Here is a 288,358-nt window from a genome sequence, read left to right as displayed (position 1 = left end):
CAACCAAAAGTGTCTCCAGATACTGCCAAATGTCCCCTGGGGGGCAGAATCACCTCCGTCTCAGAACCACCGGTCTAGATGTTTTCATCTGCTTTCCACAGTTAAACTCTCATTTCAAATAATTTTATGTAGAAGCCCAATACTATGTGAAACACATTCCAGTGGAGCTGCCCTAAGGCTTTGTATTTGTCAGCAATGCCACACCAATGCTGCGGTAACAGTTGCCCCAAAACACAAAGGTTTCCAACAACCAGCTTTTCACGTGCCCAGGTCCACAGGCTGACGGGGTTCAGCTTTTCTAGGCTCCGCCTACAACAGAAATCTGCACTTGGCTTCCGGCTGCAAACTGGGCTCAGGTCTGCTCCAGCCACATTCATACTGGGACTAATGTGTCTTCATGACAGTGGATCTCCAGCAATGTAGAGGGTAGGGTAGACCACACGAGCATGTTCACAGCTTCTTCTTGTGTCAAGTCTGCTGATGCTTTGATGTCACCTGAGCAAGGCTAACATCCCAGTGGGACAGGAAAATATGACTCCACCCCCTGAGAGAGGTGAGTGAATATTTGCTGGACAATAATCCATCTTCTCTAAGCTTAAGAACATGCTGATCCAGAGAGTTGGGGCTCGTGGGCAAGACCAAGCCATGGGCCTGCACTGACTTCTCCCCAGTACCAATGCCTCCCTGACCTCTTCTCAAGGCTCCTGAGAGCATCACAGGCCTCCAAATACAGGGACAGTCCACCAGCTCCCAGCTCGGTCACAAGTCTGTGTGCTTGGCCGCATTCCACGCCCTGGCTGTCCTGAGCACTTGAAAGTGTAGCTTTCATTCAGCCAATATTTTTGCAGTATCTCCTCTGTGCTGGACGCTGTCCAAGGCACTGGAGATCAAGTGGTGACCCTGAAGCACACAGCCAAGTGGGGTGAATGACCCGCTCCCCATGGGGGCAGCCTCAACAGTCCACACCAAGGGTGCTGTCGTGAGCCACTCTCTCTCCCTTCTCTGATGAACACTCCTGGCATCAATCTCTTCTGAATCTGCCTCTGGGGCCCAGAAGGGCCCTTTTCCTGCCGCAGCTCCGGCCCCTCAAACAGGGATCCTTCTGATATGGCAACTTGTCTCGTCAAGATATCACCATGTCTAAATCGAGGCTGTGTCAGCAGCCCCATGAAAATGAATAATGGCCGCAATTATGACCCATATAACAACCCAATAAAACCTAATTAAAATGATCCACATCCCATCTGCCAAGTGCAGGGCGAAGCAGCCAGGGAAGGGTGGAGGCCCAGCCAGTTCAAGGAGAGCCAGAGACTGAATAATAATAATAATATTTATATTATAATAAATATATTATATAACATTAGCATATATAAGACAATATAATCATAATAATAACACGATCACTGCCACTAATATTTATGGTGTGTTTACATTGTGCCAGCCCCTGTGCTCATAGGAGCTGTCGTGATACATTGGATCTATATCATCCCATTTAATTATCACTAACTTGCCATAAATAAGTGCTAGAATTATTCCTAATTACAGACGAGGAAACTGAGGCACAGTGAAGTTAAGAACTTGCTCAAAGTTAAATTGTCAATAGGTAGTGGAACTAAAAGTTCAGGCTCTAGCAGTGCCTGGCATGTAAGAGGTGTTCAGTACTTATGTGCTGAATGTGTGAATGGGTTTGGCCAAGATTCATGTCAGATGTCAGGTAACCCAAGATGCCACACAAAGAGCCAACATACATTTATTCAGCACCACCTCAATCTAGCAGTTGTACTAGAAACAAAGTGAGGAGAAAGACAAGCCAATCATTGAAATCTGATATGATTATGGCTATAAGGGAGGTATGTACAAACACAGTGAGTACACGGATATGGCAGGGAGGACTTAATTCTGCCCAGGGAATCAAGGAAGACTTCCCATAGGAGGCAGAGTCAAAGCTGGGTCTTAAAAGATGGGTGAGAATTTGCCGGACAGATAAGTAGAGGAAGGCATTCTAGGCTGAAGGGACCATGTGTACAAAGTTATAAAAGGAGCCCAGCAAGTTCCAGGAGTTGCAAAGTTACACAGCATGACAGTTACAACGGCCTGGTCTGGCTGGCATGGGGCATGAGAGCCAGGTGTGTAACAAGAGCGCTGGCAAGGTCAGTGGGTCAAAATCTTCATTCACCTTTTAGGTCAGGCTCAGTGGTTAAGATTTTGTCCCATGAGCAATGGGGAGCCTTAAAAGACTTCAAAGCAGACGAGTGACTTGTTCAGATTTGCTCGCTAGAAGGAGTTCTTGGGTTGCTGGGCTGGGAATGTCTTGGGAACGGCAGGAAAGCTCAAATCCTGCACCTCACGTGGGGGCACAAACCTTTTTCTTAGAGATGAACCTAAAACAGGCCCAGCATGGGCATCTGGGCAGCGCCAGCACCTACCCCTACCTGCCATGACAGCCAGAATTAGACCAAAGCCGACGTAAGGCGTGAAACGCGCACATTATCTCTAAGTGGTTTTCCATGAGCTTCCTCTGTCCCAACCCCTGGGGAAAATGACTCTTGTATCCTAGGTAACATCACAGGTCCCCACCTGCCCAAAAAATGGCGGGAGATGGTACCCACTGTCTCCTGCCTGGAAGCCTGAAGTTCAGGAAGAGGCTGACTCCTTCAAATGGACGGGTCTTTAAAAAACCAAGAAGTCCTAGTTCGCAGGCACGTGAGACAAATTGGTTAAAAAAAACCGATTTCTATCGTTGCCTTTGTCATTTCAAATGATTCTGCCCCTTGACCCAGGAAGACGTTCCAAATGCATAAATAGAGCAATAATCTTCAGCATCAATGTTTTGATAATATGAAAGCAGAGGGGGAGGGGGAATACATATTATAAACACCACCTCTGGGAAGCACGGACAGAAAAAGTTATTAAACATTCCATCACAACCTTGGAAGACAGTACTGTACACCCCACCCGGCACCGAGTTCCTAATAAAGGCGGCATCTTGGAATTTGTCACTCTTCAATGCATAATTCACTCATCAAAAAGCAGCGGTAATACATTGCATTTTCATAAGGGGCTCTGAAGCTGTCTAATTTCCCTGAGCTGCAGGATGGCGGGAGGCTGTGGCCACTCACTGAGGACCCTTTATGCATTATGGATAGAAACTTTGCAATTCAAAGTGACAATTCAGCCTCCCCATCACCAGCCCCACATCATATTAGAAGGCCTAGAACTAAAGGACAGGTCTGTTCCCAAACCTTAAAGCCATTTGGTATCTGTGTGTGTGTGTGTGTGTGTGTGTGTGTGTGTGTGTGTGTGTGTTAAAGTAGGAAGGAAGCAGAAATCATTGTCTAGGTCTCACAAAGTGTAATCAGAAACCCAGCCAGACCTGTCACTTGATAGCATACTTGTGGGATGTAGGCAATGAGTAGATGGGACCAACTAGCCCTGGGCCCCATACATACCTCCAACACCCTCCTCAGCCCCTGAAATATGGATCACAAAGTTTGCAGGTATACAACACCGTCAGGCCACTGGAAAATGGATTGAAATGTCTTCACCTGGCCACCTCACATAGGATGCAAAAGCAAAGAAGGAAAATCAGGCAAAGAGATGGACAGTCTTGGGTAGAGACAGGTCAGTGTGGTAGAAGGAGCATTAGACCAGGATGCAGAAGGCATCAAGTCTGGTCCCACCTCTCACAATAAAATCAGGACACACAAGTCAAGTCACTCAGCCTCACCTGGTATAAAAAGTGAAAGCAGGATGAGTGGAGAGAATTGGGTTCAAACACTGGTTCTACACTGACTCATCTGTTGCATGGTCTCTAGGACACCCGTGTCATCCCCTCCTCATACACATTTGGCCCCAGTGGTCAGCGTGGACAATTGTCCTTTCTCCAAGGCTCCAGCCCTTCCCTGTCCTACATTTTGTGCAGAGGATGCAGAGCTGAACTGCTTGGATTTGAGCCCCAGTTGGGCCTTAACATCTCTAGGCCTCAATTTCTCCATCTCCCAAATGGGAATAAAAATATTACGCACCTCAAAGAGAGGGTGTCCTATCAATCTAGGATAGAAGTACTAGAGGAAAAAAAATGTGGCACAGAGATGGAGCTCAGAAATGTCAGGCAAAGGAAGGGATCAGGGATGGTGCCATGTATGGGCTGCATCAGGTCAGGGCCAAACAGCTCCTGGGAGGATGGCTTCACTGGCAAGGGCTAGCCAAGCCCTGCAATGTTGAAGGGTGCCATGTCCCACTTCTGCTCCCAAATACACTGGCATCTGGACTCTCTGATCACTTTCCTTGAGGACCAGTTGTCAGTAGACAAGACCACAAGAGCCAAAAAAGCATTCAGACACATAGGCAGCTGGGTCTACACAATGACCAGTGTGAATTATCAATAACAAGGTCTAATAAGAAGAAGAAGGAAAATATCCCATTTCGTCCTCATAACCATCCCTGAAACTATGGAGCTAGCTCTTCTCATCACCCCTGTCCTCAAGGGGTCCCCAGTGCCTTGGTGGTAATAAACGAGAATCCAAGGGTAACAGAGGTGAGCCCCTTTTACCAGCCAGCACCTCTGGGACCAGGGGGCAGACTGTCTTGGTGAAGACTTCAACAGCCACTTGAGATCGACAGGGAGGACCCAAGGGCCGGCAGGGAGTCAGCAGAGGAAAATAACTGAACTTCTCTGCATGTGACAAGGAAGAGTATTTTTTTAACGTTGAGAGGAAAGAGCATGGGAGAGTGAAAAAGGGAAATGGTTGAGAAGGGAGGGAAGAGAAAGTTGGGGGAAATGTTGCCCTGTGACATCAGGTAAAGCCCTGATAATGGAGGAGCTTGACATTAATTAAGAAGAGGATATTTTCCAGTGGTGTTAACCCCTCCTCCCCAAAATACATCCTGAGTTCTACTACACATGGCACTCCATGAACGCTTAGGAGGAGTGGGGTTTGGGCTGAATGTTCCAACTGGGTTTGCAAGTGTTCTTCAAAGATGAGAGGCCCAAGGCAGAGGGGTCACTGATAATGTAAGACCCAGAGGGAGATGCAGAGAACTTGGGTGGGTTTTGAATAAACTTTAGACATAAAATGGAAGCTCTAATCAATCTTATCTAGAACTCAAAGGACCAGGAGAAGCCAGTTGATATCTAGTGTCCACAAATAATCTCCATCCAGAGTGTAGTCCTATGATGTATGCAAGGTTCAATGGGATCACCAAGGAAAGAGAAGGTAACTGTGGACCTTGCCAGATGAATGAAAGATTTTCAGTCCATGAGCCCATTTAGGAGTGGCTCTTTCTGCGTGGAGTAATCATGAGTGATATTTATTTCTTTCTACTCCCTATCTTTTTCCCTATATACTCCTTATATGTTAAATTAATAATAACTATATAAATTAAAATAGCATATTTCTTTATCAAAAATTTTTAAAATACTATCTCTGTCCCTGTATCAATCAGCTCAGACTGCCATAGCAAATACTATATACTGGGTAGCTTAACAACAGAAATTTATTTCTCATGATTCTGGAGATGGGGAAGTCCAAGGTCAAGGTTCTGGCAGATTCAGTTTCTGGTGAGAGCTCTCTTCCCAGCTGGTAGATGGCCACCTTCTCCCTGTGTGCCCACGTGGCCTTTCCTCAGTGCTGCACATGGAGAGAGAGGTCTCTGGTATCCCTACTTATGGGAGTACTAATCTCATCATGAGGGCCCCACCCCATGACCTCATCTAACCCTAATTATCTGCTGAAGGCCCATCTCAAAAATAATCACAGTAGGGGTTAGGGCTTCAACATATGAATGGGGGGGCGGGGGAGGACATAAACATTCAGCCCATAACATCCCCCATATACATAAACTGAATCTAATCTTGAGGGAAAAAAGAACAAATTAAAGAACATTCTGCAAAACTTTCCTAGACTTTTCAAAAAATGTCAATGTCATGAAAGACAAGGAGAGTATGAGGAAATAATTCCAGGTTAAAGGAGAGAAAAGAAACAGGACAAAGAAATGTGACATTGATCTTGGATCAGGAAAATGTGTGTGTGTGTGTGTGTGTGTGTGTGTGATTATAGTTATAAAGGACATTATTAAGGTAATTGGTGAAATTTAAATACAGGCTACAGATCAGATGATAATATAGTGCCAATGTGGTTCCATAATATAAGTGTTTTGGGAGATAATGATGAAGTACTTAGGAATAAATGGTCATATGCCTGAACCTTACATTGAAATGGGTCAGCAATAATAATATAACAATAATAACAAATGTACTTAGAAAGAGAAACAAAGCAAATATGACAAAATATTAATGCTAGGTGAATCAAGGTAAAGGGTATACAGGAGTCTATTTTACTAGTTTTGGAATTTTTCTGTAAGTTTGAAATGAAAATAAAATTTAACAAAAATTCTTTCCAACACATAAAATAAAAATCCAATTAAAAAAATAAGATGAAATAAAGAACTGGTTCATGACATGCTGTAGCCAGCTCATACTGGCTTACAAGAGCAGATTGTTAAAATTTCAGGAATTTTTCAAGCAGTAGCTTGAAATTGGCCAAGGTGGGAGTATTGACACCACAGAAATTGGCAACTGTTACAAATCAGGGCTTTTTTTTTTTTTTTTTCTCAGAGAGACAGTTGCTTTCCAAAACCCCAGTCAGTGGAGGGCCCGTTCTCCTCCGTGGCTGATGGAGGCAGGATCATTCCCTAGTTCTCTTAACCTCATTCAGTCCTATGCCCTTCCACCATGTGATATTTCTTTTTCTAAGCAGCTGTAGGATTTAACATCCCCTGCAAGCTTCCTGGCTTAACGAGGGCCTCTGTTTCCCCAATATCTGGGGAAGGTCAAACCTCTGAATCAAAGAGATAATGGTGGCTGCGGTGGAACCTCTATTCTTCACATCTCACCATGATTCCTGCTTCACTGTGACATGTTGGGATGAATGCAGACAGGATGCTGTCCCTCTGATGAATGAAATCTGCTTTGAGAGGATGCACTACAACCCTGCTGTTTGGGAGGATCTATAATATTGACAAAGTGGTCATGGACCCAGCCTACTTCATTCTCAAGCCCAAGCACTGTGTCCACAGGGCTCAGACACCTGGATTCTTGGAGTTTGAAGGATAATTGATGCAATTTATTGCCTTTTCTGTGGATGGTTGGTGATCGATGGGTTTCTTAGGTTAAGTCCCCCAGGAGCAAACCCAAAGAGGAAGATTCAAGGCCAAGGTGGGGATCCCAGAAGGCACCGGTTAGAGGAATATCAAGGTGAGGCAGAGAAGGGAGGAAGCCAACAGAGTGTGTTACTGAGCTGTGCATTGCTGTGACCAGTAAAGGTACAATCTCACTGCCCACTCCGGGGGCTCCAGGAGACCCTGGGGAACAGGCCTCAGGTGAGAGCTCTCTTCCCAGCTAGCTGGCAGATGGCCACCTTCTCCCTGTGTGCCCACGTGGCCTTTCCTCGGTGCTGCACATGGAGAGAGAGGTCTCTGGTATCCCTACTTATGGGAGCACTAATCTCATCATGAGGGCCCCACCCCTATGACCTCATCTAACCCTAATTATCTATCTAACCCCAGGGGCAAGAAGCTGGGTGTTTATCCTCCAGCCCCCAGGCTGCAGGCTGGCCCCCAACGTATCAGGTCCTAACCCCAGGAACCTGCAAATGTTATTTTATATGGCAACAAAATAACAGATATGATTAAGTTAAGGATTTTGAGATGAGATTTTCCTGGATTACCCAGGTGGGCCCTAAATGCAGTCAGAGGTATCCTCATAAAGAAAGTCTGAGAGAGATGTGACCAACAGAAGAGAAGGCAATATGACCGCAAAGACAGAGATGAGAGTGCTGTGGCCACAAGCTGAGGAATGCTGGCACCCACCAGACGCTGGAAGAGGCAAGGCACAGATTCTTCCCTAGAGCCTCCAGAGGGAACATGATCCTTCTTGATTTCAACCCAGTGATATCGATTTTGGACTTCTGGCCTCCAGAACTGTGAGAGAATAAATTTCTGTTGTTTAAGCCATCAAGTTTGTTTACGGCAGCCATGGAAAACTAATACGTCCCCATCAGGTACTAGCTGAGGGCTCGTCCCAGGGCATGAATTGTCTACACTTCCAGCGTTCCCCAGAAATGGCAGAGACAAATCCTTCTGGCAGAGTCACAGATGTGTACAGCAGGATGCTCGTTAGCACCTCCTGGAATGATGAGTGCCAGGGGAATGTGGGCAGGTCACGGACAACATCAGTCTCGGGCACATGGCCTGGGTTGGACTAGATCACTGCAGTAACCCCTGAAGCCGAACAGAGCAGGGGGCTCTGGTTGGGTTTATCTGTGTGGCTGCCAGCTTAAGTCCTCACGTTTCTCTGCAATGCAAGGGGACAGCCTAAAATGCCCAGGTATTAGAAGCTAAAACCACAGGGAATCATGGGGTCAAAAGCTCAGGAGAAAAGAACAGGATAGAAATGCCTGCACCTATGACTGGAGTGGGAAAAAGCCTGTACGCAGCCTCCCCAGGTGCCAGACCTGCCCCTGGATGCCACCACCCATGTCTTTGAGTGAAGGCTTTGGAGGAGAAGCTTGTCAGCTGTTCCCATCTCCTGACACCCAGTTGTTGATAAGCATTATATTGAAAAACTTTCCATGGTCGAACACATTTGGGCAAAGCAGAATCAACCAAGGTTAAAATGATTTACTCTTCAAGAGAGAAATGGTATGCTTCCCATTTTTTTTTTTTTTTTTTTTTTGCAAAGCATCTCATGGGATCTGTTTCATGAAACACATCTGTGAGAAGCGATGCCCTGTTAGCTGATCAGATAGGGCCCAGCAGGGCCCCGGGGAAAGGGGCATGGGTGGTGAAGGTGGGAAGAAGAGGCTTCCCAGGTTGGGGGTGGTCATGATGTTCTGAGACCCTGGCCCAGGCACCTTAAAGTGTTGTCTCCTCTCCCCTCCCCCATCCCAGGAGGAAGGTGTCATGGTCCCTGCTTCAGAGTTGAGCAAACCCAGGTTCTGAGGAATCAATGGGATGGTGAAGGCCAAGCAGACTTGGCAGGGGCCCCAGGGCGGAGTGGGATGGGTAGCAGCTGCCTCTGGCTGGACCAGGATCATCTGAGGCTGATCCAAGGAGTAGGAAGGTGAGCTGCACTGGGGTGATTCGTAACCCGGCCTTGGGGCTTTCACAGGCTGGGAATCAAGGGCAAGGATGTGTTGGCCATCCTGGCTGAGTGATGAGAAAAAGCAGGAAGTCAGCCCAGTCTGATCCCTTCCCCATTGTGTGGGCAAAGGCCCACCTGACCCCCTGAACATTGCTTGGTTTCCTTGGAACAAATCTGATTGAGCCAGAAGGACCATGAATGGGGGGAATGTCTGGTGCTGGGGGCTTCCTGTCTCTATTTTTGCAGGACTGATCTCACTTCTGCTTCATCATCAAAGAGAATGAAGTGAGCTGACAGGTACCAGGGCTGGCAGGTGAAGATCAATGGCTGGTGCATGTGCATTTTGGCCCCCGAACTTCTGACTGCACAGAGGACCCCAGCTCACAGTCCCTCCAGCATCACTACCCTTGACCCCCAGCCTCCGGTCAGCCCAACCAAGGCCTGCAGGTGCCATCACGGCCTCTGAGCCTGCCTGCCCCTCAACTAGGTCACCCCGCGCAGCGTCTTCCTATCCAAAGACTGATCTTGTTAAAGATGCAGTGACCAAGAGAGGCAACAGGACTTTAAAATGCAGCCTGTGAAGGTCAGAATTCTCCATGCCTGCTTCAGAGAGGATGTGCTGGCTGGTTTTGGCTGGGGTGCCTGGGAATAATTAGGCCCAGAGAGTCAGCTGAGGTTGGAGAACAAGATCACAGCCAAGCTCCAGGGATGGAAGGAAGGGGAATGACTCTGTCCTGCAGCCTCAGACAAGAGCCACAGAGGAGGGGACATAGTCAGAAATGCTGTCCTCTCCCCAGCATCTTGCTGCCCTAACTGTAGTCCCTGGACCAGCCGCATCAGCATCACCTGGGAGCTTGTTGGAAATGATGAATCTCAGCCCCAGCCCAGACCTACGAGATGGGAATCTGCATCGTAACAAGATGTCCAGGAAATCTGTGTACATATTCAAGTTTGAGAAGCCTTACCCACACCGTCTAGGCCTCTCTTTCACAGGAACTGGAAACAAGAAGGAAGCTGATGAGACCTCACACTTCCTCCCATCCAGTAAGTGGGGACCACTGCTGAGACCCCAGAGGGGTCACTTTGCCACTCTCTTCATCATCACTTGACTCAGCGGTCCCTGGCCTAAGAGGGTCCGGGTGGGAAATCGGCTCTTTCAATCACCAGCCCCACTTGGCGTGTGGGCCCCTTGCCTCCATCTGCCAAGAGTATGGTGGCAATCCCTCCACCCCAAACTTTTGGGTCTTTGTAAAATGGTTAGCGAAAAACTGCCGACTATGTAAATCAGAGATCATTAGAGGTTGGGTTTTTCCTTAAAGAATGGATTCAGCAAAATGCTGTTTTCTCCCCGGCTCTGGGTCTCTATTTAGGGGATTGGAGCTCTGTTTATTTATTTATTTATTTATTCATTAGCTGGGCCCACAGTCAAGGAGAAGGGAACAGGGCTATTAATCTTTCCTGTCATCCATTCACAGATGTGGAGTTCACACCACAGCAAATGTGAAGTCAGCAGTACACAACCACAAGGTGGAAATTTCAAGAGAAACAAGCTTGGAGGAATAAAAAAATACATAAATAAATAAAAGGGGAGTGGGGGCAGGGTTGGGGAGAGAGGGATACGGGGAGAGAGCACATTTCAAATACAGCGTCTGTGACTCCCTGGGCGCTTGTGTGTGCTTGAGAGCAATCTTGTTCCCAGCATGGAAGGGCCATTGATATGTTAATAGTCATTTTCTTTTCTCTTCATCTTAAAGAAATGAAGTTTGCAAACGGATTCTGATGAAGTAGATCTGGGTGTGCGTCTAGGTGTGTCGGGGGGGGGTACATGGAGCCTGAGACAGACACACACACTCACACACACTTATTCCCTTCTCTGCCTATTTATGGCACCTACTTAGTAGATTCTGGAAATCTCCGCGGAAAGGCAAGTAGTAGAAGGCTGTGACAAGGTCTGAGAAGGCATTGTGTCCCTTTTGGGAATGAGGTGACTGCCAGCTCTCGGGGTGGGGAGATGGTGTCTAGGCTGCAATAGCCATGTGTTTCGCTGCAGTGGAAACCCAGCAAAGGCTCCCGTGGGGAGTTCTAAACACAGGGAGACCCCACTGCCCAGTGTTCTTGAACCGGTGCTGGGAATGAGGCTGTAAGCCAGAAGAATCAGCCCTCGGGCTTCCCTGGTGGCGCAGTGGTTGAGAGTCCGCCTGCCGATGCAGGGGACACGGGTTCGTGCCCCGGTCCGGGAAGATCCCACATGCCGCGGAGTGGCTGGGCCCATGAGCCATGGCCGCTGGGCCTGCACGTCCGGAGCCTGTTGCTCCGCAACGGGAGAGGCCACAACAGTGAGAGGCCCGCGTACCGCAAAAAAAAAAAAAGAATCAGCCCTCAAGAACCCTCTTCCAAGAGCAGACAACTTTCTAGAGCCGGCAGGGCTCCTGACTCCATTTCCTTCTTGCTATGCTCCTATCTGGGGGTCCTGATACTTCAGCTCCTTGCTTGTCAGCTCTTTCCCCCACTGGGCCTGGAGTGGGTGGGTGGAAGATCCCCAGAGCACACTGCCTTCTTAGAACATTCCAGGGACCCCGATGCTATACCCATCACTCAGGCCAGATGCACTGTTCATTGATCCCAGTGGCCCAAACCTGATTTCATCTTTTACCTTGAGCTGCTGCCATTCCCCTGGGGTCCTTCCCACCTCTCCACCTGCATTTCTCCTTCCCACTGGTCTGAGATGCTGAGTTCCGGGCCACACAGCCACATCCAGAGACGACCCCATCTCCGATGCGAAAGGCTGAGTCCAGTTTTGCACGGCACATGCCCAGGACCACACTGAACAACAGCAGGGGAAGTTTGCCTTCCGAGGTAGCTGAAATTAATGTCTCGCATCAGCATGTGAGCTCCTTAGGGCAAGGAAACCATGTTTATTCATCCCTGCTCCTTGACACTTGGTGGATTCTCAGAGAACGTTTGCTGAATTGCATTGAATTCTGGTTCAAAAACAAAGCTGATGAAAAGACAGGCTGCCTGGGGGGAATGGTTAGGTTTGTGCCGAAAGTACCGTATGAGCTCAACATTCTCCCTGGATTGAGAAAAGGATAAGTATGTTGGCTGATCAATGGAGAGCTGTGTTGAGCAGGATTCTGAGGCTGTGTCTGGACTCAGCGGGGAAGTTTGGTGATCCCCTGGTAAGTCTTCCCTGGGTACAAGAAGGGGAGTGACGATGCTGTGGCTCGCACTCAAGTAATGAAGGGTGGCTGCCTTGAGTCATGGAGTTTTACCATGAGTACGGATGTGCAGATCATATTGGCCCCAAAGAGGTAGGGCCTGATGACAAAGGGCCTAGGTTTGATGCATGAAAAGAGGAAGAACGACCAGACATAGAGCTGAGTCCACAGCTCAGGGAGCCCTGTCCCAAGTAGTGGCCCCAGTGGGAAGGCTGAGTGTGGGCACAGGATGCTCTGGGGCTGGAATAAGTCTTAAAATGCCTATCACAGAGATCACCAGTTAATCTTGGTCACTGGACAGCCCAGAGACAAGGCCAGGGAGTGGCCCCAACTTTCTAACCAGAACTCACCCCCAGCACTCAAAGGATGTGCAAGCACACTGGATTCATGCTTCTGTCCATCCCTGTCACCATAAATGCCAATTTCTTTACTGCCACATCCATTTTCACATCTGTGAATCAGAAACAGTAAAATCCAGTGCTGAAAAAGGAATAAAGAGCAAACAATATTCATATCATTTGCATAGTGCAAAGCATACCCCCTCCTCCCAATGATAAATATCAACTTCCTCAACAGCGATCAGAGCCCCAACATGCTGCCAGCACTACCTACAGCCTCTTCTTTTGGCTCCTTATTCACCCTAGATTCCAGCTACTCTAAGCTCCAAACCCCATGTTCACTCTTACCTCTTGCCTTTTTTCATGCTTTCCTCTGTCAGCGATCTCTCCCCACCTTTTGCTGAAATTACTAAACTCATCCTTTAGGTCTCAGATTAGACATTGCCTCCTCCAGGAAGCCTTCCCTGATCCCACCCCACCCCCAAAGCCATACACTTACTTCTGTCACGGGACTATCACACTATATTGTCATTGCCTACTTATTACTTTGTCTTTTTCAATGGACTACTGATGGGCATTTTCTTTTTCTGTAAACAGCCATTAGTAAATAGTTTAGTCATAAGAGGCCACATGGTCTCTGTCCCAACCAATCAACTCTGCCCTTGTCACCAAAGCAACTAGAAACAACATATAAACAAATGAGCATGGCTGTGTTCCAATAAAACTCTACTTACAAAAAAAGATGATGGGCCACAGGCCAGAGTTTGCCCTACACTAGATGATGAGCTTCTCAAAGCAGGAAGTGTTTTTTTATTCAACTGTCCCCACTACGGTGACTGTCACAGAGAAGATACTTAATACTTAATGAACAAAAGAATGGTGTTGAAAAAAATCATTTGCAAGCCCTGTCATCACTTGCTAAGATTGAATTAACCCGGTCGTATCCCTGAAGTCTGGGGAGGGCTACTTAGACATCAGACCTGAGTCTGAGTGTGGGTGGGACCATTTCTTGTGCTGGAGAGTGACACCAAGACTGGTGAATACACTGTCTCCAAGGCTAGATCCCAGGAGGCCATGCTCACCTGTTCCTCACTCTTCCATCTTGCCTCTCCCCACCCATTAGGAACCTGTCATTCAGGCAGGTGGGCACCAACGCCGCTTCCTGTGGGTACCTTTGCTTCTCTAGGACACGGTTTCTACTGCCACTGGGCACTTCCATGCCCTGCCCCGTGCCAAGCACAGCCATTGCAGATGCTCTGGGGCCAGTAGGGTTTCCAAGTCCCACAATGAGGGGCTGTGATTTGGGGGAGAAAACCTGTCTCCCGCCTCATATTAACTTCCCCACAGGAGACTCACAGTAATTAATGCCGCTTAGTCCCCAATAATTCACAGAGTTTTACTGAAATAATAACTCTCCCCAGGAACCAGTCATGAGTCAAAGGTGAGGAAGGGGGCCAGGCAGGGGATGAACCCAGAGAACTCAACTCATGCAGTAATCAGGATGACTGCTTCTTTCAAGGAGTGAGGTTTTGTTACTTGGATAAGCTCCTTGACCTGGCTCTGTATTACCCCAGAAGGAGCTCACATAAGAATGCTCAGTTTCTCCTGTAACTAGCCTCCTGCCCATCCAGCCCAAAAGTTTATCAGACACTCCCAAATACGTATGAAACTTGACCTGCACACAGCTTAGGTTTAAGCCCAGTAGGTCAATCTCCAAACCCCTCTAGGTAAATACAGTTGACTGCATCGTTGGTCCCAATTCTTACTTCACCACGTTAAGACTGTGCATCTCACCCTTTGTCATGTAACTTGCAGGGCTTCCTCCTGAGGGAGAAGCTTATGTCTCTGCCCCGTTGTCTGGCTTGGTAACGTGACTCACTTGGCCAGTAGAAGGATAGCAGCCCTGACCAAACAGAAGCTCAAATGTGCAAGGACTGTTTCCTTGCCCTCCAAGCTCCTCCCATTCTCTGTTTGAAGACCATGCTTTGGGGAGCTGCTGGTCCAAGGAGAATAAAGTTCGGTGGAGCAGATCTGAACCCAACCCACTTCCTGGAGTTCAGCCTGGCCCAGCCAAGACCAACTGAACCCCAGCCAACCCACAGACAGACTCATAAGGAAGAAAAGTAAATGCTTGTTCTTTTTTGCCACTGAATCTGGGGTGATTTGTTATGCAGCATTATTGCAGCAGTAACCAAATAATAAAGTGGGAAACTCTCTGCAAATCTTCCAGATTAGCCTCCAGAGACTGATTTACAAGGTGACCAGAATGCTTGGGGTTGCCTGCTGCCCCGTGCTTCCCCAGCAACAGCTCTGACCATTTGAATCTAGCTCTATATTCATCCGGTTACTGGGAAGGCACTGAGCTTTGGAAGCCTTTGGTCTTCGTTCAGTTTTGGCTTTCTTTAATCAGGCTCTGGAGCTCTGCAGAGGCTCCCTTGTCACTGTGGGCTTTGAGGAGAGGGTCTGAGTTAGCATCTTTTAAAGCTGATGGTAAAGCCAATTGCCTTAACAGACAGCCCTTATGCAGGGCCACAGGGACAGAGCTAACCTTGAGTCAACTGCTTATGGCAAACGAATGAGGAATTACTGTAATTGGCCTTGATTCCATGATTCCCAGCAGAGTCTAGTCCTATAGGTGAATCAGAATCTCTGAACCTCATGAATTGGGTGAGTCCATCAGAGTGAATCTGAAATGCAAATTTTTGTCATGATAGGAAAACGTATTGAAAAGTTATGATCGATTTGGGAGAAATGGTGGTAATTGTTCACTTCCCCCTATCCATGTCCCTTTGCAATTTGACTTTGCAGGTCTTCCCATCAAGAGATAGAGTAAATTTCCCCACCACTTGAATCTGGCTGGGCCAGTGATTTGCTCTGACCCATGGAATTTAGAGAAAGCATGTTGTGCCACATCTAAGCCCAGGTCTCAAGAGACATTACCTGCTTTGTTCTCTTGGAACCCAGCCCAACCTTTATGAGAACAAATCTGGGTTAGACTGCTGGATGAGAGATGGCCTAAAGCTCCAATGAGTCATCTCATTTGAAGTAATCCTAGACCAGTCAACGCCTTAGACACATGAGTGAGTCTGGCCAAGACCAGAAGAGCCACTCAACTGAGCTCAGCCCATTTTGCCTATTTGGAGAATCGGGAGCTCAGTAAATAGTCATTGTTTTAAGTCAGATTTTAGGATGGTTTTTATGTAGCAAAACTGTTACAGATGCCATTATTAAAAATGCATTGAGAATTCCCTGGCAGTCCAGTGGTTAGGACTCCGCACTCTCACTGCTGAGGGCCTGGGTTCAATCCCTTGTTGGGGAACTAAGATCCCACAAGCTGTGCAGCACAGCCAAAAGGGGGAAAAAAATGCATTAAGACCACCTCACATCCATCAGGATGGCTACTACAAAAAAAAGAGAAAGAGAATAATAAATGTTGGCAAGGATGTGGAAAAATTGGAACCCTTGTGTACTGTTGGTGGGAATGCAAAATGGTGCAGCTACAATGGAAAATGTTATGTGGTTCCTCAAAAAAATTAAAAACAGAACCGCCATATGATTCAGCAATTCCACTTCCAGACACATACCCCAAAGAACTGAAATCAGGGTCCGAAAGAGATATTTGTACATTCATGTTCCTAGGAGCATTATTTACAAAAGCCAGAAGGTGGAAGCACCCTAAATGTCCATTGATGGATAAATGGATAAGCAAAATGTGCTCTATAAACACAATGGAATATTTTTCAGCCTTAAAAAGGAAGGAAATCCTGTCTTATGCTACAACATGGATGAACCTTGAGGACATTACGCTAAGTGAAATAAGCTAATGACAAAAAAAGGCAAATATTGTATGATTCCACTTATACAAGATAACTAGAGTAGTCAAAGTCATGGAGGCAGAAAGTAGAATGGTGGTTGCCAGAGGCTGGGAAAGGGAATTATTATTTAATGGGCATAGGGTTTCAGTTTTGCAAGATGAAAAGAGTTCTGGAGATGGATGGCAGTGATGGTTGTACAAGAATGTGAATGTCCTTAATACCACTACAGTGCACACTTTAAAAACGTTTAGATGGTAAATTTTATGTTATGCATATCTTACCACAATTACAAATAAAAAATGCATTTGGCCACTGGTGGGATGTCAGGTGGTTTGGAGAGGGCTCAGAAAGGAGGGACTATGATATTAACATTGGATGTTGAATTAGTCAGGATTCTTTGGGTTGCAAGTGACAGAATACTAATTCATATTAGCCTAAAGCAAAAAATAAAATTTTCTGATGTAGCTGAGAAGATCACATGCCCAGGCAACTCATAGAACTGGAGACAGAGCTTACCAGCAAGACTCGGTTGTCAGGTCTGGCTTCCTCTCCTCTTATCTCTGTCAGCATTCTCTCCTAGCTCTCTGGCTGCCAGCAGTCCCTCACCTCCCTCCAGCACAGTGACTCCCAAGGAAGACAGCTTCTCTCCCAGTTCCTAACTGAAAAATACTGGGGAAGGCATGTGATTGGTTTGGCTTGAGTCCCACGTCCACCTCTGGACCAATCCCAGTGTCCTAGGGAATGGGGGATTCTTACTGGCCCAGCCTAGGTCATGTGACCTCTGTGGTCAGGGCTGGGGTGAGATTTGCTTCAGGGAAAGCAGATGGGGATGCTTGCAGGGTACACATACACAGTTACTACAGACAATAACGGGGGGCATCCTATTAGAGTGAAGGACATTTGGAGCCATCATTGCCATGACTGACCAAAGTCCATATACCCAGATTCTCAATACAACATAAAGGTAAAGATCCCAAGCTTTGGTGAATGTTAGACATGATTGTGAGGCTCAACTCCCTCACCAAATAGCAGTGTGAACTTAGATAAGACCTTAGCCTTCCAAAGCCTCAGCTTCCCCATTGACAACATGGGTTTAATATCACAGGGTCGGTATGAGGGGAAAACTGGGGAATGTTTGTAAATCGTCTCTCACTGTGTCTTGTACCTCATAAGCATCAAAACTTAAATTTAGAATAACTGTGATAAAAATTATGATGAATATTGCCACCAGCCCGTTCTCTTTGCCATCTGCTGCATGGAGAACCAGGAAGCAGCTCTCTGTGGCAGGCTGAATAGCTTTCATTCACTCAACCCCCATCTGAGCACCTCTGTATGTAGGTACACCCCATAGCGTGGTGGGTGGTGGCTTTTGTAAGGTTACTGCCAGGGCCAGGACTGGGTTCAGGAGAGTGAGGGATCTAGGGTGTCACATTGAAGGAGGGACCCACCCTCGAGGTTGTGCAGGTACAAGCTGAGCCCCAGAGACTGAGCATCTCTGTAAATGCCATGCCCGAGGCACCTCCCTTAGCCTCACCCTCACTCCTACCAGTGCTGCGAACTGCATTAGAATCATTTGGGGATCTTGTTAAAAGGATACTCTTAAGCCAAATCCAGCCCTAGAGACCCAGGGGGGCCTGGGACTTTGAGAAGAAGCTCTCATCCCCAGTGATTTTTCTGTGGTCCGCCCAGGCAGGCCTGGACTGGGAACTGGCTTTGAGACTGGGGTCAGTGCGTACTGATGCGGGGTTTGCGGAGCCAGAGGGTTTCTGCAGAGATGCCCTGGGACACCATGGGGTGGAGGGCTGAGTTGGCAAGTGAGTCGCACCCGACCCCCCATGCTTCAACTACGCTTGAGCTTTTTACATATTGGACTTTCACATGGGATGTCTTTTGGCAAAAGAGTTCTATTGCTTAAAAAAAAAAGCTTGAAAACTTCTGGGCTGGAAGTGGGAGAGAAGAATTTGGGAAACTGTTCAATAAGCAAATGACCAGCCTCTCCAAGCAGGTCACTCTCTCCCCACCCCTCTCCTCAGCACCCTCATCTTTCTTTCATCCTGGAATAAACCCCTTCCTGGAGTCCAAGGGCTGCCCCTCCACAGCTGGCGAGGAGTGGCTGAGCCTTGCCGGCCTGCCAGCTCCCACGTTGCTGTAGCCAGAGACTGGCCGGTTGCACTGCCCTCTACCCAGCATGCTGCCCCCGTAGGACTGACCGAGGGCAGCCTCGTTCAGCAGCCTCTTTGAGTGGGGCTGGGGGTCAGGGCACGGAGAAGGCTCAGTCACGTGCACTTGGCCTCGGGTTCCCACCCCGGAAGACCTGGGTCCCCAGGTTCCCATGGGGAGTCCTACTTCTGCCGACCCAGTGATTACAGCAGAAGAAGGACAAATTCTGGGGATGAGGGAGGTTCCATTCTGATCCAACGGGGCCCAATCCAGCAGGGATTTCTCCTTCAAGTCCTTTCTCCTCTGACTTAAAAGCCAAGAACATTTCCACAGGATCTCATTTTTTTAAAGTATTTTTCCTATCAACTTAGAAATTTGTTTAAATTTTCCTTTGAACTATTTTTAAAAAGCTGTTTTAAAAAAAAAAGGAAGCAGACTCACAGATATAAAGAACAAACTAGCGGCTACCTGTGGGGAGGGGGGAGGGGCCGGAGGTACAAATTATTGGGTGTAAGATCGGCTCAGGGATGTACTGTACAGCACGGGGGATAGAGTCAATATTTTGTAATAACTGTAAATGGAAAGTAACCTTTAAAAATTGTTAAATAAAAAACATTTTCAAAGAATAAAGAAAAGAAAAAAATGCCTTTAAAATACGTTATTTCGATGCTTCTGAACTCAGGGACTAGGAAAACTATATCTTCTTTCCAGTGCATCATCCTTGATCTCAATGCTGCTGATTTCAATGCTGATTTCAGAGAACTTAGTTTTATTTCTGCAACTTAATTCTGCAAACTTGGAGATAAATATCTAAGGGTTTTGTGATAGGAGGGTTATTGTTTTGTTCTGTGTTTTAAGAAATTAACTCAAAAAAAGCAAAGAATCACAATGGGGAAAAGGCACCTCCGCGAATAAGCACTAATGAATGAATGCCATTGTCACCCGGTTCCAGGTTGCAGGCACCAAAAAAGGAAAGATCAGCTCTAGAAATGCACAGAAACCACCTTGTCGTGCCAACCAGGAACAGCCTCTAATGCTTCGATCAGACCGTATTTTAGTATTAAAACAGAAATGGATTATATCTACGAAAGAGACATGAAAATGACTTGTATGCAATCTAATTCAAATCATGGGCCCCTAATCGACATTTAATTGATGCAATAATGCTTGTTCATGATGGTAAATAAACAAAATATATAAACAGAAACATCTTCTTATATGTTTAATGACTGCTTAGCAGCTATTTGGGTCAGAGCTACTGAGCCCTAATAAACTAATACTTAATAATCAATTGAAATGCATTTCTCTGGTTATTGCCTTATTAAATCGGGATCCAACTCCAACTGCAGAATGTTCCTTCCACTGGGAATAAAACGGTTCAAAAGGGAAGAGCCTGCAATGGCAGGTCCCCGTGTACACTGTGGGTTAAAAGGAGAGGTTTTTCTCTCTCCCTTCCAACAATTAGATGCAGCTCAACAGGAAGGCTCATCCCCAGCTTGCGTGTACCCTGGGCCTTATTGCCTTAAAAGAGAGTCTGTCTCCTTTCCAGGCTTGATTTTCATTAGAAATCCTCTCCTATTCCCTATTTTACAGGGTAATCTGTGTAAATAAAATAATCCATGAAAAGTGCTTACAGCAATGCCTGGCATGGAGTAAGTACACATAAATGCTTTTCATTATTATTATAATCTTAACTTGTCACTGCTCTCTGAGCACGTGTAAAATTCTCTCTTGGTCACCTCACCTGAGTTGTTTTTTATTTTTTATTTTTTCATAAAAGCAAGCCTCATTTTCAGACCACACCCTGCCATCCCAGCCAGCAGCTCCCACAGCTTCCAAACCATTGTCCAGAGAAGGGCCACATCTGGCTATGGCTGGGTCTAACATCAGGGTCACCTCCAGCTGGAGCTCTGAGTCTCCTGATGGCTGATGGCATCCTTTTCTGTGTCACTTCTGGCCCTCACGCCTCCAGGAGGTGAGACCTGTGTTTCAGGCCCCAAACTAGGCTGCCAGATGTCCCCTGGGACTGACGCGCAAGCTCTGTTTCCCATCCCTAAAGCTTTCCCAGAGCCCAGCTCCAGGTGGCTGGGTCCACAGAGGGCCAAGCCCATAAGACATTCCTTCCTTATCAAGGCAGCCTCTAGCCCCTTGGCCAGCCTCTAATCTCTCTCCTCTCCCTTCCCCTCTCCTCTCCCTTCCCCTCCTCTCTAGCACAGCCAGCAGTGACTGGAGTCTGTCTACCCAGGGTAAACAGGAGACCCTGAGGTCAGCTGCATAGGTACAGTGATAGGCAGGAGGAGAGTTGGGGGTGGGGGCAGGCAGGGGAGGATGACAATGATGAGATAAAGCAGAGACCATTTGGAGCCAGTGGAACATTTAAGGAAGAGACTAGCCGAGTGACAGTGGACCTGAAGCCCATTGGAGAGGCTGGGCATGTGCTTGATGGTACCAAGGCGCCATCGTGTGGTCAGTCTATGTAATGACCAAGGGGGGCCCTTCTAGCGACCATGTAGTCTCGTCTCCTTCTAAGTCCCTGGCCTGGGACCAGAGTTGTGCCCAAGCTCCTCCTTTAGACCTCAGAAGCCCCACTACTCACCCACTGGGAGTGCAGAGAGGAGAAATAGAAGGCAGAGGCCAGAGCAAGGGCTCAGAAAGTGTGCCCAGGGAGTTTGAGAGGCCTCATAGACAAAAGCTGACTTGAAAAGACCAGGAGCTCCTGGAAAAAAGGGTGTCAAGAGAAAGTACCATGTGAACAGAAAAAGCACAGCTATAAGGACGAAACCCAGACGGTCTCTACTGGAGCTTTGGATTCCCAAGACACCTTGGTGCTGGGCATCTGGAGGGAGGGAGAGAGCCAGAACCAGGGAAGAGAAGGGTCTAGACCTCTCTGGGGACAAAGAGCTCCTCTCCCTCCTCCCCCTCCCCCTCCTCTTCACCCCCCAACCCAACACAGGCTAGGAGAGTACCCTCGATGAGATGGTGAGAAGCCTCAGAAATAGAAAGAGCATCCCCATGGCCCTCTTCAGCTTTGAAGAGCCATCACTCCTGCGTTTATCCCCATGATCTTGCCAGGTTTGCACAACCCCATTTCACTGATGTATTTGTTTTGTTCCAAGTCCATATGCTTCCTTTGGGGGAGGTTGTTATTAAACACTCAGGTTTGGGAGTCAAGACTGCCTAAATTTTTATCTCCACATTATACCTTTACTGGCTGTGTGACCTTAAACAGGTCGCTCAACCTCTCTGAGCTACCATTTCCAGATCTGTAAAATGGAGAAATTATAGTACCTTCCTTCCAAGGTTGTCATGAAGGTAAAATGAGATAACATACATAGTGCTAAATACTTTCACATACAAAAGCTAATTCAGCTCCCAAAACATCCCACAGTGACATGGGTACTACCATCTCCCATTTTACAGATGAGAGAACCGAGGCTCAGAAAGGCTGAAGTGATTTGCTGGAGGTCACACTGACAGTAAGGGGCAGGGGTGGAAGTTGAGCCCGGGTTTGTCCAATTTTAAAGTTTGGGTGAGTGTTCATTGACGGTCTGCCCTTCTAGACTCTGAGTTTGTTGAAGGCAGATATTTCATCGCGACTGTCTCTATCCTCCCCTGAACTAGGCTCGGTGACTGGCACGCGGCAGGGGCTCAATGCATGTGTGTTTATTGATTACCCACATTAGCACGGAGTCACCAAGTACGCCAGGCTTGCTCAGGCTGCCCGAAACCTCACAGCTTCCTCAAACACGCCGAGTCCTTTCCTGTCTCCCAACCTCTGTAGGAGCTGTTCCTCCTGCTGAGAATTCCCTTCCCTCTTGACTCCGCCTGAAAAATAGAAACCCAGGCCAAACTTCCCTTTTTCTGCAAGGGCTTTCTCTGCCCCTCCAGGCACAGCAAGATTCCCAGAAGAACCACAGAACTTTTTTAGCGCATGAATCGTATGGCAGCATTGTAACCTGTCCACCCACTGGGTGCTCCACTAAGCAGAGGGCTCCTGGGGGGGCTGGAGCAGAGTCTCTACCTGCAGGTGCATCCAGCTTGGAGCACTGAGGAGTATGGTGCATGCTTAGTGAATGTAGGAGGGAGGCTGGAGGAAAGGAAGGGGAAGGGGAATAAGGGGAGATGGGAAGGGTAGAGAGGGAATAAGGAACTGAAAAAGGAGGGAAGAAAGGATGGAGAGTGTGAGCGAAAGAAGGAAGGAAGGGAGGGAGGGAAGGATACAGCTGCCCCACTTCTCACAGTCACCTTATGGGGGCTTCTTTCCTTGGCAGGGGGAAGGGGCTTACCTAGCGAGGACGCATGTGCACAGCACACTGTTGTGCCAGCCACCTGGCCCTATCCCAGCGCATCCTTCCCACCAATTCTCTCCTGTACCCGAGGCTAGTGCCTGCACGCCTGACTCCAGATTCTCTCCAAGTCGGCATTTTTCTTCCCATGCTGGGGCACAGGCGCAGTCTCGGGGAGCAAGCACACCTGCCACACCTGTGCTGACACACAACTTTTTAGAGGAAGGGAAAACGAGCCTGGATGATACTGGGAGTGGGACTGGGTCCTGCCAGCTCCCCCAGGCTGGGCAAGAGGGTTCTAGGGTTTCTCTAAGGGTGGTCCCCGCTGAGGACCCAGAGGGTTCTCTCCCACTGGTCCCCACCTACTCACTCATTTTCCCCTGCTCCTCCTGGATGCTGAATACGGTGAAAATGTTTGGGGCATGGGTGCTGAAGGATCAGACACACAGAGCGAGGGGTGCACAGGAAAGAAACCCTCGGTCCCCTCCCTTAGACAAATGTCAGGGCAACACTTTCTCATTACCTGCAAACAAACCCTCCAGAAATACTGCAAAGATAGGGCATCCAAAGTTCAGCAGCACTAAAGCAATTTGACAAAATAAAATGTCCTTTTAAGAACATTCTATTAGCCTGCTGGTCCCTCTGTGTATGATTTATTTGGGTTTTATTCTGCTAAAACAAAGTTGGTGTCCTATCTTCCTTGAGGAGATAAGGGCAAGCTTAGTTCCCATGGCTCTGGGAGAGGAAAAAGAGAGTGTCCAAGTCCCCAACCTGGGTCCAAGCTGGACCCTGAAACCTCAGCCCCAATCAGCAAGAATGGGAGTAACAAGAAGCCATAGCAGCCTTCACATACTGAGGGCTTAGTACAGGCCACACACTACTGAGCCAAATGTGTAAGTATTTAATCCTCCCCAAAATCCCAGCAGGAGGCTGTTATCCTCATTTTGAGGAAGACAGCTCAGAGAAGTGAAGTAACTTGCCCAAGGTCACACAGCCAATAAGTGATGACTCGGGTTATAAACTCCGCCCACACCCTGATCCTGAACACTTCTTGCCTTTTTCACTTTTCCTCTGCAAAATGGCCATTGGTGGGAATTGCCAAAGATAAGCCCTAGGGACAGGGGCTTAATAGTAATTAGGAAGGCTGGGAGGAACCAGGCGGAAAAGGAAACCAATTAACTTCACCTGGAGGCCACATTAGGACAATCAACGCTGGCTGGAATAGCTCTGCCTTTTCCTGGGTCTGATCCCAGCTCCCTCTCCACCTGGCCAAATGGACAGCCCCCTGATTCTACAGCCCTGGACCTGATTGGAAACAAGAGGTGGGCGTGAAGCTAGCAAATAATTGCCTTTGGGACAGAACCATGAGGTCAGAACCCATGTGATGTCAGAACAAAGTAGAGCCCACAGACTGGGGTGGTGGGGCTGGAGCAGGTAAGCTCAGGTCTCCCCAGATGGAGAAAGCGTCAGGAGAAAGGTGAGACCCCCACCGGGAACGATCCTCCTGGATTTCCTTAGAGACACCACCCAAGAATCAACGGCAGCACAGATAAATGGTGGCCTCTGAGCTTCAGCAATCAGAAGCAGTGGCACCCAGATAAGCAACCCTTCACCCCTAGGGCATGAAATCCTGGCTCTTTGGACTAAGACCATGACAATCTCACTTAAACCGCACACACTGTGCTTTGCAAGGGGATGTCATATGAACCCTGGAATAGAAATAAGTTTTATTCTATGTGTCATCTGTGATCTATTGGTAATGACTGCCTGGGCCTAGGGCCACAAGAACGTGCACCAAGATCAATCAGTGATGTCTGCTAAGGATGCAGAGGTGGGGCCGTCCATTCACCAACCATGAATCGATCTGCGCTTGTCCATTATCTTATCAGAGGGATAGAAGGAAAGGGACAGTTTGAAGAGATGGTGCATGTGGGTGTGTCTAAGGCCAGTCACATCCACCCAGTGGTTGAAGGGTGGCTCCTACGAATCCCTGCGCCAGAGTGTCGCCAACTTACCCAATATTCTCTCAATAAATTCCTTTGCTGCTTAAATTAGAATTCATTTTTTCCTTCCTGAACCTAAATAAGAACTCTAACTTATGTACTTTCTCATTCCTTCATTCCTTTAAGACACCGTTAATACAAGAATACAAGGCAGTTTATATAGGAGTCTTATTAAAGGTTCATAGATAAGAGAACAATTATAGAGCAAGGAACCACTTCAAATTTAATTCTGCACACGATGGTCCCTAAGGGTATATTGTGCTGGCTCGCTCACTCTCTCCCTCTCTCTCTCTCCTCTCCCTCCCATCCCTGCTCACATCTTCCTTCTACTCTTTTTTTTTTTTTAAAGAAGGTGTAGGGGGTAGGAGTTTATTAATTAATTTATTTATTTTTGCTGTGTTGGGTCTTCGTTTCTGTGCGAGGGCTTTCTCTAGTTGCAGCGAGCCGGGGCCACTCTTCATCGCGGTGCTCGGGCCTCTCACTATCGCGGCCTCTCTTGTTGCGGAGCACAGGCTCCAGACGCGCAGGCTCAGGAGTTATGGCTTACGGGCCTAGCTGCTCCGCGGCATGTGGGATCTTCCCAGACCAGGGCTCGAACCCGTGTCCCCTGCATTAGCAGGCAGAGTCTCAACCACTGTGCTACCAGGGAAGCGCCCCCTTCTACTCTTTAACATGGAAGGAACACCTGTCTTTTCTTCCTCACATTGTTTCCTGGGACTTTCAGAGTTCTACCCAAGCTGAGCATATAACCATTGTTTTTTCTTGCCCTCACCCAACCAGATCTGCCTGCACATATGTCAACCATGAGGACCATGAATGTCGCTGTCCACAGCCTCCCACATTTGAGGTGAAGGCAGCCCCTTCCCTAAAATGCAGAATTACAACCATTTTATTTCTAAATAGCTCCTCTTCCTTTCCATCCTGCCACCCTAGCCTGTCACCTGGGATGAGCAATATTATTATTATTATTATTAAGCAAGTGGAAATGTGGGCCCAGGTGTGACCACTGTCCCAGAAGCTCCTCTCTCCACACTGGTGGTTCGCATCTCAGTTACAAGCTGCAATCTCCCGGAGTGCTTTAAACAATACAGGTGCCTGGGCCCCATTCCCAGAGATCCTGCTATAAATGGTTGGGGTAGGGACCTGGCCGCTCCCCAGGTAGGTCTAATGTGAAGTCACAGTGCAGGGCCTCTGCTCTTTACTGTCGTTGTCACTCAAAGTAGCAGACTATGGTGCCTGGACCCATTTCTTCCACCTGGAGAGCATTCAGGTAGACCATATCTCCCAGCCTTCCTTGCAAGTGGGTGTGGCCAAGTAACCAAATTCTGGCCCATAGAGTGTGAGCAGAAGTAACTTACACATCTAAACCCGGCCCATGGAAACCTCCTGTGGAATGCTCTACACTCACTTTTTGCTGGTTGCCAAGATCCTACAAGATGGCGGAACTACTAAGCAGAAGGCACCTGGATACCTGCATCACCATGTAGAAAACTACCTGCCAAACTCCCAGTTGGACTTAATGTGAGAAGCAGACATTACCTTGCTAAGGTACTGAGATTTGGAGGGTTCCCTGTTACAGGACCTAGAATTACTTTAACTAATGTTAAGGAAATACTCTGTGTGGATTATTCCCTTGGAGACTGGGCCAAGAATTTCATTGTCTCGATGGGAGATATTTGGTTATTCCCTGGATGTGTTAAGAGACTTCACCCCCAGGGCCCCCATCCTAACACTCTCTCCATTGATGGGAATTCAGACATGGAGCATGATAGCTGGTCTGGACACTTCATCCACCTGAGTGGAGCCTCTTTGGGCTGTTTTCTTAAGCTTCAGGCCCCTCCTGCCCATGACCCCCCAATTCCAATGGCATTCTCCTGGTTTCTTGAACACAAGGTGTTCTTTCCTGCCCCTGGGCCTTTGAATCACTGTTCCTTCTTTTAGGACTCTCTCTCTTACACTCTTCCCATGGCCATCACCTCCTCCCTCAAGTCTCAGCTCAAATGTCACCTCCTGAGATGCCTCCCCTCTCTACCTCATCTCAGTTGACACCCTAGTCCTTATTTCTGTGACAGCAACCTATTTATTTCTTCATGGCACTGATCTCAATTTTTAACCACACATGGATTTGTTTTCTTCCCCATGGTCTGTCTCTGCCAGTAGACTAAAGGAGAGAGGGATCTTCCTCCAGGAGAGAGGGATCTTTTCTTCTCATGACAAGCACAGCACCTGGCACAGAGTAAGATGTTCAGAAATTAATTATTGAATGGATGGTGAATGAAGAAATGAACATCCCCAAGTCAGCCTAGGGTTGCAGGCTTCACAACACGTGCTCCCAGTTCTGGAACTCATGATGAAATCACAAGGTCAAGAGCTTACAGACCACAGCTAACCTCCCACTGGCGAGGGCACCAAAGCCAGAGCTGGGGCACATGGTCAAAGCCAGAGGCAGACCCAGGAGCAGTGCAGTGCACACCTCCCGGGAATTCAGTTCACGTCGCTGACCATGTGAAGGGTCCCTGGGGCTGTGCAGGGCACCACCTGTATATCACACAGATCCCAGCTCTACGTGCAGTCAGGCAGGGCAAACAAAATACTCTCGGACAGATCACTGTTGTGCGCTGCTCTGGAAAACTTTGCTCAGCCCTTTTCCCAAACAAAATCATGAAAACCAGCACATAAAAATGGAGCTGCCTGGGCTTCCCTGGTGGCGCAGTGGTTGAGAGTCCGCCTGCCGTTGCAGGGGACACGGGTTCGTGCCCCGGTCCGGGAGGATCCCACATGCCGCGGAGCGGCTGGGCCCGTGAGCCATGGCCGCTGAGCCTGCGCGTCCGGAGCCTGTGCTCCGCAGCGGGAGAGACCACAGCAGTGAGAGGCCCGCGTACCGCAAAAAAAAAAAAAAAAAAAAAAAAAATGGAGCTGCTTCAGATGAAGTAGAAGAATCTGGAAGTCCGCCCTGGAGGACTTCAGAACCGTTGAGAGTGAAGAGGATGAGGCAGATATGCCCCATGGAAGGGGTGACTGTACCCCATGGACAGGGCACCTATGCCCCATGGAAAGGGCACACATGCACCGTGGACAGGGTGACTTTGCCCATGGAGCCGGGCATCTTACTTCCCCACAGGCTGAGTTGGGTCTCTGGAGAAGGTGTTCTCAGAAACTAATAAGAGACCACACCTGCCCTGGGCCCAAGGTAAGTAGCATGGACTCCTTCTTGCACCATCACAGGCCTTATGCACCCGGCCTTCTCCTTCCTTCCACAGGCTGGGATCTCCAGCCCTCAATGGCCCATGCCTGGACCATCTCCAGCACATCTGAGTCCACTCCAGCCCTCACCCCGCTGGGTCTCAGAAGGAACAGGCAAGAATTCGCAGGAAGCTACTGTGAATAAAGGGGGAATGTTGAATCCATTGTCTTTTACTGCTATCATCACTATCATCATTTTCATTACCATCGTTACCATCCTCATCTTATCTTCATCATTGTCATAATTACCATCATCATCACTGGTATCTTCATTCCTGCACCCACTGAAAACCTCTTTCTCCATAAATTCTATTTGGGGGCATTTGGTCTTTCTCTGTAGAAGACTTTACCAATTTCCCTTTTGCCCCAACATCTTCCCCATGATATAGGAGATATTTATATTTGTGTACCAATACTATCTCTCCTTTCTTGAGAAGATTCTGCTTAATTCTGGGATCATATCCTTCCCCCAGTTTTTGCTACTGAAATATTCTTTCTTTTGCATACTGATAATGATCAGGGCAATAGTTTTTTGTAAATGTCCTCACTTAGAAAAGACACGGCTTCCCTATGTCTGTCTCCCACAGATGTTCTGTTTGTTTGCTTAATTTTTTTGGTCTGTGGAAAGCAGCAGTCTAGAAACCAAGGCTCTCCTGTCTTTTGATGTCCCCCAAAACACAATATGGTACATGAGTGTCACTGAGGGATGCAGGGAACTGGGGACCCCAGAGGCAGGGCTGATACCTGCTTGGGATGCTCAGCGAAAGGAAATAACATTCATCCGGCTTCACGCCAGACAAGAAATGAGTCAGGATGGAATCCGGACCAGAGCTGAGGTCTCTGTGCTATTGCCCCATCCCAAGCTGCCTATAAAGAGCCTGAGCTCTCAGGAAGCCCCAGGTCAGCATCTCCCCTCCGTCCCAGAGCCCCACTGTCCTCTGATCCTGCTTTCCCCTCCCCTCCCGCAGGGCAGGGGTCCAGCATGTCTCACCTGCCCCCATCCTGCACACACACCCTGGGAGTCAGGACCGGGATGATTACACCAAAAAGCCCCATGCCATGACAGGTATTATGTAATTATGCACTGAGCAGCTTAGCCAGCAGAATCTGTTCATCTTCCCTTGGTGAGCGACACGTCAAATCTAAGTATGAGGGGAAGAGAGAGAGGGTGTTGGATTCTGTGTCTCCTGCTAAAACCTCTGCCGAGAACCTGAAAGGTCAACTGGTCCTCCCAAGCCCCACCCCAGGCCTGAAGACAGTGAATGGATAACACTGCAGCCTGGCTGGGGTGGAGCACAGAGGTGTTCTCGCACCCAGCACCTACTTCAGGATGCTCAGGGGAAAGAGGTGACATCTGGGTGCAGGATCCAAGGGTTCCATAGAAGCACGTCAGGGTGGGAAGGGAATTCCACAAAGAGGGAACCACCTCGGCCGTGGCCTGGAGTCACACTAATGCATGCGGAGCTAGCATCCCGCTCTTGGGCAGGCTGCAGGTGGCTGCCAGGGAAAGAGCTGGGCTTATCCTGATTCTCAGGCCGGGTGCTCATGGTCGCCACCTGAGTGAAGTGTGGAGGAAGGAGGTTACCTTAAGAAATGGGTACTGAGGCAAAAAATGACCTACCCAGGATTCCACAGCCAGAAAATGGAAGAGCCAGGATTTGAACCCAGAGTCTGGGGGCCCCACTCTTGACCCCTAAGCCTCATACTGGCTAGTGACAGGGGTGTTTCCAGACCCTGAGCTACCATGACAATAAGCCTACTACAGGCTGAGCCAGAGGTCATGGAAATACAAAGGCAAGGCCCCTGTAGTTGTCAGATTTCTGCTGTATTCATGCTGCCTAACAAACAGCCCCAGTTGCTCAGTGCACACAGGTAGCTCACAGGTCTGTGGTCAGCAGGGCTAGTTTTGCTCCTGACCTCAGGATGCCTCCAGGTCTGCTGCACATGGCTCACATTCTGGGACCAGTGATGAACTGAATTAGCTTCTTTTCACGGTGAATGGAAGATGCACAGATGCACAGCTGAGTAGGATAATACAATTACCACAGTCCTGAACCCCAACTCTACCTCTAACTGGTCCACTCTGCTCCTTCCTCTCGGCCACCCAATTCCTCCTATAATATGCCCAGCGTCCCAGGAAATGTGTCCTCTGCCCTCGACACAGATCATCCTTCCTTGCCCCTTCCCTTGGACCTTGCCCTTCTTCCTAAACTAAAATCCTGCCTCACAGGCCACCTCGGGAGAAAGCAAAGCCCAATAGGCTGGCTCTGCTATGTGAAACACGTGGGTCCAGGTGACAGAAGTGAGAAAACACAGTTTTACTTACTCCCCTAAAACTCAATAACGTCTCAAGCGTGCCTGAGCTCTGAAGGGGAGGGGGGCCCCCACCCACAGATCCTGACCCTGGTCCCCAAGCCCCATGAACCAGTCCTTCTCAGAATTAGGGCTCCAGGACAGGGCAAGGGATGCACAGAGCTGAAAGCCACACTCAAGAAATTATCAAGCCGGGAATCTTCTTCTCGATCTGGGTACAATGCGGGGAGGGGAGGAGGAGGGAGGGCTCTGCTGGCTTCCCGGGTCCTTAATTTGAGGCTCCAAAAGAAAGAAATAATAACAACAATAACCATCCGTGCTGCAGCCACAGCACTTCCCGCCCAGGAAGGCGTCCGAGAAAGTGCTGACGGGGACGGCTGACAAGCCGTGTGCATTGTAATTCACACCATAACAGCATCTCCAGGGCTCATGGATTTCTCATTGAAAAATTATGTGATGTCTTTTTGGAAACCCAATACTGAGTTATTGATATCGTGAAGGCAGCCGGCTCACCACTTCCAGCTTATTAGCTATATACTTTCTGAAGGACTTTTTTCCCCTCTAATTTTCAACTTGTTTTTCCCTTTTCAGCTTAAATTGGGTCATTGTGCTTGAGTGAGTGTCTTGAGTGTGTAACTGGGGAGTGGGTGTTCTGTACCCCTGGGAGTGGGTGTCCTTATAAACATGTCAAGATGTGTGTGTCTAAGTGTGGTTTTCCGCTAGGGTGTAAGTGAGAGTGTGTAGCTGGGTGTGTACGCATCTCTATATGTTTGGCTGTGTAAGGGGTGAGGGGTGAGGGAACTTCCAACTCTGCACATCTGTGGGCATACGCATGTGCAAATGTGTGCATGTGTGTGTACCTTCATGAGTGGTAGCCATGTGTCTGTTGTGTATCTACATGTAGAGTTGTAGGTGTACCATATAGGCGTGTGTGTAGGTGTGTGTGTAAGTACGGATGTGGTGTATGTGTAGGTATATGTATGTGGGTGTGTGTCGATATATCTTTGTATCTGAGTAGCCACGTGTATATCGGTGTATGTGTCTGTATAGCTGCAGGTGTATGGGTAGGTATGTGTCTAAGGACATATATAGGGGTGGGTGTACGTGTAGGTGTATCTATCTACATAGCCATGTGAATGGGGGTGTGTCTGTATTCTGTCCACATGTCCAGGTGGATCTCTCTGTTTTGATATGCATGTTCATATATGTATACCTATGTGACTTCACATCTCTACGTGTCTTTGGGTCTGTACACGCACATCTGTGAGAGGCAGAATTGCCGTGTGTTCTAGGGTCACACAGCCTGGGGACAAATACTAGTTTTGCCTCTTGCTTTGTATGATCTTGGGCAGTTTTCTTAACCTCTCAGGAACTCAGTTCCTCATCAAAGGGAGGATGATTGTAGCCTTGCCAAACAGAATTGTTGTGAGGATTAAGAGAGTTATTATATATAAAGCATCCAGCACAGAGCCCAGCAGTGCTCAAATAACAATTCATCACATCAGCATATGTGTCAGAGGGGGCAGCCCTACACTGAGAAATGGAAACTTCTCTTACCAGCTCTTACCTGCTTGAGCTCCAGGATGTGATTGAAATCAGTTTTGTGCCTAGCAGCCCCATGCAGAGCCTTTGCAAAGAGGCCTCTGTGGAACTGACAGCCTCTGTTGACTTTGAATCACACTGCTGGGTGTTGGACATACACCTGGCCCGGCAGAGGGCTACAGAGGTGAGTCAGGTAGCGTGTGGCCGCCCAGGAGCTTAAGCTAAGAAGGGTATAGTAGGCCAGAGGTCTAGAATGAACTATACAGGGTACAGAAAGTGCTCTGAGATCCCACGGAAGAAGACTTCCACCCCAATTTTAGGAGGGGAGTAACTTCATACAAGTGCTAGCTCTCCAGCTGGGCCTTGGGAGATGAGAATGATTTCTGCAAAAATCCTGGGAGCCTAGGAAGAGGGAGGCGCTTGTATGTTTCCCCTGAAAGCTCCTCTCTTGAGTACTCAGAGGTGGGCAGGATCTGGGTACTCAAGGGCAGGCGGTCAGAATCCCAACTTTGGGAGTTTGGTGGGGCTGTATCTGAGTTTAAAGATTTATTGACTCAGAGAGGGGAAAGGATGATCCTACCTGACTGACGATGGATTTCCCATCAGCCTGATGGGGAGCTGCTCCAATTAAATCCGGAAAAATGAAGAGGTGTGGCATTCAGCTGCTTGCACTCAAGGGCACCACGTCTCCAAAATCTGGTGTATATTTTATACCAGCAGCGCATCTCAATTCGCATTTCACGTGCTCAACAGCCACGTGTGGCTACCGGCCACCATATTGGACACCTCAGTTCTAGACTTCCAAAAACACAGAGGCCTGGCAACGTCTCTACACAGCCCCCAAATGCCAAATTCCAGGGCTGGGGGTTGGTACAGCAGAGGGGTGGGCACCCAAAGGGCTGAGCTGCTTTCCTGGGAGATAACTTTCCTTTCCTCTTGCCAAGGCTGCTGCAGCCGGGCACAACCCAAGTTTAGGTCTCAGTGATGAGGCTCATGGGTGAAGCAGCAGAACAGAAAGGGCTGCTGAGCAGTGGCTGCGGCCAGATGCAGGCCTGGAGGGGAGGGGGAGGGGAAGGGAGGGCAGGAGAAGAGAGCTGACGGCCTGAACCGGACAGCAGCATGGTCAAGTGCTTGAGATGGTGTTCAGAGCAGATTTGCGGGGCTGGAGGAAGGAGAAGGGAGATGGCAAAGTAAGGTGTGAAATATCTACCGTGTGCCAGGCTGTTGAAAGTTTCTTCGTATGGGTCATCTCATTTTGTCTTCCCAACATCCCTGTGAATCTGTTATTTTCAGTTGAAGGCGGGTGTTTGGGAGAGTTTGGGGATCACCATGGGCATGGAGGGTATGGAAGCATCCCTGCTGGACAAAAGAATAGAACAGATTGTCCCACTTAGGACACCAGAAATGCACCCTGTTGAGAAACACTTTGAGGGACTAACCTCATTTTGTAGGTGAGGAAACTGAGACTCAAACAGGTCAGGTGAGTTCTAGGCACACGGCAGATGTTCCATAAGCAAGTGTAGGACGAAAAAATAAAAATGACTTGAACACTTACTTGATCCCTGGGACAGCTCTGTACTCCATCCCTGGTCATCTCCACAGGAACCCTCAGGATCCAGAGGACACATGAGCCTGTGTGTCCCTTGGTCCCCTCTACACTAATCATCTCCCCACCCCACGATCACAACTGAACCCCAAACTCCCTTCTCTGTCTACAGCCATCTTACTCCTGCTGAGGGTTGCTTGAGTGGAGGAAAGAGGTTCTCAATTTGGAATCAGAAAACCTGGGTTCAAAGCCCAGCTCTTTAGTCAACTGGCCTTGGGAAAAGCCATCCATCTTTCATTCATGCTTTCATTCATTCATTCATTGCAAACTTGGGTGTGGTTAAGAGCCAGTGCTCTGGACTGAGAGAGTACTGCTCTGCCACTTACTAGCTGGAGGGTGAACTTGACAAAGTTGCCCGACTTTTCTGAGCCAAATGTGTCGTCTTTCAGAAAACAGGGTAATAACATGACCTACTGCTCACTGCACTGGACCAAGGGTCAGCCTGCAGGTCAGACGTTATCCAGCGAAGGCTGCGATGTACTGTGGGCTGGGATGCAGCATGAACCCACCCTCAAGGAGCCATCACTCTAGTATGTGGCGGGGCAGTGAAACAGCCACCACAGTGCCCGACTCATGGTAGAAATGTCACTGCCCACCTGCCCCCTCCCTCCTTCCTCTCGTCCTTTCCCATTTATCTCCCAGGAAGCCTGTGCATTACGGAGGGACCTCCATTGCCTTAACCCCTAATGGGACCAATGGCAAGTGGAAATCAGGCTCTTTGACACGCATGTGGGGGAGATGTGTTGGAGCCAGGAGGCCAACAGGACTCAGAATTCCCAAGTGCGGTCAATCCTTTAGGATGGACACCCAGACCACACTCTGCCCACAACCTGCTCAGAACCCAGGAGGGAAGGACCCCGACACAGCTCTGGGCCGTTTTCTTCTCCCCACTCGCCAGGGTCTTAGCATCAGGGCTTACTTAGCAAGCTGGGGCAGCCAACACCCCACACGTTCCAGAATCAGCAACTGATCTTATACTCAGATAACACAACACAAACACCAAGTTGAAAAAAACAGTCCTTACTTTGGGTTCCCACTGATACCCCAGATGGGAGCGCACACACACACACACACACGCACACACAATTTTTCTTTTTGCATCTTACAGAGAAAGGGAAAGGCCCCAAGCATTCCATTCCAACTCCTTTCCATGGGAAAGGTGTTCCGTGCTGTGCCCCAGTGGGTCTGTGCGACTGAGTTAAAATGTGTTGTTGTTTTTTTATTATTAGATGGATTGCATCATTAAATTACATTATAAAAGCTAAAAATGCACCATTAATTTTCAAAAACAATAGTAAATACATCTCATTTCTAATACATGATTCTGCATTTAATTTTTGCCCGGGGCCTTGCCTTTTTTTTTTCCCCAGCCTCACTGTCTCCCTTTATGTAGACGATATAAATGGAGTTAAATCGCCAAAGAAATTTTTGCCAAATGTCTGTAATGTGAAAATAAATGAATTTCTAATTGGCTGTTGCAAAAAGAAAAATTACTTTTTGATCTCAGCTCAACCAAGCAAAAATCTACCTAGCTGGAGTAATAAGATGCGGGCACATTGCAGGCAGTGAACACAGAGACAAAAGGCCAGCAAAGTGACTCTCAGAATGAAATTTCTTCTCTCTCCTCCCTGTCTCCCTCCGGCGTGCCAGGAAGTTTGCTCTGGAGCAAGCCCACAGGAGGGGCCAGGCAGGGGATCCAGCCTCCCAGGAGGCCAGCTCTCTTCCGCATCAGGGACCCTGGGACCCTGCTGTAGCATCACTCAGTACTCTCTGCTGGCTCTGCAACCCTAAGCAAGTTACTTGACCTCTCTCAATCCCCAATTCCCCATCTGTAAATAATAGTCCTTTCTACCTTTTGTGGGCTTGTCAGGAGGTGTGATGGGTTGAATTAATTGTGTTCCTCCCAAAATTCATATGTTGAAGTCCTAGCCCCAGTATCTCAGAATGTGACCTTGTTTGGAGTTAGGATCTTTACAGAGGTCATCCAGTTACAGTGAGGTCATTAGGGTGGGGCCCTAATCCAATATGACTGGGTCCTTATAAGAAGAGGAAATTTAGACACAGAGACGCACACAGAGGGAAGACGGTATGAAGAGACGCAGGGAGAACACAGCCATCTACACACCAAGGAGAGAGTCCCAGAACAGATCCTTCCCTCATGGCCTTTAGAAGGAACCAACCCTGCCACCACCTTGATTTTGAATTCCAGAATTGCGAGAAAATACATTTCTGTTACTTAAGCCACTAGTCTTTGGTACTTTGCTACAGCAGCCCTAGCAGATTAATCCTGCTTTCTCCACATCTGAATTTCTGCTGCAAGCTTCAAAACAACCTGTGCCTCTAGGGCCACCTCTTAATTTCTTGTCCACTGAGCACACAGTTAGTTCTTTCCCTCCTACTTTGTACAGACTATTCTCTCTGCCTGGAATAATATCCTTCTCCTTGGCTCCATTTGAAGGACTCTTATTCTGCCATGAAGCCCCATCTCCAATGTCCTCCTTTCTGTGAATGCTCCTCTAGCTGCCCCAGGCTGAGTCAGCCACTCTCCAGACTTCCCAAGGAGCTTCTAGAAGGAAGGGCTGAGTTCCAGTGACCCAGTTATCCTGCCTTTCCACTAAGGCTTTGAGGATCAGCAAGGCTCCCCACTTCTACTCCCTCACCCTTCCCTTCATCTTCCTGGGCACAGTCAGAAACTACCTCATTTACATTTGGAGAGGAAAGAAAAAGACAGGCAATCTGGACACTGCTGTCAGACTTATTTTACAGAGGAAAAACATCAAGGCTCAGAGCAGTGAAAGGATTTGGCCAGGATTGCACAGCCAGGAAGTGATGAGTTAGGGTTCAAACCCACGCAGTGTGGCTCCCGATCTCAAGTTCGCAGCTGATACACTTTCACTGCCTCTCGGGAACATACCATGATCCAATCTGTGTTTGGACAGACGGCTCCACTGCTTTCCCACAAAGACCCAGCGAGGATCCCCCTGGAGCCTCATCTTGCCCAGACCAGCGAGGGGAGGGGAGGGAGGAGACTAGAGACCAGACAGGACCTAAATGGGCAGAGGCAACCAGCACAGAACTTGTTCCCAACCAAAATCCCAGGGTCCAGACTCCCCTCCTGGGAAGCTCCCACCTGGGACTATGGCTCAGATCACAAGATTTGGGGGGAACCTTGTTGGGAGCAATAATACAGGGAATGGCTTGAGTTGTAGGCTCAGAGTTCCTAGGATCTGACCGGGGCTGGGCAGGGGTCCCAGACAGTGGCTCTCCAGCTGAAAAAAGTCTGTAAGCAGAAAGCAGGTCATCTAGGCATGGAGGCAAAATGGTTAGCAGTGGCGTCAGACAGGTCCGTGCAAGATGGAAAACATTCCTGGACGTCTGCAGACCTCTTCTGGCCAGGATGGGCTTAAGGTGGGGTTTCGAAGGACAAGCCCCCCAAGAAACCTCAGGAATAACTATCACCCCCTCCACTGCTGCACGGGAGCTATTGAGGGGAAAGCAAGTGGAGTCCGCACATCGCGGACTTTGGCTTCTTCCGGAGAGGGATCTTAGCAGGGCCAGCTCTAAAGGAGCAGACAGGAGCGGAGCTGAGAGGCAAACAGAGAGAGAAAGAAATGATGATCCTGAGTGTCCATCCCAATCCCTAGAGCTGCGTTCCCGCAGCATCTCCTTCAGTCCTGCCAGCTCTGTTGTCTTGAGTTTCTGTCACTTGCAACCAATGAGTTCTGTCCATTTCTCCTACACGTGAGTTTCATATGCGTCCTGCTCACCCTCTTGCCCTTATAACTGCCCCCACATTACTCAGGCTGCCTGGAGGGGCTCTGTTGCCTGCAACACAGAGCATCAGGTCAGACCCCAGACTGCCCACTGCCTCCAGCCCCTTCCCGACAGCTCCCACCCAGCCCGCAGACTTGAAACAGGCTGGCCGCTGACCTGAGGACGCCACAATGGCCGAATCCTGAGCCACAAGCCAGGCAGTCTGTAAAAACAACCTCTTTTCCCTTTTGTGTGTTTATTAATTACCCTGAAACAGGTGCAAAACCAACCTCATTTATTATGATTTCTTTGAGTCCATAATGGCAGTTGCTGCAAATAAATCCCGTTAACCCAGGAAAAGGATTTATGGCCCCAAATTTACACCAGACGTTTAATCATAGCACCTTTGCCGCAGACAGACTTTCTCGAGAAAAATTTGCCCCACGATTTGTCAGTGGGAAAATGGCCTCATATAAATGTTTGGAGGAAATAAATGCTAATCCCTAGCTCACTCTTTCATTCTCCTAATTGCCCAGGGAATTTTAAGGAGACAAACTTATTTACTCACAGCAGGAAGTGAGCTGTAATAAACCATCACCATTGTGGGCTGCAATCGGTCCCGACAGGGAAGGGGGAGGAGGCCTGAGGATTTTCACAGAGCGGGGTGGGTGCGCGAGGCCACTGCGCCAGGAGATGGCCTGGTGGCTCAGACTCCGGACGTGCAGGCTCAGCGGCCATGGCTCACGGGTCCAGCCGCTCCGCGGCATGTGGGATCTTCCCGGACCGGGGCACGTACCCGCGTCCCCTGCATCGGCAGGCGGACTCTCAACCACTGCGCCACCAGGGAAGTCCCTCTCCTGCATTTTAAAGAGTAAGTCCTTACGAAGTGGCAAGAGAGTGGCATGGACATATATACACTACCAAACGTGAAATAGAGAGCTAGTGGGAAGCAGCCGCATAGCACAGGGAGATCAGCTCGGTGCTTTGTGACCACCTAGACGGGTGGGGTAGGGAGGGTGGGAGGGAGACGCAAGAGGGAAGAGAGATGGGAACATATGTATATGTATACCTGATTCACTTTGTTATAAAGCGGAAACTAACACACCATTGTAAAGCAGTTATACTCCAATAAAGATGTTAAAAAAAGAAAAAAAGAGTAAGTCCTTAGAGCTGAGTCAGATAAACGGCTAGGCCGATACATCCCTCCCTCCCTCAACCCACCCCGGGCCTCCCTAAACCCCAAGTTGGCTACAGGAAGTGTTCCTGGGAAAGGGGTTCTCCCCCCAAGCTATGCTGAGGAAAGGAGGAAGGAAACCCAAAGCCAAACAGGAGAGCTTGCAGGGAGAGGGTTGGAGGCAAGGCAAGGAGGCCAAGCTCCCACTCCCACGGCTCTAGGACTGGGCATCTGGGGACCTCTGCCTCGTGCACTGGGCAGTGGAGGGTGAGACCACCAGGCGATTCCAAGCTGGCACCATGGTGAAGGAGAGACCCAGGACAGCTTGCTGGGGGAGACGGGGCTCACACCTCCACATCATTATTCCTAGGGGACTTAGTGGCCTGCTGTGGGCTGTCCCTCTCTGATCCCTCTCCTCTGCAGGGGCCCAGGGGCCCTATTCCAGGATGAGAAAGGCTCTCTCTGCCCCCATGGCATCAGAGCCAGAACTGCTGAGAAGTCTTCCTATAACATAGGATGTGACCCACATATCCCTACATGGTGCAATTCTCACGAAGCCCAGTGTGAATGATGCCATCTAGAGTTGTACAGTGTGCAAACTGTGCAACCGCTCACAGTGGACTTGTCAGATACTGTCTAGGGACCGAAATATTCAAAAAGTTTCTTGTCAGTTCTCCTCTTCATCCCCTCCTGTCTTCCCCTGGGCATGAATGTAACTTGCCAAAGAACAGGGATGCCAGGGTCCCACCTCCAGACTTATACCCTTCCTACCCCGCCTCTCGACTTCTCTCCCTTGCCCTCACCTCATCCCCACTCTCCCCAGCTCTGATTTGATCATATTCCTGCAGATAATTCTCAGAAGGGCAGAGAGTGCCTGGGTTTGAATTCAAACACAGCCAGTAACCGGCTGTGTGGCCATGGGTGCTCTGATCAAACTTTCTCTCCCTCCTTTACCTCCTCTGTAAAAAGGGGATTATGATATCACCCAGGGTGGCTGTGAGATTAAAGGAGATGATACACAAAGTGCCCTGGCATGGCATGATGGTCCATGGATGGTTATTCTGTAGGCAAGGATGAGGGGTCCCTGCAACCTCTCTGCACTCTGGCTTAGTGAAGAAGATGAAAAATTCCTAGAGAGAATGGAGATAACGTCTCACCAAGAAAAGCAGACAGCCCAGGGCCAAGGGCAATAAAGGCTGGGATGAAGATTCGGGACCTTGGCTTCTCAGAGCAGCGGTGCTCTGACCCAGGGAGAGTGACCGTCTTCTGAGAGGTCACTCAGGACAATATAAAGGATGTCTGGGCGTTGATGGGCTAGGACCAGGGTGGTGGGCGTTAGCTCTCTACATGGGATCTAGTAGCAGTTTCACAAAGCCCAGACATGGTCAATGCAGTGGGTGATAGATTGTCGCCTCCCTACAGCACCAAGTGCTTTATTGCTTCATCTCCAAGTTCATGACAGTTATCTGCACAGTCATGTGTTTCATTTCTACCTTTCTCACTAGACAATCATCAGTATAAGACCATGGGCTTTGTCTGTCTTTCTCATCACTGTATCCCTAATACTTAGCACAGTGGCTGACCCATAGTAGGTCTCTGATAAATATTTGCTGAATGAATGAACGAACCCTCTAGGATAGGTATCATTATCACCATTGGGCAGGTATGGCTCAGAGGGGTAGCATGACTTGCCTAAAGTCACACAGCTGTGCAGGGATTCATAGCCAGGGCTGGAGTTAAGGGCTGAAAGGAGAAAATCCTTTTATAAACACCTATACTGTGCCAGCCACTGCATGGGGTGCCTCACTTGCATGATCCCCAATGCTCTGCACAGCAGCCCTAGAAGCAAGACACTCCCGTCCCCATTTCATAAAAAGTGAGGTTTGCAGGGCGGGTTAAGTGACTGTCCCAAGGCTACACAACTAGCCATAGAGCCATGTGATGATCCAACCCCCATCATTCTGTTTCCCTCCCTAATGCTCTGGCTCCCCATAAAAACTCTCAGGATAAGACGATGCAGTGTTTTAGTGCTGGGAGGGCAAGAAGCTCCTGAGCAAGTGGGAGGCCTGGACCAGTGCAGACGGCATGCCAGTGATGGATGGCGGGAAGCACCGCCCATCACAGCTCAGGAGCATCTGTGCCTCCTGTATCAGAGATGATCTTCCCACTGCAGAGTGGAAAAGGGACTTTATGGAGAGGGAAATGACAGCCAGGATGGCAAGAAGGGTGGATGATGACACCCAGGGCTATAGAAGAATCGCTCCAGGCTCAGGAGGAGTGCCTGCCTCCTAGAGGAAGTGAAGCTGTGGTTTCCACTAACCACAGGCTGGGGAGGATAGCATCTATCTTGGGCCAGATTCTGCATTGGATTATTGGCGGTTTTTTCCCTTAGGTTTTAACTTTTTAAATTACACAAAGTATGAATATGTTCTTGCCATTAAAAACAAATACAGAGATACATTAAATAAAAAGATAAAGTTCTCTCTCACTCTACCCTCCACTCCCAATTTCTCTCCCCTCCCCAGAGTTAAACAGTTTGGTGTGTTTCTTACCAGACCTCTCTCTTTCCCTTTTGTTCAAATGATCTTATACACACATGAGTGCATTGTGTGGGCACAATCATACACACACACACACACACACACACACACACACACACACACACACACACACCCCTACCCATCTGTACATAGTCACAGGAAAATATATGGTATTATTTTGTGTGCTTATATTTTATTACAAATGGTATCTTACTTCAAATTACCATTCACAAACTTGCTTCCGTAATCCAACATGTCCTGGAGATATTTCCATCTTGATAGAAATAGATCCATCCTATTGTTTTAACTGCTGTAAGGCATTCCACAATGTGGATATAACATTGTTTATTTAGCCAGTCCCCTAAGGACAGCCATATGGGTTGTTTTTAACATTTCACCACACTCTAAAATTTGCCAACATCACTTCCACATTCTATTGGTCAAAACAAATCAGTTTGGATTCCCAGTCCGGGAAAATAGACTCTATTTCTTCCTGGGAGGGGCTACAAAATATTGTGGCCATAATTTTCAATTTGTTATAGTCTACTCTTCCCCACAGTTACTTCCATTCCTCCCATGTTCAAAATATGCTGAGTCTCTCCCCCAAAGAGTCTCATCCCATTATGGCTTCATGCTTTGATTTAATGTCCAGGATCTTGCCTTCTTGTTTTAATCAGCTTGAACTGCCATAACAAAATACCATAGACTGGGTGGGTGGCTTCCACAAAAGAAATGTGTTTTCCCACAGTTCTGGAGGCTGGAATTCTGAGATTAGGATGCCAGCACAGTCCGATTATGGTGAGGTCTCTCTTCCTAGCTTGCTGTGTCTTCACATGGTCTTCCCTTGGTCTGTGCACTGGGAGAGAGTGAGGATTTCTCTCTTCTTATAAGGCCACCAATCCTATCATGTTAGGACTCCACCTTTGTGACCTCACAACCTTAATTACCTCCTAAAGGCCCCAACTCTAAATACAGTCACGTTGAGGTTAGGACTTCAATACCTGAAGTTAGGGGAGGACACAATTCAGTTCCCAGCACTTCTGAATCAAGGCCAAATGCAGATGAGGTTCATGAGGTGCAGCTCCTACCACCCCACAAGACCCACCATATAAAGGTGAAAAAGGGATGAGATGTCCACAATAAATACTCCAAGCCAAAAAGGGGAGGAAAAGGCCCTGGTTCATAGCAATCTAAAATCTAGCCAGACACATGTTACTTCTGTTTCCACAGGCAGAGAACAGTCCCTGATTAGGGTACAGTTCTGCTCCCTAGGAGTGATTCCCCAGTCCATTGTTCTCCATGGCTCTTAGCTTTCCTATCTGGACTCTTGATTCTCTCCTCTTAATCATCCTTCTTTTTCCACAAGAAATGGCCAATATTTGCAGCTGAAGAATTTTCTCAGCCTGCTTCCTGCTCATAAAAAGCTGGAGACTCAGAGGTCTATTTTCATTTTGAACAATGGCAGTCATTTTTAGGCCAAGTTTGCAGTGTTTTCACTGATACAACTCTCTTAAAAATTTTGTGGGTTTCCTATACATCTGGTTGAAGTTCACTCCTGTTGAAACAGCCTTCTTTCTTCTCTCTTGCCTTCTCTCTCTCTTTTCCCCCCTTCCTCCTCCCCTCTCCTTTGGACCCTTAAGAGTCTTAAAAGAAGTTTTGTCTGGCTGGGAGGGTCTATTAGTAGCCCTTAAATCTTTAAGAAGTCTTAACAAGGGATCTTACAGCCAAATCATTGATTTGATCTTTAGCCTCAGGTCTCATCTCATTTTAAGAATTTTTAACTTGCTGGGGAGATGAGAAACAGTTTTGTTTCCTGACCCCTGCAAGTCTTGGACCTTCTCTACTTGTCTAAAATCTGTTTACAAACCAAATCTCTCCTTATTTAGCTCATATTTCACTTCTCACATCTTATCATATGCAGCTAGAAGGCAATTAACCTTCTGTGGTTTTGACATCCTGTCTAAATATCTTCTTGATAGATCCACGTTTATAAGTACACTTTCTACCTTCCAAGCTACCACAGGCCACGGATTTGCCAATTGCTCCACCCCTACATAACACAAGTCGCTGTTTCTCTAGCGTCTAACAATCTCTCACCATTTCCACAGCTTTTGCCTACCACCCAGCCCCTAAGCCAATGCCAAATGTATAGGGTTTTTGTTACAACAGCATCCTATTCCCTGTACCAAGTTCTGTATGAATTATCCAATGTTGTGTAAGAAATCATCTCAAAATGGAGTGGTCTAAAATAATAATGACTTATTATTTCTCACAGTTCTACAGTTTTACAGGTTCTTTTGCCAGTGCTCTTGTCTGGGAGGATAGAATCTGACTCCATAATAACCCTAACGGTTTGGAGCTCTAAGCTTCATCATCAGTCTACCAGCATGGGCTGAGTCCATGAGACGCTCTGCCTTTGGGACCAAATATAACACAGCAAGAAAAGAAGATCAGTGCTGTAAGCTTCCTCTTTTATGCAGTAGGAACCACTGAAGGTAATGGGATCTGACGTTGGGAGATTCATTAACAGAGGCATTCATCAACAGAGGTGTAAAGCAAGGAGGTGACACTCTAGCTCTGCGTTACCCTTGACCCACCTTGAACATAGACTCCACACTTGAAGAGGGGCTTGGCCAGACCCAAAGAGGCTGAAGATTCAGTCATTATGGTGAGAGAAAAGAAAACATCATCAGAAAAGATCAAATGGCAGAGGTTGGTTAGAAACAGTTCAACCAGCAGAGAGAAAGAGTGAGGGGGAAAGATCTCATTGCTCTGGACCTTAGCCGCCTTTGTTTTGGGAATTTGTGAGTTAGTTATTTTGCTTTAAGCTTTGTACACAAGCCAGGCTCTGTGCTTTGTGCCCACATCTTTTCATAACAAGCTGCATTAGTCAGGGTTCTCCAGAGAAGCTACCGATGGGATATGTATATATACAGAGGTTTATTATGAGGGATTGGCTCACACAATTATGGAGGCTGAGAAGTCCCACAATCTGTTGTCCACAAACTAGAGGCAGTGGTGTAATTCAATCTGAACTGGAAGGTCTGAGAAATAGGGGAATGAATGGTGTAAATCCCAATTCAAGGTCAGGAGAAAATGAGGTAAGATGTCCCAGGTGAGACAGTGAGGCAGGAGAAAAGAGGAAATTCCTCTTTCCTCCACTTTTTGTTTCATTCAGGCTCTCAACGGATTGAATGATGCCCACTTACATTGGAGAGGGCCAGTTACAAGTCCACCAATCCAAGTGCTAATCTCATCAAGGAACAACCTCACAAACACACCCAGAAATCATGTTTAATCTGGGTACTCCAAAGCCAGTCAAGTTGACACATAAAATTAACCATCACACAAGCCTAGGAAGTTGGAACTCTATTATCCTCATTTTAAGGGTGAGGGAGCTGCGGTATTTATCCACCAACTGTCTGCCATCAGTTGAGGGCTGCTTCCAGGAACATTAAGTCTCCAGTACTTCTGGCTCCCCCTATACCCTGAAAATGTCTCCAGGGCCAGAAATGTGCCCAGGCAATGTCAGGTGTTTGCAGAAAGTAGCCTTTGGCCTCTTGAGGTGGATCTTATTAAGAGGTTATGGGCAAGGAACCAATAACGTCCACTGCGCTCAGGGAAGTGACTTGTACATATCACTCGGCTAGGATGCAACTGAGAAGTATCGGAATACAGTTCTTCCAGACTCCAAAGTCCTCCATCCCGACCAAACTGTCAGGATGTGGAGGTTTCCAGACTGGGGGTGAGGCAATGAGAGCCACCAGGACCAAGGCCAACCCTCAGCGGAGGCTGTGATTTGAGGCATGAGGTCAGAGCATCTCCTTCGGAGCTGGTTCAGGGAGCAAAGGAGGCCAGCTTTCTGGGGGGATCTGAAGTGAGGGCAGAGACTTGGGATGGACAGACAGAGGGGATGACCTCATGATCAGAGTTCATGGAAGATGCTGGTAAAAACAGCTCCAGATTATGGGCGCTGGCCATTACCAGGCCCTACGTGGATGCAACTGCCTTGTGGAATCTTCACAGGGGCTCTGGAATAAGGACGGTCACATCCTCTCGCAGCTGAGAACCCTGAGGCTCAAGAGATGGTTCCAGCTCACAAAGTCAGCAAGTGTCAGAGCTGGAGTTTGGACCCTTCCGTTCGTACTGGCAAGAAATATTCGTGGAGCCCCTTCTGAGTGCTATTCTAAGCATCAGGAACACAGCAGCAAACAAGAGTCCAGAGTCTGGTGGAGAAGACAGACCCGAGAAGTAAACAAATAAACAGTGTGTCAGATGATGACTGGTACTACTACTAAGAATAAGCCTGGGTAAGGGTGATAGTGTGTACCAGGCAGAGGCAGGGGCCTGGCACGCAGAACCACTGCTGCGTTATGAGGAGTGCCCAGGGAAGGCCTCTCTGACGTCTGACCACAGGAAGTGAGAGCGCCAGGAAGATGTCTGGGGAAAGGGCATTTGGGGTGGGTGTACGGCTGGGGCAAAGGCCCAGAGGCCTTTGAGGAAGAACAAGCCTCAGTGAATTGCCCAGAGTGTGTGATGAGCTGGGGACAGCAGTAGGAGGTGAGGAAGACCGTATGGGCCCTTAAAGGAAAATCCGTCGTGCAGGGATTTGACTTACCCTGAATGAGAGAGAGGCAAGGGCACGGTCTGGCGACCGTTTTCACAGGATTCCTCTGGATCTTCCACACTGCCTGGCAGGGTCCCCTTAGCCAAGCCTGGGCGCTCTGGTTGAAGGCAGGAATCCTTCCTCTCTGCCCCACCCCCACCTTGGGCACCCTTGCCCCCAGCTCCCCAGCCCGCTGGGCTCCCAGCTCTCTCCCCACTCGCTTAGCCCATTGGCCACCCTCCCTTCCCTTCCTCCCTGGAGTCACTCACTTCCCCAAGACAAATGGCAGTTTCTTCCTGCCCATCTATCACTGCTCCCGGGCCCATCCATTAGCGGCCGCTCCCCCATCCTGCCCCCAGCCCCGCCGTCCTTGCTCGGGGACGGAGTCCATTGATCAGAGGCCCATCTGCTGCTTGTCACATCCAGGCAGCCCTGACAGCGGGAGACAGAGCTGTTGCTGGCCAGGCCAGCATGAGGCTAAGGGAGAGATGAAACTTCCCTGCCCAGGACTGGGACCAAGGTCAGGACCCCGACTGGGAGCGGGGGGCTGGAGGGGTCAGGGTAAGCCCTCCCCAGTCAGAGGCTGCAACCTTTGTCCTCCAGGGCAAAGTGGAAAGCAAGCTTCACCGGACAGGCTTGCAAAGGCTCCCACACCCCCTCCACATCCAGGTCTGCTCCAATCTGGATGTGCAAGGCTGGGCGGGGCGCTGATCAAAACGTTGAGGGTCCTCCCCTCCTGAATCCAGCTCTCCCCAGACTTCTCCATCGGCCTCAAATCCCAGGCCAGACTGAACTTGGCCCATTCCCTCACCTTGACCCTCCTCTGGGTTTCTCACCAGTAGCCCCCTGGCCTGGATGTATCCACTGACCTCCCCCACCAAGGTCCTCTCGCCAGCCTCCTCCCCGGCCAGTGACCGAGGAGGCTGCCCTCTGGCTTCTGGCTGGATTCAGACGATGGGAGGCCCTGAAGGAGGTCTGGAGGACAGAGGAGAGAGGTTGGGGTATTTATTCCCTGGCTCCTGCCCTGCAGGGTCCCCGCAGGTAACAGTGGGCTGGACATGTCCTTCAACCCAAGGCCCCAGCTCTGCCAAGGAGCCCTCTCCACACAGCTCCACCTTTGGGTAATCACCCTCCGTGGCCATTTGCCTACAGGTTGTAAAGGCTGCCCACGGTGGCCATCCTGGGGCTCTGAACCATCCTGCTTACATAAGAGTAAACAGTCCTTCCATGAAACTGCTCTCAATGAGCTGGTTTGGAAGTGCACCGTTTTTTTGCTCAGACCGGGATTTGTACACCTGCCCTCCACTCCATTCCTAAACCAAAATCCCAGACTGTGTCCTGGACACTCCCCACCCCTCACCTCGACTCCGCAGACCTGCCTAGATGCCTCCCTAATGCCCCATCATCCGTCGCTCCCTCCCCATCATCCATCGCTTCCTCCCCAAGTTTAGGCATCTCTCCGCGCATTACACGCACAGCCTCCACCTCCAGTGGGAGGTGAAGAGGCAGCGGGAGACAGGTCTGGGTGTGAGCAGAGGCCCCAAGCCCCCAGTACACATTCAATTGTCCCATCACACTTCACTTACAAAACACAAATCCAAAAACAAAATTATGAAGAATTTCAAGACAGCAACAACAGAGCGTGGGGCCACTCTTAGCACAGAGCCCTGTGTGAGCTCATGCACAGCCAGCCCTGCCCATCACCCTTCTCTTCTGTGGGCCAATCTCTGCCCTCCTGGCCACGTCCCCTTACATCATGAAGACTTTGGCCCTGGTTCAGGCTCCTGTTCCCTCAAGCTCTGTCATCATCCCCAGAGAGTCACCTCCCACCTGGACACCCCATCCATCACCCTGTCCGCCAAGCCTCTCAACCACTTCATCCCCAGTGACCGACACCATCATCCCACTCCCTCCCATGGTCAAATTCCTGCACAGCTCAGCCCAGAGCTGGACAAGGAGGCTTTGCAGAAATCTCTGCTTGATGACTCGCTAATATCTGCCTCATGTAAGTTCCTCGGATTTTCTCAGCAAAGCTCTCCAGGCTCCAGGGAACAGGTTGGCTCCCTCAGACACCTGGCCCTACACAGGATGTGACTACAGAAGCAGAGGTTGGAGTGATGCTCTTTGAAGTTGGAGGAAGGAGCCACGGGTCAAGGAATGTTCTAGATGCCAAACAAGATAAGGAAACATTCTCCCCTAGAGCCTCCTGAAGAAACAAAATCCTATGGACACCTTGAGTTTAGCCCATAAGAGCCATCTCAGACTTCTGACCTCCAGAATTGTAAATAGATACATTTGTGCTGTTTGAAACCACTAACATTATGGTGATGTGTTATAGCAGCAAGAGGAAACTAATATAGGTGGCAGTCTTCAGACACCCTCTTCTCCAGACTAAACTCACTCAACTGCTATGAACCAGGGAGTGTGATCCCAGGAAAGGTGCTGGAAATACTAAGCTCTCAAAAACTGTTAGCAGATATTATTATTACTGTTGTTGTTTGCTGTTTCCAACCTGGGTTGATGCTGCCCCTAGAGAGACATTTGGCAAAGTCTGGAAACATTTTTGGTTGTCACACCTGCAGGGACACTACCTAGTGGGTAGAGGCTATGAATGCTGCTAAACATCCTACTTTTAAAAATACAACTCCCCCCCACAAAGAATGATGCTGCCCAACGTGTCAGTAGTGCAGAGATTGAAAAGCTACTGGAGTTGATACTATTTAAGCCAATCTATTCATCTGTCCAAAAAAGCTTTCAGCTCCTACTCCTGCAACTCTCATTTCTACCACAAGGTGGCTCTTGGGCTAACGCGTCTCTTTCCTGTACCCGCGGATAATTCAGAGCCTAGGTTAACAAATTATTCTTCCGTTACGCTTTTCTATCAAAAGCCATGCACTGTAAAATAGCAAACCGTGTTCAAAGAGATACATGTAGCCTCCTCTTTTTACAGACTATCATAGAGCACATCTTCCCACAATCTCCTCCTTTGTTCCTCAAAACATTTCTAAGGCACCGGTATTGTTCTTCCCATTTTATAGAGGAGGAAACTGAGGCTCACAGAAGCAGTTCTCCTCTCAAACGAAAGGCCCTCTCATGGTGGTATCACCTGGTTGTTGTCTGGGGCCTTCCTGGACTTGGGGTTCTGGCTCACTTGATTTAAAGCCCTGATTTCACAAACTCCGAGAATCCAGAGCCCTCACTGCGTTTGGGGGATCCCCCAGAACTGACCCACACTGGCTTCTGTGTGCCCTGCATTCAACCCCCTGAGCTGCTAGCGGCTCCATACCTGAACCCAGTGGTTCCCAAACACGTCTGTGTGTTAAAATCCCGTGGTGAGCTTCAGAACCTTCTGGTGCCTGTGTCCCACCCCGATGGTGAATTAATCTGGAATGCTTTCAAGATTCCCCAAGTGATCCCACTGTGCAGATAAGCCTGGGAACCACTGCCTTCACTGGCATACTCTGAAATAAATGCCATTCTTTTCGAGCATCCCACTACTTAGTAACTGTTCTAGAGAGCTGAGGGGAAGGAAGAGGAGGTCTTCCTCCATCTCTGGGACCCACGCACTCACACCTGTTTCTGCCCCCCTCCTTGGGCAGGCAATGGCCCCATCTCTGCCTTTTAAGGTTTGTCACAGTCACACTTGTCAAGGAAGTTTCTGCTTCTGTAAAAATGCCGTGCTTTTCCCGAAAAGAATTACGATGAATCAAATTTCTATACTTTGTCGCAATTATTTATAAGGTAAAACACCATCCAGAATAGAGGTCCTCAAACCAGGTTGTATGTGAGCATCACCTGGTTTTAAGAAAACCCCAATGCCCAGGCCACGCCCCAGACCAATTACATCAGCATCTCTAGGTATTGATAAAGCCGCCCCAGGTGGTTCAATATGCGACCAGGCTTGGGAACCAGTGGTCAAGACCCTGATACTTTGAGTGTGATCCTGGGGCCCCCAGCATCAGCATTGCCTGGGAGCTGGTTAGAAAAGCTGAATCTCAGGCCCTACCCCAGACCTACTGCGTTTTAACAAGATGATTCCTGTGCAAATTACAGTTCCAAAAGCGTCACTGTACAAACAAAAGGAAGTCGATAGACACACCTGGGTACAGCCTTCAGCCCCTGGCCATCCCTGCCGGTTGAAGTTCACCTCCAGTGGTCCCCTCCTGGAAACAGTGCTGTTTGAGGACTGCTTGTTCATGAGAGCCCAAGAGCGGGGGTGGGGGGGAGGCAGGGGGGTGCTTTTCATAAACAACTGTGTTTTCCACCCATTTTATCTCATTCATTTATTCTCGGTCAGTTTGTCGAGAAATTTGTATTCCGTGTTTTCTGCGTACCAAGCACCGTGGACGTTCCACAGGGAACAGGAGAGATGTTCCTGTCCTTGTGAACTTTACCTTCTGATGGACACAAGTAAACCACCAAATGGACTCTAAAAATTTCAAGTTGTGCTGAGTCTTAAGAGGAAACCAACAAAGACCAGCATAGAGAGTAAATAGGGGCGCTCACAGCCCCTTAGGCAGTGGCTGGGCAGCCGCTCTGACAAGGTGAAGGCAATCTGGAACCCAGGCATGGGAGGGAACCAGCCGTCCGAAGCACAGGGAATCGGGCAGTAGAAGCAGAAGTCCTGACATGGCAAGCGATGGCTGTTCTGGAAACATAAATGAGGCCGATGTGGCTGAACCAGAGTGATCCAGGGGACAAGGTGGCACAGAGAGATTGGAGAGATGGGCAAGGAGCAAAAAAGACCTGGCAAGGGGTCAGAATTTTTTCACATATGCACACGGAAGCCTTTGAAGTCTTCTAAGTAGAGGGTGTGATGGGATTAGTAATGGCTTAGAAAGCTCCTTTGGGCTGAGGGTAGAGAACAGGCTGGAGGCCACCAGTGTCCAAGGGAGAAATGACAAACTTTGAAGCCAGGCGACCAGGGTTCAAATGGCAGGGCATGACCTTCCCGTGCACCCGATGCTGTGATGTGCACATCAGCCGAGGTGAGCCACAGGGGAGGGGAGGACCGGAAATATGTGTTCACACCTTCAAAGGGTTACCTGAATGTCTGCTATGGTTTTTAAATGCAAAGTTAAACAAACCAAAATGAAAAGGCTGATTCCCTGGAGCCTCTGTTTCCAACCTGAGACAGCCAGCCAGAAATTGCCTTTTGGAAGACACAGACCCATATACCTGCAAACAGTGGGACAAAAATGCCAGTTAAAAGCTAGTTGAAGGGTCTTTGTCTCAGGCCCTCTTCTCTCCTCTCTATAGAACCTCCCCCTCCCCTGCCTCTAGACAAAGGCGCTTGAAAGCTCTAATAAAGAGAGGACTGCAAGTTCCCACACGTTTCTAGCAGGGTGCCTGCCTTAAACATCAGGGCATCATTCACATGGAAGTCCATGAGGATGGCGCACCCCGGAGTTGTGTTACTCTACACAGAGATACGGGCTAGGACATGGGGTCCTAGTGGAAGAAGGGAGGCAGGGGAGCTTAAAGGGTTTGCTGATTGGATGGCAAAGAAGAGATGATGCACATCTCGAGGGCAGACTAAAGAAACTGGACTGTGAGAGGGACAAGAGAGGCTAGTGGTTTGTGAGAGAGCTGTGAGACTAGGGAGAGACTTTCAGTAAGTTGGGAGAGTCTTGGTGGGAAGGACCCAAGAGAAGCCTCAAGAAATCAGGAAGCATGAGAGAAACTAGAATCTCATCAGGATTTTATAATTTGTTAATGACTAGTTTGTGAGTCAAGGTTCTCTAGAGAAACAGAGCCAATAAGTTCTATCTAAGAAGATACAGATATATATAAAACAAGATTTATTATAAGGAATTGGCTCACATGATTATGGAGGCTGACACATCCCAAGATCTGCTAGTTGGAGACCCAAGAGAGCCAATGGTATAGTTCCAGCCTGAAAACCAGGCTCAAGCCTCAAGAAGAGCCAATATTTCAGTTCAAGTCCAAAAGCAGAGGGAAAAATTATGTCCCAGTTCAAAGGCAAACAGAAGGAGTTTTCCCCTACTTGCTGGAAGGGCAAACTTTTATTCCATTCAGACTTTCAACTGATTGGATGAGGCCCACCCACACTGAGGAGGGCAATCTGCTTCACTCAGTCTACCAATTCATCTATTAATCTCATCCAGAAACACCCTCACAGACACACCCAGAATAATCTTTGACCATGTCTGGACGCCCCATGGCCCAGTCAAGTTGACACATAAAATTAACCACCACAGTTATTATGGTTGGAAATGTTTTCCTGTGCTTCAGAGATATTTATATTCATTCTTTGATGAATTATAGGGTTTTAGCCTTTGGCCATTCTATTAAGCGCCAGTGATTTTCTTTATCAACTTATAGACATTAACATTTTGCCAGGAGGGATGTCAAAAAGGTTTTTTCAGTTTGACCTTCGACTTTTGCTTGGTTGATACGTCTTAAAATTCAGGCATGTAAACATTTTGCAAACTAAATCTGTCCATTGTTTTCCTTGGGGGTTCTATCCAAGGTCATGGATAAAACCCTTCTGTTCCAGAGATCAAATAACTCTCTTTTTATTCTTTCTCTTAGCCTTTTATTGTTTTATTTTTTTAACTTTCAACTGTTTCACCCATCTCTTTTTTATTTGTTGGACTCTGGAATGAGATGAAGATCTAAATTGACTGTTTTCCAAATAACCAGATTTACAGACAGCTTTACTGAATAATCCATCCCTCTTCTATTGATATGTGACCCTTCATTTCCCATGAGTTCTTATTCAGGACTATCTATTTCACTCCATCGATTTGTCCGCCCAGTCTTATGCCAGTAACATACTGGTTTTATTATTGTAGCTTTATAATGCATTTTAATACTTGGTAAGGCAAGCCTTCTCCAAATCGATTTAGGTGTTCTCGTCTTGGGTTTTTTTCTCACATGCACTTTAGAATCCATTTTTACCCTTTTTTCACTTGTCATCACAGGGATTTGACTTTGACATCCATGGGGGGTGGTGTTTGTGAGGACACCCCAACAAGCTCAGCTTCCTGAGGTCCCTAACTTAGGGGCTGTCCTCCCCAATGAGAGCAGATGGCCTGTGGCTCACAGACTCATAGGGAAATATGGGCTATTGTGGCCAAGAAAGCAGGGGTAGACCTGTGTGTTCCTTCCCCCAACTACTTTAGTGTTTCTCCTAAATAAAAGTCCATTTTTATTCTTATAGGAGCTGAGCTGGGAGATGTTTTACACCCCAGTTCTCACCCGCCATGATCTATGTCCCTTTTACAAACTTATCTCTGGGTTTTTGCTCAGTTTATAAGCAAGGGGCAATCTTTCTTCCCTAAAGCCTCCTTCCACCACAGTCTGGAGGAACCTTGAGATTTCCTGCCGATGATTTAAAGGGCTATAACACTCGCAGGCTAGATTTGTTTTAGTGTCCATAAAACTCAAAAATTTCATAAAACAATTGGTGAAAATAAAATTACCAAAAAATGATATAGTGCCAGCAGACTGTATAATAGTTATGGGAGAAATGGAGACTGTGATTCACTGGGGGATAAAAATGACAATGTATTTATTGCAGTGCACTGACAAGAAACTAATTTGTCCCTTTTACTTTTGAGACAGGGCAAGAATTCCAATTTTTCTCTTCTTGGCTCTGACTCTGACAGGGGAGCAGAAGATGGTAGCAAATGGTTCTCGGCTTCGGGGGCTGTGTGTGTGTGTGTGTGTGTGTGTGTGTGTGTGTGGACTAACATGAAGGGCTTCAATAAAAACAAAACTGTGTTTCTTGCCTTACCTTGGCCTATGTCTTTCTGAGCCTCAAAACTATTTCCTTGGGACTTCCCTGGTGGTGCAGTGGTTAAGAATCCTCCTGCCAATGCAGGGGACACGGGTTCAATCCCTGGTCCGGGAAGATCTCACATGTCACGGAGCAACAAAGCCCGTGCACCACAACTACTGAGCCTGCGCTCTAGAGCCTGCTAGCCACAACTACTGAGCCCACGTGCCACAACTACTGAAGCCCACACACCTAGAGCCCATGCTCCGCAACAAGAGAAGCCACTGCAATGAGAAGTCCATGCACCACAACGAAGAGTAGCCCCTGCTCGCCACGACTAGAGAAAGCCCACGCGCAGCAGCAAAGACCCAACACAGTCAAATAAATTAAATAAATAAATGTATTAAAAAATAAAATAAAATAAGTCCTATAAGAAAAAAGTTTCCTTAACCTAAAATATATGTGTGTGTAAGTTTGTGTATTGCATGTATGTGTGTGAGTGTATTGTGTATGTGTGAATACGTGGGTGCGTGTGTTTGTGTGCACATGTTGTATCGGGCCATTGTCTGCAATGGTTGAAGAAGGTAGGCGGTAGAAAAATGAATATTGCTTTACCCAGGAGGTGTGTGCTCTAAAGAAAAAGGGAAAAAAGAAATGTGCCAGCAAAAATAAAATAAATGAAAACTTAGGGTGAGGGAAAAGGATAGAAATCAGACCAATGGCTGTTTAATGGTGAGGGGGTGTGTGGGAGGTTTATCACAAGGGAGCTTGAGGGAGCCTTCCAGAGTCAATGGAAATGTTCTGTGTCTTAATTGGGGTGGGGTTCCATAGGTGTATACATTTGTCAAAAGTCATTGACCCATAAACCTAAAATGTATGGATTTTTTTTTTAAGTCCTTAGACTAGAAGACAGGAGTAAAGGGAAGGAAGTTGCTTCTAACCTGATGGATCATGATCACACACAGTCTGGCACATTGTGGAGCCCAGAAGGCAGTCCCTGAGTGAAAGAGTGAATGAGTGAATGAATGAATGAAGGGCCAAACTTAATTCTCCCCAAAGACAGAGTCCCCTGTTCAGGATGAAGTAATCTATGGACCGTGGCCTCTGGGAAGGTCTTATTACACCCACTTTACCGATGAGGCAATTGAGGCTTAGCAAGGTCACCTGACTTGCCAGGTCACACAACCGAGAGGCAGCAGAGAAAGTGACCCAGCTCAGCTCGGCCCAAATTCCTCATCCCAGTGAAGAGAGGTGGGGTTAGCTTAGGGTGACCCCTGCCAGGCCGATTGAAGGCTTCTCAGATCACAAAGTGTTGCTCACACCTGCTGGTGCCTGGGGGGTGGGGGACAGTCCACCTAGACTCTCAGGACTGGGCTCCCTTCTTGCCTACCACCCCCCAGTTGGCTGTCTACAGGAAGCCCTTTCAGCACACTCCCCTGGGATTCTGAGGAGACATAATGAGGGGACTGTAGGCAGAGTTGTGGACAGGACAGAGGTGAGGGCACTGGGCGGGAGGGGACGTTGCTGCAACTATACACCTGAGCTAACCCCAATCTCTGCACCTGAGGGGCGAGAGAAGGTAGGAACAGTGCACTGGAATGCATCCCCCCAGGAGGGCTGCCTCCATAGAAGAGGAGCATGGCTGCAGGGAGGAGCAGGGGGCAGGAGGATGGACCCCAGCTTTCTCTCCTCCACCCCTCCAATCCTGCCGGGGCTCCTTTAACACACACACACACACGCATTTTGGAAGCAAGAGCACAAGTAGCCTAAGAGACACAATTCATGGGGGCAGCCTCCCAGGGCCCAGAAGAGGATGGAGTTGGATGGGTGAGGGCAGAGCCCTGACAGAGCTGGGGCCTGTGCAGGGAATCTGGGAACAGGCCTTCCCTGGATCCCCCAGCTCTTCACTTAAGCCCTGATGAAAAAATAAAAGACAATCTTTTGGGGTGAGATACAGGCAGGCGAGCCACATAACCTACTCAGAGGTAGGCATAAAGGTCATTCAGGGCACAGAGAGGATGTCCAGTCAGGGTTCTGACTCAGCCCAGCATGCTCACCTGATAGAGGGTCAGAGCTGACCTGCTTGGTACCTGCAGAACTTAATTTTATGTGTCAACTTGACTGAGACCCAGAGTGCCCAGATATTTGGCCAAACATTTTTCTGGGCATTTCTGTGAAGGCTGTTTCTGGATGAGATGAACATTTAAATCACTAGACTGGGGCTTCCCTGGTGGCGCAGTGGTTGAGAGTCCGCCTGCCGATGCAGGGGACATGGGTTCGTGCCCCGGTCTGGGAAGATCCCACATGCTGCAGAGCGGCTGGGCCCGTGAGCCATGGCCGCTGAGCCTGCGCGTCCGGAGCCTGTGCTCCGCAACGGGAGAGGCCACAACAGTGAGAGGCCCACGTACCGAAAAAAAAAAAAAATCAGTAGACTGAGTAGGGCAGATTGCCCTCCCTAATGTGGTGGGCCTTGTCCAATCAGGTGAAGACTTGAATAGAACAAAAATGCTGAGCTTCCCCCAAGTAAGGGAGAATTCCTTCTGTCCGATGACCTTTGGATTGAACATGAGCTTGTTTCCTGCCTCAGACTCAAACTGAAATACTGGTTCTTCCTGAATCTTCAGACTGGAAAAACACCACTGTCTCTCCTGGGTCCCCCGTTTACAGACTCATTCACTCTGTGGATCTTGGGACTTGTCACCTCCATAATAGTGTGAGCTGGTTCTTTTTAATAATTCTCTTTATATATTATATGCTTACAACATATGTCCATTTTACATGCACATGCACACACACCCCGTTTCTGTTTTTCTGGAGAACCCTAATACAGTGCTCCTTGGTGATGAGGATGGGAAAAGGGCTGGATAAGGTTAGGGCAAAATCTTCTACTCCAGGCCACCAAAAAAAAGGTGTCAGGGCCAAACCTGAGGCTGGATTAGTGAGCAAGCTCCCGATATTAGAAGTCAAAGAGTCAGTGAGGAGGCAGAGATGAGATGGGAGCTGTGGTCCATATCTATGGGTCCTGCCCGCCCCACTTCCACTGCTCTTTACTCTGGTTCCAGCACCCGATTTTATTCTGAGCACCAGCCCTCTCTCACCGCCAGATCATGTGGTTTGGGTGACTCAAAGCTCAGCATGAGCATGGATACATGCCAGTGAGAGACAGTCTTGGGATAGTTTCTGGAACTACCATGAAAATTTTAAAGTCTTCTTAGCTCTGGGTTGTTAAACGGTGAAGGTGTAAGTCTCGGACTGGAGTAGGCATTTTGGCTAAGCGTCAAGAACACAGAAAGGAAAGCAGCACAGAAAGGTAAAGCAGAACAGATTCCTGACACCACCGGATCCAGCCCTTCCTGAAGGCAGACATATTTCTAGGCGTCTCAATTATACAAGTCAATAAAGTCCTGGCAAACACAGAATTCAGAGCTCGAACAGCACAAGCATAAATGGCACTAAAGCAAAGGGTAGAGGTGAGAAGCCAAGAGGAGGATGAGGGATGGTCCTGAGAGATGATCTTGAATGGGGAGGGATTTGGAGGGAAGGAGCAGCGGCTGCCCTCCAGAGTCTCAGGAGGTCAACATCCAACTTCCTAGAGAAAGAGAGCATGCAGGGGACGTACTCTGCCCCTTTTCCTGGAAGTTGCCTGTCTGTAGCTAAGGGTCTGCTTGTCCTTCTGGAAGATCATCAGTGTGCAGGTATCATTAGCACCTTGGAGCCAGCCTCCCAACCCCAGACCGGGGATTAAAGCCACTGCATTCGTTAGTCACATGCCAGGGGCGCTCATTATCTTCAGTGAACCTTGCAGAAAAGATGCAGGTCTCATTTTCCCTCATTCACTCCCCCTCTTACTTCCTCCTGCCCAGGCTCCCCATCCAGCCCCCAGATTTAATTCCTCTAACCTCTGTCAACTCAGCTTCCTAAGTGTTCCTCAAATCTACCTGCACTTCCCTCGGTCCCCACTGTCTCCCCTGAACCTAAGCCTCCATCATCTCTCCCTGGACCATGTCAAGAATGTCCTAACCCATCTCCCAACTGCCACTCTTCCACCTGGCATCCTTTCTCAGCCCCAGCTCCAGGACAAGCTTTCCTAAATGAAAGTCTAAATATGGTATTCGCCTGCGTATAACCTCTCGAGACCCTCCACTGGCTCACGGGAGAAAGTTCAGCATCTTCAATACGGCTTGTCAGTCCCCATGTGGTCTGGTCCCTGCTAATGCGCCAGCTCTATCTGTCACCTTTCTCCTCTCCCTGCATGAGCCCCGGGCATCCTGCCATCTGATTTTCTCTACTGTCTTTTCGTTCGGTTCATTTTTTTTTACTCAAGAACAGCGTACACAGGGCTTCCCTGGTGGTGCAGTGGTTGAGAATCCACCTGCCAATGCAGGGGACACAGGTTCAAGCCCTGGTTGAGGAAGATCCCACATGCTGCAGAGCAACTAAGTCCGTGCGCCACAACAACTGAGCCTGCACTTTAGAGCCCGCGAGCCACAACTACTGAAGCCTGTGCGCCTAGAGCCCGTGCTCTGCAACAAGAGAAGCCACCGCAATGAGAAGCCCGTGCACCACAGCAAAGAGTAGCCCCCGCTCACCGCAACTAGAGAAAGCCCGCACGCAGCAACAAAACCCAACACAGCCATAAATAAATAAATATATATATATATATAAAAGATACAAACACATTTGCTAGCTATGTAGTCAATATGCACACATGCAGACAGGCAGACACACGCAGGTATTCCTCGCTTTGTTTGCAATTGTACACCCAAGGTTATCACAGGAATGCACGCAAGCAGACACACCTAAGTTAGATTGCTCAGTAGAAAAGGTGCCCACACAGGCAGACATACACAGACGTGGGCTCAAGCTTTGGGATCTGTATACAGTGAGCACACAGTAACCACTCACACACACACAGGTGTCCTGGCTGGCAGAGGTCTGCTTGCTGGACATGCACTGTACCCTCATTCCCACACCATGAGTCCACACGCGCAGACGTTCAAGGTAGGTCACTCCCTACCAGTGTGTGAACACCCAAACAGATCCACACGGGAACGGTGGAATCGTCTCCACTGGGCGGCTTTCTGCTTCCAGAAAGATAAATGTCATCCTCTCATAGATGAGTTGCCGACCCCACAAATCACTGCTCCTCGGCTGCGGTGCCCTCCCACCCCCCGACCCTCCCCCATTACTCATCCAAAGAGGAAATGCAAAGAGTAATCATAATGAGACAAGGATAAATCACTGGGCTGGGTCGGGGATGGCTCCACTCAATAAAGGGCCGTTTCCTTGGCAACCAGGGCAGGTCCTGGGAGGCAGGGGGCTCTGAGGGCCACCGCAAGGGGTGAGTGAGGGGAGCTGCAGGCCAGGACTCCATCCCTGCACCATGTCCAGCAGAAGTTTAGGGAGCCCTGGATCTAGGGGAGCAGGCAAGTCCAACCTCAATCCCAGGCACACTCAAGAATTCAGCTCGCAAAGCACACATGCAGTGAAACGGAGATTGATGACCGTCTGTCCCATCCTGTATTCTACATTAAATGGTGCAAATCTTATCTTTTTTTTTTTTTTTTTTTTGCCAAAGCTTATGTTTTGCTTCTAAAGAGTTAACATTTCTAAGAAAAATATTTTAAGATATTATTACATGTGCTAGATGCTTGTTTTTCAAAATTTAAATAATATGAAAGTATACAAAATAAAAAGTGAAAGTCCCTCTCTTGCAAGCCCAGCTCTACTCCTCAGGTAGCACTATTACTCTAGAACTTTCTATGGGCACATACAAATATAGATACGCCCAGCAGGGTAATAATAGACCTACCCCTTTCATAGCACGGACTATGTGCCAGGCACTGTGTAAGCACTTTATGTCTATTAGCTCTTTTAAGACTCCTAATAACCCCATAAAGTAGATACTATTATATCCCATTTCCAGATAAGAGAGCTGCAGCACAGGGTCCAGTGAGTAGCAGAACCAGGATTCAAACCCAGGCTCTCTGGCCTGGAATCCAAACTCTTATCTACTGCGCTCTACCGCCTCTTGTAACCCCTAAGATGCTAATTTCCATCTGGGCTTTTTGACTTTCTGTGTAGATGCCTGGAGATGATAAAGCTGGAGGGTCTGGAGGGGGTAGGGTTCCAAGGTTTGTAGCAGAGAAGGGAGGCAGGGGAAGAGGGACGGGGAGCTACAACCTGGGAGGGAGGCCTGGAGGATGCCCAGGGATGCTGGCATTGACTGCCACAACCTCAAAACCTCACGAAGAGACCCGTGCCCCGGCCTGGCATAGAGGAAGTGGAGCTGCCCATCTTCAGATAAGTGTATGGTTCAGGAACACCAGCAGAGACCATCTGGATGGAAAAGCAGCCTTCCTTCCCATTTTGCTGGGCCACGTCAGCCTTGGGGGCTCTCATCCATTTCCAGCGGAGGAAGGACGCCCCCCTGCAGTATCAGCAGGGGCTTTGAGCCAAGCGTGTCTGTGAGCTGCTGGCTGTCCGTGTGGAGCCACCCCCATCCATTCTCTGCCCGGCTCTGCCCCAGGAGCCGACGTCAATGGACAGCACCCGCGCCCACTGGTTTCTGGAGGAGAGATGTGAAAGGCATCCATCCCCAGCTCCTTCTCTGCCGACACTCAGTCTGTCTGTCCCCTCTAGTCTGTACAGTCTCAACGGGAGCGATTTTTCCCCCAAGGGGGTGACCACTGGTTCTCAAGGAGTGAAAGCCTCACGTATTACGATGGCTTGTGACCTTCCAAAGAGCCTCAGCACAAGACCAGATATTCAGGACATCCGTGATATTGACATTTCATGGGGCAAGGAGGGAAAAAGTCTCCAAAGGCTACTCCCTGGGAGGGGTGTATTTGTTTCCCAGGGGCGCCGTAACAGAGTAGCACAAACTGATGGCTTGGAACCACCACACTTGTTCCCTTGCAGTTCTGGAGGCAAGAAGTCTGGAATCAAGGTGTCAGTGGGACCGTGCTTCCTCTGAAGCCTCTAGGGAAGAACCCGTTCCTGCCTCTTCCGGTTTCACGTGGTTGCTGAGATCCCTGGTGTACCTCGACTTGTGGCCGCAACACCCCAATCTCTGCTCCCTCCTTCAGGTGGCCCCCTTCCCTGTGTCTCTGTGTCCAAATTCCCCTCTTCTTATAATGACCAGTCACTGGGTGAGGGCCCACGCTAATCCAGCATGATCTTGCTGTGGACTGAATGTTTGTGTCCCCTCCACTCTCTGCCAAAATTCATATGTTGAAGCCTAACCTTCAATGTGATGGTATTAAGAGGTGGGGCCTTTGGGAGGTCATTAGGTCTAGATTAGGTCATGCAGGTAGGACCCTCATGATGGGAGTAGTGTCCTTATTGGGAGAAAACAGAGCAGTCTCTCTCACTCTTCATGAGGAAAGGTCATATGAATGCACATCGAGAAGGCAGCCGTCTGCAAGCTAGGAAGAGAGTCCTCACCAGACACCAACCCTGCCAGCACCTTGATCTTGGTCTTCCCAGCCCCCAGAACTGTAAGAAATAAATGTCTGCTGTTTAAACCCCCTAGTCTATGGTATTTTGTTAGAGCAGCCTGAGCTACCTAAGATAAAACTCGCCTTAACTTGATTACCCCTGCAAAGACCCTACTTCTAAATAAAGTCACATTCCTAAGCATGGGGGGTTAGGACTTAGGCATATCCTGGGTGGGAAGCAAATCAACCTACAATGGGACAATGATGAATAGTGGTTGAGAAGCACGGTTCTGTGCCTACAGCTCCTTTGAGGAGCCCCACTTCCTGTCCTCTCTGCTCACCTCTCCCTGCTGTTGCTAGTGCCTGGATGCCTCCACAGCCCTTCCGGGCTCCTTTGATCCTGCCCACCCTCTCTAAATAGTCTCTCCTTTATATTCTCTTAAATTAAACCCTAGCACTGTTCTAAGCCCTTTATATACATCACTTTCTTGCCAGGACCTTGACTGATACAATTCAATTTCCAAAAATGGTGATGTGGCACTTTGGAAACTCTCAGACACAGCAAGTGGGGCTGTTCATTGGTGCAACCACTTTGGAAAGTAGACTGGCAGTATCTGGTCCAGCTGAAGATATACACGCACTGTGACCCAGACCTGCTTTCCTGGAAATTTGCCCTAGAGAAAAGGAGCCCATGGACTTCAGGAGACATGGAATAAAAGTGCACCCGGCAGCATTGTTTGCAACAGCCCCAAACTGGAAATAATCCAAAAGTCTGTCAAATGGAAAATGGTTCAATTATAGCCATTGTCCTGTTATTATTGTAATACAGTAGAGCCATACAATGGAATAATACTCAGCCAGGAAATGAACTGCAACAACACACAAAAACACAGATGAATCCCAAAAAAACATAACGTTAAATTTTAAAAAGTAATATGCAAAAGAATATATATGATATTATTCCACTTATATAAAATTCAAAACAGGCAAAACTAAACTATATTATTCAGGGATACATTCTTAGGAGAGGAAAATTATAAAGAAAAGCAAGGATAATGCAAAATTTCTCATCAGGACTCTTCAAAAGTTTCAAGGTGATGAAAAACAAGGAAAGATTTCCTTGTCGCAGACCCAAGGAAACTAAGGTGACGTGACAACTGAATGCAATGTGGCATTCTAGACTGGCTCCTGGAACAATAACAAAAAAAGAACTTGAGTAGAAAAACTAGTAAAATCCAGATAAAGTTTGTAGTTTGGTTCACAGTATTGTACCGATATGACTTTCTTTGTTTGATAAACATACCACAGTTATGGAAGATGTTTTTATTAGAGGAAGCTGGGTGAGACATACACAGTAACCCTTGGTATTTTTCTGTAGTTATTTTATCCAACTAAAATTGTTTAAAAATGAACAGATTTTTTAAAGCAATAATGATTCTTGTAAAATTAAGGATAATAGTTACCTCTTGGAGGGGTTGACTGGGAAGGAAAATACGGAGGCCAGGCGCTCTTCATTTCCTTGACCTGGATGGTAGGTGCACACGTGTTTGATTTAAACTAGACATTTATGTTTTATGTACTTTTGTATATATTAGTTATTTCTCACAACATTTTAATGTTAAAAAAAGACAAAAGAATGATATCACTTCTATGTGGAATCTAAAATATGACACAAATGAACTTATCTACGAAACAGAAACAGACTCACAGACATAGAGAACAGACTTGTGGTTGCCAAGGGGGAGGGAGTGGGAGAGGGAAGGATTGGGGGTTTGGGATTAGCAGATGCAAACTATTATATAGAGAATGAATAAACAACAAAGTGCTACTGTATAACACAGGGAACTATATTCAATAGCCTGTGATAAACCATAATGGAAAAGAATATGAAAAAGAATGCATATATACGTATAACTGAATCACTTTGCTATACTGCAGAAACTAACACAACCTTGTAAATCAACTATACTTCAATAAGATATAATTTTTTAAAAAGAAAAGAAAGTTTTTAAAAACTACTATTAAAAAAAAAAGAGAGAGAGATTATCACTCACAGCAGAGATGTGGATTAGAAACCCACAGCTAGTGAAAGAGGAAAGAATGGTGATGAAGGCAAATAAAAACCTCTCTCTGGTAAAGAGAGAGGGAAGGGGACTTCCCTGGTGGTGCAGTGGGTTAGACTCCACACTCCCAATGCAGGAGGCCCGGGTTCAATCCCTCGTCAGGGAACTAGATCCCACATGCATGCTGCAACTAAGAGTTGGCGTGCTCCAACTAAGGAACTCACCTGCTGCAACTAAGGAGCCCACCTGCTGCAACTAAGACCCAGAGCAACCAAATAAATAAATATTTAAAAAAAGAGAGAGAGAGGGAAGGAGGGAGAGCGGGAGGGAGGCAACATTGCCTTTACCGCAAAAGTCCAGCGAATTCACACCCACTCTATACATACAGGTGTTTTTACACGAACAGCGCAACCACGCATTATTCTGCTCCCAAGACAATACCTCATCAATATCCTCCAAGTCAGCGCATGCTCGGAACAGGGCTCATTCTTAATCCCACCCCACCCTCCATCCCCAGATGGATATTCAGGTTGTCCCTGGTGTCTCTCTGAGGCACACCAGGCTGCTATCCGCCTCCGCGTACACAACCCTGTACACCTTGGCGAGGCTTTCTAGAGACTCAGTTTCCCCAGGTGGAGGGTCTGTTCACGGTTGGAAAGCTGTTGTCAAGAATTCATCAATATGGGACTCTTCTGCCCTGTTGCTCTTTTTTTTTTTTTTTTTTTTTTTTTTTTTGCGGTATGCGGGCCTCTCACTGTCGTGGTCTCTCCCGTTGCAGAGCACAGGCTCCGGACGCGCAGACTCAGCGGCCATGGCTCACGGGCCGCGGCATGTGGGATCTTCCCGGACCGGGGCACGAACCCGTGTCCACTGCATCAGCAGGCGGACTCTCAACCACTGCGCCACCAGGGAAGCCCCTGTTGCTTTTTTTTAAACTATTTTTTATTGGGGTGAAATATATATAACATTTGCCATCTTGACCGTTTTTAAGTGTACAACTCAGTGGCACTGATAACATTCACAATGTTGTGCAGCCATCGCCACTTTCCATCTCCGAAGCTTTATCCCCCCAGAACTAAACTCCCATCAGCAGTAGCTCCTCCTTTCCCCCTCTCCCCAGCCCTGCTCACCTCTAGTCCACCTTCTGTCTCTAGGAATCTGCCTGTTGTAGATATTTCCTAAGAGTGAAACACAAAGGGCAAATATTATGTGAACCCTGTTGCTTTTTATCTTCCCCTCCCCAGACACTCTCCCCATCCAGGCACCAGCCTGCCAGAGGGGACTGAGCGGAGGAAAACCAAGAGGGGAAGTTCTGGCTTTTAGTTTCAAGAGGGAAGATGCAGAAGAGTGTCTATTGAAGGAGTATTTCTTCCTGCACCCAGGGAATTACAACAAGGAAAATGGTCTAAACTAGGAGGAGGGGAGGGGTCAGAGAGTGGAAGGGAAAGTTAGAAGTGGATGAAAGCCTCCAGGAAGGGACACACGTGTTGCAGACTGTTCGGGGTTAGCGCTAAGTATGGGAACTCCCGTGAGATTTGGGATCTGAAAGCAAAGGTGACCTGGGCCGCATTTCCGGTCTGCAATCCTCAGTCGTGCTAGCAGAGTTGGCAGAAGGCGACATACAGCAGCCTGTATATCACTATAAGGCCACAACTTTTCATGGCTCTGGAGTAGCGTGGAGGACAGTCCACTCCTTCTGTGCTTCTGAGAACAGAGCAGTGAGTTGTCACACAGAGCGGGGGTCTCATTGCCGCAGACAAATCCATCACTGGCCTCAGACACCGTCACAGACACCATCCTGAGGGGAGGGGTGACGACCCAGCCGAAACTGACTACATAAGCACCCATCAACCCCAAATACAGTGCCTCCCAAGGAAGAAGGGGGTTAGGGAAGAAATTTTAATTGGCTGAGGACTCCCTCGAGTAGTGAATTTATCATGAATTAACTGGAAATAATTTTCTGCCCAACTGGTTAATTTTCTGCATCATTGGGAGGGAGGGGGCGGTATTGGGACAGAAACCAGATTCAGTTACAGAATAACAAAAACTTGCATTTCTTGCCCAGCTGAGTTCTGAGGGCTAAGAAACCCAAAGCCATCGCTCAGATTTTAAATCTCAATGGCATTTCTGAATTTTTCTCCATAAGCATTGTAACGATTTGTGCTCCCCTAACGGACATGCAAGTATGACGTTTCCCTACACCCATTGCCAATCTGAAAGGTACATATCAAAAAGAAAAGTTCACTTCTCTCTGCCCGAACAATCAGTTACATGCACCTGTCCATGGCACGATGAATTCTGTCCACACCAGCTCTTGGTGCAGAAGTGGGAAGAGAATATCAAACCAATGTTGATGGATTTGGAACGGCAAGTTTCTGGTTGGGAAAATATCGTGGTTCCGGGAGAGGTGTTGTTCCTTCGGGGGTTGTGAAGATCATGTTCAGGGCAACAACCACATGGAGGTGACTTTACTGGAAGGAGCTGGGATGCTCTAGGACAGATCCCAGGAGATGCTCCACCCACCCAGCAGCCAAGCTCTCAGCATCCTCCTCTCCTGCAGACCCATTTTTCTACCAAGGATCATCACCATCGATCAGGATACCTACCTGGGCACCCACTCTAGGTCCTCTGCCATCAGTCGAGACCTTTACCTCTGTCTTTGCACCAGTGCACAGACTCTCAAGGCTGGAGGAGGCTCAAGTTCAACTATGTAACAGATGCTTAAACTCCTCTGTGGCCGTATCAGCGATGGAATGCGCCTTCCTTCCCAACACAGCCCATCCCAGCCCTGAAGCCCTGACTGTAGAAAGTCCTCGTCACTAAGAGCTGGAGGCTGGGTGTCTGTAGGTTCCACATTCCTCCAGGGACACAGAGTGAGTGGAAGCTCCTTTCACATGTCAATTCTCATTTCTTCGAGAACGGTATTCTACCCACATATATGTTATAAGTTTCCTAGGGCTGGCATAGCAAAGTACCACACACTTGATGGTTTAAAACAACAAGAAAGTATTGTCTCACAGTTCTGGAGGCCAGTCCAAAATCAAGGTGTCAGGAGGATTGGTTCCTTCTGGAGGGTCTGAGGGAGAATTTGTCCCACGCCTCTCTTTGAGCTTCTGGGGGCCACTGGCAATACTTAGCGTCCCTTGGCATGAAGATATGTCACCCCAATCTCTGCCTCTGTCTTCACATCCCCTTCTCCTCTGTGTTTCTCCTCCTTTTCTTATAAGGTCACAAGTAATTGGATTTAGGGCTCACCCAGGTAATCCAGAATGATCTCATCCTGAGATCCTTAATTACATCTGCAAAGGCCCTTTTTCCAAATAAGTTTATATATTAGTCTGTTTGGGCTGCTATAAGGAAATGCTACAGATAGGGTAGCTTATAAACAACAGAAATTTCTTTCTCACAGTTCTGGAGGGTGGAAGTCTGAGATCAGAGTGCCAGCATGGTTGTGTGTGGGTCCTCTTCCTGATTCATAGCCATCACCTTTTCCCATGTCCTCACATGGTAGAAGGGGCTAAGGAGCTCTGTGGGATCTCTTTTACAAGGGCATTAATCCCATTCATAAGGGCTCCATCCTCATGACCTAATCACCTCCCAAAGGCTCCACCTCCAAATACCATCAATATTGGGGGTTAGGATTTCAGCGTGAATTTGGGTGGGGGGACACAAATATTCAGACCATAGTACGTCACATTCACAAGTTCCTGGTAGACATATCATTTGGGGCTCCATCATTCAACCCAGTACACACCCCAAGCTCTTTATTCTGCCAACAGAGCAGCCTCTGTCTTCCTGCTGTTCCTCAAGTTGCAAAATGTCAAGTCCATTCTAATCCCGTTGGTACTGGTATGGTCCACCTAATTGTGCCATATACCAGTAGACTTTTTCTCTTCACTTTTTCCCTCCCTCCTCCTTGCTTTCCACATCTACATTTTTTCTCTCTGTTGTACATCTGGGCTTTTAGATACAGTTTTTCGTCTCCATTTCTCTCTCCACTCCCCCCATAATAATCAGAACTGTCATTACAAATGTTGCATCTTTGGGGCTATAGGCAGAAGAAGTGGTGACATTAGTGAAAAATGCAGAAGAAAGAGTTTAACCCACAAGCACACATGCTCCTCCCTCAAATGCACACAGCGTGTGCTATTGCAGGTGCACATACATGTAGCAGGTGTATGGCCACATGTGTGCACACATAAGTGCTGTAATATGCATACGTGTGCATGCATGCCACGTGGCCATGATACATGCTTGGCCCTTGCACATGCACGCACAAACATGCAGGATGCCTGTGTATGTATATGTGCTGCAACATGTCTGTGCATGCATGTTGTGTGGATGTTATACATGCTATAGTGTTGCACGTGTATGCACAAACATGCCCAGGCACATTTGTACACGTATGTGCTGTGGTGCGTGCATGTCTGTGCACACACATGCCATGTGTAAACGGTGTGTGCCATAGCCAGCACGCGCGCTCACACACACACAGGCTATGTGGGCCCCGGGGTTCCATGGTCCAGGCCCACATCAAGCCAAGAGATGTGGGTCAAACAGCAGCCGAGCCAGGCCTCCCCCCGGCCAGTCCTCCCTCCCACTGGTCTCCAGAAACAAAGACAGTTTAGCAAGAACTCCCCAGCTAAGCGGTTTTTTTAAGACCTTCAGCCAGCAGCTGCCTGGCTGAGCTGAACGTCTCACTTTATTAGTGAGTTTGGCCTTGGGTGTCTGGCTGTTTGATCAATCCTGCCGGGGGTCAGTGATATTTCCTCCGGGCCCCCCGCCCCCGCCTCCGCATCCCTGCGCACCCGATGAACAGCGGTGCCCCTGGACCGCTGATCACCTATTGATTTTCCAGCTGGAGGCTGCATCCGCCGCCAGCTGCCATCTCCAGCCCTGTCACCGGGACCCCTTGGTGACTAACGGATCCCCCGGGCCCCTTCCCAACCCCCCCTCACTTCAGACCCAGCTCCCCTCCCCGCAGGTCCACCCTGCCCAGCTCGCTTTGTCTGTGTTCAGGCTCTGCCCTGTCTCTCAGGGCTGAGTACTAGGGCCACAGACACCAAAGTCAAGGTCTTTTCCCAGTGACTCCCCCTGACCAACCCAAGCAACCTGGCTTTGAATCCCAACTGTGTGACCTTGGGAAAGTCACTTCAAGCCCTCTGTGCCTCAGTTTCCTCATCTGTAAAGCTGGGGCATATTAGGACCTACCCATCATGTGTATAAGCCAGCAGTTTCTAAAGTATGTCCTGTGGACCTCTGGGGGTCCCCTCCCAGAATGTCCCTAATAGTTAAAACTATGTTCATAATAATACTAAGATGCTACTTATTTTTTTTGCTCTCAATTGAAGATTTTTTTTTTACTCTCAGTGTAGTGTTCCAGCAACTACATGATATGTGATATCACAAACCTTGAAGGCAGAAGCAGGTATGAAAACCCAGCTGTTTTCTATTAAGCCTGACATTATAGAGATTTGCAAAAATGTAAAACAATGCCATTGCTTCCTTCTCCCTAAAATGTTTGTGTTGGAAAATATAGTTATTTTTCATAAAATATTTATGTTAATATGTAATGTGTTTATTATGGTGATTTTAAATAAATAATGAACAAATATTATTACAACTTCTCAGTTTAACTCCTCGAACGGTAAACAGTGACAGATACAGCCCACATTAACAAAAGCTCTGAGATCCTCAATAATTTGTAAGAGTATAAAGAGTTCTTGAGGCCAGAAAGTTTGAGAACTGCTGATACAAGATGCCAGCACAGCACCTGGTCACTGCAGTATTATTATGATTATGACTGAGTAATTATCATTGGGGGTAAATATCAAGGGGTGATTCCCCCCCTGAACTGGGGGTTCTCAGGGGTATGGGATGGGGAGAGGGGTTTGCTGGAGACCCTGATTAGGGATTTAGTCTCTGTAGCCAAATGGCAAATGTGGGTCCCCTCTTCTGGCTCCGAGAGCTCTCCATCCTCACCTGGCACTCACTGTCAACTTGGGGTGCTCGGCCCTACTGCCACGGGAAGGGAACACCTGGCTGACCTGTGACCAGGCATCTGGTGCTGCCTGCACCACGTGCTGTAGCCGTGCTCAGAGGGTTGAAGTTGGTGCCAACAGGGCAGAGGAGGGTAATAATAAAAGCTCCTCCTTGCTTAGCATCCAGGTGTGTCAGACACTGTCATAAGCATTTTAGAAAATTTAAGTCATTTGATCCCTGCAACAATCTTATGCGGTTGTTTTAAAATGTGCCTGGGATTTTGTTGTAATCAGGTATGCTAGCTTGACAGACAAGGAGGCAACGTCTTAAAAGAAGAGTTTACTAATCCCAGTTTCCAAGAGGAGGGGGCATGCCCCACCATGCAGGGCCACATGGAAGCAGAGGAGGGAGGGGAAAGCATGGGCCAGAGCCTTTATTGTGGTTTGCACAGGAAGGAATGGGCGAGACAAGGTAAGCAGTTCAGGGTTGGCTGGCTTGAATAACTTAGTGGGGTCCAGGCTACAGGGGCTGTCACTAGCTGTCTGATGCCTGTACCTGGCCCTGGGGTGATGGAGGGCAGGGAGAATATCAGCTTGGTGTGTAAGATAAAGGAGATGATTGGGGTGTGGGCTCTGGATTGATGTACTTGCAGGTGAAAAGTGTGCTCCGGCTAGCTGTTTACTAGGAATTACCTAGACCTGGGAGAGGCTGTCCCTCCGTGGGCTGCAAGATGCCAAAGCATCACAAGACACACACACACAAAAGCATGAATAATACAGAGATGTACTATTATTATCTTCTTTTCAAAGCAAGGGGCTAAGTGTCCTGCCCAAGACCCACAGCTGGGAGGTGGTGACAGCAGGTCTTGAACACTTGAACTGTGGCTCAAAGGCCAGCACTGCTCACTGGCTGGTCTCCAACAGACCGGGACCTGGACTGGGCTGGAGCCAGGCCCCAAGAGCCCTTGGCTGTGGCCATGGCCTCAACCTCCTGGCCCTGGCACAGATGGGCACCGTTCTGTGGTCAGGCTGTAGATCTGAGCACCATGACCTTGGGCAATGCCCCCTGGTGGGTGCTATTCCTCCTGTACTTGGGCCACTACACAGGCACCTTGACCACTTCAGGCTGCAGGAAGGATGGCCACAATGAACAAAAATGCAGACAAGGGGTGCCCTGGGATGCTTTGCACATCCCACTGGCCCCTCAGATTTACTACTGCCCACCTGCTGCTCCCCATACCACGTCCCCAGGTCTGCAAGGACCCTGACGGTGGGGCAGGGGGCTCTGAGGGTGGCCACCTCCCAGAGGCGGGCCTTACACCCTTCCTCTGCCTGCCCCAACTCGACTCTGAAGGATGCTGGCAGGCCCCGTCAATAATTAGAACTCCATAAAGGTTAGCTGGTACTATTTGATTTCTGTTGTTGTTTGTAGCATCATGAACTGTAAACTGGGGAGTCATGTCTTGACTACCGGGAGGTGGTCAAGATTCAAGGACCTGCGCAGGGTAAGTCCAGCTCTGAGCAGAGTGGGCAGAACAGGGGACTCAGTGGTGGGCGGTGCGGGGGAGGCTCCTTCCTTTCCGAGGCGCTCAGGCCGGGACCAGGGCAGCGGGAAGCGGGCCCGGTGGGCAGGTGGCCAGAGTGGGCCGGGCAAGGACAGGGGTCTGCCCCGCTCTGGGCACTCCCCCGCCTCAGGACCCAGAACAGGACTGGGGAGTCCCGGCCGCGGAAACGCGGGGCGCCAGCGCCCCCTGCCGGCGACAGCGTGCAGCACCGGCCCGAGCGTCCCGCCGCCTCCGCCTGCGCTGGGGGCGCGCGAGGTACCCTAGGCTCAGCAACCGGGGCCAGGACTCGGGGCGGGCACCAGCCTCGCCCTGAGCAGGGACCGTGGCTCTGCAGGCTGGTCCCCCGCCGAGAGCACGGGCAAGCCCCGGGGGGTGGGGACCCAGCGCGATATGCATCCGCCTTGGCCAAGGCCCCTGGCCCTTGAGCCTCAATTCTTCCTTGCAAGGAACAAAGGAGCGGGGGATTATCTTCCCCCAAGGCAGTGTCCTTGCAACCTTGTCCTTGACGGTGTCCCTGCCTTCCCTCCTGTCCAGTCCCGACCCTGCCGATCCCCTACCCCACGTGCGTGACACTTTCTGTAATTCCAAATCTCAGTATGTCATTCCTCCACTTAAGACCCTTCAGACGGAATGGTTGTCACATAAAACCTTGCTTTCCTGTTAGAATAAACACGGGTCAAACAGACCCAGTTTGGCAGAAAATGGAGCTGACCAGCTCAGGGCCACCAACCCCTTAGGAATCACGGGGGCTGGAGGCCCCCAGAGCTTCAGACTGCTTGGCCAGAAGGGGACCCATTCTCCCAAGGAAATAGCCTTACCAAGGTGGGTTCCATTTCCAGACCAGGCTTCAGAAGCCCATTTAGCCCGTCGTGGCCTGGACCTATTATGGAAGACTGTCTTGTTCTGGGGGCTGCATAAGCATCACCCCATAACTTGGTGGCACAAAACTACCACTTTATTATGCCCACAGGTTCTGTGGGTTGGGAATCCGGACAGGGCACAGTGGGGATGTCTTGTCTCTGCTATCTGGGGCCTCCTTCACAGTCCTTCACACTGCCCTGCCTCTCCATGTTTGCTCTGCCAGGGTGAGGGAAGCAAGGTACCAAAACACATCCCTTTCCGCTCCCCCCACCGCAAGGCTGGGACCGCCAGGTCTGGGGAGTCACTGCCTCCATGTGGCCAGCAGAGGGCAGCACAGCCCCACTCTGCAGCGACAGACGCTGAGCAGATTGACAGGACCAACCGCGGGATGGAACTGAGGGCCACACTGAGGACCCTCCACATCTCTGGCTAAGGATGGGGTGCAGCCTGAATGTGCAATCATCTTCCAGCATGTGAGCTCCAGGGAGCAGAGACTTGGATGTGTGCACTGCCGTATCTCCCAGGGCCCCATCTGAAGAAGACGATCAATACCTGTTAGAATGTAGGGGTGAGTGTAGTGAGCGTGCGTGCGGGTCTGGATGGGTCTGTCCCTGATGCCACCACTCACCTGAAGGGTCCAGCAGCCCCACACAGCTCTTGCTCACACTGGCTCCCCCCTGGGAAGACCCAGGGTCCCGAGCCCCAAGGTCAGGGAGGCTCCACTCCAGGCCTCCGTGGACGCCTCACACACCCACATCCCTCCCCTCTGCTCAGACTGGCCACCTCTGCCCATCTGGGCAGCCCTCATCACTGCATCCCCTCCTTTCCTGGGGTGTCTTTGCACCTCTCTTATTTAATGAAATGAGGCCTCCTTGACGAGGGTGTGGGAACCTGCAGATCATGGCAGACTGGGGAGGCTAGGATAGGTATGCAGGGAGGGGGCAGCTGAAAGCCTTCTGGGACAGAGTCTCCCTGAGAAGAGCAGAGGCCCCAGGTCGCTGAGCAGCTCCTGGCCCGGGACCTTTCTAGAGCCCCACGATGGCGCTCACCCCAGCAGCACCACACACTTGACTGACTGATGTTCTAAGTTATTATCCTCATTGGACAGATAAGGAAACTGGGATGAAGACGGAAACTGTATCTTACCAAGGGTCACAGACTTGTCTGATTGTGAGACTGGGAGTCTTCTCCAGACACAAATGAGTACATTTTGAATTATTCCATTTGTATGAAATTCTAGAAAAGGCAAAGCTAATTGATAGTGGCAGAAAGCAGACTAGCGATGCTTGAGGCCAGGGGGGGTGGGGGTGGGGAATTACCTAGAAAAGATCGGGGGAAGTCTTTGGAAAGAAGTGTTTATACTTGCTTTGGGTGGTCATCTGGGGTTTGTATATTTGTCAAAACTCATTGAATGATCCAAATAAAATGAGTGCCTTTATTATATGTAAATTATACTTCAGTAAAAGTTCTTCGCTTTTTGTTTTTTGGGTTTTTTAAAAATTTTTTAACTTATTTTTTTATTGAAGTATAGTTGATTTACAATGTGTTAATTTCTGCTGTACAGCAAAGTGACTCAGTTATACAAATACATATTCTTTTTAATATGCTTTTCCATTATGGTTTATCCCAGGATATTGAATATATAGTTCCCCGTGCTATATGGTAGGACCTTGTTGTTTATCCCTTCTATATGTAATAGTTGTTTATTCTATATGTAATAGTTTGCATCTACAAACTCCCAATCCATCCCTCCCCCATCCCTCCTCCCCCTTGGCAACCACAAGTCTGTTCTCTGTGTCTGTGAGTCTGTTTCTGTTTCATAGGTAGGTTCATTTGTGCCATATTTTAGATTCCACACATAAGTGACATCACACGGTATTTGACTTTCTCTGTCTGACTTACGTCACCTAGAATGTAATCCTTAGTTGCACCCACGTCACTGCACATGGTGTTGTTTCGTTCTTTTCTGTGGCTGAGTTGTTTTCTGTTTTTAATCCAGGTCTTCTGACTCAGCTTTCAGTCCACTTGCCCCCCACCACTCAGGAGACATCCAGTCGTGCTATCACAGATGTGTCGTCGTGGCCTGCAAGAGTTATTCATGGGTGTCAGAATGCCATCTGGGCACAAACCAGGGGAGCAGTCAGCAGAGAGTCAGGATGAAAGCAGGACCCTCTCATCCTCATTCTGGCTGGAACAGACTAATCAACTGGCGAAGATCAAATGTCGAAATTTTACACCATCTGTGTCCCCTCAGAACTGGGATAGGCATTGTCATAGTTCGGGATGGCTGACCTTGGTTTGTAAAGCTGGGAACAGGAAACCTGCCCTGTTTCCTTGGCAGATGGGTTTCCATGACCCGACCCTCCCCCCTCGCCCCCAATTCCCCACCCCGTGCCTCCACCCACCTTCCCCCTCCACCCACCCCTGCCCTGTCGCCACCGGGACAGGTAACTGTTCCAGAATCTCAGTAATTGGAGTGAGTAACGGTTCTTCCTTCTGAGTCTGCAGCCCAAGTCAGGAACACCCAGGATGATTGATAACATCCTTTCTCCAAGCAATGAAAAGTTTAGAGTAAGACTTACATTTAATAAGTTCCCTGGTGGCCTCTTCGAATTTGCATGTTGCCTCGTTAACCTGGCCCAGATTTCTCCCCCTACAAGGCAATTCTTAGAAAACCAGGCATTAAACTGCTCATTAAACTGGTTCTAAATGTCCAGCAAGCCAATAAAAAGGAGAGAGGGAGCCCCACCTCGGGGCAGCAAACACAGCTGAAGCTCACAAGCTCCTCAGATGATCAAAGATCATCAAAGGGTTTTCAAAGCCTTGGCGTATCCTGTTACTTTGGCCTCCAGGCTAACTCGGGCAAGAAGGCTCCAGGAGCACAGTGCCAAGAGCTGAAATGGAGGATAACAGTCCCTGTGGGCTGAGGGCATCAATTCCATCTTAAGGATGCTGATCAAAAGGAAGGACTCACAAGGATATAATCTGTCCTGGAAATATGGCTAAGCTTTGCCCAGATACATCCCATGAGCTACCATCCACTCTGGCGTCTGTCTATTCATAAATTTGGGGAGGGTTTTTCCAGTGAATTCATTTGCCTCTCCTGAGAGGGACCACAGGGGCTGCATGCCTCTCCTTCCTTGGTGGTCATCCAAGGCCCACTGCTGTGGCAGGTTTTCAGATGGCCAGTGAAAGCGAACTCCACAGTGGGGGTATGTAGAGTTTTCGTTAAAAGGGTGTCACAACGAGAACAACAGCTGAGTAGGAAATCGCTGTGATGGAGAATGCAAGCATTAAGGCAGGTCATGGTGGTCCCTGGAGCATCACATCCAGGATAGAAGAGGTTCCAGCACAGATCTGAGCTGGAAGGCCAGCAGCAGGCCCACTGAGGTCAACACTGGTAAGGGTGGCCAACCCTGCATACCCGCCATCTGCCTGGGCCCTTGAATAAGAAAGGATACATGTCAGGACTTCCCTGGTGGTGCAGTGGTTAAGAATCCACCTGCCAATGCAGGGGACATGGGTTCGAGCCCTCGTCTGGGAAGATCCCACATGCCGCAGAGAAACTAAGCCCGTGTGCCACAACAACTGAGCCTGCACTCTAGAGCCCATGAGCCACAACTACTGAGCCTGCATGCCGCTACTGAAGCCCACGCGCCTAGAGCCCATGCTCCGCAACGAGAAGCCACTGCAATGAGAAGCCCGTGCACCGCAACAAAGAGCAGCCCCCCTCACCACAACTAGAGAAAGCCCGCGTGGAGCAACGAAGACCCAACATAGCCATAAATAAATGAAAGAAAAGAAAAGAAAAGGAAAGAAAGAAAGGAAAGAAAGAGAAAGAAAGAAAGAAAAAGGAAGGAAGGGACGGACGGAGGGAGGGAGGGAGGGAGGGAGGGAGGGAGGAAGGAAGGAAGGAAGGAAGGAAGGAAGGAAGGAAGGAAGGAAGGAAGGAAGGAAGGAAGGAAGGAAGGGATGGATACATGGCCTAAAACCCAGGTCTCTTGCAGATGAACACATGAGGTGACTTCTTCCATCCTATCTTGCTTCATTTTGCTTTTCATTTTCTTTTGTCCCCATTCCTCACTCCCATCCTCCCCTCACCCCCACAAAGGCAACCCTTCTAATGTGCCTCTTTTTGTTTGTACAGGTTTTTGCAAACGCTGTATTGTTTGTGTGCATGTATTTTCAGCATCTGTACGTGGTACTACAGCATCTGTTTCTTACTTTTCTCACTCAGCTGCTTTGAAGGTCTGTGCTATATGCTGTCTGTGGCTTGAAACCGCCCCGTATACTCCAAGACTCCATGCTGTCATCCACCGAGTTTTTCCGCACATTCTCCTGGCGGTGGGCATTCCTCCACCCCACCCCACCCCACCCCTGCCATCTCCACCGCTACCACCCTCCCACCACAACTGCCCTGGGCAAGCCTGCTTACACACGTCTCCTCGTGGACCCAGGCGAGGATTCTGTTGGGAACATTTACCCAGACATGGGATTTCTGGATTGGGCGACAGGCACACACTTCATCTGATGAGTTGTGCCAGATGGTTCTCCATCGGTCCTCACATCCCTGCCAACACCTGGCATTACCCACCTTTGCAAGTTTTGCTAAACTGATGGGTGCAAAGTGATACTGGATTGTTGCTTTAGTTTTGTGTTTCTCTGACGATTAATTTGAACAGCTTTTCATAGGCTTGGTAGACTTTGGGGTCTGCTTCTATAAATTGTTCACTCCCTTTTGCCCATTTTTTTCCTGTTGGGCTGTCTTTTTCTTACTGTATATTCCTTGTACATTCTTGACAGTGAATCTTTTGCTGGTTTCAACCATTGCAAACATCCTCTCTCCCACTCTCACACCTACTGTTAGGGCTTTTGCCAACCACAGACACAAATTAAGCAAACTAAGATATAAAGGAAGAAAGTAACTGAAGTAAAATGAAATGGGAAGTAAATTGTTAAGGTGAGTTTAAAACTGATAAGTTAAAATGAAAAAAATGAAAATAGTTGAAGATAATATTTATAGAACAAAAACAAAAAAGTGAATGAGATTTTTTTAACCTAGAAGTACAAAATAAAACTGAGAAACAAATAAGTAGAGTGTAAAGAAGACCAAGAAGTTAAAATAAATGTGAAGGTAAAAATGCTTTTTAAAACAGTATAAACATGAAGCAAATCACATACATCTATATTCTTTTTTAAACTTCATGGCAAAAAGGGAAATAATGAGGAAGCCAGAGAAATAAAGGTTAAAGGGACAAAGCATACACACACACATGAAAACAAAAAACAAAGAGCTCAGAGTAAACAGTGTCAGGGCAGGTACTAAGAAAACCCGACTGTACTTCAGAACTGAAAACAAAGCAAGTGGAAATGGAGAGAAAAAGGCTCAAAGGAACCAAGTGAAGGCAGACCGGTAATTCCTTACCAGCCAAGTCCTGCCCCTGGGGGCCCAGGGGGCCAGGTGCAGTGGGCCGGAAGCAGGGTCCTGGGCTGCCTTTGGATCATGTAATGGTTCTCCCCATCAGTCTGGGGCCAGGGAAAATCCTGGCCAGGACCTTTGTATTCAAAGCCACGGCCTAGACCGTGGTCCGTGGACAAGCCGTGGGCAGCAGCCCATGCTGGGCCTTTGCCTGGCCTTGGAGATTCCGGGGCATCCTCCCCAGCGAGCCCCTCACCACCACACCAACTGCTTCGTGAATCTCCCAGCCTCTCTGGCTCACTCCCTGCCTTCAGCTGAGCCCACAGGCGAGGCTGAGGCCACACATGCCATAGGGCCAGGGAAAATGATGCTCTGGAATCTCTCTGGCAGGCAAGAAGGCAGCCTGCTTGAACAAGTTCAATACCACCCAAGAACGCAGAAGGCGACATCCCTGTGATTCACCAGAGGTGCCAGAACACCCCCCTGGCTCGCCAGACAGCGCAGTGGCCGTGAGGATCCAGGGACAAGCCCCTCCAGGACACCTCCACCCAGACTAGCTACTCGCCCCGAAGTGGCCGGCTTGAGCATGAAATGATTTGATGGGCTATTTCCAGTTCCAATGACAGGAAAAAAACAGATTGAACAGATAGGAAATCCAGAGTTCCATCATCCTGTTTCAGCACACGTTGGAAGGCTGAGGAAACGTCCAGGTGATTCACTGCAGAGTGGGAAGTATCTGATCTTATGTAAAGGTGAAGTAGGGGATCTGCGGGCTGGTGCTGCTGCCTTGAATCCTTCCAATTATGTAAAGACAGGCAGTCCTCCTACTGCTCCAGAAGTTCACTTGCAATTCAGTTGCTTGGCAAGGCAGCCCATTTCCCCAGAGCTGTGATGCTTGGTGCTGATGCTGCCAGCTGGCCCACACAGTCCACTTAGCCCACAATCCAGTGGTTCCTGGACTTGGGGACTTCATCAACCAGTTTTTATTTTGAATTGGTTTTTAATTGGGAGACTGATGTAAGATTGTTGATGTTTTATCTTTCCAAGGAAAACATCTTTTTAAACTATCATCTAATATCACCATCATTTTCTAAAAGAAAGAACATTTTCTAAAAGAAAGAACATTTTGGCACACACACACACACAAACTAAAGGATGGGACGATCTTTTATGTAGAAAAACTTTAAGCTTTACAAAATGCTTATTATTACATTCGTCACTTGGAGAGGGCAGTCGGGAAAACTCATCGTGGGCCGACATTGGTGCCCACCATCACAACCTGCCTGGAGCTGAATTCCAACCCCACTGATCAGAGCTTTAGGGGAACAGGCCAGTGGTCTTGGGGTGGATCCTGGTATAGGTTAGGGTACCACCTATATAAAAACTGTCACTCAGGTTTGATGCTCCTCCTGACTGCCCAGCTGGTGGCTCACCTCCCTCCCTGGGTTGATGTCCTCATGACATCTGTCTCCTTTATCAGTGGCTCCCAATCCACCACATGACTAGAATCATCTGGACTGGAGCTTTTCCAGCTGCATACTCCCAGGTCCCATAGTCAGAGATCTGGTTCAATAGCTCCAGGATGGCGTCTCTCGGTCATCCGAATTTAGGCACCTCAGACCTGTGCCGCACCACTCAACCCCAAAAATGAGTGACCAGAAGCCGTCAGCACTGCGTCCTGAAAAACAGAGCTGGGAACAGGGACAGAAGGCAAGGGAACCCAGACTGAATGGAAGCACGTGGGCCACCAAGGGAAAACAGCGCTGGTCGCAGGCTGTGCTGATGCCAGCGCGTGGAGCTGGGGGACGGGGGGACTCTCCACGTTCATGGCCAAAGTGAAAGGCTCAACGGGGAGGTGACAGACAGGGCAGCAGGACGTGAGCACGATCTGTATGTTCACAAGGAAAGGGTCTTGTGGGGATGCTTCTTTTGGATGCTGCCTGGCTTCTAACTACCGCCGTGGCCTCTGCAATCTCTCAACGCTGTCATCCTCGACCCCTGCCTCCGTGCTGGTCCCCTCACCCAGTCACTCGTCATCCCTGTGCCATGCACGCAGCCCAGGTGCTCAGCCAGCATCTGACAACTGTACTGAGCTGGGCAGGAGCACGGGCTGGACCAGGGCTTCCTGTGGCGGCTCCATCCAGCCCTCAGGGAGACCGGCTGCGAGAGACAGCCAGCGGAGTGTGAACAAGCACAGAGCGCGCCCATCCGCGCCTCCAGGATGCCACTCCCCTCCACGCCTCACCCGGGCAGCTGGCTTCAGGAGGAGGACACTGCAGTACTGTGGAAATGTCACTAACAATATCTGAAAACCCACGTGGGGCTCGAGGGGACTCATTCTTGTCGAGTGACTTGGGGACAAAGTCTTGTGAGCTTGCTAGGCCATCGGGCCCTGCTGGCCTCTCTCAGCCAGGCGGGGTCATTGCTCTCTGATGAGGTCACATGGTCCTGCAGATACGCGTAAAGAAGGCCCCAGGCCAAGGCCATGATTTCGTGGTTGCAAGCCTCTGACAGTGATGGTTCCTCTCCACACACAAGGCTGCGACGTGAAACAGGGTACAAAGCTCAGAGGCGTGCCCTGGTGTGGGTACAGGGGCACAGATGTGCTTGGGCTCAGGGATGCACAGGCAGAGGCAGCCAGTGACGCCGTGCTGGCTCCGGGCTGCACCCAGGACTGTCGTATTTGATCTCCTGTTTTGATCTGTGGTCTCACCCACCGGAGGATGTGGATTCTGCACCTTTTCCTCCTTCCACCCCAACAGAAGCTCTTTAGGATCAGCCCTGGTCCTAAATTCAGACTTTATAAAAGTATTTCTGACCTTTCTCCACAAGGATCCCAATCGGAAACTGGGAGGAATTAGCACTTCCTTGGGACTTCATCTAAACAACATCCCATGTTTGCTCTAACAAGCTCTGGAGGGCATTTGGTCACATGATCTTGCTTTATGGGGCTTCCTGTGGCCATGTGACCCCCCAAAGCTGCTGTGTGCCAAGCATCTGGTTTCTTAGCTAATGTCAAGCCCTCACTGGGAAGAATTAATTGGATCATCTTAAAATACAGACCACGAGAACCATGCATGGGAGGGAATACATTTACTTTAAGTATAAAGGTTTACTATTATTAACAAGTTATCACTATTATTTACATGTTTATAAAACAGAAATAAAAATGACATACACATTTGGTGCCAAAAGTGGCTCATTCAAACTAACATCAGTACAAAAATAAACTTTCGAGCTACGTGTTTTTAAAAGAAATGTCATTGAAACAGTAAGGGGAAAACAATCTGTATCGGTCATGGGTTGAAATGCAAACATCATCACAGCAAAGCAGCCCGGGGGACAATGACACCAGTGCCTGCTGGAAGAGCCCTTGCCCCCGTCTGGCATTCTCGCAAGAACCCAAGGAAACAAAAGGCAAACGTACAAGTTATGTTCCTGAGCTACAGAAGCTTAGAGCCTCTAAACTGTTGTGAATTTCGGCTACAGAGGATCCGGGATGGGGTTTGAGCTGATGAGCCTTCGCTGATGGCACAGGACATGGCACCGTGCATGGAGGGGAAGCTTAAGCCCGCTTGTGAAGCAGAGAAAGCCTGTGTTCACAAAGCACAGCACGCACGGGTCCTCCCTGTCAGTCGCCGAGCCTCGCAGGTCTCCTGACCGCTGACAAACAGTGACGCGGGCAGAGGGAAAACCCCTGTGCATACCAGACACGCCCCTGGGTGATTCTGACAGAAATCCACCATGTTTCCAGGGTCTCAGGCCTTCACAGACACACGCTTGTTCACACCTGGCCGCGGACCCTGGCCGTTGACCCAGTGGTCAACGGAGCCGGGACCCCAGCAGGGAAAGCAAAGCCAGCCCAGCAAACCCTCTGCCCACCTCCACGTGGTGCTTCAGCCTGTGGCAGCCTGTCTTCCTCATTCCCCACAAGGCTGGGCCAGGACTGCATGCCTGGTGGCAGTGGCACGCTGGGCCAGGGAGGGTGCTGGGTGAGCAAAAAGCGCAGGCCTTCCAGCCCCCGAGAGGCAGGATGCCCTCCCAGGCACAAACTCCTCTGGGATCCCAGCGAGGAATGCAGATGCTGAGGGGTGGGAAGGGGCTGTGAACGGGCTGCAGCCCACTTAAGAGCCGATGAAGGGTCCACAGGAGCCGACACCAGCTCCCCAACCCTGGGGCGCTGTGGGGGGGGCAGCAGAGTGGAGGAGGGGGCACCAGGCAGCCCCTGCAGCGGCAGCCCAGCTCTGCTCACTGGTCCTGGACCTTGGCCCTCTTGGCTTTTAGGGACAGGTGCTACAAGAGAAGAGAAAACGTCATCGCTGGGGTCAGTCAGACAAAGAAAGCAGACTTCAACATGGTTCCCACGGAAGTGACCAAATCAAAGCTTCCATCTGGCCCACACCTTCTCAGTAAATGGCCTGCCCCTCAGGCAATAGAGGAAAAAAGCCCAAGTGACCAACAAAGGAAACGGGCCTTCAGTAAGCCACACGGCCTGAGGTCAGGCCACCCTGGCTCAACCTGGGCCCCCGGGGCTCTGCGGGCACCTGTCAGTGAGACGCGTCTCTCCCTCCACCCCAGGCCCCCCCGGCCAGCACGGCAGCCCAATATCCGTGCTGCTCTGGGACCTGCGCTCGGGCCACAGATCACCTCACGTTTCCTAGAATTTCTTGAGAACGGTCACGGGAAGGTCTTCTCCCCTTAGCAACAAAGAGGTCAGCCAACTAAAGTCAGGTACCTGAGCTCGAGGCCCTACTCTCATCGAGCCCTGCGCAAGAGTGGGGAAGACACACAGGAAAAGGACACTTCCTGGTGACACGTTTTTCTTTTAGAAATGTCACTCTCTACCAGTACAAATAACCCAGGAAGCATAACATTATAATCATGGGCATCAGGTAATAGGACTGGGGGAGACAAGCATTCTTTACACTCTAAAGTAAAGCCAAAAGTGCTAGAAATCCTAAAATATGCATTTGAGGCAGGGAGTATAAACGGAAGATTTCAATAAATGTCCTCTGTTCACCAACTGAGGTATCCCTGATAACCCCTTAATAATCATAAACCAACAACCAGGAGATATCCCAGATGTGCTGCCCTAACGTGCAGCAGGATCGTCACACGAGGAATCCCCAACCCGCCGACTGCCAGCAGAGCAGGCCCGCCAACCCCAGCACACTCGCACTCCGTGCCCAAACCCCATTTCTCAGTGCACCTACAATGGCCTCAAGACAGCCATCCCCCTCGCTGACAAGGAACTGCAGGCCCTGAAAGAATGCAGGTGCACAAGAAGATGAAGCACCCCACCAAGCACGACAGGATGGGTGGCCAAGTGAACAGGACACAGGGGTAAACGAGCTGCAAGAAGCCACACTTTCTAACCACTGATGCCCAAGAAAGGACCAGTATGGATTCTTGCAAAGGCCCTGGTGAAGAGAGATTTCCCTAGATTCCAAAGGTATCTCAGAATCAGGAGAAAAAATTTGAGGACTTGAAAGGCAAATCTCTGAAAAGGTCGCCCTGTCCTTCCCCTCTCCAGCTGTGGATCTTCCTGAATTTCTCCAAATTCCCTCCTCTGTGCACTTCACCTGACGTGACCCCTCCCACTAATGGTAGACACCCACAGCCTTAGCTTGAGAATGGGGGGTGAGGTCATCATGCCTGTGGGACCATTTCTGGTGCTCATTTCTGAGGAGAATGTTGAGTATAAACAAAGCTGACTCTGGACCATTTCAGGCCTCTTTACAGGGTGAGGGCAACACTCTGAAAAACAGTGGTAATGGAAAGTCACCGAAGATGCCAGGAACAGAGCCGGGGAGGATCTGTGGGCTGTACATGGTTGCGAGGTGCTACACTGTGCTCAACAAAGGACCATCCACCATACATGGGCGGCCACTGGCGAGCAGCAGGGCTCTGGGAGAAATCAATCCATTTTGGACAAGTGAGTAACAGAAGTGCCTTTGGACTGTTTAGTTAGGGAGGGACCAAGTTTCTTGGGGTGTGGGAAGGGTTAGGGCCCTCGCCTGTAAAATGAGGTTGTCGACCTAGGTGATTTCTGAGGTCCCGGCCTCTCTAAAAATACTCTGATCACAGGCAGTCATCAGAGTGAAGCGGAGGAGCTGAAAAACAGGCATTTGGAGAAAAAAGACAAGCTTGGCATTGTCATTTTCTCCAAAATTCTGAGGCAATCTGCTCTTTAACTTTGTGTTCGAGCGAGAGAAACTGTGATTTTGACTCCGCTTCTAGGTTAATTCTGTTCTCCAAGAGTCTAACTGAGGCCGCTTCAGAATCACCCTTCTCTAAGGGCCTGATTCCTGCGACTCTAACGAGCACCCTCACGGTGCACCCTTCTCCTTAGTCTCTCGTCTGCATTTCCAATGGCTGCTCTTGGACTTCTGAAGTCTGCTGCTTTCCACCTGAGTGGTTTGCAGGAAAAAGATTTTCTTTCACTTCAGGTTTCTTCTCATCAGCCCAGTACAGCAGAGACAACACACCGTGTTATTCTCAGTCCCTGCAGTTGATCTCATTTCTAGCTGAAATATCTGGATGAGGATACGTGAAGAACGATGCAGGTTTGGGAAGGTTTTTCTGTCATATTGTTTAAGATTTAAATATCGTAAGATTTTAAAAGGACAATTTCCCTTAACATTGCTGGAGGGAGAGGGATGTGAAGATCCTTCCATTTATAGGATCACAACTCAAATGTTTTGAAGAGCTGAGCAAGTGAAATAAACAAGTGAGGCAGGACCTGGAGAGAGTCACTCACCCACTGCAGGCAGCCAGCCATTCCTCAGCCCCTGTTGATTGCTGCCAGGCAGTAACTCAGGCTCAGAAACTCAGCAAATTTAACATTTCCTTCAAGAGAATCTTGAAACGCATATTTAATGTGAAATCTGCCAATTTTAAAATATACCAATCAAGCCAAATTTTGGTTTGAAAACACGGTAGTCTGGTTACAGCCTTGATGAAGTAACAGGTTTTGGTTTCCCTTCTGTGGTAAACAATGGTGAAACTGGACAAAGTATCTGAAGCAATCATTTTCAGGCACTGGGTAACAGCACAGGGCTGTAATCCTTGAGAGAAAGTAAACACTCGAGGTGAGCTTTATAGTCATCCCAGGTCTCTGCATGGCCCTCCAAACCTTGTCATAGGGAAGTGAACCCTAAATAGAGAACAGTGTAGCTGGGCAGAGGGAACACAGATCAGAGTTCAGAGCTGCTGAGCTAGCTGGAATCTGCAGGACAGGGCATCAGAAAGGAGGAGTTCCAGAACCCTACACAGAGCTACCACCCTTAAGTCTTTGGCTGAAAGCTAAGCTGCACATGTGAAGGCCAAGGTTCCATAAGGCTGGCAGAGACTAGTTACTGGGGAGTTGTGACCTCATATGGAGATCTGGAGGTTTGTACAGTGCTGGAGACACTGGAGCTCTGACCAGCCAGAGTGCAAAGGCCTCAATGAACATCCTAGGCATTCAGTTGAGGCATCAAAAAGCCCATGTCTTAGGAGCAGGGCTACTCTAGACCTGCCTGAAAAACACTAAAATCAGGCCTTGGTGGAATTAAACTGATCTGCCAGTACTGTCTACTAGGAAAAAACTCAATATTCTATAAAAACAACAAAACCAACTTTTCACAGCAAAGCACCTATAACGTCCAGCATACAACAACAAATTACTAGACAAGAGAAGCAGGAAAATGTGACCCATAACGAGGTAGAAAAACAGTCTAAAAGCAAAATAGATCAGAGATGACAAAGATGCTGAATTAATGCGCATGTCTGCCGTGGAAGAAGAGCATATACTATTTACACAGCGATGCCGGCACTCAGCATCTCCCACCATGTGTTTAAACCGCCTTGGGTTTAAGCTTGCACATGTGTTTACCATCCTGGCGAGGCGATCCTCATCAGAAAATATTTGTGCTGCTTCCTGTGAACACAGTCCAGTGTGACAGAACTTCTTTGGAAATGGTTTAGAAGAGCAGAGGGAGAGAGAAAGAGCTGAAGATACATTCTCTTTTTTCATCGTGTAAGTTAGAGGGATTTATGTTTAAATGCACTTCACCACGAGCAATGGTACGGTGCTTTCACCCAGAACGGTCTGGGACCATGCATGGTAATGGCCTTTCACCCTATGTACCATTGTGGGGTGGGGGGACGGGACAGCAAGTTTAGGACATTAAACTGGAAAATAAATGTGTATTTAAAAATACAAAGAGGCAGGTAACAGGTGGTTCTGGGGGACAGGCTCAGTTCATTCCTACCGTTCCTTGTTGATAAAAGTGAGGAGCCAGCTCCAATAACCAAGCAGATTCAATGGCGGTCACATCTCTCATGTAATACTTGGAGGTCTGGATAACTTCATTGTAGATAACCCTGAAACAAGAAGAAAACATGAGCTAATTTCCTGTATCTTATGATGAGAGTCAGAAGCACAACAATTAGAGATGGCGAGTTTTCTCCCCTGACCTTTAACGCGTTTCTATCTATTCTGTGCGCCAGGCACTACATTAAACAAATGCATTCATGCTGCTCACTTAAGCCTCATGACCTGAGTGGTGGGCACCAGTGTGTCCATTTTACAGAGGAGACTCCAAGTCCTACGTGATTTCCAGGACATCTCAGTTATCAGCACAGGACCCTCTGGATCCTTATGCTTTTATTTACAGAACTCAGAACAGAGCCTAATGTATTAGAAAATGCAGAAATAGAAGCAAAGGCTCACTGATTCTGAAAGGAGCTGGGAATTAACTGTAAAGAGACACAAGGGAACTTTCTAGAGAGATGAAAGTATTCTATATCTTACTAGGAGTATGGGTTACGTGGGCAACACAATTGTCAATACTCTTCCAATCTATATAAATTATACTTCTATTAAAAGAGGTTTGCCTGAGGCTGAGGTAACAGACACCAAAGAGCCAAGAAGGTAATTTAAATCCCCAGATTTCAGGAGTGCATATATTAATACAGATATCAGTTTCCAGGGACTCCCCTGGCGGTCCAGTAGTTAAAGACTCCGCACTTCCACTGCAGGGGGCATGGGTTCAGTCCCTGGTCAGGGAACTAAGATCCTGCATGCCACGCCGTATGGCCAAAAAAAAAAAGATATCAGTTTCCAGAGCAAGTTTATCTCCTCCCTGAAGCAGCCAGCCCTGACTCTCTGGCACATGAAGTACCAATCTCAGCCACCTATCGAATACACCTCTATCAAAGCCTTTCTCCCCAGGCACTGGAACCCACCTGTGTCTGTCAGGCTGTGGGCTGGGACCTGAACTGCTCTCTGCACAGCTGTGCCCAGCGCAAGGACAGAGCACCTAGTCCGTGGGTGAACATGAATGTTTGCTGAGTGGATGAGTGAGCAGAGGAATAAGACCACTGGCTTAAAGGGATCCTTGATAGAGCAGAAATTCTATAGCCGATCACGGTAGAACAAAGTCAGCAAACGTGTACTGGGCGCCTGTACTCCAGCCGCTGGGGACCCAGAGACGAACCCAGAACTAGGCCTTGCCTTCAACACGCTTACGAGGCAGAGGAGCAGGAGGGGGCTTACCAGCGGGGCGGCTTCTCTGCGTAGAGGACCGATGCAGGGTGGATGTGCAATTCATGATCGTCACGGATGGTCCTTGGGAAGCAGAACAATTTTGTCTCAAGTACATTTTCAACACTTACAGCAAGACCTTCCCACAGACGCGTTTAACGTCATCAAAAATGCATGCAGGTTGTACTTCACACAAACAAAACTATTCTCTCCATCTTCTCTTGTGCCCTTTATGATCCCTCCCCCGCTGTCACTCTAGAAATCAAGAATAAATCACATAAAAAAGGGAGAAGAAAAGCAGCACATGGGCATTCAAAGAACTAACCGAGAAATACATTGCTCTGCCTATGTTTATCTTCTGTAGGTTCTCTTTCAAAAACTTCCTTGAGGACAGAAATAATATATATACGATTACGTCTATAAACTTTTCTATTAAACAAGGTTAAATAGTAAAGATAAATAGTAAAGACTGTCTAATGGGGGAGACTATAATAGGAGAAAAAAAGAAAGCTCAATATTGGACTATCCACTTCTCTGAGATAATATTTCAAATTCCAACTCAGACTTGATTCAATTTAATTCAAAAACTATTTACCACGCACACAACTACTGGTAAGATGAGCTCACAGGAGAACCTTAGGATGCTGCTGCCCAAACCATAATTACAGAGCGCTTCTGTGGGTGCCAGGGACCTATGTGCCCGGCAAGTGCCTCAAGGCCATGACCCAGCTCATCTCTGGCGCTGAAATAAAGCCAGCGCCTGGGGTCCTGGCTGTCCTATCAGATGACTGCCACTGAACTCTGTCTCAAAGGGACCAACCACCACGAAGCCTATTATGTAGCCTGTATTTTTGTTGAGGACACTGGTGAAAGAATTCTGTAAATGCTAGTAGAAATTGCTAATTAATACTCTTGAGGAGAGCGGGGCAATCAAATGACAACAAAATAACGGCACTCACTGCAGAAGATCACAGGCCTCTCCAGAGCTGCCTCAAACAGGGACCACTCACCATTGGGAGGGGGAGCTCATACAATGGGCAACAGAATCATGATACTGATAGGCTAGACTACTTGGCCTGGAGTAACAAACAGAACACACTAGAGACAAATGTAAAGTGCTGTACTGAGGATCAAACAGTCAGCTACTAGGATACTAGATGGAGGAGACCTGGCTGCCAAAAAAAAAACCAAAGAAGCCCAGCGCAACACTGGGCTCATTAACAAAGCCCAGTGTCCGGGACGGGACATCATGGTGACTGCAGGATCACAGGACTGTCATATGTTCTGAGGGGGAAAAGCTAATGACAATATATGGAGGAAATCCAAAGACAAGCTGGGGAGGAAGCCCTGTGACTGCTCCCTTATTAAAGAAGAGATCGTCATGATCACTGCGCTTTAAACCGGCTACAATGAAGTTATGAGACTAAAAGGAGCTCAGAAAAGACAGACTAAAAATAACAATTCAAAGAACTGGAACGATTCAGTTAGAGCAAAGAGGCCTAAACTATGCGTTAGCTTTTACCACATTGGAATATACTAGAGGTTATTGGAGGGCATTAATGCTCAGTGATTTTTCTATGCCTAGAAAATGGAACTGGAAGAGACAGGCTGAAGTCTGTAGCAGTGGGAGGGGTGGCCAGCACATGAAGAAACACTTGCCAACATTCAAATGTGGCCACTATCTATCTGGGTAGCTGCAGTTCTGCAGATCTCTAAAAACATCAGGAACTGCCCAAGGGCAAAAGTAACTTCTCTAGGAAAGATCATCTTCAATGGTTCCCTCTGGTCCTATTATTCTCTGATTAGAATGGAAATATTACCAGCTTGCAGACTGGTGACTGTCATGCTCCTACAACATGTAGATGGGCTGAGTATTTGAGAATCATTTCCATAAAGTTAAGACATTTCACTTAAAGCTATACAGCTAACCTCAATGCATCTTTAGAAAGAGGCATGATACAAATAAAGAAAAATGATTTCATTTCTCTACTTTCCCTGCATGTCACCTTGCTATGGGGTTTGGATTATTTTTAAGATTTCAATGCCTTAAGTGACTTCCCAAATGACTTTACAAAATATCATGTTACCTATAAGCTCCAGTAGAATGAAACCTCGCGGCGTTTGCAAAGAATCCGGAAACAATGCACCTCAGAACCGGATCTGGATCACCTACACAAGGTAGCAAACAGAGCGATGGATGAGACTTCTTCTGCCCTATGCTCTGTGTGCCCAGGCCTGTGCCGTGAGGCCCATCCCAGGCTGCTTCGAGCTACCTCGCAACCATCTCCTGGACGGGTCCCAGCCCCACGCTTCCCAGTGCTGGACACCTGCCCTGGCACCATCTATGGAGGTCCCCACCCTCCCACAATGGCTGCTGAGGGAAATACGCTGGACTGTTCCCTTAACCTGGGGCCCCCAACCCCTCCCCGGGCCACAGACGACAAGACCAAGGCTGAGCACCAGAACCTACAGAGCACTCCACAGGCTGGCCAGTGACCTCGGAACTCCCTTTTAGGAGAGCATTTTGCAGGAATGATGTTCCTTCCATAAGACACAACCTGGGACACTAACACTACAATATTATTTCTGTGATTATAGCTACAGTTTGTAATTCTTCAAAATTTTCAAACATCTCATTTTAATTGGTGGCTGTGTTGCTACAGTAAACATCTTCCAAGGATAAAGCCTGCCCATTTATTAGATGATTTCCACAGGATATATCCATATTATTGTGCAAAATGATAATGTCATCTATATGGCTTATGATATATATTTCATCAATTCTAAGACCCACTCTTTTTTACACTTTAACTCACTGAAATCAGGACAGCAATTGTATTATAATTGGCAGCATTTTTTTTTCTTTATGATACATAAAATAATGGTGTGTCTTACAAATGATGGTGTCTTGGATCCAATAAAACATAGTACATTGGTAAACAGGTTCCCAAAAGGTGGTATAATTTACAAAGCCATCAACAATGTATGAGAATGTCAGTTTCACTGCATTCTTACCAGCAATGTTCTAGCAAAAAGGTACCCCTTCTTTTATTGTACATTTATTTGATTACTGTCTATATTTCTTCTTTTGTGAATTTTCCATTCCATTCCTTTGCCCATTTATCAACTTGGAAACTAGTGGGGGTTTTTTTTCCTTAATATGTTAAACAGGGAATTCCCTGGCGGTCCAGTGGTTAGGACTCTGTGCTTTCACTGCCAAGGGTGCGGGTTCAATCCCTGGTTGGGGAACTAAGATCCCACAAGCCATGCAGCACAGCCAAAAAAAAAAGCTAGAACATTATTTAAAAATATGTTAAATAAACTCATTCTGTCAAAAAGTTTTTAATTTTTTATCTCATATATGCTGAAAATATTTTTCACTGTTTGCTTTCTTTAACATCTAGAAGTTTTAAATTTGCATGTAATTTATTGAATTTCCATGATTTTCTCTATTGTTCTTCAGCACAGAACTGATCAATCTCAAATCTACATTTCTAACCACAATTTGATCCTAGATTCAGTCCCTTCTCTCCAATTGCCCAAAAGAAATTTCTATGTAGAACGTGCATTGTTATCAGGACGATACCACTTCCAAGGGGTGAAAATGGGCTCCTGAGGGCAGGGCAGTAGGGATCGTAGACATTACAATGACTGTGGCCCTCCAGAGCTCAACCTCACCTTACAAAATCTTATCCCTTAGTATTTAATTTCTCTCTTTAGGAAGAGCTGAAATTCAATGTAACTTTTCTCCTGGGTGAGGGGTTCGATAGGGACAGAGTAAAGGGACAAAGGAGGTGATTAAATAGTTAATCCTACTAGGGGATTGTAAGTAGAGAAAAAGTATGGGAGACCCCTGTAAGTTAAAAATCACTCAAGAAGGCAGGTTTGCTTAACCACAAAACCAAGCCGGCTTGCTTAGCAACAAAACCGTGCAAGAGAAGCATGAGACACGCCCCGAAACAATAAAACAATGGTGGAAGGAGACCCACATCCTGCCCAGAGAGCTCAGTACGATAGTGAGTCCTAGGACATGCTTCTCTGCGCACACTAAAAACAAAAATGTAAGCACAGGTGACATTATACTGAAACTTGAGATGATTTACCCTATTTTAGTATATGTTACCGCCTTTTTGCTCATTTCCACTGCGCCATGACAGTCCCAGTTCCACCATGTAGGGACAAAACTCCCTCACCCGACGTGGAGGAGGAGCTGGTGATGGAAGCCTGACGTCTACTCAAGAATGAGGAAGAAGGTGGTCTTCTCCCCCTCCCCACTTTTCCTTTGATTATAATACTGTAGCCCACTAAGTTCTCGGCGTGGCAGCCTCTCGCCCGCCTGCCTGTAAGCCTCACAAGAGTCCTATTCTAATAAATCACTTCTTATCATGTTGCCTCTCACTGAATGCTTTCTGCGCTGGGACATAAAGAACTGGAGCTCCTCAGAGCCCGCCAAGACACATTTCTGCTGTTTCAGGTTGACAATGAAAAACAGGTTAAGAAACAAAGATGCAGATGCATGTTGTCCTCTATCTGCTGGGTGACAGGTGCTTGACCGCCTTCTCCCCAGTTAGTTGCCCCTGTGAGCTTCCTGTTTCTATTGATGACACCAACTCTACCCAACCACCCAGGTTTCAACTCTTCCCTCTCTTGTGAGCTTGGTCATCCATCAATACTCTCTGAGCGTCTTATATGCTCCCCTCTCCCAGCACTTGTCTCCACAGTCCTCCCTACCTAGCAAGCCCTTTGCCACTGGTTTCTAATTCAACCAGTAAACTCAACTGGACTTCCGCCACCACTCGTGGCCCACTGTGAGGCCTCCCAGGCCAGAGCCCCAACCTGGATTCCTTCTTCCCTGCATTCCTACTAGAGCCCCCATTGCTGTCCGCCACGATCACTCAAACGCCAACTCCTGTAGCTTCTAAGATGACTGATAATCTCATACTGCAGTAGTGGGTCTCTGTAGGAATCTCTCCCTTCACTGCACTGTTTCCTGAGAGTAAGAACCATGTCTTCCTCATCATGTAATTAGTCGCTCATAATATAAAGGCAAAATAAAGCTCTGGAATAAAACTGCCTGAGTTCTGATTCCACTGTACACTCACTGCGTGAGACCTTTGTGCAGCAAGTCGCTCGTCTCCTGAGGCCACTTTTCTCATCTGTAGAATGGGGATAACAGCAGCGCGTGTTTCACTGGAGTGTTGTGAGCACTAAACGAATTCACGTATGAAAACACTCACAACACTGCCAGGCCTATTACAGGCGCTTCATAAATGTTAGTGAGCGCTAGTGGTGCTGAGAGTGCGGTTGAGGGCCTGGCACCCAGGAGGTGCTCGAAAGACAATTGCTGAATGGCTGAGCAGACACATCACCCCCTAAGAAGTCTGAGCCACACAGACCTGGCTTCGCTGGTTACCAGCTGTGTTGTCCTGAACTTAAATTAACTTCTTCCTGGGGCCTAACAACTCCTCTGTAAAATCAGGATAACATCACCCACACCTCAGAGTAGGAGATTAAGTAGAGAATATTAAGTAGAACCCCTGCCATGGTGTAACCTAGTGTGTCCTCAGTAGTCACGGTCGCAACTAGAGGCCAGAAACTGTGTCTTACACAACTTCCATCACCCCAGTGCCTGCCTAGGCTAAACGCACGGCACTTGCTTCAGTAACACCTGTAACTGAAAATAAAATGCAGTTTATGTGGAATGGCCATAAATGTTGTCCACTTAAAAGTCATTTTTCTTGCAAAGCCTACATGGGATAATTAACCATGTAATGTACAATGATGTGACTGTTAATGATTCTTAAGTGTTGTCAGGGCTTGTTAAATTTTTTCCCAAGAGTGGCCCTCAGAAATAAAAATGGGCCTCCTTGGGGGGAAATAACGCTACTTCCACATGCAGCTTTCCACCAGCACGGGCAATTCAAAACATGAACCCGGTGTGGGTCCAGAGTACACTGTGCTGCCTCACACCAGCCCAGCCCAACAACTCCAAGAATGCAGCTACACAGAGCAGGGAAAGGGGCGCCACTGGTGGTGGCAGTGTATTCTTACCTTCACTGGATATCTTGGGCACTTGAAACTTGACAAGAAGCTTTTTCAATTGCTCCCTCACTGTCACGGCTCTGACGAGACCCTTGTAATTCAGGAAATGCTCCTGACACCACTGGGAGTTCTTATTGTGCTACAGGACAACCCAGATAGAAGGAGAGTGAGAAGAGCACAGGAAAGTTCTCAACTGAGGCTACGTGGTGGAGGTCATTCATCTCTCTGCCCCCGTTTGCTTACTCAATGGGACAAGATCTTCAGATCATAACGGGCCCTTGTTTGCCCCATCTCTCTAAACAGACGTTGACCACCGTGCTCACCACCTGACTGCTCTCCGATCTCACTCTCTGTGCTAAAGGGCAAGTGAGAACTTAGTGACAAGCAGAATTGTTTTTAATCTTAAATACCCATGGGAGTGGCCAACTCTCAGACAGAACCCCTTCCCTGCAGTTCTTTGCAAATCAACGTTCCCTCTCTGGCAGGCTTGAATTTATCACTTTGACAACAGGCAAGTAATACGACACTTGCCAATTTAGAAATAATTTGCAAATTACTATTATTTAATCCCCAAAGTATGATTTTTCTATCAACAGTACTTAGTTTTGTTCTATATTCTGAAGTATGATCATTATATCCTAAATTATTGCTGTGGGAATGTACCTCTGAAATTACAAGCCAGGGAGGAAGGTGTTTTTACGTAAGAAAATATAATTCAAAGAGCACTTTCCCAGAAGGCAACTATAGACTAATGCACTGTAGCCCTGGACCCGCTTTCTACTGGTAGAGGAAGCTGGAAATGGTGCACTGTTTTTGCACAAACGAATTTTAAGCGACTTAATCCACAATTAATAATCTCAATAAGAGATTCGGTTTTCTGAAAACTGTTCATTAACTAAATAATCTCGCTTCAAATCTCTGGGAAAACAAACACTTAGTATTTCTCCCCTTCTAAAAGAAATTATTTAAGAAGTAAAGACGAGATACTGAATATCTGAAATGTCTCATTTCCCCCTTAACATCCTCTCCTTTATATAAGAAGTTTATATATTGTTTTCTTTTCTCATTGCTTTCATCATCATTAGATCTCTCTTTTTAGCATTTTTTAGTGAGGACTTTAAGCTGTATTATTTGCTCCTAGTTTTACAGACTATTAAGAACAACAAAAATTACCATCACCATGGCTAAATCTGGGTAGGGTATGTAAGTATATGTGGATCCCCGACTAAATGTCTTCTCACAGCTTGTCTGGCAGCTGGAGGAGTGGTGGCTGTGTGAAATCTCAAATTCACGTAGACAGCTTTGAAGATTCAAAACCACAAGTTACTCTCAGCCTCATTTATTTGCAGAAAATATATCAGAACTTCCTATTCAAATGTCGGACGGTGTTGTCCAGGAACATGGGGTGGGTGTGAGACGGAGTGAGGAAAGGGTGAGCCAAGGAAGGCCGTGCCTCTGACCCACTGCTGGGGGCCAGATCGCTATGCAGGGGAAGCAAGAAGCCATCACGGATTAGAAGTTCTGGCAATAATCTAATAGGAAAATAGAGGCCTGTTGGCCGTCCTTTTATAAACTACACTTCCGGAATCCTCGCCCCTAGATCACTTCCAGTGGACGGGTGCGCGGAGGGGGCCTTCTGAGTGGCAGCTGTGCTTACCTTGATGAATGCTTCGTACACATTGAGCATGGTAAGATGATCACCCTCTTCCACAGCAAATTTTCGGTGCACTCGAATCTGGAGAGAATAAATGCAATGTTCAGAAGCTGACTCTTCTGAGCCTCTCTTCCTGGAGGCAACATTACACGATGAATAGCTCATGGCTTGTAGAGTCAGAAAGACCTAGTTTGCACCCATCCTGACTCTGCCGTTTCCTCAAAGACCTCAGATTGGTCACTTAACCTTTCTCAGCCTCCATTTCCTTATCTAGAAAATTGGAATATTAAACTTGTGTATCAAGACTGCTATGGGATTAAGATAATCCACCATAAAGTACCTGGCACAGGTGTTAGATAAATATTAGTGCTCTTGTCCCTCTCCTCCTCTATCCAGTCAATATCTTCTCTTTCAGAAGAACTCTTCCCAGCCCCTGAGAGAAAGTAAGCGAAGGGCAAGGGGCCGGCTGTCTGGAGCATGGAAGACACTCTATATTCCTAAGCCACCACGAGCTGCGCAATCCTTTCAGACCCAGTCCCTAAGTTTTTCTTTTTGTGAGATCCTGGGCAATGCCATCTGCTCCCATGGCTTCAAGGAACAGCGTATCCAATATATATACAAGTACACAAATACACTTACTGACTTCAGAATTTGCTCCTTGTATCAAATACCACATAATTCACCTTCCTTCCATTCATTCAGTAACAGATATTTCCTGAGCACCTACTATAGGCCAGGCACTGTTCTATGCATTTGGGATACAACAGTGAATACGACAGTGGTGGGAGAAAAACAACAAACAGGATAAATAAGCAAAATATATAGTATGGTAGGTGGTAAGAACAGCTAGAGGAGAGAAATAAAGCAGGGGCAGGGGATGGAGACGGGAGGGGTATATGTTGCAATTTTAGACACAGTGCTTAGAACTTCACTTTCCTTGTCTTGAAAATGAATTTGCCTGTCCTGCGGTTGGATTGTTAAAAAGGCTAATAGAAAAGCAAACAAACAACAGAACCATCCAGGCACGAAAACTTCGTAACCTGCAGCTATGCAACTGTCAGGGAAGATGGTAACGGTCCATAAGGAAGTTTCTCTCCTCCCTGCTACATTCAGCCCTCTGCTTCTGCTTCTTGACTCTTCCAGCAGGAACTGGTGCTGAGCTCATCTTGGGCCTCCCTCCATCAGGACGCCTCACTTCCCCGGTGCTCTTCAACAGTGTAATTTCTCCTTCACCGTCTTTCCAGCATTCACCCTTCCAGTTGTCACAGATGCCTGGGCCTTTGGGAGGACCCTGTCAGCAGCCTGACTTGCCCAGCCTGCTGTGCCCTGGCACTGACTCCTTATATCACTAACGTGCCCACCAAGGTTGCTCTCAGAGCAGCCTTTAAAGAAAAAAAAACTTCCCTTAGGAAGTCAGTAGGACAATGGTTAAGATTTGGGGCTTTGGACTGTGAAAGGCAACTTCCATCAATTCTGGCTGTGCAACCATGCATAAGTTACCTAAATTTTCTGTGCCTCCGTCTCTAAAACTGATGATAGTAGTACCTCCCCCCCCAGGTCCACGGTGAAGATAAAATGACATGACGCACGTAAAATGTTTGGCACAATGTCAGGCACACAGTTAACCCTCAAAACATAAGCTGCTCTGTCACCAGCAGTTCCTGGGAAGTTTTAACAAAAGAAAGCCCAAAGTGAGCAAGACTCGAATGAACAGTCGGACTTACAGCCTGAGACTTCTGGTTTGAGGGGACCACAAAGACATTCTGGATCTGCATCATGGCGGCAATGCTTAGAATTTCCTGAGAACAGCCAAAATTTCCTATAAACCAAAAAGCATGTCTGATTTCAAACATACGATATGTCAGTGAGAAGATGTTTTCTGACATTTTCCTTACACCACATTGTAAACTAAGATCATCTATTTACACGTAGCTTGATTTTTAAAGCTTGTAACATATAAACACTTCACCCTGCCAAATGGGATGTCCTATACACGGTCCAGATGGAAGGAGGCCTGGAAGGACCCCACTCCGCGGTGGCCACACCGAGGGACTCTGCTGTGAGGCTCAATGGGGGCCAGCTTGGCCCTATCACTAGGGCAGGTCAGCTCCACACCTGCTCCCTACTCAGTGTGGACACCTAGAATCCTGGCAGAAAGCCTGAGAGGGAGAGGGGGCCGGGAATACGGGGCCTGTGTCCCTCGTGCTGTCCCTCTGCTCCTGGACCCTTTTAAGAGGTGGCCTCCCTCTCGGTAGGGCTCATTTCAGCCGGCAAGCCCGAGGCATAACTAGACCAGGGAAGCACGCTGTGGGCTGCAGCTGCTGCCACCTGGACACGGAGTCTGCGGCAATCAGCCCCCCGGGGCATCAGACAGAGAGCGCGAACGGTGCCGCATGCTCCCCGCAGCTTCTGGCCTCGTGAGTGACCTACTTCCCCAGCCCCAAGCTTAGAATCCTGCTTCTCAGTGTAAGCCTGATTGCTCCAAAACACAATTACAGCTAACTTTCACCATGCTTAGTCTGACATGCAGCTTTGTCTGTTGCCAGTGAATATAAAGTTAGACAAAAGCAAGAAACAATGAGTATTTCCCTTCTCTAGGCTACTGAGGAGGGGGGAGCACAGGGAAGTGTGTGCCAAACCATAGTCTCTAGAGCAGCGGTCCCCAACCTTTTTGGCACCAGGGACAAGTTTCATGGAAGACAATTTTCCACAGACTGGGGAGGGGCATGGGACGGCTCAATGCAAGCGATGGGCTGCGGCAGATGAAGCTTTGCTCGCTCGCCCGCGCTCACCTCCTGCTGTGTGGCGCCGTTCCTAACTGGCCTCAGATGGGTACCAGTCCGTGGCCCGGAGGTTGGGGACCCCTGCTCTAGATGATTTTGACTTCTAAGTATTAGAAGATCTCCAGGTTATACACTTTTATCCCTTAACTCATATTCTCACAAAAATCTGAAGGTGTCGGAGAAGCTGGGACCCTTGTGCCTTGGTGGTGGGAATACAAAATGGTGCAGCCACTGTGGAAGACGGTGCAGTGGTTCCTCAAAAAATTAAACATAGAATTATCAGATGATCCAGCAATTCCACTTTAAGTATACACCTCAAAGAAGTGAAAGCAGGGACTCAAACACATACTTGCACACCCATGTTCATAGCAGCATTATTCACAATAGTCAAAAGGTGGCGGCTCCCTGGGTGTCCACCAACAGATGAATGGTCTATCCATACAATGGAATATTATTCAGCCTTTAAAAAGAAATTTTGACACATGCTACAACATAAATGAACCTTGAAGACATTATTATACCAAGTGAAAAAGTCAGTCACAAAAGGACAAATACTGTATGATTCTACTTCTATGAGGTTCCTAGAATAGTCAAATTTCATAGAGACAGAAGGCAGAATGGTGGCTGCTGGGGCTGGGGGACGACAGAATGGGGAGTTAGTGCTCAATGGGTACAGAGTTCCAGTTTGAAAAAAATGAAGAAGTTCCAGAGACAGACGGTGGTGGTGGCTGAACAATAACGTGAATGTACTTAATGCTACAGAACTGCACACTCAAAAATGATTAACATGGTAAATTTTATGTTCTGTATGTTATACCACAAATTTTTTTTAAATCCCTGTTAAAAAAAAATCAGGTGTCAGTACTAGACCCACAGGAAACAAACAAAAGTGTTTACTGAATTAATGACGACTGTCCTTGAATCACGAGTTAGCCACATGCCCCAAACCTTAGCTGAAAGCTCCTTCACTGCTCAAAATGTATTGTGCTCTCTTCCCCAGGGTGCACAGAATTTGGGAAACAACTCCCAGACAAAATAAAATCATTGAGGACTGTTGGTCTCCACCTACCTGATTCAAGCAGCATTTTTGCAAACATGGGATTCAAAGGAAACTCTGCTATCCTCATGCCAAGCGGCTCAGTTAGGCGACAGTCTTTGTCCAGCCCTGCCGTAAGAACAGCAACAAAAAGCAGAAGGCATGTACCATGGTGCTGGAAGATACACAGTTGTTGGGAGAATAAAAGATGATGTATGCTAAACAAAGGTATCCAACCTCAACCTGACCCAGAGTGCTGTTACAATAAAAGAAGAAAAGAGTTCCTCAGCGCTCTTGAATGCTCAATTTTGAAAAACTGATCCTTCTGATGGCCTCTATGCAAGGACTTAATTATAAGGAAATGGCCTCACAGCCTCCTCCTGCCCCCACCCTCCCCTGGTCCCACTCCTCCCCAGAGACTGCTCTTTCCAAGGGACCGACAACCAGACAGTGCCAAACACAAAGGGCACTTTCCTTAGGGTCCCCAGCAGCCTTTGACTCTGCTGACCACAGCTCCTTAGAAACACTCTTCCCCAGCTTCCATGATTCCCCACTCCCCTGCTTCTCTGCCACCTCTCCTGCTGTTCTCTGCATCACCTCTGGACCTTTTTCTGAGAGGCCACAGATGTCCCAGGCCTCTCACAAATTTGTGAGCAATTACAAAGCTGATGACTTGAGTCTAAACACACGCCCGGCTCTCTCTTTGGTGCCAACACCAGAGCTGTTTATCCAACTGCCTCCTGGGCTGTTTGCTGAACTGGGCTGACTCCTTCAATTCCTCACATCCCTCCTTGCCTCTTTACCAATAGCCAATTTTGAGGTAGTGGATTCCCAAGATAGAGACTCTCGTTTTACTATGGTTTAGACTATTCCCAAGATGGAGCATTAAAACACCTGCTGCAGACCTCAGGGCAAGACAGAAAAGGTCATTTCTCTTCTGTTCCCATATAATCATCTCTTTGAAGGTGATAATTCAGCTTATAAATAAATTTAAGTTGGGTGTTCCCCTCTACCTTTTCCAGCTTAGTTAGATCAGTGAAGACATTTTAAATATTTTAAATTTCATTCTGTTTGGAGGAAAATCAGTCCAAATGAAAAACTTCTAAATAGTGGATATTCTCTCATACACATTTCAGATTATCCCAGGAGACTTTGCTTTCAAGTTCCTATCACATGCTTGAGAACAGAGGATGGAAACCTTTTCTGGCATATGCTCACTCAGGGCTGATGTGATATAGACCCTAAAGGCCTTTTAAATCATTGAAGATTTTTTTTAATCAATAGTTGGCTATTCCTTCACAGGAAGGTATCATAAATATAATGAAGACGGACCCCTACCTCACCCTATACAAAAAAATTAACTCAAAATGGATCACAGACCTACTAAACATAAGAACTGAAACTACAAAAACTCTTCAAAGAAAACCTAGGAGAGATCTTCATGCCCAAGGATTAGGAAATGATTTCTTAGGTAAGACACCAAAAGCACAAGCAATGAAAGAAAAAATACATAAACTGAACCACATAAAAACTTAAAACTTTTGTATTACCAACAATACCATCAAGAAAGTGAAAAGCCAACCCACAGAATGGGAGGAATATTTACAATCACAGATCTGATAAGAAACGTGTATCCAGTATATATAAAGAACTCCTCCAACTCGATAATAAAAAGACAACACCCCAAGTAAAAATGAACAAAGGATTTGAATAGACATTTCTCCAAAAAAGATATACAAATAGCCAATAAGCATACGAAAAAGTACTCAGCATCATCAGTCATTAGGGAAATACAAACCAAAATGGCGAGACACCACTTCATACCCACCAGGATGGCGACAGTACATAAAACAGATAATAACAAGCATGGGCAACCCGTCATTACGTGGAGAAACTGGAACCCTCACACACTGCTGGTAGAAGGTCCACCAAAAACTTGTACGTGGATACTTACAGCAGCATTATTTATATTAGTCAAAAAGGGGAAACAATCTAAATGTTCATCAACTGATAAATGAATAAGAATAATAAGTGGTATATCGATACAATGGAATATTATTCAGCAATAAAAAGAAATGAAGTATCAATATTGCTACAACATAGATAAATCTTGAAAACATCATGCTGAATGAAAAAAGCCAATCACAAAAGACCACATACTATGTGATTCCATTTATATGAAATGTCCAGAATAGGCAAACCTATAGAGACAGGAAGTATATTAGTGGTTGCCTAGGCTGGGATGGGGGAGAGGGCTATTGGGGAGGGAATGGGGAGGGAGGGCTATTGGGTTCAGGGTTTCTTTTTTGGGTGATGAAAATGTTCTAAATGTTCTAAACTTGTAGTGATGGTTGCACAACCCTGTAAATATACTAAAAAGCACTGAACTGTACATTTTAAATGGGTAAATTTTACAGCATATGAATTATACTTCAATAAAGATGTTGAGAACCAAAAAAAAAAAAAGAGAGAGAGAAAGAAAGAATCTCAAAGAACAAAACCTCCACTGAAATTTAATACTGAACTGGATATTATATTCACCTGAGGCAACATTCACAGAAAAGACACAAACTTCCTGAAGAGGTAAATTCAGGCCACAGTTTTCTCTATCTTAAGGTAAATACCACATTTTCAAACAAGAGAATAGAAGTTCCTCCATAACATGGTGTTTCCTCGCCCAAACAATACCACAGCCTGGTATTCTACCCAATTCTCCACAGGGAACTCCAGGAGTGGAAGGAAGGGGAGTTAGGGAGAGAACACAGAGCCAGATTTCAGAATGGGGTCGAGGGACAGAGGAAAAGGCGCAGAGAGGTAACATGTGAAATACTGGTAGAGAATCTTCCAGATGTCTCTTGGAAGTGTAGCTGTGGCGATGGTTATTAATAGCTTCTGACGTACTGACACAGGCTTTATAAATTCATTGTCACGACTGGACTTCATTAATCACGGTCCCACCTTCTTATTTGGATGAGCTGACGTGTCACTAAGAGGACCATACGTATAGGGAGAATCAATCCCAGCCCTGAAGATACTAAGAGCCCTAGCGTGAATACAACCTAACTAATATCACATATTAATAAACAGATAAGAAAACACAGAATAAGAGACAGGCATACCTCCCAGAGCATAGAGTAACTCCAACGCCTGAACCATCGACTGTGCTGGAGGGGGCTGTAAAAAACATAAAAACCCTCCTAAGTTAACTTCATCAGGTAACAGCCATAATAACGTGACTTTCCTCCTCAATCCACTCTTCTCTCTAACATGCCCGAGACTTCCCAACCTCCACGCTTCTCCTCTTGAAATGTCCTTCCTCTCCCTCTCAGCACCCTTAGTACTATTTGGTCTTTAATCTCAGCTTGGCTAAACATTTCCTTTGAAGCTTTCCCTCATGCTCCCCTCCATCAGAAGCGATGGGTTCTTACCTTGACCTACCTCTTTGCTTTCCCTAAACTTTCATCAAACATCTCTAGTTTTTACTTCGTGTCTCAGCCTTCTAAGAAGCCCCATGATACTGCAGTAGTGGTGGATGATTCATCTTTGCATCACCCACAGCCCTGCCCCAGGCCCTGCCTATAGGGGGTACCTGACATCGGTTAAATTTGAATTCCTGAAAAGAGAATGCCAGACAATTTGAAGCTAAGCAAAGCTGATATTGTGACCTTCAGTCTGAGTCTCTGGATCCTTACTATGTGCTTTCCTTCCACGCGCCTTTACTGGCGTCTACTAAGTACCAAGCATCATTACTTTCGTCCTCTAAACTATTTCATCTATAAGCCACATAATGAAATTATAGTCCTTTTGCAAACTGCGTAGTTTTTTTTTCTCAAATCCATTCACAAGAAATGTATTTTAAGTATCACGCTGTTTTAGTTCAATTTTACAGATGAGGAAAGTGAATAACAAAAAGTAAAAGACATTTGAACAAGATCCTAGAGGCAGTTGGTGGCAAAGTCAGAGACTGAATTCAGGTCTCATTCTTTCCACTCTACCCCACCCACTGACTGCCAAGGAACAGAGCTGTACTTCTCAAAGTTGTGCTGACTGCACGCACACACAGATGAGGGTAGGAACGAGACCTGATTCACTATACACTGGGGATTCAACAAATCGCTGTTGACTAAATCATATAATTGATTCACTAGCCTCTCCTCAGTGCCCACAACGTCCTACTTTACAAACAGGCAACATACACACAGCACCTCAGTAGAGGAGCTGAACCCCTCTGGGATCTTTTATTACACTGAGATTACATGAATAATGGATAGCTCAAGCACTGAACGTGGTTCTGAATAATTACAGAACAAAACAGGCTCTCTTCGACTCCTTTCAATCTTTGGCCCTGTTTCCAGTCAATCACCAAGCCCAATGAATTCTGCTCTTTGAATTCATCATCAATCAAAACAACCCACACCTGTACCCCCCCCCGTCTCCAATCACATCCAGAGCACTCTCACCTCAACACACATTTACTAGTATTTCCCTATGGCCTCATCTGATTCGGGATCATATGCAAACGCCGTTTTAATGTAGTTGGAAGGACTGTGTGTGTATAATTTTAACTTGTTTTTCTCACTGCCTGCTTTCCTGTTCCCTCTGTTTCTTGTACCCATGGACACTTCACAGCAAATACCCTGGGACAACTGCATACTATTCTGACAAGGTCATACACTGTGAAATAAGCAACTTTCTTACTACTGGGCAGTTGAGTTCTTTTAGTTCTTTGCTACTGTAATCATCACTGCTAAATATACAAAATTATATGTATCCTGTGATTTCAACTGTGAAAAAAACACAATTTCAGGAGGAAATAACCAGAAGGCAATATATGAAGATGAGTTTATATGTATTTTCCTCATTTTTCAGTTGTCTGAAAGTTTATGATTTCCGTTATTGTATTTTTAATTTAATATAAAATGATACTATAAACATTACCCTACATGTAAGTTCTTTGTTTCTTTTGGATTATTTTTTTCAGGAGAAAATTCCCTGAGAATAAATACCAGGCATTTCTACAGCTCATAAAATAATGCCGGAAAGTCCTCCATGAGGACTGCAACGGAATATAAAACCACTTTCCCCAAACTGTGTCAGCTTTGGATTTTACCATTTTTCCTTATGTTTGATCATTCAATTAATGTACAGTGGTACAGCTATTTCAACTTGCATTTATCTCTCCTAGAGAAGCCAAACATGTTCTAACGTTAGTTACCATTTGTGCTGTTCCCTTTCCTTTAGCTTTTTCTTTAGTGAGTATTCGATGTATTCACAAGGACGTTTGAAAACTCTATAGTTTTTGAGACACTGATCTGTCCTTTTTGCCCTTATGTTTTCCTTTAATCTGAGATGTGGAGCTTTTCATAAGCTTTTGATTTGCATATACTGTTCACTTTTCTGTATAATTTCTTGTACTATATACCAACATTCAAAGCGTATATTTTCTCCATACTTATGAGAAATAAGTATGTTTTCTTTGGGAGAGCAGACGATATTGTTATATTCTCTTCTTTCATTTGCCTAGTTTATCATGACATGGTACATTAGGGACTTTAGCACCCAGGAATCTAGCCTTGTTACACATCATATACCAACAGAGTTGGGATATAATAAGGAGTTAAAAATGCAAGCTTTCAAATCATAAAAATTCAAGAAGAAAACATGAGTGAATATTTATTAACTGACCTAGATATGGGGAAATGCTTCATAAGCACAAGAGTAACAGAAGAAATCACAGAGGTAAAGATGGAAAGATATTACTATCTTTGCTTAAATGGCTGCACATAAACAAACAATAAAATACAATACAATCAGAAGAACTTTGCAAGAAATACTATAGACAAAGGTTAATGTGTTGAATAGTTAACGGACTCAATCACTAATAAACACTAATTCTAACAGATAAATGGATTATCTGTTAGATAAGATTATGTAGATTTCTTCTTATATTTCAGAAGAAATATAAAGTGGCCAATAATTTTTTTTTAATCTTATGAGAAATCAAAAAAGATACAGATAATATTTTTCCTCCTTCCCCCCACCAAATCAAATTAGCAAAACTCTAAAAGAAAATAACATGACATGATAGGGGTACAGTGAGTCAGGCGTTCATGCACTGCTGGAGTTTATACCTGTAAAGGAATTCAGCCTTGTATCAAGGATCTATGAAATGACCATGGCCCTCTGACCCAATAATCATACTCCTGGAAACTGACCTTGGGAAATAATCAGAAATGCAATCAGCCATAGGGACTTTCCCTGCAGCTCTACCAGAGCCCTCTTGGCTCCCCCAATCATGACATTTGGGCACCTAGGCCTACACACACACTCCTGCCCTGGATAACTCCACCTCTCCCGACCTGCTGAGATCCCACTTGGGTTTCAGGTCTCACCTCAGACATGACTAACTGGGCTGCGGGCCTTTCCTTTGTCTCTCAGAGTACAGGGCCCAGGCACTGTCATTACCCACTTACTTGTCTCTCTCCCCCAACAGACAAGAACAGAATTGTGTCAGCCTTGTCTGGCTGTATTCCCTTGAACCCTGCACACAACACACGAGCTAAGTGAAAAACCCCAGAAAGGCAGCACGCTCTGTATCAATGTCCTGACACTCCCCTGGGAGCACTCTGGCCTCCCAGACAGACGGAAGGCAGGACTTACCGACATGAAGTGGAACCTGAGGACGTTGTCGATCCCCAGTGCTTTCAGCTGCAGGATGACAGGGGCCAGATTGCTCCGCTGCATCTCAGGAACGGTGGATTGAGGCAGCTGGTCAAAGGCTTCCTCTAAGGATAAGAAAAGAGAACTGTTTGAGATCAAATGTCACAATCAAATGCAATCATTATGCCAAAGGAACAGTTCTCCTTCTCTAACTTTAATGAGAGGCTCTAGGAATCTAGGCTCAGATGCATATGATATTGTGATATAAAGTTGTTTCCTATTTAGGAAAGATCCTTCTATTTTTTTAAATACCTTAGATAAATACATTTGAACAATATATCTTTATAAAAGTTTCTCCTTTTACTTTAGAATGCTTTTTAAAATGTGCTTCTTGGACTTCCCTGGTGGCACAGTGGTTAAGAATTTGCCTGCCTATGCAGGGGACACGGGTTCGAGCTCTGGTCTGGGAAGATCCCACATGCCACGGAGCAACTAAGCCCATGCACCACAACTACTGAGCCTGCGCTCTAGAGCCCACGAGCCACAACTACTGAGCCTGCATGCCACAACTATGGAAGCTGGCGTGCCTAGAGCCCATGCTCCGCAAAAGATAAGCCACCACAACGAGAAGCCCGTGCACCACAAAGAAGAGTAGCCCCCGCTCGCCACAACTAGAGAAAGTCTGGACGCAGCAACGAAGACCCCATGCAGCCAAAAATTAATTAATTAATTAAAATGTGCTTCTTGTTAGCAAAACATTAAATCAAAGCAACAAGTATTTGCTGAATCACTATGGGTGGCCAATTGCCATTCCCTCTGCTTGGGATGGAGTACGTCAAGCAGGCCAGAACTACACATAAAAGCAAAGAACTATTTCAAGATAAATCACCAAATATAACTAGAACATAACCAAAGTATCTCCAAAATATAAAAAAAATGACCAAACCTTATAAACAGCAAAATTTGTCCAAATCTAACTTTCTAAATTGAGCCAGGCACACACGTCACTCCCAGAATCTGATGCTGCCCCAAACAGATTAATGAATGCTTACATGCACCATCAGGAACAAAAGGTGTCCTCAAACACCTTTTGAGGAAAAAGCACCATCAGGTTCAGAGGTGCCAAGATGGGAGGGGCAGGAGAGGGCAGAGGAAGGAAAGAGAATCTGGGAAGCCTTTTTATAAAAGCTAGATAAAAAGGGTGGGGAGGGCTTCCCTGGCGGCGCACTGCTTGAGAGTCCGCCTGCCGATGCAGGGGACACGGGTTCGTGCCCTGGTCCGGGAAGATCCCACATGCCGTGGAGCGGCTGGGCCCGTGAGCCATGGCCACTGAGCCTGCGCGTCCGGAGCCTGTGCTCCGCAACGGGAGAGGCCCACGTACCGCAAAAAAAAAAAAAAAAGGCATGGGGAAAAGACAGGTAGGAAGAGATTAAATCCTTTTTGTGTATATTCAGAAAGCTTCAGGATCACATAGAGGAGAATTATATACACAGTCCTCCCACATCAGTCAACACTTTAACTGTGCACACCCTCTTTCACACAAAGGTGGCTCAACTTCCATTCAGATCATAAATCTTTAGTTAACTAGAGAAAAAAAATCAGAACAAAACAAAAGGTGTCGTGAAGAACTAGCACCACCACTGAAGGACTTCAGAAAGCTTTAATTTGAGAAAACAGACAATAAATACTCTGTGAACTGACTGATACAAATTGCCAAATGCTTGGGTCTACTTGGAAGGTTCTGGGTAACAGGCAACAGCAGGAAGTTCCAAATGGGATATTCCATTCAAGTTGCAAGAGTGTTTGGGGGATAGCCTTTTGGTAGGATAACCGCATTTTCCAAGCACACTGCTGACCAAGGCAGAAACAAAGTTATCAGATAAGAGGACGGTCCTGCTGAGAAGACGCTCACAGGAAGTAGGTGCTTCCTAAGAGTTCATTGACACTCAGTTAAACTCTACTGAGAACTCAAGTACACAAGGCATTGGGCCAAGAGCTGCAGGAGCTGTAGGCCAATGGCTCTTAAGAAGTTTCAGTGATTCAAAGGGGCCTGGGACCAAGAGGAGGAACAGGCTAGGTCCCAGTGAGGGGTCCTCCCAAAGAGAAATGGAGGCAGAGGGAAGAAGGAAGGACAGCTGGTGGGAGAAGGCATTTGAGGGCACTGACATGTGAGGGAGGATTTCAAGGATAAGGAGGATCTGTTGGGCAGAGGAAACAGCCCATGGAAAGGTACCAAAGGTTTGAGAGGTGGATGTGGGAAAACAGAAGGTATGTCCAAGAAGAGTGCAGCTCAGCAGGGATGCAGTGTAGGGTAGGTGCTGGTGTACAACAGGAGAAGACAAGCTAGAAATAGTCCCGTAAGGCCCTGGGAAACTGTTAAGGGTCTGAGCAGGTAGCACCCTGCTCAGAGCTGCGTTTTCTGGAAGCAGGCTAGCGGAGAAAGCCTAGAGGCTGGATCTAACGTAGCCCATTACGTGGCCTCTCCTCAACCTCACCTCCACTAAAACTGCTCATGCTAAGGACTCCAGTGACCTTTTAACCAAAGCCACTTGCCAATCTTTAGTCCACAGTCTACTGTTTGATTTCTTTGGAGCATGAGATGATGCTGGCCATTTCCTCTTTAAAAGTAACCTGAGTTCCTCAAGTTAAACAAAGAATTACCATATGACCCTGCAATTCCACTCCTAGGTGTATACCCAAAGGAATTAAAAACAGATACTCAAACAAGTACACATACATGCTTGTTCACAGCAGCACTACCCACAATAGCCAAAAGGTGGAAGCAACCATCAACTAATGAATAAACAAATTGTGGTACATCCATACAACAGAATATTATTCAGCCCAAAAAGGAATGAAGTACTAATACAATGTAAATGAACCTGGAAAACATTACACTGAATGAAAGAAACCAGACGCAAAACATCACATTATATGATTTAATTTATATGAAATATCCAAAACAGATACAGTCTTCCCTTGGTATCCACAGGAGATTGGTACCAGGACATCCCTCTCCCCCACTGCAGATACCAAAATCTGGGGATGCTCAAGTGCCTTATATAAAATGGCATGGTATTTGCATATAACCTACACACATCCCCTGAATACTTTAAATCATCTCTAGATTACTTATAGGACCTAACACAATGTAAACCCCATGTAAACAGTTGCTGGTGTGCGGGCAAATTCAAGTTTTGCTTTCTGGAACTTTCTGGGATTTTCTTCCCAAATATTTTCAGTCTGTAGTTGGTTGAATCTGCAGATACGGAGGGCCAACTGTCAATCCAGAAAGAAAGAACAAAGACTGTTGGTTGGTGGTTGTCAGCGGCTGGGGGCAGGGAGAAATGGAGGAAAAACCGCTTAATGGGTTAGGAGTTTTGCTTTGGAGTGATGAAAATGTTTTGAAACTAGATAAAGGTGGTGGTTGCACACTGTGAACCATAATAAATGCCACTGAACTGTTCAAGTTAAAATGGTTAATTTCGTGTATGTAAATTTCACCTTAATAAATTTTTTGTTTGTTTGTTTTCTTAAAACTTCCTCCTCCCCTTATTTCAGTTCCTCTTTTAGCCCTGGTTCTCCTCTTTGCACTTCCGTCATTCCTTCTTAGCACCTTCAGTAGAAGACCCTCACCTCTCTGGTTTCAGGCTCTGCCTTCCCCCTCCCTCCCATGAATCCTTCTTACCCCATTCCTCCCCTCCAAGTACTGGTACATTCCACTCCCTCTGCCTGGTGCGCTGGAATCTATTCTCCACTGCTATCCCTTCACCTGGATTAACTACTGGGCTGCCAATAAGACTGGGCTCAATTACCGACTGTGGAGCCCTCTCCAACAGGATAACTCTCTGCTCTCTGCTTCCAAGGCTCATTCCATTAAGGTGACCCTATCACACCATAATATGCTGATCTGTTCATGAGACTGTCTCCACCACCAAGCTGTCAGCCACGTGGCCACAGACCGTGTCTCACCTGGCCCTAGATTTCCAAGCCTTGTCTCCATGCATGGACCAGAGCAGGTGCTCTGTAAACATTCGCTAAAAGAATAAATGATGTCAAGGACTGAACAAGGATGACGGTAACCGGAAAGCAAAGAAGAGCTAAGTGGTAAAACCCCCCGGATCTGGTACATGACTGCAGATGGATATTGGACAGAAGAGAGAGTTAAAAACAATTTGAAAATTAAGTCTGGACAATTGAGAGAAACCTTGATACCATTGCCCACAAAAGAGGAGTACGAAGAAGGAAAGAGCAGCTTTGGGGACATCATTTTCTGCAGGTAAGGCTGTCATCTAGCTGGAGAGAAAGCTCCTTATGAGCTGGGACAGTCTTTATTGTCATTTCATTGTGCTCCCTCAGAGCCTAGCATGGTGCATGGCACAGAGCAGGAGTTGACCAACTAATTGCTTTCTATCAATGAGCCTCAGGAGAGATCCTGCCAGTTTAGCTCTGCAAAGATGCTCTGAACCAGAGGTAAAGATGGAACCCAGCGGCAGGGGGTGGTGGTGGTGGGATGAACTGGGAGATTGGGACTGACATGTATACAATAATGTGTATAAAATGGATGACTAATAAGAAAGTAAATAAATAAACATAAAAAAAAAAAAAAAAGATGGCACCCAATGTGAGGACCCACAGGATTCCAGGATCCCAGAACAAGAAAATGGCACACGAAGCTAAGGGAGAGGTAAGAAAGACAGGACCTGAGCCGCAGGGCCCAAGCTACACGTCACATGGCCACAGAGAGGCTGAGGCGCAGACATTAGGTTAGAAAGGAGATGTCAAATAACTGGTGATTCGTGGTCCAGCTTTGGCCAGCAGGGAGCAGTAGCAAAGAAGCGCCACATTTGGAGAGAGGAAGGCGGTGGAGGCCAGATCACCGAGGGCCTTGTGAGGGAAGTCTGGATCTTATGTTAAGTTTTGCCTATTATGGTAGATATCTGTAATATTCTCTGATGCCCAGGCTGAGTATTAGAAAGTCAAAACCCTTTAAAAAAAAAAAAAAAAGCCAAACTTACCCGTATAAAGGCGGTAACATTTTCCTGAGCGGCTGCGGCCACCACGTCCTGCTCGCTGGCTGGCTGATGCCTGGGACACTGGGACCACCACCAAGCACTCAATAGCTGTCCTGGGGTTGTAGGCTCGGAGTTTCACAAAGCCACAGTCAATCACATACACAATCCCGCTGATTGTGATGGACGTTTCTGCTACATTGGTGGCCACTATCACCTAGGCTCCCCACAGGAAGGAGAGTAAGGGTAAAAGTTATTTGGTTCTTTTCACTCAGAATAAACTAATCAAAATCCTAAAAGATTTTAAGATATTTCTGACAGTGCAGAACCTGTGAGAGGCAGTTTGGTATCCTGGATAGAGCATGATGAGTTTTAGGGTCAGGGTACCCTGGGTTTGAATTCTCCCTGAGTGTGGGACCTTGAACAAATTACTTCACCTCCTGAGCATGTTTCCTTGTCTCCATAATAATATTTACCCTCTCCCAGGGTCCTTAAGGGGATTAAATGTGAAATATACATGAAGTGATTACAGCCTGGTACCTGGAGTACTTGGCCCAGAGTAACATTCAACAAATGTTAGTTTCTACCTTTTGTACAACTTAAGTAAATCACATGTCTAGTCATGTACATGTCTAGTCATGTACATGTCTAGTCATTGTACATGTCTAGTCATTTGCTCACTCACATTCTAACTGCTTTCTGAGGGTGTGCACATTGCCAGGCACTCTCCAAGCTGCCAGGAATGTATGATGGACAAGAGTCTACATTCCAGTATGAGGGTTTGGGTAGAGAAATAATGAACATAAACAAGAGAGTGACTGGGAAGAAAATGCAACAGGGTAATACTCTAATATTATGTAGCATTCAATGTATACATCATATATTATAATAATGGAGTGCTACTTCAGGTTAGATGGCCAGGGAAAACCTCTCTAAAAGAAGACTTTGGGCTAAGACCTGAGTAATAAGCAGCAGCCAGCCCTACAGGGATCCAGGCAGAGGAAGCAGAAACAGCCTATGCAGCCAGAGACCAGAGTAAATAAATACAAGACGAACTCAGGAGGGAGGCAGGGACCAGATCATGCACAGTCCCTGGGCCACGTGAGGGGTTTGCATTTTATTCTAAGGGCACTGGGCGCTGCCCCTGGAAGGTACGAAGCAGCAGGAGACATGCACAGATAGCACTTAGAACGTTTTTCGGGCACTTTTACATCGATCGTTTTATAAAACATCTTCCTACCATTTTTTTTTTTTTTTGCTGTACGCGGGCCTCTCACTGTTGTGGCCTCTCCCGTTGCGGAGCACAGGCTCCGGACACGCAGGCTCAGCGGCCATGGCTCACGGGCCCAGCCGCTCCGCGGCATGTGGGATCTTCCCGGACCGGGGCACGAACCCGTGTCCCCTGCATCGGCAGGCGGACTCTCAACCACTGCGCCACCAGGGAAGCCCCTTCCTACCATTTTTACATACTAGAGGCAGGATTTTATGCTATAAAACCATCTATCTAAAAGTTACTGCTATTCATGCTTTACAGCTGAGAAAACTGGGCCTCAGGGTTGAGTAACTCATCCCACGGCACACGGTAACCCAGACCTCCTGACTAGTTGGCTGCAGGTCACGTTTGACTGGACAGACTTGAGCTGCTCCGTCCCAATGGCCAGGAGGCAGGGTGCCCTCTTGCAAGTGGCCTGAAGTTGGGAGGGGATCCTCAGACCTGTCATCCCTCACTTACTGTGTTCTCTGCCACCTGCTGATAAATAGCTACTCTAAGCTGACTTCGGGCCAGTTCTGTACCTTCCTCATCTGACGGAAGGGAAAACAGAGCAAGGCCCAGGGCGGCGATGAACAGGAGGCAGACTGGCTGCCTACTGGCTCCTTTAAACCCATGCTTCTCACCACACCCTTCCCCACCCCAATTTCAAGGCCAAGGATGTTTAAGCCACACATTGAATTAACTGACTCAAACTTGGCTCTACAGGAAAACTGATGCTTCTAACAAATGGTTTAGAAACCATTCTGCAGAAACTAATCTAGTGTTCTTGACTGACCAGGATCCACCAAGACAGTCCTTTAAACCAGACGGGGAAAGACTAGGCAGGAAGAAAAGAAGCAAAGAGAAGTCACCTACTCTGATAATTACTAAACCTTCTGTGGGGCAGGTTTAGAAATCTTTGCAACACGTTATTTACTGTGCGCTTTTAGATCTGCTGCACAGAAACATGGACTTTAAGTTCTTAAAGAGACCTTCCTATTTAGCAAATTTTACTTCAATTTAAAATAAATCTTTCCATATACCCGGACAAAACTGTAATTCAAAAAGACACATGCACCCCTATGTTCACAGCAGCACTGTTCACAACAGCCAAAACATGGAAACAACCTAAATGCCCATCGACAGATGTATGAATAAAGAAGATGTGGTACATATATACAATGGGATACTATCCAGCCATAAAAAAGAGTGAGATAATGCCATCTGCAGCAACATGGATGCAACCTGAGATTATCATACTAAGTGAAGTCAGTCAGAAAGACAAATACCGTATGATATCACTTATATGTGGAATCTAAAATATGGCACAAATGAACCTACCTATGAAACAGAAACAGACTCACAGACAGAGAGAACAGACTTGTGGTTGCCAAGGGGGTGGGGGGAGGGAGAGGGATGGACTGGGAGTTTGGGGTTGGTAGATACAAATTATTACATTTAGAAGGGATAAACAACAAGGTCCTAATGCATAGCACAGGGAACTATATCCAGTCTCCTGGGATAAACCATAATGGAAAAGAATGTAAAAAAGAATGTAAGTATGTGTGTGGCTGAGTCACTTCGCTGTTACAGCAGAGACTGGCACAACATTGTAAATCAACTCTACTTCAATAAAAAAAATTTTTTTAATAAAATAAAATAAATCTTTCTAGTGGATAGCAAAGGAGCACCAACGTGATTATACTCCTTGGTCCTCAGGTTAGTCTCACCTTTCTGACAGTGCGTGACACCCTTTCAAACACTTTCATTTGCTCAAAGGAAGGCAGTCCCGCATACATGGGGAGAACCCGGAGGTGTCTCTTCATCCCAGTCCGACCCAGTGCTCGAGCCTGCTCAATCAGCATAGACACAACAGTTTCTACCTCTTCCTAAAATCGTCGAACCAGGAACCAAAGAAAATGAGATCAATTTGAAGCATGTCATTTTATCATACTGCAAGAAAATGAAAATTGGGATGAGGATTTTAAATGTGGTCAGATTCATGACTGTCAGAGCCATCAAGTTCCACGCTGGGGTGGTATTTAATCAAATGCTACCGAACAATGGTGCCGATGGGGGTGAAAATTTGCAACTGTCAGGTTAATCACTGAGACCTACACTATCTGCAGTCAATAGAAGAATTCCTGATATACCAAAACTATGACTTTTACTGAGTTTTTTTTTTATGCTCTGTGGCAAACAGCGTGGCATACGTATGGACAGGCTGTGGCATACAAAATCACTATAAGCTTTCCCTAGAAAAGATTACTGAGCCATGGAAAACGTTTGACAGTGGAAATGATTACAACTAGAAGGTAGTTCTGAACAGAGCTACAACCTTGAGTGAGCATTTGGGCTTGTTCAGTTGTTTTTCCAGTGATGTGCCTACTTGACCCCTCCAGGATGAGCTGCAAAGGTATCACTGGGAAAAGGGGCTGCAGCAACAACAAGGATGCACAAAATGTACCGCATATAGTATTCAATTCTGGTATCAAAACGGCCCATTGAACGCTCTAATTTACTCTGGAATTAGCTAATAAATTTAAAATACATTTAACCCTCTGCAGACAGAAGAGGCAGGAAGTAATGACTCTCTGGCAATTGAGTTAATAGATAAATGACATCAAACTATACAATTATTTATGCAATCAAGTAACCACAAAATACAATAAAACATGAAATCAGGGGCTACGTAAAGTAACAGGCCTCCGTATAAATTCTGGTGCTGCCTTAACGTGTCTGTTCACCACAGAGAAAAGGTCCGATGGAATTACCTGGCCAGTGAGAAATGCCAGTATGTCTCCATCTCCCTCTGTCTGGTGAATTTTCATCACAGTTTCTACAGTTGATTTGATATAATCTGGAACAGGACTGAAAAGATGTGTGAGATAAATTCATCACTAGAATATGCTCATTAATTATAGATCAATTACCCTAGTAATCTGGCAGCGAAGCCTCGTGAAAGTTAGTTTGGGCCTGCCCAGCAGGTAATCAATATATGAATAATTATTGATAAAATAAACATTCATTCTTTTTTTTTCTTTTTTTAAATGCGACATTCAAAAACAATCCGTAATTACATGTAAACTATGATTTTTGGCTTTATTTGCAGAGACATAAAAGCAATAAACCCATGCAAATAGATGTCTTATCTTTAGCATGCAAGGATGCCTGGCCAGGGAAACTGGATCTATGGTCCCAGTGCTGAATCCCACACTCTATTTCCCCTCCTGACCACTGGCAGCATGTCTGAAAGGAGCTAATGGGTGTCCTGTCCCTCTAGAATCACTCAGAAGTCAAGCCCACAACTCTCTGGATTCATCTGCCACTGGCCCAGGCTCCTGGTCTTTGTCTGTCCAGTGACTAGGGGTAGGAATTAGGATGACTCCTTCCTGTCCAAGGAGGCTCCTCCCGAAAATGGCAACCAGGCCTTCTTGCTAAGATGTAAAGAGCTGAGAACCAAATGATTCAAATCACTAATACTGCCCAAGCTGACAGACAGTCTTGTAAAGCCCAGTTCTGACAACTATAGAACCCTCCTCCCTGAGACACTGTTACCATTTTGCTCTTTCCAGCTGAGCCCAGGGACCACAGAGTCAGAGAAACCTGCACATCAGTATGGAGAGTTTAAACTAAATCCAGCAGTGATACTGAGCAGGGTTCCAGAACACCCTATCAATGATGGGAGGTGCAAAACACGCCCGCCCCTCCTCAGCAGTCTGGCACCTCGCCCTCAGAGCCTCAAGCAGATGCAATTGCTTCTCCTCCCACAGAACAGGCCTACTTTTCTAATCGCCCTCATTAAAAATGCAAGGATCATCAAACCTTTGTAGATAAAAGATATCCACTGGAAATGTTCGCCCTTCCACCGTAAGGATCACGCACGTATCCCTGGTTGGGTCACTGGTGTCATTTTGATTAAAGAAATCCCAAAATTTCTAAAAGAAAAAAAAAAAATCAATTCTTCACTCCTCTCAAAAAAAAAATGGTTCACAGTAACTCATGGAAAGAAAGAAAACAATATAAAACTGGCAGAGCAGGGGGTGGGGAGTAGGGATTGGATATATATAATACAGACTAGGAGTTACAAAATAATTATTAAAAATCATATTTTTATTATTGCAATTTTGGAGAATCACATTTCAATGAACAGACTCTTTACCGAAGACTTGATAGAAATGATAGAAGTTAGGTTTCCAAACTGCATTCAGCAGTGCATCTGAGTCAACATGCAGCTGTGCTATTGATCTTAACCCACCCACACCCACCCCCCCAACCCCCATATTTTATTTAACAGAAAATTAGGTCAGAAGGTGTAACTCAAGTTAAATAAGGATTAAATCAGGTTGATGTGTAGCTCTGATCTGGAAAGCACAGCTCTGATCACACAAGTCATCAGTGTATAAAGGAAGCGTATACGTCTATGAACAGTAGATGTGTCCCTGGTAGCACAGTTACAGATCTGCATGTACTCTATATGTACGGGGACAGAGTCCTCTCCATCATTATATGCCCCACAGGAAGAAGCACAACACTTTGTATGGGGCAGGTTGGCAAGCATTCACTTCCCCGATGCTCCCACAGGACCCTGTTGAGAAGAGTGGCTCTTGGCAATTCCTCCTGAATAGGTGGCCACGTCCTCTTCAATGGCACTTGACCACCAGACCTGCAGTCTATAGGGAGGCCTGACGTGAGAGCACTGGCCAACGATGGAGGAGGGAGACTCCACCAAAGATGCCCTCTTGGGGCATGTGACCCAAGACACACAGAGAAGTTGAGACCGAGAAGAACCGAGTGACCAAGCCGGCAGGACACAGAGTGCTGGAGGGGGGCTGCTATCTAGCTGCAGGGGCACAGACATCCTGTAAGGTGGAGCACACCATTATCTGACTCTCAGTGACCTTCCCGATCCCCTGAGGCCTGGCCAAGCATCACTTTCTCTTCTCCTAGGAGGCCTGGCCATGTGATCACAAGGCCTGTCTTCTTTAGTTCCCAGGTATCTTCCCTAAATACACCCACGCCTGCTCCTGGAAACTGGGAGCCCAGGGGTGCCCTGAGGACCTGCATCGAGTGCAATGTGAAAGGGCTTGGAGGAGCACTTCTAGAAGAGTCCACTGGATTGAACTACAAAATAGCTGGATGCTACCTGTTAACCTCAAAGTCGTGTTTGCACAGGCATAAAAAAACAAGCCTCAGGCCAACAAAAGAACTGCGCTGTGCTATAAAGAACCACACGGCACCACTCTCCACGCTTCTTTCGGGTAAATTCTCTGCAGGCGACTTCAGCCTTCCTGTGTCCTGTGGTGTGCAGAGCATGGGCACACTACAAGTGATGCACAAACAAGGGAGAAGAGACTCCATCCCACTCCCCCGAAGAGTGAATAAGCCAGGGAGGAAGGCGTGCAAAGGACCAATCATAACATAAACCGAGGCCCAATGACTGGATGACCAGAAAAGAGCTGCGAGTTACAATTTGGGGAGAAAGAAAGACCAATAATGACTGGCTGTAGGGAGGGCTTCCTGGAGGCAGCAGTATCCCCTGGAGGCAGCAGTATCCCCTGGCTAAGCCTGAGGATGATTATTACTAGCTAGGAAGGAGAAGAGGTACCCCCTTCCTAGGATGACAGCAGAGTGTAGACTAAGATGTAAAGGCGCCCCTGATGGAGGAGACAGCTCAAGGTCTAGGGCAGGCCCATCTCATGTCTGAGTTGGTTGTCTCATTGACAAAATGGATGAACTGCTCTCTACACCCTGCAAGGCTGTTGCTCCTATAAAGTGTGTCTGACTGCACTTGGCACAGGTCTGGCCTCGAACAGTACTCAGTAAGTGATCGTAGTGATCATTCTGCAGTGGTCCAAATGTCATACTGCACAGGTACTTTATTAGATGGGCAAGACAAGGGCAGCGAAGATGGGTGTGAGGTGATCAGACCTGTTGTGCATCCCGGGCTCTGGAGGCCATTCTGGAGAAGGACAGGGGTGATCAGAGGTTAGAGCCCAGCCAACTAGTTAAGGAAGCTATTACAACAGCTCAGAGGACAAAGAATGAAAGCATGAACGGGGGCAGTGTGAAAGCAATGCATTCCAGAAGTGTGACAGATGGGACCCGGCCATTGTGAGTGTGAGGGCACACGTGCATGCCGGGGACGATGGAATTACTTCTTACTCAATGAGGGGTAAAAACTTCCTAAAGCTAAAAAAAAAAAACAACACACACACACACAAAAAAAAAAACACAGAAGAAGCAACTTCCTAAAGCAATGAATGTCCTGAGCCAAAATGACTACGACAGCGAGAAAGGGACTGCCGGAGAGCTGCTGAGAGCCACAAGTTTGTAGGAGTCGTGGGTCCATGAGCTTCATGGTCTGTGGCTAGCCTGCTGCTGGCAGCCCAGGCTGGAGCGAAGGAGCCCAGTTAAGAGGCCAGAAGTGGGAGCATCCACTGAACCAGGGGGCGTGAAGGTGAACAGCCTGGCGAAGGAAGAGCAGCCAGCAAAGGAGCCTGGGAAAGCCATCTAGGAGGCGGAGCGAGGGGAGAAGGTGGAGCCCCAGAGGCTGCAGGCGGAGGAGGAAGATTTTAAAAAAGGCTTGGCAGACAGGCTTTTTGGGCCAAAAAGGCAAGCAGAACAGGGAAGAGGCTGAAGGCTTAACACTGGTGTGAGAGTGCAGATGGCCACACCTTCTGTTAAGGAGTCTGTGGTGCTGAGGGGTAAAGACAGGGAGCTGCTCCTTCAAGAAATCAAACTCAGCATTAAGATCTTTTATCCTTAAGATCTTTATCTTTTATCTCTATTTGGAAATGTAAAATATGGATTAGAAAGCAAATAAATATAGTATCAACAGTGTACGCATCTTGAGGCAGAATGAAGGACCCGGAGGAGTGAAGTGGGTTCAACCACCTAGAAAACAAGAGTTTAAGTCAAGTTTCAAAGACATGGATCACACTGACACACACACATGGTGAGAAACATAAAATGACATAGAGGAAGAGGCTCGTCTATGAAATGGAACATAAACGGTGTGGATGTCTGGTGCACTGCCTTCCCAGCTCACCAGCTTCCTCCTGGCAGCGGCTCTGATCTGACCCACAGGACTGGACCCCAACAGCCATGCCAACATGACCTGCCCACCCCTGGCCCATGCAGAATGGTCCCAAGTGGATTCCTGACCCCAGCAGACCCCAAATTCCTTCTTCAGGAATCTGGAAAGAGAAGTTATTCTCTCTTCAAGCTGGACCTGTGACAAAAAACTGTGGGAGCTGTCAGTGATCATATTTTCTGCCGTGTGAATGGAAGCCAATAAAAGAAAAACAACACCATGTGATACAATGGTCAATTAATACTCCGTAATTATACCCGGTCATATTCTGTAATTGTTGACTTATTTAGGCTTACAAACAGCTAAACCAATCAAGGCGACTATTTGATCAGCTCCCGTCAAACTCCGCTTGCCTCCTCTGCCTCCCAGCCACCATCACTGGTGTCCTCACCTGCAGGCTGGGCCACCCCAGACCCTGAGCGAAACCAGAGCGGGTGGTATCTATCCCTCCAGGCAGTGGAGTTTGGAATGAGTCTGTCACCCACAGATCCAGCAGCTGGGGGACCGGGGATGAGTTCTGGTCCCCCTGGGCCTCTAGGGCAAAATGTTACCTGAGCCACGCCCTACCCCACTCCCACGCCCACACACTCTTCCTCTCTCATCCACTTCAGCCCATTCTTTCCTCTTCCTCACTCTCTCACCTGGGAACACATTCCACACCCCACGTGTACTCACACCCACCTGGGTCCCCCCTCACTCACACACAGACCTCACTCCCCTTCACTGGCCGAGCCAGGAAGGGATGAAGAAAAGGACGGCCTAAGCCCACCCAAGGACCCCGTGATTGCTGCTGACATCCCAGCAACCCCTGCATGCTAGCGCACTCAAGGTGTGACACAACTCCTACACTCCACTTTCCCACCTAAAAAAATCACTTCCAGGAAGTCCGTCTCTATCAACTACAGTAGGCAGAAAAGAAAGAAGCTATGTTTTTAAATCTCCATGCCACACCAAAGACAATGAAAGGCGAAAAACAAGTAAGCAAGAAATAAGTATTAACAATAATTCTAAGAAAAGGCTTGGATGTTATAGATTTCGAGCACAGTAAAAACTATTGGGGGCTTCCCTGGTGGCGCAGTGGTTGAGAGTCTGCCTGCCGATGCAGGGGACACGGGTTCGTGCCCCGGTCCGGGAAGATCCCACATGCCGTGGAGCGGCTGGGCCCGTGAGCCATGGCCGCTGGGCCTGCGCATCCGGAGCCTGTGCTCTGCAACGGGAGAGGCCACAACAGTGAGAGGCCCGCGTACCGCAAAAAAAAAAAAAAAAAAAAACTATTGGGAATAATTTTTAAAGGGGGGTGGTGACGAACGTAAAATAGAGAAGATGTTCTGGGCAACTTGGTCATGGAGGAGACAACAGGAGATGAGGTCAGGTGCAGCCTTCAAAATAGCATTCCAGCCAGTATCATGGGTAAAGGGCGTAAGAATTATTAAAGAGGGCAACAGAGAGCTTTAACCCAAGAGTTATGGTGGGCAGACCTAAGACAACAGACTCCTATAGCCCGTGAGAAGGTCCGAGAAACCAGCCAGGGCACATGCAGGCATCTCTGTCAGCCATGCTGAGTTTCTTCTCCAAGTTGTTCTGCATCCCAGAAGCCACAGGGATACCAAGAGCCAGGCCCTTTTCATCTCAGCTGCATTACAGAACTGCCCTCCTGACTGGGATCTCCACATCTGTTCTTATCTCTTCTACACAGCACCCAGAGTGATCTTTCTAGAACCCAAATGCGATCAAGTCACTGCTATGCCTCACACTCTGCTGGGGCTCCTGACCAGCAGGGTGAGTCCTCCCTCCTTCACGTGGCCTGTAAGGCCTCCCATCATCTGACCCCTACCAGCCTCTCCATTTGAATCTCCCATCGCTTTCCATTCAACTAAGATTCATTCAACCCCAAGTCCCTGCTCTGTTGTGCCAGACACTGTTTTAGATGAAAGGGATAACACAGAGTAAGACAGTCAGAGTCCCAGTCTTCATGGTGCTTACATTTTAGTGATGGGAGACATACAATAAACAAACACCCAGATATGCATATGTTAGCTAGTGAGAAGCGCTAAACAGAAAAAATGAGGAGAGTAAGAGAATGGAGAGCGACAGGGACACCGTTTTAGACAGTGGTCAAGAAAGGCTCTCTGCGAGCTAATATCTGATCAAGACTGGAATGAAATGAGTGCAAAGCCATGAGAACGTCTGGGGTCAGAGTGGTCTAGAAAGAGGGCTCCCCCCCACCAAGAACAGAAGCATGCTTAGGTTTTTCTGGAACAGCAAGGGGAGGCAGGAGTATAAGGAGCACTGAAGAAGCTGGAAGGAGACAGAGAGGCGACGGGGGGCACCTCACCCCCCGCAGGGGACCACGGGCGAGGTATGGCTCCCACCTATACTTGACTCACAGCCGCTTGAACACATGCTTTCACGCCCCTGTGGTTTCTGTGCATGTTTAGGATGCACTTCCCCACTTCCCCACCCCTGCCCACCTGGTGAACTTCTGTGCATCTTTCCAACCCAGGTGGGATGTCCCTCCTCCGCGAAAGCTTCGGGACATCCCCCAGATGACTAGAGAGTGAGCACCCCCTCCTTGGCTGTCTCAGCACCTTGAACAAACTGAACTGCAAATATCTATTTATGTGTCTGCTTCCCGGAGAAGTCAGGGAGTGTATGAATCACCTGTAGCCAGAACTGTGCGTGCGTGCGTGTGTGTGTGTGTGTGTGTGTGTGTGTGTGTGTGTGTGTGTGTGTGTGTGTGTGTGTGTGTGTGTGTGTGTGTAGCAAGTGGTCAAAATTATGTGTTGAACTGAACTGCTGTCTGGACTAAAATATTAGTCATTAAGAGAAAAATAAGGGGGGGGTGGTTTGAGGAGGATGGAGTGGGAGGGTGGGGTTAGCAGATATACATTTTTTTTGTGTGTGGTTTTTTTTTTTTTTTTTTTTGCGGTACGCGGGCCTCTCACTGTCGTGGCCTCTCCCACTGCGGAGCACAGGCTCCGGACGCGCAGGCTCAGCGGCCATGGCTCACGAGCCCAGCCGCTCCGCGGCACGTGGGATCCCCCCGGACCGGGGCACGAACCCGTGTCCCCTGCATCGGCAGGCGGACTCTCAACCACTGCGCCACCAGGGAAGCCCTACATTTTTATATATAGAATGGATAAACACCGCCTGCCAATGCAGGACACATGGGTTCGAGCCCTGGTCCAGGAAGATCCCACATGTTGCAGAGCAACTAAGCCTGTGCACCACAACTACTGAGCCTGTGCTCTAGAGCCTGCAAGCCACAACTACTGAGCCCATGTGCCACAACTACTGAAGCCCACGCGCCTAGAGCCCGTGCTCCACAACAAGAGAAGCCACCGCAATGAGAAGCCCACGCATTGCAAGGAAGAGTAGCCCCCGCTCGCTGCAACTAGAGAAAGCCTGCACGCAGCAATGAAGACCCAATGCAGCCAAAAATAAATAAATAAATAAATACATTTATTAAAAAAAAAAAAAGAATGGATAAACAACAAGGACCTACTGCATAGCACAGAGAACTATATTCAATATCCCATGATAAGCCATAATGGGAAATAATATTAAAAAGAATATACGTATTTTTTATGTATAACTGAATCACTTTGCTGTACAGCAGAAATTAACACAACAGGGGCTTCCCTGGTGGCGCAGTGGTTGGGAATCTGCTGGCCAATGCTGGGGACACAGGTTCGAGCCCTGGTCCAGGAGGATCCCACGTGCCGTGGAGCAACTAGGCCCGTGGACTACAATTGCTGAGCCTGTGCTCTGAAGCCCGTGAGCCACAACTATCGAGCCCGCCTGCCACAACTACTGAAACCTGCGCGCCTGGAGCCTTTGCTCTGCAACGGGAGAGGCCACCGCGGTGAGGGGCCCACACGCCACAGCGAGGAGTGGCCCCTGCTCACCATGGCTAGACGTGCAGCAGCGAGGACCCAATGCAGCCAAAAACAAATACACAAATAATTTATTTTTTAAAAATCCTTAAAAAAGAGAAATTAACACAACATTGTAAATCAATTATACTTCAATTAAAATTTTTTTAAAAAAAGAAAAATAATGTAAACTTAGCCATAAAAAAGTTATAGCACGGAAATTATTATATGTACAGCTGTACCCCCAATATAAATGCTAAAGTCATAAATTCAAGAAATATAGGGCTTCCCTGGTGGCGCAGTGGTTGAGAGTCCACCTGCCGATGCAGGGAACATGGGTTCGTGCCCCGATCCGGGAAGATCCCACATGCCGCGGAGCGGCTAGGTCTGTGAGCCGTGGCCGCTGAGCCTGCGCGTCCGGAGCCTGTGCTCCGCAATGGGAGAGGCCACAACAGTGAGAGGCCCGCGTACCGCCAAAAAAAAAAAAAAAAAAAAAGAGAGAAATATAGCCTCTAACTAGAGTAATAAAAAGAAATTGCCTGTGTAGGGGAAAACATAGTATGTAGAGAAACAAGACAAATAGGTAATTGTGAACTCAATTAACTACAGGCTAGTTTCCACCCACAAGCTGAAAAGGAGTTTCCTCTGATCACATGGAATCTAGGACATTGGATGGCCCCATAAGGAAGGTAGGCCATCCTGCCAAAGGTAAGCTCTTGCTGCAGGTAGCTTCCCAAGGACATGTCCAACAATCCCAGTGCTAACCAGGGACAGAGGGCCAGAGGGGGAAATGCTCATACCTCTGCATCCAAGGTGGCTGAAGCCACAATCAATCGAAGATCCCCTCGCTTTTTCTGAATCTAAAAAAGAAGACATAAAAAAAGACAATGATAATAGTGTGATACTTACAGATGAGATAATCTGATATCTGAAATTTATTACAAAATAATCCAGTGTGTGTACTTTTTTGCGGGGCGGGGGGGGAAGCTTAAAGATGAAACAAGACCAACCACAAATTGATAACTGTTAAGTCATAGGTGAAAAGGTGGCTCATTAGACTATTCTTTCTAACTGCGTAAGTGACAAAATTTTCCAAGATAAAAAGCTAAAAAAAAAAATGGATAGAGAGTATAAAGGAACTTTAAAACCTAAATATGAATTTACCAGAAGTAAAACCATTTTTTCCTGACACCTGGATAGTCAGAATCTATGTATATACAGTTAAAGTATGAAAAAATACATCAAAAGTAAACAAACAATAAATGATAACACCAAGGTAGAAATAAGGACAAAAGATACTAACAGTTATTCAAAGAAACAGATGATCAAGAGGCATAGGAGAAATGATCAAATAAATTATAGCAAAAACGTGTAACAACGAGATTATTTTTTCATCCATCACATTGGCAAAGATTTACTTTCAGTGTTAGCAAAGATTCAGTGAAATAGGCCCCCTTGTTATACCATTCCTCAGAAGGCAATAACCTGGTGGGATAATTCCTCATAAGTATCAAAAAGTCTAAATCTTTGGCCAAGGAATAAATTAATAATGAAAATAACAACAGCAACTAGCATATACTAAATTATGTGCTATTCCAGGGTCTCTGAGTACAGTTGCATAGTATATACACTGCACAAAGAGGCTAGGGGCCTCTGAAATCCAGCCCACCTTCCCCTCACCCAGCTGTGGACATCCTCCCAATGGGAAAGTTACCTCATAGTCTACTTATGGCCCTGTGTCAGGCACCATCCTAATAATTTTACATTTTCTAAGTTTAGCCTGACAACAAATTATGTCATAGGGCAGCTCTAAGAGAACACTCTTCAAAGACAGAGAGGTTCTGCCCAATGCAGTAGCCACTAGCTGCATGTGGCTATAGAGCCCTTGGAAGATAGCCAGTGTGACTAAAGAATTGAATTTTTTATTTTATTCTATTTCAACTAATTAAAACCTAAGGTGGCTAGTGGCTATCAGATAGGAAAGTAAACCAGCAGAGAGAGAAACTTGTATCTGTCCCATTTTAGAGATGAGTAAACTCAGCAGAGTCAGATTTGAAGCCAGAGTCCATGCTCTATCACCTCTTTCTAGACTCCTGTGATTGGGAATTTGTCCAAAGAAAACAACCAGAAAATACAGGAAGGGAGGAGAGGATGCAGGTAAGGTTGAAACAAAATTGGCTGTGGGCTATAACTGTTGAAGCTAGATGATGGGCACATGGGGGTCATTAAATCCTTCTCTCTACCCTGGGGTATGCCTGAAATCTTTTATAATAAATAGTGAAAGAATGAAAAGAAACAGAAATGCAACATATTTAACTACAAGGGTGCTCCTTGCAACATTATTTAAAATAACTTCAAACCTGGGACCCATATAAATGCCTAACAGTAACGGATGAGTCAAATACTTTATGATAGAGACGTGATTATGTAGCCACTAAAAATAATGTCTTCACAGAATATTTAGTCACACAGGAAAATGATCTTGATGTAACGTTAAGAAAAATATGCAAGAGACAACTTAGAACATACAATCCAATCCCCACTTTGCCAAAACAGACGCATGTACACACACAAAAAGATGCACAAAGAAAAAAGAAGAGAAGGAAACATACCAACATTCTACCGGTGACTGTCTCTGAATGAACAGGATGACAGATGATTTTCATTTTTTTCCTCCGTATTTTGTTGGATTTTCTAAATTGCTACAATGACTTTCCTAATCAAACAGCAAACAAAACAAAAACAAAAGCAAAGCTATACCTTTTTCAGCAGGCCAATGGCAATGTCGGTGTACAAGGTCCTCTCGTGGGCTTCATCCAGCATGATGGCACTAGAATCAGAGGGACAATCTCAGTAAGCATCAAACCAACCACTGCACAAGCCCATCCAGACCATCAAAGGGACTGCTGGGTATTCAGATCATCAAAGGGACTGCTGGGTATTTAGCCCCCATGCGATCACCTTGTAGCAAAAGTAACGCTAAGTAACTCCTCTTTGACAAGGAGGTAAATCTTAAGCTAATAAAAATAGTGACATCAACAAATCTTGGTGAAGAAAATGGTGTATTTTTTGCTACTTCTAAAGAGTATTACCACCCATGCTGGATTCCAACAGGATCTAATACATGATTTTAAATTCCAATATAACATGTAACCCCACAGAGCACATAAAAATCGGGACACAGCCCACCCACCCAAAGGCTGTTAAACTGCAGAAAACAGCAGGAAGAGGCACATGGTCTCAGCTGTGCCACGTGTGTACCAGTGGGTCAAATGTGATATCCTTTCCCAGAATACCACAGAGCCTGAGTGGGACCACTTTAACCCCATGAGCAATGGACAGACACACAAGGAAAGGGAACGTATAAATAATTATTTGGACTCTGCATATTACATTCAACAAAATGCTGCCAGGTTCTGTGCTGTGCCTCTGCAGTCACCCTCCAGCAAGATCAAAACAAGTCAACAGACTGTTCAAATAACGACAGGGATTTTAATGAGCCCAGTTTTGCCTGTAAATTCTGAAAAGAACATCAAAGGTGGTAACAGCCAAAATAAGGAGAAAAGCTTTGGGAAAGCTGAGCATGGTCGCGAATCCCATCTATTAACACAAATGCTTCTCATTCTACTTGTGTACTTTTGAAACTTTAGGAAACCTATCACAGGAAAAACACATTTACCTGTATTTTGTTAACAATGGATCAACCATCATTTCCCTGACCAGCATTCCATCGGTCAGAAACTAAAACACAGAAACACAAACGTTTAGAAATAATTCAAAAAGTTCAAGTACAACTAAAACACATACAACCTCATCACCAGTGTGTGTACAAGACAATTCCCACCAAGGACTGTGAGAAAATGCCCCAACATTTTGGTTATCAAGCAATAGAATGGTTCACAAACAAGATTTCGAAGATGGGATCCTCAGCTGGGGCTTGCAAATCTTTTAGCAGAATTTCATGCTCTGAGTCTGTACCACTGGCACTGCTGCTGATGAACAGGCAGTGAAGACAAACCTGTGTCTGCCCAGGGGGATGCTGTGAGTCTGAGATCACTGTTCCTACAACATCCCTAAAGACCACAGACTTGCAGCTCTTGAGGTTATTAACCTCAACTTCATCTGATATTATTTTAGGGAGGCTGGATGGGGTTGTGGTTAGGAACACAAGCTATCGTGTCAGGCTGCTGGGAGTTCCAATCTCGGCTCTGCATCTTATTAGCTGTGTGAACCCTGGGCATGTTACTTACCCTCTCTGAGCCTGATTCCTCATTTGTAAAATGGAGAGAATAAAGAATCCACCTCACAGGGTTACTGTGAGAATTGAGTGAGATAGTACATGTACAGTGCTTAGCACAGGCCCTAGCACACAGAGAGAGCTCAAGAATGGCAGCTATTATCATTTAAGCTTAATGAATGTTTATAAAATGCTTCAGAAAAATGCAGTAACAACTAGATGCTGTTATTCTCACCCCAAAACAGTTCAGTACTTTAACAAAGTTAAACATTTCCCTCACACACTGTATCTTAGTATTTTTTGTTTTGTTTTTCAAAGCAGGGTGCATTTCCATCATATTTTTCTCGGACCTGATACGAGCTGTCACATACACACATAGGAGTGAAAGAGAACTTGCCACCAATGACAGACCACCAGGCAAGAACTGGGTGCCCTGAAATTACTACCCAATGGAATACAAAACTTTTCATGAAAGACCCTCTAGAGAGAATCATTTGGTTATGCAGTCCACTGAAACTTATCTAAAAATTAGCTCGTGTAAATATATTTGATGGTATAGAAGAATAACCCCTTTACCTAGCAAAATGAATGTCAAAGGTAACAAAATACAGAAACTTAGAAAACAAGGCCCACATTTTTACAGATCACTACATTTAGATCATCTATTTTCAGCTTTCCTCTGCTGCAAGCTGAGGTAACTGAGTTTCTAACAACCAATATTCATTTCAATATTCATTTTCATTCATTGTTTACAGTACTGGGGAGACTCTGATTCGCACAGTGGTATACACAGTGGACACTGCTGAGTTGATTTACACTGATTACTACTGGTGCTAATTATTTTACTAGTAGCAACGAGGTCAAAGAACACACATATAAAATCCATTATCATGTGAAAATGGGAAAGTTCTAATCAGTGCAAATAACATGTGTGAATTCTACACTTTATCAATTTATACTATTGGGTGGGCCAAAAAGTGCCTTCGGTTTTTTAGTAAAAATAAAAGACATATTTTTCATTTTCACCAAGAACTTTATTGAACAATGTATTCACTGTTTTGTTCCACTACCTTCTGCCATTTTTCAGGCAACTTCATAATTCCATCTTCCCAAAACTTTTTATCTTTTCGAGCAAAGAACTATTCCAGGTACCTTTTACAGTCTTTCAGGGAATTGAAATGTTTTCCATTAAGAGAATTTTGTAGGGACTTCCCTGGTGGTGCAGTGGTTAAGAGTCCACCTGCCAATACAGGGGACACAGGTTCTAGCCCTGGTCAGGGGAGATCCCACATGCCGCGGAGCAACTAAGCCTACAAGCCACAACTACTGAAGCCTGCACGCCTAGAGCCCATGCTCTGCAATGAGAAGCCCGCGCGTCGCAAAAGAGTAGTCCCCACTCACCACTAGAGAAAGCCCGCGCCTAGTAACCAAGACCCAACGCAGCCAAAAATAAAATAAATAAATAAATTTATTTATTAAAAAAGAAAGAACTTTGTAAAGACCGAAATAAATGGAAATCCAAAGGCGCAATGTCTGGTGAATATGGCGGATGAATCAGAACTTCCCAGCCAAGCTGTAACCGTTTTTGCCTGGTCACCAAAGAAACATGCAGTCTTGCAGTATCCTGATGGAAGATTATGCATTTTCTGTTGAATAATTCCAGATGCTTTTCATCTGGTGCCGCTTTCAGTTGGTCTAACTGGGAGCAGTACTTGTTGGAATTAATTGTTTGGTTTTCCAGAAGGAGCTCATAACAGAGGATTCCCTTCCAGTCCCACCATATACACAACATCACCTTCTTTGGATGAAGACGGGCCTTTGTTGTGGTTGGTGGTGGTTCATTTTGCTTGCCCCATGATCTCTTCCGTTCCACACTGTTGTACAATATCCACTTTTCATTGTCTGTCACAATTTGTTTTAAAAATGCAACATTTTCATTACATTTAGGTAGAGAATCACATGCGGAAATATGGTCAAGAAGGTTTTTTCGCTTAACGTATGTGGAACCAAAACATCAAAGCTATTCACATAACCAAGCTGGTGCAAATGATTTTCAGCGCTTGATTTGGATATTTTGGGTACGTCGGCTGTCTCCTGCATGGTTGGAGGAGATTGATTCTCAATTATATTAATAACGTTGATTGTTCTCAATTACTGTTTCAATTTAATCACTATCAACTTCAACCAGTCTACCCGACCGTGGAGCATCGTCCAGTAAGAAATCTCCAGCACGAAACTTCACAAACCACTTTTGACACGTTCGATCAGTCACAGCACCTTCTCCATACACTGCACAAATCTTTCTTTTACGTTTTTACCTTTCTTGAAATAATAAAGCATAAAACGCCGAAAGTGCTGCTTTTTTTCTTCCATCTTCAATATTAAAATGGCTACACAAAAATTCACCAATTTTGATGTCTTTTTAATGCACGCTGATATGACAGCTGTCACATACAATTTATCAAAATTGTCTCGAATGAAGTTAAAGACAACTAAGTGCTACTAGAGCCATCTTACGGAAAAAAACGAACAAACCTTTCGGCCCACCCAATATTTGTTCCTGTTTTTAAGTCTTTTATGGGTAAGTTTCTATATTTAGTGAGCTATGTGGATTGGCGGGAAAACAACAAAACAAACATGAGAAAGGTCAGTTTTGAATTCTGGTTCCATCACCAACGCACACGTAATGTCAGGTAGGTCATTCAACCTCCCAGGTCCTCAACCTCTTCATCTGGAGAACCAAGGGCTTAGCTCTACTTCCAAGGTCCTTTCTGGGCTAAAATGCAAGGACTCGGAAAGTGCTCTGCACCTCCCAGCAGACTAACTTCCCTGAGGGCCAGGATGCTCTCATACACTTTCTGCCACAGTATCAGTGCCTCAGTCAGCAGCGATGGCTGCATGTTTTTATCTCCCCGCAAAGAATCTTCCTTATTCACAATAGGAAAAGCAGCTCCGCACCTCACCTTAATTCTTGTAGCCAGTGGGTTGGTGCAGTCATCAAAGCGGATGCAGTAGCCCACCTCGTGGCCCAGCACCGCACCCCTTTCCTCAGCCACTCTCCCTGCAACCTTTGGGAAGAAAGATCATGCTGAAAATAGAGACACAGAAATTACTGCCCAGAGCACATACTACGGAAAATCTAAAGGTCACTTATTTTTTAAATAATATGTTGAACACAGTGGGAAATGAGAAGAGAAGGGGCAGGTTATTAGAAAACTAGTGTGATAAACTTTGCAGCTATCAACTTTATGTATCTCACCTCATTCTATAACTGACTTGAGGCAACTTATAAGAATAAAAATGGAATCATGTAAATACGTTACAGATCAGGATCAAAGAAATTACAGACAAAATTCAAAAGATCAAAGTCAATGAGAAAATTTTTAAAACACAGATATGCCTAAGTTATTTAAGTTGAGCCACAAATTCAGCTCTAGATTTCCTGGTGGGTAAAGCAAAAAAAAAAAGAAATTTCAAGATTCACCCTATTCCTAAGCTTTCTTTAGCACACCAACTAAGGACAAATTTCCATGTCTTTACGCCTTGAAATAAAACAACTTCCACTGGACCATGAAGGCAAGGGAACAAGAACGATCAAATTCAATACTTGGCCATGTTCATTTCTCTTTGGAAGCGAAAGAATAACGTTTCCAGAGCAAGATCATCTAAAACAATCTGCAACAGTGTCCCAGCTACCAAAACTATTACAAGGGGAAATAGAGACAAGAATGCAGGTTGAAAACTTTTCAAAAGGCAGATGAGAAGATTAACAAAGGATCCAAGTTAATGTAATAAAGTAAAGTAGAAAACAAAATACATAATGTATTATGAAGACCATAAACTACAGATATATTTTTCACCTACCAATAGATGACAAATAAAAGGTGAGGGTAGGAAAGAGAAAAAAGAATCCAACCGCAAGATCTCCTACTACTCCAGAAGGCCATTCAAAGGCTATTAGCTTATTAATAGAAAATATCCGAAATACTGAAAAAACATAAAAGTGGAAGAACAATAATGCTTATAACTTAGTTTACCTTGAAAGAAAAGAGAGTTTAATGCTCATTATGTAAACTTATCTAACTAACAAAGAACCAAAGGGAAACAAAATTACGGAAGTTTCCTGGGGTCCCCACCCACCAACCAACCCCCATGCATGTCGTCTCCTCCTTTCACAGGCAAGGCAACCTCCCATGTAGTCCCTGCATCCTGACTTTGGAACATGAGCTGACACAGGAGGTGTCCTGAGGCAGAGCTTTCAGCTACAGCCATAGGGCCGCAGCAGCCCCAGGCTCCGGAGCCCAGAGGCTCCCTGCACGCAGCTCTGCGAGCCTAGCACACTGGGCATTATCTGACCATTGGTGTTTAGGAAACTGAAGAGCAGATGAGGATCAGAAGTGGTTCTGCCAGATGACTTGAAATTACAGATCTAAGAGGCCAAGACAGAATCAGTCATCGAGCAGCTGATGTACACCATTTAGTCTTTCAAAACATCTTATGAAACCAGAAATTCATCCTACACTGCTCTACCTCTGGAGGTTATAGCTCCCAATAACCAGGGTTTCACAGGGACAGTTTTGTTATTGTTTCAATTTCAACCCTACAGAACATTAAACTATAAATCTTGAAAAATGGTACAAACAGCGAATGTGTGCATAGAGATACTGGAGCTTATGGGCAAAACCAGCTCATAAGAATGAGCATAGGGTCGTCCCTGGTGGCGCAGTGGTTGAGAGTCCGCCTGCCAATGCAGGGGACACAGGTTCGTGCCCCAGTCCGGGAAGATCCCACATGGCGCAGAGCGGCTGGGCCTGTGAGCCATGGCCACTGGGCCTTGCGCGTCCGGAGCCTGTGCTCTGCAACGGGAGAGGCCACAACAGTGAGAGGCCCGCGTACCGCAAAAAAAAAAAAAAAAAAAAAGAATGAGCATAAATGAACCAACCTCTCCATAAAAATATAATCATTTTATGAAGCCAAACATATTTATTCTTATTATTTCACTATTTGTATACATTTGCTACAAAATGGATTTTAACTTCAAATTCCTTTTCAGAAATTTTATCATGTATGATCACACCACTGGACATTTGCAAGGCCATATTCTGCTGGCTCTTTAATAGATTTTTACCTCTACTGTTTAAGTTCTAGTCCCAATAACCTCATCAATTAGACTGGATAAACATATCTTTTTAATAGAAACAGATATAGGAAAAGGAGGTCAAAAGGAAAACCAGTCACCAATCACTGAGCACCTCCTAGGTGCAGGTGCTGTGCTCCAAGCTTTCACAAATTTTATCTCATTAAACATGTACACAGTCCGTGAGGTGGGCAATAGACCCTCTTTTTTACAAAGAAAGAAACTGAAATAAGACAGGCTTAGAGCTTGTCCTGAATCATAGATCAAGGTAGGGCCTGGTCGTGAAGTCAAACCCAGACTATGTGAGTCCAATGAACATACTCATTAAGGAACTGCCTCTCGCAGAGATCAGGCAATGGCTTGTGTAATCTGTTCTTAGGCTCTGAGACTGTTTTCAGATTTTAGTCTGCACACAAAGTACTTTCTGAGATGCAGCATTTCAAACTGGCCAGCTCTATTAATACTACACAGCTAATTTATATACTCTTTGTTCTTTAAGAGAAAGCATGTGGTTTCATGGAAATTATCCATGGCTACAAATTTGGAGGAAAAATGCAAATTGATTAAGAGCTGGGATTCCAAACCACAAACAGAAAAAACCGTTCAAATGTTTTAAGTAAGTGAATCATCTTTCATGACATAAAAGGTTATGTCTAACATTGCAATCTAGTTGCCAAACCGTTATCTCCATTTTTACACACACACAGAAGACTTGGGAAATGTTTATCAGTAATGTCTAACTTTGAAGACAATTAAAATGAACTTTGGGGAAAAAGAATTACACAATAATTAAAACTCAATAAGGAGTAAAAATATCTCAAGGAAATAGAATTAATTTCTTGTCCAGGTAGAGACGGCAAAATAAAGGCATCTTTGCCCCCATTTCCCTCTCAGAGCTAATTTAAAACAAAAAAATAAATAAATAAAACATATTATCAACCAAAACCTGCATCTCCAATGAAAGAAGGAAACTGGCACAAGCCCAAACAATAAACTAGGAAACACAGTTGCCAAATACTGTGAGGTCTGAATCTAGAAGAGAGGCCCAGGCCTCCTCACAACCAGAGCAGGCTGCTGGCTTCCTTAATGTGTCACCTCCTTAAAAGGCAGGGCTGACAAGCCTTGTATTAGGAAGACAAGAAGCAGTAGTGTGTTCAGACCCAGGAGACACAGGAAATGTCTCAGTGGAGACCCACTTTGACAGCAAAGAATCACAAAGGAGGGGGAGTTGAAGGAGAAGGCAGGCAACCCAACAGCAAGTATCAATCCCAAATCAGAGAGCCCAAAGAATCTTATCATGAGCTGCAGACCTCTCAAATCACTAAGGAGTGCTGGACCACATTCTCATCCTCATCCCCCACCAGCAAAGGACAATAAGAGATTTGGTGAGAGGCCAGACCAGAACAACCTCACAATTCTGCAGCTAGCAAATGAGCCCACTCAAAGATAAGTACTTATCATAAAAATACCAACACAGCCCACTGCATTAAAGCCAAGTAAGAAAGAAGGAAAGAAGGGAACATGAGCAAAAAAGCAGTTTAAAAAGGAAATTGCAAAAGTATTACCCAAAGAAACAGAAGTAGAATTCAGCCAAAGAAATCCAGTTTCAAAGAAATCACAAGCTTAAGCTAAAACAACTTAAAGAAGAGACAAAGTCAAAGCACAGTTGAGGAGAAACAAGGTCTCAAATGTACAGGTCAGAAACCAATCTGTGGACATCCCCCAAATCTCACAGCCTGAACATGCAAGAAGTTACGGAGAGGCTTTTCCCAAATATGCGAATAGCCCCCCAAATTTACACAATGCTACAAATGCTACAAAGCCAAAGGAGGTTCTCCACAGTACCAATAATAAAAAGCAAATCTAAATCACCCATGCTAGAGAAACATTAAATACTGCTCTACTCTCTCTGAAGGAAGATAATAGGAAATCGTTGTCAAGTGAAGAGGTGGTCAGTGGGGACAGAGCCAAAAATTGCAGGAAAAAAGATCTACAGAAATGTGTCAGCTAATTAATAAAAATACTATGTTATTTTCTGGATTTTTAAAAAATGTTTGTGGTATTATCAGCTTTTAAAATTTGTAATGTATTGTAATATCTCCACCCATTCTAAATATTCACTTCTCTAGCTAGTAAAGAAACAAAAAAGCATTCAAAGAAGTGATTATGACACCCAGATAAATATACAAAGGAATCAAAATAGAATAAATTTGACTAAAAACAATCATGAACATTGTGGACAGGCTTGAAGAAATATCACAAAACAAACTGGAAAACAGATGATTCCAGAGAGGGTGCTAAATACTAAAAAGAGACAAAGGGGATCTAATATACACTTAATTGGTGCTCTTAGAAAAGAGGAAAAAAATAAATGGAACAGAAAAGTGTGCCAAGAAATAATGGATGAAAACCTGCCTGATATAATGAGATTGCGCCTGAAGATTAAAAGTTCTTCCACATTTAATAAAAAATGAGACAGAACAATCAGCATCAAGATATATCCTGGTACAAAAACAAGCATGTTACAAGCATTCAAGCAGAAAAAGCAGGCCAGGAAGGTAGGGAGTGGAAAAACTCCACTGGACCTCAGACTATTTCTATACAGTGATCCTCCAGGCCAAAAGACAGTGGAGCAGTGTCTGCACAGCTCCTAGAGAGGATGAATCAAGAATTTTATATCAACAAAGACCACAATCAAACATTCTCAGGCATGTAAAATTCAGCCAATCAAGAAATAAAGTGAAATGAGCAATTCAAAGTTGGCAAAACCTTGGAAAATTATTAGTGATTATTAAACTAAAGTTAAATACCTGTGGGAGTTATGATTACAGAAAAGAATATTTATAAATCTTGAAATAAAAATTATAGCACTGCATTTATCACAAATGGAGGGAAGAACGGTAGAAAGAATCAGTGTGTTAATTTACTCTTGTGATAGGCAACTACCTATAACGTAGTTCCAAAAATAAGTAACACCCTAAAGCTTTTTGTAATCCTTTTTCTTAGTTTTCAAGCTTTAATAAATTCTCTTGTAGTGAAAAATTATTTATCCAAAGTTCAGTAATTACTCCTATTTCACTGCAGTTTCCTCTTTTGTTAAATTCAACAAAAGCAAATATATGGCTATGAACCCATTTTTATAAAATCATTTCTATCCATCCAGCCAACCATTCATTTTTAGGTGAACATAAAAGAGAAACTTGAAATGATGTTCACAAATGTTCAAACTGTTTTTGCTGGGTGGTGAGATTTGGGTTTTGGTTGTTTTTTTTTAATCACTTTTTTTGTTTTGACTTCTGTACTTTATTACTACATAAAAATTCATAATGTACAGGTATCAATTTTACAAAAATAATCATAGTTCTTTTTCAAATGAAGAATTAAATTCTTGAGGAGCTGCAAATCATATTCATTTGCAGCTTTTAGGAAACAAGGAAAAAGTCACTGAAATAGAAGACACAGAGTCTTTACAACAAAAGAGAAACTCACTGTAACAGCAGCCACTCTTCGGGGCTGGGTCACTCCCACCACTCTTCCTTCGGCTGTCCAGCCAGCTTCTGCGAGGTACTACAAATAAAATCACATTTCAGTATACAACTGACACCACTTCTCCAGAAACAATCTCCCCCAAGATGACCCTGGATTATGTTAAAATCACTGAGAAAAGAATTAACAGATGGTTCTTCTCCCAGCAGAGATTTAAAAAACTATTTTGCAAATGAGGCATCTGAGGTTTTGAAATGTTAGGTCATGTGCTTAATTAAGTTCACAACAGAAGTGATAATCAGAAGAACTAAGGCATAAATTCAACATTCTGACTCCCCAGTCTTACAAAATTTCCCCGTACTACAGCTGTCTCAAGGAATAAAAAAACCATCCACGGGTCACTCAGAACAGTGCTAAATCTGTAGAACAAAGAATTCTAAAGTGCACACAGAGACATGCAATAAATATCAACCACACAAAATACTTTAGTCAGAGTAAATAAAAATAATTAGATTTTTTAAACAAGACCAATAAAACAACATTGGTTATTGCAAAAAAAAAATCAGACTTTATATACATGTATATATCCCATTAGATTTTATTAGTATACATTAAATTTGATTATATTATCTGATTTATTTCTGTATTTATTTTCCACATATACTAATTTCTTATGTATTTATTTGATTATATGCTTTTTAAAATCCAAAATGGATAACAGGGGTTATCAGAGTTACCTGTTTTCATAATGTCTAAATTGTTTTACAATCAATATATATTACTTCTATAACAGAAAAAGATTTAAAATGCTGTTACATACATGTATCTGCTCATTTGTTCAAAAGAAATAAAGGAAGGACAAACTAGAAACTAAAGAGAATGGTTGACTACGGAGGATTGGTAGGAAAGGGGTGGAAAAAGGGAGGAATGAAAACATGGCAGCAGGGATGAAGAGGGAGGGGCAATGCTTTGAGTAGAGTTTTTTGTGTAGCTCTGACTCTCAGAACCACAATCATGTTGCACGTACTCTTCAAGTACCCAAATAAATACACAAAACCAACCAGGATGTGGAGGGAAACCAAAAGAAATGCAAACACTATCAAATGACCCTTTCTGTATTACAAATGAATAACTGATCACAGTGAAGGGGGTGGAGAAGAAAAGAACCAACCTAAGTAACTGAAAACAGTATCTTGACTGAAGGCCAGAGATGGAAAGAACTGTACCTAAGTGCTGTAATCTACTTAGTAAATGTTAGGGGTATGGGTTAGGAATTCTGAAGCTATTTTATGGGTCCTTTAGATGAGCCCTATGATGTGGGATTGGAATCAACGAAGTATCAGCATAAATTCATGGTTTTTAATATATATACAGATTGATACAGATATATAAGTGGGATTATGTAGGGATTTAGTATTCATATATATTTCCTAAATCTGCCCACTGAGACTTATAGCAATGACACCTCAGTAACAATGAGCACCCTAGCACCCAAATCTTGATTTTTAAACACCATTCTCCAATAAAAGGAACCAGGGCTCCTTGGAGAAGCGGTTGATCCCAAGGCTAGTGCAGGAAAAACATAAGACAAGCCTGACACTGTCTGCGTTATTAGAAAGTAAGGAAGTGTTCAAAAAAAATGAATGGAGGCTTTTAGAAAGAACACAGGACCCAAACTGAAGGAGCTCCTAATGACCAAATCTGGACCATTCTGACCAACAAAATAATGGTAGTATTGGATTTTAACCCATAGAATAAAATAAATATCCATGAATCCATACCGATACACATAAATAATTGAATAAATAAATAAGTGAGGGAGAAAGAACAGTTCATCCTTACAGAAGATTCCATTTAATAAATGTAAAAGGAAATAGGAATAGAGAAAATCCTTCATGAGAGAAACACCTGAGTAACTGCTGCAGATAAGATCTACGGAGGGATGCTAAAATTAGTAGGTGATAGTTTGAAAAGCAGATTATTTGCAGTCTAAAAATATCTCCTCCAAGATATTTATCAACTACAAAGGGAAAGACAGTAACTTTACAGATGAAACCTGGCACCTTAACAAAGTGATCAAATTATCCTCACCAGTGGTAAGACCACCATGTCAACCCTCTTGATACAATGCACTAAGAAGGACACATCATTTCTATGGGATTCTTGCCAAAAATGCATCAGCTCATTCTAGTCATGAGAAAACGTCACACGAACCCAAACTGAGGGACATTCTGTAAAATAAATGCCTGGTACTCTTCAAAAATGTCAAGGTCATAAAAGATGAAGAAAGAATGGGGAACTTTCATAGACTGGAGGAGACCAGGGAGAAGGATCCTGGATCTTCTGAGAAGGAACTTTGGTGGGGGAACTGATGAGCTTTGAATAAGATCTGTAGTCTGATTACTGGTATTGTTATTGTCCTGCTTTTGATTACTGTAGTAAGGGAAGTGGGGTAAGGGGTCTAAGGGAATTCTGTATTATTTTTGCAACTTTCCTGTTAGTCGAAAATTAGCTAAAAATAATAATTTAAAAAATGCCTGTAAGGAACAGAGTGTTTTAGATAATGTAGGTTTTTGCTATCAAATCTGTGAAATTTCTCTCTTGCACTGAATACATACACAAAATACTACCAACCACCCCAATCAACACAAATTCAGAAACAGAACTACAAGAATAATGGCTAAGATTCACCGAGTACATCACTAAGTGCCAGGAACTGTCTGGTATGCATAACCCCATTTAATCCTCACAACAAATCCAATGCGGAAGGTAATAGCATCATCAGCAATTTAGAGATAAGGAAACAAAGAGGTCATATGCTTTGTCCGAGGACACAGGTAAAAATCCAAGAGCTAGGATTCAAGCTCAGCAAACCAAAGCCATATAACCAGGACACAGTTCTACCATCCAAAATAAAACACACACACTCTCGTAGTCAATCTCTTAGTACTAGTGTTAGGGGAAAGAAAAACAATTTGCATAATAATAAATCTGTCCATGAAGCCAGGCTCTCAATACACCTGGGATTTAGACTTCTGCCTGCTTATGGTTGCTTACAGGTGAAAATTTAAAGATGCTGCAAAAGCAGGTATAGTGTTGACATCAAGAGTCAGTGGATGTGGCTCCCCTGGTGGCACAGTGGTTAAGAATCTGCCTGCCAATGCCGGGGACACGGGTTCGATCCCTGGTCCGGGAAGATCCTACATGCCACGGAGCAACTAAGCCCGTGCACCACAACTACCAAGCCTGCGCTCTAGAGCCTGTGAGCCACAACTACTGAGCCTGTGCTCTAGAGCCTGCGAGCCACAACTACTGAGCCTGCGTGCTACAACTACTGCAGCCCGCGCGCGCCAAGAGCCTGTGCTCCGCAACAAGAGAAGCCACCGCAATGAGAAGCCCGCGCACCACAACGAAGAGTAGCCCCTGCTCGCCGCAACTAGAGAAAGCCCGCGTGCAGCAGTGAAGACCCAACGTAGCCAAAAATAAATAAATAAAATAAATTTTTTTAAAAAAAATCTGTATTAAAAAAGGAAAGAAAAACCTACAAGGACTCTTATCCCTGACCACTTAAATATCATTCTTCACTTAAGAGCTTCAAGTTGAAGCTCTTAAGACACACTTTGACTTCACCCTATCTTTCCACTCTTGATCTTACCTGTCCACTCTGTTGAGCCGCAAGCACTTCTCCACCCCAGTATCTCTAACCACAATATTCACTGGATGAGGACATCTTCCCAGCCAACTCCCACTGATCATTCAAGTTCTATTTCTTTGTCTTTTTTTTCTTTTTAATATTTTTTCCCCAATTTCAAATGTCATTTCTTTTATGAGGCCTTTCCTGATCCTTCTTTCCACTTCTATCCACACCAGATAAAATTTTGTCCTGTAAGAGAGGTTTCTTCCATAGCACTGCGTAATTCTGTAACAGTCAATCTTTATTCACAACTATAGCAGCATCCATCTTACACCACCTCTTCAACTGCAATTATTTGAGGACAAAAACTATGCATTACACTTCTTCAAATGAGTTCCCATTGTTCCTTTCAGAGTATGGCTATTCTATTATTATTTTAGAATTATAATAAATTGAAGATGACCGTTACTTCTTCTAATCAAAGAAATTAAAAGTTTAATAAAAGTTCAAAAGTTTAATAAAAAACATCTAGTTGGGTTGACTATTTCCTCTCTGAGAGGAGATCTTAAAAATGCAAAAAAATGGTAAAGAGAGTTCTCAAGTTACAAAATCCTTCCAATCAAATCTAAGTATAAAGACACATTTAAATGTACTCACTTGTGGAATCTGCGTGCTTTTCCCACATCCTGTTTCTCCAACAATCACCACTGTTTGATAGTTTTCTATCAAGTACAGTATATGATTCCTAAGCTGAAAAAATATAACCAAACATTGTAAATAGACATACATTTTCTCAAAAGACCTAAACAAAGATATTTAAACATTATGAAATGAGCTGTTTGCCAAAGGGAAGGAAATTTTAAAAAGAACTATCAAAATATATTTCTAATATACATCAAAATACATTGCAGGTACTGTTAGTGTCAGTACAAGGTGATACAACTGCAACTGAGTGTAATAACTTATCAAAATATATAACGCACATACCCTTTGATTCAAGATTTCCACTTATAAGAAGTTAGACTACAGACATGCTAATACATGTGAACAAAGATGTATGTACAAGCATACTCACTGCGTATTGTTTATAAGAGCCAAAAATTCAAACAGCCTAAATGTTCATCAACAGGGGAGTGGTTACACAGCTGTGAAACACTTCAATAATGGAATAATACACAGTTGTTAAAAAGAACAAATGTCTATTTGTACTGATGTGGAATGGTTAATGAGGTCTGCTATGGTAAGAAAGCAAAGTGCAGGACAGTGTGAATGATACACTACTATTTGTGTTTTTAAAGAAAGGGTAGGGACTTGCCTCGTGGTGCAATGGTTAAGAATCTGCCTGCTGGTTCAGGGGCCACGGGTTCAAGCCCTGGTCCGGGAAGATCCCATGCTGCGGGGCAACTGGGCCCGCACGTCACAACTACTGAGCCTGCGCGCTAGAGCCTGCAAGCCACAACTACTGAGCCAGCATGCCACAGCTACTGAAGCCTGCCAGCCTGGAGCCCGTGCTCCGCAACAAGAGAAGCCACCACAATGAGGAGCACGCACACCGCAATGAAGAGTAGCCCCTGCTCGCCGCAACTAGAAAAAGCCCACGCGCAGCAACTAAGACCCAATGCAGCCAAAAATAAATAAATTTTTTAAAAAAAGAAGAAGAAAGGGTAAATACATATATGCTTCTTTATGTATAAGCTACTTTGAGGAAAAACAAAAGAAACTGGTAACTATACTGTCTCCAGTGAGCAGAAGAAAGTGGCCAGGGAGCAGGGGTATGAAGGAGACCTTTGAATTTTGTTCAACATGCATGTATTACTTAATTTAATTTTTTTTCATTTATTAACTTGTGAAAACAAAAAGAATATGCTTTCGTCTCTACCTCTAAGGCCAAGTTCACAATAAAGCAAGCATAGGTTACATCTATATTTCTATTGGGCCTTCCTTAATCCATTCAGTAGGAGCAGAAACACTGATTTGGCCACTGAAAAGTCACAGATAATTCCAAGATCCCATGTACTTAGCTTCATAATGTATTTCTGTACCCACATTTGATTACAGACACACCTGATGATCTGGAAAGTCATAAAGGTATTCCATAAATTCCTGGTTTGGAATGAAGTAAAAACCTGCCGAATTCTCCCACTCTGATCACTGCTCAGCTCATCTGACTCCACACCAACAATGTGTTTGGTGAAGACTGGGAGAGATAGATGCTGCCTTCCTGGCTAAATAAGGTATTGACTGTTTGGGGGTTTGAATTTAGCATTATTTAGGGTCTAAATATGTAGTTCTCAAATCTCAGTGTAAAAATCTTTTAGGATATTTGCTAAAAATGAACATTCCTAGCCCTACCCTCAGGGTTTTTGATTCAGTAGGGCTAGGGTGAAGCCCAGGAATCTGCATTTCTACAAACACCTAAAGGAGATTCTGCTGCAGGTACTCTGGGACTCGTCTAGATGCTTTCCTGTCGATTGCTTGGACTCTGTGCTTTCTCTTGTTTGGGGCATAGAAAGGGGAAAGGTTTGGGTTCTTCACAGATATTTTGTAAATGATATTTTGTAAATCCATCTGCTGGATGGATGGTTGAATGGATGGATGGATGGGTGGGTGTTCAAGGAAAACTTGACAGAAAATTTGAATACAGAGAGAGACACACATGGTATTCCAGGAAAGGGAAATGACATAAGTAAAGGAAAGAAGATGGAAATAGGCAAACTATATGAACTCTATTCGAGGTGTGCTAGAAAAAGCCCACAAAAGGCTCCAGGTTTCACTTGGAAATGAATTACAATAGGTGTAGTTAGGGCCGCACTGTGAAAGCCTTGAACGTAGAGCTAGCATCTGGACTTTAGCCGGGAGGCAGTACATGCTGTAAGTGTTCCGAGAAAACTGGGCAGCAATATACAAGATTGATAGAAGCATGAGGAAACTGAAGGCATTAACTCATTCTTCATGTGCTAAATACAAAGCACTGCAAGTGGAGATTCCAACGTGTGACATTCGAGAGAGATGACAAAACTATTTCCAGTTTAGAGACTGGGAGAATGACGGTACCACCGACAGGCACAGGCAGGGAAATCAAGGAGAGCTGGTGCAGAGGACCAGACTGAGCTTCAGTGAGGTTGAGTTTAAGGAAGTAAGAGGACAACCTTGCACAGCAGTGTTCAGGGCCCAAAGAGAACGCCAGCCTACAGGAGGTAGCCAAGGGGAAGGCTGCCTTGAAATGGCACTGCGGTAAAGGGGGGCGAGCCTTTGATTTACTGCTGCTTTAGTTTCAACTTCTATTTTTAAACCTATTTTCACTGGGACTTCCCTGGCGGTCCAGTGGTTAAGACTTCGCCTTCCGATGCAGGGGGTGCAGGTTTGATCCCTGGTCAGGGAGCTAAGATCCCACATGCCTCAAAACATAAAACAGAAGGAATATTGTAACAAATTCAATAAAGACTTTAAAAATGGTCCATATCAAATAAAATCTTTAAAAAAATTTAAAAAAGGAATTTTCACTTTTAGTTTTAATGGGGGCAGCAGTGGTGAATGGGTAACTTTTTATCCTTTTGGTCTCCTAGCTTTATCTTTAACATTTTATGAGATTGTAACTACGCTTAAGCTCTGCTTTGATTTTTATCAATAACTTACACGCATTTTCTTACCATTTTAATTTCAATATGTTATTAATACCTTCTTGCTTTCTTTTTTTTAATGTTATTTCATTTATTATAAGTACAATTGGAGGATGAAGAAGAGTCAAGAAAATTAAATACTCAGTAAACAATAATTATCCTTGTACTTCCAACGTTTACTACATGTCAGATATCTTACTAAATGCTCTATGTGGCTTACCTCATCTGGTCCTCATAACAATCCTATGAGGAAGGTACCATTAGTCCCATATGACAGGTAAGTAAACAGAAGCTCAGGCAGTGAAGCAAGGCCACACAGCACACAAATGATGAAGCCTGGATTTGAACTCTGAAGTCTAGCTCGAGTCCAGACACTTCATCACAGCTCAAACTGTGCCCCTCAATGGTGAACCTATAATCTTATCTCCTGAGGGTCAAACTGGTTTACATTCACACATAATGGATGAGGTTAATCACCTGCAGAAGAAACCCAGCAACTATCAGTACAGGAGTAACTAAAACATTTGGGGCCACAGAAAAATCTGATCGAGGTGACTTGGCGAAATTCAGAAGGCGGCTGTTTCATATCCATTTGGAGAAAGAACGTATTAATAGAAGAGGCATTATTAGCACAGTCTAGACAAAAAAACTCCCTAAGTGCAAGGACTTGGGCAGCTTTCACCCAACAGTGTCCGGAAGAAAGAGAGACACAGGTGCTGGTGGTCCCACTTACTCGGGTCATTCCAGAGACATCACACAAGACAGGGAGAGTTCATCACCCTTCATCAGAGGCTACAGGAAATAAATATCCTTCAACTATATCTAAACCGTCTTTGGCTCTGAGCCCACTTCCTGATTACAATTTGGCTTCCCACGTGGACTTGGCAACGGGGAGAAAAGTATCTGTACTGGAGAACCACGGCTCACTGTAAACGAATATATTCTTAATTCTAGTTTACACTTTGGTCTCTTATGAGTATATGTCCATTTCATGAGATTAATAAAATCACATGTCTGGATGTGCACATGGTATGTAATAACCATACCAAAATCCCATCACTATCTCAGTGGGAGTTAATCTCTTCAACAGAAACAACCTCCTATTTCTAATTAATCTTGGGTAAAGAAATATGCCTTTAAAAAGAAAGCTAAAATTGGCCACATGTTGGTAATTTGTTGAAGATGGATGCATGAGTTCGCTGTGCTGTTTTCTCTACTTTTCTGTATGTTTGAACTTGTCCGTAACTGAAAGCAAAGAGGGGAAAAAAGAATGTCATTTCATTTCTTCCAGTTTTTCCAATATGTAAGATCTAACCAAAAACAACTGTAAGGACTTTCCAGACTTATAAAGTTAACTAACACACATATTTTGAACAGACGATCCCTTCAGATAAGGGTATCTCTGAGCTCGCTGTGTTCTACAGGATCATTAAGAGTAAGAGGACATTATTCACTTCAGTGCCAAGTATAAAGCTACTGCAGGGGACTTCCCTGCTGGTGCAGTGGTTGAGAATCTGCCTGCCAATGCAGGGGACATGGGTTCGATCCCTGGTCCAGGAAGATCCCACATGCCATGGAGCAACTAAGCCCGTGTGCCACAATTACTGAAGCCTGTGCGCCTAGAGCCCATGCTCCACAACAAGAGAAGCCACCACAAAGAGAAGCCCACGCACCGCAATGAAGAGTAGCCCCCGCTTGCCACAACTAGAGAAAGCCTGCGCACAGCAACGAAGACCCAACCCAGCCAAAAAAATTAATTAATTAAAAAAAAAAAAAAAAAGCTAATGCAGGCTGCTTCAGGCCAACAACTGAACATACTTATTTAATGTACCTTGAACACCGGCAGCTTCTGCCTCTGCTGCTCTATAGAAAGGGCAGCATAAGGATTGTAAACAACAGTCGTCGCAGAGTTTTCAGCTAGACTTTGTCTCTCTTCAGAGATGCTGACACCTGGTCCCTCTGTACCTGCAACAGAAATGTTTTTTTCAGATTCTCTGATATAAGGAACAGAAAAATTGCGTGAAAGTTACAAATTCAAAGATGAAGATATACAACAGAAGCACCACATTTTAATCTCAAACTACCAAAAGGTATTAAACTGTAATTTCAGGAAAGCATCTAGAAAGGCACCTACGAGACTACAGAAGAGCCTCACTGCGGTGTCAAGAACAAAGGAGATGGCAGACCTACTGGGCTCCAAATTGGCCACACGCAACTGTACATTATAGAGGACAATGTATTGAGTTCTGGCCACCATGCTGCTATTATTACCAAACTCTTAACAAAAGTGGCAGAAACCTAGTGGGAATTAGCTGAGGCAAACGATGAATCCTATCACCGTAGGATGGCAACAAGGTTCAGGGCCAACGGGCACCGACCGGGGACTCAAATGCTGCCTGGCCTTTTTCCTTCTCTCTGCCCCTCTTGACAAGCTCCTTTCAGTCCCTGGGGCTGGCTTCTCTACAGGAGCTGGAATTAGGCTGCTTCCAGGGCCAGAGCTCAGGCTCACAGTTCCTCCACCACTCACTCACTCACTCACCAGCAAGGATGGACGTGCCAGAGATACAGCAGCGAACACTACAGATGCCGGCCTTACCCTGGTGCAGCTTACTTTCTTCTCTTATTCATCCTCTCAAAGAAACATAACTTAGTGCATAAAGTGGTAATGGAGAAAGACCCAGTGAGGGGCACCAGGAGTCCCAGGTGTGTGTTGTCTGTTTGGGAGATGAGGAAGGCTCTTTTTCTCCCAGCTTAGGGCCACTGCCCAACCTGATCCAATCAACTACGGCCCTGGAGTGGGGTACAATAAGTGGCAGCGCCTATCTGAATCACAGAATTGCAGTGGTTGGTTGGGAAGTGCTGGGCCAAGAAGCCACTGTGCTGAGCAGATTAAACACCAGATACCCACAGTGGCTTCTTGGTAAAAACAAAGAAAAACTGGGCCTCAGGGTGGTGAAGAATAGGGAAGCCAAATCCCCCCATGAAAAGTTGTTCAACGTACAACTTTTAGCCTGAAAAGGATTTTTAGCCTGAAAAGGAAAATGCCTTAGAAGGAACATGGCTTCAATTTTTATCATCAGCCTCTGTAACTCTTCACACCAAATTGTTCGTGCAGCCCAAGACAAAACTCAGAGTAATAAGTAAATGACACAGGGTTCAGAATTCAACTCAACATGAGGAAGTTATCTCTAAAAGTTAGACTTGTTCAGTACAGGGGTATGCCACCTTTGTGAATCAATAACGACCCCCGCCAGAAGTTCACAGCCCTCTGTTAGGGGTGCTACAGGGATAATTACCCAATACTATCACCTCCCGGGTTTTCTGAACTCAGAATCTGTGATGCTATGTGAAAGTACAGAGGCTTTGTGATAAGAATATTTAGCCCAGTGATTTATTTTTACATTTTTGAGGGGTCCCAGATCCCTTCGACAACCTAATAAAGGCTGTAAACTCCATCTCCTGAAAAATACACCAGAATGTAATTTATCAGAACACAAAATGCTGGAGGTCCAGAGACACCCTAGAGCTAAATTTAGAATCACTGCTGTAGATCTCTGATTCCTTTTCCTTTAGTTTCTAGGAACATAGCTGTGTTCCAGAGGTCCAAGGTTGCCAAAAATCAGGTAAGTGGGGCACTGCTCTATTGTTTTGCCAAAATGTTGACTTTCCTTTCAACAAGATAAAAGATAGAACAGGACCTGGAATAAAGCCTGTGCTCAAAGAGGTGAGTTTCCTTTCCTTTCTACCCTTATTATTACTACCTCTGATTAACGCCTTGTAATCTTCACCGATGAAAACTAGAGCAAAGAAATAGCTTATCCTCATCAGCTCTGCTTTTGTCCTGAATTCCCTCGTTTTCCAAACATTTTAAACCTTTACAGCATGTCTAGAATCTTTTATTTATTTTTTTATAATTTTTTTTTAGTTTATATTTATTTTTGGCTGCACTGGGTCTTGGTTGCTGTGCGCAGGCTTTCTCTAGTTGTGGCGAGCGGGGGCTACTCTTCATCGCGGTGCGCGGGCTTCAGTAGTTGTGGCTCACAAGCTCTAGAGCGCAGGCTCAGTAGTTGTGGCGCGTGGGCTTAGTTGCTCCGCGGCATGTGGGATCTTTGCAGACCAGGGCTCGAACCCGTGTCCCCTGCATTGGCAGATGGATTCTTAACCACTGTGCCACCAGGGAAACCCCTACAGCATGTCTAGAATCTTTTAACATTGCTCCCGCAACGTCTCTTACTTCCTCCCACACCAAGGTTTAATCCACCCAGGTGTCTTCCTGACTACCCCATCCCTCCTGTCTCTAACCTACAGCCAAGTTCACCTCAGTACATTCAGTTATGAGGCCTTTTACTAGAACAGCTACTGTCAATCAATGAGGAGCATGTCTCCTCCACACAAAAGACTTCATTCAACCAAACCAGGCCTGCTTCCCCACTATATACACATCCCACGGCCCATTCTGGCTGCCTATGGTTTGTTTTTTCCCTTGGGAACATTCTCAGTGCTTAAGCAAGTAACAAGTTTGTAATTCCCGTAAACCATTTCCCCATCTATAAAACAAGGCTGATAAAAGCACCGCCCCCCACCAATCCAGCAGTCCCTCTAACCAAATTTTTCAGTTTGAGTGGTGACCCAGTAATGGGTTAGGAAACTCATGTAGTGGGTCATGGCTAGCACTTTTTAAAGATGAACTAGAAATTGAATAGAAAGTATCAGAGGGCACCCCAAGAAGCAATATTGTTTTTGTACAACTCTTTTTAGTTACGTGTGTGTGCATGTGCACGCACATACATGTGCATGCGTGCTGAATCACAACACAATACATTATGTGTACCCATGCTGGGTCACAACTGGTCACAACCTGATCTTACTGTAGATCAGGTCAAAAAATCTTCAAAGCTGTTGCTATAAAGCGTTTGCCAGGCACACTGTCAAACATTGATTTTATCATTAAATATTTGTTGAATAAAGGAAGGAAAATGGCCAGGCCCTTCTGATCCACTTGTACTAGCAAATCAAGTCAAACTTTTTTCTACAAAAACCTCAGGCAGCTCATACAAAGATCTTAAGGCAGAGATCACAAACTGGTAGAGATCACAAACTAATTACTCAAGGACCCCAAATATGTCACTGTTAAAATGTCTGAAATCATTCATTTAAAACATGTAAAAATTTCCCATTCTAACCTGGATATTTGAGCCCATATGACACCAATTGGGTGGAACCATCTACAGCTTCCTGCTTTAGATAGCATGTGTACCCTTCAGTGTAATCAATGCTGTACACGTATCAGTGTACACACGCTCTAGTTTGCCACAGTTCCCACCACTCCCTATTATTTCCACCCAGCACCTTCACTTATTTCGATTGTCCCAGAGGCCCCCTGTAGCTACCTGAGCTTGTGACTCCCAGCCTATAGGACATATTCATCTAGCCTTATACCCAGTCTCACTCACTTCCCTGACCTTCACCGTGTATTTCCCACATCCTATTTTCATACTTTCAACTTCAGTTTCCTAATCTGTATAATGAGAGTAATACCTCCATCACAAGATATTGTGACCAGGACTTCCCTGGTGGCGCAGTGGTTGAGAATCTGCCTGCCAATGCAGGGGACACGGGTTCAATCCCTGGTCCGGGAAGATCCCACATGCCGTGGAGCAACTAAGCCCATGTGCTACTGAGCATGCACTCTAGGGCCCACGAGACACAGCTACTGAAGCCCACACACCTAGAGCCCGTGCTCCACAACAAGAGAAGCCACCACAATGAGAACCCATCCACCGCAACGAAAAGTAGCCCCCGCTCACTGCAACTAGAGGAAGCCCACACACAGCAACGAAGACCCAACACAGCCAAAAATAAACAATAAAAAAAAATTTTTTTTCCAGATATTGTTACCTCTTAATAAGATGACGTTAAGTAAAAGTGACTAGCACAAAGGGCCCAGTAAGTGTGCACTAAATCCATTCCCATCTCAGTGAATGACAACAGTTTACCTAGAACAGTCGTTCCCAAACTTTGATGCACACTTGAATTACCTGGGGATCTTTAAAAAATACTGATGCCTGATTCCTAGCGCCTCCGGACTTCTGATTTATTACCATGGGGTATGACTGAACAGCAGGAGTTTTAAAAGCTTCCCAAGTGATTCAGCTATACAGCAAAATTTGAGAACCACTTACCAAGATAGTCACTGAACCCAGAAATCTGAGTCATTACCGACTTTACCTTCCCCCACATCTGCCTCTCAAATCTCTCCCATAAGGTCCCTCCCTACTGCTCACATGCCAGGATTGAGGTTTTCAATATCCCTTCTCGATTTTAGTAGCACCTTCTCTTAAGGGTGTCCCTGACTCTAATTTCCTCCCCCAAGCATTCTGCTCACCAAGGCCAGAGTTATCTTCCAAAAATAAACCTCATTGTGTTACCTCCTGCTTAAGAAGAGTGAAACCCAAATTCTTTAACTTGCGTGGAGACTTCTCACAATGAGGCCCCTACTCACCTTTCTGGCTTCATCTCCTACTACGCCCTGCCACTAAACACCACGCTGCTCAATTATTTTGGTGTGTTGGACACTGCTGAGGTTCCATCCCACTTTGCCTTTGTCCACGCCACACCCTTTAGAGCTCCATTCTCCTACCTCTCTGCAGAACAAAGCCTCATTTGTGCTTCAACGTTCACCTCAAAAATACCACTGTCTTGATGCAGTATTTCTTATCCACACATTCAAACTTTCCCCTTCTTCTATACTTCCAAGTAATTATAATAGTTAATATGTATCTAGTGCTAAGAGCTTCATGTGTATTCTCATTTAATCCTCAAAACAATCCTTTGGGTAGGTGTCATTCCCAATTTACAGATGGGGTAACCGTGATTTTCCCAAATCACCAAGTTAGTAAATGGTAGTCAGTATGGTCTCTACAGTCTGACCCTAGCAGAGCTCATCTTCCTTACCACCGCCTTTTTCTGCCTCACTTTAAAATCTCTTAAAGAGGATATCCGAGCTTCCCTGGTGGCGCAGTGGTTGAGAGTCTGCCTGCTGATGCAGGGGACACGGGGTCGTGCCCCGGTCCGGGAAGATCCCACATGCCGCGGAACGCCTGGGTCTGTGAGCCATGGCCGCTGGGCCTGCGCGTCCGGAGCCTGTGCTCCACAACGGGAGAGGCCACAACAGTAAGAGGCCCATGTACCACAAAAAAAAAAAGAAAGAGGATATCCAATTTCATATTATAATTGAGAGAGAGAGAGTATAAATCTTGAGAGCAGAGCCCTAGTCATCCGTATTTGTCTCCTAACCACAAGGCGAGGTGTTCAGTAAGTATAACTTCAGTGAATGAACTAAATAATGGAATAGAACTCTTAGAATAATCCCATGTTCTTTAACCAAAAGAGTAGCTGATCTGATTTTCAACAATTTATTTAGGTCTTTATTGTACTTAACACTTTGACATGTTATTAAAGGCTTGAATAAATAAAATAGAGGATATCTCATTATCTAATGGGATCTTAGCTTTGGCTGCAAATAAAACTCAGGATCGATAACTGGCTGATGACTTAAATGCTGAATCATAAAATTATCATTAGGGGACAAGCTACAGATTTTAAAAAAAAGAATTAACACAAACCTTGCTTAGGTTTATGTTCATCATCACTGATAGGCACGTTCAAAATTTCTGGGAACCACTCTAAATACCCTTTAAAAGCTTCCCTTATATTACCTTCTCTGTCTTACTTCATTTTTGCTGCAATATACAATACTGTGCACATCCAGACCTGCGGAGGTGCAAGTGGTGGGAAAAAAACAAGCCGGTAACCCTTTAAGAAACTTTTGTTTTTCACAGGAAACTGATTGTAAGAGGAGGAAGGGTCTGGCACGTAAACATTCAATAAAATCCTGACTAATGAGTAAATTCAAACAAGACAAGCAAATCATTTTGCGGCTGAGAATGGTGTTAGCCTGCAAGAGGGGGAGTGGGTGACAGCCAATACCAAGGGGGGTGTTCAATTTCTGGCAGACACGTGGGGCGGACAGAAACCCAAAAACAGACTAAACTACTTTCCCTTTTAATGATCACATCAAACAATGCGTCGTGCTCGTTATTCCAGCCCACAGATGTCACTATTCTCCCCATCTCACAGGTAAGAAGGCTAAGGCTAAAAAGGGTTAAAAGACTTGCCCAAAGGAACTCTGCTACTCTACAGCAGAGCCGAGAATTAGAACCCAGGCAGTCTGATTTCCTAACATGAACTCCTAAACCCCGAGCAGCAGCCCCTGTCCGGCCCCAGCGTAGCCCCAGGGCGGTAACAGGACACGCGTGGGCGCTTTAGCGTTTCCCCATCGCACGGGTTGGGCAAGACAGGCATCAGGAGTGAGGAAAATGAGGCCTGTGGAGGCTGAGAGACTGGAACGAGGTCACACGGTGATCTTGTGCCCCGGCTGGGGGCGGATCCCTGAATCCCTCGGGACCACTGTGGCGCCTAAGCCGCGGAGCCCACCAGCTCGGAGGCAATGGTGGCCAGCTCGCTGAGGTCAGGCCTGCGAGCAGGGCCGCAGGCGCCAGGACGCCGGCCGCGGGGCCAAGACCGAAGTCCAGCTGCCGCATCTGCCCAGCGTTCCGCCAAGGGCCTTACCAGGTCTCCAGAACTTCACCGGTCCCACGGGCGCAGCCATGCTGAGGTGAAAGGTCCCGAGGAAGGCTCCACCCCCTCCTTTGCGCACGAGGCCCCGAAGGGGCCGCGGGGCGTGGCCCGCGAGAAGCCCGGGCGCTGGAGGTTCCGCGGTGTTACCGCCACGCCCCCGTGACCACCGCCCCCTCCGAGCCACGTAACGTGCGTTTCAGATCTGCCGCGGGGCCCATGTGACTCGACCCGCCATATTGTACAAAAGGGCGCACTTCTCCGCCTCTGTAGCGTGAGGGACCAGGGTTTTAAGTGGCCTCCCTAAGAGCATGGCCTTCCTTGGGTGGCGGCCGCACATCTCGGAAAGGGTGAGCTTTGGGAAGGGACCGCTGGCACGAGAGTTTGTCGCCGCCTGCGTCACTCTGTGGGCAAGGAGGCAGTGTATCCCAAATGAATGTTACGTTACAAGCTATCACGGCTGTACTATTTCTTTTTTTTTTTTTCAAGAGTTGTCATATGCAATAAGTAACTAATATGCAAGAGTAACAGCACAGCCTTAAGGGGCAGAATTAGAACCAGAGGGTGGCAACATATTTCGGAGCTGTCTCCAGCAGTAAGTGTTCTAGCTCTGCAGGTGCGTGAGCGAGCATAGGCTGCAGACTACCTCTCAGGGCACTGGAGGCAGGATTCAAGCTATGTTTGCAGAGTTAGAATAAATGTTGTCATTTTCAAACTTGAGACACTTTTATACTTACTAAATTTATTTACTTTTGGCTGCGTTGGGTCTTTGTTTGCTGCGCGCGGGCTTTCTCTAGTTGTGGCGAGCGGGGGCTACTCTTCGTTGAGGTACGCGGGCTTCTCATTGTGGTGGCTTCTCGTTGCGGAGCACGGGCTCTAGGTGCGCAGGCTTCAGTAGTTGTGGCTCACGGGCTTAGCTGCTCCGCGGCATGTGGGATCTTCCCGGACCAGGGCTCGAACCCATGTTACGTGCATTGGCAGGCGGATCCTTAAGCACTGCGCCACCAGCGAAGCCCTGTACTATTTCTTTTAGTCTCCAGATTTTCAGATTGGAGGATAATAGTAACTACCCTGAGGGTTTTCTAGTTCAGTAGATATTGGGCGCCTACTGTGCGCCCAGGTACTGCAGTTCCAGTCTCTTCTTTCATGGAGCTTCTGTCCAAGGCGGCGGGGTGTGGGGGGGACGATGTCGTGGGAGTAAATGAGTAAATGCTCGATGAACAGTAGTGTTTATTATTAACAGTAAATAAAACAGTGGAAACAGTATGCAAGTCTTTAGGGACCTTGAGAGTAACGCTGAAAAGGGGAAGGGGGAATGGATTGAAATAAGAAAACTTAGAAATGGGTAGATTTGTTAGGCTAGGACACTAGCCCAATGTTTCCTCCAGTTTGACTACTCATGATTCAAATGCTTGTGAAAAATACAGATTCTAGACCCCAATCAATCCCGAATCAGAATTTCCAGGGGCATGGCCTGGGAACCTGCATTTCAAGCCACTCCACAGATGATTCCAGCAACCAGTTTGAGAAAGATTCTGCTAATCCAAATGAGAGCTAATAAGTTCAAGTAATAGGAAAGGTGTAATGGATAGGAATCTAACTGGAAGGAAGTGAGAGGCTTCAGAATCTATGCGCTTTAGAGCTGTGAAGAAAATTCTGCATTCTTTTGAGAGAAATGGCACAGTCGTGGAAAGATCAAGGTCTTTGGAGACAAGTAGACATGATTTGGAATCCTAACTTTGCCATTTCCTAGCTCCAGGCTGTCATCCAATCTAAGTTGTAAAATGAGGTTTAAAAAGGTTGTATTAAATGAGAGAACATGTACAGCCTTACTGTGTAAGACACAACAGGCATTCAGTGTTAGCTCCTGATAACTCAAATAGAGCAAATCCACCAGGGGAAAAATTAGACTTTACATACATACACCCATTTCCAAATATCCCTTTTGATTTCGTTCCATAATAATGAAAATAGGGTTCACTATTTTCAGTGATAATCACTGTGCCTAGAATTCTCCATCAATCCTTTAATATCCTTCTGAGAGTCAGCTCTAAGAAGACTTCTCTAAATTCATGATCCAACTTAAGTATTCTCCCTCTGCAGATCTGTGTGCTCACTTTTATGATTTAACACTTATTAGCTGAACTGTAGTTAATCTGCCTGCACTATTACACTGGGAGCTTCGTGAGAACAAGCATCATGTTATATTCTTATTAGAGCCCAATAATAAAGTGACTATTGAGTAATGTATACATGAACACCATGCTTTATACTTAATTTTAATTCTTAATGACATTGATTCTTCCTTGTTTTATTTTTGTCTGATTTTCACTAAGGGCCCAAGTGTACAAAACAGGGTTTATACATAAACACAAGGGAAAATGAAATAAATGCCACTTTTTACGATTCCTGTATTTTATAAATTACTCTATGACTTATATGAAGACTTCCTGTTTACAAAGAGATAGTATAGTAGACATGCCCAAATTACTGGATCATAATCTTAAAGCTGGAGGAGACTTTGTCTAGTCTAAATTCTCTGTTTTATAGAAGAAAAAACTGAGACCCATGGAGGTTAAAAGGACTTCATCAGAATCAATGAGGTAATTTAATATCAGAACTGAAACCAGAATTCAGGCTTTCAAATTCCCAGGCCAGTGGTTTTCAACCACGTGGACCATTTAAAACCGTTAGAGCTTAGCTCTTCTCAATGAGAATTAGTTCTCCCTCAGAAAGTTCTGAGCCCAGCGGTCTTGGATGGATTGTTTTGCTTTCAAAGACTTCTACTAGGGAAAAACGCCTAAGTAATAACCTAGATGTTGATGCTGTGGTTTTATTGCCACAAACTAGGAATGGTCTCAATGGACTACCTTACCTTTCCTAATTAAATATTTTCGGAAAGAATGGCCTAAAATAACTACTCTAAAAATTAAAACCATTATTTCTTGAGATGGCATCCAGAATTTATTTAGCTCATTGCCAACAATTACATGAAAGTTTGATCATTGTATTACATTTTGCAACTTCCAAATGATAGATTTTCCACAAAGATACCCCTCAAAATGTTCCATAGGTACATTTTAGAAATTTTTCTCCGCCTATGGTGGTTAACTGGTACTTTCTGCTTTGAAGTATTTCCCATCCAACCGTCTTGGCCATGTTTAGGAGGCATAGGATTTAGGAGTTTTCATCTTTGTACCAGTTAAGGCTTTTATGTAACAAGTAGTAAAAAACCCAATCCATTCTCTCATAGGCAAAAATAGCTCATGTAATCTAAAAAGTCCAAGTAGTTCTGATTTGAGACACAGCTGCATTGGGACACATAGGACATAATCAGGGCTTGCTTCTGATCATAACATTCTGCCTTCTGCTGACCCAGGTGTCACATAGTAACCAGGTGGCCATGTCAACTCATGTCACATCCTCTCAGCATCAAACCTCTTTCCAGAAATTCCCGGCAAAAGTATCTGGCTGGCCACATAGCCATCCCTGAATCAATCACTAGGGCCAGGGAATATGGCGTACTGACTAGCTTAAACCTGGGTCATACACTCCTCCCCAAATCAGGTGTGCTCAGCTTCACCAGAACCACATGGACTCAGAGCTGGAAACAGAATGGTTCCTCAGAGGGATTTCTGAGAGTGAGATTATCAGAGGTCGAATGAATGAAGCAAAAATAATACGTAGCCATCCATGTATTCATGTACAGTATATCCCCTACATACGAACCTTCAAGTTGCAAACTTTCAAAGATGCGAACATGCGTTCACATATCCAATCTAAGTTAGTTCACGTGTCTGGCATACATTGTCAAGTGCATGCATCCTCTACAAGAGGTTGTGCCTTGGTGTACTTCACAGTACTGTTGCTGTGCAACCCGAGGAGCTTACTAATGAAGACCTGATGGAATTGGAGGCCCAGAGAAAAGGACGAAGAGAGACAAGAGGAAGAAGAAGTAACAAGAACCGAAGAGATTCACGACGCAGGAAATGGCAAGGGGATTTTCTTTATTTGAGAAGGCACTGTTAGTTTTTGAGGCACAGGACCCGAACATAGAACAGTACACAAAGGTTGCAGCAGCCGTTCAGAATGCAATACAGTGCTACCGTGTCATCAATGACAAGAAAAAAAGAGCTACTACCGAGACATCACTGGATCGTTTTTTCAAGAGGGTAAATAGAACTGAATCCAGCAAGGAACAACCTGTGCCATCAGCGTCAGGCGTGAGTGAAATGGCAGCTCGCCCTCCGTCTCCTATTGCTGACGATCCTTCAGCTCTACCATCTCCCACCTCCTCTCCCTCCTCCAGTCAGTAACTCTTCTTGGCTGTTCACTCAATGCCAGCCCAGCGCCTATATGCCAGCTGTTGTACCATACTACCGTACTTTTCAAGGTACAGTACTGTAAGATTAAAAATGTTTTTTAATGTATTATTTCTGTGAAAAATATTATAAACCTATTACAGTATTGTACTATATAGCCGATTGTGTTAGTTGGGTACCTAGGCTAACTCGGTTGGACTTACAAATTGGACTTACGAACGCGCTCTAGGAATGGAACTCGTTCGTATGTAGGGGACTTACTCTTAACTCTAGAACTCTTGGCTTCCTAAGAAAAATCCTAACTGCCCTTGGGTCTCCTCCATGAAGCCAGATCAGAGAGCGCTAGCTATCCCCCAGCCTGAAAAGAGGTAGTTCTTTGCAGAATTGCCTTTCCTGAATTGTACTACACGGGGATTTTCCACTGCATCTAAGGTGTAGCCCTTGGCAACTTGTAACATATGTAAACTTGTCTGGTTTGTTCACTTGCTTACAAATGATCGGGTTCACACAAGTATTAGCATAAGCAAAAGTGTTTACTCAGCTCCAAGGATTTGGGTACAGAGGTGTGGAGAATCCACTAGAAGAGACTCAGCTAAATACCAGGGGGGTCTCTATGATGTTGCCTGAGGAATTTTGCCCATCTATGGAACTGGACAAGTTGTGGAGGGCAAGGTCAGCCAGGTGCTTCCTAGATAGGATGACTGTATGCTTGCTTTATTGTTCAAATTGGGATGCTTCGGAGAATGAAAGCAGGGAGTTCACGGGCATAAACTGGACCTCTGCCAGGCAAACTGGGGTATATTTCCAGGTCGTGTGGCACCAGGGAACCTAGAATAACAATGCCTCTGTGAACATACTCAACATAAGGTATGTATTCCATGCTCACGGAATACATTCAACTCCTTTATAGCTTTAGACAACCGCCCTTGTGGGGTCTGGTGTTTGGGCACACCCCAGAACATGTCATTGTGTTTATTATCTGAACACTTCACAGTATCATTTTTATGAGAATCCTTGTGAGAAATTCTTACCTGATCGTATTGTTCTTCCTGTACCTGGAGTTACTTTAGTCTTATGGACACTGTGGATGGTGGATCTGACCAGTTTTCTCTTTCTGCCTTGGCTACTGAGAAGCTTAAAGTGTGTGGCCTGCCCAAAGTGAGTGTGTAGGTCATGGTGGCATGCACTGATAGCCTCCTTCCTGATTCTTTTTTTCATCCCCGCCCTCTGGTTTCCTTCACGTAACTTTTCACTTATGTGATCTTGTACCTTAGGTTTTCTTGTTAGTTGCTTGAAGTCCCATAAGTAAAAAACAGATACTCCCCAACCCAAAGGCCCACAGAGGTGGGGTGGCCATCTTTTCAGTTGACTCCTTCAGTTTTTCAAGCATGTCGACCCTGCCATCTGATTGGCTTGAACTGCAAACTGTACGGCTCTCTAATTCAAACAACTCATCAGGGAGAAAATAATGAGACAGCAGAGTCTGAACACTGACTATTTGACAATATTGAGAAATTTTTATCAAAGTTGTTTAGGTGTGATGGAGGTATTGTGGTTATGTTTTTTTATCTTTCAGACGTATATACTGAAATATTTACAGCCAAGTCTGTAATGGCCAAGTCTGACATTAAACAGATATGGACATATAATTCTCTCCCAGGGAGGGGCAACAAATTTTTTTTTTTAATGTAGGAGAAATGTGTTACTACTCAACCTCTACTGTAAGATTGGCAGCCCTGAGAACTCCTTTTTTAACGTAGCATGTTATGGACGTATTCCTGCTTCCAAAGGAATGAGGAGCAGACATTTCCGCATGCAAGACAATAACATATTTTTGAACCAAACCGTCTGCCATACTCACCCTCCCCTCCCCTGGAAGTAGGGCCAATAAATCAACATTTTAAACAAGGACCCCAGCTGACTGATGTAGGTGGTCCTCAGATCTCACCTTGAGAAATTCTACCCTGTAATGATATTCTTTCCACACTCAAGAGCCAGAAAAGCTTTGCTTACTCTGAGAGACCAGGCCATTTTCTTAGGATTCCATATACCTCTTTTTCTTATTTCTAATCACTGGCAACACTTTCAGAAAATAATGGCTTTGCATCCTATTCCACAAAAAGAGGGCTCTGTAGTCAAGTCAGTTTGTAATAGGCCATATACCTGCCCTCCTCTTGAGAAAGCCATGATGATAATTACCTCATTTCAAAGTCTGAGTAGTCCTGCAACAAAGAATCCTGTTTAAATTTATTTGATCCATTTCCCAAACTGAACGCAGAGACTTTTTTATGAATGCCTATTAAAAGCTCCACAGAACACACTGAGTGGAAATTTCAAACGTACCTATACTTGTTAATGAGCTTAAGTTTTAATGTTTTCAAGTCACCACTGCATTAACTGCCGTCTCTCAAGGTACACCCGCGAATCTCCTGGCGGTCCAGTGGTTACAACGCCATGCTTGCACCGCCGAGGGTGCAGGTTCAATCCCTAGTCGGGGAACTAAGATCCTACAAGCCACGTAGCATGGCCAAAAAAAGTTTTTTAATTAGAAAAAAAAAAGGAACGCCCTCTAATGCCTCCATATTCCCTGTAGAGAAATAGTCACATCACAGAGCACTGAACTCAGAATCTGAAAACCTGTGGGTAAATGCTTGTGTCACCATTTACCAATCATGTGACCTTGAATATGCTACTTCATCTGAGCTTCAGTTCCTTCACCTGAAAACAGAGAATAACAGCTGTCCAATCACTGCATTGATGAGAGGGTCACCGCAATAGCACATAGGAAATTATCTAAATCTGTAAATGGTTTCAAATAACAATGTTTGTTTGAGGCTTGGGCCAGAATTGTTTACAACCAGACAGGAACCAGTTGTCCTGCCTGCTTCCCGGTCCAAATTATGGCACTAACCCAGCAAATAACCTGGTGACTGGAAGGGAATCCTGGTACACACGTGGAAACCCGCAGGCGTGCTCAGGATCTGGATGCGTTAGCACGTGTCTGTGTGGCAGACAACACCCTCCCCTATTACAGACCTCTTCTGCTCCAGTCAAATCAGAAGGAGGAAGCCATCACCTAACTCTCTTCATTTCATCTGCACACACAAAGGAGACTAGACAAAAACAGGATTCCATAGGCATACCAATCCTGATTAGCAGGGTGTAGAAACCAGTCGCATTGCCTGCCACTGGACTAGGAATCTGGGATAACTGTCAGTGCCCTCTTTCGCCCCTACTCCAGGATATTAGATTGCTAAATCATTGTCAATACACCCATCTGATGAAATTAGGCTCATGGGGCCACTACAGTTAATATCAGGGTGAATCCAGGAATGAACACTGAGACCTCCTTCTCTGGCAGAGAAGAACAGAACTAAGGTCCTTGTCTAAATAGCTCAAGCTTTTTCTTTGAAAAAGACAAGCTAGAGCACATGAAGAAACCTGCGATTTCTGGCAATTTTCCTCATTCAAACTATAGAGCTGGTGACATCAACATTCATATCGCTAAGGAAAGTATGACGCTGACGCTTGTTTTCTGTCATCTTTTTTTTTATTATTATTATTTTTAAATTTATGGCTGTGTTGGGTCTTCGTTGCTGTGCGCGGGCGTTCTTTAGTTGCGGTGAGAGGGGGCTACTCTTCGTGGCAGTGCGCAGGCTTCTCATTGTCGTGGTTTCTCTTGTTGTGGTCCACGGGCTCTAGGCACTCGGGCTTCAGTAGTTGTGGCACATGGGCTCAGTAATTGTGGCTCACGGGCTCTAGAGCGCAGGCTCAGTAGTTGTAGCGCACGGGTTTAGTTGCTCTTAGATGTGGGATCTTCCCGGACCAGGGCTCGAACCCGCGTCCCCTGCATTGGCAGGCGGATTCCTAACCACTGCGCCGCCAGGGAAGCCCCCATCTAACTTTTTTTTTTTTTCTTTTTTTTTTCATCTAACTTTTAAACGGATATTTTCTCTTTTATAATTTGGATCATCTACTCCTCCACCTCAAGACTCTTTTTAAAAAAATAAAAACTGCACAGACAGATATTAGGTGCATATACTTGTAACACACTCCTATAGTTAAACAGAAAAGTGCCAGAGAGAAGAAAAAAACAAAAAAACGGACACGAGCAACCACCAAACATCTGTTTAATGCTAAGAACACAGACATCCTAAAGAAGAGATAAACACTTAAGAAACAGAGTTTTGAGTTTTTTCCTAAACAGGATTTTGATCATGAAAACTAGCGTTCCAAACCTCGAAAACAATAGGGCATACAAACCTAGAAAAATGCAACACATATTTTAATCTCTTATCTGAATTACCTGAGAACGCTGAAACATTCTCTTGAAGAGAGATCAGTATTAAAATCGTGCAAAGAAACTGTACCCATAGTGTTGAAACCATAAAACCAAGACCTGGCTTATACATGATAAGAACAAAATAAAAATAAAGCATGTAAAATAATATGCGGTTTACAGAATTCAAAGAAAATCAGGGTGAAAGAAAGGCAGTTAGGACAGGAGACATTCTATAAAGTGGGATGCTCCGATGATGTCTACTGCAAGCCCGGGTGAAGCCAGGCGCCCTGAACGTGTGGAGCGGTCACTGAGAGGAAGGATAAAGCGTGATTTCTCTAACAGCCAGCAAATTAGCTGATGATTTGGGAAAACTTCCAGAATTAAAGCTGAGGTAGTTTTCAGTAAGGAACGTTCTCCTTGAAAGCATGGCCAGCGCGTGGTTGAGCCGGGACCTGATTCCGGCAAAGTGAATCTGCCGCTCTTTATTCAACTTTCTCAATGAGTCCCTAGAGCACAGATCCAAGTGGGGGGTGCTCCAGTACTTGGGGTGTCCAGCTGTGACGACGTCATTGGCTCTGAGGGAAGTCTGGGAGCCGATGGAGCTGGCCACAGAGCCTTGGGAGGACAGAGAGGCGGAAGACCTCAAACTGGAGGATCGCGACACAGACGTCTTTGATACTGCTGACCCCTCTTTAGCCTGGGTTCCCAGAAAGGAGAGGACATTCTCGTCCATGTCAGTCTGGGTGCCAGTGCACGCCGTGGCCATGCTGGCTTGTGTCCCCACATCACTCATGCTCAAGGCGGGCGTCTCCTCTCCTGGCTCCGTCTGAGTGGTGGCATCGGTCGCCCTCCCGCCCTCCAGCCTGTCTCTGTGGCTGCTGAAGCAGCCCTCCTCACTGATGGTGGAGGCCTCAGAGTCCTCGCGCCCGGCCTCTGCCTGGCCCTCCTCACAGCCCGGCTCGGCCTTCCTGGGGCTGCTCGAGAGCCTGGCCAGCCGTAGCCGCAGCAGGTTGCCCAGCGTGAGCTCCTTGCACAGTGGTTTCTGGTTGATGAGATGGTCAAACCTACCGCTGATCCGGAAGCTGGACAGGCGTTTGGGGCTGATGGGCTTTGACTGTGCGTACAGTATCCGGAACTCCAGGTCAAAATGTTCAACCACCTGGCCGGACAGGATGACCAGGTTGCTGCTGTTTAATTTGCCATCCGTCCATGTAAAACTTGAGGATTAAAAACAAACAGACAGAAGCTGGTAAGGATGAGCGATCCTCATTTACTTATTGTCAACCTGAATATAAAGCCCAGATATCCTGAGACATAAGTCACAACTCTGGTGACAGCACACCTACCATGTAGTGTGAATGCAAGTTGCCTTAACACAGTACATAACCTAGGAATGCGTTAACACAAGAGTAAAACGGCCAAAATTTACACTCCTCGGCCTCAGAGTTGCTAAAAACTAGAAAGGGCTCCTAAAGCACTTAGGCCAGCGCCCTCACCATGAGAAGCGAGGAAGGTGCCTAGCGACGACACAGGGGGAAGCTAGTGGCAGAGCCTAGACTGGGCCCCGGTCCCTCCTCCATGCTGCCCTTTTCACAAAGGGAGACAGGACTGTCATTCTAACGATGACACTGTTGCTCAGTGCACGTTTAGAGCTGAGAAGTGGCCGTGCGCCCCTGCCTGTCCAGCGTACCTCCTCCTTCCCATGGTAACAGAACCCTGCCCCTCCCAGCACAGACAGCTTCATGTATGCACCCTCTCCAGTCACAACAGGGGTGGGCAGGTGAGCCAGGCTGGCCAGAGTATCCTATCCCCTGGGATGCGGGGACCTATGCAGGGTGGGCATGTGAGCTAGCGAGAGCCAGGGAATTTTGCAAGACTGATACCAGTGCAGAGAGAAAGAAAGTCTCCCTCTTTGAGAAACAGCTACTGAAGGCCACGTGAGGAAGCCTGGATCTTTGCCTGCAAATGGAGAGCCTGACAGAGAATAAAGATCAACTAGAGAAAAGCAGAACCAGGAGACTGGGTTCTGATGAATGCATGGCCCCTACGTCAAGGTGAGCTGAAAACAAAGGGTCCCTTTCTACACTTTCAAGTTATGTGAGCCAGTAAATTCCATTTTGCACACAGTAGTTTGAGTTAGCTTTCTGCACTTGAAGTCACCGCACTGATACAGAAATTCGTATCAGGAGTAGGGTGTTTTACATAAGAAATCATAAAACATAGTAGCAACTCTGTCTCTTGCAACCAAGAACCTAGGCTAATGCAAATTCACCTTGAGAGCTGCCTTCAGAGCCTGAGAAGAAAGAAACCCTCAGTGAAATCATGTAAACAGGACACCTAACACCAGGATTTTACAACGTCCTCAACAAACAGAAGCCATCCTCGTCCTCAATAGTAGCATATTTCATTTGTAGGGGGTAATTTTTATATTTTATATTTTTTTAGAACAGCCAAAAAACCATTTGGAGCTAAGTTTGGGTAATACAGATAAATCCTACTTCGGGTGAAAATCTAGTTTCCTCCTGTTATTTCCGAACATCTTATGAAAGAAAGTCTCCAAGAAGAGTTCAAGTTTTGTTCCAAGCAATGACAGTACTGTTTGAAAAGAAAGACACCAAGAGTTCCTTGATCTGCTGGCCTCATCTTGCACAAGCCTTTGCACACCCACCTTTACCCAGGGCTGACACATAGTTATCACTCAGGGATGCGTGCTTCTTCACAAATACGTTTTTCTGGGGCTTCCCTGGTGGCGCAGTGGTTGGGAGTCCGCCTGCCGATGCAGGGGACGCAGGTTCGTGCCCCGGTCCGGGAGGATCCCACATGCCGCGGAGCGGCTGGGCCCGTGAGCCATGGCCGCTGAGCATGCGCGTTCAGAGCCTGTGCTCCGCAACTGGAGAGGCCACAACAGTGAGAGCCCCGCGTACCGCAAAAAAAAAAAGAAAAAAAAACACGTTTTTCTATCCCTCTTTTTTGGGGAGGCGGGGGGGGGCTGTGCAGCATGCAGGATCTTAGCTCCCCAACCAGGGATCAAACCCATGATCCCTGCAGGGGAACTGCGGAGTCTTAACCACTGGACCGCCAGGGAAGTCCCCGTTTTTCTTTTTTAAACTGTAGAGACACACTTCACGTATAACATCAGAGTCTAACACAGAGGTGGCAGAACACACCACCATCAGAGAGACCTAAGTAAAAATGGTGTATCTTGGGCTTCCCTGATGGCGCAGTGGTTGAGAGTCCGCCTGCCGATGCAGGGGACACGGGTTCGTGCCCTGGTCTGGGAAGATCCCACATGCCGCGGAGCAGCTGGGCCCGTGAGCCATGGCCGCTGAGCCTGCGCGTCCGGAGCCTGTGCTCCGCAACGGGAGAGGCCACAACAGTGAGAGGCCCGTATACAGCAAAAAAAAAAAAAAAAAATGGTGTATCTTAACCTCTGGAGATTGGTGTTTACCACTCTTTGTCTCCACCCTCCATTCAACTTCCCTGCTCTCTTCCCTCAGATGCCGTGCCAACGTGAGACTTCAAAGGTGGAGCCAGAAGCATGGATCAGTACTTTCTAGACTAAAGCACCAAATCACAAGGCTTGAAGCAAGGTGAAGGATTAAAGTAAGGGGGCTGCTTCAGCTGTGCCCTCTGCACTGAGGCAGATGCCTGCAACTGCCCTTCCCTTAAAGTAGGCAGGGACGTGGGGGGTCAAAGGCCCCAAGGAACAGGAGTTGAGACTGTTCCTGTCTCTGTTAACCCCCAATTCATCCACTGCAGTCCTGGCTGAGCCTTGAATCTAGGACTCCCTCACTATCGGGTCTCCAGGCAAGTTTCAGCCTCTGTACTTTAGGTTTGTGGACCACGAGGCAGGGGAGGGGATCCCAGCCCGACCACCTTCCGGAGGAGGAGGCTTTGATTAACAGGCTCACACACACACAGATGCACACATAGCAGAAGGCTTGCCCATAAAGGCTCACACTGAGAGGAAAAAGCAGCTTTTACCTTTATATAGCACACTTCCTCTGCAAAGTTTAGATTAATAAGCATGGACGAGTCAGAAACTCACCTGTAGGAGCCTGTAGCCACACGAATGCCATCAATCAGTGTGAACTTTTCATGAACCTTCCCAACAATTTTAGTTCCTGACCTTGCATAGTAAATATTTCCTGTAATCGTCCGAACTGTCATCAGCTGTTGGTGGGGGAAATGGGAGAAGAAGAAATGAATGATCCAGTGAGCACATGATAAAAGAAGCCTTAGTTTACAATTTCCAAACAGACAAGCTTACTAGCAGGTCAGTGGTTCACGGTCACCATTCGGTAACAACACCCACAGCACGCAAGCCAGATGATTCTCAGGACTCAAGTAACGCTACTTAACATTTAGTTCATCTTCTTGCATGCTTTTTTATGCATGCATACTTATTTTTGAGACCTTCGGTTCATGTGGACACGTGCTCTAGAAGATTCACTTTTTGGAGACACTAAACAATAGAATCCAAGAAATGACTTTGAAACAAAATGTGGGGGGATAAAATCATCAAAGAAAACATGCCAGTGACAGATAACATTTTAACAAAGGTTTAAAGAAGCTAAGCTGATGTTTCTCCTCCTCTTTAGTTTTAATAGCATTGCTAATAAATAATAGCCCAGGATTCCCCTGGTGGCACAGTGGTTAAGAATCCGCCTGTCAATGCAGGGTACACGGGTTCGGTCCCTGGTCTGGGAAGATCCCACATGCTGTGGAGCAACTTAGCCCATGCGCCACAACTACTGAGCCCCCGTGCCACAACTACTGAAGCCCGCACACCTAGAGCTGGTGCTCCACAACAAGAGAAGCCACCACGGTGAGAAGCCCACACACCGCCACAAAGAGCAGCCCTCACTTTCTGCAACTAGAGAAAGCCCATGCGCAGCAACAAAGACCCAATGTGGCCAAAAATAAATAAATAAATTTATTTTTTAAAAAAGTAATGATTAAACACTATAGCAAGACATAACATCCAAAGAAGTGAAAACCTACATCTACACAAAAACCTGTACACAAATATTCATAGCAACTTTATTCATAACAGTAAAAAACTGGAAACTACCCTAATGTCCTTCAACGGGTGAATGGTTAAACTATGGTTCAACCATACCATATGATACAGTTCAGCAATGAAAAGGAACAATCTATTGATACACACAACAATTTGGACAGATCTCAAGGGCGTGAAAAAAAGCCAGCCTCAAAAGGTCACACACTGTATAATTCCATTTACATAACATTCTCTAAATGACAAAATTACAGAGATGGGGAACAAATTAGTGGTTGCCAGGGGTGAAAGATGCAGGGGAGGGCACGAGGAGGGGAGTGGATGTGACTATAAAGATGTAGCATGAGGGAGGTCTTTGTGGTAATTGAATAGCTCTGTATTCTGCTGGCAGTGGTGGGTACGCATATGTATACATGTGATAAAATGGCACGAAATAGACACACATGGTACCCATGTCAATTTCCAGGTTCTGATATTGTGCTGTAAGTTACATAAGGTATAACTATTGGGGGAAACTGGGTGAAGGATACATGGAAACCTCTATGTACTATCTTTGCAACTTCTGTGAATCTATCGCTACTTCAAAATAAAAACAAAAGACAAAACAAAAAAATTAGGGCATAGCATAACATTGTTTCTGCAATAGTCTTACCAAAATGCGTAATATGAATTTAACCATGGGGAAACATCAGATAAACCCATATTCTACAGAAAACTGGCTAGTATTCTTCAAAAGCATCAAGATTCTAAAAGACAAAGAAAGAGAGGAACAGCTCCAGATGAGAGGAAGCTAAGGAGAAATGACAACTAAATGCAAGATATGGTCCCAGATTGGATCCTGGATAAGAAAACCAGCATTCATGGAATGATGAGTGAAATTTATCATGTCTACAGAGTAGATAATAGTACTATATCAAGTTTATTTCCTGATTTTGAAATTTGTACTGAGGTTTGTAAGATGTAAACACTTAGAAAATTTGGGCAAAGAGTATCCAGGGATGCCTTATATTATTTTTCTAACTCCTTTGTAAATCAAATTATTTCAAAATGAAAATTAAAACAAACAGACAAAAAACCTAGAACCTTCCATAGAGGTGCACATGAAGCTGGCAGGGGAGGGCTTCCGGGCGATCCCTGAGCAGAGCTTCAAAGGGTCAACATATAATAACAAGCATAAAGAATATCACTGTGGGCAGATTTCAGTGTGGTTTTGTGCATCTTTCCCTTTGGAACTTACCTGAAGGCTATGTAGGCCTCTGTGATTGTGGTCAAAGCACTTTTTTTTTTTTTAATTTTTATTTTACATTGGAGTATAGTTGATTTACAATCAAAGCACTTTTGAGTGCCTGCACACAAACGTATGACCAAGCTCCTGCAGGCAGGACACCCAACATTCTGGACCAGCCGCAGCACCAGGGCAGAAGAAGTCACCCCCACTTCTTCTGGTGAGGGGCAGGTTCACCAGCACACACAGGCCCTGGTGAGAGAAGCCTCCATGGCAAAGTGGTGCTTCCCGAAGAAGAAGTTAAGACATGATGAACATGGGTGAGGCCAAAAAGACAGATCTCCTTTTGACCCTTCCTAGAGGATCCAGACACCCACGAAGGCAGCAACCAACTCAGCAGGCAACTGAGTCAGCAAATACTCCTAGATTTCTGCTGAGTGGATGAATCAGAGCCAGTCACTCGATCAAAGTCATGGCCGGGCTATTCTGTGATCTTCCTGCTGCCCACACACAGCCTCAATTACAGCAAGAGCACCTTGAAATTAAACATCGACACCTTCAATTTCTTCACCAGGCTCTGCGGCAGAGCAGGTATGGACTAAACATCTAGTTAGATGACGATGCACTTTCCAGGCCTGACTTGCATTTCCCTTGGGTCCACCTGACACATTTTTAAATTGACTGTCAGGTCACAGGGCTGACTGTTTCATTCCGTCTCCAAGCTCCAAGCCTTACCTCCATCATGGATTTGCTTTGAAGCACTAGTGACAAGTTAGTAGCTACCTAATTAAACCCAATCCTGTTTCCTCTTGAGGGAGAACAACCAACAAGAGCTCTCAAGAGAAGTTAAACAGTCAAAATTGTGTAAACCAAATTGCTTGATAATAACAAGGCGGTAAGTTCATGTCCCCTACGCAGTAGCCTACAGAACCAAAGTCCAACCTCTTCATTCACTTTGCTCATCGCTTTGTTTCCAGTACCTGGAACAATGAGTAGCTCAGAGTAGGTGCTCACATAGGTGAGAAACTAAGTTGATGAATTAAGGTGATGAACCAAGTTGATGAATTAAGTTCTGAAGCTCTTAAGTTGCTTAATTTTTAAGAAGTGAATGGTGTAATAAATGACTATTTTTCTTGCCTTTCTACTAAAGAGAACAAGCTTGCTAAGTTACATAACCTTACATTTAAATACTTAAGCTCAAATTACTTTCATGCTCAGAGCAAAGGACATAAAAAGCCTAATTTTATAATAATGAGAAACGAGAGGCAGCATGTGACAGTGATTTAAGAACACTGGGGCTGCAGGCAGGCCGACAGATGGGGAAACTCCATCCCACTACTTTCTAGTTGTAGACACTGGGCTCTTGGTGTCACCACTTCCCAATATGAAACACAGGTATAACGCCACTCACCTGATGGGGCTGCTGTGAGGATTTAAGTTGCGTAACATTGTCAAGAGCCTAGGACAGTGCCAAGGACACAGCAGGACTCCGTAAACGGTGGTCCTTACAATTAAAATTGGAGCCTACCAGTGCTGCAGTCAAAAGCAGCAGCTTCCAAGGCAGCATCTTGCCATCAACAGACAAGCTCCCCATTAAGAGGTATCGTGACGTGAGGGAGAGGCCAAGGTCTGAACCTGACTCTGTCTTTCTTTCCTGTGAGGCTTCAGGCAAACGACTTTTCTCACGGCCTCAGGTCCCTCCCTTACAACGGGGAGACCACCACCAATGGGGAGGTCACGGATGCTCAGTCATTATTTGCTGATTGTGGTGAAACTAGAAAGAGTGTAACACAAACCTTTTCCTCTTCAGGATGAACTTTCATATCCATGCACATATCCAAAAACTGAGAGAGCAGGGCGTGGTCCAGAAGGATGTAGACAGCAACTCCCTGTTTCCGACAGATTTCCTGCAGGTCTCGGAAGATGTCAATGTCCGTGAAAACATCCATAACCACTGCAATCACCTAGGGCGTGGGGCAGAGAGAAGAGCCAGCGGTCAACCCACAAGGACACCACCTTACAGCTCGTTGTCCGGACTCTGGACCCCATCTCAGAGCTGGGAAAGGATCCCTGTCCTACAATACTCTTCCTTCCTTCTCCTTCTGCGGTATCAGTTTTCCTCTCACCGTGGACTCTTGTCTGTCTCCAAAGACACTCAGGCCACTGTATGCTACAAATCTGGACTTGACCCAGCCACTCTCCTCCACACTGCAAATTTCTCAAAACTATAGATTCATCCACTACTTTGACCTCCTATGAACTTGTTCCATTCAACTCTCTTGCTTTACTAAAACCCCCGTCTCACAAGCTCAGCTCAGACCGGCAAGATATCTAGGTTCTGCAGCTAACCCACCATCATTTTAGACACGTGGCTTGTTGCCCATGTCTGTAAAACAGGTATGTAAAAACTTAAGAGTCTCTCTGAGGCCCCCCTTCTGGGTATACCAGTCTCCAAGTCTGATTTTATTGTCTGGTTTTGGATCATAATATGGTTTTCTATTATAATCTAGAAAGGGCCACCTCATCCACCACCAACTCATGGCTTGAAACTGACTGAGCCAGGCAAGTAGATTCTCCCACCTCCTGCCTCTGTCGCTGCACATCACCTCTTCATGACGTCTGCTCCCTCCACCTGTCAGGATCTAACCAAATGGCTTCCAGAGCGCCAGCCCCTCCTCTGTAAAAGGTGGTCTCTGAAGTTCTCTGGTATCTGTCCGCAGCGCAAGCCCGCAAAAAGAGCACGGAAATATGTCCTAAGGATGCTGCCCTGCGGCTTGGACCAGTCCTTTCTGCTCCCCAACGACCCGGCTCCATTTGTGCCTCCTAATCAATTGTCCCCACTCAGCACACAGTACAGTTAAGGGCCACCTCAGCCACGTGGCCTTGGGTAGATTACAGCTGCTTCGAAAGTCTGTTTCCTTTGTTGCAAAATAGATTTGTCATGAGCATTAAATGACTAGGCCACATCAAGTGCCCATACAAGAGGTCCCTCTGCTATCTGTTCATTGATTCGCTTGACCAGTCCAGAGCTTAAGCCGTGCAGACAGTTCAGCGCAGGGAAACATCTCCCAGCTCCTGGCTTTCCTGCTTAAAGAGAGGCCGCTCCAGCAGCAAAGCCTCTAATCACACCCTCTGCAGGTTTGAAAGCATGGCCGTCAGCTAATTCCTGGCAGGTCTGCGGCGGAACCAAAACACGCGGGTCTCGTATAAGCCCCTGCATCGGGTCAGAGCCAGGACTGTCACCTTAGGAAACCGCTCCCTGAAGCCAAGGTTTGGAGCTCTTCTGCAGGCTGGAGCTGCAATGTACCACCCTCCTCGTAACCTCATCAGTAAAAACATGAGTCTCTTCCAATCACATTAAATCCTTTCCTGAACGTTAAGGTGACTGACTTACAGGTCTGTGAGAGCAGAGGCCCCTCAATGGGACTGATTCATCTCTGGGGGCCCAGAGGACTCAGGCCAGTACCCGAGAATCATTACCCCTTAAGTATTTGGGTATCAAAGAAATGCAGAGGGGCTTCCCTGGTGGCGCAGTGGTTAAGAATCCGCCTGCCAGTGCAGGGGACACAGGTTTGAGCCCTGGTCCGGGAAGATCCCACATGCCGCGGAGCACCTGGGCCCATGCGCCACAACTATGGAGCCTGCGCTCCACAACTACTGAGCCCGCATGCCACAACTACTGAGGTCCGCGTACCTAGAGCCCGTGCTCCACAAGAGAAGCCACCGCAATGAGAAGCCCGCGCACTGCAAAGAAGAGTAGCCTCTGCTCGCCGCAACTAGAGAAATCCCGCGTGCAGCAACGAAGACCCAACGCAGCCCCCCAATATAAATAAATAAATAAATTTATTTTTTAAAAAAGAAGTGCAGAGACAGACGATTTTACTGTCCATCTCTAACACCTCAGAGTCTTGTCCACCAGGAGAAGGGACCCAGAAATGCCAGCTCCCAGGAAGTCACTGCTGTGAGGGAGTCTGGGAAAGACAATTTATCTCTCTGGTTCCCTTTCTCTAATGTTGCCAAAGCCCCAGCTGTGAGCTATTCTTGGCAAAGGGTACAGCTAAACCCCACTGGAGACAATGATTTAGAAAATAAAAAGTGTTCCTTCTAAATTGGTGGCATCTTCAAAAGTTTATGTCCTCCAATGCATTTTTATACATCCTATCTGGAGATGTATCTATCCCACTAATTCAGGCCAAACAACTTACTGGTTAAAAGGCAGAAAGGCGTGGGCACAGTTCCCAGCTCTGTGGCTTACTGCTGTGTGACTCTGGGCAAGTTGCTTAATCTCTCTGAGTCTCAGTTTCCTCCTCTGGAAGATACGGATAATATCATCTAGCATCCACATCACAGGGCTGTTGTGAGGATTAAATGAGACAAAGCATGGAAAGGGCTTCGCTCAGGCATGAACTAGGTGTTCAAATGCAGCCAGCACCTCAGAGTCTACTCTGGGCTGAACCCTGTGCTAGGTAGAAAGATGGCTATAAAGGATTCGACATGCACCTGACTTACCCACAAAGAGAGGACACGGCTGCAGGGAAGGAAAATGATACTTACTGTAACAGGCAAGGAAATCAGGGGAACGCTTTGGGGGACGGGGAGACAGTAAAGCATCTCCCTTGCAGGCACAGACCCAACACAGGCCCTCAAATGTTTACCAAAGGAGAGAAAAGGAGGATTCCTGGAGGAGATGGCCTTTGAGTTGAATCACAAATCAGGACGATTTGGACAGGGGAGAAGCAAAGGGGAGGGCATCCGGCAGGAAGCCACATGATGATAGAGGAAGATGTAGGAAATGATGGGGTATGTCCCAGTCTGGCTGGAACGCAGAGTATGCATGAGAGGGAGCGACAGGACGTGACTGAGAGACAGGTGAGTGTGCAGGGGCATGGAAGGCCTTGGATGCCAACCAAGGTGTCAGGATCATACAGGCCATGGAGGGGAGGAGGTATAGGATGAGTGATGAGTTTAGTGATGAACCCAACAGGACAGAAAAAGCTGATGCTGGAAGTGTTGGTTGGAGATGTGGCCCCCCTCCTGCAACATAGGGCCACACACCTAAGTACCTGAAACACAGCAGGCACTTAGGTAGCTTTTTAGGTTCAGCAAATGTTTAGGAGGACTAAAGACTGAAAGAATAAAAATCAGTGATAGAGGTTTTGACGGTGGGCCAGGCAGGAAGCCATGAGGGTCACAGAGAAGGGAAAGGGGCCCGTGGGAAAGGTAAGCAATGTTCTCCCTGGGATGAGGGAGGAGAGATGGGGGTGGAGGGAGGCTGATTCAGGTCCACACAAACAGCAAACAGAAACAGAAACAATCTTGAGAGAGAGAGAGGTTTTGAAACTGATTTTGAGGTGGCAGTAAAACTTCATAAAGGGGTTCTGAATACACACATGTGAGAATGAGTCGAGCTCATAAGAGAAAGTGAGAGAAAATCAATCCGGGGTCAGTCCCCGTCCTCAGGAGAGACAGGAGGTGAGTGCAACGGGGCCGATGGATGTGCACCCAGGTGCCACCGGGACAGAGCCGAGGAAGCGGGCCCAGCTGGCCGGGCTAGAGAGGGCTGGAGGGTTGCTGGAAGCAGGGCCCCAGGAGCGGGGCGCACAGCATAAGGCGCCTGCCAAACTGAATTTTGATTTATCATTTAACAAAACAATTGTGCAAACAACCCCCTTTGTTAGGTAGTGAGTCAGTATCTAATTTGCTGTTAGTTTCATTGCTTGATTTTGAAGCTTCAACCTTTCCTGTGTGCTGAAAATAGTTGGGTTTGAACGCCCACGGGGTACTTAGAGGGTAGATGGAGATGCTTCTCCCTCTGACTCCCCCTGCATCCAACATCCCCTCCTCTTTCTAGAGCAGGACCTTTAAAAGACTTCTGGAGGAAGAACAGCCCTATGGGTGGAAGCAGTCAGCAGGAAGGCCCGCCTTCCTTCCAGACCCCATCCCCGCTCCCCCATACTCTCTGCCCTCAGCCCCACCCCACCCCCGCCCCCATGCAACCAAGCCCGGCGCAGCTGAACTAGACCTGGGGCTTCTCAAGTCTGTGAAAGGACAGACTCTTCTCTGAACTGAGCAATGACCTGGGCTCATTTGCTAGCCAGCTGAGTGTCTGCTTTGCAGAGCTGGCCACATCTCCTAGGTGTTGGCGTCCACGCTGCAGGCTGCTGGGCCCTAGGAGAGCACCTGGACTTGAAAGCGGTCATCACTCCCACTCCCTGAGTCATACCGCAGGATGGACAAAAGAGAGACACATGGGCAGGCGGGCATCCCATGCTCATCAAGTGCCCACATGGTCACGGTGGGTATTGCCCTGTCCCAGCCTATGCTACAAAGAGCCTACCCGCTCTCCTAGAGGTGGAAAGCTCTGCAAGTGGTGGCTTGTGAGTGTCCGATCCAGGGTCAAAAGCCCATCTGCAACTCAGCGCACGTTGGTCCTAACATGACACCTAAAGAGGAAACACCCAGCTGTCGGAGCCTGGATGGTTGGTCTGCTGCCAGTCCCCATGCTGTTCCTGCTCTTCTCCAGCCACATCTACAGCAGCCACTCCTGCATCAAGTCCCATGTCATCATCGCAGGTGACAAAACCTCAAGCCTTTCCTCCCTCAGTCACTCCTACCCGTCCCTCGATGATTTATACCATGGGACCCGGTGATCCACGTGGTTACAGGTAGCAGTCCCCGGGGTATTCTGCACAGGCCCTGTGTATGTTACTTTTCACACAGAACTGAAATCTTTTCTGTTTTCCAGAAGCTCTAAAGAGGTATCCCGAGATTTGAAAACCCCGTTAATTGTTATCTCCAATTTACTGATAAGAAAAATAAAGCGTGCAGAGGTTCCGTGACTTGTTCAAGGTGACACACTCAGGCAAACGCAGGAGCTGGAATTTCAGCCCAGCTGACCCCAGAGCTACCTATTAAAAAGTGTTAGATTGGGACTTCCCTGGCAGTCCAGTGGCTAAGACTCCGTGCTTCCAATGCAGGGGGCACAGGTTCGATCCCTGGTCAGGGAGCTAAGATCCCACATGCTGCACGGTGCGGCCAAAAAAGAAAAAAAAAGTGTTAGATTAAACATTATTGCAAACAAATCTAATGTTCCGTCTTCAAATGATTGAAAGCTTAGACTAAATCCTGGAAGGATCAGTAGAGTATTCCGTGAAGTATATGAGATTGAGCCCATCACAAAGGAGGATCACTAAGAACACAAAACAACTTGCCGAGCGAACGTCAGGCACCTTGAAATGCCCTAGGACAGCAGGCACTTCTTTCTGCGGGCAGTTCTGCTAACTCCGAACTGACTAAATCAGGAAACCTTGGGAGGCACAGATGATGCTACATGAACAGGCTACAGAGCTAGACCTGGACGTGGATGCAGGCTCCTCCACTTCTCGTCACCGTGTTCCCTCTAGCAAGTTACTTCCATTCTGTTGGCTTCTGCAAAATGCAAATAATGCTACCCACTTTGTAGTGTTTGCAGTGGGTTTGGTCAAGAGAGAACACTTGACAGTTCCTGGCACCACAGAAAGCCCTTATATGGCAGCTGTCATAGTCTTAGTCCTAATTCTGCCACCGACCCTGGCCAAGTCATTCTACCTGAGCTCGGCATCCTCAAACACGGCTCCTCCGAGCTCTATCATCTGATTCACACACCCTCGATGGGCGGGGCAGGGCTCTGAGCAGGCACTTGAGCAGCCTCGAGGGGCTACTCAGGGTTGGTCGTTCCTATTCTCATTCCAGCTCTTCCTCTGCCTGAAGCAGGAAGTCTGTGTCACTCACCCCTTCTCACTGCACCTCAGTTTCTCTCCCTTCCCACCCATGGTCATAAAGCAAGGACACATGTGAGAGATGCTTGGAATTCTACCAAAGGTCTACGCACCTGCAAAGATGCGTCAGCCTGTTGGTGGTCAACAAGAGCCTGCCTGCTGAATTCCTCACGTTGACTGAGTGACACCCGACTCGACTTCCTTCAAGTCCCCAGGGCTCCTGCCTCTTCTTGCCAAAAAAAAAAAAAAAAAAAAAGACCTATATTTTCACCCCATGTATTACAGATTTTAACAGAACAGAAATTTTCTCCTGGAAATTTCTTTTAACATCTTTAAATAATGGGGCTTCCCTGGTAGCACAGTGGTTAAGAATCTGCCTGCCAATGCAGGGGACACAGGTTACAGCCCTGGTCGGGGGAAGATCCCACATGCCACGGAGCAACTAAGCCCGTGCACCACAACTACTGAGCCTGCTCTCTAGAGCCCGCGAGCCACAACTACTGACCCCACGTGCCACAACTACTGAAGCCCAGGTGCCTAGAGCCCGTGCTCCACAACAAGAGAAGCCACCGCAATGAGAAGCCCGCGCACTGCAGCCAAGAGTAGTCCCCGCTCACCGCAACTAGAGAGAGCCCGCGTGCAGCAACGAAGACCCAACGCAGCCAAATATAAATAAATAAATAAATTTATTTTAAAAATTAAAATAAAATAAAATCTTTCAATAATGATCTTGATATCAACTTCAGGGTTTAAAGACAAAAAGAACGTCAACTTCCACAGCAAAACCTAAATTCATTCGTGCGTGTTGTTTTCTCTAAGTTTCATGGGCTCTTATAAAATTAGCAATTTAAGTATCAGATTAAATTGCCGATGGAGCCTCTATCTGCAGAGAGTGGCCTGGGGCGCCTCTGGGAAGGCAGGGGTGGGTAAACCAATTTTTCAATGGCCCCAGGGGTGCAGGGACCAGCCACATACAGCAACATTTCCTCTGCACTATTCCAGCATGAAGTACACAGGCGGGCTGGGCTTTTTCAAAGGGAGGGAAAAGCATTAAGAGACGTTTTGCGGGGGGAAGGGGCTTTATCATCGTGAGTTATTTTTTTTTTATAATTATGTAAAACATCTGCCTGGCTCCCAAGTCCAATCGACAAAACAAGCTACATCCAGAGACACCTAGCTTCCATCCTTGTCCCTTCTCTTCTGCCCTCCCCACAAAGATAATAACTTCAACTAGTTTTGGGTTTCTCCCATTTTTTAGAAAATATAAATAAAAGTATGCATGTGTACACATACTCATTTATGTTACTAAACGAGTACGTATATGTGTGTATACATATGTATATGTATATGCTCATATCCCCCCTGTAGATACAAGGCAGCGTATGATACGCGTTGTTCTAGACCAGTGCTGTCCCAGCAGAACCTTCTTAGATGGTGGAGGGTCTGTATCTGCACTGTCCAACATGGCCGCCACTAGCCATAAGCAGTGATTAAATACTTGAAATATGACTAGTGCAATAAAGGAACTGAGTTTTTTAATGTATTTCCTTTTTTTTTTTTTTGCGGTACACGGGCCTCTCACTGTTGTGGCCTCTCCCGTTGCAGAGCAACAGGCTCCGGACGCGCAGGCTCAGTGGCCATGGCTCACGGGCCCAGCCGCTCCGCGGCATGTGGGATCTTCCTGGACCGGGGCACGAACCTGTGTCCCGTGCATCGGCAGACGGACTCTCAACCACTGCGCCACCAGGGAAGCCCTGTATTTCCTTTTAAGTCACATAAACTTAAATAGCCACAGGTGGCCAACGGCTGCCGCATTGGTCACTGCGGTTCTAGCCACTTAATCGTAGGAAACAGAGCTAGCGCTCATCCCTTTTCAGAGCTGCTAGGCGCTGCACTGTGCAGAAGGATCCGTTTACTCACCAATCTGCCACTGATGGATGTTTGAGCCCTTCCAGCCTTTTGCTGTTATAATCAGTGCTGCAACAAATAGCCAACTGCATAGGCCTGTTCATATTTTTCACCAGTGTATCTTTGGGACAGATACACAGACATGGAACTGCTAGGTCAATGGGTAAATACAACTGAAATTTTGCTGAATATTGCCAGATTCCCCTCCAGAGGTTCTATCATTTGCATCCGGACTTTAAAAAAGCCAGTAGGCCTACTACTTTTCTTCATGAGAGAACTTATCCTTTAACCATAAAGGAACCAGAGAATAATTCTGCAGCTTCTCTACTGCCCAATGGATGCCAGGTGAAAAGAATAAAGAAATGAAATGGTAGACAGAAAACAGAATAGTGGTTGCTGGGGGCTGAGAGGAGGAGGGAATGGGGAGTTATTGTTCAGTGGGAACAGAGGTTCCTCTTGGGAAGATGAACAAGTTCTGGACCTGGATGGTGGTGATGGTTGCATGTGGTGATGGTGAATGTCCTTAATCCACTGATCTGTACACTTTAAAAAAGTGCTAAAATTTGTTACATATATTTTACCACAATTAAAAAGAAGAAAGAAATGAAATGGCGAAAGACTCCGAAATCCTTAACCTAACACACAGAACCAAAAGGAAGGGACAAAAAGTAGCCACACTTAGTCTAGTGGGCAGCATCTCACACATCGGTGAGATTTCCTAGGACAGTGGTTCTCAACCAAGGGCAATTTTGCCCCTCAGGGGACATTTGGCAATGTCTGGGGACACTTTTTAAAATTGTAAAATATATAACATATATAATATTTCCATCTTAACAATTCCTAAGCATACAATTCAGTGGCCTTAATTACATTTGCAATGTCGTCAGCCCTCACCACTATCTGTTTCCAAAACTTTTTTATCACCCCCAACTGAAACTCTAACCACTAAAGCAGTAACTCCTTCTTCCCCTGACCCCCTCCCCAGGGGAGACATTTTTGAACGTGATGACCATTTTTTGGCGGGGGCCAGTGCTTCTGGCATCCACTGGGTGGAGGCCAGGGATACTACTCAGCATCCTACAACGCACGGGACAACCCCTCAGAACAAAGAGCGTTATCCCATCCGAAACATCAATAGTGATGAGGTTGAGAAAGCCTGCCCTGGGTTCCGAACAGGAACTGCTCACACTGCACAGGTTCAATTGCAACTCAGAGGAGGACTGTGCAAGGCCAGGAGGGCCTTAATTTGGATACATCCACGCGCACACCAGGGGCCTCCAACAGATTCCTCAGCTGTTACTCTTCCTAGGAGGCAGGACTCTTTGTCAACACAACGACAGCTTTTTACAAACGCTCAGGTTATCAAAAGGATGCCCAAGGGTGAGGTCATAGCAAAAGTGCCCCTTTGGAACAAAAGCTCGTAGGGAATGGGCGGCTGGTAAGAGCGATGGCTCTGGAGAGTGCAAGACCTCCTAGCAGGGTGAGCTTTGTCTGTGAGCTCCCATCCGGACGCTATGAATATCCCAAGAGCCTCGGCAACAGCACATCACCAAGTGAGGGCACACAGCACTTCCAGGCAAGGTCTCCACTCCCAGCCGATCTGTGGGGGCCAGAGCCCAGCCCAACGCTGATTCACATGGCAACAGAGACAAAGAAATGAATGACTCATCAACAAATACAGTAGTACAGGGATAGATTCTAGAGTATGTGTGTAGGGGGAAATCCTGTGTAGTTCAAAATTCCCCTAAGAGCAGACACCTCAGCTCTCAAGAAGTCCAAAGGGGGGAAAAAGCCCAAAACAGTACTTCCTCCAGCTTTGGTGAAGCTCAACTGAGCCCCGAGTCAGCTTGTATTCAGAAGCCACGCTGTACATAAATCGTGTGTTTCTAGGTGCTGTACCTCACTCAACGCAGCAGACCCACGCTTTGAAAGGTGCGCAGAAACTGAGCCCACGGCAGAACTGGCAGGTTCACAGCCCTGGTCCCACCTACCCTGGGACAAGTCCTTGCAGAGCAGATAGGCAGGCAAACTCACTTGCTGAATGATCAAAGGTGCACGTGAGAGGTCTCCGCTGTACCTACTGAGCACTATTCGGTGCCAGAGGCCCTACAAGCCTAAACGGCTCAAAAGCAACATGAGTCCTGGATGAGGACCCATCCCAGAACCATCCGTTGAGGCCGCAGAGCCAGGATCAGACACCACCATTTACCAAGTGAGCCTGGCTTCTTGTGCCTGTACCCTGACCACCCCAGTCTCCTTCCTGCCAAGGGGAGATCTAGTCCTGTCATCGTCATTTTCCTTTTTCTTCAATATGCAACATGGAAATTAAAAGTTCAAATCTTAAGAAACTCTTAAAAAAAACCCCCAGCTTATTGAAAACTACCAGAGCACCAACCCTCCCTCATGGCAGGGGGCCCTGTGGGGTGGTGAGTGGTCGAGAGCCCGGGCTCAGGGGCCAGGCAGACGGGCTCATGCCCAGCTCTGTCCCACACTAACTGTATCTTGGGGAAGCTACTTATCGTCTCTGTGCCTGGTCTCTTCTTAACTGTGGCCTCCTCTTAGGTTGGGGAGGGTTAACTGAGAGGGTCCAGGTAAAGGGCTTAGCACAGAAACTGACCCTTTAAAAGTGCTCAATCACACCGTCAAGCGCTTTCGCCATCTGAACACAGACACAGAACGGCTTCTCATCTCATCTGGAAACGGCCTGAGACCTACATCTCCACAGTCCTCGCCGTCACAGGTACTGGACTTCAAAGGATGTATTCGGAGTGACACAGCCGCTCCTGTGTACACAACCCACACCTCTACCTGGAGCAGCCGCACTGGACCAGCCACCAGGTTAGCTCTCTAACACCTGTCTCCTCCACAGATTCCTGTCCACCTGGGGACAGCGACGCCTCCTTACCTCCACATGGCACAAGGCAGAGCGTGGTGGCTGACAGTGCTTAAGAGATGCTGTGCCTCGGTTTGAGTCCTGGCTCTGTCATTCCCTGGCTGTGTGACCTCGGGGCAACTTAACTTCTCTATGCCTCAATTTCATCAGCCGCAAAATGGAGCTAATAATCGCACCTACCTTAGGGTTACTTGGAACAGTGCCTGGCAGAGAAAGCATTAGTATGTTTTGGGGTTTTGGTTTTTTTTTTTTTTTACATAAAAGAGATGGTGTCTGAGACCTCAAGTTTAGCGTGTCTCAAATCCCACTCACCTCCCCATCCCTACCCTCAGTCTCATTCTTCTCCTGTATTCTAATTTCGTGGCATCACCACTCACCCAAGCTAAAAAACCTCAATTCTTCCTATACCTTCTCCTTGGCCTTGCCTACTTTCCTGCCCTCTCCCTCACTACCCTTCCGGTCCATCGAATGACCAAGTCCTGTCAATTCTACCTAAAATTCTTCCCCTGCCCGAGCCCCAGCACTGCCTCAGCACAGACCCCCTTCGACCCCCTTCTCACGTGTAGATCCCTAAGCCCCTCCGTACTACCACCTCTACTCCAGTCTCGCCCCTCTCTAACCCATCCCCCTTCCTGCTCTCGCCAGCATTTACTGCTCAGGAACCCCAATCTGATCAGCTCCTCTCCTCTCTTTAAACCTGCGATGGCTCCCCACTGCTCCTTCCAGTAGCGTGCGAAGCCCTCGACAGTCTGGCGTCAGTCTTTCCCTTCAGCCTCCTCTCCTACCATTAACTCCCACATACTCTCTGCTCCAGCTGTGAGGAACTTGGCTGCCTCCCCAAATGCCAGGTGTTTTCACACTTCTGGGCTGGTCCCTATCTTCTGGTCTGGCAAGCCCCACCCATCCTCTTGGACCCAGCTCCAAGGTCACCATCACTCCTAAAGCTTTCTTCAGCCTGCAGCAACTTCCTCACTGCTTCCCGCCAGCAGACCGTCAACTCTCAAGTGCAAGCAAGGATCATGTCCTTCACCTGTGGCCCCCAGCCCCTGGGGCACAGTGTCCAATACACAGTAGGCTCTGAATAAGCAAGCAATCTGGCATATGGCAGAGACACTGAAAATACTCATCAGATTTAAAGGTAACGTACCACCTTTCTCAGTTAAAACTGCCCAGGTTCCAAATACAGAATCTTGAACATATAAGTGTGTAGCTGGACTAGGGCACAGAGCACGGCAAGAGGTTCTACCCAGGAATGCATTACAGAATGCCTACAAGACAAAGGTGTCTGAGCATCAGCCTTGAGCCCCTTCTAAGACCAGCATGAGTTGATGGACAGTCTTCCCTCTGGTCTTAGCTCCAGTGCCCCTCCACTACCACTAAAAATCGGATGTAAGCAAGAGGATAGGGCAATTCCGCTCTCTTTCATGGAGACCCGTTCATTACTTTTCTGAAGTTCCAAGTGCCCAAGTTCTCCCCCTAGACGTGATCGTTGGGAAGGCACACCTATCCTAAAATGGTGTCTTTTTCCATCTTTTCAATCCTCCCGCTGAACCCATAGTGTCTGTTGCATCAAAAGGACCCTGAGCACACCCAAAGCACTGCAGGACTGATAATAGCCTAGCTGGAGCCCACACCTACTTCCACAAAGGCAAGGCACTAGCCTACCGTACCCCCTACGCACTGCAACCCCACCATCAGGCAAAGAGCACCCAGCGCAGGGACACTGGTAAGTCAGGGCTTGTCCCTTCTTGGCTACTTCAATTGCCTTGATGCAGATATCATAACCACAGTCAGACACACAGGTACGAGCCCTACCAAGTCTTACGGTGGCCTGGGGCTTTACCTGCCATGTCTCTGGCACAGGCAGACAGCCAGGAAGCTGGGCACTGCCAGTCAGCAAGCGAGGTGGCATTTGATCATGGCTCTGGAGGAATGAGTCTACTGCCACACCCTACCCACCCCTCCCACCTTCTGGGCTGCATTCTTCCTCCCAGACCCCTAGTACCCAGCACCCTGCTGCAGTCTCATCCTGGCTGGCAGAGAGACAAAACCTCCCACTGCACCCCAATACCTTGTCACACTAAGAGTCAGACAACAGCACCAAAACCCACTGTGAAGAGAGAGATGACTTAATGCAGGGGTATCTGCATTTTTTTTTCCAGCTTATGGAAACGCAAACTCCCTTCCCCACCCATTCACTAAAGGAGCAACTTCCCCTCCAGGCCTGCAGGAGGAAAAAGGGTCGGGGCTCACTTTGCCACTCTGGTATGTATCTTCTTTCTACAACAAAAGACACGTGCAGGTGACTAGCAATGATAGATTCCTAATGCCCCGCAGTTGTCTCTGGGGACAACTTTCAGGAATTTTCCCCTAGGTTATGCGCTTCTTAGGTATTGCATCTCCTAAGAAGCTCCTGAAAGCGGGATCTAGAGTTGGCTGACAGCCAGTCTGACAACTGGTTTTAACTGAAAGCTGTAACTAGCAGGACTTCTGATCACCCTCCTAGGGAATGTGAATGTTAGGAGTTGGAACTTGGGCACAATCCGCCTTCTTGGGGACCGAGACTCCTCCCACTCTCCCCTGCCACGAGGAGCGGCCAGGGAGGAGATCGGGGATCCGAGGGGATACACGCAGAGTGGGGCAAGTCGGGACCCCGGGACCACCCGGCTCGCGCTCCTAGCAGACCTCAGTTTCCCGTTTTTGAAGGGAGTGTCCCGTCGGACCGGGGACCGAGGTGACCCGAGGAGCCGGGCCGCGACGCTCACCTCTCGCGCTGAGCGGAGCTGCTGGCGCAGCGCGTCCTTGCAGCCATAGGGGCCGCGGGCGCCCGTGCCGCGGGGCTGGAAGTGCGCCTCGACGCGCGTGGCCCCGCGGTAGGCGCCCTTATAGAAGGAGGGCCAGCCGAGCTCCAGCAGCGGCGGCTCCAGGTCCGACTGCTCGGGGAAGTAGGTGCCGGAGGAGCAGTCGTGCGACGAGCCGAAGGAATCCTCGGCACCCGCTGCCGCGCCCTCCTCGCCGGGCCGCTCGGCCGCGCCTAGGATGGCGCGCACCTCGTCGGGGTTTAGGAAGCGGCCGAGGCGCTCGCGTCGCAGGAAGGCCGCGAAAGCGTCGGGGCCGCCCGCCACCAACTCCTCGAGCGCCAAGCGCCGCTCCTCGCTGTACAGCTCGGCCGGGTTGGGCGGCCCGCACGGCGACAGGCAGGCTTCGGGCAGTTCGTCCAGGCCACCGGACCGCAGAGCCATGGCGGCGCTCTGACACAAGACGGCTCGGACCACCACGAGAGTGCAGGACACTTTATAGGCACCTTTGAATCTAACCGGCCCGCGCCATTGGCCGCACCGCCCCTCCCTGGCTCTTCCATTGGCTGCCTTGTTGTGACGGCAGAGTCCGGAAGCAGTGCACGCCTCTACGACTCCGCCCCTTGAAGTGCTATTGGCTGCCCCGCGGCGCGGCCCGGCCCCGCCCCGCCCCGCAGCCCTGCCCCACCCAACGCCTCCGTAGAGGACCGGGACTGCGGCTGAGACCACGTTCTTGCTCCGTGGTTGCTCAGCGGAAATTAGTCTTGGCGACTACGTTCCTGTTCCGAGGTAGCGTTCCTGCTATGGTCCTGCGGGGAGCCGAGTTCATCAAGATCAACTAGAGAGCAGATGTCAGGCCTGAGTGGCCGTGGTACCCGGGGCGGTGGGGCAGGCAGGGAGCCCGAACTGAAGCCGGAGAGCCCGACCACAGCCATCCTCGCGCTCCCCCTGCCGGCCGCCCCACAGCGCGGCCCTACAAGGCCCAGGGAGGTCAGAAATGTGAACTGGGAGGAGAGGCTGGGACCTGCTGGGGCACACCGACCCACTGACCGTGCTTCTCCGGGTCTCTCAGAGCTTGTGTGAGGCCAGCCACTCCCCAGTATTGAAATCATTCATTCATTCGTTCAAAAATACCGGTCCGTCATAATAGCCACTCCTTTGATTACACCTTCAGGTAGCTTTCTCTTCTCTCACCTGATCATTTTCTTTCGTTTTTAAGATTTATTTTTTTGATGTGGATTATTTTTAAAGTCTTTATTGAATTTGTTACAATATTGCTTCTGTTTTATGTTTTGGCTTTTTGGCCGCCAGGCATGTGGGATCTTAGCTCCCTGACCAGGGATGAAACCCGCACCCCCTGCATTGGAAGGCCAAGTCTTAACCACAGGACTGCCAGGGAAGTCCCTCACCTCCTTGTTTTTTGCCTGGCAAAACCCCAAACCTGGTTAAACCCCACTCTCCACCTACTTTCCTCCTGCACCCAGGCCACCATACAGTGCAGGGGAAAAGAAAGACACAGTCATGCCCACCAGCTGTGCCTGAAATTCATGGTCTCAAGTGGGCCCTTAAGTTTGCCTGCTAGCCTCTGTTTCCCTAACTTCTCTCTACCTTTTCCTCTCTCGTTCTTACTTTTAGAGTTTGCTTTCTATTTCACTGAGAAAATAATAGCAGTCAGGGAAGATAGTTCCACATGCTCCCACCACATCTTCCTACCTGTTTGCATCTCTGCCCACATACTGGGCCTTCCGTTACTATGGATGAGCTGTCTGTGAGCCTATCTAATGCCAGTCCTTCCATTTGGGCAGTAGCTGCCAATCCCCCTACTACTAACCTATGTCTCTCCAGCAATTCCCTCCTCTTTCCTGGATCATCAGTTTCCCTGCTTTACTGGTTCATTCCTATCAGCATACAAACATGCTGTAATATTTTTCATCCTGCAAACAACACTCATGACCCTACATCCCTCTAGAGCTTCCTCCCCATTTCACTCTCACTTTTATAGCATAAAGCCTCAAACAGCTTGTCTATACTTGCCATCTCCAGTCTTCCTCCCATTCTGTCTTGAATCCTGTCCAATCAGGCTGATTCCTACACTGGCCAACCAAAACCTCTTGTCAAGATCATTGTGAGGGACTTCCCTGGCAGTCCAGTGCTTAAGACTTTGCCTTCCAATGCAGGGGTTGCAGGTTTGATCCCTGGTCGGGGAGCTAGGAACCCACATGCCTCACGGTCAAAAAAACCGAAACATAAAAAACAGAAGCAGTGTTATAACAAGTTCAATAACGACTTTAAAAATGGTCCACATAAAAAAAAAATCTTAAAAAGAAAAAGATCGTCATGAGCTCCACGGTGTTAAATCTAATAGCCAATTTTTAGGCCTCATTTTCTTTGTGTAAATGAGAAGACATATATACAACTGTAAAGTGCTTCATAAATGTGAGACATTACCATTATCATGTATCAATATACTTTTTTTAAATAAATTTATTTTATTTTTGCCTGCGTTGGGTCTTCATTGCTGCACGCGGGCTTTCTCTAGTTGCGGTGAGTAGGGGCTACTCTTCGTTGTGGTGCGCGGGCTTCTCATTGCAGTGGCTTCTCTTGTTGCAGAGCATGGGCTCTAGGCACGTGGGCTTCAGTAGTTGTGGCACATGGGCTCCGTAGTTGTGGCTCGTGGGCTCTAGAGCACAGGCTCAGTAGTTGTGGCACACGGGCTTAGTTGCTCCGTGGCATGTGGGATCTTCCCAGACCAGGGTTCGAACCTGTGTCCCCTGCATTGGCAGGCGGATTCTTAACCACTGCGCCACCAGGGAAGTCCTCAATATACTTTTTTAAATGGATGAATGTCCGCTGCTACAAAGATACTTCCGTTCTTCCCCTCTCTCCCCATACCCAGCCTGTTTATGAAATTTTTCAAGCCCAAGTGTGGAGATTTCTATGTGTCCCTGCTCTGGCAGCCAGCATCCAGAAGGGTCCAAGACAGCATCCTTTTTCATCCTCTTCCAAGACACCAACAAACATCTGTATGTGATGAAAACAATGACCACTGTCTGGGGCTGTGCAGTCATAGAGTTTGTCAATCTCTCCATTGCCTAAGGTCAGAAGTGAGAATAACCACGGTCTCACCTGCTGAATTGTTGTAATAATGTGAAGTAGTATGTAGTATTTTACTTCCCCACTATAAACTGTATGAGGAGAAGGACTGGGGTGGTTTGGGGAGAAGAGGATAGGACAGGTCAGTGCACTCCAAGAAGAGAACAGAAGAGAAGGGCAGCCCTGTTACATATAAATGTGTCATCAGACAACCATTTGAAAGTGTGGGGGAAAATGGTATATGAGCTATTATAGGGCTCCATGTTAATTTCAAAAGAAGCATTTGACAGAGTGAAGCTCATTTCCAACCACCCTTCTTTTCTTGACTTCACCAGGTTTCACCTTCTTGCAGTCTAGAAAGATACCTCTCCGTATCTGAGCCCTCAGAGCTCCCTCTGATTCAGGGGCCAACTGGGAGAGCCCTCTGTGGTGGGATCAGGGACCTGGAACCCTCCCCTGCCCTTCATCCCAGGCACTACCATTTTGTGAATTCAAATCATTAGGGTTCAAGCGAGCTCATAGCAATGACCACAGCCACACTAAACAGGTGTTATTAAAAGGAATTTAATAATCTTAATTAAAAACTCTTAACAGCGAATTCTGTCACAGGCCTTGGCAGCTGGAAGCAACTCCAGGGGCGCACCCCTCTGGGATGTGGTCGAGCCACAGTCTCGAACATGGGGCTCACCACTGCCGCATGGCGTGGTGCTACCTGGAAGTTACTTCAATACAATATCAAAGATCCACGAGGGTTTTTTTTAAAAAACGTTTTAAATATATTAGACTCTCTTGATTGCCATTTTTACACAAAGCTGCTGATACAGTATACAGAGTTTTAACTTTTTTTTTTCACATAAAATACATTTTTCTTAAATGTTCTCTGTACATCAGTGGCTTCTGGTCTGGTGAATTATTGCGGAGGGCTGTGGGTCTACAGACTTTTCCTGGGTGCACAGAGCCAGGCCCCGCACTGTGGCACTTGCAATGCCCATGGGAAGCAGGCCCTCCGGCCAACTGGCCAACAAGAGACTGTCGAGGAAAGCTTCTAGCAGAGGCAGTCACTTCTGCGGAGTCACCCACTGACCACATGACTCTTTGCTCTTATGTGCCCTGGGGGAGGGGAGGCTGTCCCCAAGCCACAACAGCAAGAGTTAAATACAGTCCTTCTGGGCATCCCATAAGGAGTGCCCTTCTGGAAAGTGTCCCAGTATTCTGCTCTGGGAAAGCAAGTGGAAGGGAGAACTCAAGATCAAAAGATATCTGACACCAACAACCAAAATGGTCTCATGTTACTACAAGGCCAGCAAACTGGTGGGTAGGACAGGGGACACAGCTTTGTTAACTTTTCTAAGCCTATTGAAATTGATCAAACAGTACAGAGCAGTTTCACCAATGCTGCATATTTGATGGAGAACTACATCCTGAAGTCTTCAGAAGACCTGGGCTTAGGGTGCACTCAACTTCCTGGAGCTACTCTCAGGCCAGAAACTCACTCTCTGGTGATAGCCACCAATTTTCAGTTGTTTGGGGCATAAGGTGGGAGCAAGGGCGAGAGCTCAGAGGGAGCCATGTGGCACAGGCTTTAGAAGTGGCCTTCTTTCATCTGCCAGGAACTGCCACCAGACCTGGGTCTAAGCGGGAGCTGGGCATCTGGTCGACCTTGCCAGCTTTCTCCCTGCTCCTTGATCCACACCTGCCAGGAATAGAGGCAGACTCATGAGGAAAGTTTTCGATATTAAAGGAGAAGCTCCTTTTCCTCCCAATATCCGTTGGTGGGGCAGGACTAGGTAATAAATGAGCAAAAATGAGGAAGAGACAATGAGCTTAAGAACCTGAGATGCATTTGGCAACAAGTTCCAGACTCCTTGTTCTTCTAGACACTGACTTCAAACTGGTATTATACAGTGGCTGAAAGATGCTGGCCTAAAGGCAGTTATCCTTGAAAGTCCCAGGTGGACTTGGGATGGTATCTGCCTGGAACCCAAGATCCAGCATCTCCATTTAGTGGCAAATGTTATCCAGGGGTGGTGATGTCAGCAGCTTCCCAGCTAAAGAAATTCATACGCTAGGGATTCTAGGAGCAGAAAAGTAAAGGGTTGCTGGACTAGGATGCAGCCTTTCTGTCTCAGGTGAACTGAATGGGGCTGTTGATGCTCATGACCATGAGGATGGTCATGACCATCATCAAAGGATGAGACCTCACTCTCTCATTCCTCCTTTATCCCTGGAACCTAATACAGTGCCTGGTGAGTCACAGCTACTCAATAAACTACATGAGTGAATAAATGAATGACTTTGGCCCCAGCTTGTCCCTTGACACCGAGGAGACCCACAGGGAAAGTTCCCCCAGGTACTTGAAGGGAATGGTTTATCCCCGACTGAAAACACGCGCTAAAGCCCAAGAGTCTGCAGTTGGCTCCTGTCAGGGGATCAGCTGGGATTCCCAGCCTTCTGTGTGGGAGAGGAACGGCCCAGGAGGCAGGAAGAAAAGGAGGAAGCAGGGAACAGCCAGAAGGGCTCAGAGCGGGCAATAAATACCTTCAGTCTCTGGCCCCTGAGCAAACAGATCTGAAAACGTACACAGCTCTCTCCTAGGAGCGTGTGTCTTCCCTCAGCACCTCCCAGCTTGCAGCTCAAGTGGGCTCAAGAGGAATTTCAGTGTCAGTCTGATCTGAACACTATTTTAAAGCCTAAAAGGCATGTGTGTTTTGAATCATCCCTGCCCTGCTCCAGCCATAGGATGAGATGATGGAGAGTCAGCCCCAGACCCCAGGGATGTGGCAGGTGTCACGCACACCTGTCTGAAGTCGCCTGACCTGCCTTTCCACCCTGGACTGGATCCGTCCTGGAGCTGGGGTGGGAGTGGCCTGGTGCTGTGACTCTCCCTGCATCCAGGAGCACTGTTCTCTGACCCAGCTGCCCTGCTCCTGGTAAAGCATCAACGAGGCCCTTGGGATCCAGCTCTGCCTCTGGGCTATGGGAGCCATGGCGACCACAGTGGAGGACTGGGACAAACAGCAGACCTCATTACTAGGACTGTGGCACAAGGGGGCTCCTCCAGCCCCAGCCTCTGGCCCAGATGTCCCTCGGTGAGAATTTCTCATAAGCTCAGAAAGAAAAGGGTTAAAGGAAACCCAGATTTGCCCCCCAAATTCCAGAATCTGGACCTCAGGGGCCCCTTCAGAGCTCTAAAGAGGTAGTTTTAGACAAGTAAAGGGTGCACAGAGCAGGAAACAAACCTGCAGTTCGTTAGTTATACCAGAAGGTTTTGGCCGATTCCACGGACAGCGCCCAACTCGTGGGCAACAATTTCAAAGGGGCTCACGAGAGAATGCAGTGAAGAGGTGGCAGGCAGCCTGTCTCTCATAGGCTTCCCTCCGCAGCATCAGAAAGATTGGGGCTATGAAATAGTAGAGCTGGGCAAGACCCAACTACAGCCCCACCACCGCTCTCCTGAATGCAGTGCAGGGTGTTGGACCATGTGCACCTTGGATTTTCAGCCTTGGGCTGTCACCACTCTGGCAGGAGCAGGATGGGAGCTCCTGGGCCAGACAGCAACTCACAAGGGCCAACTGGCAAATCCGTCTCACCAAGCATTCCAGAAAATGCAAAGCTGGCCTGGGAGTGCTGAGCATTCACTCTGGGAGAGGTAGGGGCCCCGGCAGCCCCCCACTGCTCACTCTGATGGCTTCGTCTGAGGAGGGCCGGCTGAGACAGGCTGGACTGAAATCAGCCGAATATTCACAAAGGTTGGCCAGGGCGCTGGGCTCTGTCATGGTTACCAGAGATGTCTGCAGAAATTAACAACATGAATTTGCCTCTCTCCCTGGAAAAGCCCTTCCAACTGAAGTTTCTCGCTTAGCTTCATTTGTCCAACACCAGTCAGTAAAACCTAGTGATCGTGATACTGTTCAGGAAAGAAAACTAATTCAGTGGACCCCCTTCCCAACCTGAAGCTTTGTAGCCTAAAAGAATTCTTTCAGCAAATGCACTTTTGGAAACACTACCTTTGTTCTCTCTCCCCTCCATCTTTTGATGCTTCCACCCAAGAGCAAAATATGATTTGGATTATTCCAGGATTGGAATAGCCAGGTTTTCCACCTTGGCCCCTGGGCACTCACACAGCTGGCACTTGGCACAAGCAAGGCTGTGGGGAGCAGGCCTACGCCCGTGTCATCCACCCGACGTGGGCGCATAGCTCCCTCTGGATGCAGAGAGGACCTCCTGTTCCTGCCGGATGTGGATGATGATAGCAAACCCTGGTAGGGCTCTGGGCAGGCTGACAGGTATCAGCTTAGCAGGCCTCCTCCCCTGCTAAAGCCATGTTGGCAGTGGCGACAAAACTCTGAGTCTTAACTTCAGTCCTCTTGGGAAGAGCCCACAAATTCTCAGTCCCACCTGCTTCCCATGAGCCCAGCTGTGTCATCCCTACACATGTTGATTGTGTGTGTGTGTGTGTGTGTGTGTGTGTGTGTGTGTGTATTGATATGTCACACGTGAGTACTGGTCCAGAGAAGCCTTTACCAACAACAGAACCAGAATCCCAGCCCATGCTCCTGAAATCTGACAGCAGGATGAGTCAGGAAGCCACTATGGGCCTTGTGTTTGATGGCAGACAGTGCGGCAAGAAGCAGAACCGTGGGAAGTGGTGATGCTATGGGCAGCTGGCTGAGAGGTGAGGTTAGCGTTCCTCTGGAAAGCAGAGCCCACCTCTCCCCAGCTGCCCTCGGAAGCCTCCCCAGGCAGGGCTGCTGGGCTGGCCTGGATTCCAGGGACCCTCTCCCCAGAGCATCCCTCCCCTCCATCCCTCAGGGACTAGGAGATGCGGCAGCAGCCGTGGACCTTCTCCTCCATTTCCTCCATGGGGGCCTTGAACTTCAAGAGTGGGGGGTCTCCACTGGTGACCGTGTAATACACCGAGGTCCCATTGCTGCTGTACGGGGAAGTTCTGCCTCCGATCAAAGGGGCCTTGCCTTCGCTGCCGCCCTCACCCGTCCTGCCCATGCCGCTACCCAGATGGGTGCTCAGGAAGGGGTGGCTGAGCAGCTTGGCAGCAGCCCGCTGCCGCTTCAGCTCCAGAAGCGTCTGGGGGCTCTGTTCCTTGTAGCCACTCCAGGGCGGGGTGGCATCGGCCATGCCAGGGTTGCCATAGGCCATGTTGTAGTCCGGCACCTCATGCACTTTCCAGACGTCCCCGTTGGACAGCGCATACTGGTAGGTGCTGACCGGAGCCCGGAGGCCATTCTCAACAGGCACGTCCATTTCACTTCGTGGGATCTTGGTAGGAAACTCGGAGAGCAGCACGGGCTTCTCCAGCCTGGGGTTCTTGAGGGTGAGAAGGACAACGTTACCAGCTGGCTGGAAGATCTGAACCCATACCCCACTTGTGCCTCTGCTGAAAGCATGATTGTTTGGGCCTGTCCTCATCCATTTTCCCTACCTGGGTAATAAGACTTCTATTTTCCTTTGGGGAACTCACCAATCTATGGGTTTTGATAGAGTTGACCCACTCTCACCTTTGCTCCCAGCAAAAGACCACGACCCCAGGCCTGGCCAATCAATAAACTCCCTACAGGAATTGGTTCAGGGGTGGGTTCCTGACTGAAATTGGTTCAGTGAAACTCAACCCTGGGACTTGTGCTAGAAAAGTTGGGAAAGAGCAGATCTATTTCTGTAGGAACTACGCTGGTAAGAATGATGTACTGGGGAGATACCATTTCAAAGGGTCTACTTGGCTGTGAAGCCAGCACTAAGGAAGACTGAAAGAGAGACAGAGACTGAGAGAGAGAGAGACTGCATCCTAATGATATGTTTTGAGCCCCTGGATCCACTTGGCCCCAGACTTTCCAGTTACATAAGCCAATGCATCTCTTTTTTGTGTAAGTCGATTTTAGTTGGGTCACTTGTAATCCTTCCTCTTAGCCCCTGGTATATCTCCACTACAAATGGAAGACGCTCTTACCCAGAGATCTTTTATACCTAGAAATCCCTGGGTAATAAGAGCTTTAAAAGTAGCTGCAGCCTATGGGCTTCCCTGGTGGCGCAGTGGTTGGGAGTCCACCTGCCAATGCAGGGGACACAGGTTCGTGCCCCGGTCCGGGAGGATCCCGCGTGCCGCGGAGTGGCTGGGCCCATGGGCCGTGGCCGCCGGGCCTGCGCGTCTGGGGCCGCAGCGGTGGGAGGCCCGCGTACCACAAAAAAAATTTAAAAAGTAGCTGCAGCCTAGAAACTATGACTAAAAGGTAGATTCATCTGACAGTGACGAAAATATAAAGCATAGCAAAGTCAAAAGACACATGAAAAACTAGAAATATATTTACAACCTATAAGAGAAAAGGGACTAATTTCCAAATGTATAAAGAGCTCTTAAAAGTCCATTTGAAAAAGCCCAACTACCCAACGGAAAAAACAGGCAAAGGACATTAATATTCAGATCACAGCAAAATGTAGATCTATATAGCATATAAATGTAGGAAAAATTTTCAATCTCACAAATAGTTAATGACATAAAAATTTAAACAACAAAATATCATTTTTACCCATCACATTGACAAATTTTTAAAAAATATTTATTCATTTATCATTTATTTACTTTTGGCTGCGTCGGGTCTTTGTTGTGGTACGCGGGCTCAGTAGTTGTGGCGCACGGGCTTAGTTGCCCGGATCCTGACCAGGGATCGAACCTCTGTCCCGTGCATTAGAAGGTGGATTCTTAACCACTGGACCATCATGGAAGTCCCAACACATTTTTTTTTTTTGGTTGGCGGGGAAGTGTACTGAGTGGCTTGTGGAATCTCAGTTCCCTGACCAGGGATCAAACCTGGGCCTTCAGCAGTGAAAGCACAGAGTCCTAACCACTGGACTGCCATAGAATTCTTGACAAATATTTTTAAAGTTTGTTATTATTCAGTGCTTGCAGGGGTGTGGGAAGTAGACAGGAGTGTCAACTGCCACAACTTCTTTGGAGGGCAATGTCACACCATCCACAAAAAAAAAAATTTTTTTTTAAGAAAAATATATACTTTGCACAAGCATGCCCATTTCCAGGACTTTGTTTCACAGATAGATTCCCTCAGGGGAGCATGAAAACCATCATTAGGCAGGTGGGAAATTATGGCAAGTACTTGTATTAGACTGTTCTGGAGCTGGTAGGAAAAAATGAAGGAAGTCTCTATGTGCTGACTTGTGATTCCAAGAATCTGATTTCTTGGAAAGATCTCCAAGAAATATATAATTAGATTAAAATATGGTAAGGAGAGGAATGCTTCCCATAGCAAGTTGCCATTTATGTGTGTGTTTCTTCTGTTTCTTCAGTGGCTTCTTCTGAACTATGCAGGCAAACTGATGACAAATGGGATGGGAGGATGCAGATTCTTGATGGTCTAAATCAGTGCTTCTCAATCTTTCATGTGCATATGAGTCACCTGGGGCTCTTGTTAAAATGTATATTCTGATTCACTAGGTCTGGGTTGGGACCCAAATTTCAGCATTTCTAACACGTTCCTGCGAATAATTTGAGCAGCAGGGATGGAAGTCACTCGTTCTCAGCCTTGAGTGCATATTGGAATCATCTGAGAGATTTTAAACACATGCAATGCCGAACTGAAAAGCAACATGCTGTGTGATTCAATCAACATACTGTATGATTTTGGAAAAGGCAAAACTTTGGAGACGGTAAAAAGATCAGTGATTGCCTGGGGTTGGGTAGGGATGGATAGGGAGCATCAGGGATTTTTAGGGCAATGAAAATATTCTGTATGACACTTTAATGATGGACACATGACATTATATATTTGTTAAAATCCATAGAACATACAACCAGAAAAGTGAACCCTAATGGAAACTATGGACTTTAGTTAATATAATGTATCAATACTGGCTCATCAATGATAACGTGTATACTACACTAAAGCAAGAGGTTAATAATAGTGGAAACAGGGGGGCATGATAACGAGGTTATATTGGAACTGTCCGTACTTCCCACTTCTTTTTCTTTTTTTTTTTTTGGCTGTATCGCAGCGTGTGGGATCTTAGTTACCCGACCGGGGATCAAACCCATACCCCTGCAGTGGAAGTGTGGAGTCTTAACCATTGGACCACCAGGGAATTCCCCCCACTTATTTATCTGAAAACCTAAAACTAGTCAAAAAGTAAATAAATACATAAAGTCTATTCATTAAATAGATAAATAGGGACTTCCCTGGTGGCGCAGTGGTTAAGAATCCGCCTGCCAATGCAGGTGACAAGCGTTCAATCTCTGGTCCAGGAGGATCCCACATGCCACAGAGCAACTAAGCCCGTGCACCACGACTACTGAGCCTGCACTCTAGAGCCTGCGAGCCACAAATACTGAGCCCTCGTGCCACAACTACTGAAGCCCACGTGCCCGTGCTCCACAACAAGTGAAGCCACCGCAATGAGAAGCCCGCGCACTGCAGCCAAGAGTAGCCCCTGCTCGCCGCAACTAGAGGAAGCCCGTGAGCAACAATGAAGACCCAATGCAGCCAAAGATTAATTAATTAATTAATACAATGCCTGAGCCCCAAGCCTGGAGATTCTGATTTAATCAGTTGGGACTGCAGCCTGGACATCAGGTTTTTTCAAAACAAAAACAAAACACCACCCCAAGGTGATTTTCTTTTACAGTTAAGATTGTGAACCACTGGTTGAAGAGACGGGGCTGTCTTATTACTGCTGTGCCTGCTATCAGTGAATCAGCTCTGCCAAAACCATGTACCCAAGCCAGCCCTGGGGGTTAACAGCACAGAGCCTTGGCAGAAACCTGACTTGGGAGTCAGGCTGAGCAAATACTCCCTTAGATCAGTGGTTCTCAAATTCATGCATGCATCATAATCCTTTGCAGGGCTGGTTAAAACAGAGAGTGCTGGGCCTCAGCCCCAGGGATTCTGATTTGGTACATCTGGGGTAGGGCCTGAGAATCTGCATTTCTAACAAGTTCCCAGGTGACACTGACACTGCTGGTCCAGGGACCACACTTTGAGAATCCCTACCTTATAGACTATTATGTCCTTGACAGCACCTAAGGCCTTGAAAGGTAGTAGGAACAAAAAAGGAAGGAGCTTTGAGCTTTGCAGCTGTATCCTGTGACCTCCTTGTTCCCTCTGGGGCTGGGACAGGGACCCTGGACCCTGACGGTTTCCCTGGGACAGGACTTCTGAGCACCTGAGAGAGGACTGCCTGCTTCTGGCTATGCCATCTCTGTACCCTGTCTTCTCCTCCCTGGTCTGAAACCCCAGCCCCTGAGGCCAAGTGGCCCATCTGATTGCTTTCACTCAACTCCAGATAAACTGAAGCCTTGATGAGGAATCTCCAGAAATTAACAACAACAACAAACTCAGACCTAACTCAGGCTGGTCTCCAGCATCCCTATCCCCCCACCCTTTCCCTACAGGGCTAATGCTTTATGAAACTCTACATCAAAGAGCACTTCTGAGAGAATCCTGGGGCCTGTGAGATCTGAATAGACACACGGAAAGGAGCAGGCGTGGAGAGGGAAACCCCTGAGGGTTTCTTGAAGAATCTCAGTCTCTCCTATGAATCAATAAGGAAAAGATAAACAGCCCAATAAAAAAGGGCTAAAGAACAGATGAAGCACGAAGAGATAACCAGTTGGCCAATAAGCACAAGAAAAGGTTCAACATCATCCACCATCGGGAAAAACAAACTAAAAATTTGAGCTACACAGCAACCCCACCAGGACGGCTCACACGCAGAGAACTAACTATCCCAACAGCTGGCAAGAAAGGCGCCTTCACTGCTGAAGGGAGAGCAGACAGGTACAACTGCTCTGGAAAACTGCCGGGCGGGATCTCTGAAAGGTACATATCGCCTACCCCGTAACTCATACCGCATTCCTTGGTAAATACCCTCCAGAAAACAGCGCTTGTGTCCATCAAAAGACACACACAAGGATGTCCGGAGCAGCTTTATTCAAAATAGCCCAGGCTGGAAACAACCCAAATGTCCACCAACGGACGAATGGACACATAAATTGTAGACTATGTAAATAATAGAATTTACAGAGCAATGAAAAAGAATGAACTGCTGCTGAATGCCACCACGTGGAGGAATCTCGGAGACACAAAGAAACCAAACACATGGCTTCCCTGGTGGCGCAGTGGTTGAGAGTCCGCCTGCCGATGCAAGGGACGCGGGTTCGTGCCCCGGTCCGGGAAGATCCCACATGCCGCGGAGCGGCTGCGCCCGTGAGCCATGGCCGCTGAGCCTGCGCGTCCGGAGCCTGTGCTCCGCAACGGGAGATGCCACAACAGGGAGAGGCCCGCGTACCATCCCCCCCAAAAAAGAAACCAAACACAAAGAACCATAGACTGCCTGGGTCCATTCATATGCAGATGCAGGTGCAAAACTAATCTTTAGTGCTCCAAGTTAAATAGTGGCTACCTTTGGGGTGGGAGAAGTCCTTGGAAAAGAGAACATGGGAGCCTTCTGGGATGACAAAAATGCTCTATACTTTCATCGGAAGCTATGTGTTTGTAAGTTTATTGAAAAATTCATTTAAGCTTTGTGTACTTAACACAAGTTACACATGAATCACAAAGAAAAAATAATTAAAGCATAGCTGGGAGGCATTTGAAATGTGATTCGATTTTGATCTACAACTCTTTTCTCTCCCAACCTCCAAGTTTAGGGAAGAAGGAAGACAAAAGCTCCACGTGTGCCGGCTCCATCCCAGCCAGTGCTTTGATGGGGATTCTCTTGCCTTCTCTCCAGCTGGCAAGACAAGCCCTCATGTGACCTCCCTGTTCACGCAGGAAAGCAGGGCCCCACTGAGACATTTTGCATCCCTCCAAAGCAACACTTGCTAGAAATGTTTTCAACTGCTCATCGTGTAATGGAAGAACCACAAAGGCAGACCCCTACTGGTATGGTCAGCCTCTTCCTTCTTGTCCCCAGCAATTCTGCTCTGGTCCCAAACCTGCTCACTCCTCTCAGCAAGGCTGCAGCCATGCATGGACCTGAGTGTATCGGTACTGAGTCGAACAGTGTCCCCCCAAAACTCATACCCACCCCACATCTCTGAGTGTAACCTTATTTGGAAGTAGGGTCTTTGCAGGTGTAATCAGTTAAATTAAGAAGAGGTCACATTGGATGAGACCTAGAGGGGTGGGATAGGGAGGGTGGGAGGGAGACGCAAGAGGGAGGGGATATGGGGATATATGTATATGTATAGCGGATTCACTTTGTTATACAGCAGAAACTAACACAACATTGTAAAGCAATTATACTCCAATAAAGATGTTAGGAAAAAGAAAAAAAGATGAGGTCATACTGGATGAGGGTGGGCTCTAATCCAATGACTGGTATCTTTCTAAGAGAAAACAGAGATACACACACATATACAAGGAAGGCCATGTCAAGACAGAGGCAGTGACTGGAGGCCTGCTAGCAAAAAGCCAAGGAAGGCCTGAGCCGTCAAAAGCTAGGAGAGAGGCATGGAACAGATTTCCCTTCTGAGACCCCAGAAGGAGCCAACCCTGTTGACACCTTGATTTTTAGACCTCTGGCCTCCAGAACTGGGAGAGAATACATTTCTGTTGCTTCAAGCCACCAAGTTTGCAGTCTTTCGTTACAGCAGCTCTCAGAAACTAATACAGCATCCTCTTAGGAAAGTGGTTGAATGCTCAGACCATTGGCTCCTCCTGGAGCCGGCTTCTTAGATGTCCTGCCAGCCCCTTACTATTTTTCAAAAATTTTCTTCCAACCTGATGTCTCAACACAATTCTCCACATCTTGTTATATTTCCCCCGAAGAAGTTGTAGTGCCCTCTCCCCCAGGGTGGCTGCCCTACGAAATCTCTCTTCTGGGCAGCTCAGAACTAAATCTCTCTTCTGCTGGAGCCCAAGCAGGCACATGGTGATCACTCACTCCCTGGCAATTATGAGTCCCTACTGTGTGCAAGTCTCCCGGCTCTGACACGAACACACCCTACGCTTGCCCCATTAACCACGGTAGCTGCCCACATCAGACAGGATCCAGCTAGTTTAAGGGCACTGCCAGCTGACCACCCTCTGAAGGCTCTGAGATGAAGAGGCAACACCAGGCTGGGGCCCTGTCCCCCTCCCACGGCAGTGACCAAGACGGGGGCCAGGCAGGAGGCAGGCACTCACCGGGTCCTTATTCTCTTGGTCTGTCCTGGTCTCCCTGATGTCCCCATTGTAGGTGGAGGTCCGCTGATCGTCGGCTGCGCTCCTCTGCTGCCATAGTATGGCCTCTCCCTCATACTCCTTCCTGTACAGGTTGGTTCTGTCCGACAGGCTGGCTCGACGCACCACCTTCCTAAGGGGAGTGGGGGTGGGGGGATGCTGAGAGGCTGCATCCAGGCGCCATGGGTGGGGGCATCCTCGGGCGCCCCGGCTGCCCTGCCCCTGACTCACCCGCGGCTGCCCGCACTGGACGTCCTGCGGCTCAAGGATGACTTGTGCCTCAACTGCGACTTCATGATCACGTCGTGCTTGTGTTTTAGCTCCAACAGCAGTACCTTGAACTCTTCCTCTTCACACAGGTCTGAAGGGGCAAAGGAGCCCATGGTGGGGGATAGTGCAGGGGGCTGTGGCCCCTGAGGGCCCTCCAGACCAGAGGAGCTGCCACGCCAACCCACTGAAAACTCCCAGCATCTTTTGGGACATGGGAGGAGGGGAGAAAACAGTGCCAGCCTTATTTCTGGGCTACGACTCAATCCTTAGAGGACTGTAAGAAGAGGAAACCCATGTCCCATGTACAGTCCCAATTCCCAGTTATGACCGAAGGATTCAGACACCTTTGATAGCTTCCAAGAGGAGTCATTAATTCCCCACAAAAAGTATCAAGGGAAACAAGCAGGTACCCCATGTAGCCCAAGCAAGAACTTATGAAAAGATGCTGAAATCATACATCCCTACCCACTCAATCCACCTCATCCTTTCATTCAGCCGTCTACCTATTCGCTGAACCAGTCATCCATCCATAGACTCATCCTCTACCCACCCATCCTCTTATTCATTCATACATACATTCATCCACTTATCCACCCATCCATCCATCCATCCATCTACCACCCATTAATTTATTCATTCATCCAACTATCCATCCACACACCAACCCACCGTCTATCCAACCATATTTAACCATTTATCCTCTATTCATCAAAAAATCGATGAATGCTTATGTATGTACCAAGTGTTGTCCTGAACTTACCTATTGGCATCTCATCCATGGACGTCCTAGCACTGAGACTGGCCCCATGGGACACTAATAGCTCTGCCATCTGCATCTGAAACATAGGAAGAAGCCAAGGTTTCCCCCTACCCAGGGCTCAGAAAGCCTAGGAGGTGGAGAGAGTATTCAAAGCTTCTTAGGATGTGATCCAAAGAATGGTGGGGCAAAGCTGACTCCCAGGGAAGGCTCTGCCCCCTAAAGCCAGGAATCCTGGCAAATGCAATTGGCTTGACACCTCCTCCAGCATGTCTGGGCCATACCAAGGGACAGAAGAAGGAGTCAGCTATAACTCCAGAGCTGTCAGGTGTTTAAAGAGGAATGGTGAAAGCCACCGAGATTTCTATCTGGGAGACAAAGGGAGAAACTATTCAAGGCAGAAATGTGGGGAATTTTCCAGCAAATTGGATTGTCGTCTTGTTAGGACACAACTCGTCAATCATTTCTGCAAACTCCCTAGGTTTTTTCATATCCCACATACTAGCCGTAGCCAACACCCTAAGTGGGTCTTGTGTTCTTTTGAACCAACTTCCAGCCCAAAGGACAGCAGGTTGACCCTGTGATGGCCTCCTTCACAGCCCTGTGGGTGACAACTACCTGTCCCCAGAAGGCAGCCGCGTGCAGGGGTTCCCAGCCATCCCAGTCCTTCACATCCACGCGCACCCCGTGGTCCAGGAGGAGCTCGGCTGCCCGCAGGTATCCATTGGCTCCAGCTATGTGCAGCTGAAGGAGAGGAAAGACGTGAGCATTCCACATGGGGCTGGTCCCTCATTTGGAGGCAGGAGAGCCCGTTCCCTGACCCAAGTCCCAGATCATACTTGGGGCCAGCAGAATGGAATAGAATGCGGTGGAAATACCAGCCATGTTACAGAGCATTAGTAAGTCTGCAACGTGGAACTAGAAGGTAAGGCAGACAGGCGAGCCTTTCTCCCGTCTTCAAGCCCTATAGTTAAGGCGACAGCATTTACTGAGTCCCTACTCTGCATCGAGCCCTGTAGAAGGGGTCTCAGAGGTCCAATAGGGTGGTTTTAAAGTATGTCTACAAATTCTTTGACACATCTCTCTTTAAAAGATGAAGCTTAGGGAATTCCCTGTGGTCCAGTGGTTAGGACTCCACGCTTTCACTGCCAAGGGCCTGGGTTCAATCCCTGGTCGGGGAACTAAGATCCCACAAGCCACGCAGTGCAGCCAAAAATAAAATGTTAAAAATTGAAAAAAAAAAAAAGATGAAGCTTAATGCCTCCCTCCTTGAATGTGGGCCAGAACAAGCGACTCACTTCAAACCAATAGGACGTGGTGAAGTGGTGGTGTGTGATTTCTGAGATTATAAAAGTCATTGCTGCTTCCACCTTAGGCTCTCTTGCATCAGTCACTCTAGAGGGAGGCAGCCATCATGTTGTGAGGACCCTTAAGCAGCCCTAAGGAGAGAGCCTAAGAGATGAGAAACTGAGGCCTCCTGCCGACAGCCAGTGTTAACTTGCAGCCGTGAGTGTGCCACTTTGGAAGTGAGTCCTCCAGCCCCGGTCAAGCCTTCAGATGACTGCATCCCTGGCTGACATCTTGACTGTAACCTCATGAGAGACTCCATGCCAGGGCCACCCAGCTAAGCTGCTCCCAATTCCCTGACCTACAGAAATGATGTGAGATAATAAATATTTATTGTTGTTTTGAGATGTTACATATTGTGTTAGTATGTTATGCAGCAATAGATACCCAATACATCCAATAAGGGAAAGTTCACGTTGAGGCCCCATCTCTCTTACCTGGCACCATTTAAGGCCTCTGGTGATGGATACCACCTTGCAGACCTCAGTTGTCCACTTGCCCAATCTCCCAGAAAATACATAAAGTACTTAGCACGTGACGAACCCTCAGTAAGTGATGAACATCCTTAGAGAGCCATAAGTGATGACAAGATGCACTGTGGGAATGGATGGAGGAGCGAGAAGGAGACGAGGCAAAGAGAAACCGAATGCCCAGACAAGGTGGGAGACAGGTGAGAGCCCAAGGAGGCCAGCAGAAGCCAGGCTGGGAGGAAATCAGAGGGCTCTCGGTGGGGGGCCAAGGTCTGGGGCAACAGAGCCCCAGCCAGTGGGACAGGGAAAGCATGGCCTTCAGAACAGAGCCCTGATGGCCAGATGCTGCATCATCCTGGGGTCAGGTTGCTGTAAGGTTCTGGCAAATAGAGGTTTTCCTTTATTTTTTAATTTGTAGAAAAAACTCAGGGTGTGATCTGGTACAGGCACACGTGAAAGTTGGTATCATTATCTGATTTATAAATATCTGCTGCTTGCCAGTGGTTGGGAATGACACACAGCTGGACAGCCAGACATTACAAGCTGTGGGGTCACATACATGGCTGGGAATAAAAAGGTATGACTGGGAGAGCAATATTGGTGGTTTTTTGTTTTATTAAAGTACAGTTGATTTACAATGCTTCAGGTGTACAGCAAAGTCATTCAATTATACATACGTACATATATATATATATATTCTTTTTCAGATTCTTCTCCATTATAGGTTATTGCAAGATATTGAATATAGTTCCCTGTGCTATACAGTAGATCCTTGTTGTTTATCTATTTTATATACAGTAGAGTGCTAATGTAAATAATAATAATGTGTTAATCATTAGCATCTATTGAGCAGTTACAGACTCTGTGCTGAGCACCTACATGCAGAATCTCATTTAGTCCTCCCAACAATGCTTAAGGAAGGTACTATTCATCTCCCCACTTTACTGGGAAGACCTGAGACCTAGTATGTGCCCGGCCCATGTGGGTGAGCCACTTATGAGGCTAGCCCAAGCGGAGCAGACCCCTGTGTCTAGAGGACTGAGCCACAGACCCAGAGGAGCTCCAGCTACGGTGGGCAACTCCCTGATACAGCCAGGCCATGATTTCATACAGCGTTCATGCAGCAGTACTCAATCCAACTACCTGACTCTATCCTTGAGTTCTGGGCTGAGCAGGTGATCGGAGCAGGGACCTTGTTCATAGAAAAGGGCATGAGGTGCATTAACCTAAAAATGGAACTACCATATGATACAGCAATTCCACTGCTGGGTATATATCCAAAGAAAATGAAAACACTAATTTGAAAAGATACATGCACCCCAGTGTTCATAGCAGCATTATTTACAATTGCCAAGATACGGAAGCAAACTAAGTGTCCATCAAAGATGAATGAATAAAGAAGGTGTGGTATATATAGACAATGGAATATTACTCAGCCATAAAAAAGAATGAAATTCTGCCATTTGCAGCCATGTGGATGGACCCAGAGGGTATTACACTTAAGTGACATAAGTCAGACAGAGAAAGACAAATATGTTATCACTTATATGTGGAATCTAAAAAATAAACAAGTGAATGTATATAACAAAACAGAAACAGACTCACCAATATTGAGAGGGATGGGGGAGGGGCAAGATGGGGTAGAGGATTGAGAGATACAAACTATTATGTATAAAATAAACAAGCAACAAAGATATATTGTACAATACAGGGAATATTGGCTATTGCTTTGTCAGAACTTTAACTGGAGTATAATCTATAAAAATATTGAAACGCTATGTTATACACCCAAAACTAATATAATATCGCAAATTAACTATAAAATAAATAAGTAAATAAATAGTTTTTAAATTAAAAAAAAAAGAAAAGAAAAGGGCATGAGGCAGAGGGTAGGGCTCAGGAACAGGTAGGAGAAGCCCAGTTGTCACACCTGGGCCACCAGGTCAGGCCTGAGGGACGGTGAGGGAACTTGGTACTGCTGAGCTCTACCTGGTGAGCTGAAGATTCTGAAACCCCTGAGTCCTCACGATCACACAGACCACAAGCCTAGGGCAGGGCCCAGCCATGGGCAGGGTTGGGAGTGGTGGGGTGGGCTTCCAAGGCCATGCTCCAATTTTCAGTTTAGAGGCTGCAGAAGCAGACCTTCCGCAATACTGAGCTGTATCATGCTATGAGAGCCTATGAAGAAAGATCAAGAAGGTTTCCCAAGTCACTGACACTTGAGCTGACAGGGTGAGTGGAGCTAACGAGGCAGATTAGAGAGAGAGAGAAGGTTCCATTGTTCTCCATCTCCAGGGTCTAGTACCGCATGCGGCATAGAGGACGTCGATGGGTGGGCGAACCGATGGATGGATGGGTGAACCAGTGATGAATGGGTGCCTGGTGGTGTCTGGCCTCTGAAGTCAGGGAACCCAGAGGAGAGGTTGTTGCGGCAACGTCAGGGACAGCCAGCGAGGCAAGGCATTGGGGTGGGAGAGGGGACACTAAGGCAGGAGAGGGAACAGTGCAAAGCAAGATGGCCTGGGTGAGCAGATGAACAGGGTACCAGTCCTTAGGCAGGAGACATCACAGGAGGAGGCAGAAATAATGAACTCAGGATGGACACCTGGAGCTTGAGGTAAAGGAGAAACTTAGAGACAGAAGAGGCGAATGGCAGAGCCAAGCCTCCCACCCAGGGCTCCCGACTCCCAGCCCCAGCTTCTCAAAGCGGCTGAGCCCCGCTCTACTAACTTCCCACATTCCAGGGGCACCCCTGGCCCCAAGAGGTGGGGAAGGTCCAAAGCCATGGACAGGCCCCAACTGTATAGGCTTGGCCTCCACCGGCACTGGCCCGGTTCAGTTCTAGCTGGTCTGGGTTCTGGTCCTGACCCCCCCCCCAGCCCAATCCAGCCTGGTCCCTCTCCTCACCAGTGTGGCACCCTGGGCATCTATCCAGTCAAGGTCCTGGCCGGCTGCAATCATACAGTGAATGTCCGAAATCATCTGCTGCTCAGGAGCTGCCCGCTTCTCATTGATTTTCTCTTGGGTGATGCCTGCAGTGGGGAAGGGGGCACTGAGTCAGCATTCCCAGGCAGAGAACCCAATGGGGAGGGGAGCGGGGGAAGATTGGGGAAGCATGACTCCTGTCCCCGAGGGTCTGCCAGTCAACGGGGTAGATAGATATGCTCAGAGATCATTTCTCCCAGGCCCAGTGAATACAAACACCACGCGTTGGGCCACAAACAAGGTCCATTCCTGCCTGGTACCCAGTCGGCATTGTAGTAATATTGATTACTGTTACACACACAGTTCTTCCACCCCTACCGTCCACCTACCTGTCTCCAACTGCTCAAATACCTGGCCCATCTCATCCTTTAGGTCCAGCCTGGACCACCTCCTCAGCTGGCCTCCCCTGACCACTCTATTTGACCAGGTCTCTGTTAATTTCTTCTATTTCGTCTACAGCTGTGTTTGCAGCGCCAGGCACGATGCTCAATGAATCTTTATTACGGCAATGACTGAATTACTGAGCATACAACTTTTGAATGGAGAGCTGAATAAACCGAGGTTGAGGGACACAGAAACACATTTTCAAGCCTGAATCTCTGGCTAAGAATTTAAGTGTTACTAGCAGCTGCTAATGGTATTTAAGGAGAGAGTGATTTGCTCTGAAAAAAAAGGTCCATGAGATCAAGCATTCTTGGATAGAATTCAGGGGAGGTCTGTAAACTTGAAAGAGAAAAAGAATGACCTGTTTATTTTCATTAACCTTTAAATGAAATGTAGCATTTCCTTCCATTAGAACGGACGCCAAATTCACAGTAGAATTGGCAGTGCCTGTGACTCTGTCACCAACAGAAACTGTAGGTATTTTCGTATCATGTTATCTTATTGTTTCACGAATCAATAACGTTTCTATTTCACACATTTAAAAATATTTGGGGAGCTCTACTTTAATAGAAGTGGTTTCCTTTATAATCCTATGGCTTTGATAACTGTATTTAAAAATATTATTCTGAGAAGGGTCCATAGATTCACCAGACTGGCACAAAAATTGTTAGGAAGTTCTGCTGGTGAACAAGGAAAGCGCCAGGGCCAGGGAATGGACAGGTCAAAAGGGCAGTTCCCGCAGCCACCTGGGAAGAAACACAAGCGCAGAGCCCGGGCAGGACCTTGGACTGCAGTCCAGGGTCTGGACTTGAGATTTATTTCTAAAGAGGAGGTCCTTCAGGGGTATGCACTGGGGTGGCGAGTGTGGGCAGATCTCTCTGACTGCTGCATTCATTTCCTCTCTGAAGCTCATTTGTAAGCTGAGGACAGCCCACATCTTGTTTATCCAGGGTCCCTGGCAGCCCGTGTGGTGCCTGGCACAGAGCAGGCAGCCACGAATGTTCTTGACTTTGTATTATTTTTTCCAAATGGGAATATATCTTTATTGTGAATGTTTATTGAATTGAAATTGTCACAGCTGACGAAGAGACCCGGCCAGCTGAGGCCACCCGTGTGTGGGGGGGTGACACAGATGAGAGCAACGCCCCCCTTGTGCACAGCACGTTTTCCAGGGTTGTTCTGTGTCCGCATCTTGCCCATCACATGGGTAACAACCATCGTGGGGCCCCATCCCAGTTCCTGAGCACTGAGCAGGCGGTGGGCACATTGCTAGGTAACTTGTTCAGCTGCACTGATGTGAGAGAGCCGCAGCCCCGCACTAAGCCCACTTCACTGCAGGCGGCCCCGCCCTTACCCTGGTACGCCATGCACGTCTCGATGACATCCAGGGTGGGCTCATCCTCGCAGAGGTCATAGGGCATGTTCCCATCGGAGTTGACAGCAAGTAAGTCGGCCCCACTGCAGAGAGAGGGCCAGGGTGAGGGCCAGCTTTGTGCGCAGAGGGTTGGTCTGGTTGCCTCTACCATCCAGCCTCTCACTCCCACCCCACTATGCACCCCAACCTCCACAACCCGACCACGGTGCAGCCCAGTAAGGACAGCATCTCCAGGATCTCAGGGGCCCCAGGTGGGAAGGGGCCAAAATCCCAGGAGAGCTGTGCCAGCAGACTTCCCCCAGCTTCCCGCTCTGTTGAACCAGCAGGCAGGCACTTGGGCACAGATGTCAAATAAGAAAATACAACATTAATGGCAGCAGCACTGCTTCCTAGGCATCTGCTTAGAGCCAGGCTTGATCTAAGCTCTTTACACTCATCATTTGATATAATCCTCGTTAACAGTCTTCTTGGTTCAGTATTATTGGCCCCATCTCATGCAAGGGAAACAAAGGCTCAGACAGGTTCAGTCACTTGTCTGAGGTCACACAGCCAGGACGTGGGAGGGTCAAGGCTCAAACCTGGCCCTTTCATGGGCCAGCTCTTTTCACTTCTCCTTGTAACCTCAGCTATCCCCTACCTCCTCCTCTAAGTCCCTGCCCAAAAGGCTGACCAGGATAGGGACAGGACAGAGCCTTGGGGCTCCATGGCAGAATCTGCCTTTTGGGCCACTGGTTCCTATGTGCATGGTTCTGGGATGCCCTGCGGCAGAATCACCCGGGCACCACTGAAATAAAATGCAGCTTCCTGGGCTCCACTCTGGACCTCCTGAAACAGAGTCTCTCGGGGGTGGGGTGGGTGGGGTTGAGGATTACGTATTTTAAACCCATGATTCCGGTGCACACCAGTGCCGGAGACCCACTGTACCAGGCTGGCACCGCTCCCTTCTCCTCTCGCACCATCCCAGATTGGACTGTGGCCACCTGATGCTCCTGTAGACTTAACCGCACCCAGGTTCTCATCGGAGGTGTGGGCATGGGCCACCTGCCAGTCCTTTGGCCTAACAGCCCTCCACTGTGACCTCTCTGAGCTCCTGTGTGCCCTTGGGTAAGCTCTTCCACCCCTCTGAGCCAGGGCAGCATCTCTATCCCCCCAGTATCCACCTGATGGGCCCTGGCTGCTCTGCTGAGACCCCTGCCAAAGGTCACCTGCACTCGGCCACTATTCCTGAATCCTTACACTCAGATGTTCTCCTGGGACCCCAACCCATGGGTCTCTCTCCGTCTTGGCTCTGGTACTGAAATCACCTGATTTCCTGGTGGTTCCTCAGAACTTTAGCATCTCTGAGTGCTCTGTGCCCAGCACAGGGCTTGGCCCAGCTTGAGTGCCCTCCCATCACTAGATGAATTCAATTAAATACGCTTGAAATTTAATGGTACCTTTTCTGTGTGTTTATAGAAACTAAGCAGACTAGAAGGAATTTCAGCATGGGAGAAGACTGTCAGAGCTCTATAGAGGGAAATGGCCTTATTCCTGGGAAAGGCATTGTTACGTGGTGTCCCCCAAAGCACGTTCTGCCCCAGAGAAATGCAGGTGGACATGATTTGGCGGGGGGGGGGGGGGCAGAGCCAAGGAAGTATGCTTGCTTTTTTTTTTATAGCAAGAAAAGCAAAAATGGCAACGACACATAAGCATGGAGGAGATGAATTCAGGCTCATAGGGACAGACAGAGAAAAAGAGATTGAAAAAAGAAAATGATACCCTGATACAAAGACAGACGAAGACACTACAAGAAAACTACAGGCTGATATCCCTTATGAACACTGATGCAAAAGTCCTCAAGAAAATACTAGCAGGGACTTCCCAGGTGGTGCAGTGGTTAAGAACCTGCCTGCCAATGTAGGGGACACAGGTTCGTACCCTGGTCCAGGAAGATCCTACATGCCTCGGAGCAACTAAGCCTGCTAGCCACAACTACTGAGCCCGTGTGCCACAACTACTGAGCCCGTATCCTGCAATTACTGAAGCCCGCACACCTAGAGCCCATGCTCCGCAACAAGAGAAGCCACTGCAATGAGAAGCCGGCGCACCGCAACGAAGAGTAGCCCCCGCTCGCCCCAACTAGAGAAAGCCTGTTCGCAGCAGTGAAGACCCAACACAGCCAAAAAAAAACCCAAAAAACAAAAACCAGCAAACCAAATTCAGCAGCCTATTGGAAGGATTATACACTGTAACCAAATGGGATGTATGCCTGTAACACAAGGATGGTAAATTTTTTTTAATAAATTTATTTATTTATTTTTGGCTGCATTGGGTCTTCATTGCTGCACGTGGACTTTCTCTAGTTGCGGCAAGCAGGGGCTACTCTTCATTGCAGAGCGCGGGCTTCTCACTGCAGTGGCTTCTCTTGCTGAGGAGCACAGGCTCTCGGCGCGCAGGCTCAGTAGTTGTGGCCCATGGGCTTAGTTGCTCCATAGCATGTGGGATCTTCCTGGACCAGGGCTCGAACCCATGTCCTCTGAATTGGTCTGAGGATTCTTAACTACTGCACCACCAAGGAAGTCCCAAGGATGGTAAATTTTATGTTAGGTATATTTTACCCAATAATATCGGTAGAAAGAAAGAGAATGAAAGGAAAGACAGAGAGAATTAAGAGAGACACCGTGGAAAAGACAGAGTGATACCAAGGAAGAAAGAGACAGAGATGGAGAGAAAACGAGAGAGGAAGACACAGGGATGGAAAGGGAATGTGGTGAAAAAGAGAAGGAGTGGCAGGCAACAAACGAGACAGAAAAAAAAGAGAGAGAGGAGATGAAAGTAAAAAAAAAAAAAAAAATAGAACTTGAAAAAAACCAAAGGCAGAGGGAAGGCTGTTCTTGGGGGAGAGAGGGGCACGTACTACTGAACGAGGATTTTCACCAGGTTGATGTGGCCACAGGTGGCCGCGGCATGCAGGGGCGTCCACAGCTCGTTGTCCTTGGCGTTCACATTGGCACCGTGGGAAAGGAGCAACTTGACAATTTCCTCAAAGTTGTCAATGCAGCACTGCAAGGTGGACACAGGCAGGGTCAGCTCCCGGCAGGGCCCTGGGTCGTGACGAGGGCACACCAAGTTCCCCCTCGAGAGGCCACAAGAAGGACAGCAGAGCCAATCTGCCTGAGTTTGAATCCAGCTCCATTACGTACATGCTGTGTGATTTTGGGCAAGCCACTTAACCTTTCTGAGTCTGTTTCCTTGTGAGTAAGTTAATAATATACGAGATAAAAATACAAAGACAATCTAAAAATAAAGTCATCTATAAGATGTTTTGCAAATGTTGGTGGAATGGGATGAAATTTGGAATGAGGCTTTAGAACCTTTTCTTTTTAATTTCAGAAGGCTTCCTTCCAACAAAACTGTACGGAGAACTCTAACTTAGATAACCAATCGATTCAAGCAGGGCTGCTCGGGCTGAAGCAGGGGCATGTGTTGGTTGGGTGGGGATGGGGGTGATGGGGGAGACCCTCCTTGACAGCAGTGACCTCCTAGATCACAGTTTGGAATCTCTGACTTAGGAATTTCTGACCCAGAAGCTAGTTCTTGGGGAAGTCCCAAGTAACCAAGCCTTGCCCCCGAAAACCAAGCTCTGTGTGAGGCTCTAAGGGGTCCTTAATACAGTCCCTAAGAGGAGACAGCCGTGTCCGTGCTTCTGCTTGTCCACACGTGGGGCAGCCCCCAGAGAGATGCAGGGCTCCAACAGCCATTGGAGCTCCCAAACTCCAGGGACGGAGGGTGAAAGATTCCAAGCGGACAGAGGGGCCTCACGCCAGGGCCATGAGCAGCGAAAAGTGAGGACAGAGGAAGTAGAAGACAGGAAACCACTTTACAGACTACAGGACGCATCCCAGGTGACCTCTGGAGAAGCCAGCAGGGGACAAAGTGCTCAGAACTGCCCATCCAGGGAAGCGCTTACCCCTCGGTGCAATGGGAGATGTTGCAGAGTTATACTCAGAGGAGCAGAACAGTCAAGCTTGCTTTTTAAAAAGTCCCTCCTCTGGCTGCATGTGGAGAAGAGATTGCGATCACAAGCTTTGCAGGGGAGAAGAGGCATGGTGAGGAACTATGCTGAAATCACCCATGTAAGGGATGATGGTGGTCCAACCTAGAGAAGTGACCGTAGGCCTGTGGAGAGGTGACTGGATGCCAACAGAAGGAGCAGGGGCACCTGTGGCAGCCCCAGGTGGGTGTGGGGATGGGGATGGAGATGGGGCGGCACCACGGCCTCCACCCCTATTCTCAGCAGAACCAGGGGCCAGTGCCAGAGGGACAGATGGGAAAGAAGCAGCCATTTGCACAGATGGTGCCAGGGACCCAGGTTCTCTTTCTGCACCAGCCGATCTGGAGTTGGCTGGCTCTGGGGGCATCTCTCCGGACAGCAGGGGCATGTGTGACCAAGTGGAGCTGGGTGCTGCCTCAGGTAGTCGGGAGAACCATGCAGTGACACAGCAACGCCGGCAGAGGGCACCCAAAGGCACCAGAGTGAGGCGTCGGGGAAAGGCGTGGGTCCCCAGGCTGTCACCGGGAGATGGGTTTGGGTTTGGGATGGCCCGGTCCATAGGAGGAGAAGCAGCCCAGCCCCTGGGATCGGGGAACAGGAGGGCCAGAGATCCCACCCTGAGGGCTGCAGAAAACATGAAGATGGGCGGGGCGGTGTGCGGCAGGGAGATTATGCATACAGAATTGCAGTTGTGTGAGAAGGATGCCCATGGGCTGGGCCAGTCTGTACCTGAGCAAGGGCTGGGTTGGGACCCGGATGCAGGAGTGCAATGGGGGCTGGTACGTGACGGAGCGGGCCGGCCTCCTCTCCTGCATTCCCCAAGGTGGGCAATGACACCTGGCATTGGATGGCTCCTCCCACCCCGTCACTTCCCACGTCCAATCTATCACCAGGTGTGGATTCCATCTCCTGCATCGCTGTCCCCATCCCCACTGCCTCGGCTGAGGCTTCCCTGTCACTCTCCTTCCACACACCTCAGCCAGAGAGAGCTTCTTTGTTAATCCAGCCACGTTGCTCTCAGTTTACAACCCTCTGAAAGGCTCCCTGTTGCCAAGAGCAGAAAACCCACAGAAAGCTCTTCTTACTGTGCTCCTTCTTTGTATTGGAGCAGTAGTGACAATAATGATGACACCTGTAACAACAGCCCCAGCAAGAGCAGTAATAATACGTCACATTGTCAATAATAAGAGCTAATGCTTTTTGAGGAGTTACTAGGGCCACGCATCTTGCTGGCCATGCATTGCCTCATTGGATCCTCAGAACAACACTTCCAGGGCTCCACAGCCATGTGGGGCTAGAGGCTACCATACCGGACAGTGTCGTTACACAGAACATTCCATCACCGTAAAGGTTCTATTGGACAGTGCTGCCCTGAACTCAGTTTCCTGAGCTGTAAAATGGGGATAATAATATTTCAAAGAGTTGCTGTGACGATCAAACCACACTTCACATAAGTGAAGTGGCTTTGCCGAGAAGTGAACATGTGACAAATTTTAATGCTAATAATAACTAGTATTTACCCAGTGTCAAGTGATGCGTATAGGGTTTTTATGTGTATTTATTTAATCCTCACAGCAACCCAACGAGATGGATACTTGTTATTCCTCTTTTACAGATGAGGAAAGTGAGGCACAGAGAGCTTAAATAACTTGCCCAAGGTCACACAGCTAGAATTTGTGGATGCATGAAGCCCTGCGGGACAGGAAGAGAAGCCAAGAGGACACATGGGGAGCCCCTGGGTTGATGGCTGAGGGTGGAGACTTGTCCCCAGGGCTCATGGGTAGGGGGATGGCCAGTCTCTGCCCACCCTTCCTGCCCTCAGAGGGAGACGGAGAGGCTCTCCCCAGCCCAGGGTTCCAGTTGCCTGGCCTCCCACTCGCCAGGCTGCATTCAAGTCCACCTGATCAAAAACTTGGTCCAGAGCACAGGGGGGCTCAGCGTGCTCACTCGTTAACTCAGCACACACATATTGAGCACTACTGTATGGGGACTAAGACTGGGATACACCGATGAGAAAGAGACATGGGCTCTGCTCTTGTGCCGCGCAGAGTCTGGGTAACGGGAGACCAGCATTAAACAGTCAGGCTAATGGATGACATGACAAAGGGATGCTCAGAAGAAAGGATATGGATATAACAGCAGAGCTCTCAGGCTCTTGCTGTGCACGCACCCAAGCGCTGCGCGCAGTGCGACGGGGAGCAGTACCGTGCGTGCAAGGGACCGAAAAGTCAAGTGGCTGGAGGCCAGGCAGCCAGAAAACATGGTGGGCTCAGCAGGGGCACAGGGGATTTCCTCACCCCCAGCGTTATGGAAAGACACCAGAGCACTTTGAGTAGCATCAGCAAATGTTGGGTCTGAGCATCCCTGCAGCCACTGCTTGGAGGATGGATCAGGAGCAGTGCTGCCTGAATGCTGGGGACTAGATAGGGGGCTGCTGCAGCATCCAGGTGACAAATGACAGCCAGAGCAGCCCCTCCCCAGCCAAAGGGGCCTGGGCCCATCTCGCTGCGCTAAAAAGAATGTGATAGCACATGATTCCTGGCCAGAGTTCATGGCTGTGTGACCTGAGGAAGGTCACATAAGCCCCCTGTCAATCACTTTTGTCGTGGGGGTGGATGGATGCCTTGGTGGGTGTGAACAAATGTGCTTCGGAAACTGTCAAGCTCCAGACAAACTTGCTTTGTTTGTCAAACCCTTTGCCAGGCAGTGAGGACGCAGCGTACAAAGGCTCCCTGTCCGCGGAGGCTGTGTGTGTGCCGTGCATGTGGGCACGGGGCTCTGTGGGCGTGTCTGTAACAGACACACTCGTCTCCAAAGCAGACAAGAGCCTTTCAGATGTGGTAGCTGCGGCTCCCCTCCCGCTCCTCCCTGAGGGCTCTGGGCAGGAAAAAGCAGGGAGATGGGGTACCTGTCCTGGTAGACAGCAGGGAACCAGGGGCCCCAGCGGGTCCTTACCTGGTGCAGGGCTGTGAGTCCATCCTCGTTACACAAATCAGGGCTGACCTTATTCTTCAGGAAGTAGCGCACTGCAACAGAGGGGACAGGAGTGACTGTCCTGTCACACTTCAGGTGTGCAGGCATGCGGGGGACCCAGGTAAGACCCTCTCTCCCCCAGGTCCTGACACAAACAGTCTTGTTTACTTCTTACAACATGGGTGAGAGGTAAGTATCAAGACCTCCCCATTTCACAGATGAGGAAACTGAGGCACAGAACACAGATCTCTTGTCCAGGATTTCCAAGAGGTGGAGAGCACTGCCTGTCTTACTCTGCATGATAATGACAGGAGCTAACGGTTATTGAGCACTTCCTGTGCGCCAGGCACAGAGCTAAGCGATTTACATTTGTTGTCTAGAGGGAGAACATTCTAGTCACTGAAAGCATACACTCTGGTGTCCAATGGCTTGGGTTCAAATGTAAGTGCTGTTTTTATTGGCTGTGCAGCCTCAGTCAAGACACTTCCCTCTGGGGCTTCCCTGGTGGTGCAGTGGTTGAGAATCCGCCTGCCAATGCAGGGGACACGGGTTCGAGCCCTGGTCTGGGAAGATCCCACATGCCGCGGAGCAACTAAGCCCATGCGCCACAACTACTGAGCCTGCGCTCTAGAGCCCACGAGCCACAGCTACTGAACCTGTGTGCAGCTACTGAAGCCCGTGCACCTAGAGCTCGTGCTCTGCAACAAGAGAAGACACCGCAATGAGAAGCCCGTGCACTGCAATGAAGAGTAGCCCCTGCTCGCCGCAACTAGAGAAAGCCCATGCAGAGCAACGAAGACCCAATGCAGCCAAAAATAAATAAATAAACAAAAATAAATTTATATATATATATAAAAAAGACACTTCCCTCTCTGTGCCTCAGTTTTCTATTCTATAAAATGGGGATGATGTTAATCCCACCTCACCAGGACATCATGTGGAATAACTGAGGTGAGCTGTGGCAGGGTCTTAGCATGGTGTCTGGCACATGGTTTGAGCATCAGCACTTGTTGTGGAGGTTGTTATTATTTTTATTAACACTGCAGGTCCCTGCACCCATAAGTGCCAAATGTCTCTGCTTTGGCCCTACTGAGCCTTGAGGTTTTTAAGCAGAGGCTTTAACTGCCCTCCATCCTGAGACCTTTGTCTAATATGTGTGTGTGTGTGTGTGTGTGTGTGTGTGTGTGTGTGTGTGTGTTTTCAGGGATGGTGGGAGGGGGGAGGGAGCTGGGGCGTGGGAGGGCAAAGAGAACTCTAGCCACTTGCTTAGGACCCTCTTGCTTAGGACCACTTGCTTAGGACCACTCCCTCCCCTTTTCCAAGGGGACCCTCCCTCCTTCTCCATCCTCCCCAACCCATTCAAGCCCTAGTTCCCATCCTGGACCCAAGGGCAAAGGGAAAGAGGGAGGGTCAGCACACACATACTGGTAGTACATCATCATATCAATATATTCAAGTCCACCTGCTCAGAAACTTGGGCCAGAGCACAGGGAGTCTTCAGTGCGTTCATTCATGAAGTCGGTACACACATATTAGGCACCTACTGTATGTCAGCCTGCGGAATGATGCTGGGATACACCAAGGAGCGAGAGGCATGGGCTCTGCCCTCGTGTGGCTCAGAGTCTGGGCAGCAGGAGACCGACATCAAACGAGCGAACCCACCAGCCCTGCAGGCCCCTTCCAGCCAGCAGCAGGAGCCCCTGCCATGGCCTCCAAGCTTTAGGATACCCGTCTCTGGCCAGCCTCCAGCTGCACAGCTCCCATGGGGTGAGGTGCCCATGGAGTCCATTAAAGCCCATGGTTCCTCTCCTGGCCCATCTTACCCTTCCCTGTTCAAATGTCTCCAAGCCCGAAGGTAGGGCCTGCACAGGTCTCTTCCCCAGATCCACCTTCCCAAGTGTGGACCATGCAGTGGGAAAATACACCTCTAGGCTGCAGGGGTGACCAAGGGGTGGCCGTTTGCAGAGCAAATGGAGGAACTTGACTACACAAGCTGGCTTGTGTGTGAGGCCCTCATGACGCCAGGAACTGAGGCCTGGGTCCTGCAAATGGGAGAAGCAGGCTGGGCCTGGCCCCTCTGAGCCCCTCCCACTCCCACCCAGTTTGGCTTCCTCAAAGCACGAGCCAAACTGCACAGCCCCTGATGCCCACTGGGGGTGCTATCTCCACACTACAGCCCACCACCCATGCAATGGGGCAGGGACGCAGTGGTTTCCTCCTAGATTTGCCTCTGCTGTGGAGGAACAAACTCGAGTGACCTGTGAACGGCGGAGGGAAGGCCATCCATTCTGCAGGCTGAATACCTGCTCGGCACCCCCAGCGAGTGCTGGGGAAGAAGGTGAGGTCTCTGGAGCAGTGGGGATGGGGGCCGTCTTCATTAGTCCCAGCTCCCGGACCCAAAGCCCCAGTGGCATCCTTGGCCTGAGTGTGAACAGAGGCCCCTGTGAAGGGGTGGTTAAGGCCTCCACCCAGCCTCCTGGCAAGAGGTGACATCTCCGGCAGACTTGCCCTAGATGCTTTCATTGCTGCTGGGGGTCAGAGTGACAGGAGTTTACACCAGATACAGTCAGGTCCTCTGGAACCACTAGCCACATCTAGCTCACATGGCTTTCAAATGTTAACTCATAAAAATTCAAAATTCACTTCCTCATTCGCTCTGGCCACATTTCAAGTGGTCAACAGACACAGGTGGCTACCATATTAGAAAGTGCAGAAATAGAACATTTCCATCTTCACGGAAATTTCTATTGGACAGTGCTGCTCTGGGGCATTATACGTGGAAATTAGCCCCATCGCCAAGAGCTAAAACCCTTCTGTGGCACTCCGTTGCTCTGGGAACAACGTCCAAAACTCTTACTATGGCATAGAAGGTCTGCACGATGTGTTCCCTGCCTGCAGACCTCCATCTTGCACAATTCCAGGGGGAACCATTCACACTGTGGTCTGTGAGACTGGCACCCCCCAGCCCAGGGCAGAGCAGTGCACAGCTTGCTCAGCTGTACACAGGACTCCTAACCTACCTACCTCTCCAGTCTCACTTCTTAAACTCCAAACACCTTCCACAATGGTCTTTTGTCAGCTACGGAGTCACCATACTTCCTTTGGCCTCTGAGTTTTGCATAGCCTGTTCCCATTGCCTGGAAGACGCAATCATCCACCCATCCACCCACCCATCCACCCATCCATCCACCCGTCCACCCTCATCCAAGCATCCATCCAGTCTTCCACCCATCCACCAACCATCTATCCACCCACATCCATGCATCCATCTCTAATACACACACACACACACACCTGTCTCACTCCTCATCCTGTACATCTCCCCTCAAACTCTCCAGACGAAGGCACTCCCCCTGGTCTGCATGCCCTGAGCTTCTATACATCTCATGTATAGCCTTATCACAACCGTAATTAAGTAACAATTTGAGTAATTATGGTAGACTTTGGGTCTGCCTCTGTAGGGCAGGACAGTGACCTGGCACTTACTGCTCTTTCCTTAAGGCCTGGCACATGGTAAATCCTCAACAACCTTTCCAGGACCCTGACCTAGTTGGCAGACCCTTAGCTCAGTCCAAGTACACAGCTTCTCCATCTCCGAGCACAGCAGACCACCCTGTAGTGCTGACCCGTATGGCTCGCATCTGGAGTATGCAGTGCTGCCGGCAGTGTCCTCCTACCAGGATGGACGGTAGCTGTTCTCAGCCTCAAGGCCATGTTTGAAGACTGTGGCCCAGCCTGTCCACGGGCTGGTGGGGTTGTCCTGGGCCTGACAGCTGGCCTTTGGGAGAGTGGAAGTGACCATGATGTCCCTGTGCAGGATGGGTTTCTGGAAGGTTCTCCTTTGGGGGTGGGTGGTGGACCAGGCTTCTGGTCCAGGAGACACTCTTTGAGGCAAAAATGGAGCATCAGATGCCAAAAGCATCCTTTGTGTGCAGTAATTATCGGGGTGTTCTCCGCGTGGCACGGGAGCCCGTGTGCAGTAATTATCGGGGTGTTCTCCGCGTGGCACGGGAGCCTAAGACATGTAATTACTTCAATGTTGGGCAGTTATTTTCAGCCCAAGAGGTGGGACAAGTCATCCTCATCTCTAAGGAGCCGTCGATAGTCACGAGCCAAGGCCCCCTCCGTGGTTCTACTAACGCTTTAGCTGGGAGCCTGGCTCTGGACACAACTCATTGGAGCAAAGACCCCACCACCCAGGGCCTGGCCAGGTTTTCCTGCCTCTGGGGTTCAGCAAGAAAAATGATTCTTCTATCTACAGTGTGTTCTTACTGGACGCCTCCTATGTGCCCAGGTACATGCAGAACCACTTTCTTTCATGGGTTCATGTCTAATTATTCCTCTTACGGAGAACAGGAGACAGAGGGGCAGGGAAGTGCAGCTCACAGCCACGTGCAACCGAGTGGAGGAAATCAGACCCTCTGATTTCTAAGCCCAGGCTCTTAGCCACAAGGCTGCTCTGTTCTGTCCCTGAGGCGAGGAATGCGAACCAGCATTGCTGGAGTAACCAGAGCCGGGCTGAGAGCTGGTATGGGGAGGAGGGGGAAAGGAGAGTGGACAGAGTGACCTCTGCTCTGCAAGCATCAGAGGCCCTCGCGTCCCAGGCCAAGCCTCTTCTTGCAGACAGAAGGGCTCAGGGACCCACAACCAGGACAGAAGAAACATGGCAGCACCGGGGTCATGGTCAGACATCTCAGGGGCCAAATTAAACACAAAGTTGCCTTCTCTCACTCCCTCCTTAAAACCCTCTGGTGGTTCCACATTGCTCTTAGAATAGAGTTCAAAATCCTTCCTTGGCCTTCACTGGGGTCAGCAAACTATGGTGCAAGGGCCATATCTGGCAGGCAGCCTGGTTCCATAAATTAAAATTTCTTGGAACACATCCGCACTCATTGATTTACATATTGCCCGTGAATGCTTTTACCCTACAACACCAGAGTTGAGTACTTACAGCAGAGATGTATGGCCCGCACAACCTAAAATATTTACTATCTGGCCTTTTACAGAAAAGATTTGATGACCCTGGTCTTCACGGTCCTGCATGGTGTGGTCCACCTACAGGGCTACCACCTTGCACAATTCTGGGGGACACTGTTCTCAACATAGTCTATGGGAATGGCTAGCTCTGGAGTTGTGCAGTGTGCAGCCTGGTCAACCTGACCAGGCCATCCTATGTTCCTAGCCCTCCAGGTTCTTCTCTTGCTCTCCAAGCACCTTGCACAATGGAGGTAACTGGCTTAGGGGGATCTGAGGGTTGGCTGGGGCTCAGAGAGGACAAAGACAAGAAGGGCATGCTCTCCTCTCCAGCTGGGCATGTCCACCACTTCTCCTGATTGCCCACCCTCAGGTCTGCCCCCAAAGCACCAACACCAGGCTTGCCCATCAGTTTGTCCAAGTGACCCTCTGTCCTCACACATTTCTTTAGCTGTGGCTTTAGGCAAGTTATTCCTTCTCTCTGTGCCTCAGTGTCCTCATCTGTAAAATGGGGATCACAACAGCATCTTTTTTGTGGGGATGCTGTGAGGATTAAGTAAGACAATGCCTGAAAGATACTACTATCATTTATATTAAAAATAGGGCTTCCCTGGTGGCGCAGTGGTTGAGGGTCCGCCTGCCGATGCAGGGGACACGGGTTCGTGCCCCAGTCCGGGAAGATCCCACATGCCACAGAGCGGCTGGGCCCGTGAGCCATGGCCACTGAGCCTGTGCATCCGGAGCCTGTGCTCAGCAATGGGAGAGGCCACAGCAGTGAGAGGCCCACGTACCGCAAAATAAATAAATAAATATAAAAAACAACCACTGAGCTCCTGCCGGGTCCCACCCTGTGCTGGGTGCTGGAGATGTAATCATGGATATCTTGCATTTCTCAAGAGCCCTTGACCTGGTCCTAAAAGACAGAGGTCATCTCTCTCCAGGGAGCTCCGAGCATCTGCTGGCTCAAGGACCACAGTGAGGCCACAGCCAATGTCCCCACCACCCCCCGTGAAGGCAAGACCCCTCTGCGATGGCAAAGAGGTGGCTCCCGCCCTCCCCTCATGTATTCCTGCTCCTGGCGCCAAGCCCGTCGCTCCACCCACAACTCCCTGGCAATCTGGCTGGAATCTGGGCCAAGCAGGCCCATCTGTTCCCCTCCGTCTCCAGCTGTAGCGAGCGAGGCTGAACTGGCCCATCTCGGCAGGAAGCTGGTGGCGGCTGCCTTTGGGGAGAAATCACTGCTGACAAGCTTGTGTTTTCTTTGCCACCTGACCCACTCCACCCCACAGAGCAGAACGCCTGACCTCGGGCTGGTGAGTGACGTGCAACCACAGGTGTGGGTCCTGCTCCTGCCCTGGGGGATCAGGGACAGCAAGGCAGAGGTGTCTGCTTACTGGAGGCGGACCTTGGACAACCTACATCTGCTGGGGGCGCCCTGGGGCTGAGCTGCTGTCGCCTGGCCACATGACTTCCACAATCACGTTCACAGGACACCCACTCACCAAGCCCTCCTCCCTTCCCATCTCGCTTCCTTTCCCACCCAACACCCAGGAATGAAGCCTCATCCTCCCACTACCTCCTAGGTGCTGACCTAGGAGGTCAGATCTAGTTCTGACCCTCCACACCCCTACTTTGTCCCTCCCTCCAAACCCCACTCCCTGAAACCCTCACCAATTCAGTCACACTGGTTTCTTCCATTTCTTAAAGCAAAACGAAACAAAAACTGAACTCCTCAGGGCCTTTACACACAGTTTCCTGCACCTAGAGCCCTCTTTCTTCCCATACTTGGGCCAGCAAACTCCTCTTCTTCCTTCCAATTCCAGCTGAAATGTCACCTCCTCTGAGAGGCCTTCCGTGATCTCAATCGAGTTGCCTGAGTTATTCTCTCCCATAATACCCTGCATTTCTGCTTCACAGTAGCTCCTACGGCAATTTATAATTATAGGGTCATTAGTTAGCATATATTAATTATATAGTGATTTGTTTAGTTTTGGGGGCTCCATGAGGGCAGGGAGCCCCATCGACTGGTATCCCCAGTGTCTAGCATGGAGGCTGGCTCAGAGCAGGGGGTCAAGAAATATCTATTGCAGTGAGAGCACCTGAAATCTACTCTCTTAGCAAATTTCTAGTACTCAATACAGCACCATTATTAACTATAATCATCACGCTTCACATCAGGTCTATAGATGTATTCAACCTACATAATGGCAACTTTGTACCCTTTAACCAACTTTGTACCCTTTAACCCCCAAAAAAGTAACTATATGAGGAGATGGATATGCTAATTAGCTTGACTATACTAATCAGGTAAACATCACATTGTGTACCTTAAATATGTACAATTTTTTAAAAATTTATTTTCATTTATTTATTTTTGGCTGCGTTGCGTCTTCGTTGCTGTGCGGGCTTTCTCTAGTTGCGGAGAGCGGGGGCTACTCTTTGTTGCGGTGCGGGGGCTTCTCATTGCAGTGGCTTCTCTTGTTGCAGAGCACGGGCTCTAGGCACGTGGGCTTCGGTAGTTGCGGCATGTGGGCTCAGTAGTTGTGGCTCACGGGCTCTAGAGCGCAGGCTCAGTAGTCGTGGCGCACGGGATTAGTTGCTCCACGGCATGTGGGATCTTCCCGGACCAGGGCTCGAACCCGTGTCCCCTGCATTGGCAGGTGGATTCCCAACCACTGCGCCACCAGGGAAGCCCAAATATATACAATTTTTATTTTAAAAAATCTATTGTGTGAATGAACAAAGGCAGGAAGGAATGGAGGGAATGCGCAATGCTCTGGGGGCCCACAAGGCTGCTTGTTCAGGGGGGCCTTGGGACGGTGGGACATGGTCTCTCCCTGGGGACACATGCATAGTCCTGCAGACACAACACAAAGAGTGTGACTTGAGGACTGAGAAGCAACAGCCATGGATTTTGCACAGAAATGAAGCAGCGAATACCCCTCCCCAAGCCTCCAGTGGCGATACAGCCAGACATGGCAGCTGACCGTAGGAGTCCCTGAGCCCACCTCCAGGCCAGGCCCCAGGCACCATCATGACCCTCCCACCCAGGAGACCAGTCCTCACTCCCTCTTTCCTGCACCTTTGGTGTCCTTTCTACAATCCAGCACTGACTGTACAGCAAGCACTTTGTCCATCAAATCCATTAGTCTTCCTAAGCCAGTTATGAGGACTAATGACCTGCTATTATAAATTAACTGCCTGCTACCATCACCCCAATTCACAAATGGGAAAACTGAGGCTCAGGCTTGAACATGTGAAATGACTTGCACAAGGTCACGTGTCTGGGAATGGCAGAGCTGGGATTTTAACCCAGGTCTGGCCACCTCCAAAGGCTGAACACTTAACCACTTTGCTAAAACTGCGCCAAACAAGGACACGGGGAAGGGAAGGTGGGCAGCAAAGAGATGTGCAAGATGGATGCAGATATTAGCGTGAAGAAAGCCATTGACAAAAAGCTAGAAGAAAGGTCAAGACCACTGCCAACAGTTCATTGTTCAGTACATGATAATAAAGACAACGATCGCTAACAGTCATCCCAGAACCTTCTTATTAGAGCAGGTTGCAGACAGGACACTGGGGCAGGAAGTTAACACTTAGCTTGAGGTCCCGTGACAAATGAGTGGCAACTCGGGGGCTGACTCGAGCCTGAGCTCCACCACTTCCTCTGTTTATCTTCCTGTTGCCTCTCCGTTCTAGGCAGACCCCACCCCATCCCTGATGCGAAGCATCCTCATGGCCGGCCTCTGGCTGCTGCACCCCACCCCCTAGGCTTGCACCTCCTCCTTGGAAAGTCGTGCCCCCTGCTGGCCCTGTTTCCTCCCCTTCCACTTTGCTCAGTCTCATGGGGTCCAGCACCTGGGGTCTGGTCAAACCAACTCCTCTGGCCCTCCCTCCCCCTCTGCCCCTCCTCAGGGTGCTGTCAGGGCTGCAGGGGGCCCAGCCTACTGCTTTAACCATGCCAGAAGGGCCAGCACTCTCAGCCTCTTTCCTCTCCTCCCAAGTCAAGGTTGTCTCGGGTCCTCAGTGCACTGCGCTTCCCAAATCATTCCACTGAGCAACTTCAACCTTTCTACCCACTACTGCTCCTCCCTGGAGCAGAAAGAGCCAGAAATAGCTGCTTCTAGGGAAGCCCAGCCGCCTTGGGCTGAGGGTGGAGTCAAGTCTAACGGTTTCTGCAGGAACTGGTGCAGCCCATCCCACAGGCAGGAAGTGCACCCCCGGATCCCGGGCAATGACTCAGCCATGGTGGAGGGTGGACTCAAAGTCACAGCCCCAGGCCCAGGGCCCAGGAGCCAGGCCTTGCTCTTCCTTAGGTAGCCCCCCTCCAGGGCCCATTCGAGAAGAGGGGTCAGACAATAACAAGTGTTGGCAAGGATGTGGGGACATCGGAACTCTCATACATTGCTGGCGGGAATGTAAAATGGTGCAGCTGCTGTGGAAAACAGTCTGGCAGCTCCTCAAAATGTAAACATGGAATTACCATATGACCCAGTGATTCCACTCCTAGGTATAGACCCAAGAGGAATGGACGCATGTCCACACAGAAACTTGTACACAGATTTTATAGTAGCATTATTTACAATAGCCCCAAAGTGGAAACAAGCCCAATATCCGTCAATGGAGGAATGGATAAATGAAATGTGGTTTAGTCCCACAGTGGAATATTATGTAGCCATAAAAAGGAATGAAATGCTGATATGTGCTACACCATGGATGTACCTTTGAAACATCATGCTAACTGAAAGAAGCCAGTAATGAAAGACCACATATTGTGTGATTCCATTTATAAGAAATGTTCGGAATGGGCAAATCCGTAAAGATAGAAAGTAGATTAGTGGTTGTCATGGGCTGAAGGGAGCAGGGAATGAGGAATGACTGCTCATGAATACAGGGTAAACTTTTGATGAAATTTTTCTGGAATTAGTTAGTGGTGATTGTTGTACAACCTTGTGAACGTACCAAAGACCACAAAATGCACACTTTTAAGAGGGAATTTTCTAGCATGTGAATGATACCTCAATTTTAAAAGGAGAACAAGGGGCTCCAAGCTGACCTTGAGCATCCTGCTGTAAGCTCATTCCCCTGCCAGCCTGGGAGATCTGTGAGGTCAGTAAGCACCGGTTGCATTCATCGCTGTACCCATAGGAACGAGGATGATAGCCAGTACACAGTAGGTATTCAATCTTTACTTAATGGAAGGGAAGGAAGGAGGAGGCCACTGGCCACTGGGCTGTATATGATCTGGCCTCTGCTCACCTCTCCTGGTATCATCCGTCCTCACCACCATGGACCCTTTCAGGACCACCCATGCACCACTCTCTCTCTTGCATTTGTAAGCCTTCTTGTGTGTTATTCCCTCTGTCTGTCTTTTTCTGCCTTCACTTCACTTGGCTAACTCTTAACCAGGTTTCAGCTTAAGTGTCCCTTCCTCCATGAAGCCTCCCCAGGCTGGGCCAGGTACCCTTCTCATGTGCTTTCTGTTCCCTCCACAAGAACACTTAACACCATAATGTAGTTGTGTATGGATCTGTCTGTGTCTTTACTAGACTATCAGCTCTGGAGGGGTAGAGGAGTAGGAACCACAAACTTTCTAGCTACTGTGACATAGGCTCCTGGTCCATATGTGAGGATTACAGGGGTCAGGAGAGCCTGCCTGGCTCCTACTCAATCCTCAGAACTGGCCAGAGCATCCTCCCTTGGGATATTTTATGCTTTGTCCTCTGGACAACAAGGCTCCCAGGCTGGGCTGGGCCACAGACTTTTCCATCTCAGAGAGAATCTTCATCCCTTGGCTTATATAATGCAAAGAGGCCAGTTTCTGTCTTAGCATCTCTGATGTCCACATGACTGTGAGGACAAGATGGCCAAGGGTGCACCAGACATGAAGCTATAATCTCTTTTCTAGAGCCTCCATGCCCAGGGCACATGGCTGAGCTGGGCAGGAGTTTTTGACAGAGACTCGTATCAGCTACCCAGATGTCTCTGGACATATGTAACTTATATCTAGTATTAGGTGTGTGCCAGAAAAATGATTTCAGACCCTTTAGAATATAAACTCTATGTGGGCAAATCTTGTCCGTCTTCTTATCTGGGGTATCCAGCACCTAGAGTAAGAGCTCGACAAATATTTGTTGAGAGAATGAACAAGAAAAATTGTTTTTCTTCTATGAGAAGATAAAACTGAAGATACCAGGGAAATTTAACAAAATATGTACAAGATCTATATGAAGAAAACTACAAAACTCTGATGGATGAAATTTTAAAAATTAAATAAAAGGAGAGGTATTCCATTTTCATGAATAGGAAGACTCAATATTGCCAAGATGTCAGTTTTTCCCAACTGGATCTATAGATTCAATGCAATCCCAATCAAAAATGAGTTATTTTATGAATACTGACAAACTGATTCTAAAGTTTATATGGAGAGGCAAAAGATCCAGGATAGTCAACACAATATTGAAGGAGAAAAATAAAGTTGAGGGACTGACACTACCTGAGTTTAAGACTTAGTATAAAGCTATAGTAATCAAGGCAGTGTGATATTGGTAAAATAATAGACAAATAGATCAGTGGAATAGTATAGAGAGCCCAGAAATAGACCCACATAAATATAGACCACTCTCATCCATTGCTGGTGGGAACACAAAATGGTATAGTCACTTTGGATGGTTTCTTACAAAACTAAACATACTCTTACCATACAATCCAACAATCACACTCCTTGGTATTTACCCAAAGGAGTTGAAAACTATGTCCACACAAAAACCCACATACAGATATTTATGGCAGCTTTATTTATAATCACCAAAACTGGGAAGTAACCAAGATGTCCTTCAGTAAGTAAATGGATAAACTGTGGTACATCCAGACAATGGAATATTATTCAGTGCTAAAAATAAATAAGCTATCGAGTTTAAATGCATATTACTAAGTGAGAGTGAAAAGCTACATACTGTATGATTCTAACTATATGACATTCTAGAAAAAGCAAAACTATGGAGACAGTAAAAGGATCCGTGGTTGCCAGGAGTTGGGGAGGGGGGAGGGGTGAAGAGGCAGAGCACAGAGGCTTTGGGAGGCACTGAAAATACTCTGTGTGATACCTTTATGATGGATACATGTCATTATATACTTGTCCAAATCCATAGAATATACAACATAAGAGTGAACCCTAATGTAAACTATGGTCTTTGGATGACTGTGATGGGTCCTTGTAGGCTCATCAACGGTAACGAATGTGCCACTGTGATGGGTGTTGTTGATAATGGGGGTGGGCTATGCATGTATGGGGCCAGGGGGTGTATGGGAAACCTCTGTACCTTCCCTCAATTTTGCTGTGAAACTACAACTGCTCTAAAAAATGAAGAATAAGTAAATAACGAAGCAAACAAAAAGAAACCAGGGAGAAGCTACAGTTAATCCTCTTGAAAAATGCATAGTCTTTCTGAAAAGCGAGGGTGGGAAAGGAATCTCTTCATAATGTAGGAGCAGACATTTATGTACTAGATTTCCTCCAAGGGATGGAGAACTACATTTAACTCATCTAATGTGAAGAAGACATGGGTCTGCAAGGTTTCTCCATCGAATCTCCAGACTGTGCCTGTGTACACTGCCCTCTGTCCCTCTCCCTTCCTCCCCTTCTGTCAGCTCCCTCACGCCATAGGTATCTTGTGGCCTCCCCGCCCTCTCACCCCCACAGGAATTTATCTCAGGGACTCAAGGCAAGGATACTGCTGGTCCAGAAGCACGACCCTGAACTTCCCCCATTGCATTCATGAGCACATCAGTCCCCAGCTGTGCCAGGTCCCTGTCCTTCACTAATTCTGCTTCCAGAATTCTCCCAGCAGCTCCTCCTGCAGCTTCCCTGCAGACCCAGGAACCCCATCTCCCATCCACCCTGCAGAGCCTGGCCACCCAGGAACTCTCCAAGGTATTAGCTTTTATCCCAATTCCCCTCCGCCCAAACGCCCTGCACTCCTCTTCTTGAATTCCTGTTGCGTCCCCAACTCCATCTCTCTCACCTCATTGCTCTTTCTGCTTCTCTCTCCTTAATTTTTTTAAACAGCCCAATTATATCGTATCTCCAGGGAAGCAATAGATAAAAAATATTTCCAGGCCTGCAGGTAGGTGCTGCATACACATAAACACTAAAATGGCTTCACAGCCATCATAACAATATCTAGCATTCGTTGAATACTTTTCACGTGTGAGGCACTATGCTGAGACATTACATGTCTCAGCCCAGTTAATCCCCACAACAACCCTGTGACTTAGGTGCTATTATCAACTGATTCAAAAGAAAACTATGGTTTGCTCAAGCTCACTTAGCTAATAAGTGTTGAAACTCATTTCTAGTCTGGGTGATTCCAGGCACAACTGGTGGTTCCGGCATAACTAGTGACAAAAGGTCCTCACCCAAATATAACCAAGAATAAAATCCATTCCTATCAATATTTAGGCAGAGAAAACAAGTTTCCTATGAAGGGGGAAATTCCTTTAGCTCCCATCTGCTCACTTTGAACCTTCTGTCTGCTTTCCCTGATCCCCCTCTGCTGTCCCAAAGCCCCCCACTTCCCACGCCTGTCTGCCCAGTTCCCAATTTCTTCCTAAAGATGCTGTGTCTTGCTTCTCTCCCTCAACACAGAGTTATGCAGGACAGGGACAAATCGCAATCTGGGTTTCCTTCCGCCTGTCTGACCGAGGAAATTAAACAAGATCTTTGAACGTTTTAAAGGTAACCACCAGAGAAATTAAAATCAGGATTTATATCTTCCGGATCAATGGAAAAGATAAAAGCAAATAAACATAGTATTCATGAAAGTCACAAAATGAGAGAAACAACAGAAACACAAATGCCACAAAGCATGAAATTAGATGACCAAAACACAAACATTATAACAATAAACAAAATCATTTATCCTCCTCTATAAAGCAGTAGAGATTTCGTTGCCTAAAAGAAAAAAATTCAACTATGTGCTGCTAACCAGAGATACATCCCAACAAAATAACAGAGAGACTGAAAATAAAAGGATGCTCAAATATAAAACAGGCAAATGCAAACACAAGGAATGCGGGGGTGGCGACATCACTGTGATACAGAATAGAATTCAGGGCAAGAAGAGGAGGTAATTAACTTTAGGTTGATTTTTGAAAAATACTTCAAAATAAAATCATAAACAGAAATCAGATCAGTGGTTGCCCGGGGCTGTTGATGAGGTGGGGAAAGCGAAGTTGTTAGCAGTTAGGAAAACTTATGAAATCATAATCAGTAAAGCAAAATTCAGTGCAACACAAATTGTCAGTATGTAAGTCAAAACCACAATTTTGACAGCCTAAAGAAAAGATCAGGTTGGGGGCGGGAGGGGAAGACTTATTGACAAGGTGGTTCACAGTAGCATTGTTTACATACACTGCTTATAATTGAGAAATATTGAAAGCAACCCAAATGTTTAAACATTTGAGACTGCTTAGGTAAAATATGGAACATCCATGTAATGGAATATTCTGCAGCTGGTATCTTAAAGAATTTTTAATGACATAGGAAAATGCTTGATATATAACATAGAATGGAAAGACAAAAAACCAAAACTATACATTCAATGCAATCTCGATTGGAAAGGAAAAATGCATTGGAAAGGAAAAATGCATGTGTCCACACAGATACACACTTCTCACTGGGAAAAAAATTAAGATATTAACTGTGGCTATCAGGGACTTTTATTTTATGGTTGCCAGAATTTTCCAAACATTTAAAACTAGGTATGGACAACCTTTATAATCAGGATTTTCTAATTTCACTATAAAACTAAAACCAGAAACAGAATGGTAGGCGAATGGTAAGAACTATATTTTTGCTAAGAGTTTCTAGGGCAGAAATGAGGTCTCAAGCTGGCTGACCCCACGAAGCAAATGCTGAAGCTGGGATTCCCGCGCTGGGTAGGAAGTTAAACAGCGACCAACAATAATAATAACCTCTTTGTTGGTATTGCAAAGAGGTTCACAAACTATGGTCCAATGGCCAAATCCTGCCACATTTTTTTTTTTTCAAATCCTGCCACTTTGAACGGTTTACATGTTAGGAATGCTTTCTGTGTTTTTTAGTAGTTGGGGGAAAAAAATCAAAGAAGAATATTTTGTGACTCATGAAAATTACATGACTGTCAAATATCAGTGTCCGTAAGTGAAATGTAATTGAAACACATACTCTATATATTGCCTATGGCTGCTTTCTCTGTGGTAACAGACTGTACCACCCACAGAACCTACAATATTTCTTATCTGGCCCTTTGCAAAAGAAGTTTGCTGATCTCTGGCGCAGCGCTTTTCCGCTAACAAAGCATGTTGAAAACCACAGTCACTTAATTCTCACAATAAAAGTCTCTGGTAGGAGAGGAAGAAAGCAATGGATGTCCAAGGCGGACCGTGGGCTCGTGGCCAGGAGGCGCGTGAGCAGATCAGGTTCAACGTCTTCACCTGCCAAGGAATGAAGGGGGCACAGGTCCCCAAGAGCCAGCTGTCACTCACCTTTCTCCCCATCGTCTCACCCCCAGCCCCAACTCAGTCGCTTCTGCCCTCCAAAAGCAGTTGCGTTTCCTGTCAAGAGCGTGACCTTCTGAAACCTGCATAGTGGAGGCTGCAGCTGCAAAAAAGATGGTATTTTTATCCGGACCCTGCTTCCTGTTTGCTGGCTGGGGGTTTTATTTGCTGGTGTTCTGTTTTGTCATTTCTGATACAGACTCTTTCCCTTGTCACATCAGAACAGAGATGTCTGTCCTCAATAGGGTATGCTGCCTGCCACCAGGCCCACCTGCCCCTGGGTCTCTGGTCCTTTGTACTCTCCGTTCCTGCTGCACCATCTCCTGTAATATTGAGATACCCATCTTCTGCCTGCTCAGGAGCAGAAATCAGGGCAGCTGGATGGGCAGGGGGGAAACAGGAGCATTTCTGCTGCAGGAAATGGAAAAATCCACTCTCTTATCAGAGGAGAGCTGGCTGGGCTAGGAGAGGAACAAGTTTGCAGGTTTTCCAGAGCTTCTGGAACCCACTGTCCTTAGCAAGGCCTGGCTGGGGAAGGACCAGGGCAGCTGCTGGAGGTGGTTAAGTTTGGGACTTGGGAGTCATTTGCTGGGAATGTCCTCCCCTGGGACCTGGGGATCGTTTGCTGGAGCTCCCAGCTACAGATAAAAAGGGACTGCCTTCAACCCTCCTGTCCCCGGGACTCAGCCAGATGGGGGAACAGAGAGCAGATACATCAGTGTCTAACAAGTCAGTGATAGCAGGAGCTCACGTTATTGAGCACTTACTGTGTGCCTAGCACCGTGCAGGAATTAGCTCACTGAAGCCCTACCACTGCCCTGGGCAGGAAGGAGGCAGCCGCTCTGATTGAGGCTATTTTACAAACAGGGATACTGAGGCACAGTGAGTTTAATTACCTTGCCCAGAACCACTCATCTGGTAAGAGACTCCAGTAGCCCCACACTGGAACTCTGGGCTTGCTCTGCCATGATGATTTCATGTCTTAGAACTAAACTTGACCCTAGGTCTCAGGAGCTGGGGATCTGCAGCCGGGAGCATCCGTGTCCTGTCATCACACCCAGCACCAGGCTCTGAGCCAGACAGATAAAAGGGCTACAATCACTCCTACCCTGGAGAGAAGCCACCAAAACGTACCGCTGAGGGACAGGCAATCTACCTAAGCATTGCGCCTGGCATGAAAACACAGGTGCAGTGGCTAAGAATTCAGACCCCTTTTCCCAGTGATCTGACCTCAGGCATGTCACTGCCTCTATCTGAGCCTCAGTTCCCTCACCTGTAAAAGAGGAATTAGAACCTCATAAGGTTATCTGAGAAGTAGATTATAGAGTACTGATATAAATAACAATAGTAGTAGTAGTAGTAGTATTTAGCTAGTTGTCTCTTCCCATCCCAGCAGTGATCCCATAGGAACGTGGAGCCCAGTCTTCAAGCTCCAAGGCACTGAGTGGTGGTTCCAGATGGTGAACATCTTTGAAGAGCTTGTGAGCTGACCACAAGGTAGAGCCAAAGGGCATCCCGGGTGTGGCATCCAGCCTCCAAGACACACCCCTTCCTCCTAAGATTTCACACGCTTGTGCAGTTGCTTCCCACACTGAACAGGACTGACTGACATGGGTCATTGTAGGATGGCGTGTGACCTGTGAGGCTGGGTCACAGAAGACATTGCAGGTCCCATCTTGCTCCTTGGACCACTCACGCTAGAGAAGAACCTGCCATGGTGTGAAGACACGTAAGCGGCCTTGGGAAGACCTCATCATGAGGAACTGAGGCCTCCTGCCAACAGCCATGTTGGAGCCATTGTGGAATCAGAGCTTCAAGCCGCAGACGAGCCCTCGGATGATGGGAACCTGGGTTACGTGTTGAAGACAACTTCGGGAGGGACCCTGAGTGGGGACCACTCAGCTACCAGCCCAGGCCTCCTAGCTGTCCTAGAACCTGCGCTTTCTCCCCTCGGAGTCAGTCAAATTTCTGTTAACCAGGGAAATTCTTCAGTAAACCCTAGAGCTGGCTAAGGGTTTCTATTTCTGCCCACAGTGCTGAAAACACGTCAGTCATCACCTGAGTCTCCTTCCTGTTCTAGGGGCACCACCCCATCTTCCCCACTGCATGAGGATGGGACCAGGTCTCGAGGCACCTTCCTGAGCTGAGGGTATCAGGGACCTGGCTGGAGAGAGGTGGGGGAGGAGACAGCGGCCACATACAGCTTCCTAACTCACAGACCTGAACGTGCTTCTCTCCTGCTCAAAAACCTCTCATGGCTCCCCACTGCCTCCACGCTGTCAGAAGTCAGCCCAGTGGTTCTCACGGTGCGGTCCCAGCAGGAACGGCAGCACCTGGGAATTTGCTAGAAGCATAAATCCTGTGGCTCTACCTCAGAAATACTGAATCAGGAGTTGGGGGGGGGGAAGGCGTGACAATCAATGGTTTAACACGTGCTCCCGGCGATCGTGAGGTTCCATCTCCTCTCCCCTCACTCCTTTCTGTGTCTTCTGGGCCCTAGAAACACCCAACTTCTCTTCCCCCTCCCCCGCCAAATATTCACTGGGTACCAACTCTGTGCCAGGTGTGAGCACACAGCAGTGAACAAGGCAGACACCAGCTCTGCTCTCCTCAAGCCTGCAATCTGCCCTGCTCTGGAATATTCTGGAATATTCTTCCCACCATCCAGCTCCCCACCCAGGCCCTCACGCCAGTGCAGGAGACGCTCAACAGTCACGAGGCAAACATTAAATGAGCCGATGAATACGTGACTGAACGCACCACCTCCTTGACCCTGAATTAAGTGCCCTCAGCAGTCCGTGTGCACCTCAGCCGGAGCGCCCGTCACCCTTCACGGTGGCCCACGGAGCGCTCGAGATGTGCACAACCCGGATTGAAATATTTGTGCTGTGAGTGTAACACACGCACTGGACTTGGAAGATTTAGTACCAAAAAAGGATGGGGAAAATGTCTCAATAATTTTTTTGAACTGATTATATGTTGAAAGAACAGATGGAGTTAAAGAAAGTATACAAATTAATTTCACCGGTTTCTTTTCTACTTGAAGCTGCTACTAGAACATTTGAAATTAAGTATGTGGCTCGCATTTTTTTTTCTGTCGACCAGCACTGAGGGGGTTGTAAATATTTAGTCCCAGGACTACGGGCTCCAGGGGCATTTCTGTCCATCTATCTTTCCTCCCTTCCTTCTGTCCGCCCTCCCTCCCTCCCTCTCTCCCTTCCTTCCTTCCTCGAATTCTAACCTCCACCTCCTCCTTTCCACAAACATTTATTGGACATCTGCTCTAGACTCCCACCATGAGACCTGCCACAAAGTAGGTACCAAGCCATCTGCTGAATGAATAAGTCAGTGCTCAGAATGCAGACTGACCAACAGGTGACCCTGGGGGAGTTTCTCTCCTATTTGATTCCCATACCTGCTTGTTTGCATGTAGTTTTCCCATTTCATTTCAAAAGCAGCCAAATTCCAAAGATGTCGTTACATAACTCGGGGCCGGGGTCAGCTTTCCTCTTGCATTTGGGACTCAGGTGCCCTCATGTCCCAGCGCCAGGACTCTGAGTGCAATACACTTTGTTCCTGAAGCTCCAGGAGGCTGGCCAGGGCATGGATCTGGGCTTGGAGCTTTAGTGCCAAGTTCTGCAGTGAGGGGAGGGCAGCAGGCGGAGCCATACACTGCACCCTGCCCAACCTCCACCGGCCCCCAGGGGCCTGGGAGGATGAGGGTACATGTGGGTCAGTGAGACCCAGGCTTCAAGCCTGCCTTGGACCCTGGACAAGGGTCACTGTGGAGGAGCTGCTCCTTGGAGCTGGGAAGGCGGCAAGAAGGCTGGCACGGTGCGTGGCCTTTCGTGTCCCCGGGACACACTCGCAGCTAACACAAGGTCATGGCCACTGCACCATGGCCCAGCAGCCAGCAGCAACTTCTCTGATGCCTTCCCACTGGTTTCACAGCCTTCCCAACCTCGCACTGAACCACTGGAGGCGTTCCCTGCCCCAGGGCCCTTGCTTATGCTATTATTTCTGCCTAGAATGCTCTCCTCTGGCTCAACCTCGATCTTTCCACATGGCTGGCTCCTTCTCATCCTTCAGGTCTCCTAAAGGTCATCTCCTTGGAGAGAACTTCCCTGACTGACCTCACTAAACAAGTCACAGTCCTTTTTTCTCTACCAGAGCAACCTTACCTGTTCCTTCATAGCAGGGAATTTCACAGTAGGGGAGTGAATTGCCACCTTGGGCTTAAAGAATCTTATCTTCCCCTTTAATATACTCCATGGATCATGACAGGAATTTTCAGTCACTTAAATCGCACACCTCATGTCTCCTCATGTATAGGCTGAGAGAAATAAGCCTCATACATAAGAGTCCAAGCTGTGATTCCGTTTACATGATGTTCTAGAACAAGCAAAACTAACCGTATACTTCACACCCACTAGGGTGGCTATAATCAGAAAGCAGACAGTAATAAGTGTTGACGAGGATGTGAAGGAACTGGAACCCTCATACAGTGCTGGTAGGAACATAAAATGGTGCAGCTGCTGTGGAAAACAGTCTGGCGGTTCCCCAAAAAGTTAAACATAGAATTACCATGTGACCTAGCTATTCCACTCCTAGGTATATACCCCGAATAATATAAACCCCAAGAACTCAGACAAATATATATACACGCATGTTCATAGCAGCACTATTCGCAGTGGCCCCCAAAACAGCCAAAAGGTAGAAACAATCCCAGTGTGTACATACATTAGGTCACAGAAAGGAATGAGGTACTGACACATGCTACAATGTGGATGAACCCTGAAAACAGGATACTAAGTGAAAGACGCCAGACTCGAAAGGTTACATATGGCATGAGTCTACTTGGATGAAGTTTCCAGAATAGGTAAGCCAATAGAGACAGAATGCAGATTTGTGGTTGCCAGGGGCTAGAAGGAGGGGAGAATGAGTGGTGACTGCTTAATGGGCACGGAGTTTCCTTCTGGGGGGATGAAAAGGGTTTGGAACTAGATAGAAGTGGTTGCAAAGCACGGTGAATGTACTAAATGCCACTGAATTGTTGAACTTAAGATGGTTCGTTTTATGTTATGTGGATTTCACTTCAAAAAACCCCAAACCAAAACCAAAAATACAACTAACCTGTAGTGGTTAAAAAAAAATCAGAACAGTACTTGCCTGGGAGGAGGTAGAGAACCAGCTGGGAAGGGGCATGAGAGAATTTTCTGGAGTGATGGTAATGTTCGAGACCACCACTGTCCAGTAGAAATACAAGACGTGGGTCACATATGTAATTTTACATTTTCTGGTAGCAACATTAAAAAAGAAACAAGTGAGATTTTGATAATATATTTTATTTAACCCACTCACTCCAAAATATTGTCATTTCAACGTGTCATCAATATTTTGAAATTCTGTATCTTGACTGTATGTGTAGCGGTCACACAAGTCTACATCAGAGATTTTAAGAGATTGCAGAGAGCTAAATACACACACACACACACACACACGCACACACACATCAATGAGGGTATGAAAACTGGCAAAAACTGAGTCCGGTTGACGAATTATATCAATGTCAATTTCCTGCTTGTGCTACTATAGTTTTGTAAGATGTAGTTACCATTGGGGTAAACTGGGTGAAGGGTAGAAGGGATCTCTTTGTTATTTTTTCAGTCTGCATGTGAATTTAAAATTATTTCAGAATAACAAGGCATGGGATTCATCCACTGGGGTGGGACCTTGGACTCCTGAGATCAGGGGCAGAAGTGCCGTGGGCGTGCCGCTGGGCACAGGCACTTGCCAGATGTACACACTGGGCTGAGCCAAACCAGACCCAGCCCTTGCCTTGCGGAGGGTCACCACAATGCATGGTAACCAGACAACCACTCAAATAGAGGGAACCATGCCGTGAGGGTGCATGGCAGGAACCCAGCCCAGTCAGGGGCTCAGTACGGCCACAAGCCTGCAACTTTAGGGCTTAACATCTCCCGATATAATCAAAGAACGATGACAGCTGAGAGCTGACATGTATTGGAGTCTTCCTCTGTGGTGGACATGTGCTAAAGCCAGGCTTCATTTAGTTCTCAGTACAACCCTTTTAAGGAGGTATTATTACTTCCATTTAACCAAAAGAAAAACTGAGGCACAAGAGGTTGAGTGATTTGCCCAAGGTCACCCAGAAAGCAGAGGAGCCAGGATTTGAGCCCAGAATGTCTCGGTCCAGAGCCCTGCGTCTGACCCATGCACTTCGGTGACGCCCAGGCTGGACCACACGGGAGGCTGTTCCTCTGGGCCTGGTGGATCTTTAACCATCCCCACCCCCCGGAACCACTTCCTCTGTCGTCCCCATCAGCACCAGGTTGAATGTTTGAGCATTAATGCGCTGACGAGGCCAGAGGAGCTGTGACCACGGTGCACTTTGACCATCAGCCTTAGGGTGGGCTGCAGCCCGTGTGTGTGTGTGTGTGTGTGTGTGTGTGTGTGTGTGTGTGTGTGTGTGTGTGTGTGTGTGTGTGTGTCTGGGCCCAGCCTTGCCCTCTCCTCAAATCCCTTTTAAAAACAGCACTTTCTCCATCAAGTGATGAACAGATAAACAAAATATGGCATATCCATTCAATGGACTACTATCCAAACATAAAATGCAATGAAGTGCTGACACACACCACAACAGGGATGAACCCTGAAAAGATTATACTAAGTGAACAAAGTCAGACGCAAAAGCTCACATGTCGTATGACTCCATTTACACAAAATGTCCAGTATAGGCAAATCCATAGAGACAGAACGCAAATTGGTGTTTGCCAGGGGCTGGGGGGGAGGGAGGCACAGAGGAGTAACTACTAACAGGTATGGGTTTTTTGGGGGGGGCGGTATGGGGTTTTGAGGTGATGAAAATGTTCTGGAACTAGGTAGCACAACACTGCGACTGCACTAAATGTCGCTGACTTGTACACTTTAAAATGGTTCATTTTAGGGTTTCCCTGGTGGTCCAGTGGTTAAGACTCCGCACTTCCACTGCAGGGGGCATGCATGCTATCCCTGGTCTTGGAACTAAGACCCTACATGCCGCGTGGCATGGCGCCCCAAAAATTTAAAAATAAAAATGGTTAATTGTATGTTATATGAATTTAACTTGGCCTGCACCTCAGACGTCCATGGGGTGAGGGGGAAGGAAGCGGCTCCGCTTTGTGCCAGGTCCCCAGAAGCTCACCATAAGAGCACTGGCGAGCCACTGCCTGTTTTGGGGACACTTACTAAGTGCAAGGCGCTGGGTATGTCATCTTAGCTAATCCTCACCAGAAGACTGAGATATGTGCTGCTGTGACTCCGTTTTACAGAGGAGGGAAAGAAGCTCAGAGGAAGCGAGTTCACTGCTGAAGTTCACCTAGCAAGTAAGTACTAGAGCCCGTGGGCACCTCCCTTCCCACTGCACGCACACTCGGCCAACAGAGGACCGCACACCCAGGATCTGAAACTTCCTCTCTTCCCCAGGGGCCCAGAGTCTGAGTGATCACCCTCCCTCCAAAACCAGAAGCAGGAATCAAGCCTTCACAAGCTTCTGAAACACGAGTGCTACTCTCAAAATACAGACAGGCTCTGCAGGGGCAGGTTGGAATTGCACTAGAAGCCAGGAGCCCTGGAGGGAAGAACAGAGGCACTGACTTCTGGCTGTGTGAATTCTGGGCAACGGACACCCTCGCTGATGAGTCTGTCTCCTCATCTGCGAAGTCAAAGGGCTTTGGTACACAGGTGGTGCTGCAAAGGATGCAGCAGCGTGCAGGGCGTGGGCTAGGTATCTGTCAGACGTCAGAGATCTGTGGGGAGACAGGGTGTGCTGGGGCGAAGCTCTTACTTCTTCCTCTGGTCCCCTCACACCCCAGGACCCACGGCTGTCTCACACTTGCCAGGTTCAAGTAGGTGTTCCCCTGGGGTCATACAAGGGTAGAATTTGTCTCACGTTCCAAATCGGAAACTCGGGCCGTCCTGAATTCCAGCCTGGCTAAGGGGACAGAGCCTGAGAGACAGATAGCCCCGAGGGACTGGGGCTGAGGCCACCGGCATGATTTCAGGCCAACCCAGCCCATTAAATGGTGCTTTCCCAGCCAGAAGGAGGCCAGGCTAATTAAGTGGAATGTGCCAGTCTGTAAATCGATTTCTGCGCGCCAGGAGCTCCCAAAGTGGGTCAGAGACTGTTAGTCCCTCAGAATCACTAGGAAACGCCCACTTCCTACCTGCATCTCAGAGCCTGGCTCTCTGTAGACACATCTAGGAGCCACACCCTCCCCACCCTGGTACCCGGGTTCAGGTCACTGACCGAGGTCTGACTCTCCAACTGCCCAGCCCACCCCAGTGGGCACTGCTTTCCTCTATGGAGAGGCCGATCCCCCGGTTCTCCCCAAAAGGCTGGGCTCAGAGGTTCAGGGTGAGCTGGTTTTTTTGTTTGTTTAATTTATTTTTATTTTTGGCTGCCTTGGATCTTCGTTGCTGCGCATGGGCTTTTCTCTAGATGCGGCGAGCGGGGGCTACTCTTCATTGCGGTGCGCGGGCTTCTCATTGGGTGGCTTCTCTTGTTGCGGAGCACGGGCTCCAGGCGCACGGGCTTCAGTAGTTGTGGCACTCGGGCTCAGTAGTTGTGGCTCGTGAGCTCTAGTGCACAGGCTCAGTAATTGTGGCACACAGGCTTAGTTGCTCCGCGGCATGTGGGATCTTGCCGGAGCAGGGCTCGAACCCATGTCCCCTGCACTGGCAGGCAGATTCTTAACCACTGTGCCACCAGGGAAGCCCTCAGGGTGAGTTTAAAGTCACAGCTGGTGGGGGAGCGGGGTATGGTTTGGGGGACATGGCCATGAGTCATGGACAGTTCAGGTCAAGGCCTCTGGGTCTTCGAGCCCAGCTCATGGACAGGGCCCAGCAGAACCCACTGAGTTCACCAATGAGAACAGAACAAACCAGCCTGAAACAAAGTCCAAAAGTGGCATCTTGGAGGCTAAAAATTACCAGCTGGAAGGTCCAGGCTGAGGGGCAGAGCTACACAAGGCCTTCAGCAGAAGCCATCAACCATGGCCCAGATATATGCTGGGGACATCCTAATAGGAACAAAAAAGTCTGTTTATCAGGGATTGCTGTATGCCAGGAAGTATGCCCATGCACATGACATACATTTCCTTCTTCAAACCTCGCAGCTTCCTGTTAGTGTCCCCATTTTACAGATGGTGGAACTGAGGCTCAGCGAGATGGAGTGACTTGCCTGAGGCCACGGCAAAATCAGGGTTGGACCCCAGGCCTGGCTGAATCACAAATCCTCCCTCCATGTGCTGTCCTACCTCTTGGCTCATGGAAAAATCTCACAGGGCATTCTTGGTGGCCAACCAGGCTGCCGGGGCTTCACCAAGCCTTGGAGTCTGATGTGACTCTGAATTGAGTCGGTGTGGTGAGCCTCTGGGGTCAGCACTCAACACAGTCACGCTGCGGGAGCCTGTGGACACACCCTAAAGCTCAGGGCCCTGACCAGCGGGGATGCGACGAGGGTGGGCCTCATGGGCGTGGGTGTGTCCAAAGGAGACAGTGACAAGGAGTCTGGCTCCAAGGGAACTCGGAGGGCTTCATAAGTAAGTCAAAGGAACCTGGCTAAGCTGGAACTTTCAGTGGAGGGCAACCACCTGACCCGGGGGCAATGGTGGCTGTTTGGCCTGAGGGGTGTTACAAGCTGAGGGTACAGGCTGGCTCTTCTTGGCCAGTTGGGGAGATTCTAAGAGGCTGCAGGTGGGAGGGGTGAGAACAAAAGTGAGAGCTGACAGCGAAGTCTGGGAGAGCGGGAGAGGGAAACTGGAGATGAATAACGGGTATCGCTCTGCTCAGGTGCTGCCTCCCTGCCTCCCCACAAAACCAGCAGTACAATCTGCACGTCTTCCCACCGAGAAAGCACAACAGCAACAGCAAAATGAGCGCGAGCTGATAGCCCCCCCGCACTGCTCCCAGGCCACAGCCCACCCAGAAGGTCCCTTGTGAGAGGTGTGCGGGAACCTGGAGGTCTTTCCAGGCTGAGGAGGGCCTGTGAATCCCTCTGTCATGCACAATCTGACCCGGGATTGCTGCAAAAGGGGGGCAGCTTGGTGTGGCAATGAGGGCACACATCAGAATGCCTGCGTTCAGTCCCCAGATGTGCCACTACCTAGCTGTGTGACTTTGAGCAAGTTACTTTACCTCTCTGTGCTTCTGTTTCCACAACTGTGGAAGCGGGGTGACAACGATACCCCTCCTAGATCGTTATGAGGATTCAATGGGTGAATAGTTATGATGCACTTTAAGTTTCTGGCACAGAGCGAGTGCTGGCAAGTTTCTTTACTCACCCCCAACTTTTCATATTTAAATAGCTTTCCTGAGGTATAATTCACAACCATACAATCCACCTATTTAGAAGGTACAATTCAATGATTTTTCCCCCCTGTATCTACAATCAATCTTAGAACACTTTATCACCCCGAAACGAAACCCCATACCCATTACAGCCACTCCCCATTCCCACTGCCACCCCAAGCCCCAGGTAACCACTAATCTGCTCTCTGTCACTACAGATTTGCTTTTTCTGGGCATTTCCTACAAGTAGAATCATACAATATATGGCCCTTTGTGTCTGGCTTCTTTCACTCAGCATGTGTTCAAGGTTCACCCACGTGATAGCATGTATCGTTTCTTTTTACGGCATAATGTTCCACTGTGTGCAGAGGCCACATTTTGTTTATCCACTCGTCAGTTGATGGACATTTGGCTTATTGCCACTTTGGGGCTATTCTAAATACTGTGGCTATGAACGTTCATGCACAAGTACTAGTGGGGACATACGTTTTCAGTTATCTTGGGTAAATATCTGAGAGTGGAATTACTGGTTCTTTATGGAAGAACAGCTGGATTTAATTCTCACAATTTCACTGAAAGAAATTTTATTATTATTATTATTATAGCCACTGTCTAGATGCAAAAACTGAGGTGTAGACAGGAAAAGCCCTGGCCCAGAGTCACGCACATAACGTATCGGGGAGACGGAACACTACAGAACGTGGAAAGCGTCTGGTTCTTTCCATCATCAGAGTCAAAGGGGGCATGGGGAGGGGGCCAGGGCTGGGGGGTGGGCAGGGAGACAGAAATGGAAGCGTGAGAAGCCCACACCCTCCCCTTCACCTGGAGCGGTGGGGCCTGCTCTGCAGGAGCCCACAGTCATGCAGGGAGCTGAACCTGTCAACAGGGACCCTTGGGCTGAGGCAGAAGGAAACCAGCCAAGGTCATGCTCTACAGACCAGAGGGGAAATAAGAAGCACATCGTTGCTCTGTGGTCAGACCAGCGTTGTCTCAGGACCAGGAAGTCAGGGAACTTCTCCTTTTCCACACCTTTTGTATTCTGTGCTGTGGTGGGGCAGGACAAGAGGGGCAACTCACATCCAGGGAGACCCCTTGGTGGTGCGCCTTCCAGGGGGTCCCCGTGGCTAGCAGGCTCTAGTCCTCGGCCTCTTAGAGAGTCCAGAAACAGTCTCTACTTCATGACCCAGAGCCACGGCAGTCTCTAAGCCCCAGGGGACCAATGAGAGCCTGACACCCCTCTGGGTAACTTCAGAGATTTGAAGAACAAGCCCATTGCCCTCTCCATGGTGTTGTGGACCTGAATCATATCCCCCTCCTCAAAATCTCATGACCCAAAGAGGGTGTCAGCCACCAGGCCCATTCATTTGCCCAATAAATTGGGTTTAAGTCTTTCCCTCTGACTGGGATTCTCCCCTCAAAATGATGCATCCTGAGTCTGCCAGGATCTAGGGACCCCAGAGCTCTCCCAATCAGCAGTGAGCTTTCTTCCAATATGGTCAGCCCTCTGGAATCCATCCCCCCCCAGCCTTGGGTGATTTCTGTGTCCCCACCTTGGGAAATCCCTACCAGCTTCTCCAGCATTGCAGGAAACCTCGGCAGCACCAAAGAAGCCAGCCCTCTGGCCTGACAACTTGAAAGTGCTTGCTATGGACTGAACTGTGTCCCCCCATCAAAGTCATACGTTGAAGCCCCAAACCCCAACGTGATGGTGTTTGGAGGTCGTGCCCTTGAGAGATGATTAGGTTTAGATGAGGTCATGTCATGAGGAGATTAGTGCCCTTACGAGAAGACACACCAGAGAGTTTGCTCACTCCCTCTCCCTGCCATGTGAGGACACAGTGAGAAAGCAGCCGTCTGTAAGCCAGGAGAAGGATTCTCATCAGAAACCAACCATGCTGGCATCTTGATCTTAGACTTCCAAGCCTCTAGAACTTTGAGAAAATAAACTTTTGGTGTTTAAGCCACCCAGTCTATAGTACTGTGCTATGGCATCCTGAGCTGACAAGACAGAGTCCCCAAGCCATGGCCACCAGGAGACTGGGCTCAAATGACTTGGGGGATTTGAGACCCCCATCCGCTATGCCCTGGGAGACACCCAGGTCAATGCCATGATCAGTCACTGAGTGCCATTAGTCAGAACCTGTTTATTAGCCAGAGCACACCAAGACCAGAAACGTAGTTTGAAGAAATCTACAGTTATGTGGGCTTTATGAATATATTTTCAGCTACAGAGACAAAGATGGTAATATTTGACATGTCCCCAAACTTACCTACCGATCTATCTGCATAAAATCCAACCCCTCCCATTAATTAGAGCTTAACCTTAAGCTTTTTATAGTGAAAAACAGTTTTACCAACGAAGAGCTTCCCAGAGTGAGTGGCCTATCCTGGAGACAGCAATAGGACACCACGTCATATATGGCATGATTGCATTCTTTCATGAAATAAGAGCAGGCTCTTTAGGACCCAAATGTAGATTTTGAATTAAAATTTTTTTCTGAGGCCTGGAATTATTGCCATATAATATTTTCCAGGCACCTGGTGTCACAAAATGCTTTTGAAAACATCAGCTAGGTATGACCCTTGACAAGGTGTCTGTCTCGAGATGTGCTAGAAAGGACAGAAGAGAGAAGAACAAACTTTCCACGCCCAGGAGCTTTCTCTTCCTATGTCTCATCCTATACAGATGATGGAAATTCACCATGGACTATAAATGTCTCAGTGCAAATGAGGTCTGATTGCCAGTGGTGGGTGCACCCTGGGAAAGACTGGTTCTTTTTTTTTTAATTTATTAATTAATTAATTTATTTATGGCTGAGTTGGGTCTTCGTTGCTGCGCGTGGCCTCCCTCCAGTTGCGGCAAGCAGGGGCCACTCCCCACTGTGGTGCACGGGCCTCTCATTGCGGTGGCCTCTCCTGTTGTGCAGCACGGGCTCTAGGCGCATGGGCTTCAGCACCTGCACCACACGGGCTCAGTAGTTGCGGCGTGCAGACTCTAGGGCACACGGGCTTCAGCGGTTGTCACGCACAGGTTCTAGGGCACAGGCTCAGCAGTTGTGGCACACGGGCCCAGTTGCAGCATGTGAGATCCTCCCGGACCAGAGATCGAAGCTGTGTCCCCTGCATTGGCAGGAGGACTCTCAACCACTGTGCCACCAGGGAAGTCCCAAGACTGGTTCTTAATTGTGCCTCCATCTGACAGACCTTGTTAGGAATGAGTTTGCAACATGGCTGCTAGGCAGCTGCATCTACCTGCAGGTAGGGGCCATGGGCACTTGTTTTGTTTCTCAGTTTCCTTCCTCAAGCAGGGCGCTCTCCCTGAGGCCTCATTCCTGGCCCAGACCTTGCTAAGTGCTGTTAAATGGTGAATGGGGAGGACTAGCCTCTTGAAGAGGGATAAACGCTCCACAGGGGTGTGATCCATGATTGCAGGATAAGGCTTAGAGTGCAGGTTCTGATGTTAGACAGTCCTGGCTCTGCCTCTTACCCAGGCAAGTTACTAGACCTTTTTAAGCCTCAGTTTATCCATCTGTAAAATGGAACTACCAATAGTACTTGCTCCCACTCCAGGTCTGGGACTCTTCTATTGTCCCACTGCAGTAACTCCCACTTTGTACTTCACCTTCATTATCTACTTACATCCTCCAGCTACTCCCTCATCACTCAGGTACTCCCCTTCTCTCCTGCTACTTCCCCTTTCCCTTAGCTGCTCCTTCATTATTCAACTCTCTGTCACTCACTCACATGGTCACTCATCCCACAGTTACTCTGTCACTCCCCAGCTTCTCTCTCACCCTCATATTATCTAAAGTTATATTTTTCTAACTTAACACAAGCTTGGAACAATCAAGGGAATCTTGGCTTTTGTTGGGACAAATCTGTCCTAGTCTATATATACTTATCTTTGCAGGAAACTGTCTCTTCCTGGACCAAGCAGCTGATGTTTAGAGATGGAATGTTTCCTGCTTATTATCTTAGAGGCCTTTGGTCTGGGTGACAGGGAGTGGGAAAGCAGAGCCCACATGGTACAAAGGCATGGAACATTGCTAGGCAGAGCCAGGAGTCTCCACCACACAGGAGGAACCTGGCGGGTTGGTTGGCATAGCCTTGGAGCTGCTCTGCTGGTTCCAGGTGGGATGCTGAGGCAAGAGTCTCCTCCCCGTCACCAGGGCCCTGCCCCTAACCATCCCTGCAGTTCAGGATGCTCTCTCCTAAAAGCTGGGAGAGCTTCATTATGGATCTGATTAAATCATAAGGAATCTCATCCCAAGCTTGCCAGAAAACAAGTTATTTTCAGCATCCGTGGGCAGCAAATGGAGAAGAGAGTCATGAGCTGGAAGAAATGACTGTGTAGAAACCGAGCCCATTCAGATGAAGGTTGGCCACCATGCCTCCTTGGCAAAACGTTAGATGCCAAATAACTCGGGAGAACTTTTGTGACATAATATACAGGTTTTCGTCTTGTTTTGTTTTGTTTTAATGACAAGGGAACAGATCATGTTAACTCCTAAGGGTTAGAGAAAACAATGTATAGAAGCCAATTAAGGTTCCTCCAAAGAGCTTTGTAATTATAGATGGGTTTTAAACACTTAAATGGCTCAAGCCAAGCAAAACGAATTAAGAGATGACACACGGAAACCAGGAAATCCTGGGCACCTTGAGTCCTATGGTTTCAGTCAATGGTCTGACAAGTTCTTCAGGGGGCAGGTCCTTTCGTTTTAGGGACTCTGAAAGGTCTCCCTCATGCAGGCTGTTTTTAAGTGTTCCATTATGTGGGGTGGCCAAAGCCTTTCACTTTCCACTGGCTTACAATGAAAATTGATGTAAAACAATTTTTTTAACTCTTTTACACTAAAGTGTAAATGACTACAACCAGAATATTCTCATGTAAATCACTGATAAGAGGCTGGCACTGAGTAAACAGAGATAGAGAAAATGAGAGTAATTACGGCAGTAAGGGTGAGCAGAAGAAAGATTAGAAAGAAAAAGGAAGAGATAGTAACCTTGCTTCTGGTTCACTGTGAATGAAGCTAGTGGCAGATGATAGTAACAGCAACACTGGCTACGTTCACTGTCCAGCCTTTAATCTTCACAGCCCCATCACCACAGTCATTATTCTCTCCACCTTACAGATGTGGAATTTGAGCACAAAGAGATTAAGTAACTCACCCAAGGTCACAAGATAGAGATTAAAACTTAGTTTTGTCTGATTCCTTGTTCTTAAGCTCCAAAGTCTGCCTACCTCTCTGCAAAACTTCCCAACTTTTCCACCGTCCCCCATTTGATTCAGTTCCCCTATGCCATCCACATTTTGAAAGATTTTATCTATTGAGCACACTGTATTTGTGAACTAATAATTTGTTCAATAATAATAATTATTGAACTAATAATTAGTTCAAACTAATAATTTGAACTAATAATTGGAACAAATTACTTTTCTGTTTCTGTTTCAACATTGATCCAAACTTTAATCCCAATTACTGGGGATTCAACATAATATTATGAAATCACAAACATCAGTCATGGCTATGTGGCTAATAAGCAATACAATTAAATAAGCATAAGCACTGTTCCCCAGCACTGAATTCTGACTGCCACATGGTTTTAGAGTCAATGTCAATCACATACTTGGCATACTCAACCCAGGACCCAGGGTTCCCAGATAGAGGACTCTGGTAACAGTGTTTGGTCCACCCAATACATCCCAGACGTTTCCAGGGAAATCAACAGCCAATCACAGTGTTTGATCCATGTCCAGGGTAATCACATTGTGTTGCTAGAATTCCAGTCTAGGGCAAAGCAAAGTCTAGAATGTGTATAGATTGTAACAATAACGGCCCCCAATGGATCATGCCTTATTAGTACCCACACGCTGTATAGACTCCTCCCACAGTGACTCTGCGCTTGGCCATGTGACTTACTTTGGCCAGTGAGACATCAGCAAACACGACGCAGGCAAAGCTTGATAAATGCTTGTGTATCAGAGCTTGTCTTCTTGAGACCCTGACCCCACCATGCTAGATGAAGTCCAGGATGAAGCACCACATGGAGAGAGCAGCCCAGCCATCCCAGCTAAGCCCAAACACTGGTTTACCTGGCAGCTAACTGCAGCCTCATGAGTGAACCCAGCCAAGACTGGTGGAAGAACTGCCCAGTCCATCCAAAGAATCATTGAAAAATAATAAGCTGTTTGAAGCCACTAGGTGGTTTGTTTCAGGGTTTGTTATACAATAATAGGCAACCGGGGCTTCCCTGGTGGCGCAGTGGTTGAGAGTCCGCCTGCCGATGCAGGGGACATGGGTTCGTGCCCTGGTCTGGGAGGATCCCACATGCCGCAGAGCGGCTGGGCCCGTGGGCCACGGCCGCTGAGCCTGTGCGTCCGGAGCCTGTGCTCCGCAACGGGAGAGGCCACAACAGTGAGAGGCCCATGTACCGCAAAAAAATAAATAATAATAATAATAGGCAACCAACCAGTACAGCATAGTTCTTGACGATGACTCACCCAGAGGACTGTCATTACTATCTTCATGGTGCCCAGGGACCCGAAAGAGTCATTAAGCCAAAAAGCCTGTATCCTAGGGTTTCTCTTGAGGGACTGGGAACCCTCACTCCTCCATCAAGATTTAGGTTTCATTTGGCTTTTCCTGTGTAAATGACAAAAGCTCCATTTCCCTCTCCTGGACTTTGTGGGTTCCATATCTATCCTTTCTTAGTCTTCCCCTCTGCTCCGGACACAAATTCCTCCATCAAATATGGTAGACGGGGTGGGCAGTGAGACCAGCTCTATTTGTTGGCACAATCATGGGATGAAGGCACCGGCCAATGCAATACTCTGAGCAGGTTCTGGAACATTCTTCTATTTTTCAAACCCCCACCTGCTTCCCCATGGTTGACGACTTTGGCTTTGGTGATTGTTGAGAGGAGGGCTTAGGGTTTGTGCATTTAAAGAGTCTCTGAGTTTCTTTGACAGAAATACTGACCATTTTCTCACTCCATTAGAAGAGAAACAGTGGTTCCTAGAAGCCAAGCAAGAATAAATCATGCTAAAAATACCTCATTTATCTCCTCCACAGGGTCACTAGACTGACAAATGCCAACGTTAGGAAGTGTCTAGACTTCAGTGAGCATTTGACAAGCCTCTTATATATCTCCCTATCAACACCCAGCGAAATGCTGGTGTCATGGTGTGTCAGGTTTAAGAAGGTTCCAGGAGGGCTTCCCTGGTGGCGCAGTGGTTGAGAGTCCGCCTGTCGATGCAGGGGACACGGGTTCGTGCCCCGGTCCAGGAAGATCCCACATGCCAGGGAGCGGCTGCGCCCGTGAGCCACGGCCGCTGAGCCTGCACGTCCGGAGCCTGTGCTCCGCAATGGGACAGGCCACAACAGTGAGAGGCCCGCGTACCGCAAAAAAAAAAAAAAAAAAAAAAGAAGGTTCCAGGAGAGCACCAAATTGGTTGAATCCCCCTGAATGGCATCACCGTGGTTTATCAGTCTATTACAAGTGGTTTCTTCTCCCAAGAGTTATCTCACACTATCCAAGCATATAAGGTTAGTGAATAAAACCACAATGCCAGTTTCACGTGAGAAAGAGAATTGTCTTGCACGTCAGAAATTCATTTAAGCATGGTCGACTCATTCTGCATCTGTAGGCAGACCTGGCTGGCACGCCAAATTATAATCAGAGGGTTGCAAGGAGATACATAATCATCACATTTAACGGCATTACGTCAACATGGGTTGAAGTCTCCTTTTCCATAATCAGATTGTCCTTAGCAGTGGGATGGTAATCTTCAAAGTTGCTGGTCATACTGTCCTCTCCCTTGGACAGTATTTAGATCTCACTGCTCATAAATGATCCCCTAGCCTCCTTTTTCTAGGCATCTGGTTTTTTTTTTTAAGTCCTAATGTTTATAATTGGATTCAATAGACATAGAATTACACTTGAATAAATATAATCAAACTAACAACGGAGGGAAAAAGGAAAAAAGTACAAAACTGTACACATTGTTGAAAGTGTGTATATATGTTGATTTAAAAGATTCACTGTAATACTTAGAATTCGAGAAAGAATAGATAAATGTATATGTATAACTGAATCACTTTGCTGTACACCTGAAACTAACACATTACTAATCAATGATACCCCAGTATAAAATTAAAATGAAAAAAAAAAGATTCACTGTTATACTTAGAACTTTTTGTCTTTTTGCAATTATAATAAAACAAAAAGTTATGAGCAGAATACTGATTCTCCATATTAAATGCCTATATACACTCTTTGAAAAAATAAACACTATTATATCTGTATTTAAAGGTTTTAATGTAAAAAATGAGCTTGCTTCTTGCTTATTAACATAGCTACCTAAGTTGAATTGACAACAACAGTACTTGCAGGGCATAACTTTTACCTATGATGCTTCCTTGTTTTGTTTTAATGGCATTCAGTAGAGAAATCAGTTTAACAGAGGTATGTTGAAGGGAATGGAATAAGAGCTTTCAAACTGGCTTCAGCAAACTCAGAAGCATATCAAGATCATAACTTCTTTCATAATTGTTGTCAAACTAAGGGAATATATTGTAACGATCTGTAGAAACTTCAGTTTTTGCTCTTCAATTTTTTTCTACCATTGAAAAACACATTGCATTCTCTCTTTGCAGAGAAGTATTGATATTATTAAAAATCAGACAAATAAGCAAGTCTGTCTATCAAAGTGTACAAATTACATTTTTTAAAAGGTGAGAGAGGGACTTCCCTGGTGGTCCAGTGGTTAAGAATCCGCCTTCCAATTCAGGCGACACGGGTTCGATCCCTAGTCTGGAAACTAAGATCCCACGTGCTGCAGGGCAACAAAGCCCACACACCGCAACTACTGAGCCCATGCACCACAACTAGAGAGCCGCGTGCTGCAACTACAGAGCCCACGTGCTCTGGAGCCCCTGTGCCACAACTAGAGAGGAGCCTGTGCATCGCAATGAAGAGCCCATGTGCTGCAACGAAAAGATCCCGCATGCCGCAACTAAGACCCAACGCAGCCAAAAAGAAAAAGAAAGAAAGGAAGGAGGGAGGGAGGGGAAGGAGAGAGGAAGGGAGGGAGAGAAACAGGGAGGAAGAAGGGGAGGAAGGAACGAAGGGAGAGATGGAGGGAGGGAGGGAGGGAGGGAGGGAGGGAGGGAGAAATTCTGTAATTAAAAAAAAAACTCTATAATCCTAATTCCCTGACATAAAAGAAAATTTAAAATAAATAAATAAAAGGTGAGAGAAAACTGGTTTCTTTTTTTTTCTTCCTCCCATTTCCCCCATCTCAATCCCTAGTAATCACTCTTCTAGTCTTTGTTTCTATGAGTTTTGTTGTTTTAGATTTCACATATAAGTGATATCATACTGTATTTATCTTTCTCTGCCTGACTTATTTCACTTAGAATAATCTAGGCATCTGTTCTTGACAAAGCTCTTTTTATAACATTATCTACTGTGAAGCATGTGAATACTGTGCTTTCTCCAAAATGACTTTGCTAGACTCAGCTCCAGCTTGGCCTGGCCTGGTCTCTTATTCACTATTGAACCACCAGTGCTGGTCTGAAGATGTCCAGACTGTGTTCCACGAATGTCTGTGCAAGAGTCTCTACTTTGATTCATGACATGTTTTGTTATAATTTAATCCTCAGAGAGAACTCTTCTTTCAAGTTTCTGTAGAAAAGGAAGGTGTTCCCACATACCAACTACAAATAACAGTACAGTTAAGTTCATCAGTTGAACAAATATCCCCAGTGGGTAATGACTGCCTGTGATATCTTAATATGAAGGCGGTCTCTGGGGTTGTGCTCCCAAGCTCTTGTCTTTGGCCATGTTCAACATTTTTGTCAAGGATTTGAATAATGGGCAAGGCCTGTGGTGTCCCATACAGTAGCCTCCAGCCTAACCACAGTTGACTACTTAAATTATTTTAAATTAAATAAAATCGAAATATTGGTTCCTTAGTTACCCTAGTCACATTTTAACTGCTCAATAGCCCCATGTGACTAGCAGCTACCATACTGGACAATGCATTTCCATAATCAGAAAAATTTCTACTGGACAATTCTGAACTAAAAGGCAAATGTTCATTGCATTTATGAACAACATGGAGTAGAAACTGTTGATGAATATTTCATTTGAAGTAGACATATTTAACTATGGTCTGGCCAGCATCCATTTTCCCTCCTTCTGGTAATAGCATCTCAATTTTCCTTGGGGTAGGTACAACATACCTGCAAGCACCAGTCCATGTATTTTGGGAGGAGCTGACTCCAAGGGTGGACATATGACTCAGATCAGACCAATCATAGCTTTGTACTCATGCTCTAGCCACTGTGATTGGCTGAGAGGTAAGTATATAGCCAATCTCAGCCAATGAGATTCAGTTCTGGGATTGTTGAACCTACGACATGATTGAGAGGAGAAACAATTCCTATTGGTGTTGCAAAAAAGATAGGATATATACTTCAAACTGCTGACAGTCATCTACTCAGAGACATTTTTTGGTAGTCCCCTGTATACGCATGTGTTAGTTTGAGTTGGATTTCCTGTCACCAGTCTTAATTTATCATTCAAGACATCCAAATTATTTGAGCAGGTGGATAATGGGCTCAAAGCTCAACAAGATTGTGGCTTCCCTGGCAGTCCAGTGGTTAGGACCCTGCGCTTTCACTGCTGAGGGCCCAGGTTCAATTCCTGGTCTGGGAACTAACTTCCCACAAGCCGTACAACACAGCCAAAAAAACAAAACAAAACAAAACTCAACAAGATAAATTTAGAGCCTCGACTTCAATGTTGAAAATCACCTGTGTGTCCAGGAAGGCTGCTGCGGTGCTGCCGATGTTCTGCCTCTTGATCTGAGTGCTGGTTGCATGCGGATCCTCAGCATATGAAAGTGCAACCAGTTTTTCCCCTTTCTGTATGAATAATACACTTCAACAAATAGTTTTTTTTAAAAAAAGATCAACTGCATTAGGACCAGATGAGGAAGATGTAACTCCACTAATGGAACACTGACCCGAGAGCTTTAGTTTCTTATAAACTCAATATGAGTCAACAGTGGCTGCCCAAAAAGCCAATGGAAACTTAGTCATACTAATAGACACACTCAACCTGAACGAGGAAACTGACAGCGCCATTCACCCTAGGGTGGGTCAGATCAGACTCTGGGGAAAGGTATAGACAAAGTAGAGCATGTTCACAAATCTCAAAGTCACATCCCATAATAGTCAGGGGGAGAAGAGATGGGAGGACATGATACAGGCAGGACAGGCTGAATGAAACCCTGGAATGAACAGGGTTTGAAAAAACAGACAACCCTACGATCTGCAAATAATGTTATTTTCTACACAGAAAACCCCCAAGGAACCTACTGAAAAGCTGAGACTAAGGCGCTCAGTGGCCTGATACAAAGTTAATATACAAACCCTTAAAGCCCTCCCTTCAAGATATAAACAGAACTTACATGAAAAAAAAAAACAAACAAACAAACCCTAGAGCTTTCCTAAAGGACATAAAAGAATACTTTCCCAATAGAGACATGTACTACTCACCTACTTAGAAAAACTCACTATGACAAAGATCAGTTTAGCCCAAATTAACTTTTTAAATTGTGATAAAATATACATAACATAAAATTTACCATTTTAACAATTTTTAGCGTCCAGTTCAGTGGTATTATGTACACTCACATTGTTGTGCAACTGTCACCACCATCATCCACCTTCAGAACTTTTTTCATCTTCCCGAACTAAACTCTGTACCCATTAGACAATAATCTCTCTTTCTCCCTTCCCATCAGTCCCTGGTTAAATTTCTTTTCAATTTTTGTTATCGTGGTAAAACACACATAACATAAAATTTACCATCTCAACTATTTTAAAGTGTACAGTTCATTGGTATTAAATATATTCACCACCATCACCACCATCCACCTCCAGAACTCCTTTCATTTTGAAAAGCTGAAACCCTGTGTCCATTTATAATACTGATCAATTTTGGAGGAATCTATTTTTGAGCTTTGCAGGGAAAACTAACCCAAAAGGTCTTAAATATTATGTGAACAGCCAAAAATAACCAGGAACATTTTGAAAAGGAAGAGCCATATGAAGAAGGACTTTTCCATCATACATTAAGCCACAATATAGAACTACAAGGATCAAAACAGTGCAAAACTGGCACAGAAACAGATTGTTAGAACAGAATAAACAGCTTGGAAAGTTACCCTTCTTCACAGATAAGGGTCTAGAGTATGAGGGTGGCATCACAAACTCACGGGGAAGGGAAAGATGCTGAACAATTGATAATTCTTTGGAAACAATATAGAGATAGACAGTTTTTTTCAGTTATTACTTTATACTCAAATGAATTCCAGAAGGATTACATATTTAATTTATTTAAATAAGGCCCCAAAAATCTAGAACATAAAGGTTAATATACATCACTGGATGAGGAAACACTTTAGAGCAAGAGTTAGCAAACTTTTTCTGTAAAGGGCCAGAGAGTAAATCTTTTCATCTTTGCAGGCCTTATGGTCTCTGTTGCACCTACTCAGCTCTGCCATTATGCTGTGAAAGCAGAGACAGTATGTCAACAAATGGCTGTGGCTGTGTGTCAATAAGACTTTATTTACAAAAACAGATGGTGGGAAGATTTGGCTTTCCAGCCATAGATTTCTGACCCCTGTTTTAGAGGGATAAAAGCAAAGAACAAAATAATTGGGAAAAAAAGCAAATATCATTAGGTTGGCTACATAAAAATTAAGGACTCCAAGGCATAAAATATATATATACGATAAACAAAATGTTAAAGCAAACACACACACACACACACACACACACACACACACACATAATGCAGGAAATATTTGCACCATACATGACAACAGAGTTAACATCTCCCCCTCTGTTTTCATTCTTCCCCTTTCCTTCTCCCCCTCACACACAAACATATACAATCATTGAAATCAATAAGAAAAAGAAACACACTAGTAGAAAAAATGGACAAAACTCTAAACAGAGGAAGAAATGACCAGTAAGCTTATAAATAGGTATTCAACCTCAAACATCTCAATTATATGCATATTAGGACCACAGAGCTATTTTTCATATATCAAATATATCAGCAAAGTGTGTTTTTAGCGCCACTGACCAGTGTTGATGGGGAAGGCAGAGGTCAGGCAGGCCTGATACCCACTGCTGATAGGGGTGTACACCGATGTAACCTTTCTGGTGACCAAATAAGCAGTTTATATTGAAGCTCTGCATATGTTATATCCTTGGATCTACTGAACCTCTGAGAATCTACTCTAAGTAAATCATCAAAGCTGTGGACAAGTACTTTTATACAATGATAATCACGATGGCATAATTTATAGTAGCAAAAATTAGAAACAACCTCAAAATCCAATAATATGGAAAGTGGTTTCATAAGTTATGGTACACTCAGACAGCCGTATGAGGTTGTCATTTAAAATCTCTTTTCCAAAGACTATATAAAGACAATAAAATAGTCAACCTCTAAGCAACATTTGACTCAGCAGACAGACCTTTCTTCTAAAAACACCTCCTTCCCTAGGCTTCTGAGACGCCACACCATCCTCGTTTCCTTTCTTCCTCCCTGGCAGATGGTGTTTGGTCCCCTTTGTTCTCTTCTTCTTGGCTTAACGTGTAGCTAGCAAGGTGTTCCAGGGCTTTCTCTTGGGTGTCCTTCTTCGCTCTATCTTACTTCCTACATGATCTCAGACAGTCCCTTCAATTTAAAAAGGTTGCATTTGTAAGCTGATGACTCTCAAATTTTTAAATCTGTCCCTGAGACCACCCCTTGGATGTTAAAAAGGCATGTCAACTTGGACGGCCCTGCAGAACTCTCGATTCCCTTCAAATTCCCACCTCCCTCCCACCCCAGCCTTTCCAGTCTCAAAGTACGGCACCATCATCCACTTAGGTGCTCAAGTCAAAAACCAAGGGTCATCTCTACGTCCTTCCCTTTGTCACCTGACACACAAACCCTGGTGGCTCTACCTCTTCGTTTCTCCACCTCCATGGCCAACACTCAGGCTCTCACCTAAGCCTCTGAGATAGCTTGTGATAAGGCCTCCCTGTTCCCACTCATGCTCCCATAGGAAGAGACTCCTACTGTCTCTTCTCCACTCAGCAGCCAGCAAAGGCTTTTCACAATCTATGTCTCACCACATGCTTCCCCATCTCAAAACCCACCAGTGGCTTTTCATCTCAACCCAATAAAATGTACACGTCCTACCACAGTCTTCAGGGGTCAATGTCCCCCAGGCTACCTCTCTTCCTCCATCTTCTTTCCGTCCTCAAGTTCATTCCCATCCCATGCCTTCATCCCTTTCCTCCAGACCCACGTGGCTGCCTCTTTCTCCACATTCAAAGGTCAGCCCAAGTCACCTCCTCAGAGGCACTCTCCCTGGTGTCATAGCTTACACACGGCCTCCCACCCCAGCCCTTATTTATACCACTACTTTGCTTAGGTTCTTCAAAGCACAGAGTAGATGACTAATTTTGTTGAATTGACACATGTTAGGGTGAAAGTTATTTTGTAAATACACACATAGTCACTCTGCGTTTGAATGCGGATACCAAGAGTGAAGACAACTGGGTTGAGTACACGCCGTGTGTGCCCCCCAGAACATGGACAAACAATGGCTATCAGTCTTTTTCTCTAAAAAGGACAAAGAGATCCTCTCACTGATAATGTTTATTGCCAATGATAGAATTTGAGCTTTCAGGCAAAAACTTGTTTCACCACCATGACCTTATAGTTTCCCAGTACTTGGAAGAATTTTCTGGTGAGATTAGTGTTGAAAATATAAATTTTTATTGAAGTATAATTTATTTACTATATTGTATTAGTTTCTGGTGTACAGCACAGTGATTTAGTTTTGTTTTCTTTTTTGCAGATTATATTCCATATAGGTTAGAAAGTATAAATTTTTTATATTGTACAATTAAATGTGTCAACATTTAGAAGATCTGTATAACTCAGTCAACCAATACTTTATTTTTTCCTCCAGGTTTACTGCGATATAATTGGCATATAACATTGTGAAAGTTTAAGGGGTATAATGTGTTGATTTGATACGTATATATTGCAAAATAATTACCACAGTAAGGTTGGTTAACACCTCCATTATCTCCAGTAATTACCCTTTTTGCATATGTGTGGTGAGAACATTTAAGATCTACACTCCTAGCAATTCCAAATATATAATATATTATTGTTAACTATAGTCAACCTGCTGTATGTTAGATCTCCAGAACTTATTCGTGTTATAACTGGAAGTTTATACCCTTTTACCCCCACCCTTACCAGCCTCTAGCAATAACCATTCTACTCTGTTTCTATGAGTTTGGCTATTTTACTTCCACATGTAAAGTGGTATCATACAATATTTGTCTTTCTCTGACATTTTGCTTAGCATAATGCCGTCAAGTTTCATCCATGTTGTCCTAAATGGCAGTATTTCCTTCTCTTTTATGGTCAAATAATATTCCATTCTGTGTGTGTGTGTGTGTGTGTGTGTGTGTGTGTGTGTGTACATACCACATTTTTTTATCCATTCATTCGTTGATGGACATTTAGGTTGTAGTGAATAATGCTACAATGAATATTGCAATGCAGATATCTCTACAAGGTAGTGATTTCATTTCCTTTGGATATATACTCAAAAGTGGGATTGCTGGATCATATGGTAGTTCTATTTTTAATTCTTAAAGGAATCTCCATACTATTTTCCACAGTGGTTTCACCAATTTACATTCCCACCAACAGTGCACAGAGTTCCCTTTTCTCCACACCCTCACCAACACTTATTATCTCATCTTTTTGATTAATAGACAATCTAAAAGGTATGAGGTGATATCCCATTGTGGTTTTGACTGGCATTTCCCTGATGATTAGTACGTTGAACATCTTTTCATGTTCCTGTTGGCTATTTGTACATCTTCTTTGGAAAAATGTCGATTCAGGTCCTCTGCCCATTTTTTAATTGGATTATTTAGCTTTTTTGCTATTGAGTTGTATAAGTTCTTTATATGCTTTGGATATCAACTCCTTATCTGATATAGGGTATGCAAATATTACCTCCCATCCTGTAGGTTGCCTCTTCATTTTATTAGTTGTTTCTTTTGCTGTACAGAAGCCTTTTAGTTTGATGTAGTCCTACTTGTTTACTTTTGCTTTTGTTGCTTTTGTTTGCTTTTGGTGTCATATCCAAAAAAGTGAACCAATACTTTCTACAGACCAATACGTTAGTTGAAAAAGTATGCATGTATAAAAGAGCCATTCAGAATGTAAGACAAACCAATGGATTTTAATGTAATAGCATAAGAAACGCTAAAAATTGATTTAGTTGCAGATTCCACACTGCAATTAACCTTCAAGAAACTAATACCTGTTGCATTTGATTGAGATTTCAAAGAATATCCACATTTATCTGAAAAAGCAATTAAAATATTTCCTCCCTTTTCCAACTATATATCTGTGTGAGGTAAGATTTTCTTCATTTACTTCAACCAAAATAACATATCACAACAGATTGAACTCAGAAGTGGATGAGAGAATCCAGCTGTCTTCTATTAAGCCAGACCTTTAAAAGATTTGCAAAAGCATAAAACAAGGCTACTCTCCTCACTATTTTTTTTCGTTTTGAAAATATCATTTCTTGATTATTTGTGAAAAAGTCTAACTTACTTTCCTATATGAATATTTAGTAGAATTTTTAAAATATTTTGATTAAAATTATATATTCAAAGTCTGAGTTAGTTTGAAGAAAACTTTGCCTTAAAATAAATGGATAATCCAGAAAAAAAAAAGAAAAAGAAAATATCATTTCTCATAAAAAGATTTATGTTAACATGTGTGGTGGTTTTCAAACATGTCCACAAATTCTCCTCCCTTCAAGAAGTAGAGCCTAATTCCCTTCCCCTTGAGTGTAGGTTGGACTCAGTGAATCATTTCTAATGAATAGAATATGGCAGAAGTAATGGTATGTGACTTAGAAGGCTAGGTTGTAAAAGGCACTGTGCTTCCCTCCTTGCTCTATCTCTTGGGTCACTGGCTCTGCAGGAAGCCAGCTGCCATGTTGAGAGGACGCTCAAGCAGCCCTAGGGAGAGGCTCATATGGCAAGAAACTGAGGCCTCCTGCCAAGAGCCATGTGGGTGAGGCATCTTGGAAGTGGATTCTCCAACCCCGGTTAAACCTTGAGGTGACTGCAAACTTATAAGAGACCTTGAGTTAGAATCACCCAAGCTAAGCTTCTCTGGGGTTCTTGACTCACAGAAATTGTGTAAGACAGTAGACATTTACTGTTTTAAGTTTCTAAGTTCTGAGCTCATCTGCTATGTGACAATAGATAACTAGTACAACAGTTAATGAATTTATTTTTAAGTTTTAGTCAGTGAATACACATTTATTTTTATTCCTCAGTTTTAATTTCCAATATGGTAAATATTGATGTAGAACCCAGTTAAACAAAAGTTCTTAGGGGTTCTCAGTTTTTAATAATATAAAGGGGATTTGAGACCATAAAGTATGAAGACTATTGTCCTAAACTCTGCAAATTGCTCCTTTATTAAGCTTTTCTCAAATTATCCCACATGAGAGCAACTTCTGTTTCCGATCAGGACTCTGACTGATAGAACAACACCAAAATATTATCAGTGGTTGTTGCTCTTCAGTAGGAGAACATGATTTTATCTTCTTCTTAATGTTTTCTTTTCTGTACTTTAAATTTTTTCTGCAAATAAGGATGCATTGTTTTTATAATTAGGAGAAAAGAAACTTCCCTTTTCAAAATCATCAAAAGTGAAAGTTAGAGCTGTGTTTTCTTTAGATGAGTCAATGGTTGAAGCTTGGCTTGCAGAGCCCAGGTGTCCGCCAACGCACCTGGGAGTTGGGGAGAAGTCTGTGGGGGTGGGGTGGGGGAGGGGAGGTGGCTGAGGAGCCAGCACCCCCCGCCTACCTCAGCCAGAATAGTTCCTTCATGTGCTTTACATATTGGGTTTCTGCATAATATTTCATTTAAAGAAAAGTTTCCACTTTAAAAAAAAAAGTTTGAAAGCCTTTACCATGAGAATAACAGCTGAAGAGTTAAAATCAGGCTATAGAAGAATCACTCAAACTTTCTCCTCAATGTGAACAGAGTTTCCATAAAGGAAACACTACACATTCTGAGGGAAGAACAGAAGCCCTGACAACTTAATAAGGGTTTGCTGGTTTCAAGAGAGAGGCTGGCTCATGTGGCCATGGAAAGAAATTATAGGGATGAAGAGCTTATCCAGGGACCCCCCCCCAATACTAAGGGCCCAAGAAGCCAGCAGAAACACCAGGGGCCTTAAGGCCCACAGAGACACAGATCAGAACCACAAGTGAATGGTTCTCTTATTTTCTTTAAAAAAAAAAAGCAAGAGGTACCAGGACCACCTGGTGGTTAAAAGCATGGGCTTCAGGGACAACAGATCTGGGTTCAAGTCCCAGGTCTGACACTTAAAACCTATGAGATCTTGGCAAGTGATATAGCCTCTCACAGCTTCAATGTAAGGGCACAATGTACAATTTCGCCTGTAAAATGAAGTCTGAGAATGTAAAATTGTGAATCCATTTTGCAAAACAGTTTAGCAGTTTCTTAAAAGTTAAACATAAATTTACCACATGACCCAACAATTCCATTCCTAGGTAACTACCCAAGAGAAATGAAAACATATGTCCCCAAAAGGACTTGCATACAAATGTTCTTAGCAGCATTACTCATCATAACCCCAAATGGAAACCATCCAAATGTTCATCAACTGGTGAATGGGTCCCCAAAATGTGGCACGTCAATACTGCAGAATACTATAAGGCAATAAAAAGGAATAAAGTCCTGATGCATGCCACAGCCTAGATGTACCTTGAAAACATTATTCTAAATGAAAGAAGCCAATCACAAAAGATCACATAGTGTATAAGTCCATGTAAGTGAGATGTCCAGAAAAGGCAAATATATAGAGGCAAAAATAGATTTGTGGTTGCCTGGGGCAGGGGCTGGAGTAGAAACTGGGAATGACTATAAATGGACTTAAAGTTCCTTTTTGGGGCGATGGAATATTCTAAAACTAGGCTGTGGTGATGGACTCCCAAGTTTGTAAATTTATTGAAAATCATTGAACTGTACACTTAAAATGGGCAAATTTGACGATATGTAAATTAAACCTCAATAGAGCTGTTTTTGTTTTTTGTGTGTTTTTTTTTTGTGGTACGCGGGCCTCTCACTGTTGTGGCCTCTCCCGTTGCGGAGCACAGGCTCCGGACGCGCAGGCTCAGCGGCCATGGCTCACGGGCCCAGCCGCTCCACGGCATGTGGGATCTTCCCGGACCGGGGCACGAACCCGTGTCCCCCGCATCGGCAGGCGGACTCTCAACCACTGCGCCACCAGGGAAGCCCAATGGAGCTGTTTTTTAAAAATGGAGTTTGACTCTCTACCTCAGAGGGTTGCTGGAAGGATTAACAGATAATGCCTGTAAAGCAGGCAGCCTGGTACAAAGCAAGCACTTGGTAAATAATAATAATGATGACAATCAGAATATACACTAATAATAGATTATGTAAGTGTAGAATAATAGATAATGCAGGATAACAACAATTTATATCATATGTAACTCTCATTTAAATTTTAATTAAAGTATAGTTAATTTACAATGTGTTAGTTTCTGGTATAGGTATACAGCAAAGTGATTCAGTTATACATATATATGTTTTCATATTCTTTTCCATTATAGTTTATTACAAGATATTGAATATAGTTCCCTGTGCTATACAGTAGGACCTTGTTGTTTATCTATTTTATATACAGTAGTTTGTATCTGCTAATCCTAAACTCCTAATTTATCCCTCTGCCTCCCTTTTCCCCTTTGGCAACCATAAGTTTGTTTTCTATGTCTGTGAGTCTGTTTCTGTTCTGTAAATAAGTTCATCTGTGTCATATTTTAGATTCCACATATAAGTGATATCATATGTATAGCATATGTACTTCTTACCATACCACTCCCACATGTGTCAACCCAATTTAATCCTACAGGATTAAATTAAGGCAGGTGTACTATATCATCCTTGTTTTTACAGATGGGGGAAACTGAGGCACCAAGAAATTAATGAACTTTCCCAGGTTGCGCAGCTAGTATACGGCAGAGCTGGGATGGGGAGTCCTGGATAACTAGCTCCGGAGACTATGCTTCTCTCCACGACACTGCACTGCCTCTCAGTAAACGTCAGCTGTGTACTGAGTTATTGCTCTACCTAGTGACGGGGGAAAGGGTACAGAAAAGGATCCGAGACAGCTCCCCAAGAAGGCATCACAGGACCTAAGCCTGAAGCGTGTAGCACTTAGTCAGGGCAAGAGTGTTCCAGACAGAGGGAACCACATATGCAAAGGTGGAAAAGTAAGAGAACGCAGGGCTTGGGCAGGAAGCCAGAGGAGGTGGAGGTGGCTGGAACTGATACCCAGCAGTGGGAACACGGGGCTCAGGCAAGTCCAAGGCCACGGAGGGTCCCTGGTGCCCGGACATTAGCCTGAGGCGATGCGGAGCCAGAGAAGGAAAGTCAGTGAGTTCCCCAGCACTGCCTTACTCCAGGAATGACTCACATCACCCTGGCAGGTGGAGGAGGTTGACTCAGCCACTGCTGTGAGCTCAGGGGAGCGGGGGAGCTGCTACCCCACGTTCCCATCCCACTGTCAGCTAACTCTCCAGCACCAGCTCCCCAGCATGCAGAAGCCACCCTAGCCAGCTGGGAGCACCGGGCTTGGTCATGCTGCCAGGAAGCTGAGCATAGTCTGGTGAGAGCGCCTGCTGGCGGCTGGCAGCTTCCATACCCCCGCTCAAAGCCCAGATAACTGTGGACCCCAGGGGCACCTCTCACCGCACTCCAACTGCCTGCCACGGGGCGCAGTGCTCAGGCCCTCCACTCTCACTTGGCTGTCAGGGGACCAGCCTGGGGGATCTATCACTTTTCTTATTCAGATTTAATATACAGATAAACATTTGCATGTGTGCACAAAACATTCACTGTGGCAAAAGCAAAACTACTGAAAACACTTGCATGCCTAACAAAAAGGAAGTAGTTCAAAAATGCTGGTGAATCCATACTGCAGAATACTACGGAGCAATTAAAAAGAAGAATGCAGATCTATTATCCCATTGTACTAGGCATGAAAACACCTCCAAGACACACTGTTGGGTAAAAATAGATACCTACAGAATAATGTATCGAGTATATCATCACTTACATAAAAACCAAAACAAACAAAAATCACAAACTAGCTCTTTATTTTGCCAAGTCTACGAATACGTGAGTAAGTAAGAAAAATGCCTAGAAGGAAACACATCAAACTAAGAGCAGCAGTAATCACAGAAGGGAGGGAGGGAGGGAGGGAGGAAGGGAGGGAGGGAGGGAGGGAGGGAGGGAGGGAGGAAGGAAGGAAGGAAGGGAGGGAGGGAGGGAGGGAGGAAGGGAGGAAGGAAGGGAGGGAGGGAGGAAAGAAGGAAGGAAGGGAGGGAGGGAGGGAGGAAGGAAGGAAGGGAGGGAGGGAGGAGGGAGGAAAGAAGGAAGGAAGGGAGGGAGGGAGGGAGGGAGGAAGGAAGGAAGGGAGGAGGGATGGATGGGGCTTTTTACATTTCTATGTAGTTTGATTTTTACCAGAAGCGTGTATTTGGGTTCTTAAAAACATTAAAGTCTTGGAAAAAAAACAAAACAAAAACCAGAGGGAAAAGTGTGTTAAAATGATCACCATGCTGGTGCAGGGTTCAGGGTCACTTTTCAAAGAGCTGTGACATCCAGAATCTTGTCTAATTCTTGCTACACCCCCTTGAGGGCAAGTGTTCAAAACCCCTTTTACAGATTAAGAAACTGGACCCGGAGAGGTGAAACAAGCTGTGCAAGGTCACATGTAGGGCCGAGGGGCCCCTGGACCTTGGACCCAAGCCCAGCACTCTTTCTAACCTGTACCCGTGGGAGCGCACCGCGGTGCGGGCCAGGGGGCGGGGCCTGGGGTGGGGAAGCGGAAGGCTGGGGGGCGGCACGGATGCTCCGAAGCAGCGTGTCGTCCAGCTCACAGAGCCTCTGAAAAGCCCCTTCAGCGAGGGGAAAGGGGCCTCAGTCAGGGGAGAAGGGGGTGGAAGATGAGTGTGAAAGGAGGGCTGATGCAGCGCCGCCCACGAAAAAATCAGACGTCATGACGTGCCACCCACTGAGTGGGAGGGACCCGACGCGTCACCCGGCAAATGACACGTGGGAAGTAGCCTCGCAGGGCCACGTCCCTGGAGCCTGAGATTTCACGCCTCTCTCACAGGGGCTGCTCACCCGAGGCTCTGGCTGCGCTTTTTGCAGCCGAGTGGTTCCGGGAATGCCTCTCTACTCAGTTCCCAGAGCTCTCTGTAACCAGGGCAGAAAGGGAAGTGTGCTTCTCAGAGGGTTCTAGAACCTGAGGACCCTAATACTCTTGTAAACCCTAATACTCTTTGGAGTGGTAAATGCCTCCACCCCTCAGTTCTTTTATTGGCTGCTTTAGCACCAAGTGTCTGGGTGGGGGTGGGGGGGTGGAGACAGGAGGCCAGAGGGACCCAGGAAACATGGCTAGGTCCCTCCAAAGACAGGCAGAAGGGATTCATATACAGGGAGGGACCAGAGCCTGCTGAGGGGAACACGGGATGCATGGACACATCTCAGCTGGACAGTGAACAGGCGTGACCCCTCAGAGCATGCTCAGAGAAGAGGGCTTTGGCCAAATCACCGATCCTCTGTTCACTCTTATAATGGGGAGCAAACCCACGAGGCCATGAAGCCAGGGACAAAAGCCTGGATCCTGGGAGTTCTGATTCCAGCTCTCCTCCCTTGGTCAGGTTTCTGAACGTTGCTGGGTCTCAGTTTCCCCATCTGTAAAATGGGTATTATTTTTTTTTACTTTATTTTATTTTTTATTTTTTTTACATCTTTATTGGGGTATAATTGTTTTACAATGGTGTGTTAGTTTCTGCTTTATAACAAAGTGAATCAGTTATACATATACATATGTTCCCATATCTCTTCCCTCTTGCGTCTCCCTCCCTCCCACCCTCCCTATCCCACCTCTCCAGGCAGTCACAAAGCACCGAGCTGATCTCCCTGTGCTATGCGGCTGCTTCCCACTAGCTATCTACCTTACATTTGGTAGTGTATATATGTCCATGCCTCTCTCAGCTCACCCTTCCCCCTTAAAAGGGGTATTATTATACCTGCCTCTTTGGTATCATGATATCTGGATCATAAGACACATAATAACAATAACTAAATAAAATATAACAAGTACAGGGTATCCATAAAATCTGGAAACAGATTATATGAATGCATATATGTGTTCATATTTATTTATTCACCCGTTTTACAGAGTGAAAATGTCCTAGACAACATTGTGTACATTCGTCTCTGTTTCTAGACTTGCTGGACACTCTTTAAATAAATGTAATTTTATACAAGTATGATTTTATATAAATGTATATAAATATAATGAAATAAAATATAGTAACAATATAATAAACTAAAGCATACTAATCACTTACACAGTAGGAGGGACCACGTCAAGGACTTGCAGGTATTCTCTATTTTGGTGTTCACAGCAAGCCCTGGAGGTGGATACTATTAATATCCCCATTTTACAGAGGCAGAAACTAAGGTACAGGGAGCTGAAGAGACTTGGCAGGGTCACCCAGGGGATAATTTGCAAAACCAGCTTGAGACCTGGGTCATCTAACCTCAGAGCCTATGCTGTTCTCCACCCGTCTAAACCATCTACCTCTAAAGTGAAGACCGAATAAAGGGGACCAGCAGACAGTTCTGCCGTACAGAGGAGGAGCTTAGGAAACGCAAAGTCCTCTGAGTACTGAGCTCCTGGAGGAGAGAAACCAAATCCAACTGGCTCACCACCATATCTGGAATAGTAATGCACAAGATGTAGGCTGACAGTCAATATTAGTGGGAGGGAAGGAAAATGAGTATTCATTAGCCAAAGGCTGGTATTCTTGTTTTCAAAAAGAAGTCTCAGATTTCAGAGCCCTTCCCAGACCCACCCTGCTCTCCCCTCCACTGGCACAGAACCCAGAATCCAGGAGGTCCAGGTAGCCATACACCAACCAGGACCAGGAGTGACCTACCTTCCTCGGCGTCGTTCCTAAGCGAGGCCTCCAGCAGGGCCACGCTGGCCTCGAAGGACACCTTCTTTCGCCGGCCGCCCGTGCTGCGCTTCCGTTCATGCTTGCGCTTGCGATGCTGCAGGTCCTGCTCATACTGCGCCCACTTCTTCAGCTGCTGGGCCCGGCGCTTCTGGGCGGCGCGCAGCCGCTCCAACGTGGGCACCTTCTCCAGCAGCTGCAGCTCGGTTAGCAGGTCCACGTGGGTGGCCATGGCCTCCGCGCCTCCCCGCGCCCTGGCTGGAGGCTAGCACAGCGCGCCGGGGGCCGGGGCAGCATGGGGGCTCCTGCGGGGCTGGGGCCGCATGCTGGAGCCTGTGGCGGGGAAGGGGAGAGACACACATGGACATGCTTGTCAGACTCAAAACTCCGATCTGATGATGTCACCCGGCCCCATGTTCCAAACGCTTTTTCCCCCTATTTTATTATTTTTATTTATTATTATTTTTTTGTGTGGTACGCAGGCTTCTCACTGTTGTGGCCTCTCCCGTTGCGGAGCACAGGCTCCGGACGTGCAGGCCCAACGGCCATAGCTCACGGGCCCAGCCGCTCCGCGGCATGTGGGATCTTCCCGGACCGGGGCACGAACCCGTGTCCCCTGCATCGGCAGGCGGACTCTCAACCACTGCGCCACCAGGGAAGCCCCTTTTTTTTTTTTCAATCGAGATATAAATGACCTATGACATTGTGTAAGTTTCAAGTGTACAACATGTTGATTTGATATACTGCAATATGATTACCACTGTTAGCTAACACCTCCATCACGGTCACATAACAATCCTTGCTTTCGAGTGGTCATATTGTAATTTCATATAAGGTTGTTCTATTGTTATAACACATACGGGTTTATTTTTATAACATAGAAGGGGTTTATTGTTAGTTTTAAAGGAATGAGGATTATATTTTAAATGTCTCAGTATTAATTACAAAATAGGTTAATATTGACAGATATAATCTACATAAATGAAAGCTCATTGGGAACCTTAATCTTAAGAGTATAAAGGGGTCCTAAGACCCACAAATAGCTGCTGAACTACTGGGACCTAGAAAACCTTAGTTGAAGTTTTCCTCTTTGGATGATTTTTTAAAAAAAAATTCACACCTCTTGCTCTCATCAGTTCTTGGGCGACATGAGATCAACAAAAGTTCAGTGTGAAGCCAAGTGGGTGCTGTCTTCCTGTAAGCGCAGACCCTATGGGCTCTCAGATGCAGAAGGAAAAGGTCTTGGAACAACTTGAGCCTTTCTAAGCCTGTTTTCCCACCTGTTAAATTTTGTATCCACCTCCCAGAATTTACAGGATGTTCAAGGAAGAAAGAGCTGACGAAAAAAAGTTATACCAAAGAGAAACAGGTTATAGCAAAGAGAAACAGCTTGGAGGAAGAAAAGCAGGGACACGTAAACGCAGCACGTCTGGGAAGCCATGGGGGCAAGGCTGGTGGAAGATTGCAGGATGCTGGGTACAGGTCTACATTTATATGCTGTGGAAATGCTCACTATCATAAAGGGGATCAGCATAGCACTGGGCTTCAGCAAGTGATCGTCAATCTCCTGGGTTCCCTGCTTCACTCTGGAGCTGCTGGTCCTCAGGAGGCTAAAGACCAGAATTCAGCCTTCAGCTGGACCCTCAGGAGCTCAGAATGTTCTTCAGGTCTCTCCCTGAAGAGACTGGAGCATACACAGGAGGAATGGGGAAGGGGTGGGCTTGGCAATATTCAGAGGGCAAAGGCTCCTGGGGTCTGAGCGGACCAGATCTCAAGGATAAACATAAGCCAGGACTTCCCTGGTGGCACAGTGGTTAAGAATCCACCTACCAACGCAGGAGACATGGGTTCGAGCCCTGGTCCAGGAAGATCCCACACGCCACGGAGCAACTAAGCCCATGCGCCACACCTACTGAGCCCGCACGCCACAACTACTGAAGCCCTCGCGCCTAGAGCCCGAGCTCCACAACAAGAGAAGCCACTGCAATGAGAAGCCCGCACACTGCAGCGAAGAGTAGCCCCCGTGCAGCAGTGAAGACCCAACGCAGCCAAAAATAAATAAGTAAATAAATTCATTTTTAAAAAAAGGATAAACATAAGACAATGGCAAGACTCAGCAGGAAACAAGCAAACTGCCCTTGGTTGCCTTTTGTTTTGTTCTGAGTATCTTGCAATGCTTTTTCAATTAGTTAAACTTTTAATTTTGAGATAATTATAAATTTACATACAGTTGTAACAAATAATGTGGAACGATCCCGTGCAAACTTTACCTAGTTTATCCCAAAGGTAACATCTTGCAAAACTACAGTACAGTGTCGAAACCAAGAACCTGACATTGATACAATCTATCAATCTATTCAGATGTCCCCAGTTTTATATGTACTCATTTGTATGTATGTGTGTTTAGTTTTAAGCAATTTTGTCACAAGTGTAGGTTTGTGTATCCACCACCAGAGTCAAGATACAAACAGTTCCATCACACAAGGATCCCTCATCCTCCTCTCCCAATGCACTCCTGTCCTTGCCCTTGTCAATCACTAATCTGTTCTCCATCTCTTGAATTTTGTCACTTCAAAAATGTTATATAAAAGAATCAGACAGTGGGTAACCTTTTGGGATTGACTTTTTTCACTCAATATCCCTTGAGATTCATCCAAGTTGTTCTGCATAACAGTAGTTCATTCCTCTTTGGTTGCTGAGTGGTACCCCCACTTTATGGATGTGTCCCCGTTTGTTTATCCATTCACTCATTGAAGAGCATCAGGGTTGTTTCTAGTTTGGGGCTAATACATTCATGTACAGGTTTTTGTGTGAACATAAGTTTTCAGTTCTCTGGAGTAAATACCCAAGAGTACAAGTTTCATAAGAAACTGTCAAACTGTTTTCCAAAGTGGCTGTACCATTTTTTCATTCCCACCAGCCACGGGTGAGTGATCCAGTTTCTCTGCCAGAATTTGGTGTGCTCACTGTTTTTTAGTCATTTAGGTAGATATTCGTTTTTAAAAGTAAGGAGCTCAGAAGAGTTGAATTCACAACCATGCTGTATCATCATGATGGTCAGAACTCACTGGGAGCTAGTGGACCACATATTTACTTTCCCCCACTTCTTCAAGGAATCAAACAGTGAAACCTGCCCTGTGATGAGCCCTGGTTCAGAGATGGATTGGGGATCAGCTCTGCCTTCTAGGAAACCCAAGTCTGCCTGTCTGTCATCTATCTGTAAACTAATCTAATCCTTCTGATGACCTAATGAGATAGATACTATTATCATCCCCATTTCACAGATAAGAAAACTGAGGCACAGAGAGATTAAGTAAACTACCCTACATCACACAGCTAGAAAATGGAAGACCTTTTCTGCCTAAGGTTATCAGAAAAGGCTCTCCAGAGTAGAAGGCAACTGAGTTGAATCTCCAAGGATGAGTAGTCCACCAGGTGAAGAGGGAAGACCTGGGAGCTTGGCAATGTACAAAGGCATGGAGAGGTGCTGGACACCATGGAGGAAGTTCTGGGAACCAACACGCACAAACATGGCTGGAAGTGGATGGGACTGCCCAGCCCAATGGGAACAGAAGTCTTGTGGGAAGCAGTGAGCAACCTGTGGTACAAGGCCAGACAACCAGAAAGTCCCCTGTGGTCCATATCATGTTTGTGTGTTTGCTTGATTGGTTTTTGGCCCACACCATGATTTACAGTATTGTCATTCATTGCTAACTTTTAAAACTTGAAGATTTTATATCCAAAATCAGATTTTCAGCTTTTCTTAGAACATCTCAGTACCTGGCCACACTGGGCTCACGTGGCAATTATCAGCAGGTCTGGAGTAGGACTGTCCCCTTTAGATGGGGCCCATCTAATTTCCCATAGTCCCCACTACCCCCCCATTACGCCCACCTGACCTCCTTCACTAATTGGCATCCCTTGCTAGCTCCTATGGTCATTTCAGTTTGCAAGCCCTGCCTTAGGCGGAATGAGACAGCGGTCTCCAAATATCCACAAGTCCAATCTGCACAAGAAAGAGAAGATAGTCTGTGAGTCTCCCGGATGCAGAACAGGACCAAGACATAGAAGATCAGTGGTGTGCACCAAAACCAAAACAGGCACCTGGCCTCCAGAGCTGTCCAACAAGCAATTGAACAAGGGCTTGTGGTCCAGTGGCTGTCTCTGGAGGTGGCAAGTTCTCCGTCACTCACCGGAGAATACAATTTCTACTGATGACAGATCAGCCTAAGTGTTCTGTACAGTTTCTTTCAGCCCTAAGATTCTGTACACAGATGGTTACTCATTTCTTCATTATTAAGTATTCACTGATCACCTACTAAGTGGTAGGTACCAAAAACATGCTAAGACTGAAGATAAGAATAATCATATCAATCACCCTGTTAAAGCCCTTAATCCTTTTCCAAGAACTTCCTCAGCTATCATCCCAGCCGGGTGTTTCCCTAAGTGTAGAAAGAGAACCCATACCCAGGGAATTTTCAACAGTTCAGGACAAGACTTAATATAACATGGAATCAGAGACACCAAGTTACCTCCTTTTCATTTCTTTTTCAGTCTATCAGATTGTCTCCAGAAGAAAATGCTAATAGTTGGTGGCTAATAGACATCTTTATAACCATGTTTATAATCGTGTCAATTTCCCTCCTAAACAAAGAGAAAGCAGGCCTCAGGCTAATAGCCTTGGGCAAGAAATCGTATCTAAGACAGAATGTAATAACAATGACTTTTTTTTCCCTGTGGATTTGGTTTCACAGTTAGTGTTTATTTATGGTAGTGAAATAAAATTTCCTTTTTAAATAAATCTACTTCAGTGGAAATCTTACAAGGTGGTAGCAAAGAAAAATTAAATATTGATGGTATTTCGTGCTGGCAAAAATTGTGATTGACATTTGGGAAACCGTCCTGGTCACTGATCCTCAGTGACAACAATCTTATAAAAGAAGCACTCATAGGAGCTCATTACTTCATCTGTAAAATATTTATTGGGCGTCTATCACATGGCCAGGACTGCACTGAGAGCTAGGTATACAGCGGGGTAAAGACAGGTACAGTCCCTACCCATTGGATGGATGACAAAACAGAGGCACAAGGGAGTGGAGGACATACTCACGGGATACAGAGACTGAGCAGTAACTTGAACCCTGGGCCTGACTCCCAGTATAGTGCGCCCTCCTTGGGCCTCAGGGTGGTGGGCCCCATGCAGATGGAAGGCACTCACTGCTGTGCCTTCCCTGGCTTGGACAGTTTGCCTGGGTAAAGGAATTAAGGGCAGTTGCCCAGCCCCCTGGAGAAAGGTGAGAACAATGCCTCCCAAGGGCCAGAAAAGGGGGCCAGAGCACATTTTCTCTGACTTTGCTCTCTCTGCCAGCTCCCACCCCGCTCGCCCCTCTGGGTTCCCTGGAGCTGGGGCTCCAGGACAGCTCCCTCTTGACTGTTGGTTTTCAGGTGACCTAGTTTCCCCCAATAGACCCACACACCTCCTCCCACCCCCGTCCAAGAAAACCCTGCTTGGTCTAATTACAGAATTGCCATCGGTGCTGGTAACACAGCAGCTGGGCAGCCCCCAAGACAGGGCACTGGCCTGGGTGCTGGGGCAGCTCACAGAAGTCCTGGCTCCTATGAGCTGTGGACTGGCTCCCTCGTGAGACCCGGTGCCCCTGTCCGTAGTTCCAGAGGTAGCCCTGGTTGGTGATGGGGACACAGCCCAAACTGCCAGAACCCAGGAGAGCAATGGCATTATCAACTCTTTTTTTTCTCTCTCTCTCTTTTAAGGGCAGGGGAGTTTTTATTTATTTATTATTTATTGGCCGCTGCGCGTGGCATGAGAGATCTTAATTCCCCCACCAGGGATTGAACCCATGCCCCCTGCAGCGGAAGCGTGCTGCAGCCTTAAGCACAGGACCGCCAGAGAATTCCAGGCATCATGAACTCTTAAAGGAGATCCCCAAGGAGGGCCTCACTGGAGGAAAACCAGCTCTACGGAGACATACTGAGCCCAGTGTGTTGTGGGAGCATCCGGATGAACCATCTTGAAGAGAACTGGGCGTGATGTGGGGACGCGAGATAATGGAATGGCTGGCTGGGCTAGAGACGCGGGTGGGGGAGGGGTCCGCAGAGGCCAGGTTGGGGTGAGGTTATCCAGGAAGTGTGTGCGCTCTTAAAACAGGAATCAGAAGCAAGGGGAAAACAAAATACGGTACTCGATAATTTTTCCAACCAGTGGCTGTGTCACGTCTGGGTGGATGAACCAAAGTAGCCCGATTCTGGGCAGCCCCAAGTCTGAGGCCAACGCCCTTGACCCTCAGTGAGGCAGGAACAGGCAGTTGAGGTAAGCCTTGATTCATCCTCTGACTGCTGTTTGACGAAGCTGAACCGGATTCCTGTTGGTGTATCCACTAACCCTCGCTGCCGCAGAAAAGGAAAAACAAGCAGTGTAGGGAAGCAGGGGCTGCGCTTGGGGACGAGGTGGAGGCGGGCTGGACAGGGTGCACTACAGAATCCCTCCCCTCCCCCAAAATGAAAAGAAGGCTATTATATAAGAGTGTTGTTTGGAGTATGATATGTCTCTGAGAAGAAAGGCATGGGCCCATTGAAATACACAGCTTGGTGATGGTCTGTGTAGTTCCCTCAGTATCACTCCGTGCTGATTGGCCAGAGTCCACGAGCAACGGCCTAAGCCCAGCCAGAGTGATTGGTTGGGGGGGAGGCACATGACCTAAGCTGGACCAATCAGAAGCTGTCTCTTCCCACTGCCCATTAATTGGAAGCATGAACCCTAGTTGCCGCTGGAAGCCGGCCTTTGGATAACGCCAATACTCGGGAGTCAGAGGAGGGAAACAGGGTCCTTTAATTTAGGGACCTCTGGACTTTATCTCCTTTATTATTTAAGCCAGTTGAATTGATTTTGTTACTTGTAGCCAAAAGTACCCTAACAGACATTTATGCTACTTTTAGGGATGCAGGAATGGGCGCCCCAGAAGGAGGCGTTGCCTGAATCAGAATGAGTGGTCTCTTGCTGGGGCATGTAACCAGATACCTCCACTTCCCCTAGAATGGCCATCTTATGGCCCTCCAGGCCCAAGCTGAGGGCCCGCCTTGAAGAAGGGTGGGAAGGCCAAAGCCAGGTTTCCACGGCAGCCCCGCCCCCTGAGATGGGGGGAAGGGGACCCAGGCCTTGCGACGCCTCCATCCCAGAGGAGCGGCTGGTTGACACATCTTTGGACTCGAGCCCAGTGCCTTGAGAAAAACAACACGAAGGAAGGTGAATTCAAATTGAAGAGACTTTAAAACATGAGTCAGACAGTGCCTCAAAGTTCACACTGCTAACAGAAAACGTTAAGAGTTTTTTTCTCGTTCTTCAGCTATTCTTCTCCACCGAACCTTGGCAGCACCCTGGAGGAAGGCCGTGAGTGCTTGCGCCTCGTGCTTCCTGTACCATTGAGCACGAGGGAAAAAGCAAAACAAAACGCTGCACCGGCTTTCCCTGCTCCGAGCTCACTTGGGACCCACTTTCTCTCCTAAAGGATGCACACCTCTGCCCTCCCTCAGCACGTTCCTTTGAATAATAGCGTCATTTCCCCTTTCCTGCTCACTCCCCACCCCCCAGTATAAAGATGCTTTACTCATGAACAAAGAGACTTCTGGGGCCCTTGGTGCTCCAAAATCTGAATTAGAAATTAGCCTTGTCCCCCCCCCCCACCAACTCCATTCTCATGGGATTTTGTAGACTTTCTGTTCTACCCCTGCTGTGATGAACCTTCTAGATTTCGTGCACAGTCATCCTAGACAGACACCCTGGTTTTAAATCTGTTGTGGGACTCGGGTCCCTGAGGGTCTGCTCCTTAGCTCTGCCTCTCCCAGCTGTGCTCCTTCATCCAGACCTCTGAGTGGTGGCCCTGGGCTTGGCCTTGATTTGTCACTGTTCTCTGAAGCCCACTTACTATAACCCAATTTGGCAAGACCTTGGGGGGTGGGGGGCAGGGATGGAGGAGAGGGGAGGGTGGCAGGACTCGAAAACCACAAGTTAAACAAGAACAGAGTGATCGATCAAGCAACTAAAGCACCTTGAGTTCTCTCAGGAAAAGAATCATGTCCAGCATTGAGATAATAGCCCAGCTGACCTCTGTCTGAACTGGCTGGGCCATTTTGGTAAAATAGGACCAGGCCTTAATGAAAGCCATGAATGAAAGGATTAGCTTTGTTCTCTAGAGGACAGAGTTGGGATCATAAACAGGCAAAATGAAGAAGTAGGATCAGCCTGGCACTTTCCTGGCGGAAAGTGGTTAAGACTCCATGCTTCCACTGCACAGGGCGTGGGTTCGATCCGTGGTCAGGGAACTAAAGATCCTGCGTGCTGCGTGGCGCAGGGAAAAAAAAAAAAAAAAAAAAAAGTAGGATCAGCCTGGAATGAGGAAGAACTGTCTAACACTGGTGATTCAAAGCCCAGCCATGGTGTGATGCTGAGGTCCCCACCACCAGGAACACCATGGTCACTCTTGAGGCTGCAGAGAGAGAAGGTCCATATTGGGTTGGAGGTGGGACTGGCTCAGTGAACCCCAATCCCAACCTGGCAGACAGATCATCTGTATTAGCAGTAAGACTCTATCGTGTGTATTTGCAGCCCAGCACTTGGTAACCACCAGGCTAGACAGTGTGGAAGAACCATTGCAAGTAGATATTGACTGACGATGTTTTAGATTCATTTCTACTTGTGAAGGTGAGGCAGCTGTCTCAGACTCAGCTCTGAGAAAACTTCAAAGGAAGCCACAGCTCGAAGGGGTGAAGGAAAACCCGTGAACACAACCATCTTCCATGCTGAGCTTCTCTCCATGAAACTGAACCCACAGAGAGGCCCACCTACTTCTGGGTAAGAATGCCACTGTGGAGGAGGCTGCAGGGGACAGAACAAAGGTGCCAAGGATGGGGCACATGCAAAGATGACATGATGTCTACGAACACATTAGTCAGTCACAGTCACGGTGCTAAACCAGCCAGTCTTCTGAAGAAGCTTATGTAATAGCTAAGCACGGGGAAACGGGAGTCAAATTACACATACTGCTTCTCCAGGCTTGGGGGTGTGTGGTCCACCCCCTCCCTTGCAGAGAGATAAAAACTCCCTTTGCAGCTAGAGGGATCATTTTCCAAAGGAGGCCACGTGTGGCCACAGAATGCCCTCCTGGTTTACACATTGATTAAATAGGGGATGGCTATTCACACTGACTAAGGCTGGAGTGGCCTCTGCCACCTCTGCCTCCCTCTCTCAGCATGACCTCCCTGGACGAGCTTTCCTCTGTTGTGCCAACTCTTAGGTTGGTGGTGGCTTCTTGGAGCACTTTGAGGACAGAGGTTATGAGGCCACATGTGATAACAGGAGGAATGAGGGCTGTGATTGATTAGTAATGTCTGCCACAGATAAAGGAGTGGGAATTGGCTGCACGCATACTGAGCATGCAGCTCTGTTCTCCGTCACGCTTGCCTACTTGGATTTCAATACTTGCCTTTGCCCCATTGTTCAAAATCCTCTAGTCTCAAACACAGACATCTGGAAAGTTATCAGATTGAGTGGAAGGGTCCCTCAATATCAATATATCATTCAACCAAGAACAAAAGTCACTGTGGCCTCAGTGGTAGACAGGAATCAAGAATATCTTAGGTTCTAGGAAGAATTTCTCCAATAACTTGCACTAGGGGGTAGAATGAAGAACTGTCCTCCATGACTCCATCCCCTTAAATTGACCGGATCCTGGTTCTAGGAAGCAGTATGCTGAGCCAACATCAAGCAAAGGTTGGCAGCCCCTGTGGAATTGCCACCCCTCCCTGGAAAGTAGGGAGGTAAGTGTCCTGCTGGTAACTGGATGGGGTTAAAGAGGGAGGGGCAGGAATCACTATCAGCCAGGGATCACTCTCTCATCCATCCTAGGCATCCTGGGTTTCACAGCATTACCAACATAAAGGAGGAAGGGGACTGTGGTCTGCGGAAGCCCCTCTCTCCACTTCAGAAACCTCAAAGATATCCCTGGCGAGCTATCTCCTTCCCTTGAGCCAGGGGTGTTCTTAGCCAAGTAGAAAGTAGCTGGGATGGGAATTTTAAAAAGCTTTTCATGTATTTTGTTCATGGAGGTTTGGAGAATAATTCCAAGGAAACGAGAACAATAAAAAACAGAGCGTTGGACTCAAAGGAGAAAGTCCTACCCTGGAGGAAGAAAGAATGAGGAGACAAAGGGCTAGAGCAATGCAGACAATGGGTACCAATTAACTGCACAGCCAGTAAGTGGTGGAGCTGGGATCCGAACCCATGTCTGTCTAATTCCATTGTCTACGTATATTAAAGGAGAAGGAACCAGGAAAAAACTCTAAAAGAACCACAAGTGCTTTAAAAGATCTTCCTCATGAAACACAAGATTTCAGAAAATCCAAGGTATTAATCATCAAGGAGATAAGAGGACATTGCGACTAACAAACCAGACAGATCAATTGGTAATAAAGCAAATACTTGCTGAAATCAGTATAGAGTAAAAACATATGCTTAATGAAACTAAACATAAGTGGGACTTCCCTGGCAGTCCAGTGGTTAAGACTCCTCGTTTCTAATGCAGGAGGCGTGGGTTCGATCCCTGGTCAGGGAACTAAGCTCCCACATGCTGCATAGTGTGGGCCAAAAAAAAAAAAAAAAAAAGTAAAATAAGACCGATCCACTTAAAAAAAAGAAAAGCAAAACTAAAACATAAGCATCTCAGAACCTATAAAATATGTAGATGAAATGAACCCAGAGATAAAGAATGCAGGGTAAAAATGGCAGCTTCTGTGCACAGCACATCTTCCATGGGTCCAATCCTTTACATGTAACATCTCTTGGAATCATTGTGCCAACTCTGCGGTAGGTGTTGTTCCCCTTTCAAAGAGGAGAAAACTGAGACTCAGAGAGGTTAAGGAACCCATAAGTAGGGCTATTCCAGTTGTCTATAGCTGGCATCTTTTCTGATTGCTCAGTCATATGCCATGATGGTTATTTTTTATTAAGTATTTTTATTAAGTATTTTATTAAGTATTTTTTATTATCTCCCCTGCTTGAAAATAGAGAAAATGTCAGACAGGAAAGATGGGCCACAAAAGCACGACTAGAAGCAAGAAGAGAACCCTTTGCAGGAAAATAAATGAAATCTATGCAGAGTGAGGATAACTGATTACAGTCATAACTTCCCTTACTATTGGAGCTGTCATCACCTTTGGAGGCTTAGGCAGGAAATATAAGTATCTCATCCTAAATTTCATAAAACTCTGCCTTCCAAACCCTATGAGCTCAGCCCCCTATGACTACTGTTCGCTTTCTTGGTGAGCACTTTCTCATTTTCACTTTACCCAACAGCTCCCAAACCAGATTCATAACAGCAACTGTCTTCTCTCCTCTACTCTCTGGGAGATGAAGCTGTCAGTAGAATAAATCAGGAAGTTTCCAGACCCTCTGCATTTGGGTAAATGAAGTTTCCATCCAATACACAGGCTTTGAAGTCTCTCTGTATGGGATCTGTGACCTTCCAGGTCACCATGCAGAGAGAGGCAGGCTGTAGTAACCTGCCTTTACATTGCTTTCGTTCCTCCCCTCTTTGATCTCCAGCCAAAGTCCCTTCACTTTGATTCCCTCCTCTTGGCTCCTCTTGGGTGTACAGAACTCCAAGCATACCTCTGCTTCCCCTATGACCCCTTATTCCATTGAAAATTCTCCATAAGCCATAGATTCAATACCATGAAAGTGATGTTACCGTCACAATTGAACTTATCTCCTCGTGTTGGAATCTCAGGTTCACTTTGTTAGAGACTTTGGTCTACACTCAGAGCCCTAATATAATTTCAATCCTCTCACTCATCATTTTCTCCAGCAAATTGCTAAACACTCTTTCTATTTTGTGCCTGATGTCAACGACAAGTAACTAATTTCAGAATTTTCTTTGGGCAGTTTTCTCCTCTAATTCACTTCCACTTTTAATTTAAAGCTGCATTCATTTAACCAATCAACAAATATTTATTACCATCTACTATGTGCTATGCCATAAAGCATGGGGGTCCTAAGGGTCCCTTAATGAACAAAACTATTGATCAGAAAAGTTCTGCTCTGGTAACGGCAGAGTAGCTCTTATTGGACACACCCCCTCACATATAACTATTGTGAACTCTACACACCACACACACACACACACACACACACACAACCTATTGGAAGGCACTAAATTTGTTCAACCACAAGCAGACAGAAACCAGAGAGGAGCCAACACATGAAAGAAAGAAATTTGCACTAGGTGAATTCCATGTTTTTGTAGCTTTTTATCCGAGGGCAGGCCCCAGTCAGTGTTGTACCTGTTGGCTACAACCTGGATGAGAACCTTTGCTCTTACCGTTTGAGGAATTAAAGGACAGAGTTCAGGTAACTACAGTTGGGAAGTGAGGAGAAAGCATCCCAGAAAAGAGTCGCAGATGGTAGCCCCAAATGCTGAGTATAGATTCTGTCCAAATCTCTCTGAATGCTGCATGTGCAGGGCAGGTTCCAAGCAGCCCAACTAAGGCTAAAAGAACTGAAGAAAGATTTCAGCTGCTGCCTACCCAGGGGGAAACTGAATTTAGAGTTTGTTTGGTCAAGTTAACTGATTTTTTTAAAAGTCATTACTGTTCTGAGGAACATATAGAACCAAGAGTCTCTTCAAGTCTCATTCATGATGTTCAAGATGTAACCTAAAATTATTAGAAAAAAAAAAATTTTTAAAGCAAACAGGAAAGGGACTTCCCTGGAGGTCCAGTGGTTAAGACGCCATGCTTCCACTGTATGGGGTGTGGGTTCAATCCCTGGTCGAGGAACTAAGCTCCACATGCCTCAGCGTGGCCAAAAAAACCCAAACAAAAACAAAAAACAGAAAATATGACTCAAACTCAAGAGGAAAGGCACAATAGAGATCTATCCACAAAATGACCCCTTATTTCCTTTAAGGGTATAAAGGAAAATATGCTTGTAATAAACGAATAAATAGGAAATACCAGCCACAACACAGAAACCACAGAGAAGTAAAACTATTCATCAGATTAGCTAAATCCACACCAACACCTTTCTCTGCATCCATGTGAGTTGTGCTTTTCACTAGAGCCAGTTACATAGTTCTAATATTGACTTCAATGACTGTTTTTTTTTTTTTTTTTTGGAGCACCTTCCAAGTGCCAGGTCTTGGGCAAGCTGGGAGCAAAAGTACAACATAAAATATTAAATCCTGATCTCAAAGACCAGATATTTTCATCTGATGACATCTGTATAGACGACTTGTCACTTCTCATGTCCTCCTTTCTATTTCAGGTCTTAAATTGGAAGAAGAGATTGAAGTCCTGTCATGGGCTCTTCCCAGCTTCCAGATCACTCCTGATGGAACCATTTGCCCACATAAAGCACACATGAATGAGGCACAGGCTGTCAGGTTTAATACACCTCTACATTCTCCCTCCACAGCAAAAGCATCCTCACCTGCTGATTAGACAGATCAGATCTATAAAAAACTCTGGGTAGAGACGTCAAAGAGAGTCAATGGGGAGGCACCTGCCATTATAACACCTCTTTATACCGTTCCATTAATGCGTGTTTTGCTTTTTCAAAACCTGTCAGGAAAAAGGTTCTCAAACTTGGCTACAAAGTTGGAATCATTTGGAGATGCTGGGAACTTATATTAAGATCACAGAGCATGACTACTATATGTCCACCAGAGTGGCCTTTTTTTTTTTAAAGACAGAAAATACCAGCGGTTGGCAAGAATTCTTATAAACTGAGTGGGAATATAAATTGGTACAGTCACTTTAAAAAACTGCTCAAGCAATATCTTCTAAAGCTGAACCTATGATGCCCTATAATCTAGCAATTTCATTCCTAGGAATATACTCAACAGAAATTTCTATATACATTTACCAAGAGGCATTTACAAGAATGTTGACAGCACGATTTGCAATAATCCCAAAGTGTAAACTATCCAAAATGCCCACCAACAGTAGTTGGGAAAAAAAATTATGGTGCACACACCCAATGGAACCTAGTCCAGCAGCATGGATGAGTAATACACAATTACACTTGACAATCTGGATCTCTCACATTGTTAACCAAAATAAGCCAAACACAAAAATGCATACTACATGATTCCATTTATGTAAAATTCAACGACAGGCAAAAGGAATCTCTGTTGTTATCAATCAGAATTGTGGTTTTGGAGTCGGGGTGACTGGGAAGGGACTGAGGAAGGGCTTCTGAAGTGCTGATAATATTCAGGTTTTTGAGCAGGATATGGCTTACCTGGGCATGTTCGATGTGTGAAAATTCATTCACTTCACTTAGGATGTGGGTACTTTTCTGTGTTTGTTTTACCTTAATAAACCATTAAAAATGTTTAAAATACGGGGTTCCATCTCAAGAGATTCCAGTTTAGTTGGTCTGGGGTGCAGCCATGCATTGAAATTTTTAAAAAGCTCCCCAGGTGGGTCTAATATGCATCCGAGAACCACTGTGTTAGAACTTGGCAACCCTCTTGACTATTTATTTCTTGGAGCAGAAAGTGCTGCTGCTTCTCCAGAAAGGTTAAAGCAGGATGTTTTCTGTGGAACACTAGTAGCTCCAGAGGAGGTTAACAGGTGTTACATGGAAAAAGGGTTCCGTGGTGAAATAAACAATTTTTAAATTTTTAATGATTAACTCTTTTTGAACACGTACTACATTCCTGGAGCTAAGCTAGCTGCTTTATCTACACTATCTCATTTAATCCCACAATAAGCCTATGAGAAAGGTACTGTTAATCCTCATTTTACAGAAGAGTAAACTAAAGTTCAGTGAGGTTAAGTAATTGCCCAAGGTCACACAGCCAGTAAGTGACAGGGTTAGGATTCAAATCCACATTGACCTTGACACTGAAGGCCATGCTCTGAACCACTGCCCTGATTTGCCTCTCCAGGCAGCACTTGTCTGCAGGACTTAACAGAGCTTCCACTTGGCTAATGTGAGCTGTGGGTTGTCAAGACAGGAACATGGGAGGCAACACTTCCCAAAATGGTCTCCTTGCCTCCATCTCTTACCTTCCAACCCACAATCCACACCACTGGCAGAGTTTTCATTCTGCACCCAACTCTGATCCTGTATTTCCCTTGTAGGGAAGCCTATAATGTCTCCCCAGTGCCTGTAAAGTCTACACTTCTTAGCCTCAGAGACCAGACCATCCAGTATCTGGCCTTGACATGTTTAGCTTTACCTCTGGTCGTCCTAACCTCCCTCCCACCCTCCCCAAGTCCACTAAACACTCAATTTTTCAGCTACACTTAATAGGTCTGGTGGATTCACACGCCACAATGGTACCCACCATTGGCTGAGACTCTGCTATGTGTCAGGTACTGCCCATAAATTAACTTTAATCCCCACAAGGAGCCTTTAAAAACAGGTCTCATTATCTCCAGTACATAGAGTAGGAAACGGAGGCTCACCTTGACACGCCCAAAGTCACAACTAGTGAGTGGCAGAACTAGAATTTCAACACAGATGTAGATTTCTCCTCTGCAAAGCCCATGGAGTTGTCTCTCTGCCTCACTCACCACCTCACCTTCATTCATGCTGTCCCATGCAGTGGCAGTACCCTTCTTTCCCTCCACCTGCCAAGCTTTTCCTTGTTCTTTGAGAGCTAGCCCAAGTGCTGTAATGATAATATCTATCATCTCTTAAGTGCTTTCCAGGCACCGTGCTCAGCACTTGACTTGCCTCGTCTCATTTACACAATATTGTCTCCATGCTCCTTTCATTCCCTCCGAATTGTTCTTTATCTGCCTTGTGCCAAACGGGTTCCTCTCTCCTCTTTAGTTCCAAAGCATTTGACCACATCTCTGTTGTGGCTCTCAACTAGTAATTGTTAGTTTCAGATCTGCCTCTTCCATTGAACTAGATGCTCTCGAGAGACAAGGAATAGGTGTTATTCAACTTTTCATCCCACCCTAGAGTCACCCAGCATGTGGTAGATTTTCAATAAATGGAAGAGGGTAGACAGGAGGGTGGGAGACCAAGAGACTGAAATTCACTGACATTATTCCATCAGTCGTATCATAGGGAGTGGTCCTCTGACTTGGAGCCAGAGCTATAGAATCAAACCAGACAAAATAGACCTGGCTGTTGGAGGAACGTGGGGGCCAGACCCAGGATGTACCTTACCTGGCCCCTGCCTTGCCATCCATGAAAGGATGAGTTGGGACCGTCTCTGGCTCCACAGTCTTTTTTCAACTCTGCATGCTTTGCAATTGGCTCCAGAGATCCTGGCTTAGAAGCTTTGCTGTAAAATGATGGTTAGTTTCATTCCACAGCACTGTTTCAGATATTCTCAGCTGCTCCTCGTCGCGTGTTGTTCTTAAGGTATTGCGGTGAATGAAGAGCTATCCAAGACAGGTAGCCCAAAGAAAATGCATAGCTAAGGCGTGGCTCCCGCAGGTGGGAAGATCAGGTGGTCATAACCCCTTTCTAAATGGATCTATTCTTTTTGAGTAGGAGGCCCTTTTACAAGACACAGACATCTTTGATGCTTACTCATTCATTGAACGCCCATTCTGTGCACCCAGTCTACAGTGGGCACTGTTCAGAGCACGCATCCTTGTAACCCCTGGAGTAACCGCCAATTCATGCCACCCACATCCAACTTCTATGAGCTCCAAGGTTGTGGATTTTTAAAGCCAGCCTTCTGTTCCTTTGCTCTCACTGTTTCTGGACTAACATACACGTTTGTCCAGGTACGAGCGATTGGTCATCAGCACCAGCTGCAAACTCAGCTGGGTTTCGGCACAGCCTCCCTCAAACAAACCTCATTAGTAAACATGGAAACTACCACAAAGTCTATTTCAAAATTACTTCTCCCTTCCTAGCTGCCCATCTCTTCTGCTGCCTCCACTAGGGGTAAGCAGCATGATTTTTCTGCTTCTAACAAGTCATTTTCTTCTGAGGATTTCAAGTATCCCCACTCCCACCGGGACATAGTGTATGCTGTATTTTACAAATTCGTTTATGATAGTCATGAAGAGGTTATCGAACAGAACTTAGCTTACACATTTCTCTAGCACAGCTTTGTTCTTATTTTATTTGCCCACTTGTCTGCTTCCTTCAGGAGACAGGGACCAACCGAAGGGAAGGAGCTGGTTTAATTTAATTTTATGTCTCTAATTCCAAGCATCAAGCCAAGTAAAATGCAGTTCTTGAATATTTAACAATCTTTATGTAGCCACGGTCTAAAGGGTCATAAAATCTGAAATATTGTGGAACTTGACCTAGAAACATTCTTTCTATTTTATTCCTATCTGACTGGCAAAAATTAAAGTTACTCAGTGATGGAGAACGGGTTGGGGCAATAGGCATTCACACACATGGTTGAGGGAATAGAAATTGGTTTTCGGGACTTCTCTGGCGGTCCAGTGGTTAAGATGCCGCGCCTCCACTGCAGGGGGCATGGGTTTGATCCCTGGTCAGGGAACTAAGATCTTGCATGCCGTGCCAAGAAAAAAAAAAAGAAAAATGAAATTGGTTTGGCCTCTTGGGAGGACAGTTTGACAATGTCATAGTTCAAACTGCAGGGAATTTTCCTTACAGAAAAAATCATACCAGTGTACAAAGATACATGCTGTGTAAGCAAGGATGTCATAGCATCATACACTTGTAGTAGGAAAAAAAACAAAATAATCTTCACTGCCAGCAAGGGACTAGAAAACAAATTATGGTAAATTTTTATTACGGGAATATCATGTAGCCTTTAGGACTGAGGTATATCTATATGTGTTGACATATGCTAAGATAAATTAGCTGAAAAGGGAAGTTTCAGAAAAGGGTTGTACAGATGTGTTAAAAAGAAAAAAGGATAAACATGTAAATGCATGTGGATTTGTATATGCATAAGAAATTTATGGAAAGACATAAAACATTCAGGGATTTCTTCTGGAGAAAAAGAAATGAGTGGATGATGATTGGGGAAATTTCCCTTTCCATTTCCCACATTTCTGTACGGTTTGAATTTTAATAATGAGTTTGTCTTCTTTTTATAATTAAAAAGCATAAAATACAGCAATAAGAAAACAAAAGCTTGATTTCATACGTTAAAAAAAAATGAAATTCTGGAGAAACTCTTCCCTGTTTCTTAATAAGGCAACAGGCAATGACTCTAAAGCGTTTTTTCTCTGCCCAGTTCATGGGGTGGGGGTGGGGCGATGATGACTACAGAGTTCCAGAAAGGAATCTGGGGACAGGAAAAGTCACCAAGAAGACCCAAGAGCCCTGAAGAAAGTAAGTGTGAGAATGTGTGCCTTCTACTTGCTCTTGGATGACAGGAAATAAAACCAGTTCTCACTGAGACTCTGAAACATTCTGGGAGCCAAGAAATTCTGAGAACTCGCCAGGCTGGCATGGACACTGGGGTCTGTAACCAGCGCCAAGAAGCAAAGGTTAGGAATGCCTAGGTAAGTAATAGACATAAGTAACCAGGGTGAACAAAACAACAGACCCAGTCCCCTGGGATGTAAGTGACACAGGGCTCTGCTCGCCTATCCCCTCTGCTCTGAAGCTATGACTCCCAGGGACTGACTTCACTGACACTAATGTAATAATTATTGTTGGTATGTATCGAGTACATCCTATGTGCCAGACACAGGCTAAATAATCATAGCCTCTCATACGATTATTATTCCGATTTTACACACTGGTAAATTGAGGCTCAGCAAAGTTAGCAAATAGCTTCTCAAGGTTACAGTAAGTGGCAGAGGCAGGGATCCAACTGAGGTCTGACTCCAGAGCCAGCCAAGGTCACTGCTAGCCTTTCCCCCATCTGGGGAAGAACTAGAGAAAGGCACTCCCTCAGGGCAGGGACAGCTTACAAAGTGCAACAGCATTTTTTGCCCAAAGTCAGACAGCATCATGATTAAGTTAAAGGACTTGGAAGCTAGATGTCCTGATTCAAATCCTGACTCCACCACTTACTGGCTATGTGACAAGGGCAAGTCATTGAACCTCACTTTCCTCAGCCGTAAAATCAGGGTCGTGGTAAGGTCACCTCTTAGAGTTGCTAGGAGGACTAAAAGTTAAATAGTGCTTGGCTCATAATAAGTACTAATTGTTAACCATTATTATTAAGAAAAAGATGGGGCTTCCCTGGTGGCGCAGTGGTTGAGAGTCCACCTGCCGATGCAGGGGACGCGGGTTCGTGCCCCGGTCCGGGAAGATCCCACATGCCGCGGAGCGGCTGGGCCCGTGAGCCATGGCCACTGAGCCTGCGCATCCGGAGCTTGTGCTCCGCAACGGGAGAGGCCACAACAGTGAGAGGCCCGCGTACCGCAAAAAAAAAAAAAAAAAAGAAAAAGATGCCCTTCCTTCCAGGTAGATGCAACCCTGCAGGGTACAGAGCTAGGCAAGCGGCGCGGGCTAGCTTTAGGTCCCTCCCTCAGCCATGTGCCATCAGGCTAAACACAATGCTACAACTTTACACCGGGCCTCCTGAGCAATTAACTTCCACGTGCTGCCAGCTCTTCCTCTTGGCTTCCCCTCTGCCAGCCTGGCTGTGAACCAGAATCACCTGGCACACCTTTTAAAAATACAGACTCCCAGGGTCCCACCTTGGCCGGTTCTGACTCAGGTAGGCTGGGCTAGGGCCAAGGGATCTATCTGTGTGTTTAACAATCCCCAGGTGACCAGGTGACCCAGGAATAGTGTGTCTCCCGACACACGTTTCTGGAAGTGCTAGAAGCCCCTCACACCTGTTCTGGCTGTTTCCGTTGCTCCTTGCGGGCAAGCAGCCTTTCCTTCAGGCTTGGTCCCAGGTCTGGGCACACAGAGAAGGGGAGCAGTAAGTCCGCTCCCCTGCAAACCAGCCTGCAGAGCAGATGGCTGGGCGAACAGGCGCGACAGGCTAAATTTGCTTGAGTGGGTGATACCAGGGACCCCTCACCTGTAGACTTGGGCTTCCCCAGACCTTTGCTCCCCAAAGTGCAGTTCACAGACCAGCAGAATGGCTCCCCCTGGGAGCTCGTTATAAATGCAGATGCTCAGGCCCCAGACCTAATGCATCAGATTCTGCATTTTACAGAAACCCAAAGGCTGTGAGCAAGTTTGAGGGCTGTGCTCAAGATTCCTTCCCCCATCAGAATAAGTTCTAATCCATGCACACCTCTAACCTGTCCAAACACCCTTTGGGGCCGCTCTTTTCTTTCAAACTCCCAGAGAGCCCTGGAAAAGCAGCCTGGTCCTTTCAACAGCCCAGATCTAGGCTCAGCAGGATGAGGCTCATGATGAACCTTTGCTTTAATGAATTATTTCAAAGCTCACATGAAAATAAACCTTCCCACTAAATTGAAAAAGAGACAACAACTCTGGCCTCTATGATTCTGGGGCGTAAAACATTCCCTTCTTTTGTATAGAGTCGTGACCCCTACTTCCCTGGCCAAAGCCATCCAAAGACATCAAATGCTCAAAGAAAACAAGCCATGTCTTCCTATTGGCCAAGCTTCAAGTTATCAGGCAGATTTCACACTGGAGCTTGACCTCATTAATCCAAGGCCTATCACACTGCTGTAAATGTCAGTGGAAAAATAGCCATTCAGTGGGTTTCCTTCATTCCACCAGAAAGGGAAAAAAACAGGAAGCTGACAGCAGCTGCGCCCCAGCTTGGCAGATCCCAAGGGCCCAGCCGACAGGGCGTTCCTTATGAGCACCTACATTCCCCTGCCCCAGCCTGCTTGTCCAGATAAAGGTGGGTCCTGCGTCTATATGAGCAAAATGCAGCGGTGATCGTAGCAACAGTGCTGATAATTCGGGCCCCCTAGCACCTGCTCGGGAAGGAAAAGAGCTCGGTCTGGATTTCTTTGGCCTGAATGACCAGTTGGCTGTTCATCATTCAAGTTCAGCTGAATCGCTTCGGTCCATTCAAACTGTCCTGCAAGCCAAACCTCTGGGACTCCAAGGGACATAAGGCCTTCCAAGTACTCATTCATCCCTTTAATGCATATTGGTTGTCTCCTGTGTGCCGGCCATCATGCTGGGCAACTGGGGACACACGGCTGAATGAATCAGACACAGTCACTGACCTTAGGGGCCTCATGTCCAGTGTAAGCTTTCTCAATTTCGGCACTATTGACATTTGGGATGGGACAATTCTCTGTTCTGGGGGGCTGCCCTGGGCACTGTAGGATATCTTGCAGCCTTCCTGGCCTTGACCCACCAGATGCCAGTAGCTCCCCGCCCCCTCTGCACTTTCCCACTTGTGACAACCAAAAATGTCTCCAGACATTGCCAAACTGCCCCCAGTTGAGAACCACTGGCCTAGTGCGGGGGAGACAGAGTAAAAGGATAATGACCAGAGATAGCCATATAATCGCAATTATGCTAAGAGCCATGGAGGGAAATTTTGTGGATACGATACCAATATATTTATGATGTGGAAGTCAATTTCATGCGTGATTACATCCCTTATGACAACTCTGAATTGTATATATATACACATACACGTATGTGTGTGAGTGTGTGTGTGTGTGAGTGTGTGTGTGATCTGTATTTCCAGTTGAAGAAATTGAGGTGCAAGGAAGTGAAGAAACTGGCCAACACCCAAAAGCTAGTGAAAGGCAGAGGCAGGATTTGAACCCGTGGCCCTGAACTTTGCCTCCTGTAGAAAAGGAAATTCGAGCCTTTGTTTTGATGTCTTCTGTAAACAGGTAGGGTGTGTGGTCACGTGATGCTCTAACCAGCCATCCTAAAAGACTCGTTCCTTCCTGGGGTCACCGTGGAGCGCTACTGCCACCTGCTACATCAATCAAGCTGCAGACTGCCTGCGTCAAGGCACGTCCGTGGGGCCTAGCGGGCCAAGGAAGGAAGCCCTGAATTCTGAGACATCCAAGAACAGCTCCCCGTCGCCAAGTGCCTGCACGCAGGGCCTTCCCAAACATCAGGGCTGGGAGAGGATGGGGCAGTCCCCAGGGACCTGGAGCGCACCCCACTGTGATCCATCGCCAAGATGCCTACAGCCCAGCATCCAGGGCTACTGCCAGACATTCTGCAGTCAGCTTTAGGTATTTACCAAGGGCATGCGCGAGGTGGTACACATAGCACAGAGCAACTTCGGAGACCTCTAGACATGAGTTCCTGCCGCTTATGAGCTGAGTGCCCTTTAGCAAACTGCCTCATCCTCTGTGCCTCAGTTTCCCCTTCTGTTCAGTGGGGATAAATGCATCTACTTCAATAAATCAGTATGAGGATTCGATGGCAATACGAGCAGAGACCTTGGTCAGTGACCAGCATCCAGAAAAGTACTTGGTACCTTATTATGGTCGAGGGAACGAGAGCGTGACGCTTCCTCCACCCACATCCCCTTCCTTCAAGTGAGAAACGTCCCAGGAAGAGAGAAACAGGCGCAGAAGTAGCAAAAGCATCTCTGGAAGAAGGAGGGGACCTCTGTGCTTTCCAGGTAGGAGGAAGAGGAAAGGACAGTTCATGTACTGGCAAACGTGCACAGACCAGCCCTTCCTCGCCTGCAGAAGTTAATTCTAGACTGCGATCAGACATCTCCGTTAGCTGCAGGGGGCCCGCTTTGGGTGAGCAAGCGTTTAATCATTCGGGACCCCTTGGCAGGATGGCCTTGCTCCCTGGCCTTGCCTCCTGCCCCTCCCTAAGTCACACCCTACGGGGACGGTGCTCCAGCTATAACTCCTGCTCACTGCTCTCCGAGACACTCAGCACTTTTAAGCCTCTGTGCCTTTGCACAAGCTGTTCTCTTGGCTCAGGCTGCCCACCCCGCTACTAGCCACCACCTGGAAATCTGTCTCTGAAGGGCTCAAATGTGCCCCTACTGCAAAACTTGCCCACCTGCAATTGGTCACTGCAGACTAATAATAATAGCAACCAACATTTGCAAGCACTGATTAATATCTAGAAGGCTCTGAGCTGAGGTTTTTGCCCATGTGGTCTCACTATTCTCCTCACATCACCACCCTAGAGGTAATGCATCTGTCCATCGCCACCCAGCTACAAGGTGGCAGATTCAGGAATGAGACCTGGGTTCGTTAGCCGAGCCCACCTGTTCATCCATCCCTCGACTCCTCATTCCTCTTCTTGCCAGTGAAGCTGGGTCCTCACTATCACCTTTTGCCCCTAGATTGAGAAGCCTGAGAGCTGCCTGATTCATCTTGAAATCCCTCGCTAAGCACAATAGCTAGAATGGAGTAAACATCTGTTGAACGAATCAACAAATGCTGCAAAACGGCAGCCAGATGAGAAAAGCTAAATGACAGACTTCCTAGAGACAGGCCCATGCTGGACTTGAACTCCCAGAAATCAGCAGCACCCCCTCCAGGCTAAGGGGCTTTCCCTGTCCTGTTAGCTAGAGGCAGAAGAGTTCTGACATCCCCCAGATTCGGGGGGTGGGGGAGTGAGGGTGAGAGGGGGGAACCTGTGAGAGCCCAATGCAAAGGAGGAAATGGTGGTGATGGTGATGATAAACATGTCCTGCATTCCTGCCCATACCAGGTGCTGCACGAAGCACTTCCTGTGCATCACGGGCTCACAGAATCCTCACAACCCCACAGAGCAGGCATTACTATTATACCTATTTTACAGATGAGAAAACGAGGAGTGAGAGAGAGTAAATAATTTACCCAGGTCACAGAGCTTTTAAGTAGAGACCTGTAATTTGAACTAGGCCTATCTGACTCCCTTGCTCTTCAAACTTTGTGGCTTTCTGTAGGAGGCAAGCTTGTCCAAGTCCTCCTTAAATCCCAGTGTCTAGGATGTACTCAGGATAAAGAAGGTCATCCTAGCCTCTGCTGGAAGAATGCCACTTGGGACCCACTGTACACCAAGTGCTTCAAGTCCTGGGTGCAGGTGGCATGGAGGTGGGGGTGGCTAGATTGGCACGGGGGTCAAGGTTGGGTGAAGTTCCTGATGGTCCAAACACAGCACAGGAATCCAGGTATGTGCCTTCCGTGATCCATAAAGCCATTCTGGCTGTAGTCTCTGTTGGTTAGAGAATGTTGACGCTGGGTATGGAGCAGGTTTTGAGAAGAACCTGGGGCCCTAGTTTCCAAAGAGTCCAAATGAATTCTGCAGAAGGTTACTGCCTTGGGGAAAAACCCTCCTTTCTGCGTCAGCATCCTCTTAGCCCTGTGGCTCAGGCTCCCGAACAGACGTAACAGCTGGATTAGAAACGTAACCTCCACTCCAGCATCAATTACCAAAGAGAACGAAGTCTGAGCATGCACTGGGTCTTGCCTGCCATGTCCCTCCACGCCAGGAAAGATTCAGAGGGCGCAAGGATGCAAGGAGCCCCAACCCAGAGCCCGCCAATGAACGGCACAGAGGGAGGAGACCAAAAGAGGGGTGAGCGGGATCAAGTGGTCTTCCTGAAGGAAGACATTCAGAGGCTGGCAAGAGCTGGGACCAGGAGAGGGGTCAGGAAGGTTCCAGGGAGGGGGACGCTGTTGGGTAGACTCCAGTTCACAGCAGAGTACGAAGTTGAAGGTCCAAAGTGTCTGGTTGACATCTTGCCTCCAACATCCTGGCGGCAGGTGGGAGATGAGGGGCTGGGAGGCTGTGTGGGAAAGTCCGGGAGCAGGCTGAGAGCTGAAAGGTCTCACCAGCGCCCACCAGCCGCCCGCAAGCTGCCTCTTTATGACAGAGCGGAGGGAGGAAGATGTGGAAACTCCCCCAGCCCCTGCAGAACCACCCACCAGGGCTCTACTTCAGCTCCTGCCTAAAAAAGAGACACGCCCCACTGCAAAGCGTTCTGAGAGGCGCTGGTATTAACAGCGGAGCGCTCCCGCTGCCGAGCTCCGCTGCACCCAGCACCTCACACGGTCCTCTCCCCATCCTCCCACGGCCTGATTAGCCCCGTTTCCTAGAGGCAACTGAGGCTCCGAGGCCAAGGGCCTCGCTCTCGGGCAGAGAGCTAGTCACTGGCTGAGCTAAGAAGCTTTATGGCCAGTCTCGAAGGAGGCCTCCCTGATGGAGGGTTTTCCTCCGGTGCTTCACCAGACACGGGCAATGGCAGGGCCCACAGGGAAGTACCCCCGCTGGCCGAAGTGGCCAACGGCAGGCCCCTTCCCGGGGGCGCCCTGCGGGCAAGGGCGCCTGATACCTCGGGGGTCCGGGTCCTCCACAGAGGGCGATTCAGAGGCGGCACCTGGTGCCCGGGGCCGCTGAGAGCTGGTGGGCGCTTCTGACAGTGAGAACAGGGGCCCATTATGTGGAATCCAGTCACATGGGCGCGCAAGCAGCTCGGTTTTCGGTTCTGAGAAGCGCTTATGGAGCCGCGTCTCTCTCCTCGGGCTCCAGAGATGCCCGGGAGCACCGGGTCTCGGGTTTTTCGCGCCGCCCTCCCAGGAGGGCCAGATTCAGAGCTCCAATTATCCGCCCGAGGCTGGGAGCTGCATCATCAGCATCTCCCGCTAAGCCGGTCCGGACTGGAGAAGAAGGAGGCGGGGAGTCGGCCTCAGGGAAGGAGGCGGGCAGAGAACGCCCCCCCACCCCTGGCTCTCCACTCGGGACAGTCTGGACAGTTCAGTCTGGGCGCTCCCGGTGACCTTGGGGAGACCCCTCTGCGCGACCTCTCCGGGGAGGGCTGCACAGTTTCTGCCCATCCTAGGCGCTCGGGGGCGCTCCTCCGGCAGGAGTCGATGCGCGGGACTCGGGAGGGGAGGAGAGCTCCAGGTGCGGGGGACCGAGCCGCGGGCGCACGGCTGCCCTTCGGAGAGGCCGGGAACAACCACGCGCGGGGTCTCCCCGGGGCCGCGGGGCGCTGTCAGCTGGATCCCGCAGGAGGCGGGTCTGCACGCGGGGGCGCCTGCCCTGGGGACCTTTCCCGCCCAGGCAGGAGCCCTCTCGGCGCCTTGCCACCGCCTGCGGGGAACAAGCGCCGCCACGCGAGGGGGCGGCGCCCCCGTGCCGGGCCCGGGGCTGGGCGCCGGGGCTGTCTGGTGCTGGTTGTGGCTCCTTCTGCCCGGCATTGCGCCCCCCGGCAGACGGCGGCCCAAGAGCCCAGAACCCGCGAAGGAGCCCCCTGCCCGCCGCAAGAGCCGGCCACGGCGGCCGCAGCCAACAACCTGCCACTGCGCCCCGTACCCCGGCCTCATCTCTGGCGCGCAAGACCCGGGAGAACGCCCCCACCCCAGCCCGACTCTCGGGTCCTGCGCTCCCGGTACCCGCCTTTCCAGGCTCCCCCCACCCCCAAATTACCTTCTGCCGCCAGCCCTTAGCCAAAGCTCCACACACACCCCCAGCCAGACCCTCAGAGGCTGGGACCGCCTCCTCACCGCGATCCTCATCCCCCGCCCTGTCGAGCTGCAGAACGCAGGGAAGCAGGCGACGCCGCGGAGGAACTCACCCGCTCTCCCGAGCCCTGCCCCGGGCGGCTCCCGGCCGTGGCTCGGTCCGTCCGTCCCCGAGCCGCAGCTGCCAGTGCGGCGACAGAAGCCTGATCCGCACGACCGCGAGCCTCCACCCCGCCCCTCGGCTCCTCCCCCGAGGCGGGGCCTGAGCTCGTGGGAAGGGAGTGGGCGCGCTCTACCCTGCCTGGCCGACGAGGCAGCTCCAGGAAGGGTCCTCGCGTCTCTGGGTGCTCCCCACCCCTTCACCACCCTACCCTTTGAGCAGCTGGAAATTGAAGGTGGATGAGAAGCGACCAGGATTCGGAAGAGTTTTCCTTACGGGCTTCCTCCCACCCTCCAACACTACTAGCTTGGAAAGGGGGAAGCCCAGGACTGGATTCTTGCTCCCATTTGATGGAAGAGCATCAGGAAGCCCAGAGAGCCGCAGTAAACCACCCAAGGTCACACAGCATTAGTACAAGTGCCAGCAATTCAAGTCTCCTACCTTGAAGCCTGAGTCAGAAGGCTTCCTAGGACGTCAAGGAGCCCAACCAGGTCTTGCCGTGGGGGCAGGTTTGTGTGATCAGGTCCCCCAACTGAGGGGTGGGAGACGAGAGCCAGACTAGTGGGAGTATGGGGACCGTGGCCTGCGACGTAGAATCGCGTCATTTACTCTTTCTGGGAAGAAAGGAGGTGAAGCAAAGGAGGAAGGAAGTGGTCGTACCTCCACTGACGTCTGCCGCTGTTTGGGAGGTACCGGATCTAGAAAGGGGCTGCCTCCCTGAGATAAAAAGTAATACACACCCGGTGGCTCCTATCATTGAATTCAATCCTCTTTCCTGGGCTGAAGACCCCTCCACTCAGCACCATCTTTTCTTTAGAGGACAGTGGATTTAACTATCTTTAAGTTGCTGTTGAGAAGACCCTTCTCTCCACCCCACCCCCACCCCCCAGGAAGAGGAGAGAAAGTTAACAAACAAAAGGGGAAAAAAATCCATCCCCAAACATTCTCTGGAATCCACACTTACTGAACGCGGGCTTTAGAACAATAGAGTTCTCTTCTGCACAAAGGGCCTTGTTTCCTGAGCTTTCTCAGCCTCCAGACTAGAACCCTAGGCACCCCAGGGCCAGCCAGTGGGGCACAGAGAAGGTTTAAGTTTGGGGAGTTTCAGGGTGATACCCAATTAATTCAATTCCATTTCTTGTTCAAAGAAATCCCTTACTTATTATTATATAGCAACGTTCTTCTGAGGCTGACAGTATAACCTGAGTTTAGTGATTTCCTGTTTGCTGAGGAAACTCCGTGACCTTTCTTGGGGAAGTGAAAACCTCTGGA

At 47.1% G+C, this 288,358-nt stretch overlaps 3 protein-coding genes and 1 non-coding gene across 5 annotated transcripts; all 4 read right to left on the bottom strand.

Annotated features, from left to right (window-relative positions):
• Positions 1 to 79,870: 79,870 nt before the first annotated feature.
• On the bottom strand, positions 79,871 to 150,627 carry DHX35 (DEAH-box helicase 35). Its single transcript, XM_030830599.3, has 22 exons — positions 150,496 to 150,627; positions 143,696 to 143,829; positions 138,902 to 138,994; positions 134,614 to 134,691; positions 128,951 to 129,055; positions 125,430 to 125,491; positions 124,511 to 124,580; positions 122,551 to 122,610; positions 114,605 to 114,717; positions 113,554 to 113,650; positions 112,510 to 112,668; positions 109,534 to 109,744; positions 104,516 to 104,640; positions 100,975 to 101,029; positions 97,889 to 97,984; positions 95,761 to 95,855; positions 94,040 to 94,117; positions 92,392 to 92,521; positions 88,428 to 88,509; positions 86,353 to 86,424; positions 85,067 to 85,178; positions 79,871 to 81,104 (listed from the first exon to the last, which is right to left on the bottom strand). The coding sequence occupies exons 1-22, from the start codon at positions 150,533 to 150,535 to the stop codon at positions 81,060 to 81,062; spliced, it is 2,112 nt and encodes a 703-aa protein (XP_030686459.1). The 5' UTR covers positions 150,536 to 150,627; the 3' UTR covers positions 79,871 to 81,059.
• Positions 150,628 to 156,507: 5,880 nt separating this feature from the next.
• On the bottom strand, positions 156,508 to 156,642 carry LOC115839408 (small nucleolar RNA U109). Its single transcript, XR_004034057.1, has one exon. It is a non-coding gene; the product is annotated as a small nucleolar RNA U109 (small nucleolar RNA).
• A 1,870-nt stretch (positions 156,643 to 158,512) lies between these two features.
• On the bottom strand, positions 158,513 to 181,153 carry FAM83D (family with sequence similarity 83 member D). Its single transcript, XM_030830602.2, has 4 exons — positions 180,674 to 181,153; positions 167,147 to 167,314; positions 163,154 to 163,278; positions 158,513 to 160,322 (listed from the first exon to the last, which is right to left on the bottom strand). Exons 1-4 carry the CDS (start codon positions 181,148 to 181,150, stop codon positions 159,410 to 159,412), a joined length of 1,683 nt encoding a protein of 560 aa, XP_030686462.1. The 5' UTR covers positions 181,151 to 181,153; the 3' UTR covers positions 158,513 to 159,409.
• A 3,194-nt stretch (positions 181,154 to 184,347) lies between these two features.
• On the bottom strand, positions 184,348 to 287,262 carry PPP1R16B (protein phosphatase 1 regulatory subunit 16B). 2 transcript variants are annotated; one of them, XM_060284176.1, is made up of 11 exons: positions 287,040 to 287,260; positions 260,644 to 260,994; positions 210,561 to 210,631; positions 206,469 to 206,614; positions 203,552 to 203,655; positions 201,736 to 201,860; positions 197,630 to 197,755; positions 197,015 to 197,090; positions 196,216 to 196,345; positions 195,949 to 196,117; positions 184,348 to 189,124 (listed from the first exon to the last, which is right to left on the bottom strand). In XM_060284176.1, the coding sequence occupies exons 2-11, from the start codon at positions 260,891 to 260,893 to the stop codon at positions 188,615 to 188,617; spliced, it is 1,707 nt and encodes a 568-aa protein (XP_060140159.1). In that variant the 5' UTR covers positions 260,894 to 260,994; positions 287,040 to 287,260; the 3' UTR covers positions 184,348 to 188,614. The 2 variants fall into 2 exon arrangements, with proteins under 2 accessions (XP_060140159.1, XP_060140160.1); XM_060284177.1 differs by having other exon boundaries at positions 188,724 to 189,124; positions 195,949 to 196,113; positions 287,040 to 287,262.
• Positions 287,263 to 288,358: the final 1,096 nt, after the last annotated feature.

This window comes from Globicephala melas, chromosome 15 (assembly GCF_963455315.2).
Source record: "Globicephala melas chromosome 15, mGloMel1.2, whole genome shotgun sequence".
In the NCBI taxonomy this organism is placed as follows: domain Eukaryota; kingdom Metazoa; phylum Chordata; class Mammalia; order Artiodactyla; family Delphinidae; genus Globicephala; species Globicephala melas.
This window is presented reverse-complemented; position numbering and strand designations above follow the sequence as displayed.

Coding starts and splice junctions, on each gene's coding strand:
- DHX35 (XM_030830599.3), bottom strand. CDS start 150,535: ATGGCTGCGCCCGTGGGACCGGTGAAGTTCTGGAGACCTG. Junction 104,641..109,533: donor ATGTTACCGCCTTTATACGG/GTAAGTTTGGCT, acceptor TCTTATCCTTAG/AGGAAGCCTTTGACCAGCTG. Junction 81,105..85,066: donor ACTTTTATCAACAAGGAACG/GTAGGAATGAAC, acceptor CTTCTCTTGTAG/CACCTGTCCCTAAAAGCCAA.
- FAM83D (XM_030830602.2), bottom strand. CDS start 181,150: ATGGCTCTGCGGTCCGGTGGCCTGGACGAACTGCCCGAAGCCTGCCTG. Junction 167,315..180,673: donor AGCTCCGCTCAGCGCGAGAG/GTGAGCGTCGCG, acceptor CCCACGCCCTAG/GTGATTGCAGTGGTTATGGA. Junction 160,323..163,153: donor GTGGCTACAGGCTCCTACAG/GTGAGTTTCTGA, acceptor TTAATCCTCAAG/TTTTACATGGACGGATGGCA.
- PPP1R16B (XM_060284176.1), bottom strand. CDS start 260,893: ATGGCCACCCACGTGGACCTGCTAACCGAGCTGCAGCTGCTGGAGAAG. Junction 203,656..206,468: donor GTGAAAATCCTCGTTCAGTA/GTACGTGCCCCT, acceptor CTCTCTCTGCAG/TGGGGCCGACTTACTTGCTG. Junction 197,091..197,629: donor CGGCTGCCTTCTGGGGACAG/GTAGTTGTCACC, acceptor CCTATGTTTCAG/ATGCAGATGGCAGAGCTATT.